Here is a 288,358-nt window from a genome sequence, read left to right on the forward strand (position 1 = left end):
GTTTCCAGAAGAACTGCCATGTTTTGTGGACTTTCTTGTTCTCTCCTAGACAAGCTTTCTGTTTCTGAAATGTCAGTATTTTCCATAGCACCTCCAATTAACTCTCCCACCAAACCAGGAAAGGGGGTGTTGAACCACCTGATTTTCTTTTTGAATCATGGCACACGTTTTACCCAAGCTCCTCATGCCCTATTTAACGTCCTTCAGGTTGTGTTTAGGATCTTGGGCTTTGGGGTATTTTTTGATAGTATGCCCCATTTCTACACAATTCCCTTTCCTGAACTTATTATGGGATATACCTGGCCTTCTCTGTCCTCTTGCACTGTTAAACCTAGTAACGCTGTGCTTTTTCGTATGGAGCAGTTCCCCTAGTACCTCTTCAACCCAGTCCCGAGCACTCAAGATCCAGCCCAGAACAAGATCTTTGCTTGTGGGTTATAGATCTCATCGCTCCAAGAGGCTTCATTTACTGCACCCACAGATCGTAGCTCTACATCTTGTTTTGACGAAGCCGGTCTGTACCCGGGGGAAGTGATCTCCCACCTCCACGCTTTGAGCTCGCACGTTCTCTAGTCTCGATATTTCCAGATGACTTATTGTTCTCATCGTGTGCAATCTGAATTGTACATTTTTGTCGTTAGAGCCTGGGGGTTTCACCTGCAAAGATCTCTTCACGCACTTTTTCCTATACTGTTTCGCTCTGTATAACCCCTCTCCTAACTGTACCCCTCCTCTGTCACTCCTACAAAGCTGGCAGCCGGGGCATCACTGCACCTCCGTGGTTACCCTCCTTCCCCCGGATCGCTTTGTCCTGCTGCACGGTGCCATCGCGTGCTGCCAAGCTTTCCATTTCCCCTTGTGCTCCCAGCACCAGCGTGAAAGCATTTCCCGTTCTGCCCTTGCTCCTGGGCATCTGGTAGCGTCAGGGCTCAGCACCCTTCACTTCTGCTTCGTATCCTCCAAATGCTCTGAACATCCAGGGCCCGATTTGTCTCCCAAACGCCTTTTTGTCCCCCGGCTGTGGTTACGCTCCCGTCTGAGTCTGCCCAGGCTGTAGCCTGGGGAAGGTCTCTGCATTCGATCGGGGCTGGTCAAGTTATGGTTTTTAAAATAGCTGTAGTTACGGCTTTAAAACAACAGCTGCCAGGAAGGGAGCTGAGGCTGCAGGCACACGGGCTGAGTTTCAGGGGGGTGGTATGTCCCACAGCCCCTCTGCCCGAGAACAGCATGGGATGCTCGTGCTCTGCAGCGGGTTTCCTTTCTGTGCTCCACAAACCCGCCTCTCCTCCTTTTTCACCTCCTCCTCCTCCTCCCTGCCCGCTGGGTGCTCCTTAGCTTGGGGGCTCTGCTCCTATTCTGAGGTTTTTGAGGTCCCTCATCCCAGTCGTGGAAGAGGGGAGTCTCTGGGCCTTGTATTGAGGGTGAACAACCTCACAGCACTTGTAGGACTGGTCAGGAGACCTGCTGGAGGCTTGGGCCATGCTCAGCAGGCATCTCCCCTGCTTCAGAGGCTGGCTGGTATGCAAGGTGCTGCCTGCATCTCCTTGCATCTCCTGCATCTCCATGGGTTTGACAGACCCATGTCAGCCAAGAGGGATGGTGGTACAGGGTGGGTGAGGTGAGGACTTGCAAGAGGGCACGGGTATCATGGCAACTTCAGAGGATTCTGCCTTGTGTCCCGTGGGTCACAGAGAGCTTGGGAGCACATTGTGGGATGAGCATGAGCTGCAGGACAAGAGCAGGCAGGACCACCAGCACGGCTGGCACACCTCTGATGGTCTTCAGAAAGAACAGCTGAGTGTTCAGCGAAGGACAGAGCAAAGGGGGGCAAAGCCTGGACTGGGCAGGGGGGTGCAACCCAAATCTGGGGGCTGCAACAGGCACAAACCACCCCGGGCTCCCAGACGGCAGAGATGTCCCTCATGGAGACAGGTTGGGACTGGCTCCTTCTGTGGACCAGGCACTCGTGTCCTGCTCCCAGAGTGTCCCCTTGGCACCCAGTGCCCATCAAAGCTGGAAGGCAGCTGTGGACTTGCTGGTGCAGACCTGCTGGGCTGCGGATCGGTGGCACATCACCCATGGTAGCCTGTGTCTCAAGGCTGGTGCTCAGCCACAGCTGGGTACATGGGTCAGCAAGAGGGATGGATGGCAGAGCAAGAGGGGTGCTGGGACAGAGCCCTGAGGCTGCATATGTGCCCGCCGGGACATCCCTGGGGCTGGCTGCATGGGTGCAGAAGGACAGAAGCTCCACCAAAGGTGGAACTGTCACCCTGACCGGGGTGGCACTTGGAGCAGGGTCTCAGGGTGGAGGTGGCATGGTCGTGTGTCCATCTGGGAGGTGTGTTGGCGTCCTTGGGTCGGGCTGATGATGTGCCACTGGGTGTCCCTACGTGGGTGCATGTGCTTCAAGCTGCCCGGTCGCTGTGTCTCCAGCCAGAAACATCAGCCCAGGCACCTCCGTGTCCAGAGATATGGGGAGACGTGCCCATCCACCCACACATGTCCGTCTGCACAGGTCCCTCTGCCTGGCCGCTGGCCCTGGGGCTGCCCTCTCCACCCCAAAACCCCAGGAGACCCTTCCCATGTGTGCGTGGGCGACGAAGCCACTGTGTCCCCATCGTAGCGCAGCTCCCCGTCCCCGAGCCGCCCGCTCCTCCGGTTGCCCAGCCGTACAGATGGCTTCTCCGCCGCGCCGGGTCGCAGCCTCCACCCTCACGTGCGGCTGCTTTTTGTGTCCCTTCTCGCTGTGCGTCGGCCTCACCCCGTCCCTCCCGCCCCTCCGCCGCCCGCGCCCCCCAGCGCAGCCCCCACCGGAGCCAGCCACACACACAAGTGAACTTTTCTGCGTTTTCCAGCAATTAAAAAGAATAAAGCAACAGTTGTCTCCAGGCAGGGCATGGATCCTGGTGACCCTGATTTTCTGTGTGGCTGGGCAGGGTGAATGGGGCTATTGAGACCCCGATGACTGGCATCTCCACTCCAGGATTGTCTCCCCTTCCAAGTCCCCCTCCCCGCGCTCTCCTCCTCCCTACCCTCCTCCCCGCTTTTAATTTCCTTCCTGGAGAGAGCTGCTCATCCCCTTCCCATTGGCCAAAGGCCTGAAAGGGAATGGAGGAGACAAGGGAAGGATTAAAGACGCTCTGCTTAGGAGCAGGCAGCCTGAATACAAGATGCACCGGCTGGGAAAGAATGGGGGCTTAGTGGGGCACCAGATCAGACCCGCCTCCGCTGCATTCAGCCCGACCTGCATTCCTGCATTGCTAAGCAGGGACCTTTCTCCCTGGCCGGCCCATCAGAGGGATGTCCCCGACCCCTGTCCCACCTGCCGCTGCAGGTAGACCTTCCTGGGATGGTGCCACCACGCTGCAGCCCCTTGGGGTGCAGCCAGACTGGGGGACAGCAGCACTAGGGTGTTTGCAGGTCCCTTGGTTCAGCCCCGTGAGGATGAGGAGGCAACTGGGGCACCTCTTGGACCAGCCTGGGAGCAATGTGGGGCGAGTTAGGTCTCTGGGATGTTCATAGCCCTTGCCCCAGCAGAGCTATGGGCCTCATCCTGCAGGGCTGGAGTTTATAAGGCAGGCACCACTGCTTTGGTGCTCAGAGGAGGGCTGGAGCCTGCAGCAGGGTCAGGCCTGTGCTTGCCCTCCTGGAGAAGTGCTGGGGCACTTCCAGCCACAGCCTTGGTGTCAGAGATGGTGGTGTTCCACTGCTTGTCATCCTCTCAGCCACAGAAGACCCCTCAAAAAATCCATCCGTGTTCATTGTCCTTCTCAGCACCTCCTGCAGCCATGCAGTTTGGGGTGCAGATGGGGCACGGTGGCTTGGATTCACCTCTCCCCCTGATCCTATTTACCCCATACCACCAGCGCGTGCATGACGAAGGACTTCCCACCCTCTGGGCTTTTGGCTGCTCTGAGAGCAGGTCTGGGGCAGGGTTGGATTTTGCTGCTGGGGCTGGTCCTTGGGAGGGACTGGAGGGTCTGCAGGGTGGTGGCTTGGGGTCATACTGGGAATGGGGGTTCCCCAAGGGCAATGGTGGGTGACTATCACTGATCAAACCTGCAGGAGGACACATGGGGAGTCACCTAGGAGTAGGACTGTGGTGTCAGCAACATCAGGGTCTTTCCATGCCTCTTGCACCCTCTTCACCAGGTTGACCCTCCAGGTTTTGTCTCAGGTGAGGAGCAGGTAGACGTCAGTCACCTGGTCAGGGTAGTGCAGGATCGGTGCCTGCTGTTTCTGCCCAAGGACACCCCCCTTGCCAAGGCAAGGCCTGTCCACCAAAGCAGGAGCAGCACAGTCCCCTCCATGTTATTAGCATGCTGGGTCAGTCCTTAGTGCTTGCACACGCGAGTTCCCCACGGTTGGGACAGAAACACCCCCTTCTCTATGAATTGGGAATCTGAGGCTGAGACTCCTGGCTGGAGCAGGTTTCCTTCACAGAACAGGGGGAGGTTGCTCTTGGAAGCCTCTCCGGGTCCCCAGAGAGCTTTGTTTTCTGGGCGAACAAGTCCATGGTGGAGCCCAACAAGGCCCTGAAGTGAGCAAGATGTTTCCAGGCTGAGAAGCTGCTGGTCTGCAGTGAGGAGCAAGGATGGGGTGGGTCAGCAAAGTCATACAGCCCCCAAAAATCAGCTGTGAAGGCATCCCAGGGATCCCACGGTGTTAGGAGCATTCCAGGGAGTGCAGATTCCCAAGCAAAGACACACCTCAGGCCACTACACACACAGCATTGGGGCCCTGCACTGCAGGGACAGGGGTCTGAGCTCCCGTGTACCATGTCCAGTGTAGGGGCTGATGTCATTTTAGGTTTCTTGAGGGTTGTCCCACCTCTGTTCATCTTCTGATCTTGCTGGCCCGGTCCCCCATGCACCCCAAAGCCATGCAGCACCCACAATGGTCAGGATGGAGCCCGAGTGACCACCTGAACATGGCTGCAGGAGCCCAGGGTGGGATATGGCCGAGCACATGGAGGTGGCCTGCCAGGGCAGCCTTGATGGCCTTCCTGACTCTTGATTGTATTGATATAGAGCAGAATTCACGCACCAAAAGATAGCCACCTTGTGCCAGCTGAGATGCCTCAGGGTGCCCAGGACATATGTGCAAGTCTAGGAGACAGGATGGCCTCCAGACCCCGAGGCAGAGGCCAGGCAGGACATGCAAGGACACCTCAAGCAGCAGAAGGAGCTTAAGTCTAAATGCTGCCATCCCCGCCTGGCTTCCACAGCCCGTGAAGGAGCCCAGGCACCACCTCGGATGGACACCCCAGGGTCAGAGCTGAACCCCACCCCACTGACCAAGCTGCATAGGCATGGTCCCAGTGATTGCTGCCTCCTGAGCACCACATGTGACCATCACAGACTCCATGGTCCAGCTCACATCGCTCAGGCAGCTTCAATCCTCACATGCTACAATCCATGATCTTAAAACATTTTTCAATATTTGGTACTAAAAGCCCCATCTCCGGGAGTCCTGTGACTCCAGCAGAAACTTGGTACCAGAAAAGAGCATGAAATCCTTCCTGGAGCTGTGTCTCCACTTCCATCCCGGAAAGCAGAGGAAAATGCCCATCTATTCCTCCTCCGGAGAAGAGTCACATCCCTTCACGCATGCCACCACCCACCACCAGCCTCGACAGTTGACATGGAGCCCATCTACTTGTCCACATCTATCCCCACAACCTCTTGGTCAGACAACGACGTCTGAGATCTTTGCACCAGAAAGTTGCTCTGACTTTAGGGCAAAACAGGCAAAATGGGTAGGAAATCATCAATTTTGGCATAAGGGACCTCCATTATCAGCACGAGGCACTTTCCCCGCTGGGTAAGCACCAGCCGTGGTGAGGCAGAGGTGGCTGGTCCTCGTTCAGGGGCTGGTGGGCATGTCGCAGTGGCCCTCGGCTGTGCCTGGCCCCGCAGGAGCTCTCTCCTTTCTCACCCTTCGCCAAGCCCCAGGAGCCCTGCCTTTTGGGATTGTCTGTGGGAGATCTTCGTCACTCTAAGATTTGGGTGTCCTCATTGCCTTGTCGCTGTCATAACACTGCCCAGAACCGCCGGTGGGCAGGAGACACAGGGGTTCCCCACCTTGTTGTTCCCCCAGACTCCCCCATCCCCTGCGGTTCCCATCCAACCCCCGGCAGCTGCCTGCGCTGCCTGCAGAAACCAGGAGCTCCATCCCGACGGAGGAGCCCAAGGGTCCAGGGAAGGAACCTGAAACACAGGTGAAAGGCAACTCATCTCCCTGTGCGGTGGCCCGGGGGCTTTTGTCCTTCTTCTGCCGTGCCGAGGGGCCGGCGCTTGGCGTTTCCCAGCCCCCGGGCAGCCCGACGGGGATGGAGAGCCTGGGATGGAGAGGGACCACGGGGCTTTCTCTTTAATGCAATGCTATGAATACTCGGGGTCTTTCTGCTCACTGTTTAATGGATTTGAATGTGAAAAGGTGGTGGAATTGGGAAGAGGGGAAGAGAGGGGGGAGGCCAGGCCTCTTTGTTCGGGGATGCTGCTCCAGCCTTGGATTTATTTAGCATTTGGAGGGCTCTGGGGTCTTTCTCTCCTCCCCAGCCACTGCAAAGGCTCGCTCCCTTTTTTGCCTCATGCTTATTAGCATAGCAGCTGCTCCGGGAGAGGGGCTAGGCAAGAGAAAAGGATAGAGGCGTCCGGGAAATGAATAGGACGGGAAAAAAAATAGCTTAAAAGGACACAGGCTTTGAATGAGGGAGAGTCGTGAGTGGAAAAGGGGACGGGGGGCGGCTCGGAGTTGTCACCGTAGCTGTGAATGCGAGCAGGGTGAAATGCGAAGACCCGCTGGGGACGGTGGCCCCGGCCAGGCACTGCGCTGGGGGAGAAGGGCCTGATCCTGGCGCTGGGGAGGGAGGCCAGGGCTGCCCTGTGCCCCCCTGCTCATGGGGACATGTGGGGCTGGCACCTCCCGCGCCCACAGCCCTGCTGCCTCGGGTCACCCTGCACCCCTCTTCCTGCAGGGACTTGGGGTGCCCCAGCCCCTGCGGCCGGGGTCGGGGGGTTCCCCAGCTGTCACCTCCAAACTGAAACATCCGGGGAGATATCCCAGTAAGTGTCGCAGCAACTGGTCGTTCCCGAAAGTGTCGGGCCACCGCAGGAGCCGAGACCTCTCCATGGGGCAAGCTGGGCACGGGATGGGGCAGCAGGGGAAGCCCCCGGGGGCACGCCGCAAGCGCGCAATGAGTGCCTCCAGCTCCTCCCCCCGCTCCCCGGCAGAGCCCTCCAGCTACCAGATGATTGTTTTATGCATAATTAAAGGAAATCAGGTGTCCGGGGAGCTGCTACACTGCTTCTGCCCCAGCAAGCAGAGGGACGAGGCAGAGAGAGCTCCCCGAACGAGCAGGGGTGTGCGGGCAGAGGTCCAGTCCTGGGCAGAAAACCTGAGAGAGGTCTGGGCACATTCGGAATCCATCCGTGCGATTGCGTCACGTGTAATGCTGTTGACTGGGCATAGGTGAGAGGTGTTTTTTTCAGCTGGAGAGAACAAGAGGTTGCGGTGTACTGCCGAGGGTGGGGGGGGGTGGGGGGGGGGGAGAGGAGGCTGCAGAGGTGCCGTTTCCAGGCACCTTGGCTGTATAATCCATTCGGAGCCAGCAGTGTGCTCGTTCCGCCAGCGTGGCCATCCTGCCCGGGGTAAATATGAAGCTGGTTGGTGCTGGGCTGGATCAGAGATGAGGAGGATGGATTTATCAGTGAGCAAGAGCTGGCCGTGGCTGAGAACAGCCCGACGTGCACTGCTCCACCAGAGGGGCTGAAGCAAAGAGCCGATGCTCATGGCTGGGTTTCTGTGCCCCTCTGAGCTCCTCCAGGCTGCCAGGGCTGCTGCCCAGATCACGAGGGGAAGGGAAGGCACCTTCTGGGAAGCCTCTTCCTAAACAGTGGCAGAAGGACATCTCCAGCTCAGCTGGGCCAAGGTCTGCCACCTCGCGAGGGTGCTGCTGGAGGTGCTGCACTCCTTGGCCTGCCTTCAGAGACCGCTCCCAGCTACAGGGCTGTGTTGGATTCGGGCTGAATGAGGAGTTTCCAATTTAAATAGTTGTCCCAAACACCCCCCAGCCTGTCATCCATCCAGCTGTCCATCTTCAACTCTGTCCATTCTTCTACCCATCCCTCTGTCCATCCCCAGCCATCCCTCTGTTCCCCCATCCCTCCCAAGCCACCCCCTATCCCTCCATTCCTCCATCCCTCCATGTCTTCAGTGATCCCCCCCAACCCTCCGCGGCCATTCCCTGTCCCTCCCCAGCCACCCCTCCATCCAAGCAGCCTTCCACCCCTCCAGATCTAAGCCCCATCCACTGTCCTCCCCAAAACAAGCCAAACCAGGATGCTGCCCTGCTTGGCCATTTCTTTAGGGTCAGGAAGAGAAACCTGCAAGCATGAAGAAGCCAAAAACTACGTTGCACCGGCAGGTCTGCGTCCCACCTGGTGCGAGACCCAGAGGTCACCTCTCCCTAGGCACCCCATGGTGGGCACCCCAAGAGACAGGTGCCCGTGGTCACACTGGGACACGGCAGCTGAAGAGTTTCTGGGAAGAGAAGACATTTCTCCTGCCCACACGATGGAGCAGTGTCATTCCCTGGGATGCTCGCTGCCACCAAGGAGAAGCAGAAGCCACCTGCGGTCCCTGTGCTGATGCATCCCAAGCTTGGGAGCATCCCTGGGGTAACACAGCCCCCCGAGCATGGAGGTCTGGGGAGTGACAGGATTTTAGGGCATGGGGGCTTGCCAGTGAAACCCCTACACCCACCTTGCGGCAGGGCGCGAGGGTCGTGCACGCTGCAGGAAGATCCCAGAACAGGTCCATGCTGCAGGAAGGGGATGGCCAGCTCCAGCACCAGCATGGGAAGGATCCTGGGGACTGGGACCATTGCACTGAGTCCCAGAACCAAATACGGCGGCAGCAGCATTGGGTCAGCAGCAAAATGGGTTGAAACCAAGAGCCATCCCGTCCCGGGCACCGTGCTGTGGACCTCTGGTGCTGCCAACCACAGCCTGCCCGGTCACCCTGCCACCCCCTCCCACCCACCCACGCAGAGGGGCTCACCCTGACGGCGGGGATGGAGCCCAGAAAGCATCGAGAAGGGGCAAAATACTAAGGCTGAAAAAGAGGCCAGCCTGGCCAGCCAGCCCGAGCCGCCGGCTCCTCCCCGGCACTGAACAGTAGTCGATTGTGATCTTTTATTTAAAAAAAAAGGTAACTCCTATTCGGATCTGCAGGCTGCGGCATTATCATAGTCATACAAGCGCCCAACAAAGCATCTATTTAAAATGTACTGAATTTTGATTACAGCCCGTCCCCTCTCGCTCGCCCGCTCGCCGTCTTTCTTTCTCATTCATTACTTACTGTGTTAAGCTCCCTGAAATTCAAATAAAATCCCACCTCCTCCTCCCCCCCCCCCCCCATCCATATGCGTTGGTCAATTCAGCTCCGATGGCTGGGCTTGACGGATGAAGGGCAATAGAAGAGAAGACAAAGCTGTCAAACCTCGCCGGGCTGTGTTGACTTCCCATCGCCCCCGCGGCCGGAGGGGAGCCCGATCCATCTGGTTTGGAGTCAGTAGCACAAACAAAAGCAAAAGACAATGGCAGGAAGCACTTGAAAGTTCAAATTCTTGCTTTGGTTTCTCTTGGAACAACAGCACCTACGTAATGTGGCCGGCGGACAATAACGCGCAGCCAGGGACATGCAAAAATGCCAGAAGAATGTGCTTACGCCACCAAACGATCCAATATTTTTGTTTTATTGGAACAGAAATAGAAAAGGGGAAGAAAAAAAAAATAAAGGGAAAAAAAAGCAAGTCTGGAGTTCCTAGATTTCTTGGACTGGGTTTCTGTAGAGAGGAGAGCTGCGAAGCGGGGTGACCACCGGCCATGCGGGGCTCAGCGCCGGGGTGTCGAGGCTCAGCTGCACCCTCGGTGTGTCCCCGCTGCTGCGGCCAGCACAGGTGGGAGCCCGGGGACGCGGGGTGGCACCGCGGGCGCTGGGCTCAGTGAGAGGAGGGGGATTTCTATTCACCGCCCAGCCCAAATCCCCAGCAAAGGGGCTGCCGCAGGCCCCAGCCCGCTCCGTCCGCCGCAGAGAGAGAGGAGCTGTGCGCAGAAATGCTGCGTTTCCTTGGAAAAAACGATCCGGGTGACCCAAAGCAGACACCTGGATGAGTTTTTTTGCAGCATTCCAAGCCCGGGGAGACAGACAGGGGTGAGCTGCACCCGCAGGTGTAACCCTGCGGCGCCCGGACCCTGAGGAGCACCGCGATGGCGGGAGGTTTGGTGGCACTCACCGGTGGATCACTGTCACGCAGTGCCCAAGCGGGATGAAATCGTACCACGGCAGCAGAGGGGAGCGGTGCTCACCCCGCACACATCTCCCACAGGTTTGGCCAGTCAGCGGCTGCTGCGAGACCCTGGGTGATAAACCGGCAGGACCACCAGCGGTTGTGACTGATGGTTTTGGCATCATCTATTTTTTTCCTGCTAAAAACCATCTGGGACACTCGGTGCCCATCTTTTCCACGGCGGGCTGTTGCCTGGGCGGGCTGCATGTCCCTCGGGCAGCCCGGGGTGGCCGGCTGTGTCCATCCCAGGCACTGTCCCACGCTGGTGCTGGATGGCACGGGGCTTGGCACGTCGGAGCGGAGGTTGGCCAACCTGGAAAGGTTGCACTCCAGCTTTCCTCCCCACTGCCATTCGCAGGACAACCCTCCTGACATCCCTGGGAAACCACGGCCCAAAGCCAAACTGGGCATGGCACAAATTTCCCAGGGATTCGGGCATTTCAACAGCTGGCAAAATTATCAATATAGAAAAAGCCTCATCCAAAAGCCCGTACTGCTGCCAGTGAGGGAGGCTTGCCTGCACCCTGCCTTCAAAGCCCCGGCTGTGGGCAGGACCCAGCCGGTGCAGACACGAGGCTGCCTCTGCTCTTCCCACTTCCCAGAGCGGCCGGATCCTGCCTTGAAAACCTCCAAAGCTGCGGGGCTCAGCCAGCTTTTGGGCACCGGCCTGCTCTAAGCCACACGAGGGGATGGAGACGCCTTTGGGGGTGGAGCCCCTCAACCCATGCTCCTTCCAGGGGTGGCTGAAGCCACCACAAGCCTGGCAGCAGCTTCTAGCTAGAGGTGACCATCCTCACAGCCCAAGGGCTTGGTGAGGACCAAGCCACCTCAAACCCTTGCTGGGGCCCAGGTTGGACCAAGAAAGCCTGGGAAGGTTTGCAGGGAGCCGTGGGGGTGCTCAGCTGGCGAGGCTGAGGCTGCAGACCCAAACCACGCACCCCATGGCCATGGTCACCATCCCAGGACAGGCTGCAGAGCTCCCACCTCACTCCCTTGGGGCAAGCGGCTTCTGTAGGAACAGCTCAAACCCCCCACGCACCAGGCTTCGGTCTGAGCCATCACCCCTCCACCAGCCTCCAAAGGCTGAGATGGAGCAAACCAGGACAACCCCCCAGCCCCAGAGAGTTTCCTCCAGCCTGCAGGAAGGGGCTGCATGCTCCAGCAGCCCCCCAAAATCCACCCCCACCATCATCCCTTGGGGACGCATTTAACACTGAAGAGCTGCAGGTTCAGACAGTGGAACAGGGACCTGGGGGGCCCGGCTGGCCACCCCCCACCACAGGAGCCACCCAACATTGCCCGAAACCACGTGGGAAAGAACAAACGAAAAAGCCATTTATTTTTTTTTTTTTATAAAAAGATCAATGAAAAATTTATTTATAAATTTCGCACTCTGGGGCTACACGTCTATATCATACACTCAGGAATATGCTGTACTGTACAGACTTTATCCAGTTAGAAATGATCATATAGTGACCCACATACAGCTTCAATATAAGCCTAAAAATTCTTAACATTAATTAACATAATTAAAAAAGGTATTCGCATCTAAAGAAAAATCTACAGAAAAACTCCTTTCTGGAGCAATCTGTGCATCAGCTTCAATGTCTGCTTATTTCACTGACATTATCAATATATTCTTCTTACAAAAATAATAATAATAATTAAAAAGATGACTGCCGGAAGGCGACCAGTCATGCACGAAAGAGCCTCCCCCACCTGCCTCTTTTTATTTATTTTTTTTTTCTTGTACTCCCCGTTTTGGCGTGAAGGGTCAGCAGCACGATGAGCCAACAAGGGGGGTGGGGGGAACCCTCATTTCAATTTGAATCAATCTGCATCCCTTTTACTTCTCAGGATCAAGAGAGACACGGGGTGTGGGGGTTGCATAGAAAATTGAAACTCTAGGGACTAGGAAGGGCAGCAGCTTTTCAGTAAAATACAAAGGGATGTAAAAATACATCAACTCACAATTTCAGAGCAAACCCCCTTCCCCGACGTACAGTTTCCCAAAATCTCAGCGTGTCTAAAGCTCCAGGAGGCTGGAAAGGAACAATACTTTTCTTAAACAACTCACCCAGCAATTCATACAGGAGATTCACAGTCTTAATAGGCATTTTATAAAAATATAAATATGGGTTACATCATGTTGTCTTTACAACACTGGACAGAGCTCCCTTTAGACTGGGTTTATAACCAAGATTTCTTTTTAAAAATCCATCTAGAACTTGGCTTTACAATACACTTTTTAATATCATGTCATAAATGTTATGACATTTCATTGTGGCAAATCCATTTAGTCAAAAAAAAAAAAATATAAATGTGCAACCATCTGGTAACAACGATAAAAACCTCGCTAGAAAAGATCTTGTTCCCACCCCGTATCTATCGCACAGAAGCACCAGTGGAAGTGCTGGACACCCCCTTCCATGCTCACAGAAAGACTTCGGCCAAGCAGTTCCTTGCAAATTACAGCATTAAGAGTAGACGCTTTCAACAGGGCTTTTTTTTTTTTTTTCCTTTTTTTTTTTTTCTTTTCTTTCTTTTTCTTCTTTAAATCTGGAGCTTTTTTAAAATCATCTCAAATTGAAGCGGAGAAAGCCAAAAACAAACTTCAGGTGAAACCATCAGAGACAAAGCAGAATATTCAGTGCAATGGGAAATAATCGTGGCAGACTCAAGTTTTTTTTTTTTAGTTTTAAGACTAGGAAAACAAACAAACGAAAAAAAGCATATTGCCCAAACCATATTTTTGAAACACTCACCACCAGCATCAAACAAAACCAGGCTCACAATCTTCACCCACAAATATATACATACATGATAAATAGTTAAGACACAACCCAAATAAACCAGCAGGTAACTATTTTCTTTTTTTTTTTTAATCGTCATGGTTTGGATGCAGGGAGCAAGAGAGGAAAGAGCAGGGAGACGGCAGTGATACGGATGGTTTTAGTGCAGACGAAGAGAAGAGGGCTGAAAGACCAGCGGGAGAAAGGAGACTTCTGAAATTTTCCGCATTTTCCAAATGGATGTTCTTGTGCCATAGCAATAAAAAGCAGCATTTGCGATTATACGTGCAGTCACTTCAAAATGCGACTTCGGGTGGCTTTCTCTTCTTCCTCCCTTTCTTTTATAAATATATATATTTCGGCATATATATATAATATAAAAGGCGGGTGAATCTACATACGTCAAATGAATCGTTCTGCATTGAGAAGTGTTATCCAAGTTTCACCAAAAGAAAAAAAAAAAGTTCCCAAACTATTTTCAGTAGTTTTCCGGCATCTCTCTAGGCAGCAGAGAGCGCTCGCGCCCCTTTTCTGTGCAAAAGCAAATCCTCTGCCTCTAGAGTTTATTTCACTTTTTTTTTTTTAAAGAAAAAAAGTCCAGGATTTGCTAATCCCCCTTTACACACAAAACCAGAAGGATTCAATGTCTTTTCCTGGGATCTCACGCGTGCTTAAACGGATTCGAGGAGCGGGTGAGGACGCAGACTTTCTTCGGACACCCAAAAAAGAAAACCAAAGCAGAAAACCCAACGCAAAAGAAAACAAACCAAAAAAAAAAAATTTAAACAAACAAACAAAAAAGGAGCAATCGGGGTGAGAAAACCGGGTCTGTCATATTCCAATGGAGTCGCCTCGGGGGAAAAACAAATAAAATAATAATAATAATAAAAAAAACAGCGGTGGGAAAACACTGGGAGAGGGTGGGAAGCGGAGAGGAAGACTTTCCCGCTTCTCGCCGGGGAAGGGCGGCGGGAGCCCCCGGCCCGGCCCGGGCACCGCTGCCGGGGCTGCCCCGCTCCGGGACACCGGCGCCGCCGGGTGAGGGCCGGGGGGGATGGGGGGGGGGGGAACACGGCGGGGGGCGTTGAAATGAATTCGGTTCTGAGCCAGAATACTTTAAGTCGGAGGGAGCGAGGGGAGCGGGGAGGGAGGATTAAATATTAGCGGGGAGGGGGACGGGGGAGCCCTTAAAGCATCTGACCAGATGTCAAACTGAAACCGTGAATACTGTGAGTGCAGCCGAGGTAGATGGAGGAAAAAAAAAAAACAACAAAAAAAAAAACAACAAACAAAACAAAACCAACCACATTACAGTAGGAAAACAACCCTTGGAAGGAAAAAAAAAAAAAAAATTTAAAAGCAGGCGAACGGTGCCGTGTTTTGCGTGGGGCCCCAAATCTTCGCCAAACGAACCCGGCGCGGGGGTGGGAGCAGCTTCGGCGGCCGGGGGAGCCGGAGGAGGGGGTGGGGGAAGGGAGAGGGGGGGGGGGTGCGCCGGCATCACCGGGCGCCGGCGGAGTATTTGGCCTTGGTGATCAGGTAGAGGACGATGTCCTGGTGGCCCCCGAAGGCGGCGATGTGCAGGGCGCTCCAGCCGTCGCGGTTCGCCAGGCGGATGTCGGCGCCGAACTTGACCAAGAGCTTGACCAGCTCCAGGTTGCCGTCGATGACGGACTGGTGCAGCGCCGTCTGCCCCTCGGGCCCGAAGGAGTTGACGTTGAACTCGCAGTTCGTCATGTTCTGCAGCAGGGACTGCAGCTCCTTGGTGTTGCCGCGCCGCACCGCCTCCTGGAAGACGCGCTGACTGGGCGGCGGCGCCGCCACCGCCGACACCTCGCTCTGGCTCATGCCGCCGCCTCACGCCCCGCCGCCCCGCATGGACGGCGACGCCTCCGCCCGCCCGGGCATGCGGTGGCGGGCGGCTGCCGCTGATGCTGCTGCTGCTCCCGCTACCGCCGCCGGGCCCCCCCCTGCGCTGCCGCCGCTCCGCCGCTCCGCGCCGCGCCCGGGCCCCTCTGGAGCGGAGCCGGCCCCGCGCCGCGCCTTTTACCCTCCCTTTTATTTGCATAACAATGGCACGGCCGGGACGCCGCGCCCGAGGGGGCGGGGCGCCGCCGCCGCGCGCCCATCGGAACTGAGCGGGCGGGGAAGGGGGCGGGGACGCTGCTGGAAGCCACGCCCCCGGGGGGGGGGGGGGGGAGAGCGGTGGGGGGCGCTCCCGGCGCGGCGCGGGGCTTCGCTCCGCTCCGTTCGGCTCCGGCTGGATCGGCACGGCCCGGCACGGCTCGGTATAGCCCGGCATGGCCCAGCACGGCTCCGCATAGCCCTGCACGGCTCGGCTCGGCTCGGCTCGGTATAGCCCGGCATGGCCCGCTTCGGCCCGGCTTAGATCGGCCCAGCTCTGTATAGCCCGGCTCGGTTCGGTTCGGCTCGGGTCGACTCGGCTCGGTTCGGCTGGGATCGGCTCGGTATAGCCCGGCATAGACGGCTTCGGCCCGGCTCGGTCTGTCCCGGCTCGGCGTGGCGGCCGCAGGCAGGGGGCACCACCGCCCAGGCCGAGCCGAGCCGTACCGAGCCGGGCCGGGCCGTGCAGCCGCCCCCGCCGCCCGCCGGCCCCCGCAGCGCTGGGCTGGAACGGGGCTGTCCGCCCCTCCCGCCTCCGCCCGCCCCCCCCCGCGCCTCCGGGCCCCCCCGAGCCCCGCCGAGCCCCCAGCCGGGAGCCGCTGGCCCCAAACCCCGCGGGGACAGGGGTCACTTGCAAACACTCAAATTTGGGGGTGACAGTTTTGCTGTGGGTTTGTCTCCCTGTGAGGAGAGGGGTGTGTGGGGGGGAATGCAGCCCCACAGGATCCAGCCCCTCTGGGGACACGCAGCGCGAGGTTTCGGGGATACACGGGTGGGATTGATTTTTTTGGGGGGGGGGAGGAGACATAGTCCCCACCAGGTCCCACTGGTCCCAGACTGTCTCAGTTGGGTGTCACGGGGCTTTATCCAGGGTCAGACCCACTGCCCAGCTGATGATCAGACTCCTGGTGCGGGAACACTGGGAGGTGTGTGTGGACACCATGGGTAGGTAGGAAAAGGGGCAAAAAGGTATCAAAAATAGTGCATCAACCTCAAAACTGCGCCAGAGGGGCCCTCCCTGAACCCGTTTGGCCCATGGGGAGCAAACGGCGGAGGCTGGGTGGGAAGCGGCATCCTCGGGCCGGCACTCGCATCTGCCGGGCATTTGGCCGGCCGGAGCAGAGCCGGAGGTGCAGGAAGAAAGGAAGGAGCGCATCGTAAAACGAGGTGACAGCAGGCGCACCGAGGGCAGCTGGCCGGCAAGCTGCTGTCACCTGGCTGTGCCGGCACGTCCATTTGGGGAGGGAATGGGACAAATCAGCCAACTGCTAAACTCTGCCCGCGTCGATGAAACATGCCATCTTGGAGATGTCCGTCACATGGCTGCGGGACAGTGGCCGTGAGCTCAAGGCACGACTCACCCCACGGCATTTCCCTGTGGCTTTTCCCAGTAGCTGGGGACAGCTGGAACTGTGCTCCTGCCCTCGCTGGCTCCTGCTCCTCTGTTGGAGGAGGTTAAACCAGCCTGGTTTGGGCTGTAGGGAGTTGGCAGAGCAGCTCCTGTTTCTCCTCCTTTAAGGGTCTACTTTTCTAAGTCCATTTCTGAAGCTAGTTTTTCTCATTCCCATCCCCATCCTCATCCCCATCTCCCTTCCTATCCCATTCCCATCTCCACACCCACCCCCATGTCCATGCCCACCTCCCCATCTCCATCCCATCCCCATCTCCACTCTCATCCCATGCCCACCCCATGTCCCTCCCCATCCAATTCCTGTCCATCCTATCCCCATCCCCATCTCCATCCATCCACATGCCCATCTCCTTCCCCATGCCCATCCCATCCCAGTCCCCCACCCGTCTCCATCCCATCCCCACCCCCATCTCCATCCATCCACATGCCCATCTCCTTCCCCATGCCCATCCCATCCCAGTCCCCCACCCGTCTCCATCCCATCCCCACCCATCCCTGTCTGGTCTCCATGTCTCAGCCCCTTCGGTTTCCCCGAGAAGGAGCTCTACCAGTCACAGCTTTAACACCAGCGGATTAAAGCACATCATTCTCGCGAAAAACAGAGGACTGGGACATGACTGCGGCTGGGGGCTTTTGGCTGGCACAGCACCGCGGCTGCTGCTGCAGCTGGGCTGCAGGCGCTCCTCGTGTCCTGTGTCCACGCAGCTTCTCCCAGGACATCCCCGTGCCACCGAGGCACGGAGCTCCCGCAGTGCTGGCACAGGGCAGGGAGGTGGGCTTGGGGTCCATGTGTGGGTGCAGGAGCCAGGTGTCCCAAGGAGCCACCCCCTGCCTGTCCCATCCCCCTGCAGGGCCCCATCCCTGGCAGGAGGGGGTGGCTCTGCCCCCCGTCACCGCAACCGTGGTGGCAGTGGGGGACAGCAGTGGCAATCCCTGCCCTCCTCTCCCCTGTGTCGCCTCGCCAGGGTGCACGGTGGGATGTGCGGTGACTCACGGTGACTCATGGGGAGTTATGACCGAGCCCAGGGCCCCAGCACAGCCCGCCGGCGCAGACAGCCGCACCGCAGCATTCGGGGAGGGCTGAAGCCACGGCAGCCGATCACCGTTCCCCGGCACTAACCCGGCAAACCCATTTCAGCAAAGCTGGCACAGGGAAAGCAGCGGGTCGTGCCGCAGTTCTGCCGGAGCCGGGCGGCACGGCAGTTGTGATGGCCTGGGGGTTGGGGATCCGCTCCTGCCGCCTCACCCTCTCCTTTCCCCTCCTAAATATCCCAGCACAGCGGATTTGGTGCGTTTACGGGCCGTATGCTGCGAGGTGTCGAGCCTTCTTAGTGAGCCGTGGGAGAGTGGGAATTGCTCACACCTCCCCGGTCGGTCTGGGGCTTGGCCAGAGTTACATCCTCGCAAGCAAATCTGCGTTTGCCAGTGACACTGGTGAGAAAAATAAAGCGCCCGGGCAGGGACCCAGCCATGCAAATGTTCAGGGCTGGCAGGTGGGGGCAGGACTCGGCCTGGGAACGGCGCCAGAGAGGGAGGGAAAATAGCAAAAAAACCCAACAACAACAACAACAACAACAAAAAAAAGGAAAATAAAAAGGCAATTTTAAAACCTTGCATTTCAGCTCCAATTTGTGTCCCGGCTCTTGTAGCCGGAGAGGAGCCGGCTGCGGTGGTACGGCCGGGCCAGCCTCCCCGCACGGCTCGGGCTGCCCGTTGGCCGGCGAGGGGCTGCGGGGGGGGCCGGCGGCGGGCGCTGGAAGGCCCCTGTCCTCCCCCCCGACGCTTGCTCGGTGGGGCCCTGCGAAACCAGTAGTCCCACCCAGTGATTTATCTGCTCTCTTCTGTGAAGAGGGGAAGCCGCGGCGAGCGCCGGCGGTATAGACGCGGTGGGAGGCGGGGAGAGCGACCCGGCGTGGCGATGCAAACAGTCACGCCGAGAGGCGCGGACCAAATCTGCCTGAAAAGATATAATGACCAAATTTCCCCCAGCTCATGAGAGGCAGGAGGAGAAGGGACGGCTGCCACCGGCATTGCCGGAGGGGCTTGGAGCCGCCCTGGCACGTAGGGCTGAGCACGTCGGGCTGAGCACGTCGCAGCCCTCTTCCAAAAAAGCCGAGCGGGCAGTGCCCATCCTCTGGACCAGGCGGACAAGCCAGCGAGAGTCCAGCCACCCCCGGAGGCCTCCTTGAAGGGAGCCGGAGAGCCGGGGGGACGGATCCGGAGCAGGCGGCGAGGGGGCGTGCCCCCACTTAATTCATTAAAATGTGTCGGAGAGCGTGGGAAAGACGAGAGCTTTTCTTCCCAGCGCAGAGACCCAGCAAAAGGCGCGCGAGGGAGAGCGACCCGCCTGCTCGGCTCCCTGTGAGCCGGGAGGAAGCGTGAAGGTTTCCTCCGCCGCTGGCCCCTGCCGGTGCTTTGCCTCCCGGCTTTTTGGCAAAGTGGTTGCCGGAGCCCGCGGTGGGGAAATGGGAGGCTCGGCCGACGCCGCCCAGCCGGCCGCTGGCATGGGGGGATGTGGGGCCGAGGTGCTGGGGGCTGCGGTTGCTGGGTGGGAACGGTCTCCCTCGTGGAGTCCACCCTCGGGAGGAAGGAGAACGGATCTGTGATCCTGGGGGGCCGCTTTGGGCAAGGGAGCAGCGGGGAAGGGGCTGCAGGGAGGGGGTCTCGGGGGAAAATGCAGCAAACCCCCAAACCCTGTGCTGCCTGAGCGCTGCCCCGCTTGCAGCGGGGGGTGAGCAGGGGCACGGCCATGCGACAGGCTTCACGCTCTCCCCATCCGGGTAACGTGGGCACATTCCGCACCGCGGGCGTTCAGCAACACCCAGGCAGTGCCCCGGGGGGGGGAGAGGGGGAGAGAGGGGGGAGGCTGGGCCCCTGCCAGTCCTGCAGGCAGAAATGTCCCGAGACCAGAAGCTGGGGTTTGCAAGAGAAACCTCGTGCTCATGCAGTGAGGACACGTGTGTGGGTGCCCCGTGTCCTCTGCAGCGAGGAAGGCACCATGAGCCTCTCTTAGGTGGTTCAGGGAAGCTGTGGGGACAAGGGGAGGCTCCAGGCATCCCCCATCCTTCTGGGCCACCCGCACTGTGGGGGCCACCACGGGAACGTGGGCTGGGGACTGCCACAACCTGTGGATGCCACCTCAGGTGCTGCTCTGCACGTTCCCTCCCTCCCCACCTGTGACAAACAGGATTTCAACCCGGAGCGAGACTCAAGCATGGTCACAAGCCTACGCCTGGTCATTGTCCTTGGGGGGATGCAGGTGGGGGCATCCCCGCACGCCTGGCCCTGGGGATGGAGGACCCCAACTGACCACAAGGGCCGTGGTGACACGGTGCCGGGCTGTGCGGGTTGGGTTGTCACCCTGTGGCTTGGCCTTTAATCATTCCAGTGGCCCTTGATGTCCCTGCCACAGCTGAGCGCATGTGTACCAACTTGCCTTGGCTCGAGCCCGTGTCTCCCGAGACACGCGGTCCCCGGGGCCGCTCACCCGACTGCGCTGCGTGGTCACTCCTTCGCAGTGGCTGCGGCGATGGGGGTACGTCACCCCCCTGCTCCCACCGCACGGTTCCCCCAGAAGATGCCATACAGCCCATTGGGACTGGCCTGGCCACCCGGCGACTGCTCCGTGGGGACATCCTTGGGGTCGAGGCAGTCTGGGGGGGTGACACAGCCATAGCCCCCCCGTGGGACACGCGGCGAGGCACGCCTGGCGAGCGGCTGGAAGCTCATTTGCCTGAGAGTCATGCCCACATATTGGCAGGCTGATGAGAAGGGTCTGGTCCCAGGCTATTTCCCAGGGAGCAAACATCCTCCTGATGCAAATCTCCCTCCTCACGTGGCACCGACGCCTCTCTCCTCGCCTGCCCCCGGCCAGGGGCCAGCAGAAGTGACCCCCGGCCCGTGGGAGCAGCGTTTCCACGGTGTGGGGCAGCACAAGGGCCTGAGCTTGCAGCCAACCTCAGGCTTGTCAGCCCTGGGCCCGTGCCCAGAAACGCGCCGGTTTGTTTGAAAACGGCAGCCGAGCAACTGGGAGCTCGATCGGAGCATCCGGCTGGATGAGCGGCTCGCATCGAGGACAGGCAGCGGTACAGCCCTCGCCCTCCTCCTCCTCCTGCCCTGCCTTGCCGGCTGCCTTAGGGACCGACCAGCCCTAGTTCAAGGCACAAAGTCACGCCAGGGAAAACCGAGCTGATTTCTCTGAGCCGGTCAAATATGTGGCGAGGTTTCCGCTCCAGATTACGGGAGGAAGGAAGTTTGCTCGGAAGGGGATGGGGATAAGGTGGGGGAGAAGGGAGGGAAGCGCATTCCTGCCTGATGAGGAACAATGTTGATATATTCATTTGTAAACTAAAGCTGGCCCGAGCGCCAAACACCTTGTCCCCGTCAAACTCCGAAGGATATGCGAGGAGTACACAAGGCGAGGAGAGGAACCGGCCTGATATCCAACGCGGCGGTGATTTCTCAAGGCCGAGGGATGCTGCTCATTCAGGTCTCATTCAGGCTGGCGTGATAAAGCAGAGCTAAAACTCTTCCCTGGTGCCGTTTTATCACCGGGTCTGCCCGTGATCGCCTCTTGCAGTGCGGGGGCAGGAGCTGAGCGCAGGTGAAGCCGCCCGGGGGGGTGGAAGGGCTCTTGGCACAGGCAGCCCACCCCGAGCCTGCATCCCTGCGAGAGCGCTGCGGGAGCTGCCCTTCCAACACACAATCAAATGGCTCCATAAAACCACGGAGGGGTCATTACTACCCTAATAAATGTTAAACGTTAGTATGGCACAGACAATGGGATTTTTAATTTTTTTTTTTTTTTAAAGTAGCCAGATAGGGAAACAATATTGTAGGCTGATTAAAAAGCTGGTTTAATTCCCTTTGATCTGTATCCACCATTCAAAACTGGACAATTTATTACTTCCTGGATGCTGCTCAAGGCCGGTCCGACGTGGAGTTTGATGATGACTGTGTCTATGACTGGAGGTGACCTTGCTGCACAGATCCCACCACGGCATCTCCTCCTGCAGGCAGCAGAAAGGGAGAGGTGCTGTGCTGCGTCTCAGCCGCTGCCCAGGAGCTGGATGAGACCCTCCGGGTGCCCTTTCGTGCCATTCCTATGCGTACACATGGCCTGCCATGGGTTGGTCTTCTCCTAAAACAAGTTCCACCGTGGCGAGCCTGCCCCAGCACCGCCGACGGCCAGCAGCCCAGGCTGTACGCACAAGAGCTTGCCCCCACGTTGACAGAGATGGCAGGGAGATAAAGCCCTTGAGGTGGCCAGGAGGTGACCCTGCTGTCCCCAGGGATCAGAGAGAAGGGCCCGTTCCAGGCAGCTGTGTGGCCAGGAGCCATCCCCAGGGCAAGGGACAGGGTCAGCGTGCCCCACTGTCGTCCCCCCACTCCCCCCCGCCAGCTCCCCTCCGCAGTGAGAGTGGTGGCAGACTGATGAGAAACCGCAGCTTCAAAAAACCCAGCGAGCAAAGCCCAGAAACGCCCCCAGGCTGGCTGGAAGCGTGTTTTGGGAAGCTCGGGGCTGCAGCTCCAACCTCCCCGCTCCCGCTCCCGGCCGGGGCCGGGATGACTCAGATGTTGGTGTAACTCAGAAGCTTCCCCCAAAGGGGGTCTGGAGAGGTTGGTCTCACCCCGCGATGAAGCGTGGCTCACCGAGGGGGCCGGCAGCGGGAGGCTCTGCGGCATTCCTGATTTGCTTCATCCCCAGTTCCTGCCCTCCCAGAGCAAACCCCGAAGCGGCAGGATGCTGACACACGGATGAGTCCGCACGGAGCCCGGGGGGTTCGGGCTGCTCAGCCTCCGGCGCTGGCAGTCCCACGATCACCGGCTGGGGTGGCCCCACCGGTACCTTCCACCAGTGGCTGGTGTAGAGGGGCTGCTGGTGAAGCACGAGCCTTGTCCTCCCTCTGCTCAAAGGACACTCTTTAGGGTCCCCGCGTGCCGCCCCACGGGAGCTGGGGGTCTGGTTGTCCACAAGGACGTGGCAAGGCACAAGCCGGGAGCATTCACAGAGGAGGTGGCTCGTGCGCTGGAGGACCCGATGACTGTTTTGCAGATCATCGAGGGTGCTGCTGGCATCAGAGGTTGGGTGAATGTAAGGAGATGCCGCTTCAGGGCATTGAACAGGTCACCTGGACACACAGGGACAACGGGCAAACCCCCAGAGCCCGGACACCAGCCCGAGGCTGAGAGCTGCAGGACGTCTTCAAGGGGACAGGTACAGCACCCTGCAGCCATGGGGCAGCGGATGCCTCCGGTGGGTGCTGGGGGTCCCTCAGCAGGGATCACATGTGCCCCTTTCTTCAGGTCTCCTGCCACCCAGCCCGGACGCTTGAAGGCTCTGGGAAAGGCTTAAAGGAGAAAACTGTCCTGGCAGCCTCAGGCAGCCTTCCTGCTCCTGAGCAGGGATGGGGAGGGATGGAGGGATGGAGGGATGGAGGGATGGAGAGCTTCAGAGCTGGTGGCACTGATGGATGAGAAGACATGTGCTACGGTCCACACTGCCGAGGCTGCAGCTGGCACACTGGAAGCATCTCCATCCAAGCACGTCCGTGTCCAAGCAAGGCCACTGTTCTGTCACAGCACCAGAGACAGGGTTTTTAAACATCTACCCATGACGCAGAGGCAGAAAACCTGTTATCACGGGTGCCATTTCCTGGCACCAAAGCCCTGCACCGACACGGGATTCAATACTGGAGCTCATCCTGATGGCCCAGGACAAGGCAATTACAGCCCAAAGAGGGGAGGATGGCCCAGAGCATGTAAAACCAGAGTCTGTGTCTCCAACCGACTGTATCATCACCCGCCAAGTGGTCATTTGCTCCCTCCACGTACCAGTTTTCCAGCACCAGAAGCCCTACGAGCAATTACCAGGTATATTCAAAGATACCAGTTTATCAGAACACATCTTATCCTCCGCTGTCACCACCTGGCCCCAAACTGTCGCACCAGAAACAGGACAAAAATGACTTGGGGGTAAAAGAGAAGAGGAAATTCCCATTTTAGATAAAGAGGGAATTAAGAAAAACACATTAACACCTAGAGAGAGCGCAGGGCTGGAAAACCAGGATATGAAACGCAATTCCTTCACGCTATATGCCAAAAATGTAGACAACTGAGGAGGGAAACAGAAAGAACTGATGGAAAAATGATGGCCACCGAGGGCAAGATCAGCAGAAGGCATTTGAATCCCATTAGAAGAAATAATCCCCACGGCTGGAGGTGTCAATGCGTGTGCAGAAAGGTGTGCTGGGCCCCAGGAGCCTCCAGCCGAGTGGGAAAATCCCTCTTTTTCTTCTGCCCATCTCTGGAAGAAGCAGCCATCTCCAGGGCAAACCAAGAGAGACGGGGAAGACGGTGATGAAGGTGGTGAGGAGGGAAGTTTTTGCTCCAACAGACCATTTTTGGGTGGTGAGCCCTGGTGCGTTGCACCCACTGATCTGGGAGGGTGTGAATGGCCACCAGCCCCCGGGGAAGGGAGGGGAGAGGCAGCGATGAAGCGATTCCCAGGGGGAAACTCCTCCCAGACCCAGTGTCCCCACGTAGCCAAAGTCTCGGCAGCAGGAGACGTGGTCCCCGAGCCCTCCGTGCACTGTGCCAGGCATGGACATGTCTGGCTGAGGCATCATCAGTGAGGCTTCACTTTGTGACCCCCAAAACCAGACTGGGAGGAGAGCCAAGGTGGATTTAGGGCTAATCTGCAGCAGCCAGCGTCAAAATACTAACCACTGCACTGCAGCACATCCATCGCTTCACAAGTGGCCGGGGCTGGAGGGACTCACCGGTGCATGAGCATGGTCCGGCAGCCACTGCCGTGATGATGATGGCGATGCTCAGCCATGGAGAAGGTTTCCTCTCCAAGCTCCACCAAGTCAAGCACAGAGAAAGAGAGAAAATAACACCCCAAAGCCCCCTGGGAAACACAGACCCTCGTAGCTGCTTCTGGCCAGAGCCAGACTCACACCTCAGCGTGTCCTGATGGGAAGGGGCCAGGCTCAGCATCCCTACCTTGCCAAAATGGGTCCTTACCTTGAAGCACAGGCGGGGTTTGGTGCGTGCTGCCGCGGTGACAGTCCCTGCCATCCGCCTCGACTTCATCACCGGTGAAGGAGGTGTGGTTATTTTATGCTTCCACTTGCAAAAGCTGGGGCTCCGCGGCAGCAAACGAGGGGCGGTGGGCGGCCCTGGCAGGGCTGAGAGGGAGACGGGGATGGAGGGGTGGGCATGGGGTGGGCACAGGGGTCTTGCTCCCCTCTGCCAACTTCTCACGGAAATCGGGACAAAGTGGCACACTGTGACTACGGAAAGTGTCACCAGGGGTGCTGTGCTGCGGTGGCAGGGGGTCACACCTGCGGCCGGGACTCAGCAGGGACTGCTGGGCAGAGAAGATGGGCAGTCGCGAGGACAGTCACCTTTTAGGGTCACTTGTACTAATGTCCAGGCAGGAGCTCATGGAAACAGGGATGCTTAAAGTGGGAAAAGACCTTTTTTTTTGCCAAAGAGGTGAGCTGGGAGGTGAGATGTCCCTGGCGGGGAAGGAGCCCCCGGCACCGCATGGCCAGGAGCGCTCGGAGAGGGAAAGCGAGTCTTGCAATGCAGCATAAGCTGCCTGGGCAGGCATTTCGCTGGCCCGTAAATGTCACACTTCAGCCAAGAGCCCCTCGGGCCCTCTTAGCAATAACATCAGCGCCTGGCAGTTAACCCGGATTAGAGGAGGAATTTTGCAAATGCTCCTCAGTTGCAGGGTGGAGCGGTTTAAGCCTGTCCCTGGGCCAGGAGGCATCGGACGGCAGCGCCCGGAGCTGCAGAACCAACCTGGCTCCTCGCCTCCCCCGGCCCCCCCCATCGGCCCTGCAGCCTCCTCTGGACACTGGCTACTCTGATGGGCTCCCGGCAATGGTGGGGCCGTGTGTCCTGCAGAGCCCTGGGCATGGGGGGGCTGCTTGACGGACCCCTCCCGGGGGGAGGTGGGCAGATGGGTGCTGCTCACCCCCCAGGCTGGCAGGCACCTGTGGCACCAACAGGACCCCCCCCAGACTAGTCCGTCTCAGCTGGAGCATCCCCGTCTCCAGCGCGGGGTGATGCAGGTGCCAGTGGCATCGTGGTGCACCCAGAGGTTTTTCCGTGACCGCCCAGCAGCGCTCAGCCCCCCCCCCGGACCCCCCTGCCTGCACCCACCCGTCGCCTCCAAGGAATGCTGGGAGAGCAGGACAAGGGTGAGAGGGGACGCTGGAGATGGGGCTGTGGTGTGACATGTGTCCCACAGGCTGAGGAGTGCTCTGGGCACCGGAGATGCTCTCTCCCCTGTGCTGCTGTTGGGGACGCAGCTCCTGCCTCCCCAGCATGAGCGACCCCTGTCAGAGGGGCACTGGGGCGAGGGTGCAGGGGCCTGATGGGTGCCACTGTGTTGGCACTGCCTGAGTGGCATTTGGGAGGGCTTTGCCACCCTCTCACCATGCCCAGCCTGGAGGGAGGCAGAAATAAAGCAAAAGGTCTGTTCCCCGGTCACCTCTGATTTAATGATCTCATGGAGGCCATGTATTTTTGGGCTGTCATGAACCATCGGTGCAAATGTGACAGTCCCCTTCACAGCGGACCCCAAAACAAGAGCCCTCCCTCCATCCCGCCCCCTCCCCTCCCCCCCATCTTCCAGCCTCACACCACAAACCCACAGCCCAAAATTTGCTGAGGTTCACCGGGGAGCGCGTTCCCCACAGTCCCCGTCCCGCTGCGGAGCTGTCCCAAGCCCCCATGTCCCTCCTCAGCTCAGCTCATAGATGCTCTGCTCGTCCCCGGCGGTGACAAGAACATCCTGAAACTGGGAGACGACACGTCCGAAATGCGACCCTTCCCAAAACACCTTCCCGCAGCGGGTGCAGCAATAGAAGTCGGTGAGCTCGGCTTTGTCCAGCACCCCGGGGGGGATGGCGGCGACCTGCAGGACCGTGCCCCCTGCCAGCACCACAGATGCCTCGCGCTGCTCCGGTCCCTCCAGCCACGTGCCGTGCGGGGTGTAACCAGGACGGGCAGCGTTGCAGGCTGGCATGGTGGCATCACAGCCCTGGCTGGGCTTCTCCTCGCTCCTTGCCAGGCAGCCTGTGGGGAGAGGAGACAGCAGATAAACCATCTGCCACTGGTGTGATGAGTGGGGTCTGTGCTCAGCCACGTGAATGACCCTTGTGAGGGTCCCGTCATCCCTGCAGGGAGTCCAGGCTCTGCTCTGCATCCCGGGGAGGAGCATCCTGTGAATGTGGTAGAAGGTGGCCACCAGCATCCACCAGCTGCCAGCCCTGAGCATGGCACCCGTGCAGCCTCCTGCTCCCCAGCACCTGCTCAGCACCTCCTGCAGCTCCTTCGCCGTGTCCTAGTGTGGCCTGGGCAGCAGCAGGGTCTGCCGTGATCTTGGGAGCTGTTCCAGTCTGGCTAACTGCACCGGTGCTGCTGCTGTACTGGGTGCAGTGGTTTTGTCTCTCTGTCGCAGGTTGGGCAAGGCTGCTCTCCGAGATGGGCTGTGTCCATCCCCCTGTCCGCCCCCCCCCGCCCCCCCGGTTGCATTACAGGGCAAGCAAACAGCAAGGGAAGACTTTACTGCTGCTTTAATTAAAAAAAAAAAAAAGCACCATTAATAGCTGTCTGTGCTGCTCATGACACCCAGAACTGTCCTGGCCCACCTGGGGACACCGGGTGTTGGGTTACCGGTGACACCCACCACCCATCACACAACCTGGGCAGGGGGCACGGTGGGGTGCCGTGTCCTGGGAGCCCTGGCCCCAGGGAAAGCAGATCGCTGCCACCACAAACGAAGTGCCACAAACCTCACCGTATTTTTGGCAGCTCGGTGCAGGCTCCCACCACCCGTGGCCGGGGCACTGCGGGTCACTGGATCCGGCGGCAGAAGCCGAGGGCTGAGCTGCCTCCCATCCATCAGGACGCCTGGCAGCCAGGGACACCGGCTGCAGTTACTGCTGCGGGATGACTCATTTTTGGCAAAAGAGGGGGGAGGACGATTTGTCCTGCCCAGGCATCAATTAAGACAACAAAAGGCATCCTGCATCGCCCCAGTGGCACCTCTGGGGCCTGTCCCTTTCCAGGATCAGAGGGAGACGCAGCCAGCTGTGCCAGAGAGGGACACCAGCATTCCCAGCTGGCTCTTCCCTGCATCCCAATACCATCAGGAGCTGGGACATACTAGGGATTATTGCGGGAGAAAGTAAGGCTGAGGACAGCCCTGGAATGGCCACCCAGTCCCAGCAGAGCCACCCCACATGGCACGGCACGACCTGGACATGCTGTCGCATAAGCAGAAAGAGCCACAGCCAGGGAGAGGTGTGGGAGACTCTGCTCGCACCAGCCCCTGGTTCAGAAGAGCTCCCCAGAGCTCCCCAAGACCTTCCACACCTTCTCAGAGGAAACAACCAGCCCAAGCTGGTGGGGCATGGTCAACCCCCCCCATTCCCAGCAAACAGCCACGCTCAGGGTCAAGGCTGTCACTGGAGATGTTCTCAGGGTGGCTTTGCAGACCAGCCCCGGACCACCACGCAGCCCAGGAGTGGCAGAGGTTTGGGGTCCACTGCCACAACATGAGGGGAAGCAGCCCCAGCCCCAGTTCCAGCCACCAGCCAAGAGCTGGGCTCACCATCACTGCACCCCTGGCAGGTGCCCTGCAGCCCCGCTTGCAGACGTGTCTTTCCTTCATCTGCTTGGGACACCAACACCCGTTCTTGGGGAAAAAAGAGCGACCTCAATTTCCCTTTTTCTCCAATTTTCGGCATGTGGTGAAGCACCCAGCCTGCTCTCAGGAGATCCCTGAGCTGGCTGGAGTGGGCACATGCAGGACAAGCCCTGTTCCCGGGGGACAGAGCCTGTCAGGGGGTGGCAGATCCCTGTGGCAGAAGGCAGGGACTCTGTCCTCACCCTGTCCCTCCCTCCCGATGGCACGGGGTGGCCTCAGCCCGGGCATGTAGGGACCGGCTCGCAGGACGCACCTCCAAGCACCCAAACCACAGACTCCGTGCAAAACCCTGGGCCATCACTTGTCTTTCTTTGATCTATAACAGGCGGAACACAAATCTGCCTTTCCTCCCCTTTCCTATTCATCGTGCCTGCTCTCGAGCACCAGACCTCCGCATCTGCCTCCGGGACCCCAACGGGGAGGGACCCGCACCTCGGCTGGGGCTCTTAGATCCAACCCTAATCGAAACGACACTGTCAGCAGCCAGCACCAGCGGCTAACATCTTTCCCCACCGCGCAACCTAAAAAATTCTTTGGCCCGACCTCGCAGCACCCCAACCCTGCCAGCGCCGGGGCAGGGACACTCCATGCTCCTACAGCAATTCCGGGCAATTTGCTCTCCCTTCTGACGTGCTCTATCAGCCGCCCTGCTGTTGGTGGGCAAAGCAAACTGCAGACCCCCTCCTTCCCTGCATGGAGCAGGGGGGGAAACCGCCAGCTCCCCCAAACTCCCAAATTCCTCCCCCCCCCCCCCCCTCCCCCGGGCTCGTGAGAAAAAGGCAGGCAGGGAGGAAAAGTTCATCCTTTAAAAGCCCGGGGAGAGAAAGGCCATGATGGTCACCCAGTAGTTTTGCCTTTCGCTTGCACCAGCCCCCTCCTAATTGTGGCTCTTCAAAGGGTTGAAAATGCTACATCACTTCAAAGTGACCATTTTTGAATGGGAGCTTGTAAAACCCCTTCTCCCCCTCCCACCAAATTCTTTCCACGGCTTTTGAAGATGCCTGCGCCCCCCTCGCTGCCACGGTGAAAGGGCCACCGGGCGCCAGGCACAGGGTGCCAGCCAGGCACGCAGTGAAAACTGCACTGGGAAAAGGTCAGATCTCCCCCCAAAAAAAGGGTTTTCCTGGAGAAAAGTGGGGATTTTTTGAAGGAGGGTTTCTTTTTTTCTCCCCCTTGAGATGGACAGAGCCCTCCCCAGCAGAGCGGCTGCTCCCGCAGGGCTGCAGCCCGGCTCGCCCAGATGTTTTGCACCGCAGAGTTATGCCGGAGACGGAGCAAAAGGCATGTGTGGGGTGCGTGGGGCCGAGGGGAGATGAGCCCGTCCTTCTGACATGCCGGGAGTTTTTCAGATCTACAGCTTCCAGAGCTCGGCAGTGTTTCGCACCAAAGGCTGGATTCCCACCGCATCTCTGCGGAGGAGAAATGAAAGCGATTCCTTACCAAATCAATTCGAAACACCTCTTGGGAACTAATAATCCCATTATAAAACATCTTGAAAATAAAAAGCCCTTTTGCCTCTCTCTCACCTCTCCCCCTCTTGCCCGGGTCAGCCTGGGGATGACAGAGCCTGATGGGGGGCTGAGCCCTGCAGCTCCCCCAGCACCCCGGGCTTGAGCACCCACACGTGTTAGTGCCGCAGAGCTCCACGGGCAGCAAGGATCGTCCCCACCCCGCAGTGCCGTCCCCAACCTGGCAGCTCTGCTGAGCACAGAGCGATCTCCTCCTGCCCTCCCTGCAAGCTGCAGCCGCCCCCTGCCCTCGCACGTGCTGCCCACCACATCTCCAGCTCCTGCCCACCCCTGCTCAGCCGTGGGAATTAATACCCCACGGGAACAGCACAAACCGCTGCTGTTCCCACCCACGGACACGTCTTACCTCCCAGAGCAGAGTGCTGCCATGCCCAGGGAAAAGGGGATGCTGCAGGACCCCAGTTCTGCGTATTCTGCATCAGGTCCCTCCCCGGGCTGAGCAAGGCCACCCTCAGTGGTGGAATCTCACCTCTGCAGCCCAGGAGATGTCCTTGTCACCCCTGCAGCAGTCCCCCTTCGTGCCCAAGTCACTGCCACGCCAGAGCTCAGCTGGCCCCACGCTCCGTGAGGTGGGGTGCAGCAGGGGCCCTACCAGCCCGGGAGGGATCCCCTTCTTTCAGCCCCCGGCCACCGGCACCGGGACGGTGGGGAAGACCCACGGCAAAGCCACATCTCATGCCCTGTGACACTGCATGTCTCCCGGTGCCCCAAAACCAGGCGGCTTTTGCGTGGCCCACTGTGAGGTCCTGGTGGTAGATGCTGGGGCTGAGCCCAGCAGGAGGGATGGGGGGCACGGCACGGGCTGCCCGCAGCGGGCAGGGGGCTGTTCGCCCTCCCCTGCCCACAGAGAGGCCCTTAGCGGTGCAGGGGTCATACTGAAAGGCCATCATGACGGCGACGCCGGTGACCTGTAGTCCCTACAGCCTATTCTGTTGGCTGCAACACAGGAGTCCTGCCTGGGTCAGCGTTACTGGGACCCCCCACTGCCGGACGGTGGGCACGGGAGGGCCTGGGAAGCTGGGACAGAGCAGGATGAGGGCAAACCTCCTTTGGACCCATGCCCATTCCGCTTTCCCAGACCCCACAGCCCTGATTTGGCTGGAAACAACCCGACCCCGCGCGTGTGAGCCCTGGGCACCCTCGGGGTTTCAATGTCGGGGCGCTATCGGGTAACCCAAACTCCTCGGGGGAGCCAGGTACTTCTGCACGAAATCCCGCCCCCCGGGCCCCATTTCTAGCCCAGGTCCCTCTGTGTCACCCCTTGGGGCGCGGAGCCGGGTGCTTGTCCCGGCTGGCTCAGGCGGCTCCGCAGCGGGAACCGAGAGGCGCTCGGGTCTGGCAGCGCTTGTGCAAGCCGAGAGCCCTTCTCCCAGCCCGGCAGCCGCACCCAGCTGTCATCGCAACCACACACACGGGGAGACTCGTCCGTAATTAGGCAATTAAGGCTGAGGTGTTTTGGAGAAAGCGCACATCGTAAAAGGCTTTGCACAAGGCTGAAAGCAGACCTGGGAGCATTCTTGGAGTACAAAGGTGCATGGGAAACCTTGCCTCGGTGAGAGATCGAAGCCGATAAGAGGAGTTACGAGCCTGAGAAACGAAGTGGATTGCAGGGCACTGAAGATGCCTGGTTATCTTTTCCTCCTCGGTAAGGCAGATAAGCAAAGGACAAAGGACCCGGGATTGTGCAACCTGGGCTGCAGCAGCCCGGCCACGATCTTAAGACATTCCCAGGGCGGAGGAGGGAGGATGAGCTCAAGGCAAGAGGCACCTTCAGTTGCTATCATCTCCCCGTGCCGCTGTGGGAGAAAACCCTGCCGGCTCCCGCACCCAGCGCCGGGCAGGAGCACGAGAGGTCCCTCGCTCTTTCCCGGCGAGCGTTCGGCACAACACCGCTGTCAATGGGTACACGCAGGGCTCTGCCAACCCACAGCCATGAAAATATCACCTGCTTCCCAGCCTGGCAATGTTTTTTCATATGAGCAAATTAAATTCTTCTGAAGAGGGGGGGGCTGGCGGAGCACGTCCCAGCCGAGCCTCGGGGGTGTTGCTGGCCAGTCTCACCACCGCAGCCCCCAGTCCCAGCCCTGCACTGCAGCTCCTTGGTCCCCATCCCTGCCCCGCTTGGGGACAGACGTGAGCATGTTCCTGTTACCCCCTGTGCCCCAGAGGGAAGAGAGCCTAAATGCATGGGCTTGCCCAGTCTGAGGGTGAAGAGGACTGGGGAGCCCCTGGGTCCATGGGTGCAGCCCTTTGGGGACCCGTTCCCTTCTCTGCAGAAACGTGCAGAGCAGCCTGAGACATCTGGGGCGCCTTGGCATCTCCTGCACGCTGGGTCTGGTGCCGATGCAGGGAGGATGCACGGGCTGCTCCATGGGTGCGAGAGCCCTCCTGGGACAGCACAGGGATCGCCCGCCCTTCCCACGTGGCCGTAAGACCGGTGCGATGCTCTCGGCAAAGCCAAATGCTGTAGAACAGGACAGCATGGCAGGAAAAAACCTGCATCCAGCCTCAGGGCTTTGGACACACAGTGGCCTCTTCCTGCTGCGCATGGGAGCCCCTGGCTAAGGGAAGCGGGTCCCACCAGCCCATGCCCTCAGCCGTCCCAGTGTGGTGGCTGTAGAGGAGGGACCCAGCACCGTACTGGTGTCACCTCTGCTCGGAGCCGCAGCACAGCCTTCCCTGCACTGTGGTCATGCAGCTCTTCCTCCTGCCTGCCTGCACGCTGCCTCCGCTGGCTTCCACCCCAGCTCCGCTGCGGAGCCGAGGGCCAGGAAGGGAAAGAAACCCCAAGTCACCACTCAGGTCGGTGAGGGCAAGGCGGGTAGCCCAGCTGGGCTGCCTGGAGCCCCACCAGCCCCACGCCATCCTGCCACCCAGCATGGGGACATCCTGGCTGCTCCTGGGGCTGCCCGGGGCTTATCTTGCACCTGCGGGATGCGACGTTGGAGGAGAAGATGGGTAGTGCAGATCTTCGCTGGTCTCAAGTACCAGCTTTGGCTGGTCAGGGAGGACGCTGAGCCAGCTCAGGGGTCCCCAGGGCGCTGTGACAGGCTCCCCAAGCACCCACGGCCACTATGCCTGCTCCTCCACCTCTCTCCAGCACGGAGCGGAGACTCCGGCATGCCTGGTTAGCATATTTTCATGTTTTGCAAAATGTTTCAGAGGTCAAAGGGTGATTTTATGATTAAAGCAGCCTTTTCTGTTTGGTGAATCCTAACCGGATCGAATGTGCTCCATCCTCACCTTTCCCAGGGACAAGATTTCATCTGATAGAGCATCCCCCGAGCACCGGGGCCCGTGCCAGCTGGTTTTACCACACTGAGTAAGCAAGAGGCTTCCCCCGGCCAGACGAGAGCCTGTGACACATCTCATCCCCCGGGGTCATTCGGGAGCCCGCACGCTGCCAACAGCCTCCAGCGAGATCCTGTGCCTCGTGGTGACCCACAGCACCGCTGCCTCTCTCTGCCCCATCCCCTGCCCGCTCCAGGCACTGGAGCTGCTCAGAGCATCCCACTGGGAAAAAGGCATCGCGGGGCAAAGCTGCCCAGGCTTGAAACTACTTCCAGCACTTCCATCAAAGCCCTCATGCAGGGCAAATGTGGCTGTGTCAGGGAAAACGTTCCCTAAAACCTGGGAAAGTCCTAGGTCCAAGTCGGAGTGAGCTATTACAGGATGAATAATTTGCCTTTCATCACCGGGAAGCCTTGCCATAAAAATCCAGGAGCCAAACGGACCGGCGCTGGCCCAAGTTTTGCAGCCAAAGCATGAGCAGCCCTGGGCTGTCTGCAGCCGGACCCCGGGACTCGGGAGCACCTGGGCAGGCACAGGCTTACGTCAAGGGTTGGTCCTGCAGGATCTGTCCCCATCCACAGCTGACGGGTGTTCCGGCATCCCTGGCTCCCACTGCACCCGCCTGCTGCTCCCTGGAGAGGTGATCCCCTCTGGGAGGAGGCTCCTTCCTGGCCTGAGAAGCGGGAGCGGGAAAAGGGCATTTTCTTGCCAAGCAGCAGCATCTGGCCACGGTCCTGGGGGTTAATCCATGCATGGTGGCACAAATGAGATGACGTGGCCTGGGCTGGAGTCCGGGAGCTGGGGCCAGTCCTGGTGCGGGTGAGCAGCTGGGGGCTGTGGGTGCTGAACTCCCCGCGCCATGTGTTGGGCCATGGCCGAGGGCAGAGCAGGTCCTTGCCACCAGCCCCCTCCAGAAGGAAAATGTGAAGGAAATGAGGGAACGACTGAGATTTTCCTTATGAACCCGCTTCTCTGGCCACCCAGCCTGTCCCACCGCCACCACTGTCCCCACCAAGCGATGACAAAACATTGTCATCACACCCTTCCCTTGTTTCTCTGCCACAAAACTTGACCCAAAAGTGGGACATTTTAGGGACAACCTACTTGAGCTCACACTGATGCTCACAATCCCAGCAGCACCTGGCAGGATATAAATAGAAACAGAAACCCCAGGGTGGCCGGAGCCCCAGGGCACAGGGGACCTCCCTGGCAAGTCCCCAGGGATCTTCACTTTGGCTCGGGTGCCACCTGCCCAGCTATGCCCACCTGCCCAGGAATCACAGCTTCTATTTTATGTCTCTGCTGCAGCAAAACACCAACCCTCTGAAGATGATGTGGCATCTTTGGTCCCCAAGCGCTCCGTGTTGGAGGATGCTCCCCACCAGAGGATGCTCCCTGACAAGGTCATGCCCGACGTGGCCGGTGCAGAGCTCCCACCTGGCCCAGCACACAGGGGTCCTTCCCCATGAGACCCCCAAGGGACGCAGGGGACCTGGCGAGAGGCCGCATGGCACAACGGGGACATGGGGTGTTGCAGACATGGTGTGAAGGGTAGAACAAAGTGGTCCCTGAAGAGTCTGTGCGGAGGAGCAATGGTGCTGTGTGAGACCCCCCCAGCTCCATCATCCCCCTCCCGAAGAGGGAAGGGGAAACCGCTCACACAGCTGAATGCAAACCACAGCATTTCTATTTCCCATACTCTAAAACTGGCTGAACAGGCCCGGCTGGTCGCTGGGTACACACACAGCGAGTGCCCTCACCAGAGAAACCGCTGGGGAGGATGCCCTGGCCCTTCGGGAAGCGCAGCGCTCCCAGGCTGCTGGCACCATGGGAAAAGCCACCCCACCACGTCCCTCATCCCCAGAGCCACACGTGCGGTTCCTAGCAAAGCCACAGCCGGCCGGGAGCACCCAGCAGCCGCCGCTTTGCACTGCTCTCTCCTATCAAGCAGATGGGGAAACTGAGGCACGGCAAGCGACGCATGCGAGGGCTGGTGGCAGAGCCCAGGATGGGTCAGAACTGCGAGAGGGGCACGTTTCCATCCTGGTGTGCCAGTGGTGGGTGCCACTCACCAACAAAATGCGACTCACTGCGGGGAGGAGCGTGGGGCGGTCAATGTAGTTCGGGGCAGGGCATGGAGGAGGCTTCCCCCCGCCCCGAAGCCCACCAGAGCCTCACCGGGCTGGCGGCACTGACTCACTCTCCTCCTGCAGCCTGACCTAGTTTAGGAGCCACTGCGCAGGCCAGAAAGGCACCATTAGCAGCCGGGAGACATTGAGCAGCCCAAGCTGAGTTTTCCATATCAGGCAGCGATGGCCTTAGCCTGTCACCTGAGGCACCGCTGGCATGTCACCACACCACCCTGGGCTGGGCAATCCCATGCACAACCCAGTGCCTCGCCGGGCAGCACGGGGCAGCCGGGGAAGTGGGCTGGGAGCCGTGCTTGGTGTGCACAAGCTCAACCAGGCACGAAGCCAGCTTGGAAGAGCTCTGTGGGTCTGCATCCAGCGAAAGGAGGGTGGCAGGGGACCCCATTCCCTCTCCGAGAGACCCCCAGCCTGCGCCGGATGGTCCCAGGGCACCGTTCCCAGGGCAGGGAGTCTCAGGCAGGAACACAGGGAGGGGTCGGGGTCGGAGCATCACTCCCAGCCATCGGCACCCACCCGCTTACCTGCGCTGCCGTCCTCCAGTGCCTCCCTGCTGCCCTCCACCAGCTGCCTCATCCTCTCCCTTGAGACCTTCAGGTACTTGTCGCAGTTGCACACCTGGAAGAAGAGAGAAGGGGAGGGTGGTGAGATGCCGGCCGTGCTCCCTGGGCATCTTCTGCCTGCCTGGAGCACACAGCCCTGCACTGCTCGCCCCTGGCAGAGGCTGGGCAGCCCCCAGTCACATGTGTCATGGCAGGGGGAAACTGGGGCCAGGCCAGTCCCACTGAAGGGCAGTGGCAGAACAGCACCAGACACAAATTCTGGGGTTCACAAGCCACAAGAACCTCCTCTCCAGAGGCACTCCATCTTTACGGTGTTTAGTCAGGCTTCATGTCAGGCTGCAGTGCCACTGCCCGCCCCCGGCAGACCTCACCCTCCAGCCCTACACAATGCCAGAAAACATCAGAAGATGAGATTGCCTTAAAACATCAAGCAGACACCCAAAGCTGTGACTTCAAGATTGGTTCTCTCCTATCTCATAGGAGCTATGGAAGGTGGCCATGGACCTGAGACATGCTGGGGTCTCAGTTGGCTTTGCTCAGCCCCAATCTGCCGCAGCACCACCAGCGCTGCGTCACCGTTTCTAACACTACCTTTGGTTTGCTAAAACACACCTGGAGAGGTCTCCGAGTGCCTGCATGCAGTGGGTGCCAGCCCTTAGGGAGCCAAACCCCTGAAGGAGCTCCCCAAACCCCACCGCCGAGGAGCACCCGCAGCCTCAGGCTGAGTCCAGGGTGCAGCCGGCAGCCGAACGTGCTCACCCAGAAGCGATGGGCGCTAAATCTCCCTGGGAGCATCGCAGCTGGCTCTCTGATGGCTTCGCTCTCCTCTTCCCCAAACTGCTCGGACGAGAGTTGGGTGCTGGGATGTGCCACAACACCTTTCGTCAGCTATTTGGTTTTAGGGGCTGTTTTCTGCTTGCGGAGCGTTTAGGAGAACGCTGCACCCAAGGCAAGCAGGGAGAAAGGTGCCTAACTTCACCGACCAGAACAAGTTCTCTGCCTGAGGCTTTGCTCCAAAGCCTGTTGAAACCAGAAAGGTTTTTCCACCTCCTGACCGGGCACCAGCGCGGGCCCGCGGCAGCTCTGCCAGTTTGCGGCGTGCTAGCTGGAGCGGCGCTGGGTTCACGGCGAGGTGCAACGCTGCCCCTTCTTCCCACACAGCTGCCTGAAGGAGGATGGGGGGAGGATGATTTGTTTGAAAACGAGCTCACCACCATGTCCTGGCTCTGCCCTGCAGCAGGAGGAGATTATTTCCACCGGCAGCCTCCACAAACCCAGCACACGCTCCCCAGCCTGGACGTGATTGGGCCATAAAAGGATGCCTGGGCTTTGGTCCCTGAAGCCATGCTGCCCCAGCCCCGTGGAGCAGCAGCACAGACTGACAGAGACGGACAAAGTGCAGTCATGAAAGCACCCAAATGACACGGAAGCTGCTGCAGCAGACACCTCCTACTCGTGCGAAGGTGGGTCAGACCCCTGCGCACTGCTCCGGCTCAGCAGCACGTCCCCTTCTCGCTCATGCTGGGGGTGAGCCACAAGCGCCGATGCTGCGGGGTGCTGCGCGTGCCCTCCCTGCCTTGAGCAGGGCGCAGCACCCTCCTCGCTCTCACATTCAAACCCAGGTACCCAGGGAAATGAAACTGGGGGGAAAACCCCGGGAAGCAGAAAGATGATCTTATTTGAGTGAGCCTGAATTTCTGCAGAGCTGGATCAGCCGTAGGAGTTACCATGTCAGAAAGGAGATGCCACTTCAGAGTTCACTGCCAGCCCCTCTCGCAGGAGGGTTACACTGCAGCCTGTGGAGGCCAGCCGATACCATCAGACCTGATCTACTCAGTCTTCAGCTGTCTGGACAAATGAGGACTGGAGCTCACTGGCTCCTTTTCACACCTTTGCCTCCCCATCTCTCAGCTCTACACCGGCTCTGCTATGCCTGTGGCAGCAGCTCATCATCAGCCAGGCCAGGTCCATCCTGAAAGATGGCTGAGCAAAAGGGAGGAGGAGCACGGACGGATCCAGGATGAGCAGGGAAGAGGCACACAGGCAGGCTCCTTCTTTTAGGGTGGATGTCACCCGCAGCCCTGGGACAGGCCCTGAAGCTGCTGCCCAGCGGAGCTGTGCTCCAGCCCCTACCAGCTCTGATGGCAGTCGGTGCTGATGCTGTGGGATGGGATGGTCCCTTTGAGGCTCGAGGACGTCCCAGTCTGCACAGGCTGGACCTGCAGCCATGGGTGTCACCACCTCAGCAGACAACCAAAGCCCTTGCGTGGCTCACAGAGTGCCTGCTGGAATTTGAGATCACAACAGGCAGAGGTGGTGGGCAGCCCCCGGGGACATGTGCCAAGTTCAGCCCTGGCTGGCCCCACTCCTCCGTGACGATGACAACAGGGGAGGGGGCTGCACGCTGAAGAAGGGGGTTGAGCCTGGCAGTGGGAGAGATGTGGGATGGCACCTCCTGGACATGGCAGTACCGAGGTGTCAGAGGCTCCCAGAGAGGTCCCCAACCACCTGGACACGGAGCTGTCACCCAGGATGGGCACAAGGGCAAACAGCACCCTCGTCCCCAGCCCTCCCTGCCAGGCACGGACACGCACCCTGTGTGGACATGGGCTCATCTCCACTTCTGTCACAAACACCAAATCCACCCCAAGGCCCAGCCTTGGCAGTTTGCAGCACGCCACACTATTTGGGCAGTGGTGTCAGCAGGCTGGGCCGGGCAGGGGCTCCCGGCTCCCCCTCGGGGGCACGGAACCACCTCGAGCAAATTTCTCTGCTTCTGTAAAATTCACCATCCTTGTAAACTAGAGGCAACCACCTCCCCGGGCCAGGTCTGCCCTGGCAGCCCAGGGCTAGCCTGGCATTTCCCACTTGCCCAGGGCTGCCAGGCGCTTGCCGTGAGGCTCCGTGCCCCACGCCATCTCCCCAGCCTCCGGGCCTCCGCCACTGTCAGCTTCCCAAAAACACAGGGCAGGCTCAGGAGCCAGATAAGCCACTTAGCAGCAGTGCCAATTAGCTGTAATAAAAAATTGCAATTAATTTTTTTTAATGCCTTGCCAAAACGAGCCAGAAGAGATGAAGCGAGTGGGGCAGCCTGCCACCTCCACAGACCGGGCCGAGAGCGGCTGTGCAGGGGCTAGTAGTGGCCTTGGGCTCGATGCTCGGCTCCTGCCTGGGGACATGGATCCCCACAGCCTTCTGCATCTCAGCTTCACCGCCCCCGGGGGTGTGGAGCAGTTGTTTGCATGGGTCTTCCTTTTGTTTTAAGGGTAGGGAAGTGGGGAGCCTCTCTGCTGGGGAAGCGATGGGTTTTTTCCTCCTCGGGAAGGTTTGGTTTCCCCAGCTCCATCGTGGCAGGATTAGCTGTGGCCACCACGAAGCGGGGCAGATGGCAAAGCAAAAGTCTTCGTGGCGGTGAGACAGCAGGAGACGGTGGCACCCGGGGACACTGCCTGGGGACGCAGCCGCTGCGAGGAGGGGGCTACAACCCGACAGCGAAGGGTTCAGTTTCTCTCCCACAACATCTCGGGGTCCCCCCAGGCCCTGTGCTTGGCTTGGGGTGGGGGTGGCAGCTTCTGCCCCAGGCGCCAGCCCTGCCCTGGGGACGATGCGCCGGGCAGGCTGAGCCACAGGGTCTCTGCTCACCCCGTCCTGCCCGTCCATGTGTATGGCGTAACTGCTGGGCTGTGGGGGAGAAAAGGGGTGAGTTCAGCTTGGGAGAAGGGGGCCGGGTGGCTGCAGCCCCTGCGCACCTTGCGGCACTGCCCGGGCCGCTGACGGCCATGGTCCCGTGGCACAGCGGGGTGCCCCAGTGCCACCGAGGGCTGCGGGTCGCAGGGCGGCAGCGGGCACACCTCGGAGGAGGAGCAGCGCTGCCTTTCTCACGCTAGGGCAGCCCTTGCCAGCACACGCTTAGTCACTGGTAAATCCCAGCCTAGATCTGCTCTGCCCTCTGTGAAATGGATCTTGGCTGCACCCCCGCTGAAGCAATCCCGGTGCTCGGGAGCCATGGCGGGCGCGCTTTCCCACGGCAGCCCGGCTTCCAGCGCCCCGTGTGAATCAGCCCCTTCCCGGGCAGGCGCTGGGTGCCCCCGCATGGCACACGTGCAGCCGGACGGGCAAAGCCAGGTGAGCACAGCCCCGCTCCGATCCCCCCGTTGTGCCGGCTGCCCGCTCGGCAGGAGGGCTGGTGAGGACAGTGCCGAATTCGGGCTCTCTGGGCTGGGCAGGGGACGGATGCGACACCTCTCCCTGCATCCCCACGGGGGCTCTGCTCATCAAGTCCACGTCAAGGATGAGGAGTGGGTGTGACCCATCTCAGATGAAGCGGTAGTCCCCACTGTGGCCCCACACTGTTGTTCCCTCTCCCTGCGCCCATCTGGGCGCCCTGACTGAGGTGTTGCACCCTGGTGCAGGGCACCGTCGCCCCCGTAGCCATGTGCTCCTGCCCTGGGACCTCATGCCAGCATCCACCGCACCCAGAGCAACACTCTGCAGCCCAGCCTGCTCCATAATGTCACCACCGAGAGCCGTGACACGGGGATTAGGAGTGATGTCATTGTACCGGGACTCTGATGTCACGTCTCGCTGCAATGTCACAGCAGGAGAGCTGATGTGAATCTCTGTGCTGCTGTGGTCCCTGAGCCTGGTGAGGTGCTTGTCCCCAGAGCCAGCAGGCTGAGCCACCCTGGCCGAGCAGGCAGCTGCCGCGCAGCGAGGCTGTCCCCACCTGCGCGGCCGAGGAGGACAAGGCAGGTGAAATGTCCTGTTGCAATACTGGCAGCCTGTCCAGTAGCTTGTCTTTGTCAAGGACGATCCCTGCCTCTCCCAGCCCTCCTGGGTGGGGATTTCACCAGCAGTGACGCACGAACCTCCCGGGACTCGAGGGACTGGATGCTTCAGCCTGGAGCTCTGGGGCCATCTCAGCATGCTATCCCCTTTCTGGGCCTCCACCCAGGAAGATGAGAAGCTCAAAGAAAACCGGAGTCCAGCAGACAACAGGAACCAAACCTTCTGGGACTCAAAAAGGGCCCCAACAGGAGCCAGTATGAGCTTGGCCAAAGAGGGCAGCGTGAGCTCAGCTGGAGGTCCATAGCCTGGTGTCCAACACACAGGGAAGATGAGCAGTTCAGACAGCGGTGGAGTCAGTTTTGCTCCTTTGATACCCCTGAAAGCTGCATCTCCAAAGTGCTCCAAGAGTCACCTAGGTGATGCTGAGCTCTGCCCGGAGGAGCCATCCCCGAAACGGTCCCTGGGCTCGCAGGGCTCCTTCCGCCTGCTCTGCTGACAAATATCACCAACCAGCGTCACTGAGGGATCTCCTTGGCAGGAGTTTTACCAGTGAGACACAACCCTCTGCCTGGAGGGCTTCTGGCTTGGGAAATCCTCAGTGTATCAAAATCAGCTGTAAAGGACAACAGTGCCCGGCATGAACTCTTTGGGGCAATTCAGGGCAGCTCGTGTCAGGACAATTCCTTGGGCGTCTTCTGCTTGCCATATCACAGGACTATTCAACAACCACCTGGAGTGATATCTCTTTTCCTACTCACCGCCTACCCTCTTCCCTTTCTTTCTTTCCCTCTCTCTGAGATGGATATCACCTGGTGAAAGGGCCACTCCTCCGGATGGAGGTTGCAACTCTCATTTTGGTTGTGAAAGCACAGTCCTTGAGCATCCAAGAGTTTCTTTCAGGGACTTATGGAGACTAGAAACCTCCCCAGAAGAGGCACGCAGGATGCTCAGGCTCAGTCAGCTATCTCCCCAGCACAATTTGCCCACGTGCAGCCTCCAAGCCCAGGAGTAACAGATAGACAGGTCTGCCTCCAGCAGACCTCCTACCCACCACCCAAAGCAGAGAGCGCCCAGAAGGGAGGGAGACAGTGGGAAGGACAGTGAAAGAAAACCAGGTAACAACCTTGCAAATTCCAAACACAAGTCAGGAGCTGATCATGCTCATCCGCCCACGGGTGTATTTTCGCACGCTTTTCCTAAGTCTCCAGCTCCTCCTTGCTGCACTCACAGTTTTGACCTTCAGACACTCTCCTCTTCCTCCAGCAATGCTGTGGGCTGGATTCCTCTCTGCCCTGCAGCACCTTCAAGGTCCTTGCACAAAGAGCAGAAACCTCAGCAATTCGACCTGGCAGAGCTTCCCACACCCTGCAGGTCCCAAGGCCAGCTCTAGGTGCCAAGCAATGGCGAGCCGGGCCCCTGGGACAGCCACACCTCCAAGGGGATTTTCAGAAAGCAGCTGGCCAGTCTGTTTCCCTTCCCTTTTATGCCAAGAGCTTTTCTCATTGACCTTCTTATCACCAGCACCTGGGAATCGTAAGCTGTGCATTGCTGCTCCTGCTCTGTTTCAAATGGTCTAACATCTGCCCTTGGGTACCAGCAAACCCACTCAAGCAGCAGATGAAGTACACAGATGTGTTAGCCCGGTCCTTCTGGGGAGCAGTGGTTCTTGGTGCACACAACAGTCTCAAACGGCCACCGAACCCTGGGCAGCCCCGTCTGCCAACAACACAGTGAGAGCTGCGCCAGGAGATGGACTGTGATGGTCCCACATGGGAATGCAGCCTGGGTATCCTTCACCAGACCTGCCTGCGCAACGAGCACCGGCATTTTTATGGTCATCCGAGCTAAGTAACATGCTGCCAGTGGAACTACTGAGCTGCCGGTGGGTTCCTGGCATCACACAGGGGCATTTTGGTTCACAAAGAGGGAAGGGCTCTGTTTATTGAATCATTAACATCACTTCCCTCATCGCCAGCCAGGTACTCTGAGAGGTCTCTTAGGCAAGTGCTGACCTAGCCCAACCCTGCTAAGCTGGTAAGATGACATGGGATTCCATGCCAGCCTGGTACGGCGTTCCCACTGCTTTCTCTGCTCCCGCTTTGCTATTAGTCATCCGTTTCTGGAAGGTTTCTCATGCATAATAAAGTGTTTCAACACTTGCATAAGCCAGCTCTTCTCATCAGGAGTGACCCGCTGCATTTCCCAACGCTTTCCCTAGGCAGTCCTTCCGACTGCCGTGAAATACAGAGTAAAACACGAAGTTTTCTATCCCCCTCGGAGGCAAAAGGTGTGGGAAATCGAACAGATAAGAATGCCTTTAATTAGTATCATTTGCATAAGCTCTGGGAAAGGCTCACCTGACAGCTAGAAGGGCCTCGTTTGTCTGGGAGCACGAACCACGGGCACTGAAACGGGCAAATTAGCGGAGCTCTTCTGCTGACAAGATTGGGGAGATAGCAAAAATGGGGGGTCAGCCCCAGGGCAGAAAAATGTCCAAGGGTGACGGAGCCCTGGAGGCTCTGTGCGCACCCCAGATCCTGCTGCCTCCTTTTGAGGCATCCCAACTCCCGCTGGCTCCCTTTCGGGGTAACCCCCCATCTCCATTTTCAACTGCCAGTTTGCAACTGCTCTGAGTGAGAGAAAAGGATGTGATTTTGGGGTTGGAGGGGTGTGTCAGCTCCCCTAGAGAAGGGCAGGGATGGAGGGGAGAGGAGAAGCACAAGCACATCCCCAGATAACGCGCGGAGGCTGCCGGAGTGGGCTCTGCATCCGGCAGAGATGGGACCAGGGTGTTGTGATCTCCGCTTCTCGGCGCGCACACACACTCCCTGGAGAGCCGCAGACGGCTGCAGGTCCCTAACCACAAACCCCATCCCGCTGCCGCCTTTGCCGTCACGCTGCCTTGGGTAGTCGGTGCCTAAATCGTCAGCGACACCGAAAGCCCTTTTCGGTACCTCAAGGCCTTTGCAGTGATGAGAATCTCACCCGACATTACACCTAAACCCACATGCAAAGCTGATTTTCCCAGGGGAAAAAAAAACGATGCTCACCCCCCCCTCCCGCCACAGACCTCCCCCCCCCCTCGGGTCCCTCTGTCTCCTCCAGCTGCCTTTCAGCCGTCTCATGTCTCACTTGCTCATTTTTCCTCCCAGCTGGGCTGTGAACTGCCGAGATGGGGGCTGAGCCCCTCCAAAAAGCTGGAGCTGCCACAGCACCCTTGACCCAACCTTCACCGTAGCCGCAAGCCCTGTTTATACAGCACCCAGCACAGCGGGGTGCTGCTCCGGGACAGGCTCCCAGCACCTACAACAAGTTTAATAACAAAGCCAAACCAGTAACAACTGCCTTATAATGAGGTTACGCAGCATCCCCGAAGCCTTCATTTTAGGGTGAGCTCTGTGCCAGGAGCTGCCAGGGGGCCGGTGGGCGAACTGTGCCTTCCCACCCTCCTCCCTGCCTTGGCTCCTCCAGCCCTATGCCAGCGCGCTGCCTTTCTGCCTGCATGAATGTGCTTTATATCCATCTCTGGGGTGAGGGTGAACCCCTCCTGGGTGTGCAAACCTGCATCGCACGGCTCCAGAGCACACACCTCCTGTGCCAGTCTTCTCCCAAGCCACCCCAAGGGAGCCTGTGCCACGGCAGGAGAAGGGTTAACTTGCCCAGCTCCCTGCAATGCAGCTCTTCTGCTCCTCTTCATTAAGCTACTGAGCTTTATCCAGCCCGAGGTGAGAGCACAGCTCTTGGCTGGAGGATGCTGGAGGCTGGTGAACATGAGGGCTGGAAAAACCAACCCAACCCGAGCTCTGAAGTAGCCCCAGCGCTGGAAACAGAGCGAGGGTCCATGTCCCACAAGCTCGTATTTGAAAGGGTCTCACCTGAAAACTAAAATGCAGGTGGAAATCTGGCTACCAAGCATTCTCCAGACCTTCAGGAGCATCTCGTTTTGGCACCAGAAGTGGAAAGGGTCACAGAGATATATTTTCTGACCGTGAGAGTCAGAGCCCTGGAAACTGCAAAAGACTGAAGCTTTTCTTTCTATAGACAAGTCCATCACTCAGATCATTAACAGTCAGGCACGGCACTGCTCTCTGTTACCGGAATGCATGCTGGCCATGCTGGAAACTGTTTCCTGCCTGACCCAGGTCCCACGAAACCCCAGTGCTACACGCAAAGCCTCAGCTCTGGTGCTGCACTCTCCTCCCGGCTGAACACGCAGCTGTACTGAGGGCTCTGTCCTCCGCTCCAGGTGGTTGAGCAAGCTTTAGGAAATGATCTTTGTTATGTATTAAGGCAACAGCTACCCTTATTCCTGCTCCTTCTGGCTTCCCCTGGCAGCTGTCCCTCCTCTGGTTGATGTCCTGGGACCATCTGTGTAACGTATGGCAGAGTTTCTCCCCTTGCCCGATACTGAGCCCTTGAAGCTGTGTCTGGCAGCAAGCTGTGACCCCAAAGCTCTCTGCTTTTCCCCAGAGCAGTTTTCAGCCCTGTGCAAGTGGCTGAGGGCACCCTGGGCCAGGTGGCTGCGTGGCTCTGCTCCTTCATAGCCATCTGGTCCATGAGCATCCTCACCCACATCCCCGCTGCCTCCTCCTCTGCCCTCCCTGGGGAGTCCTGGAGGTGACATGGGCTGATGCCCCCAGTATGGCGCAGCGGCAGAGCTGGGTGCCGAAGGCAGCGACCGGGGAAGGTCGGCTCATGTTTCAGCTTCTATTTTTATCTGGGAACCCAAGTCTGCCCGCTGGTGCCATGCGGAGGCCCCCAGGGGAACGCGCTGCCTTCCCCAGATGGAGCCAGATACCATCTGCGCTCTACCTGCCCTTCCCTGTCGGCATTCCTGGTGGAGGGCAGCATCTTCTGAGGCACTGGGACATCCCACCTGCACCTCTGCCCGGTGTGGTGTGGTGGGAGGGAAGGGGCTGGGGAGCAGAGTCACATCCTCCAGGCACGGCTCTCTGCAGGCCAGGCTCCCCTCTCCTCCAGCTGCGTTGAGGCTGGGAACACTTCATCACAGCTAACCCTTCGGAGACACAGAGCAGCTCTCTCGCATGCTCGCCATGCCGCCACCTGGGTCAGTGGCCAGATGCAAGTGTCCCTTCTCAAGCCCGGCCTTAAATTCATGCCACGGGGGTATGACTGGCCCAGGAGGGCCAGGATTCACCCCCTCTGCCCAAGAGCAGCGGTTGAAGCTCAGCAGGATGAGGTTCGTCTCAGGCAGCACCATGGTGGGAAGGAGCCAGGCTGGGGGTGATGTGGTGCTACCCTGTCTCAGCGCCTGGGGGTAACCCCTGCAATCCCACCATGCACGGTGCTCTGTGGGAGCCATGCCTAACACCGTGGGGCTGCACCAGACTCATCGCTTTTTATTTACTAAAGAAAAAAAAAAATCGGTTTGGTTGACACAGTTGGAGAAAAATGGAAACTTGAGCAGCTCCAGAGCGAGAAGCTTGTCCAGCCTGCAGGGTGTCCGGGGCAGCCGCTGCCTTTACTGACCCAAGAGCAGGCTCCCCAGCACAGCAACATGATTTTGGAGCCTGGCCCCTGGTCCTGGGCAATGACAGCGAGCACTGGGGCAAAGCCAGGGGGAGGTGAGACCCTCTCCATCCTGCCGGGCAGCGCCTGCTGCTTTAATTGGGGCGAGAATAGAAGCTGCAGAAGAAAACGGGAATATACAAAAAAAAAAAAAAAAAAAAAGCGTGAGAAAGGAAATCTGAGCAAGGCCTGGAGCAATCTAACCAATCCAGCGGAAACAATAGCCCAGGAAGAAAAACCAGTTCCTACACATAAGGTAGAATAGGCTGGGAACGGGCTGGAGGAGGGGTAGGAGGCTCACCCCTGCGCTCCCGCCCCGAACAAGCCGGGCATTATCAGCCTGCGGCTGACTGGGACACACTGCCCTTTCCCAGGGGCTCCGGCCAGCGGGGGGATGCCCACCGGGCCCGCTGCCTGCACCGCTGCCCGCACTGCTGTCCGCCAGGCCACATAGCGGGTTTGGGGGGAAAGGCCCTAATCCCGGGCCTGCGCCCCACAGCCGGGCCGGGCTGTCACCCACCCCGCAGCGACGGCCAGAGCAAGGCACAGCAGCTCTCCTCCAGCCTGGGCCTGGCAGGGCCCGGCCCCGCGCTGGGCCGGGCTGAGCGCTTGAACCGGGCTCAGCACCACAGAATCATAGAACTGCTGAGGTTAGAAGGCACCTTTAAGATCATCAAGTCCAACCATTACCAAAACCAACCATGACAAAACCACTTCTAAACCGTGTCCCCAAGTACCACATCTAGCTTTTTTTTAAATATCTCCAGGGATGGCGAATCCACCCCCTCCCTGGGCAGCCTGTTCCAATGTTTGATAACCCTTTCAGTGAAAAAATGTTTCCTAATATCCAATCTAAACCTTGCCTGGCATAACTTGAACCCATTTCCTCTTGTCCTATCACTTGTCACCAGGGAGAAGAGGTCGGCCCCCATCTCTCTACAACCTCCTTTCAGGTACTTGTAGAGGGTGATAAGGTCTCTCCTCAGCCTCCTCTTCTCCAGGCTGAACAACCCCAGTTCCCTCAGTCGTTCCTCATAAGATTTGTCCTCCAGACCCCTCACCAGCTTTGTAGCCCTTCTCTGGACACGCTCCAACACCTCAATGTCCTTCTTGTAGTGAGGGGCCCAAAACTGAACACAGTACTCGAGGTGGGGCCTCACCAGTGCCAAGTACAGCACCCAGGCTGGGATCAGCAACTGGCCTGAGGTGAGACCCGCGGATGGGACGAGACCCCAGGCTGGGATTAGCCCCCATCCTGAGATTAGCCCCCAAGCTGTGCTCACCGCCGGACTAAGCTCACCCCCAGACTAAGCTCACCCCCCGGCAGGGCAGCAAAGCAGGGCTGTGCCACCAGCTGGGGTTCCCGGAGCCGAGCATGGGCGGGACGTGGGTCCTGGGCAGATGCCACCCGGGAAGCAGCGCTGCCGCCAGCTCGGCTGTGGGGGGGGGGCGAGGAAGGGAACGCAGGATTTTACAGAGGTAACAAACCGTTCGCAGCACCCGCCCGTGGGCTAGCACGGGCCTGCCCGGGCACCCCGGCACAAACATGGGCCCTTGGGGAAATGGCCATGGACCCACTTTCACACCCCTCCAGATCCCACCCGCGGGATGTCTGTCTGTCCCTGCCAGCCAGCACACCCCAGCAGGCAAACCCTCAGGCTGCGGATGCATTGGTTGAAGGTGGGGAAAGCCCAGGTAGATAAACCAGCTCCAGCGTGGTCCAGAGGCCAGTCCCCCACCCTGGACACAGCCACGTGTGCTGGATCCGGCCCCTTGGCATCGTGGTGAGGGTTGGGATGTGCCAGGGGCGTTGTGCTCCCCGCAGCCGGGAGGGCCGGATACTTTCATTCTGAAGCAGAAGCTTAAACTCTGCTAAGATCAAAACCACTGTCACGCTCCTCAACCTTAAGCTGCAGGGACTTTCCTGCACCCGAGGATTTCAATTTCCTCCAGCCTCGGCTCCGCAGACGAGTCTGACTGCCCCCAGACCTGCTCCCCACGGTCACCCCCCGGGGACAATGGGCTGAGCTGCATCCATCCTCCTCTGCCACAGAGCACAGCTGGGGGAGCAGGCAGGGCTCCCTGCCAGCCCGCGTTCTGCCTGCCACGAGCCAAACAGTTCTTAGCACCCTTCAAATACAGAATCACAGAATGACAGACAGGCAGGGGGTGGCAGGAGATCACCCAGTCCAACCCCCGCCAGAGCAGGGGGACCCAGAGCAGGGCACACAGGATGGCGTCCAGGCAGGGTTTGAATCTCTCCAGAGAAGGAGACTCCACAGCCGCTCTGGGCAGCCTGCGCCAGTGCTCTGCCACCCTCACAGGAAAGAAGTTTTTCCTCATGTTCAGACGGAATTTCCCGTGTTCTAGTTCATGCCCGTTGCCGCTTGTCCTGTCACTGGGCACCACTGAAGAGAGTCTGGCCCTGTCCTCCTGCCACCCGCCCTTTAGATCTCGATCAGCATTGATGAGATGCCCTCTCAGCCTTCTCTTCTCCAGGCTGAACAGCCCCGGGGCTCTCAGCCTTCCCTCAGCAGAGAGGTGCTCCAGTCCCCTGAGCATTTCCATAGCCTACACTGCACTCTCTCCAGTAGTTCCCTGTCCTTCTTGAATTGGGGAGCCCAGAATTGGGCACAATGCTCCAGATGTGGCCTCACCAGGGCAGAGCAGAGAGGGAGCACAAACCCCCTCGACCTGCTGGCCAGGAGACCATTGGCCTTGGCCACAAGGGCACATCGCTGGCTCATGGTCAACTTGTTGTCCACCAGGACTCCCAGATCCCTCTCTGCAGAGCTGCTTTCCAGCAGGTCAACCCCTAACCTGTACCGGCGCATGGGGTTATTCCTCCGGAGGTGCAGCACCCTACACTTGCCCTTGTTGAACTTCAGTAGGTTCCTCTCCGCCCATCTCTCCAGCCTGTCCAGGTGTTGCTGAATGGTGGCACAGCCTTCTGGTGTGTCAGCCACTCTTCCCTGTTTCGTGTCATCAGCAAACTTGCTGAGGGTACGCTCTGTCCCCTCATCCGGGTCGTTGATGAATATGTTGAACAAGACTGGACCCCTGGGGAACACCGCTAGTTACAGGCCTCCAGCTGGACTCTGCACCACTAATCACAACCCTCTGAGCTCTGCCATTCAGCCAGTTCTCAATCCACCTCACTGTCCACTCATCCAACCCACACTTCCTAAGCTTACCTATGAGGATGTTATGGGGGGATGGTGACAAAAGCCCTGCTGAAGTCGAGGTAGTCAACCCCCATTGCTCTCCCCATCGGGGCTGGGGGCAGCAGCCTGGCAAGCAGGCAGCGCTCCCTGCCTGCGCCGGGACTTGGCCTCGCTCAGCATGTGCACGAGGAGCCAAAGAGAGGGAGGGCAAAGCTGTTCCCAGCACATTTTTCCACTTTGACACACTTGCGGGTCCTCGGAGCGCTGCAGCTGGGTTCCCAGCACCCCACATCGGCTCTCCAGCCTGCGCCCCTCAGCCAGCGGCACGCAGGCTCTGGATTCCCCAAACACCTGGCCGGGAGCAGCACAGGATGACTGCGTAGGCCAGGCGGAGGTTTTTGGGCTGAAGTCACAGGGAGGGGTGTCTCACCAGCCCCGACGCATGGAGCAGTAAAAGCTGCTCTGGGGTCCCACGTGTGCCCATTCTGGCACTTAATGAGGTCTCGCAACTGGTTCAGGCTCTTGGTGCTGCCAGTTGGGAGCTTGTAAAAATCAGCTGCGGTGCAACTGCCTCAGGCATACATGAGATGAGCCCCAGACCCCCGACATCCAACACAAGCCTTCAGTTTAATAAAGAAAAGCTCCTAAGGCAGAGATACACTATTTGCAGCACCACGGGGCCCCTCGGGCAGCTCACCAGCAGCCTGATGGAGGGACACACTTCACATCTTGGTCTGTGTGTTACTGTCCACCAAGTTCAGGAGAAACCCAACCAGGCATGGTGCTCGCACGGCACATCGCCATACACGGCTGTGTGACCCATGATGTGGTGGTGGAGCTGGGGCTCCCTCCCCGAGATGACCCCTTCTCCACCAGGGCAGGACCATAGGTGGCAGGACCCCTGTGCCCAGGTAACTCTCAGGATCAGCTCCTCCTCCTCACTCTGAAATGAAGATGCTGAAGGGGCAGTGGCACCTTCAGCAGCACGGGAAGGGAGCTCCTGGAGGACCTGGGAGGCTCCAGGCATTTGCTGGCTCCTGCCCGTGCAGAGCAGCTGCTCCTCTCGCTTGGGCAGTGCCAACCCACTGGCGGAGCCTTTGTCTTCTACTCCTACTACCTCCTGCCTGGTCAGCCCATTCCCACCACCTCCATTCTGGTCACACCACTCTCATCACCTCCACACCATCCACCTCCAGTCTGGTCATCCCACACTGACCAGCCCCACGCCCATCAGCCCCACGCCCATCAGCCCCACTCCCATCACCTCTGGTATGGTCACCCCACTTCCATCACCCCCACACTGATCATCCCCTCTCCAACCACTTCCACATGTATTCCACACCAAGTTCTTCCCTGCTCTTTTACTTCCCTTGTGCTCTGCCGTTCCGCCTTGGGAGGCATTTCTAGCTAGATGCTCTCCAGTTTCCATCCTGCCTCTCAGCTCTGTGTGATGTTTGGCACAAGAATGTGCACCAAGGACTCCCCTCGAGCCCACCACGACGCCGATGCTGGTCCCAGCAGACTGCTCCTGCAGCAGCTCCCTGCAGCCACCGCTGGCGCTGGAGGAGGGCCCGAGGCTCCCCAGCTTAGCCTTCACCGCTCAGGCTGATGGACCGACGGTGTCCCCTGAACATGGGTCACTGATTTACCCTCATGTCTGCGGGCAACCTACAGCAGTAGCCCAAGAGCCTGGCACCGAGCCTGGCACCGTTTCTCGCCTCAGGGTGGTCCCCATGAGTGTGGGACTGCTCCAAAAACTGTCACCCCCTAGGCACCAAGGGGGTAAGGAAGGAGCTGGGCACGAAAGCCAGATCCTGCACACCCCATGGTATGAAAGGGCTGCACAACCCTTGCTTGGGCAAGGAGGGCTGTGGGAATGAACTGTGCCTTGGGATGCGCTGCAGGGCTGGCAGGGAGCACACAGCCCTCGCACCGCCCGCCAGCCCTGGGGGGATGGCCCCGAGCCCCCCCGGCATGCTGGCTGTCACCAGATGGGCAAGGTGGCCCGCAGCCAGATGGGCAGGGGGATGGCTGCATGTGAGGCAACACGTGTCACAACACAGTCAGACTCAGCAGGTCGCTGCCCACCGTCCCTGGGGTGTCAGGAGGGCTCCCAAGGGGCAGCCAGCGGCCCCGGGGTGGTGGGTGGTGGGCAGAGGTTTGGTCGCAGGCAGCACACAGGCGGGCGGCGAGAAGGAGGAGCGTTCGGATGGCGCGGGCAGCCCCTGCCTGCAGGTCCCACAGTGCGGTGGGTTTGTTTCCTCGGCGTCTTGCTGCAGGTGTGCCGGGAGCTCGCAGCCGCCCTGGTGTGCCATGGCCCAGCCCTGCGGATGTGGCTTCTCGCTCGCACGCAGCCGCCGCGCTGGCAGCAGCCACCCTCCCTGGGGAGCTCTGTGGTGTCCCCATGGAGGCTCCGGCTTTGGGCTCTGGTCCCTGAGCTGGGATGCCTTCAGGCTGGACTCCCCATGCGCCCTGGGCTTATCCACACACCTCAGCACCTGCCCGCAGGACCCGGCCAGCACGCCCCACGGTGCCCAGCACCCCACGGAGGGGGGAGCTGCTCAGCGGCTCTGGAGAATGAAGCCATGACCCCCACGTTGGGCAGAGCCTGCCACGACCCAGGGCTGGATGTTGCCCCCAAGAGGGGGGCTTCGGGAGCAAAGCAGAGTGCGGGGCCCCTATTTCCCCTCTGTTTCACTTGGCCACCATCCCCAGGTGGGACAGGAGGGACACAGCATGCTCCACCTGGGGCAGAAGCCAGTGGTGGCAAGGTTGCCCTTCCCAGGCTCTGCGGTGGCCAGGGGTGTGGAGATGGAGCAGGTATTTGCCTTGGCAATGCGGTTGTTGCCCTTACGGTTACGATGAAGTCAAAACATGCTCTCCATCACATGTAAATCTCTCAGGGCCCAGGTGGATTCACCTCTCCTGAGGTCACCTTATCTCCTGGTTGTCACTGCCACCGTGCTGTCCCCTGGGTCTCTCCGGGTACTTTTTATTTCCACTCACTGGCAAGAAGAAACGCGCAGCAGCTCCTCGCTCCTGCTTGGAGTAGTCAACTCCAGCACTGAGCACCCCGATCCCGTCCTGGCCAGCAGCCCCGTGGCTCGCAAAGCCCCTCCAAGATAAGACACCAGCCCCTTTGAACCCATGCTCAACCCCCGGGATGCTGGGGAGGGGGTTGCAGGGAGCCCATCAGCGAACACTTGCCAGCATGAAGGGGCTGCAGCCCATGAGGGCCAGATCCTTCCCTCATGCAAGTGGTGCTGAAACGTACCCCAGCATGGTGGGTGCTCTTACAGGTTCATCCGACGTCATGGGCATCTCCACCTGATGCGGGTCCCTACCCCAGGGGTGGGCGCTCCTCCTCCCCCCTCATCAGCAGGGGGAAAAATGCAGAAGCTATGTCTCAGCCTTGGTTGTCCCTCACCATGGCACCAGGGCTGCTCTCTGACCGCCCTGCAGACCTCCAGGCGTGGCTTCTTTCCTTGGTCCCAGCCCTGACAGAACTCAGCAGTGCTCAGGTGCTCACCTCTCCATGGAGGCCACAGCCACCCAGATGTTCCAGGTGTGGAGGGGCCACCATGTCACCAGAGGCCCCAGGTCAGGAGCAGACCTACCCATGAGCCGTCCATCCTTCCTAACAGCCTCTGCTGATGGAGACACTCAGCCTCCCCAGGCTTTGCTCTGGTCGCAGCTCAAGATCTAAATTGGCTCCTCCTCACTGTGAGCCGAGACTTGTCCTCGTCCTCACGGAGAGCATAAAAATCCCATACTCTCTCCTGCATAGCTCAAACACCGGCCAAGGCTGCTGGGAAGACAGTCGTTCTTGGTGCAGAACCTGTTCATCTCGCAGGGCCACCTGGACCAGGGAAGCTTCCTTACAAATGGAGCAGCAATGAAGGGGACCACGGTGCTGATGGTCATAGGGCTTGGCCAGGATGTCACTGTGGAAATGGCATGTCCTGACACTGAATTCGGAGACACCCAGTCCCTCTGCACAATCCTCCCAGGCAGTCTAGGATGATCCCTGCTGCAAATCACCTCTGTCACCACAGCTGGAGGAGGAACAGGAGGGCCCAACAGCTCCTCCATGGCATCACCTCCCAGCCTCTGAGCGAAAGTGTCAGCCTCTGCCTGCACTGCCTGCACGTCCAGAGCAGGATGGAGGAAAATGTGGGTGATAGGGAACAATTTTAACAACCAGAACCACATTCCCAATCCATCTTGCCAGCATCCTTCTCTCTAGACAACCCCTGGCAGGGCTGGGACCAAGGCTGGTCACCTCTGGGACCAAAGCTGGACAGGTACAGCTGTAGGACACACTATGAATGAAGTTGTATGGGCCGGGTGCTGCCACAGGGGCCCCAAACTGACCGAGGAACCTTTGGTAGAACAAGGGTGGAAAAAGCAGGGAGGACCAGGCTGGTGCCAAGCACCTTTGGAAGGTTCTCACCACCCAGTGCAATGGTTGGCCTTGGTGGTACAGCTCACCCCATGGGGTGAGCCTGCACAGCTGGGCTCTGCCAGCACTTTCCAGCACAGAGGAGTTCACAGAGAGCACCATCTCCTTTGAGAACAACCATGTGAGTCTCATCTCGAGGGAAAACACCAGCTCTTGCAGGACTTCTCCAAAAGGATCCCCCAAAACAGTCCCAGAAAGACGCCATGCAAGCTGCTAACTGGGACCTACAAAGGGAAAGCCCCCGGGAACAGCCTGGGGGAAGAGCCACTGCTGCTGGAGCAAGGAGAAACCCCAGGAGACCTTGTGCACTGATGCCCCATGCTCCCAGCCTGACACCTCCCAGACATGCTAATGTGACCCCAGCATGTCAGTGATGTGTGAGGTCACCGCAGAGGGACAGACATGTTCCTGGGGGAGCCCAACACCTCCCCATCTTCCCGCTGCACTGGGGGAGGGTGGGGACCAGGGAGCTATCCAGAGCATCGCATGCTCGTGTCATACAAAAAATGTAAAAAGGGCTAATAATATACATATTAACATGTAGGGTTTTTTTTACGCTTTTGCTGGACCCAAGGGATTTGCTCTCTACTGTTTCAGTGGCCAACTGGAGGAGCGAAAGCTGGGGCAGATGGCAAGAGGAGTGATCCAACCTCACCAAGCCTGGGTTTGCTCTTTTGTGGATGAACAGGGCACCGGCAGGCAAGTGGCAGCAAAACTTTAATTTCACCCCACAGAAAAAAATACCCGCGAGTGGAAAATGCTGATGGGTTCTTTGTGGAGATGAAGTTGTGGAAGGAAGGTGTGTGCTCCATTCCTCGCATGCTTCCCCAGCTCTGGTGGCTGCACTCCCCAGGGTCCACCCAGGTGCCCAGGGGGTGGTGGACAGGGTGGAGGATCCTGTCCTGCAGCCTCGATGGCTCCACCAGCCGGGCAGGGACCAGCATCTTCCCTTCTCAGTGCCGGGGGAGAGAGATGGGACCGAGGTTTGAATCCTCATTAGGGTCCAAGAAATGAAACCTTTGATCTATGTGGGCATCATCTTCAGAAACACTTGGGTGAGGGTCCCGCACAAGCAAGCACTGTGTCCCCGGGTGCCATCCCCAGCGTCCTGCCACGTGCACGGCCATCACGCTGCATCCCTATGGCCACACTCCGGAGCCTGCTTCACAGGGCACCTTGGGCTCATCCAAACATCCAAGCGTAGCCGGTGGGATATCCTCTCCTCTCAACACCCCACACTGTCCCCTCTCCTGCAACATCAACCCGAAAACCAGAGGAAAAGCCATTGCATTGCTGTGCGCTCCCATCCCGGCTCCCTCCCGGGCACATGCGCGAGGGCACCGCGCCAACAGCTAATGGGAAAGTTCAGGGTCGGGGCGAGCCGCGGGGAGAGGCACATAAAGGGCTCATTGTGCGGCAGGTCTCCCTCGGCTGTGCTCATACAGGGCTCGCAGTTCAACAACAAAACGCAGCCCAGAAATATGACAAGACACCTTTTTCCCAGGCTGCTGTTAAACTCTAATTAAACATTTCAGCACACTCGAGCGAGGGAATGTCTGCTTCTCAGGCCCAGGCTATCTCAGCTGGAAAACATCTCCTCCGGTGCAAACAGGCTTGCGCAGGTTGACCCAGAAAGACGTCCCTTGGGCCCAGGGATGATGCAAACCCCCGTACCAGGGTGGGCAACCTGCTCCCACCTTTGGGCCAGCAAGGGGAACCACCTCTCCAGAGGACGGGGCCAGGCTGGAGCAGCCCAAGAAGGGCTGGGTGCACCGCGGGCAATGTCACCGCCGGCAGCCGCTGGCACTTCTCCCTGCTCCCCGCCGTGGGAACTGGGAATCCCTGCACCCGCTGGGGCAGCAGCCGAGGGAGCACGGCCCAGAGGAGCAAGAGACAGTGTTTGTACCCATGTCAGCCCCTTGCAAAGGAGATCCGGGCAACAGCTGCTCCACGATAGCCCCAAATCCAGCCTTTATGACCCAGAAATTGCGCACCGATGAAGAGGGGCTGTGAATCTGCCTTGCCCGTGTGCCTGTACAGCGCCTTAGGCAAGGTCAGTGCCTCTCCAACCCGTTGCCCTACAAATAGCTAATGCCTCACAGCCACCATATAGCACAGCCCACAAGCTCTGTCTTCAGACCTGGTCGGGTTTTGGACCCCAGAGCCCCTATTTCAGTAAAGCAAATTCGCTTTGTCGCTCTCATGGCCAGTCCCTGGGCCTGCTGGTTGTTTCCCTCCTCAGGCCTGGACCGTGGTTCGGCTCCCTCGCTCCAGAGGTTTGGATAATTAAAAATAACCCAACGGACAAGCAAAATGTTGGATTCTCATTCTTCATGTGTTTTGCGATGCTGACCCACAGGCTCTGACCACCATCACGCCTTGCTGTGACTGCGTTCCCAAGCTCTCCCATCCCACCCCCTGCAGCCTCCTCCATGTCTGAGCAGGAAAACTGGGCTTAAGCCCCTTTTCTGTCCCTCCAGGGAAGCAGAGGTGCTCCCACACTTTCATTTGACTTAGAAATCTCCAAAGCTCAGCACGCTGGAGGAGATGACCAGCCTTGGGATGCAGGGGTCCCCGTGGAAGGATCCAACCCAAAGCCCGTCTCCTTCCAAAATCCCACCCTTTGCTTTCCTCTGGGTTTTCTGGGGAGCAGAGGGCAGCCTGGCCCCACTAGCAGCTGGGAGCCCAGCCCCGATCCCCCGAGAGGGGTTTGCTGCTCACCCAGCGTGCCTGTGGGACTGTGCACCACTGGGGAGGACAGGGAGGTGTTGCCACCGGCTTGGTGTCACCGCAAACCAAGATGCGGGAACCAGAGCACACGCACTCTTCAAGTGGTGCTGTCGGAAAACCTGGTGAGGTCGGAGCTGGCATCCTGCTACTGCAAAGAACGAAGGAGAAAGAAGAGAGCACAAAAGAGCTGAGCATTGAAGCCAGGCGCTGCCGGGAGCGATGGGAGGCACAGGGACTCAGCTGTCCTAAGAGAGAAGAGAGGGGCACGGCGGCTTGAAGACCCCCCTCGGGCATCACCTGGATGCCCAGGACGGGTACGGCGATGGTGAGCTGGCAAAGCTCGGCCAACTTCAGTCATTAGTTGCAGTAATTCCTCAGCAGGCACAGACCGTCCCCCAGAAAAAAACCCACCTCTGATGTCTGACCTAGCCATGAGGAGGGGACACAGCGGTGCTGAGCTGTTGGCACCGATGTAGCTCAGCTGCCGCTTTGCAGCGTCCCTCAGCCCACCTGAGCACGACCCGGAGAGAGCGGCAAACCCAGGACAGGCGGCTCCGGCTCACTGGGGACTTGCAAGCTGCTGGTTTCCCACGTGCAACCTCAGTAGGAAACAGGTCACCCAGGAAAGGGTTACTACAAAAATCTGCCATTTCTAAGATTGCTAAGTAGTGGGAAGGTGTCTTGCCCCGAAAAGGCTCGGAGCGGAGTGACAGCCCGTGGATGACACTTGTAATTTGGCATCCCGTGGGGGTGGAATTTGGCAAAACTGGTCTCTCCTGCTCTGAGGACATTCCAGCTCCCCACACGGGTAGTCTGAATTGAACTCCCTTAATAAATACAGCGGCCAGGGGTTTAATCCAGCTCAGCCCCCTGCAGTTAGAAAAGCAGCAGCAGCGTGCTCCTCGGGGAGGCTCCCGTCCTGCCCTGGCGAGGCTCTGTGTTCCCAGTCACCACCCGTGGCACTGCGGTTCCTGCCACCGGGCAGGCCATCGCCCCTGTGAAACCTCACCCTGGCATCTGGGCTGCCCTTGCTGGATGCTGTTACCCCAAGAAAATGGCAACAGCGACCTGTATCTGGGACCCTCCCAGGACGGCACGTGGCTGTGGATGGCTGACAGCTCTGGAGGGAGCCACAGCCATGCGTGGGGTTGTCCCCAGGTGCCATGCACCCGCAGGGCTCATCCCTCTCCTAAGCCACTGCAGCAGGATGAGGTGGGAGGCAGGATTTAGGAAGGAATCTTGATTTTTCTAGGAAAAGCAAGGCAGGGGAGCGGGGCCCTTAAATCCGGGCTGCGCTGCCCGGGCTTTGCGGGACATGTCCAGCCCTGAACCCTGGTTCAGCCAGGATGCCCTGGTGGCACTGTGAGCCCCAGATACAGCCGCAAGGCAGCGAGGGAGGTGACAGCCACGGGGCCGCAGTCTGAGGGCACCCATCATCCAGGCAGTGCACACACCAAGGGGGCTCACCCCCACCTCCCTCCACACGTGGCCCCAGGGACTGCGTCCCCACCAGGCACAGGAACCCACAGCCTCCCCATGCTGCCCACAGCTGGGGGGGTTCTGACACCGTGAGCTGGTGATGGGGGGCTGGATCCTGACTTATCGGCCAACTGTTTCCCAGGCTCCTCCGCCGGCTGCCCCCGCCGTGAGGATGTGTGTGCCGATGGGATGGGATCTGGGCGCGAGAGGGAAGTGGGGACAAAGGCACTGCACTGCACTCCTCCTCCTCCTCCCTGCTCTTGGCAGGGCCGGGGGACTCCGGCTGCGAAAGGAAAAGGTTCCCAGGGCGAAGGTGTTAAATACCCTTCTCCCGTGCTGCTGTCACCTCGCAGTCCCCGGGGTGTGAGAATCAGACTCTATTATCCCCTCATTAGGAACTAACATACTGTACTAACCTTTTCACATGAAAGCTACGGTCTGTTCGCCAACAAAAGCTGACGCTTGGTTCCCAGGAGTGGAAAAAAACCCAACCTCACAAGCACTTAGCGGGGGCTCTGGGGCCAGCCGTCCCTGCCGGCTCTGCACAGACCCTGCCGAGCCCTGGCGGATGCTCCGGGGGGAGGAAGGCACTCCGTGAGTCGGGGGCCAGCCGGGCATGCAGCCCCAGTGGAGCGGAGCAGGGGACCTCCCCCTGGGGTGAGGGGTCCTTCTTCCAGACCCCGAGATGGCTGGGGTGCCCCTTGCCTGTCCCCTGCTGGGGAGGGATGGACGGGGCTGGGGGTAGGGGTGCAAGGGGGACTCCCTCTCCTGGGGTTTGCGCTGCAGGGAGCCCTTCCCCATCAAGAGCACGCTGCCCCGGCTGTCCTCTAGAGAGGGGTCCCAGGGCTGGCAGACCCCCTTCAGCCACTGGAGCCACTACAGCTCAGCCCAGGCTCCCCCTAAGCAGTTTGCAGGGCTTGGGCTCGTTCTTCCCACACTGCTGACCAAAGCACATCGGGATTTGCAAGAGCTGAAACTCCTACTCCTCTTCAGGCTACCCTGAAAGGTGAGAAGCAAGGCTGGGAGAGCATCACCGGGCCATGGAAAAACCCATCTGCACAACTCCCGGGGCCCCAGGTCAGCACCGAGAGCGGCCAGATTTTAAGAACTCTGAGCATGGTGTGGGTGATGGCCTCCCTTGGAAACATGGCAGCAGCAGGGACGGGATGTGCATCACTGTAGACCACATCTCCTTGCCCCAGACGATGAACGGTTGGGGTAACATCCTCCTTGCTCAGCCTTTTAATTAAATGAGACCTGGCCGGGGCAACAATTTGAGCTTCTGCCCATCACTGCTGCTTGATGCTGAGATAAAGAAGGGGCTAGAGGAGAGATCTTGAAATGAAAAGATTTTTCCCGGTTCCTTCACTTTAAAAATATCTGCCCTGCCCCATTTTTGGCTGGAGACCTTTGACAGCTCGGGGAAGCAGGCTTGAGAGGTGCCCAGGGCCACAGCGGGGGCTGCATGCCCGAAGGGTCCCATACCTGGGGACGTCTCACACCTGGGGACACATCCCTGCCTTCCCCCATGGCTGCAAGACCCCACAAATTCCAGATTCACTTGCCACCTTGCAGCCTTGACTAGCTCCGTGCTTCTAATGAGGAAAGCAGGAGGAAGGAGGGATGCGTGCCCGATTTTTTCCTCCCCCCTCCTTGCTTCCTTTCCTGCCTGCCTCCACCTGCAGTCGGCTGTGACGGCAGTTCCCTCCCTGATCCCACAACCCACCTGTCCCTAAGGGCTGGGGGACTTTTCCAGGTCCCCCAAACAGCCGCTGGCCCCTTCCCAGTGCCACGGCATGGGGCAGGGATGGGGTGACCCTCTGCTCCCCCAGCTCCATCGGCGGGTCCCGGTGCACAGAGGCAGGTGGTTTTTACATTGCACGCACATGTTTATTAGATCCTGGCCCGAGCCCACTAAGCTGTTTCACACAGGCCACCGGCGACAGCTTCCCGAGCTGTTTTGCTGCCACGGGATGCTGTGAAGGTGTCAGCGGTGCTACACGCTGTTTTGCAAAGTAATTGAATTAAAACCAGTGAAACGTTTCGGTGCTGCCTGGCTACTCCTCTCCACGGCGCGGCCGGGTGCAGCGGCCCGGGGTGGCCCGAAGCACACGCCGCTGCTCTCCTGGGCTGCTCTTTTCGGAAGGTCACTTTTCTTCTCAGTTGCTGCAGTCAGATTTGGGTCATCAGGTTTGATCTAAACATGTCAGAGGACTGGAATTCAGGGGGAAGCAGAAGCACGATAAACGCAGGCTGTCTCCCGCTGCATTTCTGGGCTGGTTTCAGAAAACTCTTGGTTGACCCGTAGAGTCCAGCAGACGGGCTGGGAAACCCGGTGGCAGGTTTAGTTCATCGCCCGACACAGGTGCCTCGGGGCTTGCGGCAGTGACGGCAAAGCCTGCCCACCACGCTGGCGCCGAGCGCGGCCACACCTCTGCACACGCGTGTCCGTGTAATGGAGATGAGGACGCGGGCATTTTTATCACCGCCTGTCCGCAGTTCAGAAGTACCTTTGAGGCACAAATCAAGCCAAGGCCACGGGCGTTAAGTTTTGTGCGAGGTGGGAAGCGATCCTTACCCAGCAGCTGGCACGGACGAGGCAGGAGGAGGTAGAGCTGGTGCAGAGGAGAAGCACAGAGCTGAGTCGGGACCTACGTCCCCCCGGCCATCGTCCCCAGGCTTCCTGGTGCCAACCAAATCCCACAGGTCCTGAAGAGGTTGGTGGTCTCCAGGGAGGGGCAGGCAGAGCACTGTCAAACTCACTGCAGCTGTGAGAGGGGCGCGACCAGGAGGGTTTGTCCGGCGCCTTCAGCCCAGCCCGGCTCCCCGGAGCTCCTCCCCGGCTCCACACATCGGGTGGGTCCAGCTTGGGAGATGCGCAGCGTCGTCTGAGCAAGGATGCTCGTCCCCAGGGCAAGCAGCAGCCCCGGACCTGCCGGGAGAGCAGCCAGAAGACACAAACGGAGAGATGGGTTTAGAGGATGGCGCTGTATTTTCCGCTTCTCCCTCCTGAGGCCTGCCTGAACCCAGTAATTTCAAAGAGGTTCAGAACCAACCAAGCCACCCCGAGGCAAGGAAAATTAACTTCAAACACGTGATCCCCCTCGCCCCCCCCGCCTCCTCCGTTTTTCAGGTCAGTCCATGCAGTGATGAACACATTGCAGTCTGGGTCATGCCAAGCCGGAGACCTCTTTGGCTCCATCAGCATCCTCACCCAACACTCTCTGCAGGTCCCCAAAGCCTTGCTGGTCCCCAACCACCATGCCGGGCGGCTCGGTGCCCTTTTCCTCACTGTCCTTTGCTTGTGGCTGTAGCTGGTTGGGACCTCTGGCCACTGCCAGCCCACCAGGAGGTCCTGCAGAGCTCTGGGATGCACAGGGCCAGGGCTGGAGGATAAAAATCTCTGAGCTCTGCCTGAGCAGCCCGGGGCGAGCACACTCGCTGTTCGCCCTGGAAGGGAGAGCTGGAGAGAGCAGCTGGGTGGGAGCTTCTGCTCAGCCCCACTTCATGGGTACCCGCGAGGTTGAGGCTCCTCAAAGCAACAGCCCAGGCCCTTGCACAGGCTCTTGCATACAAAAATGACACATAGAGATGAGAAATGTGCCTTCAGCAGGTACCTGGGTAGAGTCTTTGGGGGGCAGCAGCTTGCCATTCTGTCTTGGGAGGCTAAGCCTCAAAGTTCAAGGCAAGTCAACGTCCAAACCTCCAAGTCGCAGACTTCCTGGAGGAGGTGTGGGCGCCCACCTGCCAGAGCACCGGCCTCTGCTTCTCTCTGCTCTGTGTGAGCCGTTGGGGACAAACCGCACTGATACAGAAGACTACAGAGGCCTCTGAAGCAGAGCATCCTCGGCAGCCCCGCAGACACCCGCTCGGCTCATGGCGACTGACTGCCCCCAGGTTTCCTCCTAAAGCTCCTCCAGCTTTAGTCTCAGGCAAAGAAGGTGCTAAGGAGAGATTATTATCCACCCATGATAAAAGGGGACCTGCCTGGGTGCTGCCTGTGCCCTGCTGAATTACAGGGTCTGAGCGGGGACGGCAGAGGAGGCGCTGAAAGGCCACCCCGACACACAGCCACCCCGACACACAGCCACCCCCTGGGAGAGCACCCAGATGGTCCCGGCGCTGCCAAACCTGCACCTGCACCCGAAACCCCAGGGCTGAGCTGAAGAGGGCACAGTGGGCAATGGCAGCATGGCACAGCACAGGGCAGGGCACCAGTCATACTGGGCTCGCACCGCGGGCCGCACTGTGATGGTGTGACATGGGAACGCTCTTGCTTGGGGACAGGAGTGCCAGGGACTGGGGACACCGATGTTTGCCATTCCCCTGCCACACTCAGACAAGCCGCCGAGTCCTGTCCCAACCTCACCCCGCGCAAACCAGAGATGGAGACTTCGCCCACGGCTGTGTCACTGCTGTGTCACCATTGCGCGATGGCACCTGACAATGGGTGACAGAGAGGACCCCAAGCAGCCAGCACAGTCACAGGCAGGGCCAGGAGCTGCCTCCATGCAAGAACACCCCCTCGCACCCCTTCCCTTCGGCAAACACCCCCAGAGCCTCCGTTCTTCCATGCAAATTCCTGATGGATGTTCAGCGGGTCCAGCCGCTGCTTCGGCATCTCAGCTGGGAGGGGACCGTGGTGCTGCGGCGCGGGGCTCGGCGTGGGGACCTGCTCTGCTGCGGCCCTGGGAAAGCCCGGTGCTGGCTGCCGCCGTCCTGCTGCGCGGCAGAGATGAGAAGAAAAACAACTCGCGGGGCTTCCCCTCACCTCCCGTCCTCGCCCCGCGCCGTGGCCCCGCCGGCTCTTTCATCTCCTAGCGCCAGCGGCTCTTTCATCTCCCGCCCGGAGGTGCGAATCGCTCCCCTCTCGCGGCAGCCGCCCTGCCACAGGCCGCTCGCGCCGGCATCGGCACTCGGCCCAATGCTGCTGGGACCAAATGGTTGGAAACGCGTCTGCCCGGCAAGGCCCCCTTGCCGGGAGGGGGGGGGGGGGGCAGGTGAGGACCGGTCACCTCTGTCACCTCTGCAGTCACCGGCAAAGTGCTCAGGACCCCCAAAGTCTGGCTGCTCCCAGGTGCCTGCAGAGAAATCGAGGCACCAGGATTTCTTCTGGTTTTCCCGGTGAAGAAGGTGATGCCGGGCTTGTGCCTGATCTCTTTCATGTTTGCTCAAACTCAGCTCATCCTTATTAACTTGTGCCGATGTAAAACCAGCCCGCCGGGATGGGCAGCCATCCACCCCAGTGGGAGGACGGCCGTGCCGCCCTGGCGTTCCTGGTCGTGGATGACGAGGTGGCTCCCCAGCCTTAAAGCCCGAAGGAACCGTGCTCGACTGCCAGCCTGGGGCAGCTCTCCGTCACCCCGGCAAACAGCCCTGCAGCTTACGGTCCAACTACGCTTATCTTTTGACTCTGGTTTAAAGGTGACAAGGCTTCACTGTCACAACACAGGTCAGGGTGTGCCAACGGGCTTTGAATCCTTATGAGCGGCATCAAACAAGATGCCTGATGGTATGAACTGCAAGGGGAGCACAGCTGGGTGGTGTGAAAAGCTGGGGGAGAACGAGAACAAGAAAGAGAGAAAGAGAAAGCAAAAAATAGAAAGAAAACAAAGAATAGAAAAAAGAAAAAGATGACGAAAAAGATGACAAAAAAGATGACGAAAAAGATGACGAAAAAGAAAAAGAAAAAGAAAAAGAAAAAGAAAAAGAAAAAGAAAAAGAAAAAGAAAAAGAAAAAGAAAAAGAAAAAGAAAAAGAAAAAGAAAAAGAAAAAGAAAAAGAAAAAGAAAAAGAAAAAGGAAAAGAAAAAGAAAAAGGAAAACAAAAAGGAAAAGAAAAAAGAAAAAGAAGAAAAAGAAAAAGAAAAAGAAAAAGAAAAAGAAAAAGAAAAAGAAAAAGAAAAAGAAAAAGAAAAAGAAAAAGAAAAAGAAAAAGAAAAAGAAAAAAAGAAAAAGAAAAAGAAAAAAGGAAAAAGAAAGGAAAAAAGAATAAAAGGAAAAGAAAAAGGAAGAGATGAAAAAGATGCCAGCGTTAGTTGCATGCGGCTCCCAGCTCTGCACCCTGGGCGCGGCTCTGACCCCTGCCGTCGCTGGGAGCCACCCATGGGTGCCAGCCCAGTGGCAGCCCTGGAAGGGACCATGGCCAGAGCTGGGCTCATGCCGAGCAGCATCACTGCGTGCACCAGCTCTGCCAGGGAGCAGTAACAGGGCCATCGGGCCCGGGGACAGCCGGGCTGCGGTGGCAGCCTGACCCCCCCCAGGGAGCCACATGAGCCCCAACCCAATCCTACAAAGCAGACGAAGAGTGTCCTGGCACTTCAGCTGCCTGCACTGGGGCTGGCGGTGCTGCGGCAGTGGGGGTGAGCGCAACGCCGGGCCGGGCACCGCATGGGCACATGGCGTCAGGACACGTCAGCGTCGCCACGTCACGTGACTGCACCCAAAAAGCCAGTAATTAACACCAAAGAGTTTTCACACTACCAAACGGCTCTTCTGCAAAGAGCCAAAGGGAGGAGCCGTGGGAACGGTGACGCTCGCGGGCACGGGGGGACTCTGAACTGAGTGGGGGTGCAGGTGGCAGAGCCACCCCGGCTCCTGGTACCCGGGGCTGCCACCGAGGAGCACCATGAGCTGCAAACCTGCCCGTGGTGGGGCCGGGACGATGGGGCGAGGGGAGCCCTGGCAGGACAGCCCTCGCTGGTCTGACCCAAGCCTTTCACGAGGAAGGCGCCCGTGCCCGAGCGGAATGCTCCCGTCTTGTCCGTCCTGGCTGACATCTCCCACACGGGGACATTTACAAGTCCCGGGGAGTTTGCCCCATGCGCCTTCACCAGTCCCAGCGAGGCACCTCGGCGAGACCCAGTTTCCAAGCCTGCTTTCTGGCTGGTAGAACGTTGAACATGAGTTAAAAGGAAGCAATTAGCACCTGTTGTTCATTGAATTGTTTTGCGCGATTGCAGCAACCGAAAGGTTATTATCCATCCAAATTTAATCTAACCCTGCAAAACAGTCACAAAACTCAGCCCGGTAAAACCTGACAGTCCGTCTTAACACGCGCTGATGCTCTCAGCCTGCCTTGTCCTGCCAAACCCAACCATCCTGGTTACTCGCCTCTTCTCCCGTTTACTATTTATGCTTCCAGCTCATCGCAGGCGGCCTGACCTGGGGCATTTCTCCTCCCCCGGGACACACAGCGCCGGGGTCTGCAGTGCGGTGTGAGGGGCAGGTGGGCTCAGCATCCCACTAGTGGAAAGGCGATCCTCAGGTGCCCCGGACAAATGCCTTAAAGACTCCAGCCAGAGAAATGTGGTCTTTTGGGACAAGGGGACAAATTACCTTTGGCCCCCTCCTGGCACCAGAGGAAAGGAATAAAACCAGCCACTGGCAGCACCTCCACAAGCACCTTCTCCCTGCCCAGCCACGGTGGCAGAGGGGACCCTGAAGGGAATCGAAGGCTCAGCGCGGCCGCGGGAGCACCGCTGGGGCGCAGAGGGTTCAGGGCTGGAGCGGTCCAAGCATCCGGTGCTGTTTGTTTCGCTCCGGAAATCCGGATCTTACCTATTTAAATAAACTGGCCGGCAGGACGGCGGAGCGTCAGGCCTGTTGTTGAGCGCACAGGAAACAGCTGTATTCGATTAGGGAGGGCTAAGTTGGTGACTCTGATAGCCTGGGAATAATAATAATAATTAAAAAATCCCCTCATGTTGCAGGACTATTTATTTTCTATCGGAAAGTCCAACAGCAGCCCATCACACGGCAGCCAGCGACCGGCTGGGTCCCTGCAGCAGGTCCGCAGGGGTGAGCTGAGGTGGGAGAGGATGGAGAGAACATTTGGCGGGGGGCTCATCTGAGCACCCTGGAGCGACTCAGCCTGGCCCAGGGTGGGCGATGCTCTGCCCCGTGGGGTTTCGGAGGCTGAGCTGGAAGGAGCATCCTCGCCCAGAGCACCATCCCCTTCTTGGTGCTGGGGAGTCACCCCTCTGCGTTGCCAGTCTGTGCCGCAGCCAGGCATGTGCCGGCAGTGCAGGACAACACTGACACGCAGGACTTGGCTGTCTCAGGCTGGTCCCACCCCAGCTCCCTCCAACCCTGAGGGTCTCTGCACCCACAGGAGAGGTGGAGGAGGTGGGCAGGCGGGGTGTGGGGTGGGTGTCTGGAGGAGCCCGGGCAACACGGCTGGTTTTGTGCAGGGACTTGACTCTGGTGTGTCTGAAAGCATCCCATCTGCTCCAAGCAGGAGAGCATCCCTGTCCCCATCCCCGTCCCCATCCCCATCCTCATCCTCATCCTCATCCTCATCCTCATCCTCATCCTCATCCTCATCCTCATCCTCATCCTCATCCTCATCCTCATCCTCATCCTCATCCCCATCCTCATCCTCATCCTCATCCTCATCCTCATCCTCATCCCCATCCTCATCCCCATCCTCATCCCCATCCCCATCCCCATCCCCATCCCCATCCCCATCCCCATCCCCATTCTTGCCCCACATCCGTGCACGCTCTCAGGCTCACCAGGAACACCCCAGGCTTGCCAAGTGCTGACTCAGCACTTGGGCACAAGTGAGCGGTGGCAGTGGCACGTGGCACAGCAGGTCCTTGCCCTGCAGCACACACGGGGCCAGGGAGACATTTTGGGCAAGGCCCCAAAAATGCGGCCAGGTGGCGACTGGCTCCTTCCACCCACCAGGAAGGACCCAGGCCAGGGCGTGCTGAAACTCCTGCTTCTGGGAAGCCATTCCCATTTTTTTTCACGGCTCTTTTAAAAAATACTTGGCCGTTGCCCAGCCCTAAGAACAGAGCTACACTGCCCCTCCAGCTCCTAGACTCCCAAGTGACCTCCAGGAAGATTTCCACAGCTGCCCACATAGATTTCCCAGGAAGGGCAGCGTGCATCCTCGGCGGCAGAGCAGCCACGTTCCCGCTGTCCCGCTTGGGCTGCCCCATTTCTCCAGGGTAATCCCAGCTCATAGAGGAGGCTTTTGTTTTTCCTTCCGACATGGCGGGACGCAGCCGGACGAGTTGCGGCAGCAAATATGTTTGTTGCTCTCCCCCGTTTGCCTCCCTGTGGCACACAGAGCCTGCGGGTCCCACTTGGATGTGGCTGTTTGGACCGTTCGGCTCCGGCTTGTTTGAGCTTCTGGAGGCAGCTGCGGAGTCACCCCCACCCCGGTGGTCCCTGTGTGGAGCCCGGTGGACGGGGTGCCGGAGCCTCGGCTCTCAGCCAGCCTTTGGCAGCAAAATCAGGCTTCAGAGGAGAAACTGGGAGCAAGTCCCAGTCTTGGTGCTCGGCTCATTTGCTGAGGCGAGGGATGGTAGATGAAACATGCAGAGCCCCAACCAGGACCAGGCAGCTTGCCGGGTTCAAGGTCACCTGCAGCTCCTCGCTGTCAGGTCACAGGGGGAAATGCCGGAGGCGGGATGGAGGGATTTTCCCAGCAGGCTCCCTCCCTGGCACGCCGCCTGTCCCCAGATGCTCCGCGATGCTGTAGCGAGCCTCGGCGCCAGATGCAAAGCAGCTGAGCTTCATTTAGTTGCTCAGGGCAGCTTCACTGCACCCGCCGCAGCGCTTCATCGGGGAAATTCCCTGACTGTCCTCTTCCCGAAAAGAGGTCGGAGTAGGAGCTGGACCAAGGGGAGGGTCAGACCCAGTCCGGGGCCCTCCTCCCACCTCTCCCAGGGTCTCCAGATGGTCATACAAAACTGTGTTAGCCGATAAGAGCCTGAGTATGAGGGAATGCTCAACCCATCAGCAGGTGTCCAGGTGGGCTGAGAGGTGACACCGTAGACACCCCTGGGATTCGCAGGGCTGAGCGGCCGCGCTCTCATCCAGCAGCCATTTCCCGGCATGAATTTTTGGCACGATCCTCCCTCACCCCTTCCCTCTGGGAAATTTCACTGACAACGCCAGGGCTGAGATAAAGAAAAACGCCCTCCATGCTCCCACCCAGCTGCCTGCTGGAGCATCCATCCTGCCTGGCCCTGGCTCTCCTGGCACTGCCGGGACGGCTTGCAAGGGGGAAAGCACAGCTCCCGGGGACCCCTCGAGCATCTCTCCTTGCCTTGCGAGTGGGCCAACATATGTGGAGCATCACCGGGACCCCTCGCCCCACTCCGGGCTGGCCGGTCGGGTTCCCACGTACCGCCTTGACGTCACCCCGAGAGCGCAGGAGTGAAAGGGGGGCCCTCGGGCGCCTGACAATAGCGCTTTCCTTCCCCATCAATAGCAGCGAGAGACACGCTGGGCTGACACGGAACTGTGCACAACAAAAGCCAGTGTCCGAACAAATCTTCTCAGGCGCTGGGTCCCCCGGGTGACCCGGGGTTAGCCCGGACTTTTGCTCCCGCCCGGCCCTCCGGAGCAGGAATGTCCCTCCGCGCTGCGCCATGGCTGGTTCCCACGCTTCCAACCTGCTTTGCTATTTATCAGCAACCGGCCTCTAATCCCCTTTGTGAAGGTCTGATTCAAGCTCAGCACAATGTGGCTAAAAGGGAGGGGGCAGGCGGGAGATGAGGGAGGGGAAAACAGTCCCAAAGAATGAAAATCAAACCCTTTACCTTTTTCCCCCCTCCCCGACGGCGATTCCCTGGGGACTCTTTCGACCGTCACCTCTCCGGGCAGTGCCAGGCTGCAGCGGGGAGCCGGGCGGCTCAGCCCACTGGAAGGGGCTCCGGGTGGGATGTGATGGTGTTTAGGAACAAGCACACATACAAAAAAAGCACTTGGGTCCCCTCGCAGGTTAATTCAGCTTTGATGCTTGCTGCTCTTTCACAACCCTCCTCCTGCCACGGCTTCATCCATCACCTCCAGAGGTGAGCCTGAGCCCCCCACGCTTTCCCAACAGGGATGGAGGTGTGCGGTGAAACATCGCCGGAGGCTGTCTGTGGGGAAACAGGGAACGTGAATCCCGATTCCCTCCTGTTCCAGCCACCCCACCGCACCCTCTCCCCGCCACCGCAACCCTCTCTCTTCTCCAACCTCCTTGGGGGGAACATCCCAACGACATTTCCCCAAGCCCACAGCGGGCAGAGCCGGGCGCGGGTGCCCCATGCCGGGCTCTCACCCCATCCTCCCCGGGGCCGAACTCCTTGGCCGACTCCTGTTTGCTTTAGGGGAGGATTCGCAAAGCCCTTTCCCCAGATAACTTTGGAACAAAACAGCTTCCAAAGGCTGCGCTACTTACAAATGAGGGGTTTCAAGCTTTTGTCCTAAATCCGATGCTGTTTTCTTTGCAAACGGCGGGGGAAAAAAGTAAAAGAAGAAGAGACGACCTCAAATGCTAATCTTGTTAGGTTAAACTGTTCGCTAAACAGATGGAGGTGCAAAGCAATGGGATTTTTGTCTTTTCGAGGAAGGGGTTAGGTTTGTAGGGCACAGAGGTCATTCCGGGCAAACTGGCAGCTTTGCTCTTTGTGTCACAAGAGCAGGGAGAAAGTAACGTGGCAAAAATGCTCCCGGCTGAGCTGGTACGGTGGGGTTTAACCCTCTGTTATTCTGGCGGTCTCGCAGGATGAAGCCCCCAAGCCGCGCTCCAGGCGTCGGGGTTACTCAGAGCCAGCGCAAGGCCAAGGCACTCCGAAAGGGACATGCTGAGAAAGACCCCGTCGCTCAGCAATGCCACAGCACCTCGGCATCCCCCAAGGAAGACCCTCCCAAAAGCCACCCTACAGTTCCTCCGGCGCTCAGCCCATCTGGGGAGGATGCCGGGGACGGCAGCCTCTGGTATGGCCACCGCAGCATCCCCTGGGACCCGCTCCCAGGCTGACTCCGTGTCGGGGCTGTCGGGCTGCCAGGAGGTTTTGTGCCCAGGGCTCTGAACGGGAACAGTGCTCCTAAATCCCTCAGCAGACAGAAACTGTTTCAGCCGGAGGGTCCGGACCCGCTGGGGAACGTGGTGGTGGCCACAGCACAGCCCCTCTCGCCACTCCTGTGGGCTCAGCCGCGGCACCGAAGACGCCGGCTGGGGTTAGTGCTGTCGCTTCTGGTCGGGGTCGGGGTCAGGAGCTGAGAAAGTGTCACTGTGGCACTGGGGACAGGCAGTTTGGATTAACACGAACCACTTTCCCGCTGGCGTCATGCCCCACGGCCAGGCAGGGAGCTGGCAGAGCCCCGGGGAGCTGCCCTGCTGCAGAGGACCCGAGGTGGCGCGGGCCCTGTCACCCCCCAGCTCTGCATCCCTTCCTAACGCTCGGCTTTTGCACCCTCCCATGCCAAAATACCCTGTGTCCCAGGCGGGCTGGGGGGCTCGTCGGGGCCCGGCAGGGCGCAGCACCCACGCTGCAGCCGTCCTGCGCCCTGCGGCACCCCACGGGTGTCAGCAGCGAGGGGGCTCACCCGGAGGAGGGCACTGCCACCTCACTGGGGGACACTGGATCCAGAGGGATATGGTAAGGTGCTGTCAGACACCTGGCATCCCACAGAGAGCGGTGAATAGCTGCTGGCTTCACTCTAAATCCCTCCAGGTTTTCCTCAGCCCTACCAGGGCTGTTACTCTTTTCCTGCAAGCTCCACCAAATCCAACTAAAACCCTTTTCCAGCCTCACGCTTTGCTGCAGCCCGATCCTGTCCTTCTCTCCCCAAATCCAGGGAATCAAGAGGTGCCGGCCTGGCTGCTCCGGCCGGCCTGGGGTGCTGGTGCCTCTCTCGATGTTTTACACCAGCCTGGGAGCTAGTTCCAGTCTGGGTGCTTAAAGTCAGCCCAGATGCCGATGCCAGCATGGTGCCAGTCAACTCAACACCAGCCTGGGCGCTAACTCCAGTTTGGGTGTTTAAGGCCAGTCCCGGTGCTTAGCGTCAGCGTGGGTGCTCACGGCAGCCTGGGCGCTAGCGCCAGCACGGGAGGTGACACCAGCCCTGGGTGCTTCAGGACAGCGCAGGGTGTTCAGGCCGTCCCGGGTGCTCCCGCGTTGCCCACGCTGCTGTCACCCACCCCGGCTCAGCCCCCGCACCCAGGGGAAGGCACAGCTGGGACCCAGCCTGTGCCACTGTCACAGGCACGGGTGACGCCGCTTCTCCAGGTACCTGCTGACCTCTACCTGGGGACAAATGCGGGGCAAGCGAAGCCAGCTCGCTCGCTGCCTCTCTGCAGACCCCTCTCACCTTCCCGTGAGCTTTCTGTGGGAAGGAGAGGACAGCCAGGCTCCCTCCCTCAACCTGCTGGAGGCCCTGGCAGAGACGGAGCCTGGTGTGACCCCATCCTGCTGTCCCCGTGCCTCTCACCAGGCAGAGCTGGCAGGGAGCGTGGGCCCGTCTCTGCCAGCCCTGCGCCAACGGCTCCGCTTTGGGCACCGCGCCGTGCTGCCCGGCAGCGGTCGCACGCGGCCTCCTGCCCTCCCTGCACGTCCTCAGCCTGCCTTCACCCCGGCGCACTGCTGGGCTGCTCCGGAGGGCACCAGGGGCGAAGCAGCAACAGAAATGAAAACACAGAAGTATGAAGAATTGGTCAAAAAAAAAACACCAAAACAACAAAAAAACAAACCAACAACCCCGACCGGATCTGACAAACTGGCAGCCAGAAACAAGGAACTGCCCAGTGGGCGAAACCCTCAGGGGTCCACCACAAACAGGATCTGCTCCCAAACGGCAGGAGAGGATGTGGGAAGGAAAGGGAGGAGGTCCTGAGCGTGGTCAAGGAGAGGCCAGCTGGGAGAGGCTGAAGTCGGCCGGGATGCGAGGAGATCCCCTCCGGGCAGCGTGCCCAGCCCCGGATCAGTGACCTTGAGGCAGAGAGCGAAGCTGGACAACCCTGTGCACCCAAAAGTGCTTTAATTTTTAGGCCTGCACCGGCGCTGAGACACAGGACCACCATGTGCCGGAGCTGCTGGGGTTGGCATGAAAGTCCCTGTGCGTTGTTTTAAAATAAAGGCTAAGGAGAGGGTGCTGGTGGGGCTTCCTGGTGGGATGTGCTTCTCAAGCACTACCAGCCTGGCTGAGCATCATCCAGGACCAGAGCCCCACAAAATCCTGTGGGAAGACTCAGGACAACTGGATCCCTGCTCAAGCCGACTGCTTCCAGCCTGCATCCGCAACGGCAGAGCCAGCAGTGCCCGCAGGCCGTCCCTGCAGAGCTCCCTTCTCTGCCCAGCCCAACACCCTCCTGGCAACCAGAGCTGGGGCTTGTTGGGGACAGAGGTCCCCTCCACGCTTGCCCAGCCATCGCTCAGCCCCGACCCCGACCCAGCCGGGTTTGCTGGTCATGAGCCGCAGGAACAGAGCAGCCACAGAGCCATGGTGGGCTGGAAGGAATCTTCGCGCCGACATAAAATTGTGCCAAGAACAAGTTTACACACTGTCCTGGTGGGGTTGAGCTCTCCTGGTGCTCCCACCTCCCTCTCCACCAACCCCCTGCAGATGAAGCACCCAACTCTCTCCGGCTACAGCTGTGAGTCCTCCCAAAAACGCTGCAGCCGGGTCCTGCCATTTCGGAGCGGGGGCTCAGGAGCCGCTTTGCTTTGCCTCCCTCCACCCGGGGGCCGCAGCCACCATGACCACATGAAGAACGGGGTGACTGCAGGCGTCTGGTTTTGCTGTTGCGACGTGAGCATGTTCTCAGCAGGCACTTTCACACCCCCCTGCCCCGTGTCGCGCAGGCGGCGGACGCAGCGTGGTCCAGGCTGGGAATTCGCCGTTGTGTGTCCGTTCCCTCCCGCCCCCGGCATTCAAAACAAACAGGAGATGTGAAAACGCAGCGTCCAGAAAAATGTGCGAAGAAGGAAACAAAAAGACAAAGTGGCCATAGTGCCCAGAGGCTCGGCCGGGAGCCCGTGGGGCTGCAACAGTAAATAAATAACAGTCCTGGCGTCCGGGTATTTGTCACCTCGCTCAGCCCACTGCTGAGGCTCGGGGCTGCGGGCAGCGCCGCCGAGAGATGCACTGGTGAGCAGGATCACACCAAAGGCAGCAAAGGGACAAAAGGAGAGAGGAGAAGCGAGCCTGCTGCGTGGCAGGAGCTCAAATACCTTGCGGCACCCAAATGGGGGATTTCCTTCTATCAGAGCAGGTGTCCCAGCTGTGCCAATCCCCACGCCGAGGGCTGGCACCCAGCACCGGCATGCAGAACAAGCTGCGGTGCTGTCCATCCCATGGGATGAGCCCGTGGGCAGGAACACGCGGGAAGTCACGCCATGGCTGCGGCACTGAAACGCCGCCACAAGCAAAAGCCAAATGGGAAAACGCGCCCTCGGCTCTGCAGCGAGGTTGGCTACGGATGCCGGGGGAGCCGGGGCCGGTGTTCCGTCGGTGGGCACCGCGGCTCCTCCAGCGAGCGAGCTGGTGAGGTGGTCTGCATTTATGCCGTGGGCAGAAATAACCAATTTCCCCCTTCCCTCCCCATTCTGCACCCATGGAAGCAGCCTGGCAGGGGGTGAGGGGAGCACGGCTACGTGCACTTGCCTGCTGGACGTGCCAGCTCAGCTCTCTGCCCCATTTCCCGATTCCCCGCTGCCCCGTGCACAGCAGAGTCCACCAGGACAGGACTCAAACTGCCCTGAGTTTGGTGTTGAACTGCATTCTCCCCACAGGACCCTTTCCTTGTCTGTGGGGGGAGACACCAGCCGAGGACAACTCTCCCCATCAGCATTTAGGGACACTGGGGACCATGACCTATTCCTCTCCAAACCACCACTGTGGATGAACAGCCCAGACCGAAACACCCAACATTTCAAAGTGTCCAGGGAGGTGAGATGAACCTCCTTGAACTGCAGACCCATCAAGGGGCTGGTTCCCCGAAACCAGGGCCCATGGTGGGAGCACAATGCCAAGCAGGGCTGACCAAGAGCGCTGGCGTCTGCCGGCCACTGCCGTGGGTACCGGCGGGCAGCCAGACCCATTGGGGTGCCCCTGTGCACGTAGCTCACCCCAACACACAAGCCCAGTAGTTTCCTGCTTTCCAGTGTCTTCAGACCCTGTATTCACATCAAATTAATTTTACGCGTGTTTTTCCAGCCATAGGCACTCTGCCACCACTTTGAAGCTGGGATGTACGATCAGGCAGGAAAGAAGGATTTCTGCTCCGGGAGAGGCAGAGGCAGCCTTCAAAGCTCCCTGCTGTCAAAAGGCATTTAGAAAACAGTTCGGGAGGAGGGCTTAAGGTGGGCCCACCACGGAATGAGAGCCAGACCAGCATTCAGAGGCACCACGGGCACAGGATTTGTGCTGAGCCCATTTCTGGGCCCTATTTCCAGATTCTCTTTTCACTCCACGTGAGCTGTCGGAGGCATTAGAGATGATGGACTTGAGAACAACCCGGGTGTGGTTTCTTCCACACAGTAAATGTCCATCCCTTCATTAGCTTTAAACACAGAACCGACTTCTTCCATGAACTAGAAAAAGAGAATACTGTTTTTAAAATTTATTGTTTTTTGTTCTCTGAACATTTTCCCAGAGGAGAAAGGAGAAGTGAGGAACCTCCCGTGCTAGACATCACCATAAATGTCTTCTGCTACTCTGCAAAGCCGGAAAGGAAAATACCATCACCCGAGCCACTGGGGACATCACGTGTACTGGGGTGAAAGTTACTGTCCTGGGAAGCTGCGACACCCAGCTCTGAAATGCAGGACTGGGGTCTCCTGAGGACATGAGTCCAGCAAAGGTGTTGGGTGAGAATCCTCTGGCTCAGCGGTCTCAAATGTAACTCATACCTGAGCATCCACATGCTGTGCAAGAGGTACCCAGTGACACCCGCCAAGCCTGGACCAGTCCTGCTGACCCTCAGCCCACCACAGCACCTCCAACCCGTGGCAGCAGGAGACCCACAGCTCACCAGGCTTCAGGTGTGTCCGGTGCCTCCAGGGCTGCCATACCACGCGTGGCGGTGCCAGGGCTCCCAGACCATCCTTTCTTATGAAGTGCCAAGGCTCCCCAAGGGACAGGAGCTGAGGGGTGTCCCAGGGTCAGCCTTGCCACCAGGACCACCCCGCTGCCCTGCACAAGGGGAGCGGGCTCTGCCAGGCTCCACCAAGACCAGCTCATCAGTGCCTAATTATCACCACAGCTGCAACCTCTCTCTGACCATCCAACTCACGGCCACGGCCTCTTGCTCAGCCCGCACCTCCCCGTGGAGCCCCACCGCCTCGCCATCCCCTCGCAGGCAGAGGCTGCCACTGGATCCCCCCCCCCGAAGCCTTTCCTCCCCCAGGGTAATCTAGAGATGCCAAAAGATTTTGTGAAACATTCAGGGGTCTTCAAAGGGGGCCGGGAGGGGTTTTCCATGGATTATGACAGGGCGACCACCTCATTGCAGCCAGACTGAGGATGAGAGGGACATCTGCCCAGTCCAAACCAGAGGAGACCATTTGTAAAATAAGGCGGTGAGAAGTTCTCACATTCTGTGAGCAACCATCCTCATCCGTCACGTAAGAGGAAGCTGGCTGGGTCGGAAAAATGTTTGACTGTCAGAAGAGACAGAGAAATATTAGAAAGAACGTCCTGAAATTAGAAATCACGTTGGTGCCAACTGTAAACATTTCAGTAGGGTCAACCAATAAGACACCCAAGCTGGCGGCTTGTTCTGCCCAACCCAACCCCCAAACTGCAAAATCTTCTGGTTATCCTGAGCAGGAAGACAATCTCTGCATAGCTGTGCTCCCCACGGCCTGAAGCTCAGTTTCCAGCTCTGGCGCTATTAACCTCCTCCACGGACACGCTAATGGAGATAAAATGGTCCTGGATGACAATCACAGCTTGGGGCATTCCCTGCCTGAATGAATCAACCCGAACAGCCACCGCTATTGCCAAAGGGCTCTGCTCCACGCTTCGTGACTTACAGCAGCCCGTAACCTCCTAGATAATATTTCTTTCAGCTCCATCAGTTCGTCATTGACTTTTCCACTTTATCTTAGTGAGGGTATCACACGGACGTTCGTGCACCAGCGATTGCATGCAATGGTTTATATTGAGGAAGTCTGACGGAGACTGCCAGCGCTCAGGCAAGGCTGTAATTTTTTTTTCCGTACAGGGCCACATCTTCTTCACAGAAGCAAAAAGACCATTTTGATAAATTTATACATCTCCCACAGCCCACCAACTGAGAAGCCTTTCCCCAGGGTGGAGAACCGGACCCTTCCCCGCAAAGTCGACCGTGCTTGGAGATTCTCGGATGAAGACATTTTAAATAGCAATTTTTACTAAATTCCCTTGCCTGGCTCCCTATAAAGATGCTGTTAATCAGGCGGACAGAGCTTCCACAACGTCCACAAAGCGGCCAAATGCACCGGCGCGCTGCAGAGGCGGGAGCTCACGGATGCGATGCAGAAGTGGCTGAGACAGCAACCTGCGTGGGAGTGGTGTGCTCTGATTTCACCCAGCCCACGAAATATTCCCTTCTCGCTCGTGACAGACCCAACTTCTTATTTCTGCCCGTGGACCAGGTCATTTAAGGGACTTTCTGGCCCCGTTTGGGGAGTGACAAAACATGGAATTTAGCTGCCCTGTAATACTCCCTGGTTCTTCCAGGTTACTTTTACTCGCATAAAAGGCGGTGAGCCCCCCAGCCCTGCTGCATTTTGCGCCCTCCTAAAGGGACAGTGAGGTGAGCCAATGTCCCCTCCCAGGGACAGGCGTGGACACTGTCAGTGTAGCACCCCCTGATGCCCACCTTCTGCCCTCTCTACCTTGACCAGACCCATGAGCAATGCCGAGAACTTTGCAACGTCCCTCCCAAATCCATCCCTGGTGGGGAGGGACACTGCCAAATCTTCCTACGCTTTTGCAGCTACTGAGGAGCACGAGAAGGAAGAGTCAACACGTGCGGAGCCGTCACCGGCTGGGCAGGGGCTGCCGGGGAGGCGGCTGTGCTCAGCGACGCGGCAAGGACCACCGGGGACATCAGCGGGGACAGGCTCTGGACTGCCCTATGTGACCGCAAAGATTGTCACACGCAACTACGGGAAAAGTGTTATTCTTTCATTTAAAGTAGTTTACCTTCATCCAGGCATCCGGGACACTTTTTGGGGTCACTTCTAATTTTAATGTTTTTCACCTCATTTTAGAGCTGGTTGAAACCCAAGATGGGTTTCCCGGGATTTTTGGGGTGGAGAAGGTAAGAACCATCATTCTTAGCCCCGAGATCTGGCTGAAAGACTACAAATTGAAATGAATGCCTATTTGGGGGTTTCCCTCCACAGCATATCTCAGGAAAACTGAGCAAAACCCGTCCCGCAGGCTGGATGAGGAGGGGCTGGGAAGGGGCCGGGGGCTCCCAGCTCCCCGGGAGCACTCACTCCCACCCCAGCCCCAGCGTTGGCTGCCCAGCCCCACTTGAGACCCTGCACAGGACCCTGCTTAGCACCTACAGGGGCATTTGCTGGCTGCGTTCCCCAACACCCGCAGCCACAGGCAGCCACGAGCCTTTGCTACGGTCCTACAATCCCATCAGGTCCCCAAAACCCCGCGGAGGCAAACGGGCAAGCAGCCAGGGCTGGGGGACGTCTCGCTGCGACCCAGCCACCCCGTCCCCGCGGGGGTCACCTCCAGGAGCCCCCTTTGCACACCAGAAAGCACAAACCCAACTGGCCCACGGACATGCTCCGGTCCCTGCTGGTTTTTACCCCGTGCAACAAAATCTCCCCGGAGCAGGGACCGAGGGGGTCTGGAAGCCCAAAGGTTTTCCCCAGCAATCGCGGGCAGCAGGGGGGGGTGTGTGGGGTGATAACCCTGCTCCCCTCCCCGCCCCCCCCAGCAGGCAGGCTCCCTGCCTGCGATAAGGGCAGAAAACAGCCGAAAACAAACAAACAGTTCGAGTTAATGGGGCGGCAGTTATTTTTGGCCTAGAGGGAGTTCACACACTCTGTGTTGTTTTAGTAAATAACTGTAAATGGAGCTTGTGGTGCGGGGAGCGGGCTGGGAACCGGCGCGCTCCGGGCAGCGGGGAAGAGCCGTGTCTTGTCGCACTGGTGCTAACAGGAAACCAACTGCCTCACCTACCTTAGCACCTCTCTGTACTCACACTTTTATTGTCGCCACATCCTTCGGCAGCCACATCAGAGAGAAGCCGAGGGGGCAGGGCAGGGGCAGGCAGCGTCGCACCGTGGGAAGGCAGCTCTGGGGCTCATCCCCGCCGGCCAGGAGCGGTGGCAGCGGGGGGACAGCCCGCGCAGCCCCACGGCCTTTCCAACAGACGCACGGGGAGGAGAAGTTGCGGCACGAGTTGCTGTCGTGACAGGGAGGAGGGAAAAGCCACGTTGTCACCACCACTGGCTGTCACCCTGGGACTGGGCTGCAGGACAGGCTCTGGACCCAACCACCACTGCACCCAGCGGCGATGGGGGCTCGCTGCTCTCCTGCCCTCCCCATCAGCTCCGCAGCAGCACACACGCCCGGCTGTGCCCGGTGAGTCCATGACGGCGTCTGCATCACCCTGGGCCCACGGGTCTCTGGAAAAGGCAGTTTTCTACGGAAATGCATCCTGCAGGGGAGCCAGGATTGCCTAACGCCCCGGCCCGGAGATTGGAGCCTTTGCATGTGCTGAGATGCAAAAATAAACATTTTCTTCAGTTTCTTTTTTTTTTTTTTGTTTTCAGAAAGAGTGATTATGCTCTCGGGTGTCTGGGATGAGGATGTCGGGTGCCTGCAGAGGGTCTTAGTGGCATTGGCTGAATTGGCCTGACTCCATAAAACAGACGCGAGGCTTTTTCCACAGGCAGAAAGCACAACCCATCAGGAAAACACACATAAAATCAAGCGACACATCATCTCAGTAAGAGAAGGATGGTTAGAACCAACCCCCTCACACGGCCCGTCATTTCAGAGCAATAAAACTTGAAAATAAAAGACAGCCGGCGGCTGCCGCCTGAGCAGAGGCAGGGGACGGGGACACAGGGTGAGGTTCGAGCGGCGGCATCAGGCTCACATCTGAATTTCTGCGCCGCTGTCAGTTTAAATCAGGCTGCTGGTGACATTTGCTTGGGGAACCGCTCCCCGACCCCACGGTGGCAGGGCGAGAGGGTGTGGGGGTAATTGGGGGAGACAGCTCCAGCCTGGCCGCATCGCCAGGAGCTGCGGCGATGGCCCCGTGCCCAGAGCGCGGGAGCCGGGCTCCCGGCACCCGAGACCACGCTGCTCCTACCGACCGACTGCTGGCTCGCAAACTTCCAGCTAGAAAGGAATAAAAAAAACAACCTGAAGACTGCTGGGAAGCCACCAGGTTTAGCCAAAAAACCCTAACTACAACCAGACAATAAAATCACTGCCATTTCAGCAGGGCAAGGGGAAAAATAACCCAGTTGTCCCCCGCTCAAAACTCCAGGACCACTGGGAGTTAAAACTCTCAGGAGCATCTTTTACATATAGCATCCAGATGCCAAAGCTCAGGATCTTTTCACTCAATGTCTGTTATATTTTGCATCCAGCCTGGTAGGTCAACGCAGATAACTAAATGTCGCTGAGCATTCCCCCTTGGGAAATCTCTCTCCAAAAGCTGACTGAGGTGCCCGCAGCCCCCGGGGCCGGCGGTGAGACGCTGCAGGGTTCATGTACCGCAAGTCACTGCCCCGTCTCCTCTCTGTGCCCCTCCTCTGGGCTTGAGGACGGGTGGTGCAGGTCCACTTTGCGGTGCCGGAGCGGGAGGATGCTCGTCCCTCCCGCAGCACCCCGGGGTGAAGGAGGGCTCCGAGGCTCCTCGCCAAGCCCAGCCGGGCCCACACGTGGTACAGCCATGGCTGCTCAGCTCCCAGCTAGCTCGGGGTTGCGTCCCCTCCTGCCCAGCAACCCCTGAGCCAAAGCAGCCATTAATTAATCACTTGGAGTAATAAGCAAAGCGACTCCCCAGGAGCTGCTGTCGTGACCGGCGCTTGTCGGGCTCCCAGCCCCGGGTGGCTGCGTGCTGGGACATCGGGAAGCCGCCTAGCCACTCGCTCCATGCCCCAACACACAAGGGTGGTTTGGTTAAGGAGGAAAGATCTCCTGATCTTGAGAGCACCAGTCAGTCCTGTTCTCTGTCACCAGAACGAGACCCCAGCAAGGACAACACCTTGTTGCAATGGCAGTGGGGAAATGCCCGTGTAGAGTGGCTGGGGGATGCTTTTCACAGAATCACGGAATCACGGAGTTTTCAGAGTTGGAAGGGACCTCTAGAGATCATCCAGTCCAACTCCCCTGCCAAAGCAGGATTGCCCGGAGCACATTACTCAGGACTGCATCCAGGCGGGTCTTGAAAATCTCCAGAGAAGGGGACTCCACAACCTCCCTGGGCAGCCTGGGCCAGTGCTCTGTCACCTGAACTGTAAAGAAGTTTTTCCGTGTATTTGAACGGAACTTCCTGTGTTCTACCTTGTGCCCATTGCCCCTCATCCTGTCACTGGGAACCACTGGAAAGAGCCTGGCTCCATCCTCCTTCAGCCCACCCTTTAGATACTTGTATGCCATAATAAGGTCTCCCCTCAGCCTTCTCTTCTCCAGGCTAAAGAGTCCCAGCTCTCTCAGCCTTTCCTCATAAGGGAGATGCTCCAAGCCCTTCATCATCTTAGTTGCCCTTCGCTGGACTCGCTCCAGTAGTTCCCTGTCCCTCTTGAACTGGGGAGCCCAAAACTGGACACAGTATTCCAGTTGTGGCCTCACCAGTGCAGAGTAGAGGGGGAGAATGACCTCCCTCGACCTACTGGCCACAGAACGACCTCCCTTGACCTACTGGCCACTGACCTACTATGCCATTATGGCATAGAAGTATCTAAAGGGTGGGTTGAAGGAGGGTGGAGCCAGGGTCTTTTCAATGGTTCCCAGTGACAGGACGAGGGGCAATGGGCACAAGGTAGAACACAGGAAGTTCCGTTTAAATACACGGAAACACTTCTTTACGGTGAGGGTGACAGAGCACCGGCACAGGCTGCCCAGGGAGGGGGGGAGTCCCCTTTTCTGGAGATTTTCAAGACCCGCCTGGATGCAGTCCTGAGTGATGTGCTCCGGGCAATCCTGCTTTGGCAGGGGAGTTGGACTAGATGATCTCTAGAGGTCCCTTCCAACTCTGAAAATTCCGTGATTCCGTAATAATAATGTCTCCCCTCAGCCTTCTCTTCTCCAGGCTAAAGAGTCCCAGCGCTCTCAGCCTTTCCTCATAAGGGAGATGCTCCAAGCCCTTCATCATCTTAGTTGACTGCAGTTTTCCTACAGGTTTTTTATACGCCCTGGGGAATTGGCCCTCGGAGCACGGCTGGGCTGGGGGCCGGGCCCCTGAAGCTGCGGGCAAATCGCAGGAAGGGCATCAGCCACCCGCGTGGGGCTCGCTTGCTTTTTGTTAACAGCTCAGCAAAGCCATCTGGGCTGGCCGGGCGGCCCCTGACCACGTACATCCAGATCTGAAGCTCTAGGCGGAAAGGCCCCTTTCCTCTGGGCTCCATCCAGCCTTGGTGACACCGCAGCGGTGGCTCCTGGAGACGCGAGACAAGAACTGATGGTCTCCGAGCCAGTCCTAGGGGCTTCATCTACCTCTCCAGGGAGGATCTGCTGCTCCCTGATTGCTGCCATGGGGAACGGAGGGTCACTTTTGTTGGATGATCTCGTCAAACTTTGGTTATATCTGCAATACAAATCCCGAAAACACTGTTTGTAGACCCATAAAAGGCTTCCCTGGGGGGAGATAAGAATTGAAGACAACTGGCCTTAATGATGTTGGAGAGATTTATGGGATCACCTTAAAAGGATTTATTGGAGGGCTTTTTTAATGAGCAAATAATTAGTAGATTTATCTGCTTTTCACTGCCTTGCTGTTTTACGGCCTTAGCGAAATCGCTTTCTAGGATTTTTAATGAAGTCTGATTCTGCCCTACTTCCCAGGCTCCAGCCCGGCATCACCTCCCCTGGGCATGGCGAGCTGGAGAAAGCAGCTCTGCGGGAGCTGGAAGGCAGGGCTGGGAGCACCACCCTTATTTTTAGGGACAAATCATACAGGAAAGGAGCAGAAAAGGAGGAACAAGCCAGGGGAAGCAGCTGGTAAAAGGCAGGGCTCTGAGAAATTCATGTACAACTGCAGCAAAGCCCGAAGTCCCAGAGTAACGCAATTCCTCAAGTCCTGGTGGATTCCAATGGGCTCCAGTGCCCTCTCCACAGTTGTGCTTGGTTTTAAAGCTCCGGGGAAGAAAAGCAGCTGAAAACGATGGTCTGTAGGTCCAGGCAGGCTGCTGGAGAGACGGCGCTTTTCCAGGGAGAGCAGCGCATCCAGTTGCCCGTGTGTGCACAGGTCTCCGCGTCAGCAACGCCGGTCCCCGCAGGGAAAATGTCCCATCCAGCCGCCTCTTCCAGGAGATCCCCTTCCCTGGCCAGCCACCCCCCGCCAGGGCCGGGGCTGCACCGAGCTGGTATCCCCCCACTGCCAGAACATCCCCCGCATCCCTTCCCAGCCCGTGGCTCCCTGTGGTCCCTCCCACCCCGCGGCAGCGGGGACTTCAGTGTGGCTGTGGCACTTGGGCAGCCACCCCCGGACGGACCCTGCCGACCCCTCCGCAGAGCACCCCACGGCCCTGCACCCTGTCCAAGCTGCGCTGACCCAGCGTTTTTGATCCCGGGTGAGAAGCCAGCACGCTCATAATGTTATTTAACTTAAACAAGCCCCAACCTGGGGCAGACGTGAGCTGCACAGGGACAGACTCTGCATCCACTTCCACCAGCGAGGTGGGCTCTAGGCAAGGGAAAAAACCCATAGGGAATCGGGGTCCCGCGCCCCAGAGCTGACGGGTTGTTAGCTCACCGCTCATTACGCAGCAGTGGGGAGGAATAAGCACGTATTGCCAAGCTCACAGTGACCAAGAAGAAGCTGTGCCAGAGCCGCACATCCATCCCTCGCATGGGAAGCACCAACCTGAGCATCCTCAGGAAGGTCCGGAGAGGGAGATGCTCCCGGCTGCTCTGTCCAGGAGCAGCCCCTGGGAGAAGCAGTGGCACAAAGCTATTAGCAGCGTAATTAATAACCCAGAAAGGGGCTACGGGGGCATATACCTGCTTGTGGGAAAAACAAAATCCAGAGCAGTTTGTGTTGGAAGGAGCTGGCCCCGGCCGGGGTCATGCTGTGCTTCAGCCCACCGGCCCCAAAGGGGACGTTCATTCACAGCCAGAGATCTTCCCGGGGGCTGATGGCATCAGCCCACAGCCCCGAACAGACCCACGGTGTGACTCGCAGGGGGAATTTTGTTTTTTTTTCCTGAGGTTTAGGGCTCCCAGGGGAACCTCTACAGCAACAGCAACGGTGCCATGATCCCCGGAGCCGTGTGCGGGGTGGTTCATCGAGGGGAGAAATGAGCAGCCAAGCCCCATGCTGCTCCAGCTCCGCAGCCGGAGATGATGCAAACTGCGCAGCCCGGCTCCTGGGAAAAACAACCCTCCATTTCTCATCTCTTCAGCTATTCAGTGAAGGGAAACTTTATTTCCAGGGCCATCTGTCCTTTAGTTTGTTTTACTTAAGCATGAACAATACCAAACTCACCAGTAAAATTCCACTACCTCCTTACGTTACAGCATATAATGTGAACTAATATATATATTAACATCATTAATACACTTTCATGCTATGGAGACTGGTTGGTATGATAGGTAGGGAAGGGGATTTTCGCAACAGCCCCTGCCTGCGGCACCCAGAAACCGCCGCGTTCCTCTTGAAATAGTTCAGGCTCCAGCGGAGCTGATTTCTCCCGGGAAGGATCATCCCGTGTGTGGATCTTGCTGGCAAAGGGCGGCTGAAAAGAAAATAGAGCCAGAGTTCACGAGGTCTGTGAGAAGAGTCGGAGGCCGGAGCTGCACATGCTGTGTTGTTAGTGGCTTTTGCTGCTAATTGGGCGCAGGTTGCCAATCTGGACTCATTCCAGTGGAAAAAGGAATCTCTTCGCTGCTTTTTTCCCTGACAAGTCAAAGGTTAGACACCTTTAAAGCCTGTACAACTACTTAAAGCTTTTGACACTGTTGCACTTGAAAGCTTTGCTGTGGTGTGATTCTGCAGTTCATTAAGAGGCAGAGCAAACCCTCGGTCGTTAGGACAGGCCTGGCCCAACAAGTCCCCGTCCCGCTGCTTTGTTTCCTCCTGCCGTGAAATTCCCTCTGGCTTAAAAGTGCCCAGAGCAAAAGAGTTTGTGGGTCCTGATCCAGCTCCACCTCTGTGCTGTCAGACCCAGCCCGGGCCAAACCGGTGCTGAGATGCTCCGTTCTTTATTAACGGCATATTAGGCAACCTTCAATTCTTTTATCAATGTTCCTGACTTCTTCTGGAAAGTGGGAGATGTGGCTCCAACAGCCAACCTGTCCTAGGGTTTACTAAGCGAAACCCTACTTGATAAAATACTTCCAGACCAGAAGCACCTACATTTTTTCCATTATTTTGCACGGAGAGAAGGTGGAATCATAAATCATACGTGTCTCTGGAAACAGTTAATGCAAACAGGGCCGTGGCGAGGAGAAGCACCCATCATTTTGAAAAGGCTGGTGCAGAAATAGGTCGCCCTGTTCTTAGCGCGGGTGATAAAGGAGAGATTTCATGCTTCGAACTCATCAGACTTCATAAAATAATGAGCAGCGATTGCAAACTTCTGACATTTGTGTCACTCGTCTGAAGACGGGGCTCCAGAGTGCAAATACTTGCGGAGAGACACAGCTCAGCCCCTACGGGGCGGGCAGTCCTGCCGGCGGGTTTCGGCGTGCGGCTCCCATCCCGAGCACACGGCACGGCTACGGCTACGGCTGCATTTCCCTCCCTGGAGCAGCTGAGCAGCTTGTGGGGATGGGAGCAGAGGAACTCTGCCACGTCAGGGTCCCGCAGTGCCGGGGACTGTCCTCTGCAAGATGCTGCAAGGACCCACGGGTGCACGCCGCTGGTGGGAGCCATCCCGCGGGACACGGAGGGGACACCGCAGAGCCCTGCCCGGCATTGCGGGGAGAGGAAACCCCCACGGAGCTGACATCTCACGGGGAAACCCGTCCTGGAGCCCAGGCATCCTCCTACGGACACGGGAGCCGCCGGGAAACCAGACGCTGACGAGCCTCTGCCGTACTGTGGGAATCAGCCTCCCTGGCTGCGTGTTTTTTATTTGCAGTACTGGAGATAAGGAACCCAGGGTGTTGTGGGAAACAGGAAGACCTTATCTCCCATCCCAAGCCGCTTCTCCTGCCACAGCCTCGTTTTTTTTTTTTTTTTCCCCTGGTCCCTGATGCTACATGATATGAGTCAGCAGTGAGGGCTTCGTGCTGCTGCTCTGTGCCTCGCCCTCAATGCGGCTCTTCTGGAAGCACCATCAAACCCCCGAGCGTCTGGATCGTGCCGAGAGGTTTAGTTTATCACCAGGACAAACCCACGGGCATGTTCTCCAGAAGGGTGGCAGAAGCCACAGTCTGCTGGCGGGAACTCTCTGTCCAGGTCAGCCCCCAACTTTGCGGGTACCAGAGACAAGTTTAGGTAACAGCTGTCACGAAACAAGAGATTTTGGAGCAGTTAACTCATCGGTAGGTAAGGACCGTACTATGTGCCAAAGTAGTAAGACCAGAAATACTGCAATTCCAGAAAAAAAAAGGACTAATAGGTCATGAGCTGCAGGTGCACTTCGAAAAAACAGCAACAGAAAGGGATGGCTCCGAAGTCTGCAGGCACCTCGGCAGATCTGCAGCGTAGGAGGCTTCGCCCATCCTGCCAGCCCTACAGCTCCCTACGCAAGCCTGGAAATGCGGATGCTACTGTTGGATTTCCAATAAAAACATGACTATTGACTTCCTTCACTTTCGTGGCTGCCGAGCACTTAATCTAATAGCTGCAGCGTGGGCTGGGAATCGATTGTGTTAGGCAGTTAACAGAGAACATACTGGTGTTTTAGTGTTACAGCCAAAACTCTCACAAATCAGGACCGAAAGACAGACCCCGAACCTCTACTCAGACTCTGAGTGAAGCCCTTATTGCACCAGAACTGCAGCTCTCATTCTTGATGGTCCCCAAACTGCAATTAACCCAGTTCGCTGTTATTCATCCCATTCATTATCTGCCTCGTGGGAGCACCAGGAGCCCGGGCTGAGGTTTGGGACTGCTGCACCAGGCTCTGTACGAACAACAGACAGGAGGAAGGGTTCAGGCACATGAGTACGCGTCACACAGACGCTTCCATGCTGGTTGCGGCCACCTGAGCTCAGGTGCTACGACCACAGAGCTCAACCCCTGCCCAGAAAGCGGGACGAGCTGAGCCAGGGCATCAGTGCACCGTCTGCTCAGGATATTTGTCGCTGACCCTGCAGCCATGAGGCCATGACGCTCCTGCCCAGCGGTGAAAGCCACCCTCTTTGCTTTAGCAGCCACCTCATGGGGCCAAAAGTGCTTTAAAAATGCCCATTTTGGGCCCCTCGTTTTGGCTAGCCTCATGTGGAAGCTTTACCCGAATCCCCCCCCGAAGGTGAGTCCTGGGCGTTACACCCCCGTGATGCCGGTGCTGAGCCTGGCGCCCGCGATGTCCGTGCCCAGCGCCGAGGACGCACGCCAGCAGAGCCCTGCGCCAGCGCCAGCCTCGACAGGGACTGCGCCGCCGGGGCAGGGCCGAGGGCCCAGCCAGGCCCCCGGCCCCAGGAGCGAACCCGAGAGTGAAGCACAGCCGTGGGGCCTATGGGAGCGCAGGATTTCAGCCCCACATCTCCCTCGGCTGCCCGGCCAAGGGGCCCTGCAGGTTTCGGCTCCTAACTGGGGATTCGGCAGGAGGCAGGGCCTGGGCTAAGCTGTGCCTTGATCCACCTCCGAGCGATTGCCCTCACGAACTGAGCCAGAGCAGCGCCCGGTGTTACCGGCAGCGCCTCCAGCCTTCCTGCGGTCCCATTTTTGGCCCCGTCTGTCAGCGAGATGCTGCGGTGCGCAGGTGATGGAGACATCTCGGCTCGGATCGGGCCTTTACCGACAGCAACCGGGACGGAGGCGACGGGGAAGGAGACGGCTGACAAGCAAGCGCCCTGACCCGGGCGAGGAGAGGAGAAGGGGATTAAAGGGAGGGATTAGCGGGGAGAAAACTGAAGGTCGTCCTCAGTGAGAAAGAAATGAGGCGGTGGCAGTGGGGCCGGCTCTGCCCGGCCGCCCCTCCTGCCCCCGCCCCGGCTCCCAGCGGCGCGGCACCTCCTTTGTGTCTCCTGTGACCCAGGGATTATGAGTGTGGGAAACGGGGCCGGCGCCGGTACCCTGTGCGCTGCCGCGGCCTCGCGCGCTCACAAAGGCGAGGGCAGGTCCGGGGGGAAGCAAAGGCAGCGAGAAATGGCTCCCGCTGCGGCTCTTCGCCGGGAAGTTGGTGGGACTCGGGCGGCTGCTCTGCCCTCCCGCTTGCCCCCCACTCGCACCTCCTTTGGGAGCACACTGCGGCGCTGCCAGGGCCAAAGGCAGAACCAGCAGGCAGGGCTGCCCCCCAGCACACTGCAGTGATGCCGGTCGGTCATCTCTCATCACCTCTGCCGGGGCGTTTGCCACCCCTCGTGTGCGGCGTGGGGCTGTCCTATGCTGGCCGGAACGCACTGCGTGCACAAGCACTGTGAGATAAGCTGGTAAATCAGAGAGCACCGAGTCCTGCCCCAGCGGGAGCTTTGGGAACGACTGGACTGGTGTCCCTGGTGAGATGGCTGATGATGCTCCTCACTGTGGTGGTGATGCTCAGCCTGGGCGAGTCTCAGAGTCCCGATGTGGGTATTTCATCCTCACCCACCGGGCTCCAGAAACCTCAAAGATGCAAAACGTCCTCCCAAGCCCTCCCTCTCCTTTTCCCCCTCTCTCTAGGAGCTGTGGCAGGAGCAGGTCCCATCAGTGGTCCTCCAGCTATTGGTCTTGAGGATCCCCCACTGCCGGGCCCTGCCAAATACCTTCCCCGTGGGGAGGAGAGCCTGTCTCTGCCCCTCGCGTCTCCTCCTGGCACACGTGCCCATGGGACACCTCTGCTCCACCAGCAAGCTCTGCTGGAGAGGTTCCCATCACAACTCCCCTCGAGCACCCGCAACGTCCCAGCATCCCTTCAGGGACACAGCACGGCCACGGGGATCACAGCTGAGGGGGCAAAAAGGGTTTGGCAGGAGCATCAGCTCCCAGAAAGTGTCAGAAAGGTCAGCACGTGCTTAACGACTAATTAAGAAATGTCTGCTGTGATTATTATCCTAACGATCCTGGTAAGGAAGGCTCCTTACCTTAGGAAAAAAAGATAGATGTTGGCTCTGACAGTCCCCAAATGTAACAGCCCACTGTGGGAACTGCAGACTTTTGTAAAAACAAATAGTCTCGGTTTTGCGCATGAGTTTTTATTTTTAAATAAGCCAAAGCCAACCGACTGATTTTTCACAGAGCTCTGTAACCCGTGGGCTTGTTGGGCCGGCAGGGGCAGGCAGGGATGGGACAGGCACTTCGCTCTGCCGGCGGTGGCCACTGCCTCTGTCCAGGAACGGACACCTCATTTCGGGCTCCTCCCTATAGCACAGCAACAGCCAAAGCCCATCACAAATCTTCCATTAAAACAATAAAACTAAGCGTAAAGCCACTGAAGGGGACTACCGCCACTTCACTGGGTGATCTTATTAATCCTTCTTGGACTTGATACCAGTTTACGGTGAAACCGAAGGCACAAGCAATGCCAGCACTGGATTCGGTGCTCTAACTGGACAGTTAGGTGTTTAATTTGGTTTTGCAATTAAATGGGATTACTGTTTATCAGTTGCTAAGGTATATTTGAAACAGACAGAACCACAGACTCATAGAATGGTTTGGGTGGGAAAGAATCTTAAAGCCTATCCAGTCCCACCCCCCTGCACCGGGCAGGGACACCTCAGCTCCCAGCCCCGTCCAACCCGGCCTTGAGCACCTCCAGGGATGGGGCAGCCACAGCTTCTCGGGGCAACCTGTGCCAGGGGCTCACCACCCTCACAGGAAAGAATTTCTTCCTGATATCTATTCTAAATCTGCCCTCTTTCAGTTAAAACCGTTCCCCTTCATCCCACGCCTCCCCTCCCTGACCAAGAGTCCCCCCCCAGCTCTCCTGGAGCCCCTTTAGGGACTGGAAGGGGCTCTAAGGTCTCCCCGGAGCCTTCTCTTCTCCAGGCTGAACCCCTCCAACTCTCCCAGCCTGTCCTCCCAGCAGAGGGGCTCCAGCCCTCGCAGCATCTCCATGGCCTCCTCTGGACCTGCTCCAACAGGTCCATATACAGTGGATAATAAATAAAGTTTTAAATGTATCAGGATTTGCCTCAAACGACATTCCCAAGCAATACAACGTCACTCTATAATGAACCGGTATTTTTCAAGTCCAGCTCTAAAGCCATCAACCTATGTGCTTCTCCTTAGACTTTCCAGTCACTCCCATTAACTTCAGGATCTCAGCTCAAAGGATTAGGAAACAGATTAGCTAAAGTCTGAAAATGGAAAGTGCTCCCTAACTGAGCCGTGCTGTTACATGGATAACCACAGGGCTCCTCCTCTGGGGATCAATGAAAAGGGGATGTCTCCAGTTATATCGACGAGTATTTTCTAGTTATGATGTCAACCAAATGCCCCTCTATTTTTTCAAGAAATCAATGAGCACAGACATAGCCATGCAACTAAAAGTTCAATAAATGAGTGTTGTCCTGAGTTAAGTACATTAAGAAACCAAACAGCCAGAAAGAAAAAGTACCACGCAACCAGCAGTTCAAAGCACGGAGAGCAAATTGGGGTTTTGGCACACCACTGTGTCACCTGCAGTTGCAAGGTGCCTTTGGGGGTCACGGCCACGCTACGGCACCGGATCCTTCTCCAGCCTCCCAGCAGGACAGCTCGCCAATTCAGGACCTGGTGCTCAGGGCTGATCCGGTTTAGCACTTGCCGAGGCTGAGACCCGGTGCTCAGCTTTTCCTCCTCTCCACATCTGCCCGCGGGAGGGATGTCAAGCCCGTATGCGCGTCAGGCTGTCAGCAAGGGCTTCTCCAGCTCAATAATTGCACAGCTAAAGGTAATCCGAATAAAAATATTGAGCAGTGAGGACAGAGCACGAGCCTGCTTTCCCCATCTAAAAGTCCCTGGATTTTCTTTTACACCCGTGACTCCACAGAAAACACCTTCCCCAAAAGCGTGCCCGACACCTACACCATGAGTCCTCGCAGCAGAGCCACTGCACGGCTGGCATCCCGGCCCTCCCCTGGGTGCCACTGTCCCAAATACACCCAACTGAGCACACGGTCCTGGATGCCACCAGGTCACCCGTGGCTGGCGGCAAATCCACAGCCATTGGCATGCCACGGCTCTCATGTCTCTCAGGAGAGTTAAGATGATGCTCACTTGGAAACCACGAGCTGTTTACTTCATCTCATATATGGTGACTAATTCCATCATTCAAAGAGCTGACGATGATGAAAACAAGTGGAATGATCAGAAAGGAAATTAAAAATAGCCTTCATGTGGCACTGTGTCAAGTGTTCATGTTTAGATTTTAATTTTATTTTTTTATTCCAAGTTTCTTTGATAAAATATTTTCCCATGCTGAATACATTTGGAACGTCCCCTCCATCACGGCATTCCTGACGGATGAGCCAGGCTGTCGCAGATCCTATGCCAGAGCTGTATTCCCTCTGCTCCGCGATTCTCACTCCCACATCCACACCTTTGGGACCTGGAAGTCATTAATCATCGCAGACCAGCCAGGAAGGTACCTCTGAAGGCAGAAACACCATCTTGGACACAGTACGGGAAGGAAACCGAAACTTTGACAGCCAGCACGAGACTGGGACCAGGTCTCTGCTTGGCTCCTGTGCTGTGTAGTAGTAGGTAAGATCTTCAGCGGGGAGATTTTCCGGCCATGAGACTCAATGATCTGGGTAGGAAGCGGATCTTTCGCTGTCCCGCTGGCTCTCTTGAGTGGATGCAAACTCAATGGAGACCCGGTGGGGTCCATCTCACCCGTCTCCATCCATGGAGATGCCCACAGCTGGGCTTGGCTCGCGGCTCCGTGCACGCTCAGCGGAGGGGAATGGGGCGACTAATCTCACCCAAAGCAGATGGCTGCGTGGGGCTAAAGCAGATCCTGCCCCAGATGTCACTGGGGTGAAAGGTGTCACAGGACAGCCCCCCCAGCTGCCCCCAGCCCACTGACAGCCCCCCGGCCACCAGGCATGAATGGTCACCATGAACTTCCCTACTCTTTCCAAGTTCAGCATTCCTTGGGAACATCTGAAATAAAACGATAGTCTGATTTCAACATCTTTGAACCAAAAATGTTTCTTTCTTCTTCTAAATCACTGCAAATTTAAATTACATTTTTTAATTTGCCTTCCTCACCATGAGCCTTACGAGCCTTTGGATTGTCTTTCAACTTTTTTTTTTTTTCTTCTTTTTTTTCCCTTTCAGACACCTCACTGCAGACGCAGGTTCCAAGGGCGAGCTGGCAAGGTCTCATCGTGAAAAATTACTGAGCAGCAAAAATAGGAAACACCCTTCCGTCCCCAGGCTCCCACCACTCATTGATTGCCTGTACGGGAAACACAAACATTTACAGCCCCTCGATTTAGGGGGATGCATTAAAATCCCATTCGTTAAAAATTGTTAAAAGAAATCCAAGGGTGGAGAGAAGCCTGAAAACAGCGTTTACAAGGAAAGGTGTATGTCAGGCTGTTCCTCCTGCGGAGGCCCAGGGATGCGACTGTGGTATCAGTGATAAACCGTGAGCGAGCGTGATGCCAGCCTGTGCCCTGCGCACGTGCACACACTGTGACATTGCAGAGAGCGGAGACGCTCAGCTACCAGCGGGGCAGGAGGGTGCAGCGGCCATGGGTACCAAAAGTAATATAAATTTTCTCTGACATAGTAGGCAGGGAGGTGGTGATCAGTGCTTTCGGGGAAGAAGGAGGTTTTATGGATCAATTCCTAAAAAACTCGAAATCTGCCTTCCCAAAGTAGTGGGGGAAGCCCATACTCATAAATACCTTTAAAACTTTCCTGCAGCGGGTACAGCCCGGCGTCCCCGCTGCCCCCGGGAGCGCAGTCAGCAACGAGAGAGCCTATGGATGCTCATCCAGAGGCCAATGTCAGCCGCTTCCAATTAAACATTTATAACTGACCCACCTGCTGATGGAACCGGGCTGGCGGTTTGAGTTGAGGTGGTCTTTGTCCACACGCACGAGCCCATCACATCTCGCTTTGCAGTGGGGAAGGCTGAGTAGCTCCTCACCCATCACTCCTAGAGGCAGCGGTGGGAAATGTTTGGAGTGCCTGCTCTGCTCCAGGCATTTGCTCTAAGGTCCCAGGAGGGACCTTCTCTCCCCGTGGGCTGCAGATGGGCCTGAACGACCCACTCTCATGGAGACATATCCACCGGGGATGGCTGAAGCTCAGCCACAAGATCTCCAGCCTGGCTTTCTTGGGCACCTCTCTGCTCCGTACTACTCAGCTGTGAGACCTACTTCCACCCACCGACTCTGCCCCCCGTGTCTGGGCATGGGCTGCTTTCACCACAGGCAAACAGAGCCCAGCTTGACTGTCCTTCCATCCGAGAGGCACCTCGGTGCGATGGAGTGATGGCCCTCGGCGCCCTGGAGAAAGACTCTCCCTTTAAGGAGAAGGGCAAAGCACTTTGTGCAGGGATCTGTGCTTGTTTTGTCATGGGACACATTACCCTGAACCCAAAAGAGGAAGGAAAAAGGGGGGGGGGGAGCTTTTGCCTTTCTGGTGGGAACAGCATTTGAGCTAACTTTGTTTCCCTTGGGGAAAGGCACCAAAATAACAGAGGAAGGGGGGTGTAGGGGGGGGGGGGGGATGAAGCTAAAAAGGCTACGTAATCTGCCTGGGAAAAAACGCGCTCCCAACAGCGCTGGTGAGGCTGTCCATCCGCCCGCCGCAGCGGGCAGCGCGGTCTGCCACGCCGGAGGAGAGCCGAGCGCTGCCGGTGCCCAGGGGATGCAGGTCCTGCAGAGGGACCCTGCTGCGGTTCTGCCGGGCTGCAGGCTCCATCTGCCCTGTTCGGGGCTCTAGGAAGGCACTGCGCAGAGGCAGGACCACTAACAGGGGAAACCGGGCTCTGGAGAAGTTACCTGCTCAGAGTGTCCCACACACCGGGCTGGGACGGCCGCCCGCGATCCGGCCTCCCACCTCCACCCCCCTGCTCTGCCTGCGCTTCATGCTTTTTGCTATGATGCCCAAGACGGATGGCCCAGACAAGGCAGGCGGGTCCCCCCGCAAGGATTCTGATGCAGGGAGGTGGATCCCCACCACCGTCCTGATGATCTTCACCTTCCACCACGGAGCATCCCCTGGCACAGCCGGCACAGGCACGCTGCGCAGGCACTAGTGTCGGGCGTTATTGCAAAGCGTAATGCCATTCTGACCAGCAGAGTGGTAAAAACCTCACGGCAACCCTACTGGTAACATCATTTTTTTCTCACCATAGCATTACTTTCCTTAAGCAACACGGGCTAGGAGCCTGCAGTGTGCCCGGCCTGACCGGTGCCTGGTATTCCCACGTAAAACCGAGATTTCCAATCTCTACCTTTTTGTGTCATTATCTCGAACCCAACAGAGAGTGGGTTAAATACCACATCAGCTCTCCCGGGTAAAACCTGCGGAGCCAGGCCTGGCACAGCACAGCACCCCATGGCAGCTACACCTTAACAGAGCAACATCCCACTGTGACATTGGGGCCTCGGAGGATGGCACCCTCAGAGGGTGAAAAATGCAATCCCTCGCTCCTAAGATCACCGTAGTGATGAGAGGCCGACGGTGCGACCTGCCAGGACGCCAAGCCACCACGTACAGGTGACAGCGGAGCAGCCCCCATATCTCAGGGCGTGCAACCTCCTCTGCCTGCAAGTGGAAAAGTCCCCCCCGATCTGCTCCAAAATCCACAGTGACCAATCCCATATCAGCAAAAGCGTTCCCAGGCACCGACCGTTCTTCTCCCAGCTCTGCCACAGCGCTGGGCACCGTTAGAGACCGGCGGGTGCCAGGGCAGGAGGAGCAGCCCCACAGGTAGGCGCCTGCCCGTGCTGAGCACCGAGGACCAGAGGCCACCTATGGCCCAGGAGCATCCCTGCCCTGCCACAGCCAGGCAGATTTACTGGCTCCGGTCGAAGCATGGACACGTGCCCTCCGCTCCCTCCCACTCTTCCCAGCCCTCCTGATGCTGCTGCACGCTGGAGTCCGAGTGCTGCACTCACAGCGTTTCTTCAGTGGGTAAAATTTATAAGCCCAGCAGCGACTCCTAAGCACTTCTTGTCTGAATGAACTGTATTTTTGCCACATCCTCCACGGGGTAGGAGGGCGCAAAGAAACCATTTTGTTTTCTTGCAACGTCCTTCTCTTTCTGTTCTCCCCAAGGGGCCGCAGGTTGGGTTTCGCAGGCTCTCTGCTCACGCGTCAGCAGCACCGACCACCAGTCCTCGTCTTCGAAAATCCCACCTTACGTTTTGCTTGCCCAACTTGCATGCGGCTTCTCACTGGCTTTACCAAGCCTGCACCTCGGTTTTCTAAAGATTGTTGCTCGACTGAAACAATCTGAAATTTGCCCCCATTACCCTCTGCATTTTACTGCCTTCAGAGCGCTGTTGGACAGGCGGAGAGAGGCTGTTACACGCACTCGAATTGCCTCTGTGCCGGGTGTAACTAGACCCATTTTCTTTTTTTTTAACTTTAATAGCACTACTTCAGTAAATCACTTTATTAAACATCTTCCTAAGTACTTGGTGGAACGAATAACAATGACAGCAACACAAATAAGCACAAAACCATGCGGCTTCAGGAGGTAACGCTCTCTGCCTTTGCACTGTCGGAAGCCCAGGAAGTCCTTCTTCATGAATTTAGGCTGAGAGGTATTCCCAAACCCACAGACCAGCTCATGCCTGACATCCGTCCTCCTCTTCAGGACTGAAATAAAACATACACAAATAAACTAGTGATAGCCAAACTCTGGAGCCCTCTCATTTTTTTTGTTTCATGAGAGAAACGAGAGACCGGAAGGGTCTTAGTGACTTCTGGCTGCTTCTCCAGTGGCTTCTCTTTCCCAAACTGAGAATGATTCGCATCCCTTAATGGGTACATTCCTAATTATGTCATCAGAGGGCACAGGAGACACGGGACTGAAGACTACCTGCAGATCTCCAGAGCGCAGGGCACGTGTGAGACACCGCCTGATGAGGACAGGCTGAAGGGCCTTGTCCTCCAATGCCTCCGCGGGAGGTCTTGCTGTCTGCCCATCCGAAAACCTGGCACAGCACCTCTCAACCACATCTGCTTCGGCGTATAGGCACGCTCGGTCCCGTATCAAGCGTTTCCTCCCTTACCCAGCAGGTCACCTAGACACAGCGGAAAGTGGACACGGGACCGGCTTGTGGGGCTTGCTCTTGACCAGTCTTTCGTGCCTGGTTTGTATCACAGCGTTATCTTCTGGGCATTTACCAATTGATTTTTAATTAACTAAGCCAGTCTCTTTCTGGGTACTAAATTAGGATTCAGTGTTTTGCCACAAGGCTTTAGACAAACGGCCCATTAGATTTTTGCTTTCTGCTTTTGACGAAGTCCTTAAGTGGCCGTTTCAAGAACGTTTCCTTAAAAAGCAAATAAAATACCTGCCCGGTTGCTTTATTTGGCACGTGTGTTTGCAAGAGCTGGTTGACTTTTGTCCCACCTCCCTCAGGCCCCGCACTCACTCCAGGGCTCTCCGCCTCTGCGGGAGTCGCAGAGGAGGTGGCTGCGTTTCAGCACCTCAACGGGGGAAAATACCCTTCTGATTTCAGGAGGTGCTGGGAGGAGAGACCGCCTCTGGCCCTGCAGATGGGAAGGAAAACCGCGCTGCGAACCCCTGCGAGCCATTTGTTTCCGACCCGCACCGGGCTGGCAAACCCCGTCGGCAGGAGGCTCAGCCCTGCTCCCAGGGCTCTCCCGCCTCCCCGCGTCCCTCTCCCCTTCCTCCCGCTCCCCGGCGCTCCGTTCTCCCGCAAAACCTTGTCGCTAACAGACGGGGAGGTGACGGGGCTGGCAGTGACAAGTGACAGAGGAGAAGGCAAGGCAAGGCCAGCGCCCGGGCGCTGCTGTGCCACATGTGCTTTGTTCCCTCCCCCGTGTGTTGTACCCCGTGGGACATCCACCGCTCTCGCCGCTCCTCCAGACGCCTGCACGCGGCTGTGGATGAGCAGCCGGGAGAGGAGGGCTCCTCTGCATCTATTTTCGTCCCCGAGGATGAACGCTTCACTCCCACATGCAGAGAGAAGCAAATGGACCGGTGCTGAACTGGGAACGCACAGGGGATGGGTGGCGCAGGTCCCCGGTGTGTGCCTCGCTGGGCGAGCCCAGCACCGCACTCCTAATTAAGACGCTGTTAAAAATTCAGCCCCGTTTGGATGCAGAGAGGGGATGCGGGGGTCGCACTCTGCGCACTTGTGCTGCTCCCCGCAGCCCTGCCGAGATGGAGAAAGCCGGAGCCGAGTCCCGTTTCCTTCCCGAGGACGCGGATCTGGCCGGCTCACGGATGCAGATTCATCACCGGCACGAAGGGAGAGGGAACCGACGGGGAATCGCCCTCCTGCACCGTGCCTGGAAAGCAGCATGGATCAGCTCGGCAGCGGTGCTCAGCCCATACTCTCAGCAGCAGCCGCGCCGGCACGTCCCCGGCTCTGGCACGCTGCGTTCACTGTCACCGCTGCCCCGAGGTCCCCCCCGCCGCAAAGCCCTGCGCTCTGATAAAGAGTTAAGGCGCTCTCAGAGGCGGTTCTGTGAGAACATTTCTCAGAGGGCAGTGCACTTTTATTCGAAATAATTTTCCATTCCATTTATATCTATATAATAGGAGGTGGCTCTGGGGTCCGAGTTTTCCATAGCCCCAGACCTCATTTCCCTGCCTGGGCTCGACCCCTGCTCAGCTTCCCCAAGAATAACAGAGAAAAGTTCAACGGGAGAGAAAGAGCCACGGGGCTGAGCTCCCGCTGCCGCCTCCCGATGCTGCGGGCACACAATTAGACTCATTTTGTTAATAGAAGAGTTTATATATCCATATATGTATATATATTATATACATATGATATATAACAGAATATATACATTTATAGGTATACAGGAAAAGCCCTGGAAAGAAATGTACCTGGAACGAGATTTCCAAGCAAATATGGCAACAGAGGAACTCGGGACGCTTGTTGTCGCCTTTTCTTGGGTCTACAGCAATATATTGCTTGATAATGGAGATATTATGGTTTGGTTCCCCATGGCGGGTCTTGGAAGGTGTCCGTGGGGGGCCACGCTCCGGTGGATTTTCCCTCCAGGACAGCAGTGTCCACCAACTACCTTAGCACCGGAGGAGGCAGCGAACGTTTGCGTTTACGTATCAGAAAAATGAATAGTATGTAAAAACGCCTGCTCAGACAGATGAACTTCCATTACAGTCCAGAGAAAGGCAGCACCTAATGAAAACCCGGGCTATTTCTTGCTGCGGTCTGGTGAATTCATCACTCTCAGCTGACACAGGTTTAATCATGAATGGCCGCGTCTAATGTGCACCTTTAAATACACCGGAGCGGTTTCCAGTCCCCCTGCGGCCCATGCGGCTTTAGGAAGTCTCAGTTACCTGTTTCTCCCCTTCCCTTCCCACACAGCTGCCTCCCGCCTCCTCCCCAACGGCTCCAGGCACTGGAAGCTGCCGAGCTCACGAGAATGACATCAGGTCCCAGGGACTGGCATGGGACAGAAAGGTCCTTCCCTCGGAAGCTACCTGGGCAGGCACGTGTCACACGTGGGATATTTTCCAACTCAGCTTTCCCAGCAGGAGCTACAGGAGGTCACACCGCTGGGCAATCGGGACCGGTCACACTCAGCTCTTTGGTTGCACACCCTATGACCAACCATATTTCCACCTCTCCAGGTCCGTCAGGATCCTCCTCCTCCCTTTGCTGTGGCAGGAAGGAGTCGATCCAGTGCTGGGTCTTCATGAAAACAAAGACTTTTCATTTAATTAATGAATTATTTGATGTCATTTTTAGCTTCTGCAGCTGCCTACTTCTTTCTCTGTTCAATACACACCTAGTGCATCATCTTGGCTATTATCTATTCAGATACCAAAGCTGCCAGTCACATACAGAAACCCACAGTCATGGGATGATTTAGGAGTCTGTTTAGGAGGTGCCGAGACAAAGACTGAGTGAAAAAGAAACTGCAAGGAATGAGTATGAAAACCAAGTGGAGAGAAGTGGGGAAAGAGAGAAGGCTCACAGATGCCTGAGGGCTCTTCTGTCCTGACAGCCCAGCACGGACCACTCTTCTGGTTAAAAAAAAAAACAAACACATTAATATGGAGAATCAAAATATACAGAATTGAGTTTCCCCAAACCACCAGCCCCACTAGATTTACCATCATTAACACATGTGCCGGACTGTGCCTAAAAGCAACAGTCTGGAAAGATGCAGAGGACTTACCCACACCGCGGTCAGAAGCGTGACCGCAGGAAGGGATACCCACCCAAGCTGGCACTTAATGAACACCAAGCTCGTTATGCCTGAGCGGAGCGTCCCCGCCGGCCTCGCACAGCGCAGCTGCTGAGAGCTGGGCAGCTTCGCTACAGAAACGGGAGCTAATGGCATGCCGGGATGTGTGTATCCAAATCAGAGACAGAGCGATTCCCAAACGAGCTTTCTGAGAAGCAAGGCGAGTGACAGCAGATGCCGACAGCGTTTCAGTATCAGGTCACATCCAGTTTTTCACTTACAGCCTCAAAGGACCCCCAACATAGAATCACTCCATTCAAGCTGGACCAGAAACTGCTAAATGTGTAAATTCCTCACCGAGCTGCTAAAAGCCTTTAAACTGACACTTGCAGAGCTGTCTCGACCTTCCCTCGGCTCCTTCCCAGTTGGTTCTGTGATGGCGGGACTCAGAGCACGCTGGTCGCTGTGGTCTATCAGCAGAGACGTCCCTGCAACTCGTGCAACTCCATCGCTCTTCACTGCAATGACACCAACGTGTGCCATGGACACAGGACACAGGGCAGAGTAACACCCCGGCCCCACAGAAATCATCCCACTCGTCCCCAACAGGGACGGCTGCAGGAACATCTCTGAATGAACCTCCCAAGCTAGACAGGTCCACAGCCCCTCCGCACCGACTGTGGCCTACGGCCTGCATGGCACGGGGTGCCGAAGTGATGGGAGCTCAGTGGTGACATCGCCGTGGCCGGAAGAGTTTGATATTTTAGAGTTTTCAGTAACTCCACAAGATTCACGAAGTGGAAGCAAAAAAACCCAAAGTGTTTTTCTGAGCGCAGAGGGATTCTTCTAAATCGCTGAGAGAGTTGGAGTTGGGGTTGCTCAGCCTGGAGAAGAGAAGGCTCTGGGGGGACTTTATAGCAGCTTTCCAGCATCCGAAGGGCGCCTATGAGAAGGCTGGAGAGGGACTCTCACAAGGGCAGGTAGTGATAGGATGAGGGGGAATGGCTTCAAACTGGAAGAGGGCAGATTTAGATGAGATATCAGGAAGAAATGTTTCCCTGTGCGGGCGGTGAGCCCCTGGCGCAGGTTGCCCCGAGAAGCTGTGGCTGCCCCATCCCTGGAGGTGGTCAAGGCCAGGTTGGACAGGGCTTGGAGCAACCTGGGCTGGGGGGAGGTATCCCTGCCTGGGGCAGGGGGGGGGACTGGATGGTCTTCAAGGTCCCTTCCAACCCAAACCAGTCTATGATTTGATGATTCTGTGACGCAGGGACTCACCAGCTCGTACCGTACGTGATGCCTGTAACCGCGATGACACCCTTTGCTCTGGTTTGGGCTTTGACTCCATCCCCAGACAGTACATGGTTTTTCCACATTTAGCCACCCGCCTGGAGGCCAGCCCAGCCAGCCCGGTGTGCCCCAGAGCGTCCCCTGAGCCACACTTGCTCCCCGGGGCAGGACACCGTGCCTGCAGCTCCCCGAGCAGCTCCACAGCCAACGCAGGGGCTGAGCAAATTAGAGGGACCGTTATCTCGTCACCCCGGATCGCAACAGCAGAAGGAAAGGAGGAGCAGCCCGAGCCCACACCAACTGCAGCTTCTCCCTTTCCTAAATCAAAGCAGCTCAAACCCATCCACGAACCCTATAGCGGCGCTTTGCTGTAAGGAACGGTCGGCAGCGCTGCCGGGGATAGGGAAGGGAGCCGCGCACATCTCCTCCCTTCTGCATGCCGGGGGTTGTCAAGTTGGCAGAGGAAATAACAAACGCTTCTCTAAACTTCCTAAATGTCAAGAAAATATTTACAGGGCCCACTTCTGCAAAGCACGCACGCCAGCCCAAAGGGCACACACGCACGCTTCCCTGGGCGCTGCCTGGCATGCTTTTTGCCACGATTTTTATTAAACATTTGCGGTTTTCCTGCTGAAAAACCCAGTGAAAGATTAATGCCAAAAAGTGACTCCTCTGGGGCCAAAACTGTCAGGGTGCCAGGACACAGGGAAGTACGGAGCCTGCGTGTCCATTCCTTCCCTAACATATTTTACAGCCAGAGAAATAAGACCCAGCCTGGCCAGGACTGCAGCACGTTTTGGGGGAAATCTGTGTTAATGCTGACTGCGCTCTGGAGACACAGAGAAGACTCCGGGCTCACACTCGTGAACGTTTCACCAGCAAATAAATTCATATAAGAACACTTCCCATGTATGTATGTTGGGTTTTTTTCTTTTCTTTTTTTTTTTTTTTTTGCTTTAAAATGGGATCACTATGGTCTCTAATTTTCTCTAGGCTATAATCGTAACTTTGCAATGCCTCCCAGCTGTTGAAATCCTGCGCTTAGCCATGGAAATGGGCTGAGCGCGGAGCTCAGCTCCTGGGAGGCTTCCAGCAACGGGCTGGAGCCACGCCGTCATGCAACCAGAAGAGGCAAGGTTGGCACCAGGACAAGTGACATACCCGGGTTTGGTGTGTGCCGCGCAGCGCCGCGGCCCCGCTTCTCCGCCAGACGCTGCCGCTGGTGCGGCCGAGGGGGAGACGAGCGGCTGTTCCGCCACCCCCGGGGCAGCGATGGGTGCCCCAGCCTGCGCGTGGGAGGGCAGCGCTTTACCGCAGCATCAGCCTTCATTTATTTCCAGCTTCAACTATTACACTTTAATGAAGGTTTTCTAATGAGCTGTTTAAATAGTAATTAGAGGCCGGCACTGAAGAGGGAGATAAGTCTTGTGGGTATCTTACCCCGCGAGAAAGGACCTGATAAGAAAGAACTGAATGATTTTCTTCTGGGATCAATTCCAACAAGCAATTATCCCCTTGATACCACGCTGCTTAATCAGGAGCAGATTGAAAAAACACTTGACAGTGGCTGGCGATGAATGGGCGACTTTCCCAGCATTGTACAGGGGAAGGCTGGAGGCTCTATGCCAGTACCTGAGATAGGAGATGATCCAAATAGTGCTGATAGCTCATTTGATTTACATAAAATAGTAATAAAAGTCTTTTTTATAAGCTTCACATAGGAGGAAGAATCATCAGCTTTGTTTCCTGATGGGTTCCCATCTCAGCTATTCACAGGATTTAGGTTTTATTTAATTTCAGGCGCTGGGCTTCAGTGACTCGCTAATGCTGACCAGGAACCCGACCGCAGGTCCTTTGCCGTTCTGAGCACAACGGTCCCTGTTCTGCTGCGAGCTGTTCTCCCCTGGCAATTACACCGAACAGATGAGCCGAGCTGTGACAATTGTGCAGGACAAGATGACTCACAGACTTGGCTAAAAACTTACTAGTTATCCTCTGATGTTGTCGGAGAGTTAAGTAAGCTCGAACGTTTTAATAGGCTTATTTTCTCACCATTCTACCGCCTCAGGTGATCCTTTGTGTTGCAACACAAAATACCGTATCATGGGATTATTAGCAAAAAGAAAGGCACGTGCTCAAATCGTCATTTTTTTTTCTGTCACGCTCTGCCAGTGCCAATATCTGGTAGGGACTCTGGCAAACGGCGCAAATAGCAAATGGTGCAAATAGCAATGGTGCAAACAGATTTTGGCTGCAAACAGCCAGGAGGGATTTCTTTTTAAGGCCGGAGTACTACTCGCTATCCGCAGTGCAGCATAGCTGGGAGATATAATTGTATAGCATAGCAGGACACGGAGGACAAAACCCCGGTGCTCACATGCAGGTAAGGAGCACGAGCAAGGACACACCGTGGGGTGCAACCACGGGAGGCAGAAACATACGGCGCTTCGTTACCTGGCAAAGGCCAAAGAAAACCTGCCAGCATGTCTTCTGCACAGTCAGACCACAGATATGGGAGAACACGCGCACGGGGAGTCCCAAACGGAGGGGTGGGAAGGGATTTGCTGCGTTACCGAGGCTGAGCTTTGCTCCTGCAGTGCCGTGTCCTCTAGTCCCTGCAGGAATTGAGTTAGGATGTTTTTACACTGGGACAAGCTGTGGAAACCTGCTTTTGGGGGGGATTCGGAGCGTCCTTCTGATTTCCAGCCTGGCTTCACTCCTGGCACTTTGCACCGTCGTTCCCGTGCGTTGTTGTCTTAGCTCCGTGTCTCTCCTCCCTCCTACGTGCACGTCACCCCTTGCAGCCAGCGAGAGCCGGGAGGGCTCCTGGCAGCCAGCCCCTCTCCTCAGCCCACCGCTCCAAGCTCCGCTAGGTCTCACCTTGTATGCCAGCCTACAGCTTTCCCTGCACCTCCCCTCTGACTTCATCTGGTGGGGACCAGAACTGGCCACTGTCATCACACAGGGGTTATCCAAGCAGGGTAAATTCAGAGCAAAGATCCTTCTAGCCCAGGAACCTGCTTTGGACACCCACCGGGTGCTGATGCTCAGGGTATAGTTTCATGGTACAGTGGAGCCAGCTTCAAAGCTCCCTGCTGCCAAGAGGGGACACCTCAGGAGCCCCCTTTCCCTGAACCCCTTCTCAGCGCCTGCTCACACCCTTGGACTGGTCCTGGCACGATGTCAGATCACGCGGGAGCCATTCACCTTGCAAACAGAGAAATACCCTCCTTTTTTTTTTGGCCAGGTTTGTTTTCTGCCATTGCAGTGCACGGAACTGGCTCCCTGGCTGGGCAGAGGAGCCTCAGCAGCTGCTCGAGCTCAGCAGAGCGCGCCAAGGAGAGGTGGGTGGAGCGGGACCTTCTCCTTTTGGCAGCAGTGATGTGTTAAAGTTAGTCAGGTCATCCCATGAAATCACATCCTGCGAGATGGAAAGGGGAGCAGGGCACGGAAGAGCGAATCCTCCCCAGGTTTCAGGAACAAATACGCTCAGGACATCGGGGGACACAGACGGCACAAGTCACAACATCCCACAACCGCAAGCGAGACCTCTGAACCACGTATGTGGTTTCTACAACATTGTACCGCAATGGGCTCCAAATCCAACTATGCATCACGCAGAAGCGGGCAGTGCTTTTCCCCCTCCCCTCTTTCCTCTGCCCTCGTTCGGTGACTCAAGGGCTGACTCCTGCACCGGGGCCTTTCTCATGGGTTGAGTCCATCAGGCTCCAGGTGAACATTGGCTCTGCACCGGAGCAGATCTCCAAGCTGCATATCCCTCCCCGCATGACTCCTTGACTCTGCCATTTCATCTCATTCCTTGTTTTCCCATCCTGAAGGGCATCCAGTTCTTTGTGCGTAATTTCCCCCAACTCCTTTGTTTTGATGATGATTCCCAATTATGGGTAATTACCAAATTTCATTAGCAATTTCTATGTTTTGTGCCAAGCCCATTAAAAATATGAAACAACATCACTTCCATCACTTTTGAGAAACCCATCTAGCACAGCCCTGGCAGCCCAGCACCTTCCTCTCCAATGGACTTAATATTTCTCCTTTACTGAAGACCAGACAACTTAGATATACCCTGTCTGCTTTGTCGAGAAGATCAGGTTTTTTATCTACTCTGGCATCATTTCCTTTCAGAAAATCCGTATCTCATCTTACCCATTTTCCACGTTCTTAATTATTCTGTATTTTAATGTTTATTCTAAAGCTTTGCATGCTAATAGATTCAGACTAATAGACTCCTACGTGCCAAGAACACATTCTCCATACCCCAATAAGTAGACCTCTATTTGCTGTTCTCCAGCCAAACCATCCAACCCCTGTGGTTTGACAGATTTATTACAAACCCTTCTTCCATGACTTCAGCTTTGTGCCAGCCCCTTCTCATTTCTGGAGGAGAAGCTAGCTGGTCCTACCTGTTCGCATGCTCAAAGATCCTTGACTGCTGCTTCCATTTTGGTTGTGCCATTTCCCATCCCCATGCAGTGCCACCAGTCATCCCGCCTCTCTCCCCTTGGCCAGCATCCCTATCGCTACCAAAAATCCCATTCACAACTTTTCATTTGGCTTCTTTCGGGACTGTACGTAGATTATCTTTCATCTCTGTCCCATCCTCAGCTCAGAGCAGCCCCACTTCTTTCCCGCTTCCCCTTTCATTTATATAGCTGGACATTTTCCAAGAGTTGTGCAACCCATCTTCTGCTATTTCCTTTAGTAACCTGGACAAGGTTGGATCCTGCCTTACTTTCAGACTTGCTTGCTTTACAAAAATTGCAAAAAATCACTTTTTAGTACTGGTCTTTTCTCTGTTGCCTGTGGACTCCCTGATCTCCCTCAGCAGCATCTCTTCCTACCACCCACCAGCCCTGTAGCCCATTCCTTGTCCCCGCAGATCCTCAAGACCCCGCTCACCGCCACGGGAAACGGGCAGGGCTTGCTGTCAGCAGGAGGGAGCTGCGGTGACTCACAGCCTTCCTGGCTGCGAGGCCATGGCCATCCTGTTTGTGTTGGGCCAGGGGAGCGGGAGCCTTCGCAGGAGGGGTTAATCCTACCTCCCACCCGGCGGGTGGGCAGAGATGTCCTGCCAGAGGGAACTATGATGCTCAAAACGTGCTCATTACCTAAAGCCCTCCAGCCCTCTCTGCCCGCCGCACTGCAGAGCCCGTACCCGGCCGTCAGAGGAGCAACTTGGGCAGGTGCTTGCGTCCGCCCCAGCTGGCCCGGTGCAGCTCCAGGGGCCGGGGAATCAAACGGGACTTGATAACGATCATTATTATTTTTAGATCTTTCCTTTCAGCCGCTCTCCAAAGCAGCCAAGGCTCTGCTGAGCCGTGCAGTGCAGACTGCCTTTAGTGCAAACCCACAAACATCCACAAAATTGGAGGAAAGAGGTAGGTGGGAGGAGGGAAACCCTAGGAACTTGCCCTGGGAAACAGCTCTGCGCTAGCACGCCTTGCTGGAGGAAGAGTGCCCCGGTCACCAACAAAGGCTCGCCGTGCAGCGGCAGCACTGCCAGAGGGTCCTACCCACACACCCAGCTCGTGGGTACCCGCGGTTCCTCGAGCAGAGAGCAAACCCCCCGGGAGCAGGACTCCAAACCTGTAGTTCTGCATAAAGTCACTCCTCTGGAGCACCTTTCCTGGAACAGCTCTCCCCTCCGGCGGGAAGAGAAGCGAGAGCCTGTTCCTCAGCTGCGTGCTCCGGCCACAGGCTGTTCGCGCACCAGGGCTCGGGGCTTCGCTACCTGAGATGGTTTTTACCAGAGAGGAGGAAAGGAAAGTGCTTCAAAAGAGGACGAGAAACATTGCAGCTCTTGGAACGGCTCCAGCCTTGGCTGGGAAGTTGAGACATGCCTCGGAGGGGATGGGAGTCCCCTTGGAAGATAATCAGAGATTTCGAGTCTCTCCTACTTCCTTCTATTTACAAAGTCAGCGAAGCCAGAAAGCAGGTTCTCCACCTCCACCCCACACACGACAGCCTCTCTGCTCACGGCAGGACTGGGGGACACCTCGACGTGAGGCTCCTGATGGCCCCTCGGGAACTACAGCCACTGGGGAAAGGCGGTGTTGGGCTGCAGGAGAGTTTCCAAACCCCCCCCATGGCCATGAGCAGGGCAGTGAGATGCAGTGCTGGAGGGATCTCACTGCCTAAGGGCTCGTCCCCATCGCGGGGATCACATCCCATGGGCAGCCCTTGCAGCATGAGGAGAGACCACTCTGACCATCTCCTGTTGGACCAGGGCTGCCCATGGGGTGCTCAGCGCCGCGCTCGTTCCTGCCAGCCCTTGGGTGGACAACTGTTGTGTTTGCCCTCCAGCCTCACACCGGCCTCTTCCCATGCCACAGCAACCTGCCCGTGTCTGTGGTTTCTCCGGGTCCCCCCAGTGCTTTATGAGCACGGCGGCGCTGGCTGGACTGGCAGGAACCGGGCCGGAAGGGCTCATCCAGACCAACAAGTCCAGCGTCCATTAATCACTGGTCGCTCACAGCGTGAGGGGTTCTGCAGCACATCGGTTCTGCAGCACGTCTGTTCTGCACGGCTGCACTACAGCTGGGATCCTGCAGCGGGCGAACTGCATTGGAGGGGTTATTCTCCATTGAGAGAATTCTCCAGCCATATTTAACAGCTGCCCCCCTTCTGTGCATGCTCGGGGGGATCCCTCCCTCTCCACACATTTCCCTTTGCTACCTTAATGGAGGAAGAAACCCCAAACACTCCTCAGACATACTCCAGCTCTTGCAACACTGCATGCAGCCATGCACCCTCCATGCTTCATGGGTCCAGGAGTCAGAGCAACACCATCCTCCTCTGCAAGATGCCAAGGGATCCCAGGAAGGGCTCTTGGATGGAGAAATCCAAGCAAAAACCCCAAAGCAGCGGAGGGACCTGGGGCGTTTGCACGGAGGCTGCTCCCTATTGCCATTCCCTCCTGGTTCGACTTCACAGATTGACCTGGAACCTCACACTGCATCCTGTAGGAAGCGAAATCCCTCCATTCACAAAGTCCCGGGGCCTTTGGGTTATGTCCATGTTGGGTAGAAAAACAGAATCAGATTCCTCAGGAGAAGTCTGAAACAAGTTCAGGGAATAACCGGAGCCTGATGACATATAGTCACGGCGATCCTTATACAAAGCAGTAAAGGTCACACACTGACTAAAACAACTTGGGTCGAACAGCTAAGGGCAGCCAAGAGACACACACAGCACCCCTGGCACCTTACAGGGCACAGCGCCATCACTTGACCTCCACGTGCCTCAGTCTCCCTAGCTCTACCAGCAGCTACAGGAAACTGGTTGCCTTCCAAGGGCATGGAGAGAGCTCAGTAACCAGTGGCAAGAAAGCGGCTTGAGAGCCTCGGTGGGCTGGTGCTAGAGCCACCCCGGAGGTTACTGCACCCCGAGCTGGTTCACAGCACTCAGCTGAGAAGGAAAGTTCAATCCCTCTTGCAAACACTTGGCAGAACGACTGACCGGGGCACTGCTGCTCACCCACAGCTGGGTTGTCTTGGACCTCCCCCAGCTCCCACGAACGGGGGCACGAACCGCGTGAAAGGAGTGAGAGAGGCTTCAAGTGACACAGATTCCCCTGGCACTGGACGGGAGGCTTCCAGCTCTCTTCCCTGCTCCTGTCAAGAACTATTTTCCAGCCAAGAGGCTCTTCCAGCACCGATGCGCAGAGACGGGAATCCATGGCAAGGCAGGAACCTGAGAGCGCGGGCTGAAAGAGGCTTCGACACTCATTTTCCCACCAAAGGAAGCGCAAAATCCTCCCTGCACCCAAAAATGCAGACACACGCTCTCATGCTGCTCCCCTGAAGTGTAGGCTCCACCGTGCCCCGTGCAGCTCCCAGGCACCGCGCGGTGCTGTGCCTCACCGAGGTGTGAGTAAGGATTCAGCCACGCAAATCTGAAGGCAAGCGTGTGCGTGTTGCAACAAGGAGGAGGCTGTTCAGCACAGGGACTTGGCTCCTCTTGCGAACAGATTCAGGGAACATGCTCATGAAAAACCTAAGTCTCCAAATATTTTATTTTGATCCATGAGCCTGGCAAGATCTCCTGTGAACATCCACTCAGTTGGGACTACATGGGCCTCGGAGGAAGAAGTGGGAGTGGTGGGAAGCCAGAGACAGACTCGAGCAAGGCTCGGGCTTGGGTTTGGGCGCACTGCTGGGAAACCAGAGGGTATGGCTGTAATCCCTGACATCCAAACTGGAGCAGAAACACAGGGTAAAGCCTGAACTTTCCTCTGAAACACAAGGATGCTGAGCATGCCGCTTCAGTCTGAAAGGGATGCTGTTCCCTTAGCCCCGGCGTCCTGCGGCTGCCCCTCACCTGGGAGATGCATGGGCATGTCTGGGGTCAGACTGGTTCCTCCAAACACTCCTGCCATGATGTGAAACCGAATGGAGACTCTCAGTAACACAGCGCTGAGGAGCTGCTGGAGAAGCAGAGCTCATCACTCTGTCACAGAAGCCTTGATATTAAGGACAGAAAGTTTTTCTACCAGTGGCTCTTGGTGTTTGAGCAAAGGCTTCTTGGACAATCCCCCAGGCTGACTGAAGAACTGGGGATCAATAACATCAGCTGAACGGATCCTGCTCGGCACGGATCAGAGCAGGGCGGGAGGTACCAGCACCCAAGCGGGAAGCTGTGATGGACCAAGATGCATCTGATCATGGCTCAAAAACGTCACTTGTTGAGGAATCCACTCCCTTTCTAGAGATGCTGCACACACCACCAGCAAAGCCCAAATCTTCCACCCCGTGAAGGTGAGCAAAGAGCTCAGCCTGACGTGGGTTTGCCGGACTTCTGCCCGACAGCAAAAATGAGCCCATCCATCCCTTCTCTGAGTGACAACCGGAGAGAGAGCGCTCAGCTCAGCAGCCAGCGCATCACCCGTGTGGGACAAGGATTTTCAGAAAGTCTTGATGGCTCAAGTGCCAGAGTGTCTGTGTGCCACTGACGGTCAGTGTCCATCGAGTTGGCCTGTGGTACCTGCAGTGCCCCGCAATAGCTCAGGCGAGCACAGCACCTTCACCTCCAGCCTGCCAGAGCATTCACACGAATAGGTGAACTGATTGTCCATGCGTCTAGAAGTTGGCTGAAACAGAAATGGGATGTAAGAAAAGGGAAAGCAGCAGGTTGGACTCTCCTTCCAGGGAAAATCCAGGAAAGTCCATGGATATAAAGAGCTGAGAAGAGCTGAGACAGTGGGAACATGAAATCAGCCAACCGCCCTTCTGCACTGAGACATGAAATTCAAATGAGGCCCCAGTGGGAATCTAAGGCAAACTCACCGCCAGGATAAAGGCTGCCGTTCGCATGGCCAGCAGTGACTACATTGCAGACCAGTGAAGTCATTATCAGTTTCCATTCACAGCTACAGAGAGGCTTCAGAACAAGCTTGTGACATGGAAAATGCTGCAACTGGGATCCCAGTACCCTCCAATCTGGTGCACTTTGAATCACAAAGTGATTGACCTTACAGTGGGAAGCTCAGGCTAAGGAAACAGGCTCCTTTTTATTGCATGCCTCCATGAGAACCTAAGGGTATTTCTGTTGAATGAGCCCGGGTGGCTGCTTCTCTTCTCTGCACAGACCAGAGTGAAGTGCAGAGCAACGTCCAGACCCCAAGCCTCAGCTACGGCTCCGTGTGATCGGTTATTTACTTCTGTAGCCAAACACTGCATACATCATCTGAAACAGAGATGTTAAGAAGAGCCTCAAACCTTCTATTTTTATTCTTTTCGTTCCCTCTTTTTTTTTTTTTTAAAGTGTACAGGATGAAGGACAACAGAAACAGGTGAACGGCTTCATTATTTGGGAAACCCTCCTGTCAGACATACTCAGCAGAGTGGACTCGAGGAACCTCCCATCCCTTACTCTATGCTGGACATTTCTGTAGCTGTCTTGTATCTGCAAGAAAATATTTGATCTCCCGTCAACCTTGGAGTTTGTACATTTACATTTGCCCAAATCCATGCAGAAGCCACGAAAAACACGCTTTCTGTTGGGAATTAGAAAAGAGGAAAAGCTTGAAGAGGTGAGGTGACCACCGCTGAGTCCACAGTAGCATGCCCATGCCATCATCTATCCAAACCAACCACTGACATCTCCACCTGGGCAGCTCAGCTGCTGCTGCTCAAGATGAGCTGTAGGGACAGGTCTTGCTCTCACGGCTTAGCTGTGGGGGAGTCAGGTCCTCTTTAATGACTCAGCCCTGAGCTGCTCAAAATGATGACGTTTTCCTACCTGACCCCAGAGAGACAGGGATCTAGAGACATGTTTCTCTCGTTCATTCTAGGAAGCCCCAGGACATGCTCAAACCAGTATCTGGTTCAAAGGAGAAAGGTGAAAGCTTAGAAATTAGGACTTTAGCAGCCCAAATCCCCCAGTCATCCCCCCATCAGGAGCAGCTGTCCATCCAAAGTGAATTACCCTGAATGCTAAGAGAGGACTCGATGGCAGGTGCTTGATGTACCAGGTCTCCCCGTCCCGGCACGGTGGACATGGCTGTTGCTGCTCCAGTGCAGATCAATACTCTCGATCCAAGACAGATCAATAAGTTAAGTTAATACAGCCCGGGGTTTTCTGCGGGCTCTCGGGGAGTCAGGCACACAAACCTCACGAAGTTCCAAACCACTTCATGTCCTCGATCTATGAGAGTGGCAGGAAATCCTCAGGAGAGGCAGAGCGCGGGTGCCGTGCCATGCCGCACCGTGCCGCGCCGCGCCGTGCCATGCCGTGCCGGGGGAGCGGGCTGGAACAGCGCTGCCGCGGGAGCCTCGCAGTGTGTGCTGTCCTTGGCAGGAAGCCGTTTGTCTGTGAGGCAAGGAAACAAGGAGGTTTTGGAGACGGCAATCCCATGCAGCATCTCGCTGCTTTTCCCAGCTACCGATCCAAGAGCGCCTGTGTTTACTTCCAGCCTTCCTCTCTGCTCCGCTGCCAAGCAGCCTTCACGGCCGGATGCAAACCACTCCACCAGGAAATGCGCTGGATCGCATCAGATAAAAAGGCCATTGCACAGGGACACTTCACTGGCGTTAACCCTGCTCTACCTGGGTCCCAGCAAGGCGCCCGCGGGCCAGAGTTACTCGCGGGCAAGCCGACCCCATGTCTCACCAGGTTGCTGCTACCGGAACCCGAGCTGTCAGAGCTCTGCAATGCGACGGTGCCGCAGCAGCTTGGATCCCGGCCATGCGGCACCGAGGAGCTCGCAGGCAGGGAGGACGGACATGCCAAACGCGTGTGGCCACGGCTCCAGGTTGAAACCCCATGCACCGGCTGAAGGGGCTCCTTCACATTGGTGTGATGGTGGGAAACGCATGAGATGATGCTGTGCCCGTGGGAGCCGCGGCTCCAGGGGGTTTCCCCGTGGTGCAGCCAGACCGACTTCACCGGGATCTTTGATGCACCCGCTGGTCTGAAAATGCTTTCAAGGAGCAAATAAGACGGGACTGCCCTGGGGGTCGTGGCGGCTCACCAGACAGTGGCTGTGGAATGATGGGTTCAGCATCTCCTCTGCTAAAGCAAGGACACGAGCTGCCTCCTTGGGCTGTCCAGGAGCCGTGGCAGGCCAGGCACGGCTGCAGGCGCTCACTCAGGACCTGCCAGGACCTTCCCCCAAAGGCATAACCCTCAGCAGCACCAAGAGGCTTAGAGACTAAAGCAGAGCTCGGAAGACCAGGTCTGGCTCTGGCACAACTTCTCCTGTCAACCTGGATGTGTCACGTCCCCCAGTTCCCGGCTGCGAAGCCATCGCTCTCCCAGGCCCACGTGCTCCCTGTGGCACGGTGCGCCACTGCCGTGGGCTGAGGGCACCACCACCCGTGGGCTCCCCGTCTGCGCTGAGCAGGGGAGGTGAGGCGGGAAAGCGAGTAGCAATGAAAGACAAAAATGCAGCGAACCTTCAGAAAAGCAGTTTCTTCTGCGCTTCTCTGCAGAAGATGTTTGCACATTTGCAGTCTCCTGGCCCTGCCGGCCAGCCAGCAGACGGGCACGGGACTGGGTTGTCTGAGCACCCACCGCTTTCTCCTCCCTCCACCTTTTTGCACGTGTACAAAAAGCAAAGCTCGGAGCGTGTGACCGGCGGGTCGGGTTGGCAGCGCTCGCAGGGGGCTGCCGCTGCGCCAGTCCCACCACGCAGAGCCACTGCTGCTGCGTGCGAGCGCTGGTGCCGCGGCTGACGGCCGACACTTCAACACTTCTCCTTTAGCAAGAGGAGGACAGTGCACCACGGCCGTCGCCCCCCGTTCCGGCTGAGGCAGGCGGCTGCCGCAGGAGCCGGGTGAGAAAAAACCCCACAGCTCGAGGGAGGTCAACACCGAAGAGACAGTCTAACAGGGCTTGGAAGGAAATCTCTGAGCAATCTCTTCTCACCACCTAAGCCACCGTCTTTCCTTAATTATTCCAAATACTCAGTTAGCAGCCTCCCTTAAACCACAACTGCCCTGTCTCCTTTTCCTCTCCTTGGTGAGCGCTGGCGCGAGCCACTCAGGAACATGCGGGCTGGTGCCAGCGCGGCGGTGATCAAAGGGCAGAGGGAGGGGACCTCTGCTCTTCCTCAGCTCCATTCCCAAACCAAACTCCATCTGTACCGAGAAACCCCAACATTTCCATTACAGGAGAAAGGAAAAGAAAATCTACAAATGACTTAACCCCCAGCAAAGCCTTTCTCCCCGGCACAGCAGCAGCAGGCTGAGCAGTGAGCGACAAGCAGCCACCGATGAAACATTCTGGCCATTTGGGCACACGTTAAGATCCGCTCCATCTTCCCTGTGTTTTAAGCAAGATAAAGGCTATTTTAAACTGACCCTCAATAACACATGCTGCTATTGCTATCCTGACTCGTGGGGCAGCAGCTGACCTGATTTTGCTCTTACCTCTCACCAAGGACCAACCCTTGCATTAAGCCCATGCATCCAAAAGACAAATCCTGCCTGGGCCTGAGGACGGGAACAGGAACACTGGCCATCGCCAGCATTTGGTTGCCTAAATCAAGGGCCGAGCGGATGCCTCAGCCACCCCTTTTGTCTCCTTGGCTTAAAGCAGGCTGTGCCCAGACTCTGCAAAATCACCCCAATTCGCCCCATGCCAGCGAGCAGCAGAATTACTGTCGGAGCAAAACTTTTGCACACCAGAACCTGGTCACGCAGAGGTTCCCTTTTGTTGGAAGAATACCTGGCACAAAAAAAAAAAAAATAATAAAATCTATTTAATAGCTTTGACATGCTTTAGCCCTACCGCTAGCCCCGTTCCTGCTAATCCCTCCCCAGCGCTGCTTGCACACTCGCCCGGTCTGCAGGGAAGTGATCCTGTGTTTGACATCCTTGTTATTGTGTCTAGCTCGCTCTCACGCTTACTGGCCCGGGGCCAGGCAGCAGAAGGACGTAACCTTGAGCCGGGCCAAACCATGCCTTTCCCAGCGATTGAAATGGGAGAGGGCCTGAAGCAGGAAAAACAAGGAGGCAGCTTTTCCCTTTCTTTCGGTGGCAATTCCCCCGCCCTGCCGGGCCTGCCCAGCACACACACATTCCTGACACGGTGCCAGGATGGACATCGGGCAGCCCGCGGGGAGCGAATGCCCCGTCGGGGCGGAGGCAGAGTCCCGGCGGCTCCGCCGAGGCCAGAAGGAAACCTGCAGCTCCCTGCGAAGGTCGATACGGGGCTCTGACTCACCCAGCCAGCGCCGCACAAACAGGCTCGGCAAGCGAAACGTCCTCGCAAAACTGTCCTCCAAAGTCCATGTGGAGACGCACCAGGAGCAGCTTGACACCAGGTCTGCTTTGGGGTCGATGTTTTGCATTTCTCCCAGCACGTAACATGAGCTAAACCATACCGTGCTATTGCCGTAGCTCCAACCGTAGTGGTTAAAACATCCAACCCAGAGACACACTTTTCCTCTACAAACTCCTGGCAGGCGCTGCTTGCTGCCCGTCGAACCCCATCTCCTGCGCCTCCAGGCTCTCGGCCGGCACTTTTCCACGACACCACATTTACCCTAAATAAATCTAGAGGAGCAATCCTTCCAGCTCTCCTCCAGGCTGTGCAAGAGCCTTCCAAAACCCACCTTGGCCAGATGGAGCACAGACCGGGCAAAGTTTGCAGCCCAGGCCAGCAAACCTGGCAAAGCAGGCAATGCTTCGAAACCATGTCCAGTGACCAGCACACAGCTCGCTAAGGGCTTTCTGGTGCACATTTGAGCAGCAGAGATTTTTCTCATCACTTTCTTGAAATAAGCATGGTTAGTAAAGGTGCCTGATCCTTAAGGATACATCCGAGCTTCAGAAAGGGTGTCTGAATGAGGATGTATTAGAGAGGCATCTTTCAGGTTTGACAGCGATGGACCCTGCCAAGTGGTCCAGCTGCTGGATCCTGAAGTGAAACTATGCTGTGATCTTCTCCCATTACTATCATGTACCATGAAATTAATGCAACTTCACAAATAATGGTCAGGGGATGCTCTGGGGACAGATATTGGGCTCCAAACAGGGCAGGAGTTTTTTGAGAATTGAAAAATCGATGCCAAGGCACTATATGATTCACAAAACCTGCAGCCAGGTCTGCCCAGGGTTTAAGGTCTGTCATCACTGACAGCTCCGCAGCAGCAAAGCCTTCTTCTGCCAGGTCAGCTCCTTGACCATATTCTCACAACAGGAGATACAACCTGCTCCTGAGCAGACACTGTGTCCACCTCCCACACTCTGGAGACAGATCCGCAAGAAAATGCCAAAGATTTCACCCGTTTCTAATGGGAATGGTTCCACAGAGATGTTTCTAACCGCCTTCAAGACAGCGGTGCCAGGCTCTGCCGGCCGAGGCCGTGGCAGAAGCCACTGCTCGCTGAGCGCGGCAGATGGCGGCGCGGCGGGCATGGCCAGCAGGCTCCCGGGCAGGATCCGTCCCCCGGTGCGGGGCTGTCCCTGGGAAATCCGGTGCTGCCCCACAGGGCGGCCGCTCGGCTCAGCTGGGCTCGGAAGCGCTTGCCAACGGGGACCCAGGAGCAGCAATCAGGGAAGGAAGCACCAAGGCCCGGGATGCTTGCAGATGGGACAGGAAGGGATTACACACATCCCACCGATCCGAAGGTGCGTCCCCCTCGAACAAAGCCGTCTCTGCCTCTCTGCGCAGCCGGGGCTGGGAACGGGCTCCCAGCTGCTCTGGGAACGCCGCGGATCACTTTCCTTTCCCACTGTCAGCACCTGCTTAGAGGTTACTTCCTATGACCTTCGGGGTAACCCCGTATCACGGTTTTACTGCCCTGAGAAAGAGATGGGGATGATAAACCAGCGTGAAGATGAGGAGCCCCCTCCCTCCCCCTTGCGATCCCTCCGGCCCCAGCGGACACACGGCCTTTCCGCGCGCGCGCCTGGGGTCTGTGCCGCAAGCCGGGTCCCCTGAGGGCAGCCTGCGTGCACTCTCTCCCATCAAGCCAGAGACCAAGGCAGGAATAATATGAACATATATTTTTAGCAGCACCAAATTATTTCTCTTACAGAAGGAATATTTCCATGCTGGGCCTTTTCCCTTCCCTTATCACAGATTGTATATTTAGAGCGTGAGAACTCTACCTCGCGCAAACAAACGCTGCCAGGCCCCCGTGCTCAGCGAGGGATCCGCTTCTGGCCTCTCCGATGTGCCCCTTTTTCGGACAACACCCCCCATCTTTGCTCCACAAGTGGGAACCGAGTTTGGGACGCTCTGTGGAAAGGAAGGGAAAATGCACTCCAGAGAGTTATCAATCAGCACATTTGTTAAACCGGAGCTGCGAGAGGCCGAGCTGTAGGAAACCCGGGGCAGACCCCGAGCCCTGCCGCAGCGACATGCAGCTCCTCCGGCACGGCAGCCCAGGCTTCACCGCTTCCCCTCTGGCTGCAGGTGCAAGCAGGGATCCCGCGGGACGGCTGGAATGGTCGGCGACATCCCCAGGGCGATCTGGCTGCTAAAACACATCCTACTTGCCAGTGGAGAATCTCACCCAAAGAGTGGCTTTACAGCCCGCGCTGCACAAAGCTCATGAATGAAAGGCCGCGGGTGCTTAAAGCCCCTTCCCACCACGTGTGCAAGTGCCAGGGTGACGGAGCGGGGCATCAAACCACCGTGGCGTCTTGTTTTCACTCTGCTTTCCCATCCCTCTTGCATGCTGGAGGCTGTGCAGCCCTGCCTGCCTCCCTGCCTGTCTCCTGCCTGCTTCCTGCATGTCTCTCTGCCTGCATCCCTGACTGCATCCTGCCTGCCTCCCTGCCTGTCTCCTGCCTGCCTCCTGCATGCCTCCTGCCTGTCTCCCTACCTGCATCCCTGCTTGTATCCCTGCCTGCATCCCTGCCTGCCTCCCTGCCTGCCTCCCCGCCTGTCTCCTGCCTGCCTCCCTGCCTGCCTCCCTGCCCGCCTCCTGCCTGCCTGCTGCCTGCCTCCCTGCCTGCCTCCTGCCTGCCTTCTCTGCCTGTCTCCTGGCTGCATCCCTGCCTGCCTCCCTGCCTGCATCCCTGCCCACCTCCCTGCCTGCCTCCCTGCCCGCCTGGCCACTGCCGGGAGCTGCTCTCTGGCAGGGAAGCCGCAGCCAGCCGGGCAGCCCTGGATCGCAGCTACGGAGGCTTCTCATTCCTAGAGAGGAGGCTGATTTCACAGGCCGACCGTGGCAAACATCTCTGCGATTTTTGCAGTTTGTCATGGATGAGCCGTTAGGAACCGCTGGATCCGTGTGCCCTGCTCCGCGCGGGAGCGAGACAGCACGATCCCTCCCGGCTGATGAGGCCCAAACAGTCCCCGCGGCCCCTCTAACGCAGATTTAACGCATTTCAAACAAAAATGCATCAAATGCCGTATTTCCACACCGAACACGGGGATTTCACGGTCTGGGTGACTTTCATGACATCGAGATTGATACGGACTCTTAATCATAGGTAACAGTTGCTGGGTGAAGCCCCAGGGCCAGGGTTTGGCGCTGCAGATGCCCGCCTGCGGTTGCTCCTCTCAGCTTTGCTCTGTTTATTTTCCCCACACCTCTGCATGGGGCACCCGCCCTCCCACCGAGAACGAAATGTCAAGTCATCGGGCTTTTTGCAAATCACGGCACCGTGCCTTTTGACCTGCACCAAGATAACTACAACAGCAGCATGGGAACGGAAACGAATCTGACTGCTTAAATACTCATAATTTGTGGTCAGAGGCAGCGTCGCGTAGGCAAAGCTTGCAGCGAGCGGCTCACACGTTCAGGAGCTCCCACAGCAGTACACGCACAGCTATTTCAGAGGAGAAGTGGTGATGCGCACCAAGTAAAGGTGGGTTTTACTCGCAGTCAGACATCCAAGCTCTCATCGTCAGCCTATGCCTCTGCCGGTGCGGCGTCCCGAGGCCCATCCTGCACGGGGCAGGCGCTGCCCGCAGGGAGCGTAGCGGTGGGGCCGTGGGACACGGCTCAGGCTGTCTGTGAATCCTGTCTCGCACGTGAAGTTTGGAAGATTTACGCATGCCCACCTGTAAACTGGTCTTCCTACTCCGTCCAGCACACACCTGGCTTACCTTGGCACGACAGCATTCCCGTTCTTAATCCACTTGATCTGAATGTCCACCAATTAACAGGGATTGTCCCACCCACAAGTTTTCCCATCGCTATTAGAAACAGCTGCAAATGTGTCACCTCCAAACTCAGATCCTGACCCCGACTGTCCTTGACGCCTGGGCTGTCTCCAGAGGACATTCCCACCTGCCTGCAGACCCAGTGGTGGCAGGATGGCCAGTGCTCTGGCCTGCTCTCTGCATCACCACAGTTCTCAAATCTGGTCTTCTACCAGCTCTTTTATCCCCATTAATGGTCTATTGGTGCAGCTGAGAGAGCATCAGAGGAGTTTCCGCACTGGGCAGATGGGCTGGGGCTACGGCAAGGCTCATAGTCTCTCCCACTACTGACTTGGAAGAGGGAAAGAGCAATGAGAGAGAGCCCAACCAGTCCATGACCCGCAGTAAGGAGCCCCAGACCACATTCAGTCACCTCTAAGGGTTAAAACAGGCTCAGTCCTCAACACCGACTTCTCTCCAGTTTTCCCCTCAGTAATTTGATCATTGGTCTCAGAGGCACTGGCCAGAGGAGGTGGGCTGGAGCCCTTTCCCTGACCCGGCTCCATCGCATGTCCTGATTTCCACCTCCCCGCTGGGTTAGCTCTACACCCACAGCAGAGCTCCCCTCGCCGTGCACCTTGAAGAGCTGAGTCTCACCTCACCTATGCCCCCAGCGCCTCCCCAGAGCCAAAACGCTGTGGGGTGGAGGACACCAACAGCTCCCAGTGCAAACCTCCCACCCCCGAAGAGAGGAGGAGGAAGGGAGCTCCCACGGCTGAGCTGGGACAGGCCTTCCTCGGTCACCTCCTCCACCCTCCCCCCTGCGGCCGCTGGCAAACAGGTTGGCACAGCCTGGCCAGAAGAGATGCTCTGCGTGAAGCTCGTCACGCACCGCGGGGCCTGAAAAGGCAGAGCCCGGACATAGGAGGTGACATCCCGCTTCAGCCGCTTCCAGCTTCTTCCCCAAAAAGAGCTCAAGCTGCTGCCCTGGCTCGCGCCTAGGCTCGGGCATTTCTGGGGAGAGGACGGACGGGTCTGGGGGAGCCCTGCACATAGCAAATGGCCATAACGGTGAGCAGAGGGTTTGTCAGGAGGTCCAGGAGTCGCCTCACGGCCCAGAAGCCACCCAGCACGGGGAGCCGGTCCCTGGCGCAGCCCTGCGGGAGAGAATCGGCAGGCGGGAGGAAAACAGAGGAGCGAAGGACAGTTCTCTGCCAAGACGCGTTTCTCCCATGCACGGGGCCAAGATTGGTTGCAATGATATCAGACCCACGTACTGTTCGGAGCTGGCTCGCCTCCGCAGGACACAAACTCTCTGGCACGGAGCTGCGCTGCGCGAGGCCCAGCGCAGAAGCTGAGCCGCGCCATGTGAACCGCTACGAGTGGAAACCAAATCCCATTGAAATCGGAGCACATTCGCCACAGTGTTCAGAGCACAGCCGTCCCAGAGCCGAGCTGGCAGTGAGGGAGAACAAGCACTGGTGTCTCTCACCTGCTCTCCAAACGCACAGAAAATGCGGCTCGGTGGCTCTTCCCGCAAAGGCCCCAGCTCTCGGGGGAGCCCACGAGAGGCAGGAAGGGCAGAGATGGGCACTGTCTGCCACTGAAAGTCTGAGGTTAACGGGGAAAAGTAGGAGGCCGGAAAGCTGCAAAGCGTTTGCACATGTTTCTCATGACCTGGATTTCTGAGAAAAGTGGTTTGGTAAGGACCATCAGGCTAAAACTCAATCTCTGGGTTCGCCCTGGCAGAGGGACGTACACGATTTGGGCTCCGTACACGCAGCGGGTGGCCCGGGCTGGGCCAGCTGGCAGGACCCCGGGGGCAGGGCCAGCGGTGGGCAGAGCAGCCCGGGGCCAGGCGGGCGTTTCAGGGACCAAGGAACTTCGACTAGTGCTGCCTGAATACCTTAGTCCCCCAAAATACTTCAAATGGGGGGGGGAGGGCAAGGGGTGGGGAGCATGCAGGAGGCAAGAAGTGAAAGCCAAAAATTAGACGGGAAAGCAGATGCCTGTTTGGGGCAGTATTTGAATTGAAAACCCAGACAGTGGGAGTGTGAAAATGAGATTTCCAGGCAGACGCCCTCTCTTCTGTGTGACCAGATGACTGGCTACAGGAACAAACCATCTGATACTGGGAGATGCACGTCCACGCACATCTCATCGGGTACTTCCAAAATTGCATTCTGCCCAGTTCCTCCATGGAAGGAAAGTCCTTTTCACAGGCACCGCTCTTCCCTTGTTACCTTCTTATCACGGTGTTATCACCCCAAGTACATTTTAGCCCCTCAGAAGGGCAATCTCTGGGCGTGCGTGCCAAGAGCCAGCAGGAACGGGAAGGTTTTCCTTAGGGGCCATGCCTCCGTGTTGCTGTGGTCGCTACCAAGAGACACAAAAGCAGGAGACCTGAAACGCCCAGCAGAATCACTTGCAAGTTAAACCTGAGGGTTGGCGTGAAGCCTTCACCCACTGAGAAATAAAAGGAATGTTTTTCACCGCCCCTGTTGCTCGAGCTGCCCAAATCCCTTGTCCAGGCGTTAAAATTCCTGGTGCAAAGCAGAGAAGAGTCTGACCCATCCTGCCGCTGCCGGCGGTGAGCTCCGTCACCTGCCGAGCGGTCGCGCCGAGACGGGGCAGGAGCAGGCCGGGCGCAGCGCTGAGCGAGCAGGATGCGGGGAGAGCTACCGTTCGGCCGTCCCGAGGCTCAGCGACGCAGCTGCGGCCCGACAGCTGCAACAGAAACCACCTGCCCGCGCCAGGCCGGCCAGGCCGGAGGAGAGCAGGAAGGATTTCCAGGATGAGAGGGCCGAGAGGGAGGCAGGGTCTCCCGTGAGACGGAGGGAGCTGAGCCTGGTGGAGGTCTTCCCGCAATAACCATCGCTGCAGGGTTTGGGTTAGCCTGTGGCGGAGAATGGGGAGGTAGGAAGGAGGGGTCAAGTCCTCTGCGAAAAGAGTTCAGAAAGGGCCAAGAAAGAGAAACGCAGGCGTTAAAAGAGATAAGAAACAGGGCAAGCACAACCAGTCCCCGGCGAGTCTTTGGTGGTACCTTCTGCCACGCAGCCCACAGGGAGCCTCCAGGCAGTGTGCGTTCAGGGAGGGGGGGGAAAGCTTAATTCAACCTAAAATAAACAGCTGTGTTCAGAAGAACCTCCGCATTTGCATGGATTTGGGGTTCATTTATAGATTACATTACTCCGCATACGGATGATCTTCCCTTGCTCGGTATCGATTGTTTCACCTATCCCACCACGGCAGCAGTTTGACGGATGAATTTGAGGGTCATAGTCAGTAGTTTCACTCCGGGTTCTCCCTGCCGCGCTGCTAGATCCTTGCTGACACGCAAGTTAGGAAAATCCCAGGCAGTCTTCAGCACATGAGACTTCACGGGGAAGGCCACCGAGGGACTATTCCCTTTCTGAAAGGATGAGAAACTCATTACCACCACAGATGGCCCGGCTCTTCCAGGCCTCTCGCCTAAAACGCCAGCGCAGCAAAGGCCACGGGCTTTGTAAGATTACAGCTACTCGGAGTTTATGAGGCTACATAAAACATTTACGGTGGGTGCATTAGTAACACAGTGGCCTATATTTACGGCTGGTTCATGCCCGCTGCGAAGCAGGGGTGACCCCAGGGCTTAGCTGGAGCCCATGTGCTGGTGTCTGGACCGCTTCCATCGGCACTAACAGCTGGGCTCCCAGCAGCGGCCAAGGGCAGCTCAGATGTCGTCTACTCCGCTCCAGCACCCACCCACGGGCTGCGGCGATGCCCCGAGGACCCCAGGCAGCCCCACCGGGATGGCCACCACGTTTGTGCTTCCTCGTAGCTCGTGGGAGGTGAGACCTCTGAGCCGGCACGGCTGGCTGCGGCTTTCCGAACTCTCTCCTCCTAACCACTGCGCCCAGCACCGTGCTTCTGGCCTCCATCACCTCGCAGGGCAATGGGCCTCCGTTATGCAGAAGCAAAATTAAAGGGTTGGATGGGTAAGGAGAGACATTTCAGAAGGCAAGGACCAGCCTGCACATCTGGGAGCGGGGAGGAGGCGGCAGCAGGAGCCTGCCCAGGCCGGCAAGTCCCCGAGCGCGGCGGGGCAGGGTGTCTGCGCAGCCCCCCCTTCGCTCAGGAAGAAGGAACGACAACAGGAAGACAAGAGAACTCGCTCAGACAAAAGATAAACAGACCAGCTAGATAGTGAAGCCAGAAGTTGCTAATTAACCTCAAATTGCTTCGGAAAGGACTCCAAGGGGAGCGTTCCCCGCTGAAACGCGAGCAGGCAGAGCTGTCCCAAAACATCTGCCGCCGCGGCCCCGCTCCGCCTGCCGGCACTGCAGCCGTGCCTCTGCGGCCTCGGCAAGCCCTGAGCTGTCCTGGGCGTGAAAGCGGGAGCAAGCAACCCAAAACGGAGCTGCGTGTTGCTCTTCGCTCAGCCTAAACCTCGTTTGGGTTCAACAACGATGGGCTGGAGCCCTCCGTGCCTCCCACCGGCAGCAGAGAGCCTCTCCCCGCGCTCCCGCCGGCACCACGCCGAGCGCCCGCGGGCGACGCGTGCTCCGGGAAGACTGGGTGCATCTAACCCCAGCTCGGAGCAGCATCGACCGCACCCCGAGCAAACCTCCCGCGCCGCAGCATCGCTGAACCCTGCGGGAGTTCCGTTAATAAATAAAGCCCTTGCCCCTGCTGAGCGTATTTCGTACGGCGCACGATAAGGAGATTTACAGAAGGGGGCTGAAGCGCAGTTCCCTTAAGGCAAAGGAAATAAATGAGAGAGAAAAATTAAACCGATTGCTCAAACCCAAGGGCCAGTCAGGAACAATCTGGGCTCCTCAGAGCAGGAAATGACACTCAGCTGAGCATCTGTGTGCATGTCAGGACGGATTAGGAGCCTGTCAGGAGCTCGACATCAGCTTTATGAGACGATTATGTGCGAGGGCTGCGGCGGGGACCCGGGACACCAGAAGCACCATTGCAAGCACTGCAGCCCCAGAGCATCTGCCACTATCGGTGAGATACGATATTTCTTCTCCTCTCTCCACCGAACGTCCTCGAAAAATGATGCCAGGCTGAGACAGCAAATTTGGCTGCAAACCAGGGCAGGTTTTCAAGCGCAGCATCCGGTGAAGCACGGGGATGTGACGCCCCTGCTCTGCGCCAGGCTGTGGCTGCTGCTGCCGCCGGCTCCGGTTGTGTGTGAGGGGTAATTCCAATCCCGCATCAGGCAAGGAAAGGTTTTGGCACCAGCTTTAACGGCAATAACGCTTCCTAGGCTGGTGCTCTAGCTGTGCAAACGCATTAGGATTCTGCGTTGTCCCAGTCTATTTGGATTAGGAAGGGCTTCAAATAAAGCCTTCACCTGCAGATGGATACCCGCCCTCACTTTTCACCATGCGGAGATACCGGCCCGTAGGAAGATAAAGCTTTTGGATCTAGAAATGCTACTTTGGGGTACCCTGTGCTGCTGTCAAGAGGCTCCTGAATCTCTGGTGTTCAACCAGGTAACCTGCAAGCGCAGGAGAGCGAGAGCGACACAGAGCTCAGCTCAGGCTACAGAGCAGCCCCGGGATGCAGAGCACAGCCAAGGCGGGCGGCCTCCGCCACGGCTGCCCCGGAGCGCTGCAGGCGAGGTGCCGGCAACAGCATCTTCCCAACGTAAGCGCCGCGCCTGCTGCAGGGAGCTCAGCCAGCCCGGCCGGCGTGGAGCCATCCCCGTACACCACACTCACTCTGCGTGTGAGCCACGGGGAGCCCACGCCGCGGGATGGCCACGGGGACCGCGCAGAGGAGAGCTGTGCTGCCACCCATCCCGTCGGCACCCGTGCAGCTCGGCCAGCCGTGTCTGCAGCCGGTTTTTTGGAGCACCCGATGATAAGAAGCAGGACAGAGGGTGAAGGGCGATGCAGACCTGCCATGGAGACGTGGGCAGCAAACCCCGAAACTCACCGAGAGAACGCTGATTAATCAAAAGGTTTTGCTTTTCATGTGTTCAGACTCTGAACACAAATCTTGATCTCCGCTCCCCCCGAAAGGGAACGCTTTTCCCTGCAAAAATGTTTGGTCATAAAACTCTGCAGCACATCAGTGCAATAGATTCCTTTTACCATTCTGCACTGGATTTTGTTTTCAATTTCATAACATTTGTGGTGGGGGCTGAATACCGCCTGCAAAAATAGCGCAGCTTTCTTAACCCCTGATTTTCTTTGCAGGAGAAAGGAGCCTTAGAAAGTTCAACCCAGCTGCTTTCCACCGCTGTGGTCTCACGTCACGGTGTGTCACAGATGCCGCCCTTCCATTTTCTTTGTGGATTCCCTGGAAACTCCCAAATTCTTGTCTATAAACACATTCTGAGAGCAAGTAAGTCCACGTTACGGTAACAGCCTAATGCTTTCAAACTTCTGGGCTTAAATCCTGCTGGCCGAGCTCTTCCCCGCTCGCACTCGAGCAGAAGTCTAACAGCAGGAAAACCCTCGCGGTGAAGTGACACTTGGGTGCTGAGCCCCAGCAAATCCTGAAGAGTTGTGGTGGACTCAGGAGTCCTTTGCTTTATCACAGACTAAAACCCCTCTGAGCAAACACTTTTTCCTGAAATGAGTAAGAACATCTGAACTGATTTCTGTGCAGTCAGGCACCTCGACCTTCTCACCGAGGTAAAGGTCCCTCTTACCTGAACATCTCAAAGCACTGAGAGGGTCTCAGAGGCTCTCCCAAAAGCTGATGGAGAGAGACAGGGACCTGCAGCAGGTCACTCACACGCCCGTGTGCCCCAGGACTGGTGGAAGCAGCCCTAGAGATATTCATGTCTCTTCCAGCAGCTTAGTCTAAAGTTTGGGGAGAAGAATGTCACCGCAAGGATCCTAGAGCTGCCACTCAACGGCAAAGGGAGCCTCTGTGTTGGCTCCAAAAGGACCTGAGATGGGCCCCAAGAGAGAAACATTTTGTGTAGGCACTCACAGCCCTTTTCTATATTCAGATCAAACTAATATCAATCCTGTATCAACCCCAGGGACCTCCAGGGGTCCCTTCCAACCTCAGTTTTTGAAGGATACTGAATAATTCTCCCCTTTTTCTTATCAAAGCTGCAATGGTTAGTACGGGCCCTTCGTCTCATTTGCTATCGCACAGTCCTGAAACATCTGGTGTGACTTCGGGAATAAGAAACAAAACAAAAAATCCCAAGAGACAATTTAGACAAGCACAGTAAAGTGATAGATAAAGGAAAAAGTACCAAACTCTGGAGAGGTAATATATAGGGGAAACCGGATGTCCCACCTGTGAAACAAGGCTTGAACTCTTCTGGTCACCACAATTTGCACATCAGGGGACAACGACTGAGCACCCTAACTATTCAGATTTATATAATTAACGCTATCAAAAGCCCATCGTATTTTAAATACTCTAAAATATTTTAAAGCTTTCTATGACAGTGTAAACAGTCCCCATGAAACACTCATCTTCTGTGCCAACCTGCTCTCTCCTGCCCTGCAGCCGAGCCCAGTGCACACCTGTTATCTCCAATTTGCCTCTCCCACTGGGGAGATTGCACTCAGAATTCTCAACAACTGAACTGCAGGGACGTGAATTTCAGTATTTATTGAGGTGGGTTTCTAAAAGCCCCCCCCGCCCCTTTCTCCTGGGGTATAGCGGAACACTGGTGAAACTTTATCCAGCATTTGATAATCTTGCAATTATAAAAGAAAAGCACTAAGAGAATAAGAAAGCATCCCAATATCTGCCATAAAGCAATAATCGATTGTGCAATCTATGGATGAAGCTCGGGTAAACGATTTGGGTATTTGACAACCAAGGAAGAGAAAAGAACAGTCCCGCTGGCTGAGAGCGTTCTCACGCCTGAGCAGCGATGGGAGTAAGACTCAGCCCAGCTCACAACTGCGATCGCTGCTTTTCTTGCTAAACTTTACTGCACTTTCTTTTATTTAGAAAAATAACTAAGAAATTAGAGCAAGCAAACAAACAATCCTTGTTTTTGAAAAATCACAGTGTCATGATAAAGTGAGATAAGAAATGATGGAAAAGTATTAACGTTGATGAGAGCCCATACATGTTACGCAGCAAGAAAAACAAATGACTCCCTCTCCGATGGAAGAAAAATGTTTCTTCTCAGTTGGAGAAAGAAAAACACAAAGCGGCTCAACTGCATCCCTGAAATTGTGCAATTTACTTTGCATATTTGGCAGCAAAAGTAGAAGAAGCAGTTTATAATCCAGGGCTTTCACGCAAATGACAGGTTCTTGGTTCTCGAAGGAGTATTTCATTTTGGTATGCTTTTTTAATTAACATTCTAATAGTACGTTAGAATTAAAGGAATACCATTGACTTAAAACTCACATAGCTGTTTGAGGATTTTTAATGACTGGTGTCACAGCAATCCCTAAACTGACTGTAATTGAAACAGGTCAGAGAAGCAGCACTTCCCCGGGGAGTTCGGGTTATCTGTATAACTGAAGCATTTTCTGTAGAGCCAATTCCTCCGCCTGCCTTTGCCGGGCAGTTCCCCCTTCACACGGCAACAGGGGACAAGAGTTGAGTCGTCTGTGCTGCGGATGGGTAAGGGCTGCAAGCAATAGCCGGGGTTTGGTTTTCTTTAACCATTTCATTATAAAGATGCAAATTGCCGGGCATTTTATTGTTTTAAAATGTTGATCTTAACAGCATTAAGGTGGAAATTATGTATAAACCAACCTGTAAAGCTATTTTTTCTGCCCCAAGAGATGGTTCCGCCTTTTAAGGTATAGAAAAGCCGGTGTGAAACACATCTAGAGAGACTGAACAGGGCACTACCTGCCTGCAGAAACAGTTCAAAATGGGTGAGCATCTCCCAAAGACAGTGATTTTTTGGAAAGGAGCCAGACGAGGCAGCTCCCCAGGCAGCGATCGGGGCAGCAAAGGGAACCAACTCTGCTGCCTCCGGAAAGGAAGGGAAAAAAAAAACAAAACCCACGAGGGAAGAGAAACTGTGACAATTTTAAAGTCCTAGGGATGGAGTCCTATGACTGGGCACAGTCCCGTGTCACATGAAAGGTGTGGGAAAATGCTGAAGCGTTGGTTACACTCGCATTTCTAGCTGCAAAAATAGCCTGAGAACCAAAGCATTACTTCATAGCCGTGGCAGCTCCCATGCGCGGCGCTGCCAGGAGGGGCTGCCGAATCCCAGCCCGACCGGCGCGGGCAGGATCCCTCCCGCACACCTGGCCGGGGCACCGAAACGCTAATTCTGCCTCTGCCCTACAGAAACAGCCCTCATTACACACAGGTTTAACCCCCGGGCCAAAGCGCTTGGCTGGAATTATAAGTGAATTTAAGCTTCGAGTTAAACCTCGCAGACAGCCCGGTGAGTAAGGCATTTTCCAATTATCTCATCCAGCGTATCCAATCGCTGCGCTGACTTTATAAACTAAATGAAACCGCACACAAATTACACTGACACTAAGAACAACATTTAACAGGGCTGCCCTTTGCAACGCTACCCAGGTTTATTCTGTTTACAACTCTGTTTACTGCCCTAATCTCCCCAGATTACTCAGTCTCCGACACGAGATGTAAACAGGCAGAAATTTGGCTACTGGTTCAGAGGACAAAGGGAATTTTTTTATGAGTTCTGATGGGGATAATAAGAACAAAACTGATTTATTTTTCAGAACTGGCTGGGCTGCTGGTGCAGAGTGTGCCCCGTCAGAGAGCATCCAAAATGCCTCGAAAGGCGTTGCGTGTCTCGCTGCCACGGCTCAGCACGCTCTGCGTCTGCCTGAGGCTCGCGGCTTCGCTGCCTTGGGAAGACACAGGTTTCCAACTCACAGAAATCTTCTTCCTGCACGCCCGGAGCTCCCCGATGTTCCACCTGGACGGAGCCCGCCAGAGCATGGTGCACAGCCTGGGGAGACGCGGGAGCCCGCGGTGCCCAGCAGCCGAGCCCCTCGCAGTCCCCTTGCCCAGCCCTCGCTCCCGGCAGCCCCCGGCTTCATCTCCCCTCCGCGCGGAGCCGATGGCTCTACGACAAGCATGGGAGACACAACAGCTCGTACCAAACAGCGCCGGCGTCAGGTCAGGCACGTGCTGCAACGAACCATCAGTCATCTCCGAAGAAATGATGGGAAACCTCCAGAAAATACAAGAAACAGCACGGCTACCTGCACGAACCAGCCGGGCTGCTCAGCCCCCGCGCTCATTGCCAAGGCGGCAAGGAGGTGCAGGACACCCGCCGAGAAACTCCAGCTTCATGCTGGGCTGGACTGGAAGGGATGAGAGTCCCATCCAGCCGTCACGCAGCGACTGCCTGCTGCACTCTCGGCGTCCCACGCTCCCCGACAAGTCCTGCAGAGCTGTCACTTGCAGGTGGCCACAACACACTTCTGGGCAACAGCAGCTCCTCTCCCCCATGGTTCTGCTCACGGTGGCTGGTCCTCAGCGTTGTTTTAATGCTACATCATAGAATCGTAGAAAAAATATGTATGTATAAGCTCGTCAGCCCTGCGGAGATTTTACCCTGCCCTGCAGTTATGGCAGTGGGAGCTGTACAGAGCTTCAGGAGCGAAACGAGAAAAACAATGCCCAAAACACAATGTCTATACGACCCTGCTGCCATCTGCCCATGTGCCGCCCCAGTGGATGCTCTCCCCACACCCGTCACCGTAACACGCTGCAAACTGGGGGCCAGGGCAGCACACGGCGGGGGGGCACTGCTGCCCTTTGTCACAGTGCCACAGTTTGCACCGACTAATGCGCTCACAGTGAACTGAAAGTGGAGGGGGACGTGAAAGATAGCAAAAGCATCCACAAATGCACGCAAAAAATAACAAGAAAATATAAAAGCAGACGCTTTCACCAATTCTAGATACCCGCCACAGAGTTTAGCTACTCAGTGTTACAGTAGGGTCATATCCAATGTCCCCAGGCTGCTTCTTCATCAGCAAAGTGACAAGGAAAAAGGGAATAGCGAAGAACCCATGGGCTCTGCCCCCGAGGGTACACTGTTCCCTGAGCACCCAGGTCCGCGCCAGCCCTCCTCCCCTTTCCTTGTCAGCTCGGGGTGTTCTCCCACCCGGCCCGGCACACGCTGCTCCCACGTTTGTGCTGACACAGCTGTTGGCTGACTGATGCGGTAAACCAATTCAGTGAACCCATTTGTGCTGCATGTAACCTTACAAAAAGAGAAATTATTTGTGCTCCACATCTTCACGTCTTTCTTTTTTCTTTTTTTGTAAACCTTTTTCTGCATGCTTTAAGTTGCTAAATGTAGTTTGCCTTTTTTCCATCGCTTCAGCTGTCTGGTGGCAGCGAGCACCTGCTCGTTGAACGCTATTTTCCAAGGTAGGTTTCTAAAAGTGATTTTGAAAAATATGATTCTTTAAAACCTCCAAAAAAGGCAACAGCATTTCCTCTTCAGAGGAGTGCAGTAATAACTGAAAAGGCGGCTCCTGCTAGAGAAGAGAAGCACAGGCAACACTGATGCTAAATGCAACCACCCAGAACTCAAACAACAGCTGAAGGGGAAACGCAGGGCAGGGACCGGGCTCCCAATGGCCTCGGACTGCCCATCCTTGTGACTGGCACCAGGTGACTCCGCAGGTATTCTTAAACTGCATCTGAAAGTGGTAAGCGCCGATGCTTCCTGCGAGCTCAAGGCTGGCCACCAGCAAGGGCTCGGGTTCTGGTAGCCCACAGAGGTCAACGTCCTTTTGTTTCCCTCTGTCTACAAGGGAAGAGCACGAGGAAGGATGCACGTACCCATATGGTCTGAAACGCAACGACCCAAAAAAAGGTCAGAGCCCCATGGGGACTGAACGGATGGAGGCTGGTGAGCACAGACTCTCTTAGACAGCTCTCCACAGTGTTTCAGCATTTCGTCATTTTAGGCTTTATCCTGCTGCTGCTGTTCACAGTGGCAAAGGTCCGGGTGACATGGAGGGGAACAAGTGTCCTGCCCAGACTGACCAGCTCCATCCCATGAGGCTGGAGGATCCTGGAGCTGGATTCTGTACTTTTCCCATCTCTCTGTGGTTGGCACGTAAGAGAAGGCTGTGAGTTCCCTTATTCTGTCATCTCCATCTCCGGATCTAGTTTTCCCTAGGTATCCGAGCTCTGCACCAAGCACTACATGTTTAACACACGGGCATTCAAAATGAGGAAGGGTAATGAACAGTGGGCAACTCTTTTTCCAGTGATCTCATCGCTATGGTTAAAAAGAGGAACCCAGACAAGCTTTGTGGTCTAATACATAGAAATACCTATATTCCTTAGAAACAGAGTTTTCAAAATTCATGTGCAACGGCACACACAATTTACATGTACAGATGCCATGACTTGTTGCTCAAATCAGGTCTCTGCATTCAGAAATTCTTTGCTAATCTGGATGTCTGTTCATGCGTGTATTCAAATTCCTAGTGCGTGTCTGCACTTGTTACGGTAACGACATGCAGGAATCAGGCACACCTTGTTTGTACATCTTTACCCAGACAGTTGCATATTTGGCGTGACTGTGCAGTCCAGAGAGCATTTATGAATGAATTAAACCACTTGACAGAATCAAAGGCTCGGGGAAAGGACGGGCAAGAAGCAGCTCTGCTTTCTATCACTTAACATTAAAAATACGGAGGATCGACATCTTCCAGCCTTGCCTCAGCACGCGCTGCTTAGCCTTTGCCCGTAAGGATGCTGGACGGACTCCTGCCGTTCCAGAGCTGCCACAGCACAGTACCTGCAGTGCAGGAGTTAACTGGGAAACTCTCTGCATGCATCAACCTAAACTGGCCTAAGTTATTCTAGGATCATAATTCTTAAAGCTAACTATTGCCATAATTACTTCCATGTATCTATCTCATCCCAACAGGCTGCTCCTCCTTGGCCAGTAATTCTTCTCAGTGAAATTCCAGATCGTTTAATTTCAAAACCAATTATATGTAATTAGAGGGATTTCTACAACCATTCCCTTTATTGGACGCACAGGAATGATCTGTAATTCATCTCCACTGATGGTGCCCCCGAAAAGGCTTTGAAGGACTTTCTAAGAGGAAAAAATGTTCCATCAAGACAAATTTGCTTCCTTTTTTCCCCTCTTTTATCTAGCGAAAATGCCTAACGTGAACACAGGGTCTTCAGTTCTGAGTGTGGGCTAATTGAGTTTATTTCCAGCTTCATGGTCGGCCGCGAGGCTGGGGCCGTTTCAGTCACCGCTATTGAAACTTTCCGTGGCGATGCAGCAAAGATGGTTTGAGAGCTGTGGGTGAAACAGGATGAGCACAGTTTGTGTTTCAACTGGCTCGACGGAAACCAGCGGATTTGTTCCTTGCCCCAGTACAGCCAGCAGCGACACCGGTGTGACCGCAGGCAGAGACCAGGATTTTTCACAAAATGCTTCTATCTCGAGAACCCACACCCACATAGCTCGCTTTCCTAAGCACCACGGCTCACACTGAGCTCATCTGCATCCCCCAAACCTCGGGGCCTCTGGACTTTCCCACAGCCCTGGTTCTGAGACCTAGTGGAATTCAGCGCAAATATTTCAGATTTTCAACAGCACCCCGGAAAGCTTCACCATCCCGTGAGAGCTGACTTACATCCCCCGTCCTACGGCTTTGCACGCTCTTGCCCTCTTTTCAGAAGAAGGCGGCCTCTTTCCAAAAGACAGGCTTGATCTGGGCCAAGGATGGAGATGGGATGCGCTGTTGGGATGGCGGTTACCAGCTTCTCGCCTGCGGAAAGGTGGTTCGCGTTGGAAAGGGAGAGAGAAGCATCGCTGGCAAAGAGCGAGAGCAGGGCCTTAGGCGGCGGGTTTCTGGGCAGCGATTCCTGCCGCAGCATCAGCATACCCTATCTGCGAGACCTCTGGGTAATTGCATATTGGCCTCGCGCGGGTACGGCAGCACTTCGAGCTTTCTCTGGCTCTGCAGGCACTTTTATTACTCGGGGGCAAATGTCTGCGGATTATTTAATTCAAACGATCAAATACACCTCACATAGTATTTTACATCATTCCCCATGTGAATCCTCTCGCTCTGCAATTTGGCAATTACCGGCAGACAACTTCTGGGAAACAGATTTTAAATTTGGGGGCTAAAACCAAGGTAATCCATATGAGCTCTGAAATTAGAGCTTTTCTGTCCAGCAGGCCAGATTGTTTTTTTCACACTGGTTTTACACTGGAAAAGCTGTGACCTGTGCAACAGAGCCGTCCGTACCTTCAGCTTAAAGACCGTAAGTCCAGTATTTGTATATACAGGCGATTTGATTTTTCTACGTAAAACAGAGTACTACTGTCATATGTCCTAGCTTTCATGCAGATTTTTTTCCTGAATGTTTTGCAGTCCTCCTTCCTATTTTGATAAAAGAAAGTTACTTTCAAAAGTGAAGGCTTATCATTTCTGGTGATCTAAACAGATGTGACTTGACAAAGGGGTCCATTGTAGGGCCATGTTAGTGCTTCAGTTTTTAACGATGAAGGCTTTGGTTGTTTGTTATGGTGAGAAATAGTTTCCCCTCCAGATAGCCCCTTGAGAAATTCATGAGAGAAAATCCAGACTGTGAAAAGTATGGCTTGTGAGGAATTTGAAACAACATGACAGGGGAAGCAAATCATCGTGAAAATTCTCTTGCAGAAAGCCGGGTCTCATGACCACCTCCAGCCCCGGAGTTCATCCTCCCCGACTCCAGGTGAGCTGTCTCGCCATCATCTCCGTGACGCCTGTCCCCAGGAATCATAGAATCATAGAATGGTTTAGTTTGGAAGGGATCTTGAAGATCATTGAGTTCCAACCCCGCTGCCATAGGCAGGGACACCTCCCACCAGCCCAGGTTGCCCAAGGCCACGTCCAGCCTGGCCTTGAACACCTCCAGGGATGGGGCCTCAACAACCTCTCTGGGCAACCTGGGCCAGTGCCGCATCACCCTCACAGGAAAAAACTTCTTCCTAATGTTCAATCTGAATCTGCCTTCTTCCAGTTTGAAGCCGTTCCCCCTCGTCCTATCTCTATATACCCCAGTAAAAAGTCCCTCCCCAGCTCTCCCGTATGCCCCCTTTAGGGACTGGAAGGCCACAATAAGATCTCCCTGGAGCCTTCTCCAGGCTGAACAGCCCCAACTCTTTCAGCCTCTCCTCATAGGAGAGGGACTCCAGCCCTCGGATCATCCTCCAGCAGGTCCATGTCCTTCTTATGCTGGGGACTCCCGAGCTGGATGCGGTACTCCAGGTGGGGTCTCATGAGAGTGGAGGGGCAGAATCACCTCCTTTGACCTGCTGGCCACACTTCTTCTGATGCAGCCCAGGATACCGTTGGCCTTCTGGGCTGTGATCGCACACTGCTGGCTCATGTTGAGCTTCTTGTCAATCAGCACCCCCAGGTCCTTCTCCTCAGGGCTGCTCTCCAGCCATTCACTGCCCAGCCTGGATTTGGGCTTGGGATTGCCCCAATCAGAAACATCACTCAGCCTTCCCATCGCTCTGCTGCCCAGAGACCCGCAATGCGCGGCTCTCGCTGCCTCTGCTGCTGAACCTTCAGAGAGGACCATGGTCTCAAGCCAAAGACAAAACAACGCGTGAATGAGTGAAACTGCGGGTCAAGGTGAGGAGGGAAGAACTGGCAACACAACCCACTGCCGTTGCGCAACCCCAGCTAATCAGACACAGATACAGATGCAAGCCGCTCATGAACACTTCAGAGAAGTTTACATTTCAGCTGGGTCTCGCAGCTGGACGGTGATGGCTTCGCATGCAAAGTTGATTTCTCCAGGGTACGGCTCCAGAGAGGGGTAACCAGTGCAGTGCCTCTGAAAAGCTCCAGTTTCTGATCCATTTGCAGATTTGTTCCCCTTCCTGCCAGGCTTCTTTCCACGCACGTGTTACGCTGCTCTGCTATATTGTCATTGAAGTATAGTTCAGTAAGTTTCAGTTCTCATTTAAGACTTCATTTTTTAAGACAGCAGAATAGCTTGGGTTCATGTCAGAACAGTTTTAAGGCCTCCAGCATCAAAAATAATCTGTTGTAAATCTAAAAATACCAGCTTTTCAGAGAGGAGATGTGAGGTGCCAAGAGATTTCACGCACACAAACAATCGAGAGAGCGGGCTTCAAGTTCCATTTGCATTTTTTCCATGGTTACCCAACGCTGGACCCAGCAATCTGATCCGGATCACCTTGAGATTTTTTTTTTCTAACGCTTCCCCTGAAGTATGGTCTCGGCATCCCTCGGCGGAGCACACGTTTCCTTGCCTACTGCAGGAGGTTATTACCGCGGCAGGGTCTCCAGCACGCTGCGTTCGAAGCTCTGGCTTTTACGCGGCACTTTTTAAGAGCTGACCTGCAGGTCTGGGTCTGGGCTGCCACTCGGCACCAGTAGAGATGGTCTCGACACACAGCGAGGGAGAGGAACGCGAGCACAATGAGTCCACAAAACTGCCGGCACGCAGGAAATTGGCCAATTATCCAGCACCGACTTTTAGCAGAAACCGTACAAAGGGATCTTTATGGATGAGAAGATTGCAGGAAAGGAAGGAGAGAGGCGAAGATCGGGGGAAACGAATGGCGTGGGGAACTACGATCAGTATTTATGACCATCCTCTTAAAGGTTTTTCTTAGTCCAGCTTATGACTGAATGTCAGGATTATTAGGAGAACTCGTTAAAATAAGCAAAAGAAGTTGTTGGTGGATAAACCCAACAACGCTTCTAAATCACAGCAAGAAATACTGGCAGCAGCTTGGTGTAAGGACTTGCATCCTCCCCGGCTGTGTTCCTCTTGCACACCATGGCAGCCACGGGAAGGGACGAGGGCAGAAGCGGTGTGCTCACCTCCTGGCGTGAGCCTGTCCTCCTCACTGTCGCTCCCGTACGTCCACCGGCAAACTCTTCATGGGATGTTCAGGGTCCGTCAGACCTCAGTGCACAGATTTAAACTGGAGCGAGATGCACCAAAATAGTAAGAAAGGGACGGAGAGGAGGCGGTCAAGTCTCCGCAGCCAGCAAAGATACCCCGGCCCTACGCAGACAGGCCCTAATTATGCTGCTGCTTGGCTAAAAAGAATTATCAGAAAATATCCCTTGAAAAATTCCTTTTTCTGTCCGATATTGTAAACACAAGTTCAGCACAGGAGACTCCACGGGATAAGATGGTTTTGATGACTTCCAGCCGCGTATGCACTCCGCAGACTCGCTTCCCAAACAGCCTATTATCACCGCGCAGGCAGCTCATTAATTTGCTGAGAATTCTCATTTAAAAAAACCCTAATCAGTCAAGATTTATTTCCCTCTGATAAGGCACAGGAGGGCACTGCTAAGGTTCTGGCTTCTGCCAGTTGTCAAGCTTCTCGTCTAGCGGTTAATGTCAAGCTAACACCACGACAGGGCTCCAGCACGTCACTTCTTCAGCCCGTGTGTCCTGGAGGTCTATCTCCGGAAACGGGGGCTTTGCCACCGACGTTCCCACAGGCCACGAGACGGATCATTTCACTGCCTCGGTTTCCCCAGGAGTCAAAGTGGGGTCTTCCAGCCCAGTAGTTAAAAGCATACAAAGGTGGGTGTCCACAACTGTCAAGAATTGTTCTGAGTCTTTAACCGAATGCAGCACCACATGTGCCCAGAGCATCTGGAGCTGCCATAGGAGGCAGGATTTTGGCAGATTGGGGTTTGTACATCCTACCTAAAGCCCCTTTTCCCCGTGCTGGCCCAGAGGACGCTCTCATCCGGGGGGAATCGGTACCAGGACCCCGTCGCGGCGGCTCAGCCCGCTCTCGGTTGGGAAGCAGCGGCAGCGAGGGGGGCAGAGCTCCCCTGCGCAGGGCCCAGGCTCCACAAAGAGCCGAGATCATCATTGGCAGATGTACCTTCCCCAGGGCTCCGAAATCCCTGTCAGCAAACAGAAAGCAACTGGAAGGGGAAAAAAAAAAAAAAAGACTAAAAGAAAGCCTGTATTTGAAATATGCTTTGTTTTCTTTTAAAAAATCCAGGATCCCATCCAGTTTGAAAGAGGAGGCGAGCTCTGAAACAAATTCTTTGGTTTTTACATTAGTTCAAGAAGAAAACACTTTTAAAATATATTCCTCCGAGGTTTAAATACTGCCTCTGGCCCCCACGTTTGGCACGCGGGGAGCGGCTCACAGGTGCCCTCAGAACCACAGCAAACCCACAAAATAAGCCCTGGCCCAGCAGCCCCTCTCCTTAACCCTTCGCAGCCGCCATGGGGGGCGTCCCCCCACCCCACCACCTCCCGCGGTGCTCCTGTCCCCCCGTCCGGCATTTCGACCCCGGTGTGGTGGCTGAAGGACCTGCCGCCCTCACCTGGGTGGCACCTCCCTCTGCCCCACACCGGGCCGGGAGCCCCTCTGCCCCCCTCGGGACTTTTGAGCCCTTTGAGCTCCGCGGGGGCACAGGCAGAAATAACGGTCTCACAGGGAGGTCGGGGGGGGGCTTTGTGGGAAAATGATACCACGTTACCACCACCAGCAAGGACGTGCGAATGGAGTCCTGCAGCGACTTCGGGACTGGGGTGCGTTGTGGCACGGGGACGGGGTCGCGGCCTGCCCGCACCCCTCGGGGCAGAGAGCGGCGGCGCCAAGGGCCAGGGCAGCGCCCAGCGATGGCCCGGGGGGGGGACACACACAACGTCTCACATCTTCATCTCCTTCCACTGCCGCCCCCAAGGCAGACCCGGCCACCCCCCAGCCCGCGTGGGGACCCATCTGCAGGGCAGAGCCCGGGAGGCTCCATGAACGGCGACGGCTCCGTCGGCACCCCCAGTGCCCCCGGCAGCTCTCCCCTCACGCCTGCAGCTCTCTGAAAACAGGCAGGAGCCCCTCAAAACTCAAAGAGCCACCGAAGAGCAGCCAAGAGCTTTGCTCAGCCCCGGCGGGGGCTGAAGCCCCTCTAGCGAAGCGCTGCCCTTCGCCAGCCTTGGCCTCCAGCGCTCCCCAAAAACGCCCGAGTGGTTAATTGCCGTCTTCAGATCGGCCGGGGCCGGGTGCCCGCTGCCCAGAGCAAAAAGATGTTGGTTTATAATGGTCTGTTCGCTGAGTCTGCTGTCCCGCCAGCAGCGCGGCACGCTGCGTCTGGCACCCGGGGAGGGGTAATCGCCGTAATTGCTGAAGGCCGAAACTCGCTCCCCATTTTCTCCCGGCTGCAGCGACCACGCAGGTTGAAGCGTGGAAGGGTGAGTGCCAAGTGTTACGGTGTGAAGCCATTTTCCATTTAGAGCTCTTGTTTTTCATGGTTTATAAGTTACCACTCCCCGCCTCCGTTCCTTTGGGTTGAGATTTGTCATGCTTGTTCTTAACCCAGTGGAGAATTTCTTTAGGAAAGTTCAATAGTATAAGTAGCAGCAATTATTCATCTGGCTTTCGTCATGGAAGATAACAGATATTCACAGAAAGTTGCCGTCTCTGCGAGGGAGGCGGCAGAAGCGAGGACTTCTGCCCGCAGCCCGGCAGAAGCACAATCCAGCACGCCCCAGGGTTTTCCAGGAGTAAATTCAGCAGCGATTCCCGTACCCAGACACTGACAAACACCCACCCAAACACAAGCATTCCGTGCAGTCCCGTAGGGCTCGTTTCCAGATAGCTGAGCACGGAACTCTGATGAGCATCAGCTAATCACGACGTTTTCCAGATGCATCCTGGGCGCAAGTGTAAATTCTAAACTTGCTTATAAAACCAACATGACCCGAACCTTCGGGCTGGGCGCGGAGAGTCCGGGGCGAGACACTGATCCCTGTACTTGTGCAAGGAAATGCCACTTACAACCGGCGACAGCTCTGCTCGCCGTGCTGAGGACGGACTCCCCTGCGCTTACAGAGCCTGCGCGCAAGCTCCGAGTCAGCAGCAGAAGAAATAAAAGAACTGCTTCTTTAATTACAAAAAAATATGCAAAGAACTTAGACGCAAGCAACCGAGTTAGTGAGATGTTACAACTGAAATTTCAAATGAGCGAATGCCAAATGTGCCAAGCGGGGAGTCCCACCCTGTCCCGTCCGCATCCCATGTGCGTAACGTGCCCCGCGTCCCGCTGCACCGACTGCCAGAACGGGAGGCAGAAAGGGGCTCCGTTAGCTTCTACGGAAAACACAGCTTTGAACATCCTAATTTCGTTTAGTTTAAATCTTAACCATAATGTTTACATTAATGCTATTTATTATAATTTATTTTTATTTAAATGCGTACACAGAAGTAAAATAAAATAAAGTCGTGTTAGGCTGTTTTAAAAACAAAAACCACAGACCAGATAAGAAAGACAGAAGACATCTTTCATGTGGAGAGATGGCTGTGGGTCACTAGGCACTAAAACAAGAAACGGCAATTTGCTCCTACACCAAGGAACAATAAAAACACGTTTAAACACTTAGACGAGGAGTTGTGAAGGCAGAGTAGGATTAATTCCACGGGAAGGAACGATTCCTCACTCTTTCACCTGAGCGCAAAAAAGCAGCACAAAAATCCACAGCCCTGTCTCGTTTCTGTAGGAATAAACAGTCTTTTTTGTGCTATGAGACAGGATGTTGCTTTTTCACATCCATTAATTTATTTACCAAACACTGAATTTCCCCATAGATTGTAAGGTTAATAATACAATTTTGCTTGGCTAAGTCCTCGTTCTGCTATCTCACACCGAAATGACATTAAATCCCGGGCTAACGACCCCAGGGGTCAGAGGATGCGCTATGCCGGTACCTGAGTTGTCCCAGTGATTCATCACATTAATTCTCAGTGTGTCGTTCCCCAGCGGCCGGCCAGTCCCCAACTCTTCCCACCTGGAGATAAAACGGCTGATCTCGCACGAAGCAGAAAAAAAAAGAAATGCCAATAGCTGCCAATAGCAATAGCTCAAACCTCGCAAGGACTCTGCCATCTCCACCAGTCGCTCTGATGAGGAAAGACAGCCAGGGCTTCCAGCAGCAGGAGAACCACGGCACCACAAGGTCAGGTAAAGCAGAGAATGGGAAATGGGCCAATCTGGGGTACAATGGTCCTTTGTAAAGAAAATATAAACTCACTGTAAAAAGACAAGTTCCACTTTGCGTCCTCTCCTGCAAACCTCCTCTTGCCTTGATGCTTCCAACTACAGGCAGCTCCTGGCCTCCAGCGGCCAGTACGGCCAGCACGGCATGGCCAGCATGGCCAGCACGGCCACCGCGCGGGCCGTACCACGGCCTGAGCTGCGTTTATTCAGTAACAGCAGAATCCAAACAGTGGGGGAAACGAAGTGCGGCTGGGACGTAGCGGGCTGCTCCGACGGTGCTGAGTGGGCGCACGCCGTGTCACCCAGGGTGAGCAGCTCAGCGCACACCGTCACAGCCAGGACGGCTTCACCGGGGGGAGGCAGAGCCACACTCAGCTGCCAGGGATGAGCGAGAAGAAAAAGCTGGGGGAGGTTTCTGTTCTGGAGGAAGCCTCCAGAATACCAATACTAATTGACAAATGCTTCTAAAACATTGTTATACTCCTAGAACGACTGTGGAAATGGAGATGACCTTCCTCCTGAGGAAGAGGTCAGGGCAATCCCAAGCCCAAATCCAGGCTGGGCAGAGAATGGCTGGAGAGCAGCCCTGAGGAGAAGGACCTGGGGGTGATGATTGATGAGAAGCTCAATGTGAGCCGGCAATGTGTGCTGGCAGCCCAGAAAGCCCCCGGCACCCCAGGCTGCACCCCCAGCAGCGTGGCCAGCAGGGCGAGGGGGGGGATTGTGCCCCTCTGCTGTGCTCTGGGGAGACCCCACCGCAGTGCTGCCTCCAGCTCTGGAGCCCTCAACAATAAGAAGGACATGGACCTGTTGGAGCAGGGCCAGAGGAGGCCACAGAGGTGCTCCAAGGGCTGGAGCCCCTCTGCTGGGAGGACAGGCTGGGAGAGTTGGGGGGGTTCAGCCTGGAGAAGAGAAGGCTCCGGGGAGACCTTAGAGCAGCTTTCCAGTATCTGAAGTGGGCCTGCAAGAAAGCTGGGGAGGGACTTTTCACAAGGACATGGAGTGATAGGACGAGGAGTAGTGGCTTCAAACTGGAAGAAGGTAGATTTAGATTAGATATCAGGAAGAAATTCTTCTCTGTGAGGGCGGTGAGCCCCTGGCGCAGGTTGCCCAGAGCAGCTGTGGCTGCCCCATCCCTGGAGGTGGTCAAGGCCAGGTTGGACGGGGCTGGGAGCAACCTGGGCTGGTGGGAGGTGTCCCTGCCCAGGGCAGGGGGGATGGAACTAGATGATCTTTAAGGTCCCTTCCAACCCAAACCATTCTATGACTCTATGACGAGGAATTACCCTGGTGATGGACACAAGCTCTGTCCTTTGAACACGCCGGTGAGCTGCAGTCCCCGCAGAGAGCAGCCTATTGCGTGTGGTGGTTGAATCACTACAAGCTGATGCTAAAAACAAACTTCAGTCTCCTGGACCTGCATGTTTCACAGCAACATCCCCAGAAAAGAAAAACTGAGGAGTAAATGGAATTTGAAAATTGTGTTGGTAAATAAAAACTTTATTTTTAAACAATTAAAAATGCATGTCCGCGTGCAAAAGAGACACTCAGCCCTGTGGTCATCAACAAAGGAATACAGTCATCTCCAGGTGCTCGGCTGATGGGACACCACAGTCCCTCAGTCCCAGACACAGCCTAAGAAAGGACTCCTGTGGTTTGCACAACATTTCTATGTCCCAGCTCCCACTTGCTGCTCTCATAGAGCTTCAACCACGAGGATATCTGAAATAACAACTCAGAGAATAACACCCTGTAAAGCACGTGCTTTCCTCCCGAGATGCTCAGGAACACTGAGAGGGCTCGTAGCTCCAGGTGAGGAGAGGCCGCGTTTCAGGCCATGCTGCATGGGTGAAGGTGGAGCTTCGTCATCCACCCCTGAAACAGGCCACCACGAGAGGCTGAAGGAGATCTGAACAAGCTCTTGGAGCTGCCCCCGTCCCCACCTGCCCCCCTGTCGGCCTGACGTCCCTCCCTCTCCCCCATCCTGCCTGTACCAGGCGGTGGCGATGCCATGGCACACCTTCCCACTCCCCTGTCCCAAATTCCCCAACCTCCATCCTGCGGAGGTCTCCCTCCCTGCTTGCCTCCCGCCCCTTGGCAGCAGAAGCTGCTCCACGCAGAGGCTGGTGAACGGCATTGCTGAGCCGGCTGCAAGGAGACGGCTCCGGCTCCCGTGACCCCCGGGAACCCCAACCCTGGTCCCAAGGGCAGGGGGGACCTGTGGCTCGGAACAGGGAGAGGATAAAGGTGTTACTCAACCTTGGCTGAGCTACAGCTGTTACTCACATTACCACTGGGTACCACCAAGCATGAGAAAATGCTCTCTGCAGTGCCGGTGGGGTCCCAGGTTAGCTGACAGTCTCCCCACAGGGTACCCCAGCTCCTCCAGCAGCTGGGGGATCTTTGTGATAGGTCATTCTGAGACTACACACTTCCCCTTTCCCAAACCTCCACCAAAATTTCCATTCTCTGGGCAGCAGCAAGCTGACTATCTGTTGGCTGTTGCTTTTGTGCCATGAGCTGGTGCGGGGTTGTGAGCCGCCCCTGCCTGCGGCACTCTGACCAGGAGGTCACCACATGGCTTTCACTACGTCCTCACAACTGCGGCAGCATCTTTTCCTCCAGTCCCGGCAAATGTCACTTTGTCCCACTCACATTCACTGGAACATTACCCCAACGACCATTCTCCACCCATGCCACGGCCACCTGCCCCTCCGTGTCCTGCTGCTCCCACTCACACCCAGCACTCCTCATTAGGTGTTGAGGGACCAGTTTCACTTCTGGTCCATTCATATCTCACTGTGACACCCAACTGCTTCTTACTGTCAGAGAAGTATTTTTATGTTCTCACCATCTCAGAAGGGTTGGGACCTCTGCGGTTTGCTGACCAGACCTGTCTGCTCATGCTTTCTCTTCTGTCCCCATCTTTATACTTACAGAATAAATTCTGCGGTATCTGCCTTTGCCCCGTGCTCGTACTGCACTCACCATATTCCTATTACAATGCTACTAGCAGTGCTCCTCAAGAACACAATATTGATCTCATCACGTTTCACACCCAGAAGACACTGCAGGCTGGTGTAACTCATAGAATCGCTGAGGTTGGAAGGCACCTTTAAGATCATCAAGTCCAACCATTAACCTGCCCTGACAAAACCACTTCTAAACTGTGTCCCCAAGTACCACATCTACCCTTTTTTTAAACACCGCCAGGGATGGCGAATCCACCCCCTCCCTGGGCAGCCTGTTCCAATGTTTGATAACCATTTCAGTGAAAATTTTTTTCCTAATATCCAATCTAAACCTCGCCTGGCATAACTTGAACCCATTTCCTCTCGTCCTATCACTTGTCACCAGGGAGAAGAGGTCGGCCCCCACCTCTCTACAACCTCCTTTCAGGTACTTGTAGAGGGTGATAAGGTCTCTCCTCAGCCTCCTCTTCTCCAGGCTGAACAACCCCAGGTCCCTCAGCTGTTCCTCATAAGATTTGTCCTCCAGACCCCTCACCAGCTTTGTAGCCCTTCTCTGGACACGCTCCATCACCTCAATGTCCTTCTTGTAGTGAGGGGCCCAAAACTGAATGCAGTACCCTGTCACTGGCTTGCTGGCTGCTCACTGGCTTCCTACGAACTACGTGAAAAGGAAGTGAAAGTGCCTCAAAGACACGCCCAATTAGCATCATCTGGATAGATAGAGTCTATCCAGATAGACTCCAGCCCAGACTGGAGCCTCATGCTGAAGGAAGACCAGCAACAGTGATGGCCATATCGCCGAGCCAAATCTTCCCATATTAAAACAATTTCAGCTGGAGGTCAGAAACAAGAAACAGAGTCACACTCCTGTTTGACACATACTGCTCACACTGCCTGAAGCTGCTCTTCACTGAAGAACAACTCCTGTGACCTTCATGCTACAGGTCCTCCCAAGGCGAGGTAAGGTGAGTGGGAGAGAAGAGCAGGAGAAGCCCAGCAGATACGGGGCTGGTACCACTCTTTGGAGAGTTGGAGCTCCGCTTCCAGTTTCAGCTGCCAGACCGCTGTGACTCGGTGACAGTTTGAGCTTTCATCGGAAAAGGAAACATTTCTGACTTTCCTGTTTGCAGACAAATGAAAGATTCTTTAGTACTTAAAGAAAAAGCCAAAGTTGCTTTCCTGCCTCAACTTAATTATGAGTTTTTAAATTCATGTCATTTTTTACTTTACCTATTTTTCATCGTTTAGTGTTAACCACACTAAACCTTTCAGACAGCCTTTCAGCCATAATTCTCGTGACCAGAGCAGAACTAAGTGCACGGTGTGTTAGAGGCAACAAAAGGACCGGTTAAAGATTTGCAGCCACTCCAGATAAAAGAAGAGGGATATATTAATTAGAGTGGCCCTTCTACAGATCATGTCCAAACCACATCAAACACATACAAATACTGACTGCAGGAAATTAAAGTTGGAGACTTAAAAATACGAATAAATCAAGGAATTCTCATGCTTAACTTTGTCCTCTGACCCCCAAGGTCTCCTTTCCTGATCCACTTTGCTGACATGCACAGAGTTGGCCGATCTGCCAAAACAGGCCATGTTCTCACCTCCACGTGCCCACGCAGCCCAAAAGCAGCGAGTTCTCTCTCCACGTCGCTGCCCATTTGGATGTGCATTACCGTAATTATTTCTCCAGTGACAACGGGCCGAATCGGTGCTACTCAAAAGGGTTTGGCTCACAAGTCGGCTCGCCTCCTCTTGCCGGGGTTTTGGGTGAATGATGCCTCTCCCATCCCCGCGGGACATCCTATGCATCTCACAGCCCCCTGCGGCGCAGCTGTAGGGCACCGTCCTTGGCGCCCCCCCTGGAAGATGCTCTGCTGAGCCACGATGGATGGAACGAGAGCAGTGCTTCCTCCTTGGGGGGTGTGTGCAAAATATCCAGAGATAAACATCAGTGCAGAATTAGGAGACCTCAGTAAATGAGAACAGACTAAATAGTTCTGGATTGCGTTCATCCATTCACGTTAGAAAAAGACATATTTCAGTGGCACTGTGACGATAACCGAGGGCGGGATATTGCATTTCCACACTGAAGAGGCAAAGGGTAAAGATGGAGAGGATGTCAAGTGAAAGTCCGGCAATATCAAGCGGTTTAGGGTAATAACTGCCTGTTTCATAAGGTAGATATCAACACCCACCCTTCTTATCTCTGCTGCGCACAAAAAAAAGAGGTGCTAGCCGAGCTGATGATCATAGACCGGCTTCAACACAATGGAGCAGGCACCGCTGGCTCTTCCAAGGGTGAGATAAACTGTCAAGTGAATTGGAGATTAACTATGCAGATGTAAATGAATTCATTGCTATGCAACTGATAGGGCTCAGGCCTGGTTTAGTGCAGGATGGAGTCAGGTTTGGAGAGCTCTCTCAATGGCCGAAGAATTTATAACCTGTATTCATGGCACTCTCTGTAAAGGGCTGCCTAACAATGCAGGAGCTTGCCAGCATTGTTCCTTTTGAAGGGCTTCGCCACTCCACCCCCACTCCTCTGCCCCCAATTTACTCCCCTCCTCCCTGGATCCCCCAACAGACCCGCTCGCACCCTTCCCTCCTCCTGATCACACAGGAAGAAAGCCGGGGGGAGGTGACCTCCCCAGCAGAATTTGCTATTCATGTTCCGTTCCCCCTCACAAATCCTTAACTTCTTGTCTCTTTTTAATCTTTTTTCTCTTGAGAAAGAAAAGATCAAAGGGCTTGGGGCTGATGCTTTCTGAACTAGGCACTTCTTGCCATGGGAAAAGAGCGACGGGGAAGGGCTACACAAAGACGTTTGTGACTGGGGGTGGGGGAGAGACGATGAGACAGGACTTTCTTCCATGGAAATGCTTTCGGAAAGTCTTTACGAAGCAGTCCTGCAAGTGAAGATGCAGTGATCCAGCATCCATCCCGTCCCGCCGGCCCGGCTGGGATACCGCAGTGGGCAGCAACGAGAGCACATTTTTTCAGGGTCACAGAGGAACGGTGTTAATGCCTCCCAATGCCGCGGAGGGAAATCCGGAGTCCAGGTGTGCAACCGGACTGCTCGGCCCACAGCCACCCCCGGCAGGTCCCTGCTGCGGCGTGGGAGCGTGGGAGCGGAGCAGACCTGGTCTGTGGGCCACTCGTTTCTCCTGGGCTCCTTAGGAATGCGTTTTCAAGAGAAGAAACAGATGCTCTCACAGGACTGCTCCAAGCACGGATTAAAACGCCAGCAAACGCGAGGGCGTGCAGGGCTGTCCCGCGTGCCGTGGCCTCGGCCTCACCGCCGCGCGCAGCGGAGCTTCGCCCTCACATGCGCGTCTGCACCCTGACCTCAGCTGCCGAGCCTGCGCAGGGCTAAGCGCAGGGGCTGCCTTTCAAAGTTAATATTTAAAACGTTCCCCAGTTCCAAAAAGACAGAAGGATTGGGCTCTGTATTTCCAAGCGATCCATCATCGGTATGGAGGAGAGCGAAAAGTTTCTATACTCACAGAGAGGAAAGGGGAGGGATGCAAAATACTTCCATCTCCCAAACTGGCTGCGATGAGAGTTTATCTCATGGCAGAACTTTGAGGTCCCCCAGGTACCTTCCCAGGGCAATGTGGATTTCCCCCTCGTTTGGTAATCCCAGTTTGTCACTGGCTGGCTGTCTTCCGCCAAGGTAGATGAGTCACAAAGCAGAAGCTGCACACAAATTAGAGATTTGTGCTAAAGCAACTGTGCTATCGGTATCATATATTTCGGGGAAAAAAGTGTTCTTGGCCCAATGGTTTGCATGAGTTTCCAGCCGGAGATGGAACTTCAAAGCAGAGGCTCAAATCTCTAACGAGGGAACATGCCTGCTGAGAAACCTTTAATCATTGCCGTTTGGACAAGCAACACACAAATAATCTCCCTTTCAGAGGTCTCCTGCTCTTGGGAAGTAGGTGGTTTGCACTTTCATGTTTTGGAAAACTGTCACCTAGGCTTGAAGGACTGATCTGAAGTAAGTTTTTTACTTTAAACCTGAAGTCGAGGCTTGCTGGCACAGAAGGGGGAATCTGCAAAGACTATTCAGTTGTCCGGGTTCGGTCCCACCATCTCCTTTTCTAATAGATATCCCTCATTTCTCTTCCTGTTCATCTACCCTGAGGGCCATCACCCCTCCAGGACTCTCCAGAGGGTGGCTGGGTCACCAGTGCCTAGGTTCTTCTCTGACACTTCTCCTCTGGTCCCCAGTTTGCGTTTCGCTTGTGCAAGAGCTCTCATGGACTTTGCAGTCCCTCCTGTTCCACTGTGCTCTTCCAGAAGGTCTTGACACCTTCGTGTTCTAAAACACGTAAAACGTCCTTCTGATCTCACCGGTAAACGACCTCTCCAGAGCCTTCAAGCTCACCAGCATCGAGCAGCTCAGGCACAACTGTCGCACTGTTCTGCCAACTCTGGGACAGGCAGGACAGGGCAGGACCTGAGGCTTGCTTCGCGCGTTTTAATGTTAAATTATTTTAGGAACAGCCTTATTTGTATTGCATTGACAAAAGCTCGTTTCTTGGCCAGTTTACACTAAAACCCATGGGCCTGAACTCATGTCAGGAGTATGTCTTCTACGCACCGATGACCACACGTCCCAGCCCGACCTTCTCATACAGCAACCTCTGATTCAAGTCAGTAACGTTAGATTAAAATCTGCTAAATGCGCTGCCGTGTAAATCCCGCGAGGGCTTCGCTAACCTACACCACAAACGAACTGCAGCACCCACAGCGCTGTAACAAATTATAGGTCTTACAGGAACACTGAAAATTCACACGGCTTTTCTGCCTTCGAAGCCGGTTTCCTGACACAGACTTTAAGAATGTGTTTCCTCTGTAGGCTCAACAAATGCCTGAAACACGCTGGTGAGCCAAGGAGACCAGCTGCCGCTCTTCAGACTTGAACTACTTTCACCACCACCACCACCACCCCCCCCCCCCAACACCGAGCACAGGAACGTTCTCATTATTAGAGAGGATAAGCGCTTGTGCTGAAAGAAAAATGTAAATTGCTCTAAGAGAGGTGCCAAATTAGCACAAGTGACCCACGACCAGAAATGCAAAAATTCTCCAGTGGAGATCTAAAGGCAGTTGAATGTCTCAGCAAATTAGCTCGGAGGCTGCCACCATGACAAGCCTCCTCTCGCCCTCGCGCCACGATCGCTATAAAACAGTTGTCGTTCCAAAGCGTTTCTGATTAATTTTGCTTTACCGCTGGGGAAAAAAATGCAAAACGTCACCACCATAAAAGTGCCAGATGTGTGTGTGTCTGGTTAAATCATACAGACCCTTCAGGTGACAAATGTCTCCCTCGTCCTCCCGGCTTTGCCAGCGCACTGCAAACCAGGTCCCCGGCACTTCTGTCGGGTCCTGAGTTCCTTTTGAGCCAAAATAACAATTCTGCTAAACTCAGTTGCGGATCTGTGGGTTATTGCCTGAGAGAGGTAAGCGTGAGACACGGGCCGCAGTGTGACAATACAGCCAATCCAGCAGCAAAGCTTCTGCTCTGGGATCAAAGGCAGCGCAGGCACGCGACACGAAGCACTAACACACCACCGAATCAGGGAGCCAGTTCATATTCCTGAAAAATAAAAGTATTAAAAAATTCAAACTAACTTGTCCTGGCTGACTTTCGGCTGGAAGGGCGCTGCCGCCAGCGCTTCCTGACACCTCCCTCACCTCTGTCCCCTTCCAGCTGGCACTGGGATGAGCGATGTGCCCTACGCTCCAGCGGACAGCACGCAACCGTACACCCAGCCCCGACCCAGCACCACCGTGCCACCCCCTGTGCTAATGAGCTGCTCCTCTCGAACCGTCACCCAAAGAAGACTCGCGCTCAGGCTTTCTAGGAAGATAACGCAATTTGGCTACAGGTGTGTATGTCACGGGGAGGATCCACACGGGCGCCAAGCCCTCCTCTTCTTCCCTTCTCCGGTCAGTAAGGACTTGCTGGTTTTTCCCATGCACGCTCCAGAAAGAAACCCAGCAGCTCAAAAGTGCTTTTGATGAAATACTGTAGACTTAAAGTATTTGATTAGCAATTTGTCATGGGAGATAAGTACTAAAAGCACACCGTAAGCACATTAAGAAACACCATGTCTACAAGATACAGAAACAGCCGTAGTAACACACACCATGTAAAACCACGGGATGCACCGAGAGAGAGAAGGGTTGGGTGGCACTGCCTGCAGCTAAGGCTTTTTGGGAACACTGTTGTCTGTCTCCATAAGCTGAAAAACTACAGTGTTACCATTATTAAAATACTCCCTATAAGGAGAAAAGCAGGGCCAACGCTCCAAGGAGACATGCATGCAGCCTTGTTCCCTTGCTAAAAATGAATCCTGATGAATACGCGACCTTTTTATGACTCCTTCCCCAGTAACAAACCCGCTTCACAGAAAGAATGCGAATATACATTTGAAGCATCTCCTAGCAGAAACTGAATTGTGAAGATGTAAACTTCAGAACCTGCGCCAGAAACCTACATTTATCAGTTGTTTCCATCCAGACAAGGGACAGAAATAAATCGATCAATGGATTCAACCTTTCAAACTCCCCAAGTCTCCAACGAGCACCTTGCCTGAGCTCTAATGAAGACGTAGATAAAGATTTGTTGACAGAGCCTGAATTCTTCTCAGCAGCCCAGAGGAGAGGGACACACGAATCCCACTAAACTTGGTGGGGGTTGGATTCCTCACGTCCACAGCCACCAACAAAACAGCCACGTTTGGAGTTCCTCCGCAAGCAATCTTAAAACCAACACAATAAACAAGTGTAACAAAGCTGCAAGCTGCCTCCGGATAATTTCTGCGCAGAAATGAAATTCGTGTTAGCGAGAGGTTTTGCGTGTTCCCCGTTCTCAGGGGAAAGCCCCAAAGGACATGCAGCAGGTCCATGCAAGGCCTGGGTGACCCTGCGCGGTGTGGGACACGCTCTCTTCTCAAACAGCGACTCCCCACTTGGGACCGACCTGCTCCCGCTGACAGCCCGGAGGTGGCACTGCCAATGTGCCACCCGTCACAACGCCACCCGAAACGCACCTCTGAAACGCGGCAGCTCGGCAGGACTCGCCCAACCGCACTCCATAGGGATTTCCAGTGCGGGCAGGGGGATGCCCCATCCTGCACGCCCCCGCGGGAGCTGCCTTCAGGAGCAACAGAGGCTGGGGGAGATGCGGAGCTGCTCCCCGACACACAGCAGCCCCGGCTCCCGACAGAGCCGGCACCGCCAGGCCAGCAAAGCCCATCCCGCCCAGCCCACCGCAGCCCCTGTGAGCTTTCACCAGGCCCACGGGCAGCACGCCACGGCACCAAGAGGAAAGTCCCGGTTTGGTTTCCCCGGTGCCCTGCGCCGCAGCGCGCTGTGAAGTGTGGTGAACACCTTCTCCTCCCGCTTCTCCTCCTCATTCCTGCCTCGTCTTCACCTTCTCGCTACCTGTTGGGCGATGCTTTTCTAGCAGCATCCATCACCGCAGCATCCGAGTGCACCACAGGGAGGACAGAAAGCCCCCAAAGGCCTAATTTTCTTCCCAACTTTGTCATTTTGCTTTTGCGTTTCAATTATTTTCGTAACAACAGGCAGCGAAGCCACGAAGATCGTTGTAGCAGGCAGTGAGGAAGGGAGAGGGCTGTTGTTACAAGCACACGCTTTTCTCTAATGGCAGCTTGGAAAAGTACCGAATCACATTTCTTGTCCAAATGTGCTCTGCTCTGCAGTCTTCCGTTAAGCGGGGAGTAAAGTTTCCCATAAAAGCCCAAGGGCCTGTGAAAGAGCCCGACAGAATCTTATTCCCTCTTTAACTTCCAAGATCCATCAGCGTCTCTCTCTCTCTTTGTAACTGCCCCAACTGGTAGGGATTTTTGGAAACAAACCTCTCCGGCAGCGGAGCGGCGAGGCTGGAGGCGGCCTGGGCTGCAGCCGGGAGCTGGGGGGAAGCCGCCCGGCAGCGTCCCTGCGCCCCGCCGCTGGCTCCGCAGCACAGGCACCGGCACCGCAGCGGGCTGAGCCCGCGGGCAGGTGGGCACAGCCGAAAAGCGGCGGCTTTCTGCAGCCACAGGGGGTTTCCTGGAAGAGCGGCGGGGCGAGCCCAGTCCTGGATGGCGCCTCGCTGCAGGACTCCCTCTCCTTGGCTGTAACTCCTCCATCCCAACGGCAAGTTCAGAAAATAACGTAATGAAAACAGTCATGTTTTTGGTTTTGTTTTTTTTTTTCTTTTTCTTTTTCTTCTTCTTTTTTTTTTCCATCGCTCATTTTATTTTACTGAGCTACTGCATACGGAGCCGAATCTTTATTTTGGCTCCTGTCCTCTTGCAATATCATTACCCGCGCGCAAAGGAAAAGCCCTCTGGAGATTTCCAATCCAAACAGGCCCTTGTTTTATCTACAACTATTTGAGTACATGACCTCAGATAACCCCGCGGCCAACTGTGTGCCAAATTCAAACTGCAGCCATGGGAACTTTAAATACAGAGAAGATTTTCCAGCCTCCCTCCGAAGGGAAGACGTCGAGTTTCTTGCTCTCTTTGGGTCCGATGGAGCTGGGAAGCCGCGCTGTGCCCACGGGAGCACGGCCCCGGAGCCGCTGTGGCACCGCCGTGGCACCGAGTTCACCTCCGCCGCGGGAAGCCGTTCAGTTTAGGCAGCAGCACAACCGCCCTCCGCTACGTACAAACAGTCACTGTCCCCTTTGCTTCTCAGGGTACTGCTCCGGCTTCAGATTACTGAAAAGACAAACAGCTGCACTTGGGCCAACAGACTCGTATGTAAGACTGTGTTTGGATTACTCTGGACAGGAGAGGTTTTTCGTCTTCATTAGCCTGCTGTTCGCAGCCATGCCCGCAGTTTCTCACTGGGTCAGAGCCTCCCGCTCTCTACTGCTGTTTATGAATCTAAATAAATCAATTAAGCTGGTATTTTGAACGCAACTCGGAAGCCTTTAGCAGCTGGTGTTTCACAGACGTCCAGCGCGTGCGGGTACCCAACTCTGCAAGTCCTTGGAAAACGCCAGCCCAGTGAATTTGGGAACCAGAATCAACCAGAAGTATTTTTCACAGCGGTGACCACTTGCTTTTCCTCCCCAGATCAGTACTTCTTCACGTTACCAGAAATGCACTTTTACGAAAGAGGAGAACGAATGCTAGAGCCGAACGCAAGCGCAGCGGAAAAAAACCTCAAGCTCGAGAAACAGCACAGGAATTCGGTCTTGACAGTCTCCGTATCAGTTTCCATCACTGTCACACTGAACGTGTGCCCACGTAATTTCAGGTCGGGAACCAACCTCAGCGAGAAGGGCAGAGCCTGGCAATCCCTCGCGAGCTGCTCTGGTTCTCCTCACTGGGATTCCCATGTCTGAGCACCGGGGCGCTCGCCCCGCAGAGCTGGATGAGGGCACCGGCGCGGTGCGCATCCCGGGGCACGCCGGGCTCCCGGGGACTCGGTGCAGAAACACAGAGTTGAAAATAAGCATTTAAGCGGAGGCAGCTTCGACGCAGAGATGGAAGGCAGGACTTACTCGCTAGGCATGGCTTTTGCACCTCGAGCAGCCCCGTTGCCTCGCTCGGGGACCCCGGGGCACCGCAGCTGCCGGAGCAAGACTGGGTCCAGTATCCAGCTGCTGGGCAGGCTGGTCGCCCAAACCCGGGGCAGTTTTCAGCTGGATGCAACCATACATTCATATGCGCTATCTGGAGACCTTCGCATTTCAAGGCTGTTGTTATTTTGATCTTTACAACCCTTGGAAAAAATGAGTTCAATTAAGTCTCATCATTAGGAATTTACATAAGGTCACTTCAAGGCTCCGCGCATTTCCTCTGGTTCAGATCTCGGTGCTCCTGATGTTTCCCCTCTTCATTTATAACCTCCTTGCTGTAGGGCATTCCAAGTAAATCATCCACCACCAGTTTCCTCTCTTCAGCAACACACAGCGAGTTCTTCATTCAGGCTAAATGAAGCTTCAACTACTCTGTACAACAGTAGCCCAGTTAAAGGCACAGCATTGCTTTGAGAGATGGCAGTTTTCCCCTCAATAAACAAAAATGAAATTACCTTAATACAGAAGAGAACGTATTAATTTTGATTCCTTTAGCAGGAGGAAAGATTTAGATGCATTTGGTAGCACAAGCACAAGCAATGAGCCAATTCTTACATATTCTATAGGAAATCCATTTGCTAATCCCTGAGAAGAGCCCTTTTCACTATGAATTAATTGAGAAACGCGCTCAGAAGCTGTGAACTGTATTCAGCCACCGTGCAAAACTGTGGCGAGGTGGACATCGGCTCCAAGCTGATCAAAACGTTTCTGTTTGCACAGGAATAAGCGCCCACCCGACCGCGCACCTCTTTTATAAAGCTGACGATCAAAACTTGAACCAAACCGGATTTTGAACTGTCCGAAGGGTCCAAAATGAATGGATATTAACAGGGTAGGGCTGAGGCAGGCTGCGGCTTCATCTCCTGAGCCCGGAGCGGACAGTCACGGAGGACATCTCCTGAGCCCGTCCCGGTGAGCCGTCCCTGGCACGCTGCGCGGCACCAGCCAAATCCTCTTCCTTTGGCTGGGGCTGAGCAGCCGAGGGCTCGCAGCTGGGGGCTCGCAAGGGCTTCGGCCAGCGTAAGCCCGTGCTGACACAGCGCAGGCAGAGCCCCCTCCCGCCCAGACGCACATCTGGGCAGCTGCAGAGCGAACCAGACCGGGGAACTGAGCTGGGTTAAAATCAACCATCTGGTTTTGACAGGTCCGTTTCAACTGGGATCAGTTCCCCGATCCAGCGACCCTGCAGCTAAACAAGCACTTGTGTTGGGACAAGGGGGGGCTTAGAGAGGCACCGGGGTAGGGGAGAGGTGAGAGGAGAGCCACGGCTTCATCTGGCAGCGGCGTCTGCCTACACCGACTTAAAACTCTCACGAAATCACGGCAGAAGTGTCCCAGTCCCATTTCCAGACCCGCAGTGATCCTCAAGAGTTTTTCTGCCTCTCCTCTGAAAATGGCACGTAGGAGCCCAGCTCATTTAGACATCAATCACGTTCCTATTTGTATCCCAGAAATATCACGGTACCATCACCGCACGCTGGGGAAGGATGAATCTCGTCGTACCTCTGATACAGACCCTGGCTTAATTTTTCAAAGCCTTTCCTATTTTTCTACGCCTTTCAAAAAGGCCATTTGCAACGTTAAAACGCAATAATACCTCAAACTAGTGGGGATACTTTCCACCTAACCTTTTTCCTCTATTTATTCCACGTCCTCTACCGACACAGCTATCTCTCTTCTGCTAAGCGACCGGCTCTATACGCATGGATGACTCTTTGCAACTGAAAAAATAACTAGGCTGATGCAGCTTAGGTAGGAGAATCTGACTGTGTGCATTCCTCCTGCGGCTGGCCCCAGGAAAAGGACACCCTGCCACTTTTAAACCTGGGAGGTCTTTGAGAGTTTGGCAGAAATCCCCTGGGAGGCCCGTCATTAGCCATTTAAAACTGTCTATAGTATAGGGCTGAATTGAAGCGTGGGACAAAGCCCCTGCAGAGCTATCTGTCAGGAAAGGCTCCCGATACTGGCAGGGGCTGTTAACAGTAACAATGATGACAATATAGCGGGGATTTTCAGGGGTGGGGACTTCAAAGAAACCCTAAAGAGGTATTTTTCATTAAGAAGTAAGAAAGCAGCTGAGTATTGTTTTTGGCACTAAAGCTGAATATGAATGATGCTGCGGTAAGTCACAGATCAGCGACAGCATAAATTGACACTGATTTAAATACGCATGTGCTGCTTTTCCGTCCTGCTCCCATCACAGCGGTTTTGCATTACCTGGCCAAGACAGCAGCCCGTGGACCATCCCTCTTGCCGGTTGCCCCGGGATCCTCCAGTAAGCTGCACCAGTAAGCAGCCAGCAAGCCCCTTAGCACGGCTACCACGTGCCACTGCTGTCATCGCACAGACGGACGGCCCAGTGCCACGCCGGCAGGTTAGTTCAGGGTCTCGGCCTGAGCCCCGTGGTCACCCGCAGCCTCCCCACCGGCTGACGCGCCAGCTCAAACTGGGAGCGAGCCCACGTCTCTGCAGGAATGACAGGGAAACCACGGCCGGCAGGGAGGAAGAGGAGGGGGGGGAGGGGGGGGGCTGTTGGTCCACAGGGACTTTTCTGCATTGAAACTCCAAATCCGTGGTTCTACCGGGGAGAAAAGGAAGAGGATCGTGAAAAAAAGTGTAAGATGGATACCACGAAACACTCCCGCTACAGCCAGTCCTTCTCCTAAACGTGAGAATTTACTCATTACACTGTTGTTTACTGCACGGACCGTGACGATGAGCCTGGGAAAAGAAGTGCGCCGACAAAACCATAAACAAGAATATTCAGTGGGAAGCCGCCGCCTGCCCTCACCAGCCTTCTCCCGGCTGAGATGACCGAAGGGCTCCGCAACCCCAGCGAGACCCAAACCTCGCACTTCTCCTCTCGGGTGACCCATTTGCTTTGCCCGGCTGGGCTCGCTCAGCCCCGGCCGGGTTTAGGAGCGCTGTGCTGCTCCTGAGCCCAGTCCCACCACCCCAAAGGGGTTTGTGTCCCTTTGAACCGAACCCAGAGCCAGCTCTCGCCCCGACAGCCAAACCCTGAAGTTATCATATCGAGTCAGCGCGGAGAAAGTGCCCTCAGGGTCTGCGGAGCAGATTGACTTTCACACCTCACTGGCCACACAGAAGAAACCCAATCTAAACAGCGTAACTTTGCATAACCGATTATTTTCACTGGGGTAATCTGAGCCCTCCAGTAAATGCCACTAAATGCCGCTGATCCAGGGAAGGCCCCGCTCAGGGGAGGAACGGCAGAAGGCAGCCAGAGCGAAGGCTCGTCGGGGTGAGGATGGGTTTACCGGCCACGGTTTGGCTGGTCCCTGCTGCGGGATGGGTTTACTCCTGGGAGCGAAGGCTCAATCCTTCGGCTCAGGCCACTGTCTGCCCAGAAGGAAGTGCAAACAACTTCTTAGTGCCCAACTCGTGCAAAAACGAGTGTGCAAAAACAAGCCAAGGGAAGCACACTGGCCGGAGCTGCGAGGCAGGCTGGTGGGCAAGAAGCTGTCTGCCTTTACTTGATGTCTTTTTAACTTTCTTTTCCCCAATGTCCCACACGTTTTGAGAGGCTTCAGCTTTCAGGCTGACTCCCCAGCGACCTATTATCCTTGCACATCCATCACTCCATCCTGTCACCAAACAGCCATTCACATGACCTTGTTTGTAGGGAACCGTGTTCCTCCTCTGACTCCTCTGTCACCAACTTCCTTCTCTCCAACCACCAGCTCATTTCCTGCTGCAGGACCCAGCTCAGTGATCTCCCCTTCTTTAAGGTCCATGAAATTAGACTGTCAAATTAAAACCCTAACAGCTGCAGAGATTAGTGCTCTGCCCACACCTCCGCAGGACACCCGTACTCGCTGCCGTGCCCCAGGCTTCAGGAGCCCCCAGGGGGGGTCCACACCATCAGTACCCCCGAGGCGTAACTTGCTCCTGCGGTCCCTTGTGACTACAAAGCGCTGATCCAGCTGCAAATGGGAACTCCCACTGATCAGCCGGATCAGTCTCAACATCTGGGTCCCCATGTGCCCCCTCCCTTAAGCATGAGCTGCAACATGAGGGAGGGACAAGTGACCAGGGGACAAGGGGTGCTGGGCCACCCTCCTGGCTACCAGACACCAGAATGTAGCCACAGTCATTTTAAGGGGCAGTTAGGAACATAAATGCGGCTGTGCTCACCTTAAACATACGATAATCCACTTGCCCAGAGAAAACATAATGACTCACAAGAATGGTGTCCCGAATGTTACGTTTTCCACCTTTGCCAAAACTCCTACGCCGTCATTCTCCCTCTAAGCTATCGCTCCTGGTGTCGGGAAACTGGCGGCTACTGGGCTGCCCTCCGGAAAACAAAAGCTTGTGCCATCGGGAGACTTTGTTCCAGATTAGCACGCTCTCAAATAAACTCATTATAAAAACCTTCCCACTACCAAGGGATTTCTATTGCCACCTTCGGGGACGAGAGAGAAAACATTATCCTGAGCCTCTTATAAACGACTGATTCAATGCCAGCATCCATGCCTAGCGCAGCAAAATCCGACCTCGGGCTTACAGCACACAGTATGGCTGTATTTCATCCAGATAACTGCAAAATATCCTCTTGTTCATGACTGACGCAACGTATGAATTGAGAAACTCATTTAAAAGCTTTCTGTTTCTCTCTTCAGCAGGACACTGCTTTACCCATCTCGGTTTCTGAAACACCGTATGATCCTTGGATCCTTGGGTTTACACAAACACAAAGCGGTCTCTTCTTACATCAAATAAGTCATTTAGTCTTGCACGTTATGGGGACAAGGTCTTCTCGAAAAGCCCAAACCCTACACGTGTTCCTTACCATCTTCATCATTGGCCGGAAATGCCTTCGCAGCCGCAGATGGAGAAGGAGATCAGGTACCGCAACCCACGGGGGTCCGCAGGTGCGTGGTTTTGGTGTAGGGTGTCATCTCCTACCATTTATACTAGGAATAACAGATACAGTTCATTTTATGCCAATAGGAAGTTACACAGTTTAATGCCTAAAGGTCTTCAGATAATGCTGTCGAGCAATTACGGATCTGGCAAATTCTACAATGAAGCCAAGTATGCGGAGCTCAGCGTATAACGCTGACTCAAGTCAAAGCTTCAAAAATGCCTCGAGATCACACATTCTTCTGAAGGAACAAAGGGCTGCTGGCGGTATTAACAGCTGCCCAGGCAAACACTGCGAACCTCGGATGACTGCAAAACTGCTCCTTCCCCATGAAGCGCGCAGCAGGATTTCATTGCATTTGCAACAAGAGGACAAGGGTTTTGAGCAGGATTCTCCACCGCATTTGGGAAACCATTCTGCGATACTGCCTGCGCTACAAGATGGCCCGCATCAAACTGGTGTAAGAAAGGCTCCTTTCCAGCGCTGTTCAATCATCTTGATCTATGAAGGGAAAATAAAGGCCTGGAGGCCTTCTGGATGGCTTCAAATCAATTCACTTCACCTGATCTACTGATGAAGCTGGTCACCCCGCTGTGAAAACAAGAACTTTGACATTATTTAACCTTTAATGTACAAAGTCTCTCAAATAACGAGACCCGCTGACTGTACCGCTGGTTTATATGTAGGATTACCATCCTGAGAACCAACCAGGATAAATATACAGCCATTCAAACACCGGGAGTTGGACATCCCATCCTTACCATGACATACAAACAAAGAGCATTATAAGGGCACCAATGTCAAAAAGGAGGAGAAACTCCACAGTGCATAAAACATGGGAATTTTGACTTCTTGACACAGCCGATACACTGAACTCTGACCTCAGGAGGCACGGGGGACTGGAAACCAACAGAACTTAAATTGGCTACAAATCTCTTGTTTTCTCATGACATTTGAGAGAAAACATGGGGACGGTTTCTCTGGGACACATGGGAGTTATAGCTGTGTCACTGCCTTCTCCAGAGAGTTCTTCGCTTTCCTTACAGTCACTCCATCACTGTCACCCACTGACCTTTCATTACTTTCTCCCAGCGCACCAGCATCACTGCTGACCAATGCACTTCACGATCCGTCCAAACCCACGAGAGGAAGAAAAAGCCTTGTACAGAACTGTATAAAGGGACATTTACTCTGCACTACATTGTGTCTTCTTTTCTATGCTCGTCTAAATACAAGTGCTGTTTTCACTGCCAATCGTTGTTTGCCTGTGCTGTTTCCACTGGCTAAAACCAGCATTTTTCCAGCTAGTGTTGCCCTCCAGGAAAAAACCACACATTCATACCTTGCTTGCATTTAGCACAGGAGAACAAAACTGGTTCCCAGGAATAAAGACGACTTCCTCAAAAGAAAACATTTGCTGTCAGCTGAGGTTTGACCTCTCATGGCTAATTTGGCATCATCATTTTGAGCACTGTAATACATAACACCGTGAAAAATTAACAGCTTTTTACCCCCCGTGAAGTTTAATATCCGCCTGCAGTTTTGCAAGTGAAAATAAGAGAAAGGAAATAAATACACAAACCGAAACCTCGGGTACAGTCTCTCACATACCTCCACAAAAAGAACCTACAGACCAAGATCTGTAAAGGAAATTTCACTGGAAATCAAGCTTTTGCAGACACTGAGAAAGAAAGTCTGCAACGTGAGACCGTCTTCCTTGAAGAAACACAGCTGATCTGCCGCATTCCCATATCTGACTTCCACTGGTCTGTGTAAAACATAAACTTCACGCTAACCCTACGAAAACAGTCAACATGCGAGAGAGACAGCAGTCTGCTCCGAGCTGGTGAAAGGGGGAAAAAAAAGTCTCAGGCTGTCATTCTTCCCTCGCCGTGACCTTCATGCTCCACTGAATTTCTGAAGATACTGAAATCTTGGCAGGGAAGTGTACAGTCTGTGGGAACCAGGCAGCACTCGGCGGGCTCGCTGCTGAGAATTAGGCCCAGTCGAGCCCTTTTTCTGGGGGGCGCTGAGCTCTGCACGGACAGCAGCGCCGCGCGAAGCAAGCCACAGGCTGGGAATTTTGCAGGATCGGTGCCGTCCGCAGTCGCGTTTCGTGCCGGCGAGCCTCCCCGCGTGCCGCGCGGTGGAGCCGCAGAGGACAGCACGCTGCCCACCCTCCTGCCCCGCAGCCAGCGCCGGGGGCTCCCTCAGCTCCCGCTGGGATCTCCACGCTGCTTCGGCGTGTCCCCCTGTCCCTGCGCGTAACGGTGACCGCTCGCTACGAGGTCTCGCTACGGTTCCTAAAGCCTTGGAGACCAGCAAGTAAAAATCTCAACCGGAGACTCGAAAGGAGCGCAATTTGCCGCGACAAATTGCCACAAACCCCGACGCTACTTAACGACCGTGGTGTAGAGCCGCTCCGAATAAAGAGCGCTACATCCCTCTGAATGAAAGGCCGCTGCGCCAGGGGTAGGTGCGTTCACGACTGAACGCTCACATTCAGACAGTCCCGGGACAAGTACCTTTTGAGGTCAATTCGCTCCCTCGACAGTGTCTGTAGAGGCAGAATAACACCAGCTGTGCTTCCTGGCCAGAGCCTCAGCAGCCCAAGTTGCAGATTACATCTAAATTGCCGAGCCCAGGATAAACAAAAAGATTAAGAGGGCCTTACCCTTTGTGTTGAACAATCGCACTCCGAAGGGAGAAATCACAGCCTACGGAGTGGGTAGGCACAGGGCTGAGTTTTCGGTTTGGGTTAAGGGCTGGCGAGGAGCAAGCAGAGCACTCACACATCTGGGGAAACCACAGATGCCGTTAATCACAGGTTTTCCTGACCTGTAGGCGCTGACAAATTACATCCTATGGATGAACCTTTTATTAAACCACAGAGGGTTTCAAAGTGATATTCTCTTTCTCGGCGTTCCCAAGCCGACAAAATCCAGCGCACGTGACCCTTCTTAATTCTTCATTTAGATGGTGACACGGCCCTTTCCAAAGAGATTTCAGGGCTGAAAGGAAGTAAAGAGGGACACGGTGTTACATCAGTGGAAGGCATCTCACGCGCTGAAACGTGGGCTCCGAGAACTGACATTTTCAAAATTCTTTGATGATCGCCTCAGCCCCATTTCAGTTGCAGATGCTTTTTGTCCTAAGTAACCCCTGAGACAAACCCCTCGCTGTCTGTTGGGGCAGAAATATTACGAAATACGTAGCGCCTTTAAATTCTGCTGGTTTTTCGCCGCGCGTGAAGGACAACTGGTACATTTAAAAGAACGAAATGACTGTTGCTCAGACCAGGAGAGAGGTGACCACAAACCAGAATTGCCCTGGTCCCGCTTCCATGACACGCTCGAGCAGGGAGATAGCTGCTCGGCTCACAAGTTAGTGAGAAAGATGATGTCTGGCAGTTCTCATCATCATCTGGACCGACAGAGCAAGCCACATAAAAGGAACAAAAAAGCCTGCTGATCAGATTGGTGTGACAGAGGCTCATGAGAGACATGCACATTTTCAACCTAGACGACAGCTTGAGGGATCTATATTACTAATTATCGACTAATATTGCCAGAGTTCCCAGGCTGGCTTCAAAGGTTCTCGCAAAGTGCCCCAAGCACAGGGTTTTTCATCTAATCATAAGGTCTTTTTTTTTTTTTTTTGTCCCTGCTAAATGGATTGCTCCATACTGGTCTCCCTCTGCGTAAATCAGCTTGCGCATGATGAGCTTTGCAGCGATGAAATTCGTTACCTTAACCACAAAAAACCAGAAACATTTTGCTGCAACTGTTAGAACGCTTTTGCACCTAATTTCAAAAAAAAAAAATAAAAAAAAAAGGTGGTTTCCTCTCTTCCTCCCTCCCCCCCACCCCCCTCCTCCCCGCCTACTCCTAATCCCATGCTAACACCTTTCGAAAAGGCTGGGGTGAGCAGCTTTGAAACTGAAAGAGCAGGGAAGGGCCGGGGGGGTGGTGGTGGGGGGGAAGATATCAGATCTCCAGACAATGAAATAAAGCAGCTATCTCTCACATCCTGCGGCGCTCAGGCTGAGGTCATAAGTTAAACAGGACATCAGAATAGGTGATGTAATTTGCTTATTTAGGATCAGAGCATTCAGTGAAGTGAAAGAGACAACCTATTTGAATTTGCAGATAATCCTGTAATAAATGCAGGGCTGTTCAGTTGCAGAAACTGCAGCTGGAGCCTGAGATTTTTATTTTATTTTATTTTTTTCCCCGGGCACATTTATTTTTGCAGGGGATATAACCGCAATCATTTTTTCCTTGCAGGAAAGCCTTGAAACCTCACCTGGGATCAGCCTCCCATTGCGGTAGGTATCGTTCCAAGAGGGTCCCCGCCCCGGATGGCTGAAAGGCTGAAGGGTCAAGTCAAATAGAGGGTGGGAAAGGAAAGGGAAGCCCAAGGGAGGCAAGGAGGTGGCAGAGCCACACCGCAGGACGCGGGTCCCCCAGCCCGCTCCCTCCCTTCTACAAGAGCAAAGCTTCGGACGCAAATTGAGCTGAGCAGCAGTTACGCTTTCAAGTAAAGCACAACTCAACTTTTCTGAAGATGGAGAGGTCCTCCTGGCTCCGAATCTGTCTGCGGAGCCTCACACCGGCAAGGATTTTACAGCAGAGTTACAAACCTTTAACGACGAGGTTCTTCTGCAACAGGACTAATTTATCGGAGAGCCCACGCAACGCTGAACACACTGTTCTCCCTTCAAACCGTCACGACAAACACTTGCGATATAAAGATTTAAAGCTAACAACTTGCACTGTTTATCTCCTCGGTTTATCACCATTCAAACCGTAATTTCACCCGCACAGAGCGGCATTACTCACAGCCGAGGGCTGCCAGCCCCTTTCCTGAATTTATCTTCTTCGACACAAATGTTTTTTCACTGACAAGAAGTCGGCCAGGCCAGACACCATACCTTAGCCAAAGGAAGCAAAGCGTGCTGGGTACCTCGGGCTCACCGAGCAAGAGAGCCGTAACTGAAGAGGCAGTAGTGCAGTAGACGCACTCTACACCCGCTTCAGATGGATCTCCAGTCAGAGGGCACAGAAAAGCAAGACGGAAAAAGCCAACTCAGTCATCCAGGTAATATCTGCCAAATCAAGGACATTTTCAAGTGTTTCTTTACGCGACTGGAATGGAGTTCATGTCCTGCGGTCCTACCGGGCCATACACACGTGTCAGAGCAGGCAGGCGTGCCCCACGCGCGGACACCACGCATGAACGAGGGCGACGGCGGCACCAAGAGGGCCGGGAGGTAACCTCCTCCTTGAATGGACCGACCTGTGAGAGAAGCCAAATTTCAACCCCACTATCAAATGACCGAGCTGTCAGATGTTTGTATCTGTAACTGGAGCCATCCAGTAGGTCACCTCCTTCAGCAGGTTTTGGTTTTTTCTTTCTTAAATGCAAGTTCTGCGTTAGAACTTCCCCCAAGTTGTCATAAGCAGAGGAGCGGTGACCTTCCACTCAAGCCTGTTTGGGAGCTGACCCTAAGGCTGCTCACAACAGCCCCTGACAGCTCCACAGAGATCTTCCTGACTACCGCAAGGGACCAATGTGCCAAATTTCTCCTGTAAGAACACTCTTCAGCATGCGTTTCACATCACCCCTTTCTGAAGGAGCTACTTTGGGATATCTGAAAAGAAAAGCCGTATACAAGATATTCAAATGTGCGCAGAGTTGACAGACAAAAGACATTTGCATTTCAAATAGAGGGAATGGATTTATGTCAAAGATTTTAAGGCCAGGAAACGTATGACATCTTGAGGGTTTTTTTTGGGGGGGTTGGTTTTTTTTTTGCATGTCACCAGAGGACAGAATTCGCCTTATTTCCACTCAGGCCCCCCAAAACCTTCCTCACCGCAGGTAACACCAGGCCTGGCTGAGGCTGCTGCGTACGGGTGGCTTCTCCGTGACCATCACAGTGTCCTTAAGACGCGGCACTTGAGAGACACGTGCAGTGAGAAGACCACGCTTGGCCATAGCTGCCGCAGCCACAGCGGTCTCCACTTCTGGAGCCTTTGACCACAGCAACCAGGTCGAAGCCCGGCACAACTGCAAGCAGAAATGCGGAGAAGCCCACGAAATTCTCCGTGCACTTGCTACTCTAAGTCAGACAGAGGTAACCGGTGTTTGCCGTTGTTTTAAGAGAAAAAGGCAGTATTTTGGCGGGGTTACAAAGCAAGCCCATTCTTCATAGCTGCAAAAGAGAGAGCGTCCATCCCTGCTGAGGGAGCTGACAGGGGAAACATAGTTTACAGCAATCTTGGGTACGACATTGAATTGGGACCTATTTTTACCGCCCGCTCTGCACTGGGCGCATTAATTGTTACAGCAACAATATTTGCTGACATATTGACTCAAATCATTTACAGAATAGAAGCCCAAGAGACAAAACAAGCCCTCGCTCCACGAGACAGCGAGAGTCAGGCAGGATGCCACATTGCTTCCTGTGACACACAGAAGACGCTTATCTACGGCGGCTGATGGCAGCCGATAACCCATCGCCAGCGCTGCGGCAAGCACAGCGGGGCCGGCCGTCGCCGCCGGCCCGCGGTCCCGACACCCGAGCTCCACGAGGGCGAGGAAGGAGAGCGGCCCGGGTTACGAATAAGTCTTACCCGGCCTCCTCCTCCTCCTCCTGCCGAGCACGTAGGCAGCAGCACTTGGGTGTTTCTGGAAGCCCCAAGTCGCACATCATCAGCGCTCCCCGGCCACGGGGACAGCCAAACCCTCCCTCGCCCATCAGCAATACGCGTTTCTGCACGGAGGTGGCAGACCTCAAAGCGGTCTGCAAGCCCTGAGGTCTGTAACCCAGTTAAAGACCAGAACAGGCAGAGTGGAAGGCACGCATCAGCAGTTTAAGGATCTAGCTTCCAGCCTAATTAAGCCCAATTAGGTTTGCAGAGAATTAGGATGCTTTGGAATGAACTTGCAAACGAAGCACCCAAGTCTCTCGTGGCCGCAGTGGCCCCAGAGCACTCCTGTAAAAGTAGAAATTTGCCTTTCTTTTTTTTTTCTGTGGGCAGTGAACAGTCCCTGCACGTACGCAGCGCGCCGCCCGCCGCTCTCCCCGCGCACGGAGCGGTGGTGCCGCACGCCCGTGCCACCGCCTGGAGATGCAGGGCTGGGAGAGCTTGGATTCTCCCGGAGAGCAACGGCAACCTGCTAGAGAAACTTGTACAGTCTGTCGGGGACAGCTGAACAAAATCAGCTCCAAAACGCCAAAGCCTTCAACGTAGGTAAATACATGATTCAGTTTGACAAATAATAGCATCTTCCCATGCCTAGCGGTATAAAAGATGCAGCTGTTCTACCACCACAATTTACAGGGAAGGCATTCCTCCTGGAAGTAAGAGTACACTTAGTATATATTCTTAGCCAGATTGATTACCCCTATTTATATTGTAAACTAAGACAGCACGTACTAAAAAGCCATACAGTTAAACAGTTCCAGACTCCAGATCATGGGCGAGGGGTCAGTTTTATATCGCATGCTGCACAGTCTCCTGCATTTGGTACAGATATCACAGAGTTCTCTGCAGCACCGTCTTTTGTGTGTGCTTATTCTTGGGGTATTTCAACAACCGTCAGGAAGAACACTGCTATTTTACGGGATCTCAGGGAATCGGAGAATCCACAAGGTTTTTTAAAGTGTGTTGGTTTTTTTTTTTTTAAATAGCAAAGAAACCAGCGTGTCACTCCGTAACAACTGCAATCTGTTCTCGGAACAATAAAACCGCAAGACTGACTAGAATATCTTCTATCGGAATACATACATTTATCCTGAAGTAAGATCAGCCCATATTATGTCGATCCAATCTGTGCGGTGTCGTGTCATTCTCCTCTACAGACAACCTGCACAGCTGGACAACTCTCATTTTCTCTATACGTTACAGATACAGTTTCAACAACCGACATCAGATATAAGCAGAGGTCTAGAAAACGCTCCTGGGAGAGTTTGCTCAGAAGTCATCGCTATTCCTACAACTCTCGCGCGGTTCCACCAGGCCCGGAGACCCCACGAGCTCGACCAAAAGGCACGGAGCCAGACGTCACTGAAGCGCTCAGCCGGCTTGTTTATTCCTAAGAGAAAGCTCCTTTTCTAGCCAGATTTGCAGTTTCTTCTTTTTCTCTCTTTAAACACTGATAAAATGAGAGATGTTGAAGTCGCAAGTTGGTTTATATTACAGTTTTTGAAGGGATAGGTTTCGGCGTGTTACTGTAACAAATACAGGAGTGAAATTGGAAGAGATGGAGATTTGAGCTAACACAATTAAAATTTCTTCTTGAAAACAATCCACAGATATCCAGTGCCAAACACAATCTGGAGTCATCAACTAGCATGGACATGAATTAACCTAATAGCTTCTGAATAAATACAGTCCTAAAAAAAATTCCTCCTATTAAAGTAATTAAGTGTTATCAGAATCACCGAGCCATAATTAAACACGGTTTATAATTAAAACAGCATGTGTCCTAGACAGAGAACACAGCAACAAAGAGAGCATAACCGTGACAGTCAATGCCAAAACACACGCCAAGTACCAAAAATCAGAGAACCAGCAGAGTTTCTAGCAAGCTGCAGACGCAGTGCCTCTGCTCTTCTGACTCAGTCATCACCACTTCTGCCGGATGTCAGCACGCTCAGAACTCCTCTAGCTTTGCACCACGCTGCCAAAGTTCAAGCAGAAACCTTGGGAACCGCGTACAAGACGCTTAAGTGCAAGACCCAAAAAGCTGAAGCGCCTGCTGTGCACGGAACGGCGAGCCAGCGTGAACTCGAACTCAAACAAGCCTTGTCCTACCTGGCAGCGGCTGAAGATATCCGCCAGGGACACTCGAACGTTGAAGTGCTTCAGAACCTGCAGGGCCTGTTCTCTTGCCTTTTCTGAGCAGTTCACAGAGAAACACCTTCCTTCTGCCACCTGGGACTGGAGCTTCAAAAGACAAGTCCAAAAAGACAATAAATGAGGCACTCCACGCATCATGATCCGTGGGTTTTTTCCTAATACGCCTGGTTGGGTTTTAATTACAAATAGTATTTGGAGTTAGTATGCGTTTACAGTCTAAATTTTGATCCAACAAACACAATGGGTAATTTATTGCATTACATTGCATATTATATGCAGCCACCGCTGCAATAGCTCTGAGACTATCGAAGCGCTGAAGCGTTTTATAGTTATATATATGTGAAACGTGATTGCCCAAGTCCCCCTTCAACTCGTAATTTGGCAGTGTGGTGCTGACAGGGGTAGCAAGAGGAAACGGAATTCAATCACAGCTTTCACATGAAACCTGGCCAGAGCACACACAGTATGCAAAAGCACAATGACGGAGATGATGTCCGATGACAGTTTTATCACTTTTACTTTTACTTTATACGCCATCGCGCCCGGAGTTCACTCGTGGCCAATGAATTTGAAGTGGTTGATGTGGACGGTCCCTCGGTGTTTGCTCCGCATTTAGCAGAGAAGTTTGTATCTGGGAGTAGCCACTGGGAAGTTCTAGACACATCTTTGGGAACGTGATGAGTACTCACGGCGAGGTGGGATCAGCTCCATGCAAGTAGATGGCCCAGCAGAGCCATCCTGTCCCCACGTGGGGCACACAAAGGCAAAGGAACAAAGGGAACCAGACATTTCCCAGGACAGTGTCGTACACTGGGAAGCAGTGATTTTCCTTTCGCAATTCCTACACAGTACTTTGAAGTTAAAGCTTTGCCAAATAAGATTATGCTGGATGCTGAATTACCCATTACGTCAACTGTAGGCTCAAGGAACAGCACTCTGGGTAAGGAACCTGCAACGTGGCACGGCTGCGCTCGCCTCCCGCTGCCTCATCGCGGGGGGAGCGCGCTCGGCTATTACGTAGGAAATCAGCAACCTACGTTCTCTTTAATATCTTTATCAACGATCTGGATGAGGGGATCGAGTGCACCCTCAGTAAGTTCGCAGAGGACACTAAACTAGGGGGGCGTGTTGATGTGCTTGAGGGTAGATTGGCTCTGCAGAGGGATCTGGACAGGCTGGACAGATGGGCTGAGGCCAATGGTATGAGGTTCAACAAGGCCAAGTGTCGGGTCCTGCACTTGGGTCACAACAACCCCATGCAGCGCTACAGACTGGGGGCGGAGTGGCTCGAAAGCTGCCTGGCAGAAAAGGACCTGGGGGTGTTGGTGGACGGCCGGCTGAGCATGAGCCAGCAGTGTGCCCAGGCAGCCAAGAAGGCCAACACCATCCTGGCCTGCATCAGGAATAGTGTGGTGAGCCGGACTAGGGAAGTCATCATCCCCCTGTACTCGGCACTGGTGAGGCCTCACCTTGAGTACTGTGTTCAGTTTTGGGCCCCTCACTACAAGAAGGACATTGAGGTGTTGGAGCGTGTCCAGAGAAGGGCTACAAAGCGGGTGAAGGGTCTGGAGGACAAATCTTATGAGGAACGACTGAGGGATCTGGGGTTGTTTAGCCTGGAGAAGAGGAGGCTGAGGGGAGACCTTATCACCCTCTACAACTACCTGAAAGGAGGTTTTAGAGAGATGGGAGCTGACCTCTTCTCCCTGGCGACAAGTGATAGGACAAGAGGAAATGGGTTCAAGTTATGTCAGGGCAGGTTTAGATTGGATATTAGGAAGCATTTTTTCACTGAAAGGGTTATTAAACATTGGAATAAGCTGCCCAGAGAGGTGGTGGATTCACCATCCCTGGAGGTGTTTAAGAAAAGGGTAGATGAGGTGCTTGGGGACATGGTTTAGGAGTGGTGGTGTTTTTATCAGGGTAGGTTAATGGTTGGACTTGATGATCTTAAAGGTCCCTTCCAACCTCACTGATTCTATGATTCTGCAAATACTCCACCTAGCTACTGGGGCAGTTGGGAGCTTTTGTATTGGTAGTTTGTAACAAAGAAGTCCTCCACTTCGGCTCGTGGGTGTAATCCAAAATAGTTTCACTCTTCCAAATGAGTTTTTGGGCAGTAGCAAAGTGCGAAGGACCTGCAGCAGGCATCGTAACATTGCGACCAGTGACTTGACAGGTTCCATGTATTCCCAACACTCCATTTTGAACTGTGTTTCATGAAGGGCTCTGAACATCTGGTGCTGAGGGTCAGGTTGGGTTTTGCTTTGCGTTTTTTTTTTGTGTATCTACAGGAACACAAAACCTCTGCAGCTTCCACCGGGACCCCTGCTCGATGCTTCCCCTTCTCTGCCTTCCAAGCCTGAAGAAACGTCTTTAAGTGTTGAAACTATGTCAGCGTGGAGCCAGTCAGTAAACAAGGATCTTTGTGATAAAAAGCATGGGAATTGAGCTGCCTTTCACCTGCCAATGAGGCCAAACAAACACTTTGTTCTGGATCGCTTGGCTTGATTTCCACCCCCCGCCCCCAGCGGAGAGCGACCGCTCTCCCCACCGATGCAGTCCTGAGTACAAAAAAAATTTCACCCCGAGTTTTGGTCATTGAGAACAGCGAACCTCTCAAGACCCTTAATGTAGTTTTTAGTGCAGAAAACATGAAAAAGCCAAGCCAGCTGTTGCATTCACGTCTGACTTTTCCTCTTCGCTACACTGCACATCCCAGACCACGCAACGATACGATGCCAGAAAAACGCCAGAAGCTCTGAACACTTACAGTCTGATATGGGAGTCCAGAGGTTAAAATGACTCTTCCTTCCTGTCGGGCAATCTGGAAAAAATGGTAAAAATCATAATGAACATGGGCTGAAGTTACACCGGATTCAAGCTTTCACTCAAAGCAGAGAGAACGTGAACTGGGATATCGAGTCTTTCTCTCCAGTGTCGCCCTACCCTAGGCCAAGAGCGTCTGGGTCTGGTTCAACAACACGCTCTTGACAGCAACAGCAGCTCAAGGTACTGCTTGCTCACTACACGTCCCCTCCCTGCCGATCCCCGCCTTGCCTCACATGTGCTGGAACACGCTACTCGTGCATCTGCACTGCAGATGGCCCGGGGAACCGATCCACCTTGAAATAATCCTATCAAAAACCTTTCTATCTTTTTTTTTTTTTTTTTTTTTTTTTTTCCCTCCCCTTAACCCAGACTATTTCTATTTCCCCCGTCTGGTTCACAAAGAAGCAAGCCGTTCTGCTCGCACAGCAATGCACAGGGGAGAAGGGAAAAAATAACCTAAGCAGGTAATCCCAGCAAAAAAAATGTACCATTAAATGTGTCTGCAGACTTCACAGATATAACGATGCTCACTCCAACTCCTTAAAGATAAGATGGTGTTATTCTCCCAGCAGCCCAAGAGCAGACATACAGAAATTATGCACCCTGTCCAGGCTGCAAAGGACATCTCCTTTAGAGTTTATCACCCCCTGACTTGCAACCCTGCGCTTTTATCAGAGGTCTCGTCCTTCAAGGGAAAGGTCTGCGCTGAATTATCAGGGGACTCGTTACCCGCACTCCTGACCTCTGCAATAGAGTAAGAGACACTTTCAAACGGTTTGGTGCCAAAAGGAGATACTAAATCTGGAACTGCAATTCTTCACGAGGATGAAAGTGCGACTGATCTTCGTATGATTAAATGACATCCCTCCCTCCCACTCCTTCACCCCCTCCTGTAGGAGGGAAATAGTTTCATGGCCGTAGCAATGGAAGGATTCCCATGTGAACCAGCACTTCAGCTCTGCTAGTGCTGACAAGAGATTGGCACTTCGAGGTAGGCATGAGGTTATTTCTCTTCTCTGGCTCGGATTCTGTTGGAAGCCCTTGTATTTTTTCACTGTTTCCAGATGTGTGTCACAGAGGTCTCTCTTCTGGATCGGAGTTTCAGAAGCCCTCTCTGGATCACTCTTTAACACTGGCAGGAGGACACGTTTGGGATCAGAGTCCTGCCGCACTTCCCAGCCGCTCTGACACCACCCAGCACAGCCAGGGAACACCGAAAAAAAAACCAAACCAAGATTTTTAAACTCTGTCTTGGATAGCTGTTTTCTTTAGACCCACTGGACCTGAGGCTCTGAAGGCACAAACTCCCCATGCAGTCAACTAAGCAACCCTCTTTTTCCTATCCTGACCTTTCAGGTAGCCGCTTCCCTGCCTTTTTTATGAAGTCACTCTTTGGCTGTCGGTTCTGCCCTGAGAAAGCAATTGGCAACAACTTCTAAAGCATCTTCCTACAGGCAAAATTACCGGATTTCTTTCAAAATCAACCCTCTCTCTCGATAAAGGAAAAAACCTCCAAGAACGGCAACCTTGAAGTGGCAGCGGAGACACCCCGTGCTGCATTGCGATCCTACTACATGCAGTTTGGATTACCGAAGAGCTCCGCCAAAAAAACCACCCTCGTGGCACATTAGTGAGAGAAGACCAGTAAGGCAACAGCAAAAGTTCACCACAGTGCTTTGCCGACAAGGGAAAAAGAGATGTGAAATTCCTTCAGACCCATGTGTGCTTCAGGGTAAGTCGGAGGATTTCACAGCTGGAACTCTCCATTCTGACTTCCTGCATCCAGGGTTAATTAGTTCAAGCTTGATAAATCCCCTTATCTAAATGGCTCTGCAGAGACAGGCAAAGAACATCAAATAAAAAGGAGAAAGGCAATAACTCTTCCAGCGTGTTTTTCCGCCTCTGGAACAACGACTGGGAGAAGCACGCAGAGCCAGAAGGGCCATGTGATAGCACACATCTGACTGAAACCACGGAGGAGACGTGCTGGAGAAAAGGGCACAATTCCTTCTTTTCGTCTGAAGGAAATAACGGAAGGCAGCGCTGGGACCATCCGGGAGATGAGCTTGGAGATACAAAGAAAAGGGCAAGAATGAGCAGAGTAGCGTGTTGGGGGGGGGGGGGTTGTCAGGGACCTGTGCTCCATCCCAAGCGCTGCAGGGAGGGCATCGGCCTCAGTTTCACAAACTATTAAAAAGATAATATCAACTTCCTCTGGAAAAGGCTTAGACCTTCGGGATAGAAAGCTCTCCCTAATAACTTGGTGTTACTATTTAGCCCTTAACGTGCCTGTCTGTTCAGCCAACATTCGTCTCGCAAAGATGAACAAACTCAAATGAATTACTACAGGAGAGACCTTGGAAGGGCAACGCCTGACGAGGGAGGGCAGACAGAGACCCCATGTTTCGAAGCCAGCACCAGCGGCAGAATGATTCGCGACAACCTAAAGGATCCTGAATAAGGATCCAAATAAGGTTTCAAGACACAGCCAGCTCAAGGCTTTAGATTCGTAATTTAAAATGTAAAACGCGCCGAGGCCACGCATGCCACATCTTGGCAACGCCACCTGCCCTTGAAGAGGCAAACTGCGGTGCTGCCCTCGCAAGGCAGCAGTCCGGGCAAAGCTGCGACCCCCCTGGCAGTGGCAGCGGGTGATCCTGAAGCAGTGATCCTGAGCCGAGGCCAGCGAGGTCCCAGTTCAAACAAAAAGGGAATGGACAGAAAGCATCTGCTCCAGGATGTGTGCTGGAAAAGCACCCAGACAAAGATCTACTAGAGAGGTGGATCATAAACCTCAGTCCAACCCTGATAACCCCCTACCTGTTATCTCGGACTCTTAAAATAGACGTTAAACCAAGAGCTCAGTAGCTGTGAACACGCTCAGTCCAGGCCTGCAGTGCGCTCGCTCTACTGCTGGTATTTCAACCCCGGCCTTCTCTTCAGCATTCCTGAAAACCATAAATTGCACAGAACTATTGCACATGGGCACAAGTTGGAACATAGGAAGTTCCGTTCAAATACACGGAAACACTTCTTTACAGTTCGGGTGACAGAGCACCGGCACAGGCTGCCCAGGGAGGGGGGGGAGTCCCCTTCTCTGGAGATTTTCAAGACCCACCTGGATGCAGTCCTGAGTAATGTGCTCCGGGCAGTCCTGCTTTGGCAGGGGAGTTGGACTAGATGATCTCTAGAGGTCCCTTCCAACTTTGAAAATTCCGTGATTCCGTGATTCTGTGATTTCATAACGTGGCCTTAAGTACCAGACCAAAACCACTGACCCAATTTTGTTTCTTAACGTAGACCCATTTGTATCAAGGTCTCTAATGAAAGACATTCTCCTCCTGCTGACCAATATCAAAAGCAAAGTCTTGATCTTGAAGGCAGAACAGTTCTTCATCTGTCCTCTGCAAATTAACTCCACAGATTGGCAGGGAGGTAAAAAGACCGGCAAACCTGAAGAATGTGATTTACATCAAAAATAAGGAAAAAGACGTTCAAAGCTGAGATGAGATCGGAGATTAGATTCCCCCACTACATGAAGTTCTGCTCACTGCAGTACTCTAAGTCTCGTTTGTGTCCCATGGCTCCAAACCAGTCCAGGGCAATTTAGATCCAGGTGCACATTGCTCTAACTGGCTCCTGAGATCCATCCAAGCCCAGCCCGCCTCTCTGACTCGCTGGTTCACCTGGAGTTTTGGGGGAGTAGGTGTAACCTTGCAAGGGAACCTTCTACACCATGGGAGCTGCAGGAAGCCAGTTCTACCAGCCTTCAGGTTATTATCACACTTCAAAAGTTTGCCTTAGTGTGCAAATGATTCTTAGAGATGAGGATCATTTTGAAGACCAAGAGCACAGTCCATTAAAAAAATAAAACAAACTAACCCACAACTCAACTGAAGGGGCTCTGAGATTCCACCGAGTCTCTTAGAAACTAGTGACTTAAGAAACTACCAACATTTTCTTCGAAGCTTCCGCTCCGCTCCTGAACTACAACATTGCAACATCTACTGTAGTCTCTTCAGGCTGGTGGGTGATCCTTTAAGGTTAGGATGAGATGCATCCCACTACTCTAGCTGACTCTCCAAAATGTCAGAGAAAAGGGGAACACCCACTGAAACCTTCCCATCTCCTTCCAATTATCCATCTAGAAGGTCCAAAAGAGAGGTTCTGAGAACTTTGCAGAAGACAAGCTGGAAGCCCTGGCTAGAAACACAACAGGCATAAGACATGATTTAAGTAAAGAAAAACGTATTAATTGGAAACGACATGTTGCTTATAGGAGTAAGCGCAAACGCAAAGGGTGGCTTACCCCAGGAACGGCAGCTGCACACGCAGAAGGACGCTGCGTAAAAGAGCCCGAATCTCCGCATTCTTCACCTTGGGCTGAAGTCAGGAGCCCCTGGCGCGGAACGCCCGGATGCACGCGGCCCTTCGCAAGAGAGACCTCCCCGGTTTGCCACTCAGCGGGGAGCCAGGCTCGCGCCAAAGCTCTCCAGAAGGGCCTCCTACCCAAGGTGTGGGATGGGGGCAGCGCTGCCGGGCAAGGACATGCTTCAGGGAAAGCACGTGGTGAATCCCCCCGGCTCCCAGTGCGCAGGCTGCTGAAGTCAGGTAAAGGAGCTCGTCCAGCACATCTGGTACAAATTTCATCCCCCAGCTGCACACCTGCTTTGCCAAACCCTTGCGTGCATCGCGCTACAGCAGCTGGGATAAAACCACGTCACGGTAAAAATGTTCCTGCCACCCCACCGAATGTGAAGACTTGGAAAATGACACGGTACCCGTACCTGGACACAAATCTGCTCTTCCCAGAGAGGCTGCTGCTCCTGGACAGAGGTTAAATGCTTTTGTAAGGAGGGACTGCGCGCTCTTTCCCTTCAACATGAGGATAGATTTAACCAGAGAAATTTTCAGTACGAATTTCTACTATTTTTCCATTTTTGAAGATTTTCTGTATCGGTGCTTATGACAGATAACTTTTAATCAGTCAAGTCCTAATTAAATGGCACAGAATGCAAACCGGTGTCACCTCACAGCAGCAAAGCACGGGCAAACAGGGGAACGCACTGGCTCGTGGTGTCAGAGGTCCCGCTCTCACGGGCCGGCAGATCTGAGATTGGAGATCTGGCATGATAAACTTGCCATGACAACTGTTGTCCAAGATAAAACATTTAGCCAATAATAGCTGCACAACACAAAGCAGTACACGGGACACAGATGTCAAGTTTAGCCTGGGAATGGGGTTTTTTCAAACCAATTGCTGCCACACGTACTGCTCTAGAAGAAAAAATTAAGAAAATCCATAGCTGCCCAAGCACAACCTACAAAGCTCTCAGGCTTTGAAGTCTGATCTCAAATAATAGAGGGTGAAGGACAAGACCCATCTGCCTACCAATACCTGAAATCACTTTAACAAGCAACGGGACTGAGAACAATAAGGAGCAAACGCCAAGTGATTGAGGAGTTCTTGGCGCATGGACATGTGTAATAAGACTGATAAATCATTTTACTGAAATTCCTTTAATGAAGAACAAACACTAACTCTGCACACACTTACGTGTTCCTGGAGACACAAGTTTGAGACTGTGTTGGGACAACACCCAAACTGTCTATCTTGTACTCGGTGACCCGGATCCAAACCCTTCTCCCGGCCTCTGCAATAACATTTACAAGTTTTCGGGCACAGGGTAGTCAACATTCAACTTTTGTTAAATCGGGACCGGCCAGATATAAAGCAGGGTGGGAGGAGTCTATTTTTATCTTTGATTATCCAAGCACAGATCAAAGGCTCTGCAATACAGTAACACTCCAAGGGCTTTTGATAGTGAAAGGATGTTTGTCCAGTCACCATAGAGAAAGCAATGTAAAACATCCTGTCCGTAGCACGATAAGGTATCGGGATGAGAAGCGGAGACGGGGCTCTGGGGGGAGGCAGCGAGAACTAGTTTGTTTAAATGACTTGTGCAAGTTTGGCAGAGACGAGATATTAATTATTTCTGCAGAAGTTAGAGCCTAGCCCAGGATTCAGGCCAAGCAGACATCTGAAGAGGAAACATCCTGTGCACCAGGCCGGGTGATCAGCGCACATTCGATAGCAACGCACTGTGTGGGCTGGATATCTCCAGTTCTGGCACAGCAGAAATATGTCTGAAATGAAGAAGCATGTGTCTCTCCTCCGAGAGGCAGAGGGTCAAAGTTGTTATGAGAGTCCAGATCAACGTTCACTGTCCCTACGCGTGTTAGAGACTCTTTCCCAAACATTTCACTGCAAGTTGTGCCTGCTCACCTTTGAGTCATCTCACAAGACGGCAGCCAGCGAGGACGTTATATGGCAAGTTATTAGGGAAATTTTCCCTTTCGTATTGAGCAGTCATCTTTTGATTATGGTTCTGCTCGACTGACCCAGGCACAAGGCAGGCAAATACCTTCCCCGTAAGCCCAGACTGGAGTCCGTTAGAAAACCAAAGTGAATTTGGGGTTCCTTTCTCTGTTTTTTGTCTTGTTGCAGATGTACCACCACCTCCCCATCAAAGACACTTGAGACTGCGGGTCACATCTTTACACTCTGCTCACGCGCTTCTCGTGACCTGAAACATCCCAGCTGCCAGTGGCACAAACACACAGACACCAGTAAGGTTTGAGACCCCGCCACGCTCTGCTCACCCCCCATCTCCTGGAAATGGCGAACCAAGCTCGCGCACCGCTGCAGGGACTCGCTAACACCAGTTGCCACGTGGCACAGCTCCTCGGGCTGACCCAGGGAACTGGGTCTCAGCACGGGCGCAGGAGGAAGCACTGGGCAGCCCCTGCCAACACGTCCGGCGCGAGAGACGAACCGACTAACCAGTGCAGTTATTCAGCAAGCAGCAGGCTTCCCCAGGGAGCGCAGATGGGAGCTACGAACACACACACACACACACAAACACCCCCCCCACACACACATGACTAACCTCAGCAGCTTTCCGATGGTCGTCCTCATTCTCCAGCATCAGGACATCCACCCCAAGGCAGCGAAGATAGCGCCCGAGGCCTTGCAGCATGTTATCGCAGACCACGCTGAACTCCTTTGGGGAGATGGGAGCACACGGGGTCTCCCTGTCGGATCCCTTGTGCTGCTACGGAAAGGCAAGAGATCCGTAAGCCGCAGAAAGGAAGGCTGATTTCCAGTGCGTTTGTGTTTTGCCTCCCCACATTCACCCACCGCCACAAACCCAACCGCCCCCTACCACCCCTATTACGGTTTCCCCCGTGCTCTGCAACACCTCCAGTTCCTCCTTCACCTCTTCCCACATCGCCCACCTACCACTTGGGCAGGAGGCAGCGCACGATGGGGCTAATTCCGAACTAGCCATTCACCCACTGGCCAGCTGGCCACCCAACCCGGGGAGCTGCAGCCCCTCCCGGGAGAAACGCCAACCTGGCCTTCTACGCGCTACGCAGACATTGATTTTTCATGAAGTCACAGAAACACATCATCGAGATTGCTACTCCCCCGTCAAATTAGACCGCAATTGATATTCATGTGCCCAAGTTATGATTTGGGAAAGGGATCTGACAGGCAGAGGGAGAAACAGGTAGACAAAGCAACCACGTCAGCTTTGTTATCTTCGGAAGTTTAAAAATAGGCAGTGCCTGAATTCTGTTTATTTTATTTCAAATGTCTGCTGCTGGGGGAGTTCCTGCAGTTGGAGACTTTGTCGTTGGGAGGCTCCCCGAAGCACAATAGCTAAATTCATGGAAGAAGGGAAGTTATTAAGGAACCTCCGATGTTCAGCTTTGCCTCCGGGAGCCTGAATCAGCTGGGACGGCTGCAGGACACGGCCACCACCTACGCAGGGCTGCGCTGTCTTCGGAACAGAGAATTCCTGCGGCACTGCAGGTCAGCTCTGCAGGAGCCGATTCAGGCCTGGAAATGCCGTGGCACTCCGTGCAGACACACCTGGGCTGTCCCTGGGGACCACCTCAGACTGGAGAGCTCAGTCTGTGTGATGCTGCACCTCCCCGAAGCCGGTACACGCACTCAACGCTCTGCAGCGCTGGGTAGACTGGACTGTCACTGGCTCCTGCAAGGACCTCGGTGGATGCAGCAGAGCCATCAGAGTGCTGTGATAACGGATCAAGCTGAGTCTTCGAGGCTGAGGTAGTTGGAAGACACTAAGCCGGGACCGCTGCTTCTGTGCGAACAGATGTAAAGGAGCAGCAGCTGGCTCTTAGCTAGTGTTTATTCCATGGCCAGCAATGTCGTATGTAGCTTTTTTCTCACGTTTCACGCCAGCAGAGAGCAAAACGCTTATAAAGGAGAATAGTGTCATTAGCCCCACTTCAGATAGCGGACCAGGAAACGCTGGGAAAGAGCTTGGAGTCATGCAGGACACAGAGTCAGGAGAAGGCTGCTTTTTTTTGAGTCCCAGTCCAGGTTTTACCGATTACCTCTCAGTTAATGAATCTGACTGTACAGAACACAAAGATGACCCATAAGTTCACAAGGTAATTCAAGCCTGAAGTACTTACTTTTCCCATCTCTGCAGCAGCCAGTCAGATCTGTTTTAACATCCACTATTCCCATGAACACAGAGAGCTTAGGAAACGACCGAGCAGCTTTGTGTTTTACGGCCTGACTACGACTAACGGGATACTGTACATTTATGCACACTTGATAAGGAGGGTCCTGAAAAGGTGTCTATAATCAATAGCATCTCAGTCCAACCAGGGAAGGCTGTATTGACTTCAGGAGCCAAATACACATTTGGGACTACTCAGAAGTATACACAGCCATAATGAGTCTCCCCAGTTAATAAACAAAACTGGTTTTCTGCTAATGTTTTCATAGCTGCATAAAAAAACGGACGGTTGCACCTTAAAAGTAGAACTTTATTACTGAGAGAGAGGGACCAGTCACATTCCAAGATATTTAAGCAAACTCACACAGCTCCAAGTTATGGCCGGCAGAGTTTTAAGGCTCTGCCACCACATACATTGCAGGGGAGGCCAGTCATGGAGTATGCACTGGTGGGCATGGAGACAGAGACAAGCCATCGGCAGAAAGACTCTTTTGATCATAGAATCACAGAATGGTTTGGGTTGGAAGGGACCTTAAAGACCATCCAGTTCCAACCCCCCTGCCCCAGGCAGGGACACCTCCCACCAGCCCAGGTTGCTCCCAGCCCCGTCCAACCCGGCCTTGAACACCCCCAGGGATGGGGCAGCCACAGCTTCTCGGGGCAACCTGCGCCAGGGGCTCACCGCCCGCACAGGGAAAAATATCTTCCTAATATCTCATCTAAATTCACTTTCTTTGAGTTCGAAGCCATTCCCCCTCATCCTATTGCTACATGCCCGAGTAAAAAGTCCTTCCCCAGCTCTCCTGGAGCCCCTTTAGGTACTGGAAGGCCATAATAAGGTCTCCCCGGAGCCTCCTCTTCTCCAGGCTGACCAGCCCCAACTCTCTCAGCCTGTCAGTTGTTTGTTCTTAACTAAATCGATTGTTTGTTCTTAACTTTGCAGACTTCTACTCCAGACACTATAAAGGAGGCATTCCCAACGCGAAACCAAAGTGTAGAATCTCAGTTAAAAGCAAAACCAAGGAAGTCAGAGTTTTGAAACCCCGTTGATGCAACACATAGGCCACAGAATTCAAACCCGCACCGCTGAGGAAATGTGGAAGGAGCCTTTCTACCAGCACAGTTAGCTGGATTCTGCCACACAGATCCGCACCAACGTTTTGCAAAGGCAAACGAACCTAAAATTGCAGGGAAAGCTGAACGAAGGCAGGCAAAGGAGAAAGCACATCTTACCAGTCAAGGGGTGGAGCGAGGAAGATGTTTCTGCAATAGTCCTGAGAACAGACTACAAACAGGCATGCCATGCATAGCTAATGGTATGACTGAGACAAGGCAGCGTATGATTTGCAGGGGTCTTGAGCAACATGCAGCTCTTTGAAGATGTTTACAAACCTGTGCAGAAGGTGACAGTACTTCTTGTTTATTCAGCTGTTTCTTCGCCCTGGGTTTTACGCTTGGTTTTCCCACCAGGCTCTCGGTCAGGTCTGAACTCAGACCAAAGCTTGCTGGGTCCTTACAGAGTTTCTCGTAGATCTCCAGCAAACAGTAGGCGTCTGAAGCTGAAAGAAATGGAATATGAGCCTCAGAAGGTTTCATTCAGAAGTTAAACAGAGGCTTTCCTGATGCAAGGAAGAGCCCTCACCTTTGTAAATGCCACTGAACGCAAACAACCTGTTAAGCTCCAGCCTACTAATGTCACCCCCTGCGCTCTTACTGATTCAGGCAGCATCCTAACACACCATCACAAAGAGCCAAGGCAGAGGAGCCCAAAAAGCGATAGCCCTCTGCTGCCTCTGACTCGAACGTAATGCAAATTATAGCGCGCCTGTTCAAACCACCACGTAAGACAGCTTCAGCCACCCCATTTTACACTCCATTGTTACTGAGCAGCGGCTTGCCCACGGTTTGTTACCGTATCTCAGCTATGGGAAGGGAACTTCCCCATTAGATGTAATATCTTAAAAAGTAATAACCGAGTTGTTTGCGATCACCTGCCCACATGCACCGCCATGCGGCTTCTGTTCCTTGCAACGGGAACCGTCTAAGTCTCCAAGCCAGTTTTACAAGTCCTAGTGATTAACTTTTGTGGGAACTGTGTCAGCTTCAAGGATAGCTGAATTTAACAAAGGGCTGGTTCGCTTCAGTAGACTGTCCTTTGATGCCCCAGGAAAAGATTTAGACCCAGACTTCTGACTCTGGGGTAATCAGCAATAAACTCCTCTGGTCCCTCCACAGTACCAATTCTGTGCTGCAGTCTCCGACACCACGTCTACCCATTTTTAACCCTGCTCTAACAAGCACTTCACTATGACAAATGACCACAGCACTTGTTTCCCAGAAAGGCTGTGAAATGAGGCAGAAGGAAATGGACTTTCTTCCTTTCAGTTACTGAGAGGAGTGTTTCACCGAGGTGATGTTTCATCAGACAAAATCTGCGAAGCACGGGAATTCTTTCATAAGGGAAATAATGAATCACCGGACAGTTTAAACTTCAACCATTAAAGCCGTGTCTGCAAAAGGACAAACATAATGTGCTCTTCTGAACAGGAACTAATCTGCAAAGCCATTTTCTTCGTTTGCTACTTAACAATTTTCCTGGCGACAGACAACGGACAAACACAGCCTGTAAACGCACAATCTGTAGCACCTTGCCACAGAGTCGGTGACCCGACCTGCATAGAGGATCTGTTCCTCCCGGAGAGGCCGTTTCTCCCAGTTAGAGAGCTGCTCTGTTTTATCCAGAGGTTTCCCCAGCACTTGTTGCACCAAGAGGCTGAGTCCTTTTTCCGGCTGCCTGAACCCTCTATCCTCATAGCTCTGCTCTGGGGACAGTACATCGACCTTCCGGCCACCCTTCTTCCAGTCAATGGAACTCTTCTGCAGCTGATGGAAAGAAAAAGATATAAAACACATAGTTATAAAACAACTCCTACAACCCCTCCTGTTCCAGCGGGTGGGGCCAGGCAGCAGCCCTATCACTTCTATCTCTTGCCTGGCATAGGGAATCCCCTTGTCTCAGACGAGGGCTGGGATGGCAGTAGATATATACGGCGTCTGCTTATTTGTTTAACAAACACCCTCGATGGAAAGAAATCTGTTTCATAGCCAGGGAAGGAAAAAAAAAGTGCATTATCGTACAGCATTGCATCAGAGCAACGGGGCCGTGACTGACTGCAGAGGTCTGCAGGGTGCTCAGCCAGGAGGCTGTTGGACATCAACTCAATAAAAGACAAGCGGCGGTAGTTCAGCACCGTTCTCCTGGTTCCAGTGAGAAAAGGTATTCCTGTAACACAGTGGGCAACAGCCTTTCTGCAGTTGCCGTTTCTCAGGTTAAACTGAGGCAATAGCTGTGGGCCGGTACTTCAGACCCTGCAGCGCTTCCCAGGCTAAGCTATCAGTCCCAAAGATGTGGGTTCACCCCAACCCACAGCCTTAACCACACTCTGCAAATTTTACCCATTGAAATGGTCGTCCTTAACATTTCTGCAGAGCGCTGAAAACTACTGTGGGCTCACCCGGAGACAACCGGCCTTCAGCTGAACAGAAATGCCTACGCTGAATCCACCAGCACCGCTCCTGAAACATTACCAGTTCTCTACAAATCATTAACTCCGTAATATCTGCTTCAATACTGCACGATCTTGGAATATCAACGTTTCTACAAGAATTTACTCTTACTGAGTTCAAGGATGACTAGTGCTCAGAAACACCACCCTAGCTGAATGAGGCTATGTCCCCGTTTCAATCGCCTTTTCACAGCTTTTATAAAGGGTATGAAAAAAGTTATTAGTATGTCAAGTTCTAACTTTTTAGTTGATGAAAACTAAATGCTTCTATCTTTCTTTACAGAGTCATTTTACCCTCGAAACCACAAGTGGAAAACGTCTATTCGCTCCTTTAGCCATCTCCCTGCCCATACAGGGTACAAAAGACAACGCTGTGAAGTCATGGCAACCATCTACGAGCACGTGCAGGAGACACAATTTTCCATATCTTCACATGTCCGTCCTTACTTGTTTGTCTACTTTGAGTAGGTCCACCACACCTCGCGCTTGCTTATCCGTGTCTTTCAAAGCAGACCATGTGGCTGCAAGGCTGTTAAGGTCTCCAGACATCCCATAACCTGGAGGAAAAGAAAGCCCAAATCACACAGGTAGGAAAACTCAAATCATGGCTAATGCACTGCAGCTCGCCCTAGTTCAGTCAAGATGCTGACAATATATGTATAAACATCGGTGGAAAGACTGTTCAGATAGGGGACAAGGCAGACTCCCATCTCTCCTGTCCCCAAGAGATACTCCTGCAGATCAAGACTGGGAGAGAAGACATGGATGCAAAATGCAGAGTTTAAGCTCAACTTACTTAAAATCCATTAGGTCAGTGAAGGGCAATTATGCATTTGCCCTTAAACTCCAGGTTTAACAACTCCTGCCAAAAGCCCCCAAATAGAATGTAAACCCAGGTACGGGAAGGCAGAGAGCTCTGCTGTGCAGCACAGCGGCTCTGGGACAGGGTCAGCAAATCCAGAAAGCTCTGCATGACAGCCTCCCCCAGACCACCCAAAGCTGGGTGCAGGTTGGGGTTTGGTATGGAACTAAGACAATCCCAAGTCTGAGAGAGGAGGCTAAATTAGAAACCTTGGCTTTGGCGTGAAATGGGGAGACATTTCTATCGTTCCCACTTACAGTGGTCGCTCTGCTTCCTGGCATGGCAGTATCTGAATACCCAGGGCCGCAAAAACTGGTGGGGTGACTGAGAGAATGACAACCCCAAGAGGACCTAGGAATTACACAAAGTAAGCTGTGTAAAGACCCGAGGTGGGGAGAAGAGACGCGTGTTACCTAGTTTAGTGATGGCTGCATCTGAGTAGAGCATCTGGATGAAACGAGGAAGCTTCTCCTTCTCACCCTCGGTCTCAGCTTGCTCAAGGAGCCGTGGCAAGTCAAGCAGGAACACCTCATCCTTCAGAGCGATTTGAAGGAGGGAGACACGGGGCTTCCCGACCATGCCGAACGAAGGCCTCCACTCCATGTCAATGCCAACAACCTGCCCAGGCTGCAACACAGACAAAAGCCACCTCTGCTTAAGAGACCGGCTACGCTTGAAAGCAGCCTGGACAGTCCCTGTCCGGAACACACGGAATCACAGACTGGTCAGGGTGGGAAGGGACCTCTGGAGCTCATCCTGTCCACCCCAACCGCCAGAGCAGGGGCACCTCCAGCAGTGGCACAGGACACGTCCAGGAGGGTTTGGAATGGCTCCAGAGTGGGAGACTCCCCCCCTCTCTGGGCAGCTGTGCCAGTGCTCTGCCGCCCGCACAGGAGAGAAGTCCCTCCTCGGGTTGAGATGGAACTTCCTATGTTCAAGTTTGTGCCCGTTACCAGTTGTCCTGTCACTGGGCACCACTGAAAAAAAGACTGTTCCCATCCCCCTGGCACCCTCCCTTTAAGGATTGATAAGATCCCCCCTTAATCTGCTCTTCTCCAGACTAAAAAGCCCCAAGTCCCTCAGCCTTTCCTCATAGGAGAGATGTTCTAAACCCCTCATCATCTTTGTAGCCCTTTGCTGGACCCTCTCCAGCAGATCCCTGTCTTTTTTGAACTGGGGAACCCAGAACTGGACACAGTACTCCAGATGTGGCCTCACCAGGGCAGAGCAGAGGGGGAGGATGACCTCCCTCGCCCTGCTGGCCACACTCTTCTTGATGCCCCCCAGGATGCCATTGGCCTTCTTGGCCACCAGGGCACATTGCTGGCTCATGGGCATCCTGTTGTCCACCAGGACTCCCAGGTCCCTTTCCACAGAGGTGCTCTCCAGCAGGTCAGCCCCCAACCTGTACTGGTGCAGGGGGTTATTCCTCCCCAGGTGCAGTACCCCACACTTGCCCTGGTTGAATTTCATAAGATTTCTCTCTGCCCAACTCTCCGGCCTGGCCAGGTCACGCTGTATGGTGGCACAGCCTTCTGGCGTGTCAGCCGCTCCTCCCAGTTTTGTGTCATCAGCAAACTTGCCGATGGTACACTCTATCCCTTCATCCAGGTCATTGATAAATATATCACATTTCCTTTCCATCGCTTTGCTACTGTGCAAAATACTACAGAGACAAGCAACTCGCCCAGCACAGCGGAGTTCCCCCTGCGGGGACCTTTCCTTGCACAGCAATTCCCAATCAGAGAATCCTAAAGGAAGCATTTCTCCCTGAGGGAGGCGTTTGAGGCAGTGGCCCACATACAACCCCACGTGCCGGCCCGCTGTGAAGTTTCTGCTCCTTGACCCTGCAAAGCAAATACCAGAGTAACACTCACCTGCAGCACCTTTTCCCAGCACGGCAGCGTCTCTTCCCACGTCTGCAGGAAGTGAATATTTGCCCGTGGAATAGGAAGCTGATAATAATCCTTCTTCTTACTCTCTTTGTAATTGTCCGCTTTCACGGCCTCTTCTACCCTGCAGAGAAGCCGATGCAATGGCTTTAAGATGTGCTGTGAGAGGAAATCCTGGACTGGAGGAACATCGGGAAGTCTTAAGCCCCTTATTTCACCCTGGTTCTCTATTTCCCTCTGCCATTCCACTCTTTCTTCTACCCTCTCTTTCCACACTTTTCCTGTAATCTCAGTCTCTTTCATCTTGACTCCTCTTCTCATTCCTGCCACAGAAATGGCACCGTATCCCAGACCTCACCACGCACACGCACTGGACCCGCTGCAGAGAACACCCAAAGCGAAACACTCGCCGGAGTTGAGAGTCCCAAGCCCCGTCCCCAGTGCTCAGTTCTCTTTCCCAGAACTGATACAATTTGGATGACAAAGTTGGGCAGCTGTTTCCACATCCAGAGATAACACATTTGAGATTTACTGCGTTTTGCCCTTGAGGTTAACGTGGAAGCCTGCTAGATCCCACGGTGTAACGCAGGACGGAGGAGTCAGCTCTGGCCAACACTGCGTCCAACCGGGAGCTTCACACTTCCCCGCAGCACAAACTGGCTCAGAATGAGCCTCTCCGGCTGCTCCACGCTACCATCACCACCAGCTGGGAACTGGTGAATCTGCCTCATCCTTTGCCAGTGCAATGGCTTGGGAAGGCTTCACGGCCCTCCCTGTTGCTATCCAGCTTCTCCTCCATCCCATTCCCCGTGAAACGCCCACAGAGGTCGCACAAGAATATTTGTTCTACGTTGCACAGGGACGAAATGAGAAAAGTTCAGAAATAAAGTTTCAAAATCTTCACTGTTTAAGGGAGAGGGGCCAGCTGAACCCAGGGGCCGCGTGCCTTGCTTGTGCTGCTCCCTCCACGTGGGTTTGAGATGGCCCCGCACGGACAAGTTCAGTTTGTGTGTATTAATACCCTGGGAACGCTGGAAGACGCCTGCAGAAACGAGCTCACTGATTTCCTACAACGGGATCTTACACAGCACATTTTCTTTTCCAAAGGCAGCAGAGACTCTCAAAACGGCCTTGTAACTGGAAGGTCAGCGTATCGCCGCGGTGTCTCAGCCAGATGATGCAATCGGAGGAAAGAAGCTAATAAAAAATATCCAGCTATTTTGGACATATCACAAATTTCTGGATAGTCTCTTTCCCATAGAGACTCGAAATGGTTTATTATTTGAGAAAATATTTACTAACCTTATGTTTAGGGGACTGTGTGACTAATTTTGTAGCACAGCAGCTTTCACTGTACAAACACTCTTTTCCGTGGGTTTGTGTGCATGGGGAAGTCAATATTTGTGTAAAATATTTAATGAAGGTGTGCAGTCTCAGGTCTCCAGGAATATTCTCACCTGCGGAGTTCAGGAGCTGCGTGTGGTGTGACCAGTGGCGGAGATGATGTCATTGACACGCTGGTACCACCTTGTTCTCTACGGTGTGAACACCCTCTCTGGGAACCTGCTGCTTTGTTCGCTGGATAAATAAGGCAGACGAGACTGTTTTATTAGGTTCCACGGCTCCGCTGATTTTATAGCAGCTACTGCAGCAGCTATCACGACTGGATGAGTAAACTGAGGCACAGAGGGGTTTGCTCGTCTGCCACATCTCATGAGCGGCAGAGCCATCGGCATGACCCCACTCCGCCCGTACACGACACAGGCTTCCTGGAGCAGAGATGTAGAGATGTTTTTTATCTTCCTAGAGGCGCAGAGTCTGTGGCTAAGTCACACTTCTGTTAACCGCCCCTTTGTGTTTTGAGGGATTACACCTCATGCAAAAACCCTCCGGCTCCCGGCAGGCGGCTGGTGCAGCTCGAGGGAGGGCAGCGCCAGCCATGCACCGGGGCTAAGCAGAACATGTCCCAGACAGACAAGAGTTTCCTGTGCTCCAAGAAAGCCATGTACTGTCTGGAGAAGCGGGCCTTTGCAGACAGTGTTTCGAGGGTGATTACATCTGTGTCATATTTCCGGAGGTTACATGGAGCTTGAACATGAACCAGTGCAGATCTGCACTGGGGGAAAGACCAGACCCACGAAGCTCCGCGCGTGAGCTGTCCAAGGCCATCCGTGAGAACCTCCCAAAATCATCAGCATTAAAAAATAACAATACCCAGTGTTCTCATTCACCTTCTGCTTAATTCAAGCCGGTCCGATCTACGCTCCAAAAATATGATTTTTAGTTATGAAAGCTGCAGGTTTTTCAGAAACACCTCTCCCGGGAAGAAGGAAATTTGCTGTAGTGTCGAAGATGACAAACCTGATGATAAACCTGTTAGAGCAGGTAACCTCGCTCAGTCTCAGGCTTGGTCTTCTTAAAACGGTCTCCTTAACCCCTAGCGAGGGGTCAGCACGAACCAGGCAGCAGTGAGAGATCCTAACCGCTGGCTGGAGTTTGTAATTCTGACACGTGACGCCAGGAGGAAAGCCCTGCACTAAGAACGTAAGGAAAAAGGAAGCACCCAAATCACCTGCGCACAACTGCACGTTCTGCAGTAACAGGAGAAGGCCCCAGACGCCGTGGGGCGGCAGACGAGCGTGGGCGTGCAGGCCCGTGCGACAGCCGTGCCGAGAGGGACTCCGCCTCTGCTGCTCACACCAAGAAAACAGCGTCGGAAGCGTCCAACTTGCTCCCCAGGGAGCAGCGATGGTCCACTTTCTGCTGGCTTTATTCCTCCCCAAACAGGCAACGGATGATGTCATCAACAACTCCTCCTGGACACGCAGTCCATTTCAAATCAGATTCGTATTTCCATCATATACACCGAGAAGTTCGGCTCCGTATAGGAAGTTACTCCCTCGTATTCCAGGCTCCAAGGGCTGTTTGAAGGAGGCTGAAGATAGGGGCTATCAGCCTGCGGAAAGCTGTAAATAGTTACTTCTTGGGAGTGGTCAAGATTTTCCCACAAACTTTCCTCTAATCTCACCTGGCTTCTGAACTAGAAACGCCAATCTCCACGCTAGAAAAAAAAAAACCCAAAACTCTTCACCAATGAGGGTGCGAGAGAGACATCAGGCAAGTGGTGCCAAGTCCGGTCAAGCACAACAGCCCGGAATCAGGTGAGCGATGGGTACAATAGTGGAAGAGTCCTAAGGGGCCCCAAAATTATCACTGCTTCCTCTTTTGTATTTTTGATAAAAGCCTTGACTCCACCTGGAAACGCGTGATTGCTCCTCCAAGGACGGCAAAGGCTTTGAGCTGCGCTGCGCTCCAACCACACGGCCCAGAGCTCTCCCGCATTTGCACTGAGCGTTCAGGAATAAGTCCTCTTCTGTCCACCGAATCCAATTCGATGAATTCCTGCACATAAAATGCTGCTTGACGGGAGCAGGCCAGCAAGGTAATCACTCTGAACCCAAGGACCGTGGGAGCCTGCAGCCTTGCAGGAGTTCGGCTCGCGGACACGCGTGGGCGCAGAGGGTACCGGGCTGCGTGTGGATGGGACTCCCCCCCCCAGACCTCACCCGGCCTGAGCTTCCCCATCTCCTGTGCAGTCCCGGTGAGATCCTAACAGGACCCTCATGCAGCATCACCTGCGAGCTCTGCAGCTCCTCAAGACCTGCAGTAGCCTGCATCCGTGCAGGCCTTTCTGCAGGGCAAAAGAAGGTTGAAAAAAGGGTGCCAAACACGGCTATCTGAATAACTTGCTTAAACACGTTGTGGACGGAGTCGCTGAAACACGGCAGACACAGCAACGCTCTCATGAGTATAAAAGTGAATTACTGGGGCTCAGCAATATCATTTGCATTGAGTCGTTTTTTCAAATACAGCCTCTCTCCTTCTATACAGCACAGCCGAGCACCTGCCCGGGATACTGTTGCATGAAAAGGATGATCTTGGGCCATTTTCTTGAAGCAAGACAGCACAGAAGAACCAGAACCAGAAGTACAAAACCTGGTACTCCCCCAGAGCTAGCTTGCCGTGGCCATCCGACAGCTCCTAACCGTTTAGGCGGCTATACGTGCTTTCCTAAATTTGGAGCCTCTTTTCAACTTCGCCCAGCTTTGTCTCCACGCAGCACGGAACCCGGCCATCCTCTTCCCTCCACCCTCCCCTCTGCTCTTCCCACGCCAGCAGGTTCACAGAGATCCCTGGCTGGGGCCGTTTGCACAGTTCTGTGCACTTGAAATCAAGGAGTTGGAAGAACCCTTCTTAATATAAGGCTTTTTCAATTCTTTTTTTTTTTTTTTTGTACTTCTACCTTTACGCTCGTTTCTGGTCGTGCAACAGGGTGAAGCTCCCGTCGGGGGAGGAACGGCAGCTACTGCCGGCTAATCTGCTGCATACAACATGGGGGGCCCAAAGCAGGAGAGGAACCACGGCACTGCATTACGGGGATTGCATTAGAGGAAGAAAAGGGGACAGAGACTAAATAGGGGGCTAAAGGCTTCTTAAGCTCACTTGGTAAATTTGTGCAAGAGAGTCTGGTTTTATCCCAAATTCAATTAATGCGACTCTTCTGGGATCTGACCCCAAATGTCAAAAATTCCCATTACTTCTGAAAGCTTTGGATGAAGCAAAAATTACAGACTGGGATGAAAAATGGCTTATGAGCTATGTCCTGGTTTGAGTGACACAGGACTAATTTCTCTTCTAATACTTGGGAAAACTGCACTTTTACAAGACTCGGGTATCTGAATTTGTGAAAACATTGACTTTACAGCCAGCTATGGTGTGTGGGTCTCAAGGTCTCGGTGTATTCGAGCTCTCCAGGTGCGGGGATGAGGAGGAGCGAGACCTGAGCACTTGACCCAAGCTGCCAACAGGGTTATTGCAGACCATGAACGGCACATTCAATATAAATTAGAAAGTTTGCTGAGGAGTTCTCTCTCTCCCTTGGTGGCTGCCATCCTGAGAATTCTTTGTCCTGGTGCCGGAGCCCTGAGCCCTTCCCTTCCCCCTGAAGCCGCAGCGCTCGCAGTGTCCCACATGTGCTGTCACTGTGGGGAGTGCACAGCTTCTACGGACAGAATGGGCTGGGGATAATCTTTGCATATTCTGTATTGGTGTTGGGATCAATATCAGTTCTTTAGTGCTGTTAATGTTAATTATCTAATCTTATTCTATTAAACCTGTTTATACTTCAGCTCCCGGGTTTCCTTGTTTTTCCTGATTTCCCTTTCCCAGGGGGGGAGGGGTCATCGGGTGATAGAATGATTGTCTAAATGACAACAAATTGTTATGGGTCTCTCAAACCATAACAAGCTGTCAAAGGAGGAAGAAAATAAATACAATTAGAAAAAATTAAGTTATTTTCTTGGCCGTGAGTCTCCTAAAAGACATTAAACCAGATTATAGTACAGTGGGGGATGCAGAGTATATAGAAAACTTTGACAGACATGTAATCAACTCAGTAAAATAAACTGATATTCAGATCCTACCCGCATCATTTCATTTGTGCTGTTAATCTGGCAAAGGGAGTCTGAAGACCCCTCTGCAGCACCAACAATCTCATACAGCTTCTAAGTATTCGGGAGTGACTTTAAAATGTACCTTTTGCAGACATTTCCAGCCTTAGGAAAAGCAAATGCAGCGTGTACGTGGCCGGGATGCGATTTGAGTAAATGGAGGAAGTTTTCGCAAAATTATCTCCCCGAGGAAGCATTATGGCAGATTATTTTAAGCAAATACCTAGTCCTCGTATGAGAAGTAATCTACATTGAAAAGGCATGAAACAGAGTACTTGCCTCTCTTGGATCTCAAGCTTTTGAAGCTCCTCAGCCACTCCATAAGGTAACATCTCCTTGGGCAAACTGCAGCGCTGCGCCCATCTTGCCGCTGTGTTCAAATCACAGTAACTGATCAGCAGCTGTATCAGGTGCCCCTGAAGCCATCGATTCTCTCCAACTGTGCTCTGCAAGGAATCGAGGGGGGAGGAAGACTGTCAGTGCAATTTCCATCATGGGTGTTTCTACCCCCTCTCAGGAGACAGCGGCCGCCGGGGGCTCCTGGACAAAGGCAGAAAAGGAGCGAGATTTCCCCCACGTCAGGAGTGATTTTGTTCGACCTCTGCGAGTGCTGCGCTTCTCTGCCGAGGGATGAAGAGCAGACACTTTACCTGAGAGCTCATCAGGGGACTTGGGCCCCCCCGACAGCATGGCTCTTTGTCCAGGGAATACCACCTTGCAGGCGCAGCACGGAGAAACGAGGGTAAAACGATGCCATTTGCAGCCTGACTGATGACTAGCATCTCATTTGCTCAGATACTGATTATACTAAGTAAAATCAGAACCAGTGACTGACCAGACAGTAAAGGTCTTTGGGCTCGTTAGGCAGTAATTACAGAAGGGGTAAGAGTTTGGATTGGTTTAGTCACATTTTGGGCCTGTACATAGCCCTCAAGTGATGCTGTGACTTGATGTCCTGGGAGCGGCAATGGGATGGCTTAGTCTCTCTCCAGGTTAGACAGTAGCATGGGGTGTCCTCCAGCTTCGGGAGTATTTGCCCGGGTAACTAGCATTGCCAGTCGCACAGAATTTAGTGGTCCGGGGGAGGAAAAAGGTTCGCTCATCGGCCTACAGCCCATCTGCGCACACCGCTGTGAAAAGAGGGGCACCAGGTCCCTCCGGCCACACACAACAGCCCACAGTGGGACAGACACCCTGCGCGGCCGGCGCGGACCCAGCCAGCACCGCCGAGGGGGGTGCAGGGTGCCAGCGGTGTCACCCTGCAGCAGGGACAGGTTGCATGAACGGTGCTCCGAAAGTCCTACTATATCCCCACTGACTATAAGCGGAACCCGGAGCAGTCGCTCCGGCTGTGAAGACCTCGGGTTGGGTGCAAGAAATTCCTCCCTTGGTGTCTGTTCAAGGCCTCTGTGGACGTGACAACCGGATTATTGCCTCAGCCGTACGGACAAACACAATGATCTCGAGTGCCAGTGCAGGAGCCTGTGTCACGCACACCTGCAGACGGGGAGGGCAGTTTAGGACATCCCCCCCTTCCCAGCTGTTTTCTGGCGGAAGCGAACGTGCGCCAGTGCCTCGGCACACCGCAGGGCCTGGGGGTACAAGCCCAAACTCACGGCTGCCTGTGGTTTAAGCCCAAATACCCAGCTGTGAGCCAGAGTGGCCGGAGCCCAGCACGCTGCCCGCCCTGGCACGAGGGAGCAGCTCTTGGCAAGGGGCAGGGCAGACAAATAGCGCCCATAATAGTCTCCATCGTGACGGCTGGATTCACCAAAGCTCTTTTGTTCGCACTCTTGGCCGATGCCCTCTAAGGCACTGTGGCACAGCAGCTGTAAGAGAAAGATGACCACGGTGACACCGACGCCGTCACAGCAGCTCCATGGGGGTGGGAACGACCCTCTCCTCCGGCGCAGCCAACGCACCGGCACTTGCCGGTGCCCAGCGCCACTGCAGCCAGATCCGCAGCTCGCTCCTCTGGCCAGGCGGAGTTACTCATGGATCTGCCTTAGAAGTTCACACTGTCAAGAAAACTTAATTGCTATAACAAGTTGGAACTCCACACGGTGGATCGGGATGTGCAGCTGTACGGGTACATTGCTGCTGGCTCTACCAACCAGCATTTTTCAGTGTAGTGAAATGCTCTGATACGCGCTTAAAAGTCCATTCTCGCCCTCCATCTCTGCTTCGCTGCCCACCAGGCAGCAGTGGTGCTCCCAGGCACCTTGCTCCTTCCCCACTGCGTGTACAAACACCGCCCGGCTGGGTGGGAGGTTGGGGCCACGGCGCCTCATTCCTCACATTCTTTCAGTAACTTAAAGGTGAGAAGTTGCCTTCAAAGCAGACACCCCGCACAGAGATCAGGAAACAAACCTGTCGATGGCCCCAAGGTAAAAGGGAAGGAAAAAAAGAAAGCAGAAATGAAAAAAAAACAAAAAAAAAAAAAAAAAGACCCACCCCATAGAGGTGCAAGAGGGGGTAGAGACTTGGAAGAAAAGCCACAGAGAAATTTGGCATCCCAGGTAGCGCACACGGGAAGCCAGCCTGCTCGTAAAAACTGCTGCCTCAGCACTACGTCTGCACCCCTGTGACTTTGCCAAATGCCAAACCACATTTCTTCTCATGGAAGAATATTTTTACTGCTGCTTCTAGGAGGCTGGTGGCGCAGCAAGGAGCCAGAGTCAGCGGGACGGGGCTCCAGCAGCTGACCAGGGGCTCAGTTACGGGGGAGAAGCGGCAGAGGGAAGCGAGGGATGGGGCAGAGCAGGAAAGGATAAGCCATCACGTTAACGCTTCTTGCTCTCTACGTTTCCTCCTGAACCTTTTCTCCCGGCCATGAGGTCCAGATGCTTTGGGCATCTCCCACATCTCTGCCTCACGCAACCGAGCTCAGCCGAGCACCCAACACGTGAAGGGGGTTTGAAGAACTCCTCCCGCCGCGTTTGCCAAGCCGCTTCTCAGAGTCCTTCCCAAAAAGAACATATTTTCTTATTAACATCACAGAGCAATTCCCTCTTCTAGCTTCCCCTGTGTCCATCCTATTGTCTTTCTGCCTTTTTTCTAGAACACAAAGTCTTTGGGGTTGGATCTCTCTTCAGTTCAACCAGAGTAAATTCTTAATAAATCTCATTATGTCAGCTTTGTTTCTGGAAATAATGAGGTGCAGATTTTTATTTTTTTCTTTATTTTAATGATAACTGATTTATTCTTTCAACCACAAAAAGAACTCTGGAAAGAAGGTTAATCTCTCCAGAGATATTACATCTTGCATTCTGAAAAGAAAAATAGCTTTGTTTGTTTTTTACTGAAAAAACCCAACATTGCTACAAAGGCGAAAGGCTTCCACCGCAACAGCTTTGCAAGAAGCAAGAATGTGGAAATTTTGGCTCCAGAAGATGTGGGCACAGATGCAGAGGCAAATGTTTCACTCGGGATGACATTTCATGTATTTTGTTTTCAGTAAATGAACGCTTTTCAAGAGGAAACTGGCACAGTCCTTCCGATCACCATCAGCGACACCTCCGAGCAGGAAAAGATTATATATACCATGAGGCTTGTTTACATCCCTCTCTGAATTCTAGACATATCATACGTTCTTTAATCCATAGGCGCACACAGAAACTCCTGACAGCACCAACAACCCATGATTAAAGCTTTCCAAAATGACTGCTGCGGATTACCTACCCGTCCAGCCTGTTCCTCCCCAGCCGAACGCTTTACGGAGCCCACAACAACCAGCGCGGAGGGAGCTTAGGAACGTCCTGAGCTTAACCCAGAGCATCGGCAATTCCTCCACTGATATCAATAATTTGGGATCCAAATAGCCAACACCTTCTCTGGAAGTCACCCTAGCCAACCCTAGGTTACTTTTATCTGTGTGTGTTACATCGGATTTCTGTCAGAAACAATTCTTCGCTTTCCCTCAATATCTTTTACCGGAGAGAGAAGTTATTCACACCGGTGACACTGGCTATTTGCAGAGTCAGATTTTAATTTAACTTTTGAATGTCTTGGCCAGTTTCCCCTGTTCTCAAGTGCTTCCAGAAACAACAACAAAAAAATCCTGTTAGTGTAGAGAAAATGTCAAGTAGAATATTTTAAAGCCAGCAACTTTCAAAGGAGAAAAGAAACCTGGACTTCGAAAGGACAAAACCACTGCAAGCAGTGGAGGACCCCAACAGCATTTCTAAATCACTGTGGCGCTGTAGGTACCGTGCAGGTACCTCTGTCTAGAGATTCCCTGGATCATCCTACTGGGGGATTTTCATTGTTAATTTAGTTGTTATTTGTGCTGGAGAGTTCTCTTTTGAAGTCAGCATCATTCGTGCTATACGGAGAGACGCTGCAGTCGTATGGCATTGACGGCAAGTCCTTTTTGCGGGAGATGGGAGCTGGGACCCTCAGACCGGGGTCACGGCCTGTTCCGTGACAGAAGGGGGATCCTGACTTCGGGATATCCGACAGAGACGGCACTCGGGTAAAAGATGCCAACTTCACCCACACTCACTTCTGAACAGGGTTTCTGGTGGAAGCAGCAGGCCACTCACCCACTGCCACAGCACAAAGACAGAAGCATGAGAAAGCCCTCCTTTCTCACCACTTGAGCTGTTGGCTCCCTCACAGGCTACTCAGATGCACTAATTTATGAACTGAAGAAGGCCAAAATAGCCTCCATTCATATCCCAGAAGACTGACTTTCAGATAGCGATCAGTGCGTCATTGACAGAGCCACACTTCAGTGTTCTGGAGGCCATTACCACATCAATGGTGGGGAAGTGGTCTTTCTTCTCTCTTTCAACGACGCCAGGGCAGTGGGGCTCCCTGGGGCATGTTCACACTACCTAACTTCAGCTTTGTGAATCAGGAGACTCAGCTTCTCACTCCTCCCCCCGGGCAATCAGCTCTTCCGAAAGGCAATTCAGAGGAGTCTAACTTACGGCATCACTTGAACGGATGGAGGCAACGGCAACTCGTAAAGCCATCCTGTCGCTGTACTGGGGCTCCTCACAAGGAGCTTACTGTTCCTGGGCAAGCCGAGTGAGGCTGCCTGCTTGGGATGAGTAGCCGGGACAATACTGTGTGACGAGACGCATCTGGATCCATTTTTCCCTCTGCAGGTGACACAATCTTGCCAACGCAATTTCCCGTTCAGATGTCCAGACACCACTACCAAAAGGCAGCCAGAAAAAAAGAACCCCAAACCCAACGTATATCTCCTCTGTTAAAATGGGCCCGTCTGAGGGCCCAGCCAGCCGCGGCTCAGCCGGCGGGTGGAGGGAAGGGATCGCTCCCCTCTGCTCTGCGCTTGTGAGACCCCACCTGGACACGGTGCCCGGTTTTGGCACCCCAGTGTAAATGAGATACTGACAAACAGGAGGGAGTTCAGTAAAGAGCCACGGAGAGGGTTAGTGGGTGGGAGGACATGATGTAGAAGGAGAGGCTGAGGGAGCAGGGCTTGTTCAACCTCGGGAAGGCTAAATTGGGGGAATATCACAGAATCATAGAATGGTTTAGGTTGGAAAGGACCTTGAAGATCATCGAGTTCCAACCCCCCTGCCATAGGCAGGGACACCTCTCACTAGACCAGGTTGCCCAAGGCCACGTCCAGCCTGGCCTTGAACACCTCCAGGGAATATGGGAGAATATAGTTGCTCTCTTCAGTTTTATCGTGGGGGATTCACAGAGAAGATGGAGTCATATCCTTCCAGAAATTCCAACCATGCCTAAACGAAAAAAAAACCCAAACGGTGACAGCGAGAGTGGCTACACACTGCAACGGGTCCAGAGGGGCTGTGGAACCAGGCAGGGCCCTGCAACACCTTGTCTGACTTTAAGTTGGCCCCACTTTGAGCAGGAGGGCAGAGAGACCTCCACAGGCTCCTTCAAACCGAAATGAGCCCCTGATTCTGCGATTAGCACTGCTGTGCATTCCCCAGCACCGAGACTCGTCTCCACACAGACAGGCGGCTTCTTGCAGCAACTGCTGCTTTCAAGTTCCACGCACCTCCCGGGTGAAGAACACCCAAGATCTCGTCTACCCAGAATACAGGATGATCCTGATCACGCTCAACAATACTACACAGAGATCCAAATACATTTCCTGCATTGGGATTCCTTCCAAATTGATGTCAGGCAGCCCCTGAGGGAAGTCATTCATCTTCGCCAGATGAAGTCATCACGTCTCCAAAATCTGCTCATACTGCCACAGATGAGAGAAGGTATAACACAGAGGTAAAGAACGAACTCTGCTTTCAAAGTCAGACCTGAAGAGAAAGTATTTTCAAAAAATATTAAGCAAGAGGTTGAGACATTTTTTTAAACACGGCATTGGACATCCTTCATACAGCCTTTCTCCAGCTCACAGAGCCACATACAGATAAACCGTCTGCTGGCAACGGCTCCGCTTCACAGGGCACGTGTCACTGCCTACTTCAGAGACGAGAGGCTCCGCACACAACATTTTACTTCAGTGAATCTGACACAAACTTTACCAGATTTCACTTCGGTATCCAGAACACGGGTATCAATGTTTCTTGGCTGGAGAAGGCGCAAGCCCAGACAGAAATTGAGGTTTAAGTGAGAAGCTGTAATACTCTCTACCAACAGTGCTCCTGACCGTCCCAGCGAACCGTCAGCCACACAATCCCCAGATGTTTCAGGACGTGGGAGGATGTAGTGAATAGAGTACCACAATCCATCCGCGAGTCGGTAAAGCTCAGCGCTGACACTGAGTCACGTTACCCACCAGCACACAAATGCAGCCACGCTAACGCTGTCCTGAAAAATCAGCTTTTACTGTCTGATTAGCCACCGCCGCTGTGCTTGCAGAACGGCATTAGCCAAAGGATCCCGTCTCCCCGCTCCCGTCGCTCTGGATTCCAGACAAATCTCCCAGGAGGGAAGGCAGCCTGAGGCCCCGTGTTGGTATGAGTGCGTCAACCAGTGCCACTTGTCTTCGGGACCAGTTCATGCTCGTGTTTAGCAGTGTAGGGGTAGTCTGACAATTTGGGGACTTTCCCAGTGGGAAGATCAGAACTTTTTCTTTTTATTTTAACCCCGGATTAACTCACTTTCCTCAACTACATCCCACAACAGCTCCAGGTATGCTGATAGACAAAATCAGGGTGCATTCACCCGCAATACTTGTTCTCCCCTCCGCTGCTTGTTCAACGAATGTCATAGATGTATGTCTTTAATAAGCTACAGAGCCAGGCTAACCCTATTAAAATAACCTTTGCTTAGAGAGAGAAATAATTGCACGGGACCACTGAAAAAAAAAAAACAAACCAAAATTACAATTCCTTAACAAACAGACTAAGGTAACTATACCCTACTTGCCTTTTAAGATGTAATTTCTTTTTCCTTCAGTTCAGTGTGAATCTGTCCTAAGGGTCTCTGCTTCTCCCCGAAATCCCTTTCTCACAATCACTGCAGAGGCAGCTTCCGAATTCTAACCTAACCCTGGCCCCAGATCTGCCGAATATTATACATCCCGGGGATCAGCAAAGGACCGAGGACTTGTTCTGAATACATAAGCCACAGTTTTGATATGCTTCCAGATTTCTCACACCTCTTGGTCCCACGATGGCACGCTGGAGATATTTTCTGGGAGCATTCCAGCACTTGGCAAGACTGAAGATGAATGAGGATGGGGAAATTGGCCAAACTCTTTCAGAGCCCAAAGTAATATGTTACTTATCACAGTAGACGCTTTGTCTAAGTCCAATAACACAGTGCATTGAAGACAAACTGGCAACCCTTATCTTCCCAGTTTATTTTGAAGTAGCATTTATCTATCTGCCTTTTGTCACTATGTCACACACACACACACACACACACGAACAAAGTGTCACTCTGGCAAATGGCAAATTGTGCTCTCCCGTTTAAGAAAGTGAGGGCTCCCATCACATACTGCACATTAGGTGACCTGCACTGCTGCGGAGGTTCACTGAGCCTGGTCCTCGTGTGACCCAACAACGTTTCTCTGGTCTCTCAAGCCTAAGAAGGTTTATACAACTGTCAAGCACTTCCATAAACTTTTTACAAAAGTCACCATTACATAACTCTATTTTGGTTTCTGTCTCGAAGCACGGAAGCCTGCACGAGGAAAATACGACATTTTCTGTTAAGTTACGAGGCTGCCTGAAGGGTTACTATTAAACGTGATTATTCCAAAATCCGACTTAGCAGAAGTGTACGACATCCACTCGTACTACAAGATCTGTCTGCAGGAACTCCACTGCAGCTACAAAAGCACAGCAAGGGACCGCAGCGAGAGCCGCACGCTGCCAGAGAGCGACAGCATTCCGGGGACAGGAAGCGAGAACTACAGCCCTGCTGCACCACGGGGCTGCGCGAGCTGCAGGTGGGTAAAGAGGAAGAGCCTGCAGGAATGAACCCACTGTCGCCGTGTCTCCGCTGCTGCTGCTAAATGAACTCGCAGGATTACACTTCATCAGTTTGTCAGGAGGTACCTGAGCTGAAGCCACCATGACCCCTTCCCATTTGCGTTGGACAGCCCTAATATTAACTCTAACGAGCCAAACCAGTATACCAATTAACCCAACCGATCACTCAATTAAATGTTCCTATACCCAGTCATATACATAATGAGAATTCATAAGCTCCATCTTCCTTTCCAAAACGTCGTGGAATTCCAGCACATTCACTCCCCAGCGGGGCGGGAGGATTTACTGCTCAGGTCCAGCCAGTGTCAGCTCCACGCGGCCGATGCAGACTGTTCCGGAGGAAGGATCTGCACACGGGGGAAGAGCCTCAGAAACCTTTTTCTTGTTCTCTCCCTACTCCATTCTTCCTGCTCAGGTCAAATTCCAAGTGATGAGGCCGAGTAACAAAGCAGGAATCTCCGGCTACTTGGTCCTGGCTCTGGATTATTTTAACAGCTTTCTGTAAGGGTCCTCCTATAGCAGGATCCATCGTCACTCTGCCCCCACGTATTCCTGATGTACGGCAGTTCCCCTGCACGGTTCTTCTGGAAATAGCTGCATGAAAGATTGGTCATCAAAGAGCTCCAGGTTCTCGCCTGTATCACGACCTTAATTAAAAGGCCTGTAAGCTCTGAAGTGGAATTAACTTAAAATCTCCTGCTTCCATTGCCAAAGAACAGAAGCAGCAAGCTAATTTACTTGCTTTCTTTTTAACCCAGCCCTGAGCCTCACTGACTCCAGACGTCTCAGGTCTCTTCACTGACGCTGCTTCACTTCTAAGCGGGTTTGTGGGAGCTCATGACCTGCCTTGGAAAGCCCTTCCCCGGGCCACGCTGGGTCTCCTCAGCGATGCTCACCGCGGGCTATTGCATCCATCCTCCCGCGCCTCGCTGTGCCCCGTGTTCTCACCCAGCGCTCCCCCCGGCTCCGCTCTGCCTGTGCACGTGTCCCAGCCCCGGCTTGCATCCCAACAGTCAGGAACTTGGGGTTAGGTTCTTTTCTCCCTAAGAACATGCTAATGTGGCATTCCCAGCAGGGGAAATTTTTCTACTTACTAAAGTCTTCAAAGTGAAGAAGCAAAAATCTTGAGGATGGAAATACTTGCTCTAACCGGAGTTAGAGCACTAACTCTTCCCATCATTAGTCTATGAAAACTAGATGCCCACAGGAAAAACATGGGTTACCGCTTCTTTCTGTTTTACCGTGCACAAACCTCAGCTGGCTCACAGCCAAAGCAATAATAAGTATCTTTGCAGGATCTTTACCAAAAGCAAAGCTTGGCAGTAGATTTTGCTCTCCTTCAATCTCTTTTGGTACATTTAAACTGCCGGTGTTTTTTGTTCTGAAGGAGAAGTGCTTGAGAAGGCTGACTGAATGAACTCTGAAATTCACACCCTGGCAAATTGGACTGATTTCCTAAATCCATAATTACAACATTCCTCAGAGATATGCATTCTTTCAGAGCGAACAAGGGAAGATTAGTTTCCTGTTTCTTCCCATTTACATGACTTCTCCGTCAAGAGGAACTTTTTGTGTTTCTAAACAATCCTCTGTTTATGTGGGTCTCTTCTTGGCAGGGGACCGGTGAACTAACCTCGCCTAAAAGTATAATACAGCCAAACTATCAACTGCAAAGAGCCCGACCATCTTTGTGCGGGGCGGCTGATCTGCACAGGCCTTTAGAATCCAGTATCTGTCCGTGGAAGCACTCAGACAGGTACCGATCAGGGTTTTTAAATAATCTGGGATGATTCCTGACTGACCGGATAGTTTTACTGCTGACTGGATGAGAACGTAAGAGTGGATCCGTGCGTGCGTGTGGATACGTACCTGGCGAAGGACTTCAGTAAAACCGGGCAAACGGAGCCCCCAGCACCCGCAGGCCCCCAGGCACGCAGAAACTACCACGGGGCAAGAGCATCGCCTTTCTCAGGCCACGGAGCCGCAAATAAGAGTTGTCTCCCGCTCGCAGCCAGAACACGCGCAGGGCCCCGCCGACGAGCTATTTGCTTCCCACTTGTAAGGAAGCGGTGAACGCACCCTCTCCTCCTCCGCTAGCAGGAGAGCTCCCGTCCCCTCCTCCTCTTTGCCGTTCCCTAGTTCTGCCGGAGAGGCCAACGTCAGTGCTCTTGATAGGGCTCCCTTTGTCTCAGAGCAAAAGGAACATGAGGATTGGCTCGTTTTAAGTGAGGCTGTCCCCATTTTTACGTTGTGGTATGCAATCCTACGGCTGATGCAGTTTGGAGTCGGTAACAGGTACCCTGGAAACGACTATATTAGACTCCTGATGTAGCTTTTAAGGACCTTGTATGTTCCACATGTTCCCATAAAGGTTTGGATTATCATCTTTCCTATATTATTTCCAATTCCTAAGATGCTTCTCCCATTTGGCTGAATTACACATACCACCGGCGCACATGAGTTCAGTCTAACCGCTTGCTGATGCTCTTAACTCTTTAATCTAATACTGACCTCTCAACCTACGGCCATAAGCCAATTAGCCTCTTTTTTATACCGTACCAAATCTCTTTCTGATGAAGTCGTGCTTTCGAATGAATGCATGCTAGTGACAGAAATGTAATTACACCGCTTAGCAAGCTAGGCCTGCCGGGCTGCAGGGGATTTGAGGTCAGAAAGCATCTCTAACACACCAAAACTATCTAAAGGAGATTGTTTTTCCCCCAGTGTGTTCTCTCCAGTTCCCTTTCTTCGCCCTCCAGTACTTAATACGTCTGCACATAAAGGCTATTTGGCCACAGCTTTTAAAACTGAGGTCCTGAGCTTTCAAAGGAGTGACTTGCCAATACCTCACTGAAGCAGCAGACAGACAGACAGACAGACAGACAGACAGCTCCCACGAGCTTCTGCCGAGTCCCCAGAGCTTGGCCCTGTAGAACCACACTTAAGTAAACGTGAGCTGATTTTCCAAAGTTATTGAGCAAACACATCTTCCATCACTCCAGAGAAATTTTTGGCTAATTTTTTAAAAAGGTTTTGACAATTTGGCAGGTAGTATGGAAAAACAATGGCAGCTTTTCTTAGCTTCTTTGTACCTACTGTAAAATTCCACCAGAATTCATTAGTATGTTTGTGCTTAACCACAATTTATTTGTCTAGAAATGGTTGGATTCATTATAAATAAAACTACCATAATTATCATTAGGCACACCAGCCCTCCAGGTCTTACAGAAAATAAGCCATGCAGGAGGCACAGGGAGGTATTTACATTTAACCATATAGATCATCCTTTGACAGACCTTTCTTCAGATAGTAAGGCACGGAACACACTGCATGTTTGACTTCTCCCATGTATTTCTCCCACAACAGCTGTGGGTTTGTTAAATGAGAAGTTCCCATTTCTTTTAGACCAACAGCGCTAACTTCATTAGTACAGATGCATATTTTACTGCTCTCTATCCAGAAAGCAGAACGTAACTGAAGAATTACGTTATGCTTTTCCCGAGACAGCCGCAGATGTGCCTGTTTTCTGCATCAGCCCTATCAGTAAGTCCTTTTGCTTTGTAACTCTGATGCGATTTCTGCTATCAATAAATATATGACACCATTTACAAACTGAACTGAAAAATAGAAGGAAATCTGTGCTTTGCCTGCTACTTTTACTGCCCAGTCTTTCCATGGTTCAATATTCCCTTAGGTACAACATAATTTTACATCACATTGTGGCTATACGTTCTCCCCAGAGACCTCCAACGTGAATAGTAAATCTAAAGAAAAAGGCACGGGGCAAAAGCAGAGGGATTGCCAAAACACTCCCAGCACCACCGAGTTTCTGGTCAGTCCCTGAACAGGGACAAAACGCAGGAAGAGGAATGAAAGGGGCAATGGGAACAACAAGTGGACACCAGGGGAAGAAAGACTGCCAGTTCTCAACTGATACAAAGCGGTTCCCTCAATCCTGGCTTCACAGGGCAGATACCACATCTTAAACCTGTCACCAGTCCAGGTCTAAATACCGTCTACTTTGCAAAAGGGAAATGAAAAAGAAAATAAAAAAAAATCTTCTCTTTTTTAAATAGCAGCTGTTAGGGAGCTGCTTAAAGTTGTGGAAAGATAAATGCAATTCTTTCGCAGACAGCTTGACAGGCAAACTGCAGGCAAAATAGAGACACGGAGTAGCTCCTGCGTTGTCGTGTTGCCACCCATGCGTGGGGCTCCCCGGGCTCCCGCGGGACAGCTCCTGCGCTCGAGCACCCTGCAGCCGCGACACCAGGGGAACCAGGAAAATTTATTCCCGCTGATGATTCCTCCCTGAGACTTTTAAGGCCAGAAGGAGCAAAACCAATCACCCACTGGTTCTAATTTCCTGCTAAAAAAGAGGCCATAAATACTAGCAAGGGACTCCACACAACGGCTGGTTAAACTAGTTTTGGTTTCTACCTTCCAGGAAAACAGCCAGTCTAGATTTGATGTCTGAGTGATGAAATCCATTATATCCCTGAATAAACAGTTCACTCAAACACAGAGCGAAAGATAATTTGACATGCAGACTTATTCCAAAAGACGTGTCGTTTATTAATCACCTCCTGAATATCATTCCCATTTGCATTGCACAGATTGCTTCGTTCCCTACAGATATTAAGTTCCTTACACTATAGGGATGTTGCCGTACTCAAAACATTCTTGAGTCAATTTAAAAGTTTGCCTAAACTCAGGAGTCCTGGGGAAGGACGCTAGATGTGGATATTTGAAAAGTGGCCTTTTTGACCTCTTGTCCTTATTAAAGATTCCCCAGAGCAGGATTACTGGCCAGGTGTTCTGGCCACAAAAACTTAACAAAAAAATAAGTGCATTCTGCCCTTTCAATTCCCCTTAAAAATTACCTCCTTGAGCATAACAGCTATTACATTTTATTCCAGAGGTAGTTACATTTTAATTGAGGTCAAAATGGTCCTGTACAGATAGAGCGCATTAGGACCCTGGCAACAGTCATTATGCAAGTTTGCCATTTAGAAATTAATTGGTTAAATAAATAAGATTACATCAACTTCTTGCTGCAGTGTAAGATAATTTACACCCATTAAGGACCAGGAATCGTCAAAGTTTTTCAAATGTGTTACACAGAAAGGAGGGCACTTACTTTTACGCCTTCTGTTTGGGCAGATTTCTGAATATTACCTGAAAATTATGTGCAAAGTAGTATAACAACCCTAGAATTTTAGTGGAATTAGAGTTACACATTTGCTACGAAATACTAGCATCTCACCCCTGGTCACCCAGAGAACGAGCTGGCACAGTATCTGATTTTCATGGTCAGAAATTTTAAAATAAATAAGTTATCTCATTGTCACAGCTGGAGAAGGAGAGGAGATTAGCTGCAGGCTCTCCCGGCGCGGCACAGGGTGAACAGCTGGCCCCAGGGTTCATCTACTTCATTCTCATGCAAGACCAGAGCAGACTGAATAGCTGCAAAACAGGGGCCCGGAAAAAGCAAAGGCTGCTTTTTGAGGTGCTCCATCCCCGTCCCCTTCTCTCAAGTCGCAAACACCAAAACGAAGGACAGAGCGGTTCCAACCATCAGCTGGCGAAAGGGCTGGCTGGGAGCCACAGCTCACCAGGGGCGCCCCGAGGACAAGTAACATCTTTTCAAACACCGGCGCTTCTTCCGAGTATTAGTTTTGGAAGGGTTTATGATTTTCATATTTGAGAAACTAAGGGACAGTTTCCCCCGTGCAAACACTACAACAGAAAGGTTTTTGATTTAGCAAGGAAAGGCCCCTTGGCTGAAGGTCAGTTGAAGTGGAAGTACCGTTTCTATCCCTTCACTCTCCCAGACACTTTGCAAAACGGGTGATTACAACGCTGACAGTCCGAAATCAACAGATTGGTTTTAACCCTGCCCAAAACTGATTCTAGTTTTTGCCCCAAATGAAGAGTTACATTGCTGTGCACCATCACCCCATTCTGCTCCACGGGAGAAAGAATTCCATAGCGGGAAGTCCAAATAAACACACATATTTTTCTTCATGGAATCACGGAATTTTCAGAGTTGGAAGGGACCTCTAGAGATCATCTAGTCCAACTCCCCTGCCAAAGCAGGACTGTCCGGAGCACATTACTCAGGACTGCATCCAGGCGGGTCTTGAAAATCTCCAGGGAAGGGGACCCCCCCCCTCCCTGGGCAGCCTGTGCCCGTGCTCTGTCACCCGAACCGTAAAGAAGTGTTTCCGTGTATTTGAACGGAACTTCCTGTGTTCTAACTTGTGCCCGTTGCCCCTCGTCCTGTCACTTGGAACCAATGAAAAGAGCCTGGCTCCATCCTCCTTCAGCCCACCCTTTAGATACTTGTATGCCACAATAAGGTCTCCCCTCAGCCTTCTCTTCTCCAGGCTAAAGAGTCCCAGCGCTCTCAGCCTTTCCTCATAAGGGAGATGCTCCAAGCCCTTCATCATCTTAGTTGCCCTTCGCTGGACTGGCTCCAGCAGTTCCCTGTCCCTCTTGAACTGGGGAGCCCAAAACTGGACACAGTATTCCTGTTGTGGCCGTACCCTGAGATAACATTTTAAACTGTACCAACTGGTTAGCTCTACTGCAGTCAAACTATTCCCTGCCAAAATACTCTGGACGTTAGAATCATTGAGCAAGTGTGTGCCTTCTGGGCTCTAACTGTTCAGAAACACCCATAATATTCTGTCATTCCCCCGGCACAGCCACCCCAGCCTTTCCTCGTCACGCTGAGACTGTGTCCCATGGGTGGCACCAGTGCCTCAGAGCTTCCCGGGCAGCTCTCTCCTTGCACAGACGGGCACAGCTCCCACGTGGAACAGACCAGACCTGCAGGGCTGGGTGTAACTACACAAAATGGGTGCTCTGGCACTGATCAACCCAGCTGAGTCTAGAAGAGCACCGTTGCAAGACGACCCCCAAAACACCAGCGAGAACACTGCATGCTAAAAGCGGTGCAGCAAAACACCAGACCCTCCTGTTGCCAAGGCCTCTCTTAAACCAGAAGAATTTCAGGTCGCCAAACACAGGTGCCTGCTGCTATTTGAGATGTCCTCGGGCTCCAGCTGCCACCCAAGAAGGGAGTGCCCCCTGGTAGGTCCCATGTCATATTGCCAACCTCGTGCAAGTATCTGAGATACTATCTGACATCCAAAACACTGGTAGGGGTGACATTTGCAATCAGAGCTGCTTCCCTACCGTGTTCCTCATAGATGTTATTGTTCTACGTGTGTTCACTTTTGCAAAGTTTGGCAGATGATTGAAAAATGCCTTCCCTGCATTTGAGTCTCAAAGCGATTTTGTCCTGCAGGTTTTCCAGGGAAACATCAGCATTCAATAAGCCCCTCTTGCTGCTGGCCAAGTGCTCTCCGCAGCCGCTGGCAGGATGACCCTTCCTGAACACATCTGATCAGCGTCGTGTATCGGCCGTTCTACCCAATTCTACCATCTTTATGCGGCGGATTAAAGCTATGAAAAATACGAAGCTTGCAAAAATGGAAGCAGAAGGGCACACAGCAAAGCAGACAACTGGCTCATGCCCTGCCTTTTTTTTTTTTTTTTTTTCCTGCTTATCTACCATCAATATCCTACACACCTTCCCCTCTGCTTGTGAAGACAGGCACTCTCCCGTGTGGTTCCGCGCAGCTCAGGATCGGTTAGGCGAGCTAATGAATAGCAATGCAGCTGGCACCGTGCAAGAAGAGCGCTCCTCCCCTCCCTCTGCCCTCCAGGTAGCTCTGCTTGGAGGAGGTGAGACGAACGGCGGCTGTCCTGGGCTAACCAGGCTTGCCAACAGGCAACGGTGGTGAGGGAGGTTTCCCTAAGGGATGAAGACGATTTGATGCCTTTGCTTCCCCTCCTGCCTCCTCTGCCTGCCCTCGGCTGCCATCCCTGCCTGCGCAGCCCCAGCCTGGACAGCAGCGCGGGCGCTGGCAGGCGGAGGGGGCAAAACCAGTTTGCTACAGGGCTGGAAACAGGTTCTGTTGGCCCTACAATTAACGACTGAGTTTCTGCCTTTCGTAGGAGCAGTCAGGATCACACCTTCAATTCAGCCCACAGGGCAGGAACCGGAAAATTCTGTACTTGTGCTGCTCAGGGCGAACAAAAAGAAAGAAATGTCTATCGCCCGCCATGTCGAACATGATGTGGGCAGCACCACCGCACAAGGAGAGACACCGCTTTCACCAGGGCTCTCGATGGCTGTATAATTTAAGACTTTAGTTACGGCTGCAGCACCGAATTAAACAAAACTGGGCTTTAAATTCATGAAGACTTTCGACCACTTTGGACTTAAAATTGAAAAAAATCATCCAAAAATTCTGACTGAGAGTTTGCCGTTGTGGAATCTTTTAGGAGTTTTGGTTCCCATTCCCCAGGTGACCCAGAGGTCACACGACATCCCATCCTCTGCCGCCTACCCAGCGCAATGTGTCTTCAGTACTGCATCGCCAGGCAGAGCTCGGGAGATACAAATTGTCTGCGACCCTGAACTAAACGTACGACTGGGACATGTCGTACTGGGGACACCCACTCTAGTGGGAGGTGTCCCTGCCTATGGCAGGGGGGGTGGAACTCGATGATCTTCAAGGTCCTTTCCAACCTAAACCATTCTATGATGATTCTATGACATACAACACACAAAACAACTCTCTCCAGCTCCACAAGGAGCCTAATGGAGTTTTTTGGTCAAAACACGTCAGGTCATCGATGGAGCTCTGAGTGGAAAGTTGAACCTTTCCCTCAGGTAAAGCCCAATCTTTCAAAAACAATGAAGTCCCGGACAACCTTAGTTTTTGGACTGAAAACGAAAAATTGCTCAGAGATTTCTCCTTTGTAACTTTTCCTTTGTTCAGTGCAGCCGCGCTGCCAGCAGCGCGAAGCAGAAGCCTACCTGCACATGAGATTATTTCAGTTTCCTCCAGATGCACAGGTACAGATTCTGATCGCTTTAAAGTGGTGCCAAAGACAGCAATCTCTGATAGCGCTAAGAGTCAGGACTGATAACAGGCAAGTTTAAGCACTACTCGTGTGGTAATTACACAGTTGTCAAAAATATATAAGTTGGCAGCACGCAGAAAATACAAAGTTTGGAATACTTTGGGAAAGCAAAGGCGACCTTCTGCCACAGTCCATCATGCAGTTGAGCTCTGTCTGTGGAGTTCCCCAGGGAGCTGTCTCACCAGGCACCAAACAAGCACTTTTTGGTGAGCATCCATTCCCAAGCCTCCTGTCTGCACTAGTGATGGACACAATCTGCAACGGTGTACATCAACTGTGAGGTTTTTTCCACTCTCCACCAAAGCACCGTCGGAAACCCCTTCAGAGCATACACCAGAGTACATCCAGAAGCTGTGACAAAGATTTCTGCTACAGTTTCACGGCTAATCCCATCTCAGGTCTTGATCCAGCAAAGGCACCAGCACTTGTGCCAGCCCTTAATCTTGTGAGATTCAAAGGGAACCCTGAAAAGCTCTTTCACTGGATAAGATCACTGAGATCAAGAGGCAAGACCCTTCCTTTCCTCGCAGGGTCTGGCCCCTCGCACGGGTATGATAAACTACGCACAGAAGTTGAATGTTCACCACTGCAAACACTCAGTAGGTTGAACAGTTGCCATGAAGCGCCGCTGGGCATTTTATCAATGATCTCTGTCTTAAAAAACACATCCTCATGCCTTCTAAATTGTTCTTTTTCCTGCTGACCCATGAAAGAAAGAAGAAACAGCTCATGTTTAAAATTCAGTCATTGTGCTGGTGGGTACAGGCAGCGCTGAAGATCGCAAACGCACGGGATCATTAGTCATCGCACTGGCCTGTTACCGCTCAAGAGGCCCACAGTGACCACTCAAACGGGTTTTCAAAGGAAGACTCGAGCTGATGGTCAGAAATCCTTAATGGCTGCAGAATTCAAACTGAGAGGAGTTACAGAAAAGGAGCAGACACTCACCACGAGGTTGCAATTCCATAGGGATATCACAGACGCATAAATAATCACTAACGGTTTGTCACCATGCAATTTCTTGATATCTCATTGGCACATAGGTATTTACTGTAATATCAGGCCAAAACGGGGTTGCCTGAACTGTCCTGTTTATACACCAAGAAAAAAAAATACTGATAACCGTCTTCCCGTGCTATTAAAATTACTCGTGTCCTTCAGTACAAGACCTGGAAGTCACAATATCTAACAGTCACCTAATAAACCTGCTGAAAATGGTCAGACTGGAGCATGCAAAGGGAATCTAACGTGTCCTGATTTACTCACACACCTTGTTAGCTGCCTGAAGAGAACTCTCTTTTCCCCCCTCCTTGTAATTAATCAACATAAATATTTGTAATGTTCACTTACAAATAAGTGCATGGAAGTAATGTATCTTATATCCTTATCTAAATGCTCCAGCCAAACTAGAGCATTTTTAAAGATGTAACAGGAACTAAAATATACATTTTCTTCCTTGCTCTTCCCTGCATGTACCGTTTTGCGATATGCTTACAAAGTTATGAGAAAGTGTGAAATTCTATTAGTAGGACTACAATATCCAGAGCTGGACATTCTGAACGTCTTAAAATAATCACCTGAGAAAAAGGGAGAGGGAAATCCATACTCACCTGAACGTGATCTGTCCAATTCTCCTGAGTCATGGTTTTCTGAAAAGACAAAAATTACTTCTGAGCCGTCTCAGAAAAGGGAGAATGCTACGTATAGCAAACTGAAATTTAACACACCATCTTACACACTGGCATCAACTGTGATTGAGGAATGCATTTTGGGGCACACGGGAAACCTCTGCTTCTCATGTGTCACCAGCCGGGACACGGCAGAAAAAACGCAGCTTAGATGAAGTAATTCAGACAACTGTTACACTACAGCACATAAGACAAAAAAAAAAAACAACATATGCAATCAAAGTAGACAGGCGATGGCAGGCCCTTCCCCAGCAGTAGCTCGAACTCTTGGTATCACCTGGAGCTGGGTCCTGGGCTCATTTGCAGAAATCTAATCACCTTAACAACACTCTGCAAAGTGCAGCAGCATTTCTGGACGCCTCAAAGCTCACACGGTGCTCTTGCAACAACTGAGACATCGCTGAGCAAAGCTGAAATGTGCCATGATCTGGTGGAAGGCATGGATCATTGCTGTTGCCTTTACCTCGGACTTGCAATATGTCCATAGGCTGTTCGCCTCAACAGCTAGCCCAGCGGGGAGCCGTCCCGTAGGCTCCAGTAAAGGAAGCGATCTCAGGGGTCACCTGCAAGGCTGAGCCTTCAGAATATAAACCCACAAACTTTTCTCAACAGCCAAGTCATGAAAAATTCTCTGGAATCACAAGATCTGGGAAAGGAAACCGATGAGTTAATATCCCCATTCCAATGGAGTTCGGAGCCAACCTCAGGGAGAAACTCGGGATGGGACCTGCTCCCCACTCTGCCAAGAACATGGGCTGCAGGAGACTGATCCGCCACCGAGGCCTGAGCCTCACCCCCACTTCTGGCAGAGGTAACAACGATTACCAGTGCCACTTCTATGGAAAGGTACAAGAGCAAAGAGGGAGTAAGAGCGTCAAAGAAAACATCTTTGAGATATACTAGCGTGTAATTTAAATACTGGTGAGATAAAGGAGCCATTTAACCAGACCTCATACACAGCTGAGAATGGTAAACAGAGAACACCAAAGAGCTCTCAGAAGGGACTATGTCCAGAAACAGCTGCCAAATGTACCTTAATGGAAGTAACTGGCCAGCTTGGATACTTTAAATCAAGCAAATACTCCAAAACAAAGGAAATGGAAGGCCAGCGAGAGCAGAACACCAGATCAAGAATCCATTCCATTCTGCTAAATAAATACACCTGGATAAATGCTTTCTACTCGCTCACTGCAGATGACCAATGATGTCATCCAACGTTAAAGCTTTGACATGCAGGACACTGAAATGCTCGATCCTCCCCAGGTCTTCTCTCAGTGGATCTGGCAGGCAGCAAAGACAGAACAGAGTCTTCACTGATGGATCAGGAGGTCTCGGAAGTAGAACCGGCTGCGCCAGAATGGTGTCATCAGATCACCACCACTCAACCCCATCTTCGCATTCAAAGCACCGGGGGTGGGGAATCCGAAAAAACGCATGCATCTGCTGCCTTCTGTCAGAACATCAAACGGACCTTCTTTTGAACAAAAGAACAGGCACTTCTGGAGGAGGTGTCTCATTTCCTGAGAACTGGCTCTCTGGAGACTGGATCAATAGTACCGTAGAACATCTGAACAACCTGCTGGGCTCTCTTAAAACTCTGTTGAAAAAGCCTCTTGTATCTACAAGGAGAGAGTCTGCTATGAACTGCAGATGAAACACCACTCCGTGTTTGGCAAATACATCTTCATAATTCAAAATTCAAGAAATGGGAACATTTTGCTATGATATTCAGTCTCTCGTGGTCCTTGTCCTTCACAGTCCGATTGGTACACCTGGATATGTATGCAGGCTGTTTTTTTCCAGAAGCAGAACAAAAACTTACTCTCAGCTGGTACAACCTGTCTCCAGGCACAGGATAATGACGAATACCAGATCATCAAGAGAAGCACCAAAACTGCCCTGTTAACAAGAATAGAAATGTGCTCCCCAACGCAGTGTCCTCAAGAGCATCCAAAGGGCAGTGACTCGGCTCAGTACAGTCAGGAGAGGGGAGAAGAAACCATAGCTGAGTAATTCTGCAGACAGTCAGCCTCCAAGCTGCCTCCTAGGAACCTCCTCCTTAGAAAGAACTAATGGCATCTTCTTATTTCTCCAAGCCCTCAGTGCCAGGACGAGTACCACCATATTTGGAAAGAGAACTTGGAGGCTGGACAGAAGTAAAGTTAGTTCAAAGAGTGGTTCAGGAGCTGAAAGTACTACCGTTTTGCTCAGCCACAACAAGGCTGTTAGCACAAAAAAGCTTCCGCGGCCGGTTTGGGCCATACCTATCACAGCCAGGCCACAAGTACCAAAGCAAAGTGCCTACAAAGGACCCGGCAATGCAGAATGCCTAAAATCTCTTGTTTTATAAAAAACCCCAACATACAACACCTCCCCCCCAACCAAAAATACCACAGAACTCTTTAGTCAGTATGCTCCTGCTTATTTGAGCTGGCTGAGAGAAATCGAACGTATGGAGAGCAGACCCTGACCTGCCTACACGTGTCTCAGAACACGGCTGAGGATGCTGAGGTGAAGCAGCATCCAGCTCGGAGCAGTCACGGCACCCAGTCATTAGAACGGGAACGGACACACAACCTATCCACCCACAGAAAAAACAGATCCAACAGCAGATCCAAGGCATTCCTACACAATAATAATCACAATGAAAACCTGCTCATATACTATCAATACATTTCAATCACACCAATTATGTTACTCAAAACGCAAAGTGAATAAAAAGCCTCATTCACACCCATGCCACACAGGACAGAAACGTACCTCAACAAATCTCTTGTAAAAAAGGTAATTCAGAGTTCTCAAGTGCCGTTGATTTATGACATTAGGGCAGAGAGCTAAAAGGAGGAAAAAGAGGAAAAAGACATTTAAGTATACAATATAGCTGAGCTTCCTTGAAGTTTTACTGTCTAGACATTTCATTTTTCCTTCCCCAATTTCAAACTCGGTATGCAGAAGGCAGGATGCCATCACGCTTGAAACAATGACGGACAGACACACACATTGTCAGCTTATCTAAGCTATAAACTGTTATTTACACTTTCAACCATGATTAGCAATGCTCATCCTCCGTTCTGATATCTCTGGTTCTACCACCCTTGAATGATAAGATCCACTTGCTGGTTCAATATGCTTCACAGTCAATGACTTCACACCTTTAATTAGGCAGCATCCTCATACGGGCACCACCTCCAGTCTCTACAGGCTGCATTCTTTTTGATTTAATTGGAACCTGTGCTGTTAATTCATTGAAGCAGTTTTGAACATGTTACTCGGGATGTAAACTTGTGGCTAAAGTTTAGCCGATAAAACAGATATCCATGAAAGAGATTCCATATCCATACAAAGAAGGAGGTGACTATTGTTTTGCTGAGCTAGCAAGCAACAGTTGTTGTTATTATTTTTATTACTGCCATCTTCATTAGATATGCCTCATTACAACTGCAAAAGCCAAGATCTTCACATAGCACCTTGTTTTGAAATCCAGTGCAAAGAGAGATAAAGCAGAAGATAAAATACATTAACGAGGATTAGCATACGTATCTGTCAGTTCTTGCTAGCTGCTGGTATGCATGTACAGGGAAAGACATAACCAAAGCCTGCACTGGGGTTTCGGTGGCTAAAACCACCTCACTGGTAGTCGGAAGGCGCAGGACCGGCAATCAGAAATGGTAACAGAAAACGGTAAAGTGAAAATTCTCTGCAGCCTCCCTCGAATCAGCGTACACCGGGAGAAATTAGTGTTACCGACTCAAAGGGCCTCGGAGCTTCGCACCCTCCGTGCCCCACACACGGCACGGCCGAGGACTGGAAACTGAGACAACGAAGAAAAATCTCTGAATACCAGACCCTGGAATCAGAGGGATATGAACTGATGTACCACTGGTTACTGCAGCTTCTCAGAGTCTCTTGAACATTTCCATCTCAAATAAAACTGTCCGCTTTAACCATTTCTAAGTTAATCTTCCACAGTGTGACAACATATCCTTGCCCTCAACGGATCTGTGGAAATTATCGCAATTATCCCGCAGGATATTATCCCAATACATACAGTGATCTTTCCTCTGGATATCATCCCAATATCTGGACAAAAGAACATCTGCTCATGGAAAGCAATGCTCTTTAAAGAAGGTAAGGTCAACCTAAAAATTAAAAATATCACCACTTAACATAAAGATTTCAAATCACTCAAGAAAGAAACACAGCAGGACTGCTCTAGGTCACCAAAATCATCCATGGAACACTTTTTTCTCTGAGCTTCTAGAGGAAATATCCAAAGCCCAGGACTTGGCAGAACTGAGGGATTTTACGTGCCCGGCTATCTGTACGGAAAGTAGGACAGAGGAACCCAGAGGGACTGGAATATTTCCGAACGCAGTAGTGACATTTTCTACTCCAATGGAGCAATGAAACTGAGTTCGAATCCAGTTGTCTATATTTTATTACAAAAAAACAGAAAAGGACTAATCAAAAACGTAAGGATGACAGGTAACTTGGTAAGAGAGACGATGAAATGAAGAGTTCAAAGCTCTAAGGAAAGGAAGAACAGCAAAATAAAACTAACAAAATGGACTTCAATAAACTCAGAGAACTGGCAGGTAAGATTTCATGGGAAAATAATTTATAAGGGGAAAAGGAGTTAAGAAGAGCTGGCAATGGAAAAATTGCAAGTGAAGTAAGAGACTTAACTGCTAAATCAGAAGCTTTTATTGATCCCAAACACAAGAAAGGAAGTTGAAAGAACTTGGAAACTGGATCACACACATACCGCACAGACACATAAAATCAGAAAGCTCAAAGAAAAACGCGAGCTGCATCTACCAAAAGCCGTAAAGGCAAGAGAAATTCCATAGAGCCTGTTGGAGGAAAAAAAAAAACAACCAAAAATCTAATGGCGAGGCTGGAGAAGAACTGGCATAGGTTATATAGGAGATGGTAAACTTTCCACCTCGGAGGTCTTTAAGAATAGGTTCCCCATTCCATGAATATCAGAAATGGCAGAAGGAGGTCCTTTGGGTTTGGGGGAGGAGGGTGACACAGGTGGCACTGCAGAGCCTTTCCCTGCAGTTTCATGACCAGCTACACCCTGTATGTGCAGAAATCAAAGCGCTTCAGCGCAGAGCAACTTACTTGAGGTCAAACACCTGGTTGAGTGAACAGGAGCCTGAACTCAGGCCTCCTGAGACAAAACCAATGTTTTGGTTGGTCGGAGCAAAAGATAAGGTCCTCAGCTTTAAAGAACAGGTACTGACCTTCTACTCAGTGTTTGTACAATGTGGTTTTGGGATCATGACTGGGTTGTGGAGCACTAGTGGAATACAAATGATATAATACTACGAAAGCACCTTGTTGGGCACGTGTTAACTCTTAGGCTGGCAGTTGCACCACAACAGTGCTTCGTCTGAACTACATTTCACATCTGGGACTGACTCAGAAGCAAAAAATCCAGTCTGCTCTCAGCTGTTAGCAGAGAGTTAATGGCTATTAGCAACACGGAGGAAGTAAAAATGAAATCTGTTTGTCACGCAGGGTATGAAACCCACAACACACATTTCACTCATGTAACATCGCTAAGATGGGTCTACTGGGGATGTGGCGCGTGGCTACCACTCCCAGGTGATCCGCGACGCCTCCTGAGCTGGGACGTGGACCCAATCCTCTTTACACTGCCCTGAGCGCCTGCCTTCCATTCACAACGAGACTCCTTCACCCTGTCCTGGCAGAACAGAAGGTCTCAGACAAAGCATACTTTGTCTGGGGACAAAGTAAAGGAGCCTTTTGTTAATAAAATCAGGGTACCTGAAACGCTAGAGGCTTTTACCCTGGCACTGCTAAGGATTGCCGGGGAATCTGATGAGAAGCAAGCTGTGCATTAGTCTCTCTGCACATCGTGAGATTAGTCCCGAAGTGCGAACCAGTGGAGGGCAGGGCCGGACTCGGGAAAACCTTTTGTAGCCTCCAAGATGCATGAGTGTCTCTCATAAAATGCTCTGTGCCACTACAGGTCAGGGTCAGCGGGTCAGCGGTCCCCAGAAAGGAAGGTGAAACAGCAGAAGCCGCAGATTACCCCCAAAGCCCTGAGCTTTGCTGCCTGGAGCACTGGCTGACCGGAGGAAGAACAGAGAGCGTAGCACACGGGTGTCGATCTACGCCTAAAGGAACAAATGCTCTGGTGTGGTCTTTGGACACGTGTCTGCATACCACGAATTCACGCTCAGAACTGCAAGAGTGGTGGCAGCTTTTCCAACGCTAAGCTTGGAGCTGCTGGAGTCTGTCTGGGTCCAGAGCAGATCATACGCTGCTGCCTGTACTTCAGTAGACAAAAATGTAGCTGAGAAGAAAAGGGCCCCAGAAAGGAGCCTGGCGTGCTCGATCCCCTTCTCCTTCAGCACCTCCACTCTGCAGCCACTGCAGCCTCAGGAATGGGCGGCTCCTGACTTCTGATGCCTACGCCTAGAGGTTCTTCTCAGTCTCAGCGCTATGTAGAGATGTGCCAGTATTTAACACGAGAGCTAAAACACCTCTGAAGGAAAATCTCCATGGAAGTAGGGAGAAACAACCCTTGTAAAGCAAATGCAAAGGAAAGGAATAACCTTCTGCTCTGTTTTAATGAGGAAAGGTAAAAACATTTGAAATGTCCTCCTTCCACAGGCGTTCCTGTAGAGTTATAACAGTCATTCCCGTCTCTCCAACACAGCATCTTTGGAAGAGCCTAGTGCAGACTCCCCCGAGTCCCTGCCGGAGCTCTGCCTGGTGACTGCCCCACCATGTGCCCACAGCTCCTGCAGACCTGATGAAGTTTGAGGACAGTTGTGACCTACCTGAGCAGCAGCACAGCGCTGAGCAGCCCTCGTCTGCCCTCTGCTGCCCCAACGCTAACGGAGTGATAACGCTTCATCTCACAGAGCAGTTCTGGGGCTTCGTAAATAAGAATCGCGCTAAATTGAAATGAAAGGTTAAACTAAAAGGATAACCTGGTGGTCAAATGAAGAGGAACGTTTCTCTTAGTTTATGCCAAAGAAGCCTTTTAAAGACTACGGTGAAAACATGTCCGTAGCATTCAAACCTTAAGGTGCTCAGCTAATTTATTACACTGCTACAGGACAACCACAACTTTAAACCGTGCATTCAATTACCATCTCTTTTTCTGTAAACACCACTATTATCTGCTTTATTGTCATATAGCCACTGAGGCCCAATATATGAGGCCAGTTATCCTTTTCAGAGTGGTATCATTTCTACCTCATACTCAATGAATTTTCAATGAAAAACACCACTGACCCCTCTGTGGTATACTGGCTATGCAAAAACACAACCGAAAACAGACTCAAGCATTTCAAACCCAGGTAGGTTTGCTCCCTCACCTCTGAGAACTGTTTTGACTGAAACTTGCATTTGCAAATCTAAGTCAATCTCATGGGGTCTCCAAAGACTATTAAGTAATTACCCTGCAAAAGCTACGGGCTCGTTAAACCAGAGCATACTGACCCATGTGTGAGAAAAGACTCTATAAAATTCCATTTCCTCAATCACGTACCACTTCTACCCAAATTCTTCCTTCCCCAATAAAGCTAATTAAATGGAATCACACACAGTTTATTGGGACACCTTTGGGACTTGGCAGAAAATCTTCCACTCACCATGCACTGTTTTGTGTGTTAACAGCAATACCGGAATACAGTTCAGAAAAAGAAGAGGTGGACTAATCTCAGATGATTTTTTTTTTTTTTTCCCCGAGGTTCCAGATCTTTTTTATATCGGGCCACCTCCTATCTGGCTCTGCAATTTAAGACTGGCAGTTCCAAGGAGTGTTTCAAATCTTAATGGCTCATCAAGACCTAAGTTTTGCTCAGCAGTCAGTGAAATTTACTGTGAGTGGATAGGAGTGAGCTCGGGTAGTGAAATATGAAAGTAGATTTGGAACTGCAAGAACTGAGTCACACACACACGTTTGCCTTCTCATACCAAGAAACCCCGTCCTCCTCCAACCTTTCTCACCAAAAGCCACTTCCCTCTTCTGCTGCTGCTCTCAGCCTCCTTCAGCGAGTAGGAGTCATGAGTGAGGAGGAGATAGAAAGCAGCAGAAGACTGCGGCATCAAACAAGCCCACAATCACGGACAGGTGTGAGTTCCACCTCACGGCCAGCTTTTGGTGGAGCTGCTCAGAACAAGAGAAATGGGAGTTTTTTAATCTGTACATTTTACCTAGCCTGCTTCCTTTTTGAACACTCTTTCCTCAGAGTCAGATTTATTTCCACTAAAGAATGGAGAAAGAACATCCAGAAATTCAGAGGAAGGGAGGGGAGAGAGGTGGGAAGAAAAGAAAAGAAAAGCCATGTTATTCCAGTGGCCACCATTTCCCAACTCAGTTCAAGCAGGACCAGCACCAAGGCAGCAATTCCTCTGTAGGCATCCATCCCCTTCAAAGCATTTCAAAGGAGACTAAGACGGCCACAGCTCAGCAAAGTGTGAAGTCCTGCTCTTGAATTATGTGTGGTATTACGTAAAAAATAAACACGTACTTTCACGTAAGTGACGATGAGAGTCACCCAACATTGGTTTTAGCTGCCCCAAATCTGGCATCTTGTCTAAATCAGTAGCCCACATCCCCGCTCACATCAGTAAGAGGTGGACTGCCCTCTCTAGCAAGTGACTTATCCTGCACTGTAGACACCGCAGTTTGCGTGGGATAAATCACTCTCTGGAAGCGTAGGCAGGAATGGGATCTGTATCTACCTCAAGGAGCCTCCTCACCACGTGTCGTGGAGGGCCAGCAAGACTTGGCCATTATTATCGGCTGCTACAGCATCTGGGACACCATCACCAGGCTGAGGCACGCTGCCATCCCACAGAGAGCACCTGAGATCAACACCTACATGCTCCTCTCCAAGATTTTTTTTTTTTTTTTAATTTGTCAGGATTTTGCACGTGAACAGTTATATCATTTCACCTTTCTAGTTAGTATTATACCCTCGGTGGATCTTTCATAAGCAAAGGGGAACAACTCTTTACAGATCATAAAAGACAACACAACCTACTGAAAGACCAACCTTGTAAAAGGGGAAAAATTACTGAAAACTAGTATAAACTCCTGGGAAGGTTTTATATTTGAAATAAAACTCCCCCGGTATGTCTCTGCTTTCACACCAATGTGCTAAGTTTAATTATATTTACTTATCCTCCAATGAGGGTTTGTAAGGATTATCTTATTAACTTTTGAACAGCCGTCTGGAGATGTGAAGATTAATAAGCAACATAGCGTTGCTGCCAGGTGTAATAAGCCCACAATTTGTGGTTAGAAAACACTTTTCAGTCCAAGAAAAGAGAATTGCATATCTTGGGCTGATGATGGAAAGCTTTGCAGGGTAAAACCTAACGGTGCACCTAAAGGTGTCTGCCACAAGGTCCCAAAGAGAAGAAAAAAAGATCAACAGTCCCCGTTAACAACCAAAGCAACACAAATTAGATTTTGTTAGACAACCGGTGGTGAAGCCAGTGACGAAAAACAGTGATGAAAAATGTGTTACTTCTCTTGGAAGGCTGCAAGAGCCTTAAAATTCCCTACCACCAACCCTAGTTTATGCAGAGAATACAGAGGGCTGTGCCCAAGGGTTATCTCTTCCCAGCTGATGGACCCATAACTCCAGAAAACAGACCCCCAGATGAATAATGACTTGCCTCTTATGTGAGTGGAATGGAGGCATAACTCAAAGCTGACCATCATGTGTTTATGCAGAGCCATTCTGAGGTCAAGATTTATTTCATATCGTGGAAGAAGCAGTCTATTAGTCACAAGCACTTCATTCTTCGACAGCACAAAGTGCTAATTCCCATAACTTACCAGCTTTGTTTTTCAATGCTGTTAATTAAACCCTGAAACTTCCCATGATAAATTGCAGCAGAGATTCCTTGCTGAACATGGAACAAGACAAATTGACTTCATCTGTTTTTTATTGGTGAGATAACTCCACAATATGGTGCAATATCACATACCTGGATCTACGCTAAATCGGTCTAGCAGCCTGAAGACGAGCTTGCTTAGCATTTTGCGGTTCAATTTATCTGGTTTGTATCTGGACAGGCCTTGATATTGTCTGCAAGCAAATAAACAAAATCAGAAAGACCATCTGTGGAATCACCTACAGCATGTTTCCCAAACAGTAGATATTTAACAGTAGAGGTATTAGGGATTGCTCGGCGCTGGTAAGAACAGTCCCCTACCTTTCCCGAGTTACAGCAAAAAGCCAACGATACAACCACACTGATATCTTTGTCAATGACTGAAGCGAGTCCAGAGGCTCATTTTAAAGAAAGATAAAGCCAGCAATTCCCTCCTGTCTGCGTTCAGAACTGAGACTGCAACTATTGCATCTACACTGTGAGTCTGACGGTACGGTTGGCTCTGTGAGTGACAGGAGCTATTCTAGTGAGAGGCAATTTATAAATTAAAACACACACGACTATTTCATGAGCACATGAAGGTTAACCACTCGCACCTCTTGTTTTTCTGCCACTTCATCACAGTATTATCTTCCTGCAAAACCTGTACAACCGATACTGAAACTCACTCTTGTCTGCAGCAAAGCACGAGAGTCTGATTGCTACAACCTCCTGGAGGAAGCTTTGATATTGTTAGATTGCTAAGATCTACTGCACGGGTTTCATTCTGCACTCCTCTCTCCTGGCAGGAACTGAGCATCTGTCAATAGGAATGATACCTCTGTCTCACGGGCTGAGGTGTTTGAGAAGACTCTGGCACAGGCACCAGAATTTCCCCTTTCTCAGCTGAAAAGTAAATATATTGCACTCCATTATGCCGAGAAATGATCTTAGATAGACAACCAGAGAACATACCGTCCTCTGACAGCAAGTTGGCCCCAGCTATTGAGAAAGTCAACAAGCGTTTCTACCTTGTGATGTCGCTGATATTAAAACCAGGTTCACACCATGTGTCCAGGATCTGCAAGAGCTTGCTCTGGAGCTCAGGATATTCTCCCACGTAATCTTCCACCAAGTTAGTTTTATCTTGGAGCAGTAGTGGCGTACACATCTAGTAGAAGAAATTACACATAAAGCACTGTGCCCTGCCTTTGATCGCCACGTCCCGCAGACCGGGCGCTGCAGCACACAGAGAATCATACAATCGTTACGGCTGGAAAAGACCTTTAAAATCATCAAGTCCAACCTCTACCGGGCCCACTTCTAACCCACGTCCCTGAGCACCGTATCTAGACGGCTTTTGAATACATCCAGGGATGGTGATTCAACCCCTTCCCTGGGCAGCCTGTGCCAGTCGTTGGTAACCCAGCGGGCACGGAAGAGGTCTGGGACATTGCAGACTGAAACCTGAGGGCTTCCAGCCGCTCAGCCACGGCGAGCGAGTCACCGACCAACCGCTTAATCAACCAGCGCTGCCTAAAAGAGTGATGTGACATTTTCAACACAAATATTAGCAAAGCTACAAAACGGCAAAAGCGCTAAACTCCATCACAGTGACGACCACTTGTCAAGAACACAGCCAGAATATTTTGTAACAGTGGTCGTGGCTAGAAAAGCAGTCCAGTGAGCTGTAATGAGGTCGAACAAAATACGCTGTCACCTCCCGAGACGTAAAGGCACATCAGCGATGCAGCAGTTACTTCTTGGGAACAAAGTAAAGCCTCAAGTGAAAGGCAGCACGACTTGGAGGGCCTTGATGGATCTCCTGCTAAACAAAAGGTGGATCTGATGACAGAGAAGCCTGCGGAGGAAATGACTCACCTTCTCCACATCTTGATCTGGCGGTAATTTTAGCTTAATACTCAGCATGGCTGCCTAGAAAATACAAAGAAAAGTTGTGTATTTAGGAGAACACCACAGTGGATAAATGGGCGTTACTCCAAAGCAAAGTATATATGCTATTATACAAATTTTTAATGTGTTAATTATTTCTGTTAAATTTTCAAGTACAAATCATATAAACATTTGGCCACATACACTCCACTTAGAAATGTACAGAACACTCCTGGCAGAGTTGCGTATTCCGAGCAGCAGCATACCCTGGAGCCAAAATTAAAGATCAAGCTGTCTGGCAGAAAGAGAGAGAGAAAGAAAAGCGCTTGGACAAAATCAGCTAAGATGGATATTTACTAGCAATATAATTGTAAAAATCACCTGACCCACCACACCTTTTGGTGTTAACTTTATCCACCTTGCTGTGCCTTTTAAATTTTGTCAAATAGTTGCGTTTTGTGAAAGCATCTCCAGATTTAAAAGGCTCTGAAATCAAGAGGTCTTCGTTTTTATGATTTCTGCGTAGCCCCACACCCCTGAAAGCGCTACGGCTCACCACAGTCAGAGAGACGGTAAGAACTGTATTCTTCCCTTTTGCGGTATCTACAAATCTCTGATAAGCCAAGACCTGCCACGTTCACAAATTAACTCCAAAACAGTATCTTCTGCAGATGAGGAAACTCTGCTGTGGTGAACTGCAGTAACTCAGGCTGCGAGAACTGGTTCAGCCACTGTCTATCCTGCCCCAGCCTGGTGATTACAGACGGGTACTACGATCTAACTGTGCATTGCTTTGGAGGCATACAGACTAATTAGGATTTTAAGCAGTTAATAGTGCCTAATTTCTGTAGTGTATGAGAATACTTGGATCTCAAATACAGAATAAGCGTATAATGGCTTTCTTTAATATAGTGTATTGTTCCAGTAAATAGAGGAAGGAGCCTTCTAGCGCATTTATGTGTTACTCCTGATGTAACCGTGACCCAGGTAACGAGGGTGTTTTACATGAAGTGTCCTCTTAATTACTTTGCAAAGTTAGGCTACATTTTCCAAAATGGTTGTAAACAGTGTTTGATAACAGGACATCTCTGACCCTACTGCAGCGTGCGTGGCACGCTAAGCTACGACGGGACAGAGGATGTCACCAGCTGAGTTCACAAATGCCTAATTATTCAGATGAGGATGCAAACAGTATGTTAGGGCTTAAAGGAAAAGCTCTTCTCTTCAGCAAGTTTCTCTTGTTATCTGCGATTGATTTTGCTTTGAGAGAAAGAACATGAAAATGCTGGATTTGTTTGTCAGATATACATATGATACATATATGAAATACATACATATTATAATATATAATACAGTAAAAAAAAATTCCATTCCCTCCAAGCAAACATAAACCTCGTCATTACACTTCACCTGCACAAAATCTTTATAGAAAAATTTAACCAGAAAAATAACGTAAGTGTGGGTAGGAGCACAGCTTGAGACCCGTTTTCTGTGATGTCTCCCAGCATTCCAATGACACCTCAACGCAGCTCATGGCTGGAAGCACGTGTTCTGCTGACCCAGCCGCGCAACACAGACAAAACCTCACAGCTCATCCGCACACTGCTGCCAGCAGAAGCCGTGGATGACATTGTCTTCGGGGAAATTCAGGACCGTATTTCATCCACTGCATCAAAGACTGACTGTACAAAAGCAGACAACCAACACGCACCGTGTAAGTTCAATCGTTCAATTTTACTGTCCAGAAAGACCAGAGATACCCAGTCATCAGTGGGAAAACATTTTTTTCTTCTGGTTTCTTTTGGGTTTATTCTCGTCCCAAACAGAGAAATGAACAGAAGAGCAGGAACTGCCATCAACGCAGTGACTGAATGCTCCAAACCAGATATGGAATGGAAAGGCACATTATAATTTCTCAGCCCAGCTAACTCGTCAACCAAACCTCCCACTCCGGACTTTCTAACTATGCCCCCTGTTTGGAGGCTAATACGCCGCTCTGCTCCCCGAGCCCCAAGCCCCTCTGCTCTCACGTTATCAGCTTACCATCACAAAGTTCAAGCCGAGTGATTATTCTCAACTTGTATACGGGTTGAAGGTTGCTACTTCTGTTTTGGACCTGAAGAAGGGGTTTGGGTCTCCAAAGTTTTGGCAGCTGGTTTTATTTTCCTCCCAGCTATCTCAATTTGCCAAACAAAAAAACCCCAAAACCTCCAACTTGAAACGCTCAAAATCTTGTTTCACCATTTGATCTCATTAGTATCTTTTTATTAAACAAGTAATCCATTAGTTTTAACATGCAAGCATACAATGGTTTCGCATAATAGCTTTTTAATGTTCACGTGCATGTTCAGATTAACCTAATTGCAGAACTGTTATCTAAATGGCATAGTTTTATCTCCATCTCCATTAACTGTACAGGTGACTTAATCAGATGAACATGTGCCGTGTCAGGCTAGGTTTTCCTCTTTTACTGGATGTTTATTCTACTCTGTAACAAAGAGTGTAGAGCAACGAATATTCATTTAGCCGAAGCGTGAAGAGACATCGCCTTCCAACCCCAGCTGCGGCAGACGCAGCTCCCACCAGCACCTCTGCTGCAGGTCAGAGGAACGCCACCCTGCCATCAACACTCACAAACAAGCAAATCAGGCTGAGAGAGTTGGGGTTGTTCAGCCTCGAGAAGAGAAGGCTCTGGGGGGACTTTACAGCAGCTTTCCAGTATCCAAAGGGCGCCTATGAGAAGGCTGGAGAGGGACTTTTCACAAGGGCATGTACTGATAGGATAAGGGGCAACCATTTTAAACTGAAAGAGGAGAGGTTTAGATGAGATATCAGGGAGAAATTCTTCCCTGTGCGGGCGGTGAGCCCCTGGCCCAGGTTGCCCCGAGAAGCTGTGGCTGCCCCATCCCTGGAGGTGCTCAAGGCTGGGTTGGATGGGGCTTGGAGCAACCTGGGCTGGGGGGAGGTGTCCCTGCCCAGGGCAGGGGGTGGGACTCGATGATCTTTAAGGTCCCTTCCAACCCAAACCAGTCTATGATTCTATGAAATCACACAGGCTGGTTTTTAACATCATTTTAACATCACCTGGCTAAAGTAGGCGATGGAGCAGTCAGATGAACTGCGCTGCTGGCGGAAACTTCCCACAGTGGGGAACGGCATCAGCAGCGGGGCAGGAGCCTCGTCCATGCACAAAGCTAAACGTGGCAGGAGACGCATGACCTGGGTCCTAGGAACAAACAAGCAGGCGGGATCGCAGGGTGTAGTTACATGGGCTGGCTGGCTGAATAGCGAGGACAACTTAGATAAAATCAGAGTGTTTACAATAGGAATAATAAGAGAAGAGATATGAGTAACTGTAATAAAGATGAAAGTGTTTGGCAGCTGTGTCTGTGGTCTCAACTTAGAGCTATTTTAGGATTTTGTTTTGTTATTATCATGTTTTGAATTGTTTCACTCCACAAACAAGTTTTGTGTAAAACGACCCTATTTTTAACAGTCTGTTTATAGACGATAAGATCTCCAGAAAAGCAACACCTCGCTCGCAGACTCATTTTGTAGTTAGAAACCAAACATTTTAATTAGGCAGACAGCATGCTGTAACTGAAATGGTGAGAATCCCCCTCCCCACCCAAGAAACAGGCATCTCCCCATACGCAGCGCTGCACCCTCCCCGCTGTGCTGGAAGACTAACTAGCCGGCGTAGCTGGAAGCTAGCAATTATGTTAATCCAACTGCAGATCCTCTGACTCAGGTTGGATCAGCAGGGCAACAAAAATCTTAAGCAGCAGATACCTCCCCCACGTCAGCAGCTGATCAATGAGCGAAAAAACCCTCTCTATTACGCAGGAATATGGAAAAGCTTCGGGGAACGCTATCAGGGTCTACCCACCCCCCCTCAAACTACAAAGAGCACATGCCTGCTGGCAGAGTCCTGACTGCTGGTACAAGCAGCCTTTTCACAAACATACATTTCGTGCATAGAGAGTTCCCAGCATGTAATCTAATAACAGCAAAGAATTAGCATTATTGCTACACATAAAAGTGTTTAACCTATACTAAAACCCCCCTGCCCCAGATCCTAACAGAAACATGGTAAAGGTTGGTCCCTCTCTTGCCTTGCACCCCCCAAGCGTATACGGGACAGGCACACGATAAAGCCGCCGCTTAGTACAGGAGAAAAGGTGACCTATTGCCTGACTTAAATCCCATCAAAGTCTGTTAGTCTTCTGATTGTTGACGGTGAGCTTTGGGTTATTCTTTGATTTAATTAAGGTGAAAGCGAAAATCATATTTGGACAGTTCATAATAGTTTTGTTTCCCAAGGATAAACACTTAAAAATATAGCAAAAGGAGGGCTGGATGAGGATGGTGAAGAATTCAAAGCTGGGCAACACTACAGTAAATTATATCTAAGACGCATGTAGGTGTGTTGACCGTAGGGATGGGGGAATTTACCCAAACTTGACGCACTCAGGCCAAGCCACGAGCACCAGACCACTCTCCTAGTCATGCGATGGCAAAAACAAGAGTATGGGAAAATGGTGACTGTTTTGAAGTGAACACACAAGCCCAGAGCACCCTCCACCAATACCTGACCCTCTCTACTTGTTTTGAATGCTATTGGCTCTGCCTCATCTAAAAATGACTATTCTTTCCATATACAGTACGAAGTGCAGGAAGCCACACAAGATCTTATCTGCAAGGGCATGTGCACTTGGGTGGTGTCTAGGCTGACAATTTAGGCAATTTTCCCACGGTGGGGTTAGCATCAGAGGAATAACCTTTTGCTGGTAGCACTGCTTGGAGTGATGAGGCAGGACAGACACAAATGGTTTCTGATGACTCCTGCATTACTTAGCTCTGCTGCAAGCAAGTTGGGACAACACAAAGGTAAATATGCCTGTGCCTGACTTGGTGTAGTATTTCTGAACCAATGGTGAAGGAATTTCTGAAAGCCCATAGAACAGACCAAACAACTGAATGAGACTTCGAAGAGGAGGATCCAACGTCAACTCTGAGAAAATCACAGTGATCAAAGCCTGGATACATAATAATGGTAGAAATAATTGAGTAAAAGGCATGCCACATATTAATCATTGGGAACATCTGTTTTGTGTTTTGGAATCACTCATTTCAAACTTGTGGCTAATCAGCTTTGCTCAACCTCTCGAAGTGCATCACTGCATCATGTATGACATCAGGTTAGATGTTTAATGACTTCCTGCTTAAAGAGCATATAATATACACAGCTGTCTTCAGGAAGATCTTCAGAAACGAGAAAAACATGAGATTTCCCAGGTCCGCTTTCAAGACAGCATGAGACCACCAAAATTAAGTAGTGACAGGTTACTCATATCTAAAGAATTTGAGGTTGAGGGAGCAAAGTAAAAGTCCAGGTGAAGACAGGTGAAGAGAAGAGGGAACTGAAACAAACACTTCCGTGATTTGTCTTCCTGAGGTCACTCAAAGCAGTTTTAAACCTGGTTTCACTGGTCAGTGCATCCTCATAAATGAGTGATCCTCTAGAGCACTGCCCAAGTTTCCTGCGCATGCAGAGCACCCACCTTCTCCAGATCCTCCAGACCCAGATCTCTGCATGGCTAGATCAGCTGCACATTCACACCTCTTCTCCAAGAGCCTGCTTGTTTGACAACAGCGCAGAAATTCTGGCAGCGGGAGCAGAATACCATCTGAATTATTATTTCCCAGCGACACCTTCCCAACCACTTCACCAGAGAGACGCCCATAGCAGGGGTGGCTCCAGAAGACATGGTGATTGGGAGCAGGCGGCGGACTGGTCCATGGCCGGCAGGTTGGCTACCTCTGTGCTGGAGTGGCATGAATCTAGCAGGCAACATGCCATTAAAGCTGTCCTTTAGCAGTAGATTAAGTTAATAGTAAAAAAGGGTTGAGATCGACATCATCATCTTTACATGAGAAACATCACCTGTAACGTTTTCCTTGTTTTTCTTATCAATTATTATTTTTAATTTAAAAGGAACAACGAAATTCAAATGCACACACTTTAAAATACAGTACAAGTTGAAAAAGCCTTTGTAATTAAGATGTTGAATGGGAGAAAGAAGCAATATCAGAGAAGTTTTTGGAACTGTTCTCAGGACAGTGAAAAGTCAAACTGAGGAAATCCCAAATCTGAATAGCCATTAACACTGATCTGTATTGACAGATTTGCAAAAATACACCACGTGTACTCAAGCACCGTGTATGAAGTAGGACTACAAACAATAACATCCCTGAATTGGTGCTCAAAACATGATTACACTGAAAACTGAAAGGTCATGTTGGTGATTGAACTATGCATTTCTACACCTTAGCGTATTTGTATTCCTTTTAACTCTTTGGTCAACTGTCCTTTCTACCAAATTATCAAATCACTTCTGTAGTAGCAGGCATTGCTGACAAAAATTTTGAATTCTGTGTCTACAGAGCTTTTCCTCTGGGTACTCCAACTTGTTTTATGACAACAATTAAGAACTAAATTTTAATAGATAATCCATATTATCTTAATTAAAAGAGCAAACATTAACTGAATTCAATGTATAGAATCAACCTTCAGTTATTTGTAGAAATTAACAGAGAAATCTGGATGGACAACAATCAAAAAAACCTGTTAAAAAAGAAATACTCCCTGTCCCACTAATCGCTTAGTCTAATATTCTTGTTTAATACCAAAGTGATGAACGGGAGAAAAACGCTGCTAGTCACCGGTACGGAGAAGTTGGAGTGGGAGCTCTCTCAGGCCCAAGAATATTTCTGGTTGTCAGAGGCTAAAAAGATTATTTATTGTTTCCTTCCTAAACCCAGCTCCGCTGCCACCTGTTCAGAATTTACTATAAAGCTGTTAAACAAGATGAGAACTTTGATGCTGACTGTGAAAACAAGTTTCACTGTATCTGACCCGAGCAGCGCTCACTACTGATCCAGAAGCAAAGGAATTTGATTTTTTTTCTTTAAGCACAGCTATCTTTTTACCTTTATAAGCTGTTTAAAAAAATGTAAATAAAATAACTCAGTGGACAATAGAGGGCATTCATCCCACAGAAAGACAGCCGCCACCCTTAGACATGAAATATCGCAGCACATTAAGTCATGAGACCCCGCTAATCAAAGCTGACAGGGCCCTGAATGTGATTTCTGCTGAGACTTAGCGATATCATGGGGCACTGAAGCATGCACAGCCTGCCAGACTGCCCCTGTTCATGTGACAATGGCTTTTATTCCCGAAAGGGGCCTGCGAGTGACAAGAGTCCCCTTTGTCTTCGGGCTCCCGCATTCGCAGTGCAAGAGAGGTTCATTCAACCAGCCCCAGACACTCTTTGAAAGGCTGAAGTGTAACATAAGATGACCATGAAACACTAGCTTGCCTTCTGCCTACCCCTCATTCTTCTCGAGCACAGCCTGGCCTATTCAGGGCCTCTCCCAGACTCGCTCGCGCTGCATTACCCCCGGTCTGCTGAATCCCGGCATTGTCCCGGCCCCACCAGCACCCATCGCCCTCCCCACAGCGCCGACCGACCCACCGACCGACCCACCGACGGGGCTGCGGCACCGACCACCGCAGCCCGGGCCGAGGCCGGCGTGGAGCCATGGCACGGGGCTCCAGAGGGCTTCTGGGACGGGGACAGAGCCGCCACATCCCCGAGCGGGAAGGTGGAACCCTCCTCCTGTCCCTTCACCCCGGGTGGGCCGCGAGGGGCCGAGCTGGGAGGCCCTCGCACCGCTCCGAGCGCCCTGCAAGGCCCCGGCTGCCATGCTGCTCCAGCAGCTGCAACCTCCATCCGCAAAAGAATGGATGCAAACCCCAAACAGGACAGGCACCTCACAAACCCACTTATATGGCCCTGTTTTTTATCTTTAACTCACTGGATCAGCCTGCTTTTCTGCATCATGGGAGCACTAGTGCCATCCGCTGGCCAGCGCTCCCCATCAGGTGCCTCCTCACCACAGCTACTATTTTATGCTGAAAATCAGAATAAAATTACCTCCACCTACACCATCTTCCACCCACCCCCCCCAGCTGATGGTTTCCCTGTCACCCCCATGGCACCGGCACCCCAAAACCTCCCAGCTGCGGCCATCCACAAACCGGTTCAGTTTTGACCAGGTCTACTGAACCAGGGCCTACAGGGAGGGCTGGATGCTTCAGAAACAAGTAACCGCCATGGGACCTCTGGGATCTCGTTTTCTGAAGAGATCTGTCTCCAAAACCTCTGCGAGGGAAAGGAGCCCACGGGGCAGAGCTGGGGACCTCCATGGTTCGCACACCACAGTAGAGAATGCTCTAGAGTAGACGCCTGGTGTCTTATTGTAAATACAGCAAGAAAATAAATAATGACAGCAAAGACTGATAAGGATTTCTGTCCTTTCAGTCAAGAAACGGAAGAACCACAAATCCTACATGTGAATGTGCGTTACTGCCCCATCGGAAAGACGAGGAAGAGCAGGACGAACACTGCAAGTGCTCAGAGCCTGAGTTCCAGGTTTTCTGGGGTTCATTGCTGTGAACGTAGGTATGATCAGTTGCCAAGGGCAGTAAAAGATTTCCTGTTATTCTTGACGATAATTCTGCTCATCCTTCTGGCAACAAAACAAAACTAGAAGAAAGTTACAGCTGAGGGTAAGCAACAGTTGAGGCTTCCTGTTCTTCATGTGGGGAATGGATAGTAAATGAGCTTTTCCGTGGAAGAAAGAACAGAAAAACAATTCCACCAAAAAAAAAAAAATATGCAGAGCTTTCCAAAACCAGATCTAGAAAGAACTGCATTTCTAATGAGAGCAATAAATATCTTGGGAGTCATGTACTTAAAAATCACACATGAATATAGTTAAATACTATGTTTCTGTTAGGATTTCCAAACACTCACATTCAAAACCTTATTGAGCAAAAGAGTATGTTTCAAGCATCCACCTGTGAACTTCTAATCAAATATGAAATATCCTTCTTTCAGTATACAAAGAAATCAACAAGAATGGAATTCCACGACCTCACTTGGGAATTTGGCTTTACTGAAGAATAGGATTTTTAAAATGCGATTTGTTTTTTTTTTTTTTCTTTTCTAAACAAGATCAAGCTGTTCTACACCATCAAAGTGAACCATCTTCCTTTGAGAAAAACAAACCTATGTTTTTTGCCTTAAAAGAAAAAAAAAGCACTAAGAGTATTGTAGTTTGTTCACGAGAGCACTCGCAAGACTACCAAGACATCACGGTGATGCCAGAGATGCTGCAAGTACTCTAAACTACATGGTAAAACATACCAAATTCTGGGTTTGGTGAACTCCTGCTCGTGCCAGCCACTCAAACTCAAATACCTGAGTAGTAATATATTTTGAATATGAGCCTCAATTGTAAAGAGGCTTTGAAACTCCTCAAACTGAGAACCCTTTGGTTTGGGTAATCACGTGGGAACAGAGAGGTTTTCCAACCCCTCCTCGCTGCAGACAGATTGGAGATAGCACAGCAGGTCTATGACCAACTACTAAAATCCCTTCTTTTCTTGCCAAGGACAAGGAAAACAAAAAAGAACACAACCATCCCCTTAAACTCTCCAAATTAAACCCTATTAACCTATTACTTTCAAAGGTCATAAAAGGGGTGGAGGAAGGATTCCCTGGCATTCTGTACTCAGCCATTAGAAAAAATGAGGTTGAACACAGCCTACTCGTGTACATGGGAAGACCACGCTAAGCTGTACCATTCACAGTGTGCAGCTGCTGTGATGAAACGGAATTCACATTGAAATGCATCCAAAAAAGGACACAGACATTAACAGAGAACTAGAGCGCTGGGTAGGTAAATTTATTTGAAAGACATGACCCACCTCTTTGTAATGGCCCCTGTGATAAAGATGACTGACATGTTCAAGCAAATAGTTCCGGTCTGCTGTATGGAGCTGGTAAATGCTAATCAGAGGGTCAAGAAGATTAGCTGGGCACTGGGCTAGTATTCTGAGTACACGGGCCTGCAGCTTCTTCAGCTTGATGCCAGACTTAAAAAAAAGAAAAGAAAACAAAACAAAAAATCAAACACAGATTTAGTAAAGATGGCTACAATTCAATGGCAGTTGAAAATACAGCTTGTTTAAACACTGGAATAAGCCAATTCCTTGGGAAGGGATTCTCCAATTTCCCCATGGAGTCTGCAAGCAGAAATCAGAACAATATGATACGCTTTTTTTTTTTCACAGCATCCAATTTAAAAACATTAAATGTTTGCGGGATAATTCTGGAAAAGGCATACGGCCTTGTGCAAAAGTAAAATATGAAACTGGAAAAATGCCCTCTTTTACTAACAGCTATTTAGAAATTCTCCCTTCTAGCTCCCAGCAGAAAATCTTTGAATCCAGCAACTCCCCTCAAGGGAGATCTCACCTATCAGGCATAAGAATTCAATTTTCATTCCCAGGCTTGCTCCTGGGTGCAAGAAGGGCAGGAAAAGCAGAAGCATCGTCACAAGATGCACAGATACAAGCATTAATCCTTGTGTTCCTCCTACATGATCATTCCCTTATGACATAGGAATTTCAGTGCCAGTAGCACTTCACTGCACTTTGCAGATACTGCAACGGTGGAGCTCAACATCTAAAAACAGTCATTTGGAAAAATGGGAAACGAAACAACACAAATATAAAACTATCGTGCAGTTCAGAGCCAAAAGCATACAAAAAAGAGAAAATCTCAATAGGTCAGAATATATGGAGGCATAAGGAATGGTAAACATTAGGATGTATAATCTGATGACCCAACGCTACAAAGCTAATCATTCAGCTGCTGAAAAGTCATACTGTTGCCATTTTCTGCATTCCCGATGATAAAAGCTCCCCACCACATGGCAGGAGTTAAGCAATTGTACAGTAACTGGCTTCTATTTGCAGAACTGGAAGAATATGCAGAGTAGATTATTGCAATTGGTTTTATCCTGACAGCAGGGATGTGAGTTCCAGTGGGAAAGCCTCCAGCCCGGCAAAGGCTGCAAGATCACCGCTTGATCAAAGTGGTTTGATCTGGGAAGATGGAAATGCCAGCTTGGAAGGGGAAACAGAGCTCTCGCATCACAGCTTCTAATATTATTTCATTTTCAGGCCAGCATACAACAGATAACAACGTCTTAGTATGAGTTTCACACCTCGTCCCAAAGTGTTTGTATCAGACTACAGGGAAGACGCTGGACTATGGAAGAAAGTGAAACTGGGGACACTTGAGGGACATTACAATCAGTTGCCCTCTCCTTTCTCCCGGCTCTCTCGCTCTCTCTTTTTCTAACCTGTTGAACAGCAGGATGCTCTTTTATCCAAAGCTGCAACTCAGTGGTGATGTAATACCCGAGGGAATGCCCTTTCCCCTTCCAATCACTGCTGCTCTCCAGCATGTCCAGGAGTCCTGCCAATGGGTCCTCCAGTCCCGCAAAGCCCCGCCTGATTTCTTCCTTGAGCTGCAGAGATACAAAACCACATTGTCATGTACAAAAAGATTAGTGAATCCTCCCTTCCCCCAGCTGAACACAAAGCTTTATTTTTTTTAATTTAATCTATTCAGAGAGGTAACTGTTGCTATTCAGCCACCATCCGCGCCTCCAGTGACTTTTCATGTCATTACAGATTCCTTCATGGCTCACTGCACCTCAAACCCAATGGGAAAAGCAGCAATTGTCCACACTAATTATCCCATAAAGACAGAGAAGTTGTTCTGTGGGGCAGACAAAGGGGCTTGGGATTTGGGGGAGGGAGAGAAAAGAAGTGAGCTGGAGAAAGGGGTGTTATTAGGAAAATGCCAATACTGAAGGTAGATAACCGGGCTCAAAAACCTACTCATCTTCTAACAGGCAGAAAAAACCCTCCTCCTCATTCTTGTACCACAGACTTTCATATTTGACCTTATACCACTTCAGCCACGATAGCATAATGCTCCTCACCGCAACCGGAATATTTGGGAGTATCAAACCAGTTTGGATTTTACACACAAGATTAAAAAGAAAGAAGTATCAGCACTCAAACTCTGTCGGATTGCCATCCTGCAAATCTACGCTCCTTTCCGCCAAACCTACCTGAGCAGGGTATTTTCTGTCGACTACCTGCTGCCACGGCACGTCGGCACCGCACACCTCCGCAAGGGCTCGGGACATGGGAAAACTCCACGCCATAAATCTTAGGAATCCCAGGGCGATGTGTTTAGAAATGTGAAGGAATTGGACACTCACTTTGTGAATGTTAATAGGCTACTTACTACCCATCTGGTAGAAGTGATAAATTAGCAGTACCGAGCAATATCTTTATAATGTTTACATTAGAAGTAGTTTCCAAGGAGCTCGGAGGGTTGGCAGGGTGAAGAAGTGGCATCCTTCAGTACCCACAGAGGACCTTTCACTGCATGGTACATGTACGGGCATGGAGAGAGGCAAAAGCAGGGACAGAAAACAAGAAATCACTAAGAGCAGCTGCTCTCTTTCTTTTCTGGCTAAAAAGCAAACTCCAAAAGATGCACATTCCCGCCTGCAGCCAGCACTTGTAATTTACTGTATATGATGGCCCCAGTCGTAGCTTCCAATGGAAACAACATAAGGTTTGAAGAAGGACGTGGAAAACAAAAGAAAAATCTACAGAAAATTTGCCAATGAATTTGTTCTTTTTTATTCATCGACAATATTTACTGGAAGACAGCTATTTTCCATAGTGTCTTTCATGTTCTGGAAAAACCACAAAACCTATCGTTTACGACAGAAACTGTTTCTTTCTCACTAGATTATCAAACGCAGCATGAAAAAGCTGATGACTAACAAAGATGTGACTTTAGATAACAGATTTCTCCCTGTAAGTATTTTTCCCTGTGGCAAGAATTTGCGATGTTAAACATAGGGCTCCAACTTCACTGCGAAATTCAGCAGAAGGAAGAGGCAAGCTCTTATCCAACCACAAATATCCAACACAACAGCCAAAGGAAAACAAAGCAACTCGCCAACTAAATTGCACTGTTTATAAATGGCCTCTCTTCTTTTTTTTTCTACTTTTTCCCCCCCAAAGCCCCTCTTCAGCACAAGAGCTTTCACCACACCGCTCAGCTCCTCCTTGGGCTGGAGTCAGAGCCTGAGCTTTGGCAGGATGGGCACCAGCAGACACCAGATCCCGCTTTCACACACGGAGCATCTCCAAACACTGACACAACTGCCAGGAGCACGTTACCTGGTGTTATCTAGGCTGAATCGTGACTTCGTACCAGCCAGACTTTGACAAGCGGGGGAAAAGCCTTCTACAAAACTTCCTAGCAAGCTGAAGACTTCAACTATGCTATGTATAGTTTGAGGGAGGGAAAAAAAAACAAAGGAAAAAAAAAAAAAAAAGGCATGAGACACCTAAATCAGAGAGGAAAGAGTGCTGTGCTGCCTGGCTCCTCTCTCTGCCAGAGAAGGATTCCTCTCAAACGTGTAATTGCCATTTCCATTTCAATTGATTCCCATGGCAGGGAACACTCCTTGGGGGATTTCTACAGCCTGACAGATCATGGGAATAGGAAAATTTTGCTGATGCTCCAACTGCATACTCCTTCATTCAGTTTTGGTCCCTTATTTCTAGTTACACAGCACAGGGCAGCCAGCTGATGCTTCTTGGTTATTCTAAAACTGTCTTTCCTATGCAGGAAATGACCATTTCTCATACCCATGTTCCAGAACCCAGGTCAGGCCATGGCCAGATACCCTCCTTCAGCTCGTGGTCCCTCATCTCAGACCAACGGGCTGATGCACACCAGTGAATAGACAGCGTTGCCTTACATTCACACCCAGGGAAAGGCAGAGAAGCTCCCTGCCATTCAGATGTCCATGGAGTAGACTGAGCTATAGTTAAGTCAACTTCCCTCATTGATTTCAACCGGACAGTTGGACGTCAGCAGCAGCATCGCACACCTCGAGGTGCACATGGAGGGCAGGGCAGCAGCTGCCCCTGAAAAAAACATCTACGCTTGCTGTGGGGGCACTGCACGTCTGAAGGGTGGGGATGCCCTGAGCCAGGATAAGCCCATCTCAGTGACAGCGTGACGAGCGCGTGTCAGAAACCACTGGGGACGTGCTACAGGCTTGGGGAAGAGCGGCTGGAAAGCTGCCCGGCAGAAAAGGACCTGGGGGTGCTGGTCGACAGCACCAGAATAAGAGCCAGCAGTGTGCCCGGGTGGCCAAGGCGCCCAGTAACATCCTGGTCTGTGTCAGGAATAGTGCGGTGAGCAGGACAAGAGCAGTGATCATCCCCCTGTACTCGGCACTGGTGAGGCCCCACCTCGAGTAGTGTTCAGTTTGAGGTCCCTCACTACAAGAAGGACATTGAGGTGTTGGAGCGTGTCCAGAGAAGGGCAACGAAGCTGGTGAGGGGTCTGGAGGCCAAGTTTTAAGAGCAGCGGCTGAGGGAGCTGGGACTGTTTAGTCTGTAGAAAAGGAGGCTGAGGGGAGACCTTATCGCTTTCTACAACTACCTGAAAGGAGGGTGTAGCGAGGCGGGGTCGGTCTCTTCTCCCAGGGAACAGGCGATAGGACAAGAGGAAACAGCCTCAGGTTGCACCAGAGGAGGATTAGGATGGATATTAGGAATAATTTCTTCACCAAAAGGGTTGTCAAGCACTGGCACAGGCTGCCCAGGGCAGTGGTGGAGTCGCCAGCCCTGGAGGGATTTAACAGATGGGCAGACGTGGTGCTGAGGGATGTGGGTTAGTGGTGGGTTTGGCAGTGTTGGGTTGATGGTTGGACTGGATGGTCTTAAAGGTGCCTTCCAACATAGACGATTCTATGATTCTATGCCATTCATGCTGTGCCACCGCCTGGTCCCACCACAGCCCTCCTCCTGATTCAGAAACGCATCCTCCAGGCTCAGAAACACACTTCTGCCCGTGCTCGCAGCCACGCGGCGCTGCCCGGCGGCTGGGACCGAGGGGGACAGACCTGCCCCACTGGGGAGCTGCAGCCTGCACACTCTGCAAAACCACGCATCTCACTGGGATGAGCGTTCCAGAAACAACCCAACTGAACAAGCGGAGCTGCAAGCGTGACTCATGGGGATCCTCCAGCTTTTCCACCCTCAGCAGGAAAGCTGCGGTGCTCTCTGCCCGAGGACACGTCCACGGGAGGCTTTGTCTCTTTCAGAGTATTTTTCTTCACAATCCACACACATCCCAGGGTACACAGGACAGAGATTTTGATGATTACTCTTTCCTACTGTTGTTTTGTGGGATTAACTGCCCTCAAGACCTAACAAATAATATTTTTTTTCTTCCAACTCTAACAAAACTTGATAGAAAGCTCAAGGCTTCCGAGTTGCTGAGCTCAAGTCTATGTTGGTGACTGACCATTGGGAAAGGCACCTCTCACACTGTATTTCCAGTTAATTATTCCGGCTGGGAACCACAGACTATCAGTAATGGAAAGCCTAAGTGCGGCAGACAAGGACAATGACTAAACCCTCCAGACACCTAGGATGGAGCACGTACACCAAGGTACTCAGCCACGCCGGCCATTTCACACAGGACACGCTTCACGTGGCTGCGTGGTGAGCTGCAGCTCTTTGGATCCTTTAGAAAAAAAAAATCTCAGCTATGAACCTGCCTGAACAATGCAGAGCTAAACATGGGAAACTCACCACGAAGCTGATGCATCTAATGTTTTTGCTAGTTTTCAAGCTCCCAAATTTAGATGAAGTATATTTTACTCCCTATGAGAAATCTGCACGTAGAGCCCATAGGGTGCTGTATAAAAATACAGCTCTAATTTTAGACAGGCAGTGTAAATTGCATTCACCACTCTAAAAGGCAAAACCAAACCAAATCAGAACAAAAAGTAAAAATACTTTGAATACGAAGGCTTTGATATCATTCCACTTGGCAAAGAGCACTTTTCTACTGACTTCAACCCTCATTTTTTCAGCTACTAGAAATATTCTTCCCCCTCCCCCAAAGACCCTCCATTTAATGGACCAAAAAAAGTGTTTAAAAGAAAACAAAAGCAACTTTGATTTTTTTTTCCCTCTGTAACTCAGCCCTGTAAACTTCAGCTCTTTTATAGGAGCCCCTGAGCTGCTTCACATCACACAGAGCTACCTTTTCTTTTCACTTCTTGCTGCAAATGCACAGGCTCTTCCCCCTGTGTGCGGGAACTGAAAGCACTCATGAAGAATTGCAGGTCTGACCTAAGCGTTCTGCGTCTGGACATGCTCTGCATGCAGTTATTAACTGCAGCGTGGAGGGGAGGCTCGGCCTTACCTTCTTCATCTCTTTCTTTGTCCAGAGAAGCTGAAGGGTTTTCAGCAATAGGAGTGCGTCCTGGCCTGGAGGAGGGGGAAGAGAGAGAGAGGGAGAGGGAGAAAAGGGGGGAGAAAAACAAAACAAAACAGATTTATTGGCTCTGTACAGGCAGCCTAGACACACTGGCGCATTGTTTCACCGGAGAGAAATCAGCTACTCCGTGCCACCGTGTTTGAAACCACCAACCTTCCAACTGTCAGTCAGGATTAAAGTGCTAAAATCCCTCACTCTGAAATCCTAACAAAATAACAGACATCATCCATGCATGGCTTTAACTAAACACCCACACGGGCTCAAATACTGAAAAGCTGTATTGCTGCATTTACAACTAAATCATGCTGCTGCTACGTGTCAAATACATCCCCCCCCCCCCCCCCCTCTTTAATACCAAAACATAATGGTCCTAGAGGAGTATAAGCATCTTGCACAGGTTGGACAGGACTATCAACACACTAATTTTTAATGAAATGGTTCTAAAGCATCAGCCTCGTCGCAACCTGAGGATGGAAGCCGCCAGTGGGTCAATTTAGGGGAAGATCCGCCTCGATTTGCTCAGCAAGTGCAGGGCTGCCGTCGGGGGGGGCTGATGGGATTCGGGCAAGATGGTATGTGAGGAAAAGGAAAGATGAAATGCTGCTGGGATTAGTGGCAAGGCTAAAAAAAAGAATGATTAATTATTGCAAAAGGAGGTTATTTGGAATTTTTCTCTTTTACTTTTCACCTAGTTATTTGAGACCTTGCAGTCAGCTGTTATTCTCTATCTATTATCATTCATCATACCAGTATTATTCATGATACCATTATTCATCACACCAGTATTTCTGAACCAAATGTTTAGGAATATTTCATTTTAAAAGCAGTAACATTTTTGATATATGGTTCTATTTAATTTGCAATCATTTACTTATGAAACCATGACTCAGAATATTCTGAATGAAAATCCTCTACCGCACCAACAGTTTAAATGTGAAGAATGAATTTAAAAACCTGAATTTCTCCAAAACGCTCCTCTTATATTTAGTGCACCTCCTCCTATGTTTTCACAAAGCCAAAAGAAAAATGTTAAATTGCAAAGGAAACATCCTTTCAATCACCTTCTGCGTTCTACACTTCCTAAATAGCTCATTTCCACATGCTAGATTTCTTGCTTAGTATCCGATCTCACTTCATATTTCAGGTCACAAAAAGCTACTTCAACTGTGAAAAGCTCTACCTCATCCAACTAAACTCCGAAGCACTGCATTTATAAAATATATTAAGTAGCAAGCTGATTACTGGTCGAGCCAAGAGAATGATAGCATTGCCATTATCCACTAACCTCCGGGAAACACCAGCCAAATTAAAAATGCCACATTTACAATTCATAAGATAATATTTTCTCTCATCTCTGGTTGTCCTGAAATCTTGAACTCTCCAAACACTGGCTGTTCTCAGCTACCGCTATTCCTTTGGAAAAAGAAAAGTCTCTTTTTACAACAAAACAGAAGAAAATCCAGACCCCTACTCCCCACAAAATTAGCAACTCGCAGTCAAATTCAGCCCATGTGTGTGTGCGTGCATATATACACTCCGCTTGGCCTGACTCCCACAGAAATTTATACACACACAGGAAAAAAAAATTAGAATGCAACCCAGTGGGTAACCAAATACACTGTAAATCTGAACTGTAATTAATGCAGTGAACAAGCCGGAATGATACAGGAAATGAGAGCAGTTAGGAAAGCAGTGTTTCACTTCAGATACAGCCAATAATTCAACTTGTTAAAAAAGCTTTCTAAGCCTCAATCAACAAAACAAGCCCTTTTCTTACATGACTTTTTCCTACCTTACCTCCCTGTAACTGAAATCAGGTCCCACCATTCTTTCAATACATGGACGCATGAGAACCGTCTCTCCAGTCAATTTTAAACGACTCGACACGTTGCCAGCGTGCCACGATGCAAGCACGGGTAAGTAGGAAACAACCTTCCCCCTCCCCACACCCTGGAAGTGAACGCACCCATAACATAGATTTTCTATGAAGTGCCTCAGGGCACTCAGGGCCCCACTCGAGGCCAGTGCCAAACCACTGGGGTGGGAGAAGGTCGGCCACGGGGAGGGCAACCACCCATCTTCCGGCATGACCTGCCCAAAAGGTTCTGCTCTCTGTTCAGTCTGTGCATAAGAAAGAGACAATTCCCACTTCGTTCTCCAGAGTGGGGATTGAACAAGGAGAGAAGAGCCATCAAAGCAACATCATGCTTTTGCCCAGTCCCACCGGAGTGGAAAGACACTGCAGTTGATGTTGGATCTTGAGCCACCGTATCTAGCTACCCTCCAGCTAGGACAGAAGATGTGAACGTGCAGGTCCACATCATTTTGGCTCCTGAAGGAAATGAGCAATTCATCTTTTCTTTCTCCTGCAGGACCTCTTTGGGGGACTGGCGTCCTCATGGTTCTCCCGGCACCCCTAAAGAGTGAAAAATGAGTGTCTTTGGCATGGATTATGTATCCATAACAGTACTGTTATGTTCCCGTTGGAATACCAGATAGGTTCCTGCTCATCCACATCTGAGAAGGAACCAGAGAAGTATCAGAAAAGTAATGCCAGGCTATCCGAGGAAAAAGCACGGGGCCTTACAAGGAGTTTCATAAGCCTTCCAGAACAAATCTGGAGAGCAGACGATTGCTCAGCACAAAAGGGAGAGAGGAAGAAATGCAAGGGAAGGAAGAACAAAGCAAAGCAACTGAAAACCAAATGGTCATAACTGAACCACAAGTGCATCTGGGCTCAACTCAGAGGACTAGAACTTCCACACACTGTAGCAGGAGCAAGAATCAGCAATTACTAAGATAGACGTGACAGAACAGTGCCCGCAAAAGCAAGGACAGGTCACAGAGGCCAGAAAAACACCTTCATCCGTCACACCAAGAACACCCCGAATCTCCACTTCTAAAGGAAAGTTGACTCCTAGAGGGAGACTCCTACATACTGAAGAGATATCCAGCTATTAGCAAGGGGCGTTCAATGAGCAAAACAAACAAAAGAAGGGTGAGGCCATGTAAACCAGCGTAAAAAAATGGCGTGGCAAGTAGGAGAGCATCAGCTCTCCCTGCTGTGAGCGGCCAAGGACGGCCAGGTCTGCGTCGCCGGAGAGGCCGAGGTGTGCCCCAGGCAGCTGATCCCATCCGGTTCCTTAGACCAAGCTCGAAGAGAAAGTCCTCAATCTGACACTGCTCCTTCACAGCTCCAAAAACGGGGCTTGCAGACCATAAAATATCTGGCAAAGCTTCACCATAGCAAGGTTATTACACCTTGGTGGAGACCTCAGACAGACACATCTGCACCAACTCCATCAAGACACACATGACCTCCATTTCTTCACCAGACAGTTTCTCCAAATACTATGTTCTTGTTTTAAAAATTTTGACATTAATATATTTCCTTTCAACATTTTTCATTCTGAAAATACATTTCCTCTGCCCTGAATCTGGAACCAAAATTGGAGGAGATGGTAAATCAAACGTTTTCCAGTTCTCAATATCTGTGGTTACATTTCAAAACCAGATAAACCACAAGGCTTATATTTTTGAGTTAGAAAAGCGCCTTTGAGGAAAGCCATAAACTACTTTCTGTTCATTCTCTCCTTTTCCTTTGTGCGTACATCACTCAAAACCTGCTGTGATCAGAACAAAAGCGGTGCCCGCGGGCTGGTGAGGTAAAGCAGTGGTTTTGCTATTGCGTCCTTGCAAAATTCTGCCGCATTATTCACCGATTCTGCTGAAACGCCCTGGCAAGAGAAACCCACTTTCTGACTGAGGCTCCTTGTGCGTCTCACACAGGGAAAGCGAGACATCCAACCCCAGAGGAGGAATTTACCAATGAAACGATCTCTCAACACTTTTTCTTTGCGTCAAAAGCCATTAAACGCCCCACGGCCCGAGACCTGGAAGAATTACAGTCAACTAATTAAAAGATACAGAATGCAAAAAAAAAAAAAAAAAAAAAAGAAAAAATAAGCAACCCCCCAAAAGGAGGCTAATGGGACTGAAATGCAGGATCACATCCACCAAACTCTCAATTAGAGCTGAAATTCATAGACAGAAAAGGCCAAGAACGAAATGCTAATGGTTAAGTTTCCTTTAGGCAGGCAGCTTGTACCTCTGCCTTGCAAATTAAGAGGATTTTAATAAATGTTTAAGGGAACAGACAAAAAATCCCACCCACCCAGTAAACAATCAGTGAATTTTTACTATTATCTACTGTTTTGTGTGCCTTCTGCCCCAATAAATCCCTGAAATCTGTCCTCTGTGGAAACTCCTGTTAGTCTCAACAAGTCTTTGAGATTATTTTTCTGAAAATAAAATATACGTTCTGGGTATTTCAATGTCACCGTAAGTGCAGCTGGCGCATTTGCACTTAAAAACTAAAAAAACCTAAAATACATAAATGCATAGGCAATGCATAAACTGGTGGGGGGAGCAGAGTTATTCAGCCAGCTCCTGTTTCAGCAGCGCGATGGGTACTCCCAACGCTGCGTCATTTAAATTACATCTGAAACCCAACAAATAGAATGCTATCTGGATTACAAATTAATCAAAGTCTCTTATCAAAACCTGCTTTGTCTCCATTTTTTTCAGACAAGAGTCTGTAGTTCCCACCAAACGTGTGCTAATTTTGTAGAAGCGAAGGCTGATAGGAACAGAAGTAAAATCACTTTGCAAAATATGAGCGGATACGTTTTCTAGTGACAAATTTTGAACCTCTAATGAAACCAGTTGATTTAATTAAAAAGATACAAAATGCCTCCATAGAAACTCACAGATTGTTTACACCTTCCAGGTTTTCTTGCTGTGCCTACTTTTAATGAGCACACGCAACATAAATAAATTTTCCAACCTTGTTTAAGTATTTTGAGCTTGAGAAAATGATTCCATATGGAATTTCTCCTAGTAATGTGAAATGACATTTAAAAGACACAAACCCAATTTTAGAATATACAGGTATTATGCAATCCGCGCTGTAAAATTCTGGGTTGTAATTTAAGAAAAAAAAAAAAAGAGGAAGTAGACACAATAAAGAGACAAAAGGTAAAGTGTTATATTATTTTAAAATAAGCAGAAAGATTTCAGAAAAAGCATGTATATGTGAATATGTGGGTATTAGCCCGCAGCGCACGGCAGCGCTGTTCTCCTTTCGCTTTACAGGAGGCTTTTTCAGCAATTTGTTCTTACTCGGATTTATCCCAGGGTCCGGGGACAGACACCTGACAGGCTGTATAACCACGGAGCGGCAAAGATGTCATACATACTAGAATTAACGGTCACCAATCAAAACAAGATATAATACAGATGTATCTCTTATTTAAAACGCAGTTTGGGTTATACTATTGCAAAAGCGTTTGGTCCCACCACAACATCCCTCGTGCTTCAGACTCGCCTTCAAGAGACGCTTAACACCCTGACGGCAACACCGGCGGGCGACGAGGGCTCCGACAAACCTGGGAACGAAACGGGGAAATCTCTTTGAAAACACTTAGAAATTCAGAGGCCGAGAGACCACCCACAGCCCCGGAGCATCCCTAAGCAGCACGTTCCCCGGAGCTGGGAACTTTGGGCAACTCCTTGCTTATCGCCCTTTCTTTTGGAGTAACTGTTGTGTTTCCATCGTAGCTGTATCCTTAGAATATAACCTTGCAGCACGGCTAACGGAACTCTCTTCCTTGGGTTCAGAAGAAGGGAAGAGCAAAGGGTAATTAGTGCATCAGAAGCCGCAAAGGATAGAGGTGGGATGTGCTTTATTCAGCCGGTCAGAGCTTGCTAGATGCAATATCCTGAGAAGTGGGTTTGTCGGTATCGCTGCTCCATCCCCCTTCCACCAATCCATCCTCCGTTTCTTATTGAGAACACGTGTTCCAAATGACATTTAATGGCATTGCTGTAATTTGTCTGTATTTTTCTAAACAGCGCCAAGGATCGTATTTCCTACTCCGCCCGCAATGAAAGGCAACCTCTGCTTTGCAGCCGCACCGACACGGGCGCACAGCTGAGAGCGCCACTGTTTTCTGCGCATCCAAAGTCAGTTTTTCCCCCGTTCTCATTCAATTCGCTTTCTGAATATAAAAGTCACAAAGGGTTTTGATAAACAGACATGAAGCTGCACCAAATAAATTATAACTGGGAGTGAAGAGGTAAATAAAAATGTGTTTTTCCCTATAAAGAATCAAAATCCAAACAACTTAGCCCGCAGCCCAGAAGGCAGAGCTCCGAACTACCAAGAAACCATGGTAAGAAGACCAGCACCAAACCAAGGGCTTTAGCAACCACCGTATTTGCCCTGTATTCTCCCGGCACCTCCATGCCCCAAAGCAGATGGTGTTTCCGTGGGGTCTGGGTCCCCCTGTGCCGCGGCTGCAGGGCCACCTTGGCCTCGCCACGTGCCGGTGGGATGGCTGTGGACACTGCTGGAGCACCCGGGGCCACCCTACTGCTCCCCAGATCCGTGCTCAACAACCATGCTCTCGGGGACAGGGAAAGGCGCGTGGACCTGTGCAGGCACTGCACCCTGCACATCAATTAGCTAATGAGTGCCCACGTCATCTTCCGATCAGATCTGCAAGCTCCCTGAGCCGAGGGGGTCCATGGCTCTTAGATACCTTGTCATTACCAGTTAAATTGCCTACAGTTGACTTAAGGGAAATTGATTTTTTCAGGAATATTACTTCCATTCCAACACCGCCATGACCAGGATGAACTTCCAACGCATCCTTCTCTGCCCCCGCACGTTACTTTTAACTGGGAACTGGCACCGTCTTGGGGATGGGAAGGATTTTCACTCACAAGAGCATCCACTCCTACTTCGGCTGCACCTGCACCAAGGGGGTCAAAGGCTCTTCAAAACTTTCTCATGGCAGAGTCTGTGTCTGAGGGAAAACAGACATTTCCAGGAACGATAACAGTTCGCTTCCAAGAACACTATGAGTAAGGAGTAACCACTCGGTGATTCATCCCAATCTCCACCGACTGCAGTGATGAGACTCCCACTAAGAATAAAAGCAGCCCAGAGGTATTCGCTCGCAGGGAGGCGTCTCCTGTACCAGTCAGTGTCAGACAGGCAGAGGAACGCTGCCGTAAGAGCCCGATCAATTTAAATGTTAATTACATCCCACCACTGAATCCTCCAGTGCAAAATTTACAAGAGGATCAGATGTCACAAAACTATTTCATTTCAGAAGCAATAAATTGCTCTGCTTTACCACAATTTCTAGGGCTCCAAAATTCACTCACTGTGCCCAGCTGCCATTCCTTAACTGCATCTCCCACAAAAGACAAATACGCTTTTAAAATGTATAACTATATGGCTTTAGCTGAATTCAAACAACAAGGAAATGAAGCAACAAGACAGAGAGGGTCCTTCTTTGTAAGGTATGTCTGGCTCACTCCAGCCTTTGGCTCGGTTTCCAATTTTAGCTATGGCTTTCTAATCGACGGAGCTTTGAACTCTACCGCGCAGAACCCTTCAGATCTCAGAAGGGAAGTAACCGCACGCAGCTACCACAGTCTTAAAAACTCCACACACCACACACCTCCCCTGTAATTTTAACATTAAAGATTTAGCCTTTTGGGAGGTCTGGGAGTCTAGGTTCTCCAAAGGAAAAGCATTTGTTACTTGTTCCTCCAGTTCTTCATTCACACATTCAGATTCACCTCCTGCCCTAACACCGCCCATGGAATATCTGCATCAGACAGGAGGAAAAAAAGCCCCAAAATCAGTAAGTTCCTCACTTGCAGCCACCTGATTACGAACATCAGCTCATTTTCAGTAGCCAGAATCCTCATTTAACATGAATGGTTCCTTATTTCTCCATTTGTTGACCAGCTGTGACTGTTCTGACACATTTCTTCCGGCCCTGTGATGCCCTCGGGGGACGGTCCGGCTCACCAGCGCCCGCTGGCCACGGGAGAGGAGAGCTGGAGGTCACAGCTGGGTTTCCCTCCAGTCTCTCCACAGCAGATGAAGTACCCGCGGTTGGAATCGTTACTGAAATAGAGGTGTTCACATCACCTAACACACTGCCACGGTGTGGTCCAGACAATAATTCGAACTGCAGAACCAGTTTATGCTTTGCTTTATAATAGGCCAGACAAAAAACGCAGGTCAACCCAAGACAATTCCTCTCCCGGTTCTCTCCCTGGACCAAGAGCCGGGGGAGAGCTTCAGTTCAGTTCGAGTGACACAGCTGCTCCCCTCAACGGGAAATATTTTGCTACGCTTTAGGGGGGAGGTCAGTACCTAGCAGCTTATCTTCTGGCGGTTCTTCGTCATCTCTCAGAGAGACCTGATTTAGTAGAAACCTCTAATTCAATTGCGCACCTTGCAAGGGACAGGCCAGCCGTTCCTGAACCGGAGTCTCCGGTTTTGATCTACTGGATTAATGTGGCAGCATGCAGTACTCTATCACAGGTTAGCTCTACTAATTGTATTTTCTCTAATATCCTCGCAAAAGCTCATCACAAAGCGTTCAGCTACGCTGATTTCACGTTCCTCGTTTGATTCTTCCAGAGAAAAGCTGGAATTCCTCAGATGCCATTAGCTGGGCCCACCCCTTCCCGGGATCACTATGTTAAGCCATACCTTGGTCTGTGCTGCCGACTACATCGTTACTGAAAAGCCAAAATTTAGCAATCAAACAGAAACAGGGCTGGAGAATGAGCTGCACGGGCAGAACACTGAGAAACTGCCACGCTGGAGAGGGGAGAGGGAAATGAAGAACAGTGGGTAGAGCAAAAGCGTATTGAAAGCAATACAAGTTTTTCTAGAAAAAGAATCCGGTCTTTCTCAATGGCAGCAAAAGTCATTCTTTAACTAAGGGCAAAAGAGATCCCTTCCATTCTGAGAAATTTGAGTTATGAAAACATAATAGGAAACCTCACAATTTTGCTAAAACATGCTCTGTTTCTCAGTGAGTCAGAAGTTCACATTCTTCTAATGCAACCTCCCAACTGAAAACAATCCCCACACTTCAAGCAAAAGAATAATAAAGCACACATATGCTTCTTATAAAACAATCCTTACAAATAACCATGGCTTTTGTTTTCATAATGGCTAAAATTCATCATTTCCCCCCCCCCCCAAAAAACACAGATCAAACACAATGCGCTCTCATTAAAAGACAAGGCTCGCTTGTCTGAGCAGAGCAGCCAATAACATTTTCCTCTTATTTTCTTAGTGCCTTTTGTCAATGAAGAGAAAGGAGACCGCAGCGTAAGGCGGGCAGGGCCTCCACCCCTGGGACGCCAACCAAGGACCTTCCTCTTCCCCAGCGCGCAGCCCCCCAGGGGCATCGCACTCCTCTGCCGCTCGCGGACACCTGAGCAGCGCCGCTGCAGGCGGCACACGCGGCCGCTCGATGCCCTTCACAGCTGGTGCCAACTACAGCAGTAAAACCGAAACCTCACCAAGAAATCACCCGCCTTTGGGAACACCCTCACCCAGTGCCCGAGACGACCCACTCTCGGGGAGTGGAAACGTCCCCTCCCCTCGCCCAGCGGCAAAGGAGAGCATCTCACACCGCCGGGCTGGACGCGCACGTGGGTCACCACCTCAAACAAACCGGAGTCATTCTGGGACAGTTTCCATACACCCCGGCTTGACAAGGAGAAGTGCACCTATTGTTACGTAAGTGGCAATTCTAAGAATAATACTAAGAAGCTGCTTTCTAGGCAGGTAATGAAATCAAAATTAATGAAAGCCAAAAAATATAATGATCGTTAGTCTTTCGCAAATAATTGGCAACACTTTTAACAGTTTCTTTGTGTGTTATGTGGGCTGTAACCTCGATACCAGCGGTCACCAAGGTGACAACACAATCCCTGGCACAGCAGAACTCGGGGTTGCGCACTGATGGGAGTTGGGGCACACACGGGAGGGGAGGGCAGCAGAGCCCTCCCTCATTCCCTTCTGATGTTTTACACCTTCTCCCTACATCTTCACTGCCAGGCACAGCCAGAGAGGCGACTGAAGACACTGAGCTCGCTGGATCCCCATCCTGCCAAAAACACGGCTTGTGCTCTTGTGTTCAAACCTATTTAAGCAATAAACATAGTTTCATCACAAAGTATTTCTTTTTCTCCAAATATTCAGACAACCTATTTTTACTTACTTTAGCCAACAGCTTGTGTGCATTTTTTCAGTGATACAGACATGTGTTTTGTTCCCATCAAACATCCCAGTGTCGAGGAGGGAAGGGTGAGGAGCGAGTCACCGGGCTCCCAGCAGCACTGACGATCCTCCTCCGTGGAACGAGCCACGTCTCACCTCCCGTGCTGAGCGGTGGGGCTGTCTCACCGCACCCCCGCAAGCCCAGGAGCAGAAGGGATCTGTCATAGCCAGGGTTCAAGTCAACGTCCCTACACTGCTTAATGGTACTTTGACCCAAACGGAAATTCAGGAGTTTAAACCCAACATTTACAACAGCACTTTAGAAAACTAACAATTCCTTCTTTCAAGCTTATCAGTCCTGCAAAGGTGAAGAAAACTAATATTGTTGACGATAAAAGGGGGAACATTTTACACATGTCCTTGTTTTCGGGCTACTTAGTCCTGAGACTGTCCGGAAGAGCAGCAGTAGCAGGTCTAGTGGAGTGACCTGCAGTTTGGGAAAGAAGAAGCAGACGCAGAGTGCTATCATAAAGCTAAAAAGATATGTATTTTTTTCCCTCCAGACATCTCTGGAAATCCCCAAGTTCTAAACCTAAGAACCTTTAACTGTCTCTCCTAAGTAGTTTTCCATGAAAAAACCCAACTGTTAACACTGAAAAGCTGTAATACATGTTTTGAAATCATCCAACTTTCTTTTTAGCACAGTAACAATGGTTTGATTCTTGTTTAAACGCCATTCCCACATTTTCTTCTGCCAGTTCATCACTTCTGTGTACTTAAGAAGTATCAGCAGATGCTGAACGGGAGCCAGAACCTCTCCCTGCCTGAGGCAGATGTGTACGGTCACGTTGCGGCACTCCACGGGCTCGGACCAGGCATCCAGGGCCTTCACAGAATCCGAAGTGCTGCAGCTTCATCCCTGTCAGCACGGGGACAGGCACCGAGGGCGCCCTGCTTCTCCCAGCTCCCAAGGATTCCTATGCCGGTTATCTACAGAATTCCATAACTGGTACTGCTGATTCAGGTATTTAATATCACCCACAGAATTTGGTTTCATCTGTTGGCTGGATAACCCAATTGCCCAAAGAAGTCTGTAGGTTACACCTAAGAAACACAACTTGACCCTGAAGAACACCTCAACTTCTCTGCCGGCATTTCAGAAGCGTATTAAAATAACCCTTTCAGTAAAGTCGAAATTCACTTTTTTTGTTGTTGGTTGTTTTTTTTTTTTTTTCACTAGCACAGACCATTCTGACCACTGAAGACAGGTAATCGGGTTCAAGCAAACTTTGTTCTGTAAGTATCCAAATAAGAATTAAACTGTTTTTAAAAACAGAAGTTGAAATAGTAACTTTTACATGCTGAGACCTTATGTTAGCGAAGGATTCAGACTCTGTTTTAAGCACACATTAAAATGCACAGCTAAAAACATTCGGTCCACTTTCAGTACCCCAACGCAAAGGCTCAGACCTTCAGCTGAAGAAGTCCATGTATTTTAACCTATCCCAAGTGACACCCCCTAATTTCAGCCAAAGCTTTAAATTTAAATGTCTCCTTGAAGGAACAGCTCCATGGACGAAATTCTCACCCAACCAAGCCGACACAAAAATTTCCATAGACATCAACTAAGGGAGCATTTCACGGGGCTTGGGTCCACACCCTAATTTTTTAATCCAGTTTTTAATTAATGCTTAATTTCTGCTTAATTTAAGGAGAGTTTCGCCTGAGTTACAGTTCACATGAGCTTTCTATCAAGTTGTACCATGAGATGCTTTTAAGAAAACACTGGAAAGACGCTCCAAATTTTGTGTCACGTAGAAGTGAGGATGGAAACATTTTTCTGTCATGTGTTGCGAGGAGTCCAGTTTATTTAGCGAAGCAAATAAAGGTGTAACTGAGCGTTCTGGTGGGAGCGTAGGGCTGCAGCTCGCCTGGGATGGGGGAACCGTGCTGGAGGCTCTTGTACAGTACCGCTGGAAAACGCCGACAAGTTCTGCTTAAGAGAGGACGATCACGCCAGAGCTCCACGCAGGGAAAGCCGGAGCGCACATCGTAAATACAGAGCTGCTTCCGATGTTCTTCCTGTGTAGTTTGAGATGCTGCTATTTATAAAAACTGCTTTTGTAGATCTTATGCACTGACCAGTTTTCTATAGGTAGAAAACGAGGGGGAAAACCCAAGACTGCAGCACCTCCAAGTTTTCTGGCACTTTCTCTTTCTGGAGTCGGGTTATCGTAACAGCTCTAATTCTTTCCTTGGCACTCAGGTTGACTGGCAAGAGCTAGAGCTGTCAGCTGGGTCAAAACTCCAACCAATGGTGGGTATTAGAGGCAAGATCAGAGTCTTGCAATTACAACTGAAACTAACTTTTCCAGCTAGGAAGAAGCTCACAGCTTTTATTGCTCGATGCTTGACAACGCGGAATTGAAGGAGGGAGGTCCAGAGGAGGCCATGGAGATGCTGCGAGGGCTGGAGCCCCCCTGCTGTGGGAGGACAGGCTGGGAGAGTTGGGGGGGTTCAGCCTGGAGAAGAGAAGGCTTTGGGGACACCTTAGAGTCCCTTCCAGTCCCTAAAGGGGGCCTACAAGAAATCTGGGGAGGGACTTTTCACAAGGGCATGTACTGATAGGATAAGGGGTAACCATTTTAAACTGAAAGAGGAGAGGTTTAGATGAGATATCAGGGAGAAATTCTTCCCTGCGCGGGCGGTGAGCCCCTGGCGCAGGGTGCCCCGAGAAGCTGTGGCTGCCCCATCCCTGGAGGTGTTCAAGGCCAGGTTGGACAGGGCTTGGAGCAACCTGGGCTGGGGGGAGGTGGCCCTGCCCAGGGCAGGGGGGTGGGACTGGATGGGCTTTAAGGTCCCTTCCAACCCAAACCAGTCTATGATGCTATGAACTAACCGAACAAGGCGAAGAACACTTTACATTTTGCTACTATTGGTTTTATTAAGCATTTACTTTGAAACTCACAGCTGTCCAGTATCTGTGTGAGAGCTCCTCTTCCTATGCTCTACCAAACACATTTAAACTTGTACAAATATTTCCTATTAGGTAAAAAACAAAACAAAACAAAACAAAACCCCTAAGTCTGCAACAGATTTTTAGCGTCACCTCCCCTGATGCATGGGTATTTTTAGCCTTCACAGATCTGCTGAGAGGAAAGATACAGAAAACTGAAACAAATGCCTCTTCAGATTTTCTCTCTTTCATTTTTTTGTGACTGTAAATATGAAGGAATTGTGTACAAACGCTTCTTTTTTTCTGTTTACTCCCACTTCTTCAGTCTGAGCACCAGGGGAGGACGAAAGGAAGGTCTGCACCCTCGGACTGCACCCTCCGACGCTGACCGCCGGTGGCCTGCCTGGCACAGCACCGTGCCTGGGAAGTCCCCATCTGCCTTCCCAAAGTCTGTTGCTGGGAAATTCCCTTTTCCCTCTGCCACTCTCACCTTAGCCATTCCTCCAAGGCACAGATAACAGTGGGTAACCAACCATCACCCCCTCCAGGCCAGCAGTTCCAGGTCATGGAGAGCTTATTTGCTGTCCCTCAGGCTGTGTTTTCAAGAGGTGATGTCTCCAACACTATTACCAGCTCCGGGCATTCCTCCTTTTCCCCTCCCTGCTCCGCCTCTGCCTGCCTGGGGACACAAGCCACGAGTCACAACCACGCAGAAAGGGCAGATGTGGGCATCCGTGATCCACGTTCTTGAAGGGCAGTATATCGAACCAAACTGATTTGCCTTATTGAGAAAATATCATAGCTTTCTTCTAATCAAAAATATGGCTTATAAAGAAGCTTTTCAGCTTCCGTTCAGGTTACATATAATGCAACTACAAGACTCTAGTAAAGGAAGTGGAGAAGACCATTTGTCCAGGCTGAATCGAGCTCTCCACAGGCAGAGTACAATTGCGACTCTGCTTATGTTGAAGAAAATAATGGTAAAATTCCTACACTAAAAAACCCCGTCTTCTTCCTACAGCTAATTACATCTTAGACTGTTAATGTTAAAACTCTGCCTCCAGTACTGATACTCAATATGGCCAGAGAAAGCAAGAATCTTCAAAGAACGGGTCCTTCATGCGTATCTCTGCTCCGGGCGCTGCTTTTGAAAATCCCATCCTCAGGTGCCAGAAACACTTCCCATGATTACTCCAAAGTGTGCCCCAAATGCTGAACCTGCTCCCTCCATGCACAAAGCTCTCCAGGTCACCTTTAAGAGAACTGCTTTCCCACAAGCCGGCTGGCTCAAACCGTTCTGCTCTAGGACACGTTACAGACAATACACACAGGCTCAGGCAAGAACTTGCCCAGTACTTCCCACCGCGCTACTGCTGACCGACCAGCTCGCCTTCCATTTTTCCAGTGTTTCCAGGACTAGATACAAGGCTGAATAAAAGATGTCAGTCCTACTTAAGATAAATGTAGTGATGGCTATTCACTTGCAAAATTTATAGGTGCATCCTCTTAGATAAAATTAAAAAAAATGATACCTTTGAGAGGTCCTACACACGACTCGCAAAGTTAGAGCTCATGGGAGGTTAAGTAGAAAAGAAAGGATACCTGTCAGCTCACCACCACCGTGTTTGAAGAGATTTGCTGGTTTCTATGGCAACGGGGAGGGTAAGGTGGCTGCCTGGTTACAATTATGACTGACGCACATCTCAAACAATCGTTCTCTTCCTGTTCGTATGACATAAGAAAAACAGGATGTTGAGAGGTGTTTATCTGAATGAACAAGATAAGCAAGCTCACTGACATTTCTAAAAGTACAAGATTTAACTAACAAGATGTTACAGATTTTCTGTGGAAACAAAAAAAAATCCAACTGCTGCGCTGCTGAATGTGATTAAATTATGCATGGAAAGATCTTTTCCCTCCGAACCCGCAGGAAACAGTTGAGGAGCTGTTATATGAGCCATGAATACCAATGGAAAGTCTTTTTAGTGCGAGATACTGAGTTACACTGCTGAATTAAAATCGAGAAAAACAGCTTAGTGTGCAATATCCTGCCGCCTCCCAAAAACGCGTTCAGGTCAGGGACCGCTGATGGTGGGCTACAGAGAACCGGGGTGCCACAACAGTCCTGCTGCTAGACAGGGAAGCCAAGCTGGGTCATGACGCAGTTTGTGGCAAAGAGAACCGTTTCACAGGCGTCTCTCAGGCCTTTCACTCAACCTCAGTAATCACTGCAGGTACTCCGAAGCGGTTTCAATGTCCAACAGTGCCCGAGAGGGAACCTTCTCACACATCATCGCAACTTCATCAATGAGGGAATTTGCAACGTGCCCAAATCGTACAGCAGAGTATGGTGCTGCAATCACTGCTGTCCACTAATTAACCACGAGCCGGTACAGGCCAGCAGCACACTGCAGTTATGAATACTTAAAGATACTTATCAGTACTTATCAATCCTTAAAGGGAGGGTGCCGGGGGGATGGGAACAGGCTTTCTTCAGTGGTGCCCAGTGACAGGACAAGAGGGAACGGGCACAAATGTGACCATAGGAAGTTCCATCTCAACCTGAGGAGGACCTTCTCTCCTGCGAGGGAGGCAGAGCACTGGCAGATGTTGCCCAGAGAGGGAGGGGAGTCTCCCACTCTGGAGCCATTCCAAACCCGCCTGGACGTGTCCTGTGCCACTGCTGGAGGTGCCCCTGCTCTGGCGGGGGGTGGGACTGGGGGAGCTCCAGAGGGCCCTTCCATCCCTCACCAGTCTGGGATGCTGTGCAGTTCAAAGCAGAAAACCAGCTCATGTCCAAAAAGCACAACAACATCATCCCAGGGGTGTTTCTGGAGCACGGGAATTGCACAGACGGCAGGTGAGCCAGTGGCAACTCGCATCTGCTTTAACACATTGCTCCTTTTCATGTGGGAAAAGCGAGCTCCCCAGGAGCGTGGAGAAAGGATAAGGTGTACTTACAGACAGGTATATTGGAAAAACCTAAAGGAAGTGCAGCTTGCCAAGCTGATTGCCAGCAGGTGCCCTTTGGGACGGGTGGAACGGGACATTCAGCCAGGAAGCCGGACCGGAGAGGGGAGAGGCTTGAAGTGGGACATCGCTCGGTGTTTTAGGAGACACTCGGAGTATACAAACCACTCAGAGCAGAACGGTTTACATGGAATCAAAGAAAAATAATAAAGGAGAAGTACAGCATGCTTCAGCCTGACTCTCCCGACGGTGATTCCTGTTTAGGAATTACTGAGGACTGGAGTTAAAATCTCGTCAGTCTTTGGCCTCACAGGAGGCTAAATATTTTGACTTGGGATGTCCAAGAATTAGCTGATAACTGTCAAACAGGGAAGTTCAACGGTTTCTCATGTATTTATTTGTTCATAGCTTCTCCTATTTAAAATGCACATACAATTTAAAATGTAATACTCATTATGGGCTTTTGCATGTCGTCATATCTCATGGAAGAACCAGACCAGACGCCAGTGCTCCGATCACTCAAAAGTACAATCATGTCATTGTACACTGCTAGACACAGGGCCTGACACTAAAGAGCCAATATTAACAATACTCTGGTTTATGGTACATCGGCCACCACAGACCTATTGAGTATATGGTTAGAATAATAATGATGTAATAGAGAATGTAAAAACTCTTAAAATAGAAAATGAGTACAATCAGATATTGAAGTGAAGGATAATAAATATGTGGACTCAGTACCAGTTTAAACAAGTGAGCCGTGGGGCGTAGAAGGAGGTAGCCTGAGACAGCTCTCCCAGGAGAGCACCGTGCAGTTGCTAGGGATCAGGAGATCAAAGCGCCTGTGCACTGTCACAACAGCTCCATCACGCAGTGCGAGAAATGTGACCAAATGTAATCTCTTTGTGCCGTCTAGAACATCCCTTATCCAGGAGTTGCGACAGACTTTATGAGCCATAACAGCTCGCAGCTGGTTCAGAAGAAGCTGGCTTTGGACCTCTGGCAGCACCAAAGCAAACCCGTTAGGAAGTCTGTACTGGCTTCCCTGGCATTGCAAAAACATCACCAAGTTTGAGACAAAGCCACCTGAACAACTCTGCATGCCTTTGTGAGCTGCAGTTATCTGAAATCCTTTCCGAGTGGTTGCCCTCCTCCACCACCACTTTCTTTATTTCAAAGACCTTTGAATTCTCCCTATCAGACTTGCACGCAGCCAAGGACGTGCTGATCTCCCAGACGCACTCCTTTCACAGTCCTTATTGTGACCCCTTCAACACTTTCTTGCAAGTCAATGATGCTACCGAGACTTACCCGAAGTAGCAGCGCTGAACGAAGCGCTGTCACACGGACCTGCCAACAGCCTGCGTTTCTTCGAAGACAACAGCCCTCCGTGTTTGTATTTTCCCTTTCCTACATTGAGCAGGTGTTGGTTTGCTGAAAAAGCTGCACCTCAGGTTACGTGTTACAGTTTTATAAGGCACGAAGATCATAGAATCATAGAATTGTCTAGGTCAGAAGGGACCTTTAAGATCAAAGATCAGGATGCTGAATTTCTTCCACAGACGGGCACTGGGCAGTGAAGTCTCCCAGTAGAACCACCAAGGAAACCAGAACAGGTGCCCGATTCCGACCGCCCTCATTTTTGCATCAATATGGGTCCATCTGTTTTATTTGCGCATCAGTATGGATTCATCTGTTTTAACAGTTGCTTTTAACTTACTCTAGCCTGGTATCCGCGCTGGAAACCCAGTGTGCAGCCCCCCGTGAAAGCACAGACCCTCCTGGGTGGCAGGGACCACGGGGACTCTCAATGTCCCCATGAGCCGTGCCTGGAGCCACTACACGTCCGTGCAGTCTCCTCTCGCCCACCGGGATTCCAGCTGCACCAGTCCCATCTTCTCAGGGCTACCCAGAAGACCACACCACAGTCGGGATGGCATTTACAAACCAGTTCTCTGAGAGCAGGAAAGTCCTTTAGGAAACAATGGATGACTTTTGCCACCTGCGTTATCCCTATCAGAAGACACAGGGCAGAACAGATGGGTATAAAAAGTGGATTTCTACTTACTTTTATGTAAACTTTGTTTTCCCATTTGGTGCACATATTTAAGCCAGTATCAAAGGAACAAAATGGAAACCGAATCATTGTCTCCGGCTTGGCTGGCTTACAGATCAACTCCCAGCCTTTAATTCTAGGAAGTGGGCGACCGCGAAGTCCCATGACAGCCAAAGGCCCCTCTTTCCATCTGACTCCCTGTTTGTCTTGGAAGTAGCCAGGTTAACGCTGTCCCATTCAGCCTGCAAGGGAACACGGGGCACGTCGAAAGAGGGAAACACAGACAAAGACGGACAGAGAGACACTGTGAAAGACTGAGAGACAAAGACCGGCGGTGGGATGAAAGAGCATGGAACGAAGGCAGGACCCGGCCAAGCCAAACAAAATTTTCCTTGAGTGATTACATCTGCTGGAGAGTCCCCAGCTTGCACTCTCCTCGCTGAGAAATTCTTTTAATTGTGTCTAGGACATTTTCAAAATCCCAAGAAAAGCTCCTCTGTAATCATGAAAGCTCTGAACTGCGTGAACTTTTGTTATGCTGAATTACTGATAGCCTGCTACATACTTCTTGAAGTAAAAGCTGAAAATCGCTTTAAGAAGGTTTTTCTGAGGTAGAGCCCTGGGGAGGGAAAACCGATAATAAATCTTAATTTCTTTTTCCCCAAGAAAAAAAAACAAACAATTTAGAAAAAATTTTCTCCCTCCCAATGTCTGTGTAGCTATGTACAAAGAGCATCCAGAAGAAAATGAAGAGAGATACCTCCTCAAATTAGGCAAATTTAAATAAGGTTAAGTGAATGATGTAAGTGAATGATGTGCAGAGCCAAAGCCTACGCTTCTGTAAAACAGCCTCCCTGGAGGTCAACGGGGATGGGGGCTCTTCCCCAGGCACTGGAGCCGCTCACGGCTTAGCTGATGGTGGAGCGTGGGCAGGCGCGTGTGGCCAGCGCCTGTGCCACGGCAGTACTGTATGTCAGGCTGCCACGGGCTTTTACTGCTGTATATGAGCATCAGCATCTGTAAGCCAGAAAGACAGATTAATATTAAGCAATTTTCAAGTTGGCTCAAAGAACTGTGATTCTGCCTCGATCAGACATGCTCCTGGGGTTATCAGCATGCCACTGCCCGCGGGCGTCACGTCACGGGTCCAACTCTCTCATCTGCGGCAAACCTCCGGGCAAACCTCCCTCGTCTTCAGGCCTGTTTTCCCAGCGTTCATCCGTACTCTGCCGCTCACTACGATAACCAGAAATGCCAGAGAGTTGACAGACTCCAAGCACCTCATTCCTCTCCTCCACAACCCAAACGTCTTGCCTGCATACCTCAGGGAACTAGATATTGCTAGTTACCCAATGTGAAGCTCAGTCATTGGAAGATGCTGCAAAGGCAAGGCTCGAAGACCAAAAAACCCACAAGGTGTGTCGAGCTGGCCCTCACCTCGCCACAATCGCACGCTCCACTGTGTCCCAGGTGTGTGGTCCCCAGGAAGGTGAAAGCACCACTGAGGGCTGACACCGAACGCGTCTGCATCCAAAGGTGTGCTTTGGCACATACGTGTATTTCAAGTACTTTGAATTAATATCTGGCTGTATTTCACCACTTTGCTGGTGCAAAAAACAAAGCGACTCATCCTCGTTACATCTCTACTGCATACCACGTGCAAGTCCAGTTACACCGAGCAACCGGAACCCTCCCCGCGCGGCAGCTCGCCCCGCCGAAACGCGGCGAGCCCTCTCCTGCCCAGCTTGCGCAGGCTCCGGTCCTCAGCAGAGCGTTGACGAGGTGGTCCCACCCGAGCTGCTGGTAATAAACTAACTGGGCCAAGATACGGATCAGTTCTTGCTGGGCCAGTGAACTGAACCAGCTCAGCAAAGGTGCAAGGTAGCAGCACTGGAGCAGAGAGGGTGACTCATGTACCCAGGACTGGGTACGAGGGCGCGAGGGAGAAGGGCAGGGAGCAAGACCTTTCCCTCGCAGCTGCAATTAAGCCACTAGATCAGTCAGCACTCCCATTTGCTCCGTTCTGCCAAAACACACATCTTTCCTCATAATGTACGGAGATACACATTATTAATTATATAATAGGTAGCGACGCGTATTCTTCAATGAACTGCAGGGTAGCGCGGTACAATGGTGAGTTTTGTGGGCTCTACGATGCAAAAGAGAAGGCTCCAACTTAAGGTAAGACTCACACCTCACCCACAGGACAGGATGTCTTCGCCTGCGGCGGCACGGCATGGCCAGGCTGAGATGCTGCTGCACCTTCAGCACCTTCAGCAGGAGTTGCAACCACCGCTGAGAGGATGCAAACGCACGGACAGCCGTCAGCATCATCCACATTTCTTTTTTAAACAGTATGTCTTATAGTAACTTGAAAACAGTATCCATCCTTAAGATAGGCGGCCTTTCCAGGCAGAACCTCCTCCTCTGGTCAACTCTTCAGGAAGCACACAGCCCCCCCGTAGCCAGGATCCTGCCATTTAGAAACACCATCTCAGTATCTACTGAACAGCACTTCAACAATGGGGCTGAAGGAAACCTTAACGGGTCGAAGCACTAGAAGCTGCTAAGGGACCTGGAGAGAGCCACCCTCCCCCGTGCTGAGGAGAAGACCAGGTGGCACCCATGAGATGGGGAGCCCGATCCGAACCAGTGAGCAAAGGGACCGAGGGCTCTCCAGACCCTGCCACACCGTATGCGGCATAAACAGCCTGATGGCTACAGAGCACAAGCAGAGAACACCTACTGCAATAATCTCCATCTTTAAAAATTGCGGAGGGTTCCCTAAAAACCTGCGATTCGTTGGGGAGGAATTTGGGGTTGTGTTTTATGCTTATTTGCCTCTCGTTTTTGTCTTAGTGGATAACATTCATTTCCAGTAACTGTCAACTAAAGTGGAAAAGGAGTATTTAACAATAAAGTGCAAGAATCCATTATAAGCAATGGCAACCCATGTGCTTTTATGAAACAATAACACACCAACATAAAATAAATCAGTGCCTTTTAATTTAACAATGCAAATTACCCTCCCACCTGCTGTGAATCTCCGTAAGGAGAAAAAGCTGGCTGCATATTTACCAAGCTGTCTATCCCAGTCTCATTCTGCACTGGCCTAATGCCCTGGGGTTAGACTGTAGGACTCTGTCATCTCTTGCACTCGTATGACCTAAGAAAGGGAATGTGGCCTTTTTCCCACAAGCCCAGAGTGAGAACATCATAAAAGCTGAACTTTAGCCCCCTTTTTGGGCAGGCAGCACAATAGCAAGGAGGATGCTGTTACTCCCTGGAGGCTCTGCTGCTGAAAAACATCACCAAGCTCAAGTAAAAGGTCAGTAGTTAGGATTGCATCTCTTGTTTTCTTCAGTTTTCCTCCTCCGTCAAAGGCAGTTAAACATTCTTTGCACACCCCCCCTCCCTCCTTCTGAGAAATGCAGGAAGGAAGTGCTTGCAAAATAGTTTAATTTAAAAGAACGCACAATCACACACAGCAAACGCTGCTTTAGACTGGGAGCAGGACATTTCTGTTGCCTCACAGTTCCCACTAGAACACAAACGAATCCCTGCCGCGGCAGAGTGGGTCCTCCCTCCCCGCACACAAGCAGAGCCCGCGCTTTTACTCCCAAACCCGTCTGTCGGGGGGTAGACACCTCGGGTGAGAAGACCCCCCTCTGCTCCTACAGAGAACACACCACCCTGCAGGCTCTGGTCAGGCTGGAGAAGGGGACATCTGCCTTGTCAACAAGGTTGCGGAGCCAGGGAAAGGAGGATGCAGAAAAGCCTGTGATCGCTCAAGGTGCTGCATGGTAACAGGTTCCACGAGGCAGTAACGCGGTCCTGGGTTGTAGGACACAGTTCTGCCTCCAGTTTTTCTCATAATTAGTGCTTGTTTGACTTCACAGTATGTTTTTCATAGAATCATAGAATGGTTTGGGTTGGAAGGGACCTTAAAGATCACCCATTTCCACCCCCTGCCCTGGGCAGGGACACCTCCCCCCAGCCCAGGTTGCTCCAAGCCCCGTCCAACCCGGCCTTGAACACCTCCAGGGATGGGGCAGCCACAGCTTCTCGGAGCACCCTGCGCCAGGGGCTCACCGCCCGCACAGCCAAGAATTTCTTCCTAATACCTAATCTCTTTCCTCCAATGTTCGTTACCTGGACCTTGCTAGAGTTTGTGAAGGTTGCTTGGGACTGTCGGATTTAAGCTGACCCTTGGCTTCACAAGATTTATGTGAAAGAACCAGAGTGGGAGGAAACAGCTCTTACACTCCATCCCTTTTTGCAAAGAGGAATGTCGAGACCAGGAGGCAATTCATGGAAACCCCCTTTATCATTGATCAGTTTATGTCGTTTGACATGTCCAATCTAAACATAATTCTTCTCAGTCGCACAGTGTCTTCCTATCCCCGAGCAAACCGCACTTACTATCGCAAGCCAATTTCTGTGACTTTTCAGACTTCAGCTGTCCCGAGGACTTGTCTTCCCTTGAGCCACGAACCATGACAGCCACCAGCACACGTCAGAAGGGGCTCGCAAGTCCCTGCCTGCTTTCACTTCTTTGAGAATTACCAGCCCTCCTAGCCACAGTCTCTTGAAATAAACACCTCCGCCGCTCGCAGCTTCTCCCAGCGCAGCACCATTTTTGCTCGGTGGTTTCAGCAAATCTGATCATGTTTCTGCCGTCCCGCGTTCCTTACATTGCTGGGCTCGAATGCGGTGGATTGATTTCAAGTTGGCAGTCTTGTACTTAAAAGGGACACTGTCAACAAATCACAGTCCTGTCTCTTTTTTGTTTAACCCATTGCTGTCACGGTGCATAATTAGATTAATAAAATAAATAAGAGTTGAGTGAACGTAGGAACTGAGCGCACGTAAGAACTGAGCAGCATTGTACCCGCTGCCCGCCAGAGCGATGTCATCTTCCTCCAAACAGGATGGCCAGGACAAGAAAAGACACAATAAATTATTTTCTAGAAGGAAATTAAGAAATTTTGCCTGCTGTTAATGTGAGCACTTTCCCATGTACAGTCAAGCAGCTTCACAAAGGGGAAGATTAATACTTTCACAAAACAGGGAAATGAGACTGCCAAATGCCACAAACTGTCTGGGGACTTCGGGTCTATGGCCGGACCTGAAAGTAGGTTGCTGAGTTTTGCTCTTTTTCATTTAAAGTTGACAGCTTCAATTGGCAGCATCTCCTTTCAGCCCTGACCAGTGGGGAGATCGGACCTGTCCTAGTTCTAGGCCACTGCCCTGATGGGTAAGGTTTTTGGTTTTGTTATTGCTTTCATAAACATAGAGCTATTACTACTGTTTATTATCCTTCCCACACCCTGTGACTTTTACCTTCTTTTCTTCTTCAATTGGTGTTATTCATGTGCATTTCTGGCAGATTTAAAAATAATTGTTGGCATTTCAGAAATGCCTTCAGATTTTAAATGAGGACTCCATAATACTGCATTCTGTAAAGACCTTAAATAAGAAATAATTTTGGTCTCACGGAGTATTGTAAAGGCATTTAAGGAGCTTACTCCCCACCCCACGCCTGTTGCAAGCCCAGACAAAGGACAATAAAAATGTGAAACAGAGGAGAAGGAATGAAATAACCACAGAAAAGCACATCTGGCTGGGCGGACGAGGTGCTTGTGCAGGTAGCCAGCGGGGAGCTGGGGATTTTTTTTGCTTATCAAGACTGTGAAGAGTGACACACTGTTTTTTACATGATAAAAAAGTATAACAAACATAAACTGCACTGAAATGTATGTTACAAATAAAACCACCACATGGCCCAGTATGCACATGGGGTCAGAGCGGCCAGATTTCAGTAGTACCTGATTTGCTTCCGGAAAGTCTTCACCAATTACTTCCCCCGCTCTGGCCTAAAAACCTTATCATTAAAACAATATGCTCCTTTCATTCTAGACCTTACACTCATAGTCAAGTTTCACCCCAACTTCACCGAATCATAGCCTTAAGGAAACACTGTTTTGACACTGGGCACACTGCAAACATGGCCACGCTACAGAAATTCCTGACACTAGACTTTTTCAGAGAGAAAAGTCAGAGGAAAGGTTGAAGGACTCCTGTAGTGTCTGTTAATTCAGGAAAAATGCAACCCCACAAAATATTATTTTCTTACGCTGTGAGCAACTGCTGAAATTTCAGGGTAAGTTTTAAATTTACCATTAAGCTGGACTCTGACTTGAATCTGACCACAAACCTTCAAATGACCCAAAGCGAGAAATCCTGGAGGTGTTTTAACTCCACGCTAATTTACAAGCTGATGTGCTTTAGCTGACTCGGAGGTGTGGGCTCAAACACAGAGTACAGTCCAACACGGGCAGCATTAATTTGAAACGAGCAGGGCAGGTGTAATTGCTGTGGTTGACAGTCTTTCCATCCCCCTCCTTCCATTCCCAAGGACAAACCAGTCCTCTTGCTGTTGGACACAACCTCCTAGGAGGTAACTTGGGAGTATCTCAGGCCAAAGAACAATGGGATGGCTTCCAAGATACCTACCGGAAAATGCAGAGTGAGAACATGGAATGCAGGCAGGGCTCTCTATCTGTGCGGATGCTCACACCTTGAAAGACTAACCAAGGTGCTCAGCCTCACACATAGAGAGTTCAGGCGAGATGGATAAGGAAAATTAAGCCTCAAATATTGAAAAGCTGTTTCTCCGTCAAATTAGACTCTCGATATTCTGTCATATCCCGTTGCACAATAGGATTATACAGTGACCTTGCGAGGTGTTTCAGTGATTGCTCATCATCTCTCAACAGCCGATCTTTGCGGGCTTTTGCTATCAGAACCAAAACAAAATTCCCAGCTAAAGTTGGCAAGAATACTAAAGTCACACTGAAAAAAATAAAACCAAAGGGCTGTTTTAAGGAATGTTAAAACAAAGTTACAGAGCAGACAGGTCTGAAAATATCATCTACGTATTGTGATGCAGCTTCTAAACAAAACCAGTAATAGAAGAAAAAGATCACAGTTCAGTTCTGAGCCTTTTCTCGGAGAGAGGCACAGAATCACATTCAACAAAGGTGATTCATTGAAAGGTGAGGCCTCCACCTTATTATTCCCTCCTTCTTTAAGGCATCACAGATAGCTTTTGCCTCATCACTGCCCTACCCTGAAGACCTGGCAGAAACCTCTGCCTCCGTCATGCCAGACAACAGTCACTGCCTTCCCGAGGCCGGACCCATCACCCTGGGCTGCTCCGGAGCACAGAGCATCCTGGTTGTTCCCTTGGCTTGAGGCTCCACAACCTGCCAGGGCAGTAGGCTCCTTACTAAACATTACCCCTTTTCCCTCTTTTTCTCCTTTTTTTTTTTTCTTTGTTAAACTGCTTTTTCTAAAGGAGAATTTTGATTATCGAAGTACTTGATTATAAAGGGAAGGGAAGAAAATCCTCAGTAAGGCACTGCCAGACACAGCCTACAGATCGAACCGGCTCGTGCACCAACCCCAGGCGTCTGTGCTCATGCTGCCTCCCAAGTGTTTATGTGAGACGTGTGTTTTTCCCGTTGCTTCCCGATTGTTTGGCTGGGCTGGGTGATGGATGGTGGAGAAGGCTGTGTCTGGAAATGTGCTCCGAAGTCGACAGGAAGCTGAGGGGGCCTTTGCCAGCGTTTCCTTCCTGCATACAAGGGGAGGACAGAATGGGAAAAACCTTGGCTGTCTCTTACCCTGAGAAAAGCGCTACCCTTCCAGCTGGATTACAGTAAAAATAATTTAATCTTTCACAAGATTATAATATCCTTCCTCTCTAAGTATAGCTACAGTGGTAGCAAGGCTTAGATAATGAAATGAATCGACAATGTAAAACTTACTAGGTGGCTGCAGAGGGCTGTTGCTGGAAGCCCAACAACTGGAGGGCCAGATTTGAAGATCCCCATCTCCAGTCAAGGTATAAACCATGAGTGGATCGGGCCTGTTTAACCCAGTACCTTGACTCCAAGAGTAACCGGTACTGAGCACTTCAACAGAAGGTGTAAAATCCACACAAGCAGTACATTGGAAATGTGTCCCTCTTGTCAGCTTCATTCCTGTGCCCGTTTTAGAGAGTGGATCTAAACTCAAAGCATAACATTTATTACCCCTACAAAAAATAACGCTGCAATGAGCAATCTATGAATACTCTGACCATGCCATCCACACATTCCTCACAAGCACCCAGGATGGTTTGTCATGGAGACTTTCCTTAAATGTCTTGGTCCAAAGACTCAGCCTCTGGGTCCTTGTGTGGACAAGTCATGAATCTGTGTGACATCCTGACGTGTAATCTTCATCTGTTCACAGTAATAAAAACACGTGTAGAGTATTAAAGAATAGATATTCCATGTCACCACAGGAATTTTCCGAAGATTTTCCATTCTTGACTCCCAGATTCAAAGTCATCGACAACAGCAAGATCTGTAGCGCAGGCAGGAGTTCAGAACCCCAAACTCATCAACCTGCTCTGCCTACAGCCACGGGGACTGCGACAGCAAGAGCATGGCACAAGGGGACCACTCTTGCAAGGGGATATCCCAGCGATCCCCTCAGGCAGATACTGTCTGGACAAGTTTGCCCGAGCAAGTCTGAAAAAGGGAGGAAGAAACTCTCGGGACTCTTGACAACAAAAGAAAAATCCCCAAACCTGTGAGCAGACAGCTCTCAGAACAGCCTCCATTTCTGAAAAAGGAATCAGACAAAAAGACCTCCCTCACCCATTAACAAAGAGTAGGGAACAATGGAAACTGTCAAAAAATAGCCCTCACGTCAGAACTAAGAATGCCCCTTTCTACATATCCAAAAAAGCACAGAGCCGAGCGAAAGCCGGGGAGGCTGTCAGGCGCTGCTTCTGCCTTACACGCCTCCCAGGCCCTTCTCCTTCGCAGAAACCGCCACAAGCGCTAGATGACACTGAATTCCAACAACCAAAGATGGAGATGGAAGAGGAGAGGAAATTTATGGCAGGACTGAGCCAGCATAAGTAACAAATTCCTGTCCATTCAATCTCTCCAGCAAGGACCCTAACACCAAAACTTCGGGGGGGACACATGACAATGGTACGTCTGTGCATCCTCCCTGGGCTTTACTTTATAGAGTACAGCAACTACAGAAGCAATTAATGAGGAAAGGAAACTATGGATACAATCTGAATGAGTTGTGTAACACACAGTAAGAAAAATCATGTGTTCTTCTGAATTGGTGAGAAGTTGTTATAAAAGATTTCAACCTGGAATACAGTTCTAAGAACGCTGATATCTAGATGTGGAGCAGGAAACCCCAAAGATCCAGTAACCTTCACGGCACGCAATTTAGCATTGAATTCACAGGTTTTGCTCTATTTGTGACTCAGCATTCTCCTCCAATAGCACTAAGGAAAATAAATGGAAAGCAAATCATGCTGAACGACAGGAAAGATAAGCAAACACTTGGACAGAAAACTCACCCGTGGGCTGATCACTTGAGTCACTGTCCTGATTCATCCTCCCAAAGACACCAGGATGCTGAGCTTAGTGGTCTACAGCTCAGAGTTGGTAGCCCAAACTCTTGCTTCTGAAAAGCAAAAAAGTAGTGTTACTATCAACCCTGTGTGACAAAGGACATATCTTGTGTGTGGACTGTTGCCTTTGTATCTAAGCAAGATAGTGGAGCATCTGTGGGCATATACAACTTAGCGTAGAAGTCACAGTGCAGCGCCTGAAGATCAGAGAACTAAACGGTGAATCTGTCAATTAAGTGAACCAAGAAACACTGAAATCTCATGCAAGTTAAAACAACGTGTAGTTAAAACAACATCTGGATTCCTGGAATAGGTCAAGATTAGTTTTCAGATTTCAATTGCACAAACAGGAGTCTCTAATACTGTTTACTTGGTTAACCAAACAAAAAAACCTGACCTATCTAACTTCCAAAGTGGACAAATAGTCCACGTGAAAGTATGTTTTTGCCGTAGCTAAACAGCTCCTCCCCTTTGTTTGCTTGCCCTTCCACTCATCACATCTCGACTGTGGTAGAATTGGGAACAGAACCCATGTCTCCCAAATCCCCGTCCAGTGCCTTTAACCACCACATCCTTCCTGCTGAATCACACTGCAGAATTGTTTATCAGGAAGGAAATTCCCCCTCGAGAGCACTCACTCCGAGTGTGCTGGTGGAACACAAATGCTTAGAAAAATACAAATGGACGAGCAATAACAACAAGTGATTTAAGTGACTGTACAAGAGGCTAAAGGTAGACATGAGGATACCAGGGTCTGCTGTCAGCAGCAGTACAAGTAAGGCACCATCGGGCCGGCCGTTACACAGAACAAGCAGTGCATCTGGATGTCCTCAGCATAACAGCCTCCTGCTCTTCTAAAGATGATACGTAACTTTGAAAACTTCTATCCCACGTTTAGCAGGAGGTCTATGTCACTCAGAGGGTGATTCAAGAGGTTTATATTCTTACCAGGCACCACAAAGGTCACCTTTGGTAGCATCTCACGGCAAGCTGCTAAGTGCAAGCAGCTGTAGTATGTGATCTAGTGGGTCAGAATGAACCTCAATGTCTTGTACTGGCAAAGGACCTTCGCTTTCTTTAAGGTCTTTAGTCAAAAAAAGAAAAAAAAAAAAAAAAGAAAAGCAGGGCAGGGGGGAAGATACCAAAAGTGGAACCAAAAGTTTTAGCCTAAACACAGTTTACCCCATTAGTCGCCTAGAAAACAAAAAGGGTTGTAATTTATCCGTGATCTGTCAGAGGACACAAACCCACTGAGATGGCAAGTTCATGGTCCAGGCGTCTGAAGAATTTGGCTCTGCTCAGCAGTTGGGCAAAGGAGAAGAATTTCCCCACTTGCAAGCAGTGGCGTTACAGGTTGCGTCCCGCGAGACCCCACCACAGTAACCGACACAAACATGCGCTTGGGCAGATTCCCAGAACTCTGACAAGATTTCTTTTATGCTCCCTTTCAAATGTCATTGTATAGAAATTCCAGCAGGACTGAGTCTGGAGGGGCAGGGAACCAAACCCTCAATCACAACAGCCTGGGGTCATGCTCATAGATCTAGAGCAGCTTCTAACCAGCCCATCGGATGGGGCCGGCTGCCTCCAGCGAGCCGCCTCCAGGGCAGACCGAGGGAGACATGCTCAGCCTCCGGTGCATGGGGCTGCCATGGGGCCACGGGCCAGCTAAGGGCCAGGTCAGTCCCACAGGCACAGGCAGGGCCCCATGGGCTCTGCTGGACACACCAGTCCCACGGGAAGGCAGTCTTCTCTCCAGAGGAACTTGGGGCAGCCATCCCACCACGCACCCACGGGAACACCTGTAAGCTTCTGTTCCCTGCGACCATCACCTCTGTTTGCTCATTAAGTTTCAAGAGTGATCCCCGCTGATCCCCAGCGATGCCGGAAGCACCTCTCAAAGCAAACACAGGGAGTATAGGTGCTGCTCTGGAGACACAAAGCCCCTCCTCCAAGGGCACTTTGTGCGGAATCCATCTATCACACATGGACACCTGCATCTCATCTGACCATCTGGGCTCCTCGTCTGAGCAGTGGAGATCCAGGGGCATCTCTAGGGAGTGCACCCACACAGGGATGTCTTGAAGAAGACATCTATGGAGTAACCCATTTCCCTCTGGTAGCTCTCTAGGGAGTCTTGGTGGCAACCTCTGCTGAAGGCATCTATGTCCAACCAGCCGAATTCCACCCTCTGTCATTACTTTACCCCAGAGCTGAATGTATGTTCAGCTTTGCTGTCCCACAGCACATCGAGAAACACATTGGAAACTGCCAGAAAAGCACCAGTATCAAACAAAATCTTTCAAAATACTTTGAAATTTGGTATTTTGGATCTACTACCTGCTTTTTTTTTTTTTTTTTTTAACTGTACAAGTGATCAAACACGGGACCAGGCTGTCCAGAGAGGTTGCAGAGTCTCCATCCTGACTGGACACGTCCGGAGCAACCTGCTGTAACTGACCCTGCTCTGAGCATGGGGTTGGAGCGGGCGATCTCCAGAGGTCCCCTCCAACCTCAACTATTCTGTGATTCTGTAGTATGCTTGAAGACTGGATATTAAAAAACTCCTTACATTTGGGATGTTGACGACAGCCAAACCTTATTACCCAAGGGTAATGCCTGACATTTCCAGAGAAACTACCATGCTGTCCCCAGCCTGTTCCCTGTTCTTCGCCCCACCAGGAATCACTGCTTACTGCAGAATACCTGCCTCAGTTTTGTTCTGCACCGCTTTGTAGTTTTTCACAGCACTGGCATCAGACACATCCAGTAATTTACTAAAGGAAAAGTTTCTTGCCAGAAGATGCTTTGAGGCACTACTTCCATTCTTTTGAACAGTAAAAACAAGTCACAATTTCTCCTCAAGGCTTCTCTCAACCTTGACATTATCTAAAATCCCTCAAGCCTTGCTTTTTTACATCATACAAGAGTAATTTAGGAATTACTATTAAATGTAATACAATTGTTCTTCACTAAAAAGGCTATTCTGTCATTCCTTGCCTGCTGGTTTTGTGGTCCAGATCAAGCTTATGTTTTTTTTTTTTCCTACTAGATCAGCCCCACTTAGGTCTATATCAAGTGTGTCCAAAGGGAGAATGTAACTCCGCATCTTCAGTCCTGCAGGATGTTGTGATCAGTTTACAGTGGCGAATAACGGCACATTAGAAGGTAATTGCCGGTATGGATGTCTTCTCCTTGGTTCAAAGCATTCCCCATACAGAAATCCAGCACGGAACAGCTAAAGAAAAAGTATTCTGCAAGGAGCTGCCAAACTGCTTCTCCAAGGACTTCTGAGTTTTCTCCAGAGCTGGTGGGGGCACCGTTGCGCTCTTGATTCAGGGACTAATGCCATACAGGAGTATTTTGCTTCATGTTTAAGCCAAATGAGCTAATGGTTGCACCCAGTCATCCTGACTAATGCCCGTGGTCTGAGGCAGAAAGGATGAACATCTAGCAAACGTCTGACACCTCCCCTGCCTGCAGTTCACTGCTGCCCCAAAGGCGAAGTACCATTCAGGTGGACGGGGAGGCTCTTCCACCTGACGATGCAAACAGGGTCCTGCTTCCTGAGGAACAGCTGAGGCCACCACCACCACCAGACAGGGAACTGGAGGCCACCGGTTTCCTTTTGAGTGATTTCAGTTCACGCAGGGCCATCACGGGGTTGGGGCCAACAAGAGACTCCTGAACCCTCAGCTTCGGAGCCCCGCCAGAAAAGCAGTAAATCTCTCTCCCGATAGTTTGTTAACCCTTTGCGGGGCCAACTCCTGCACCATTATCTCAAGCCCTGCCACAGCTGGGACCTTCCTTAAAGCCCAGCAGCTGGGTGTGGAGACTGCAGAAAAATCTTCTCTCTCCTCAGAAAATGTCACCAAAACAAAAAAGCAGGTTTCTATTCCGCTTGGTTCTGGAAAAAGATTTGAAAATGTGAAGTGAGAGTAACTTAAAGCTTTAGAAACAAGAAGGCAAATACTAGGAAGCAATGTTTATTTGTAGTCTTCTCCCTACTGTGATTTTTAAGCCTGTCTCACAGTTTTGCAACCTGCTTTTTATGGCTTTATTGTCATGTACAGGCACGTGCAGCAAAAGATATCCAGCATTATGGATCTCTCTGCAGAAAAAAAAAAATCATAGACTGGTTTAGGTCAGAAGGGACCTTGAAGACCATCTAGTCCCACCCCCCTGCCCCGGGCAGGGACACCTCCCCCCAGCCCAGGTTGCTCCCAGCCCCGTCCAACCCGGCCTTGAACACCTCCAGGGATGGGGCAGCCACAGCTTCTCGGGGCAACCTGGGCCAGGGGCTCACTGCCCACGCAGGGAAGAACTTCTTTCTCATATCTACTCTAAATCTACTCTTTGCAATCTAAATCTACCCTCTTTGTCAGGAAAGAGTGAAGGAGTCAGGAGTATGGGTGAAGGAGCTGTAGTCCTAGGAGTCCTAACAAATGCATCACATGAAGACCATGAGTGTCTTTTCATTGACTTTTACAGACTTTGGATCCTGTACTTAAACCCAATTCAGCAGCCCTGGGGTCAGATTTGGCTTTCGGCTCCCATCAGCCGCAATCCCAACACTTCATTCTTCATAACGCACCAGCTGAGCTACACCACCCAAAATCTCTTCTCCACTCTTGAATTATGGCATCTCAGACTTCAGTATGTCACATTACCTACACCCTGAGCAAGCAACCTCAGTAGCCTTTGTTATTTCAAAGTGGGAAAAAGTGATGAAGAGGCCTGTGGCCTCTTCCTACCACAGACTGAAATGCAAATAGCAGTTCCACCAATTTTTACAGCCTTTCTTTTATCACATAAATCTTTAACTACTCAGAAATAGAAACCTCACTTCTCTGCGATAAGGATATAGAAAAAAAGCACCGACACCAGCAGAAAAAAAAAAAAAAATTATCAAAAAAAGGCAGCAGAAGCTGTGAGCCAGCGCCTGGCAGCAACACACCGCACTGTGCAAAGAGCCCCAGGCAGCCTCAGCACCATCCTGCAGCCCCCGGCCGGCTCAGCAGCTCCCGGCCCAACAGGGCTGCCCAGCACCGCCAGGAACGTCGGCACAGCAGATGCCCACGCTCCAGCATGCTATTGGGAACAGGCCAGCACAAGCCCCTGCAGCTAAAAGCCGCCTTCTGGATCAATTAAAATTTTATTTCGGTTCCTTCTACGAAGGAGATCCCTTTTTCTCCACTTTGGTTTAATGGGCTTTTTATTAAATGGTTATTGATTTTTGATTGTTTATGGGAGTCATTTAATTATTTCATACCATTATTATCATAACGAGATTCATTGGAACAGCTGAAGGCTCAAAACAGGAGCCAGCAGAGCGAGGCAGTTTGAGCTACACCCTCCGCCTCATCAGTTCTGACATTAAAACTAGAAAGCAGCGGACAAAGTATCAGCAGATGTCTATCAAAGTCTGTTGGACTACCAAGGCTATCCCCCTCAGCATGCTGAAACCCGCCAGCTTGACCAGAATGTATTTCTAATGCAAGTTCCTGTCCAAGTTTCTAACATCAATAAGCAAGTTGTTGTGACACCAAGGGCATAAATAAAACCTGAACCCGTGGAGAAAGCCCTGTACACCAGAGAACGTGTCTTCCTGCCTGCATGCAGTGTCCAGCACATCACGGGCATCAACAGGATACCAAGAATAAAACAAGCGTCGTATGCAGGTACCGACCACGTGGAGCAATACTTGAAACCAAGAAGTTCACCCCCAGCCTTTCACAGCCTAGAGCTGACTGTGCAAATCACAGGCCAGCAGCCCATTTCTGTATGTTTTACTCCTGACAGTAGAGTTGACCCTCCATTATAAAAGCAGCAACTTCAAACGGCTGGGTCACCGCTTCCCTTCCCGCCAGGATAAACAGTTTACCAGCAGCATCCGACTGAAGTTAATGCAGCGACACACTGCTGCATTCAATTTGCAGCGGTACAACGAGGAGGGTTATTCCGGAGGGTGGGCAGGGACAATCTAACAGAACTTCCTGCAGGGAGATGAGTCCTCCCTTCCAAGAGAGGAAAAAAAAAAAAAAAGAAGAAAGAAAAAGCCACAGCTCGGACTCCAGTTTCTGAAAGCCCAAGAAGACCTTTAAATGTGATGCTTCGGTGACTTCTGCCCTGAAGCTCTCCCGCTGGAGGGACACCGTGACTCCCAAGGCATGTGTGAGTCAGAGGAAAGCAGCCCAGGCACACGCACAGGGTATTTGCCTCCCAGGGCATTTGGTAGCCTTATGAGAATAACGTTTGCCCCTTTTTTCTTGTAGATCTGAAGAATCATGAAAAGGTAGAAGGAAATAAATACTTTACATGATTGCTAAGTACCCCTGTAACTTCTAGAATTACTCGAGAGACAGTTTGCTACCTGCCTTCCTGGAAGCTAATTGCAACAGAGCATCTAAGAAGAGGCTCATTGCACCAAGAGAAAAAAAAGCCTGGCAGCGGCCGCCTCGGCCACCACACCGCTGGCTCTGCGCATCTCCTGAAAGGCTCCCAGAGCAGCATCCCTCATCACCTGCAAACCTCCGCTCCCCCCAAGAGGCTCCCGCAGGCCGACAGCCGCACAGATACAAACTCGCCTACACAGCCCAGTGCGGGACTCGAACGCCGATTGCTGCCTTTTCTCATTTCCCCCCACGTTCTCGAAGTACGTGTGAAGTCCTATTCTGCCAGCAGCACGGACGGGTACCGCTCCGCAGACCAAGCCCTCCCTGCTCATCTCATGCTTCTTATGCCTCAATCCCATTCCATCTCTTGGAAAACTCAGCCTGGAAATAACCATCACAACTGAAGCCACTGCTGAAACTCAAGGCAAGGCTTCGAGGGTGTTTCGTGGTGTCCGAGGTGGTTCTCTCACCGTCCTCCAGCCCCAGGAAAGGATGTTGGCTCCAGAAGAGGAGGTGGTGTGGTTCCCACCTGCTTTTCCCTTCGGAGGCTGAAGGAGAGCGAGTTTGTTTGTTGGTCTCTGGCCCCCTCTGCTGACAAACCACCACCGACCAGTCCCGTCCCGTCCCTGCGAGCCCACCCAGTGCCCGGGGCACGCACAGGAGTTTCGGACTGGAAAGGCCATGCCCTGCTCACATAATCCACATCTCCTTTCCTAGATGAACATTTCATAACTTAAAATTTATTTTCTTTTATTTGGTTGGCCAGATATTGTTGTAAAATTATACTAATCACAGATGCCCCTCCTTCCCCTCGGTTTGCTCCAGTAACTGAGCACTCTGCGTAACAGGAGGTGCCCAACACTCCTCTCTCTGGTGTTACCTAAATACCCTCGTGTTTCCCATCTTTTTCACCTACCAACGACCCCATGCGCCTTGCATGCAGCATCCGTCCTCTCCCTTTTTCCGAAAAGGTATGTACCAGGAGGGTGACGAAACTCTAACAGTAATTTGGAGAATGGAAAGGGCAATAAACCAAAGCACAATGTTCCCGCTCGGGTATCAACTGGGGATAGCAGAGCCTACCACCCCTGGAAGAGAGCCATCTGAGCCCTTCCAGTCTCATGCCTTTGATGCACAACTTCCAAAACAGTCCTCACCACACACTTGTCACACAGCATCTGTAGCATCACGACCCCTCCATGTCCCCGAACTGGGCAGGAGGACAGGGGAGAAGCAGCAGCAGCGCATGGAAGGCAGAGCTGTGCCTGGCCGGGGGGCTCTAGGCCACCCCCTCCACCGGTTTGAAGGCCACCGGTGACACCCAGACCCTCTGTGCTCAGCAGCCGCCAGACGCGAAGGGGTTTGCTTAACTGAATCACAAACGCAACACATCCTGACCCCGCTGCGTTGCACGTGACAATTCCGGTGGAACAATGAACACCGAGAACAGAGAATATTCCGTGTAAAGACAACAGCGAAACAGAAACCTAATCTCCTGAGATGGGTTAACTTTAGAGATTGATTTTCAGCCTTGTTACTGTCTGCATTTTTCTGCTTCTTGTTTTTTCTTTATCCGTGTAGAGGAAAGGCCAGGAGAACAAGCCCTGCTTGACAGTCCATGTACGCCGGGTAAACCAAAAGCCAGCTCGCAGGCTGCACAGACACTTACACCGGCACTTTCTAAACACTACTTCAAGCACATGCAGGTTGTAATTGACCTACCAAAGGACCTCCACTTCAGTAGAAAGAATCCCAAAGGATCATTCCACACCCAAACTAGAACCTTAAAAAAAAAACCTAAAACTAAGGAAGGTTGGGAAATCTGCAATGCTGAACACACTTTACAAACTGAATTCCAGTTTGTTGGCCACTACTTAAAACCACTATAATATACAAACATTTGAAAAACGTTAAAAAGCCAGGGGAACAAACAATCTAGACGATTGTAATAGTAACACGTAAATCCTTCTTACTAGGAGATACAGCATAGTTACTTTAAATGCTGACAATTCAGTATCTCTTGAGCTCTCTCTCAAATCAAAAAAGAAAAGCTTACTTTGCTTTCTTTTTTCCAATCCTAGAACAGCCTTGTGTTAACACCGTAAGCACAACACCACTGCAGTATCGATATGCGACTTCACTACTTCCCAAAACAGAGCTCAGGGCTGTTTCATTTTGACTTTCTTCGGGCACTTTCTCTGCTCCCCAGTGTTTTGATTTCAAGTTTAGGCACCACTGTTAAGCAACGCACCCAGCACTATGAACATCTGTCCAGCCCTGTGACAGACAGCCTGTGAACCTTTTCTCCTGGATTGCTGGAGGAAGCTTTATCATCCTGCAAAAACTTATTCTTTTTTTTTTTTTTTTTAATGCATTAACCATCCTCCAGAGTCTGACGCTTCTAAAAGGCTTTGAGGGTCCGGCTCCGGCAAAGGTAGCCATGGCAGCTGAAGACACTGGTCCCGCCAGCTGTGTGTCCCACCTTGCCAGCACAGCTGGCTGGAGGTCTGCACGCCCGATGCCACTGCTCTCCATTTTGGCATGTTAATGTGAACAGCGGGTGAAAGTATTTGCGCAAAACCGACGGGCTGTGAGCTAGAGAAACTGAGACACAAGGACACATTCCTTCTGCAGCACTAATAAACAGCGGGGGACAGTCATCTCCTAAATTACTGCAGCTGCTTGGCCAGCAGACATGACTCAGAGCACTAACACACACAGATCATCAATGCGTGCAGCAACACTAGCTGGACTCCCACCTCCTGCCGAATACTTCGCTTTGGGGGCTGCTCCTCAGGGATCACTGTGAGAGACTCTTCAGCCATGTCTACACTACACATTTTTGGGAGTGCAATTCTGTAGGTAAAAGTGCAGTAAAAGCAATCACCTCCTGACTGAGAGATGCTCAAGCAAATCCCCAGACAACAGAGATACAACTTTAAGAATCATGGCATTTACAGGAGGAGGGAAGGAAGGAGGAAAGTTTGTCTTTGATAAAACCACCTTTTTTTTTTATTAAATAAAAAGTGTTGAAGCTTTCCCTCTCCTGAGGGCCTCGCTTGAATAGCTCTGGCTATAAACACAACACTAAACAAAAAGCTTTTACAGGATGGATGAGTAATTTCAGCAATCCAGTAAATTTTCTTCCTCTTGATCCGCTTCCTTCGCTAATCTCCCTTTCGATTCACACAAAGGAGCTGAAATTCTGCCGTGTTGATGTCTCCTTGATTACTTTCACTCCAGACCGCGTCTAAACACTACTGGAATCAAAGCAGAATAATCCAAGGATTTCCTCTCAAATCAACATTTCCTCTGTTATCCCTGTTGTTAGCAAATCCCTCAGATCCCAACTGTCTGCACCTCCTCATCTTCCGTCCCGGACCGGAGTTACCCACCGGCTGCCCACACCCGCAGGCGAGCCAGCGGCTCTGCCGCTTGCACAGGTTTCGGGCAACACACAAGCCTACGGGCAAGCTCCTTTTCCACCTCCCACGGGCACTGCTATTGCGCTTTGTAAACATTTTCAGCATTCAGGAGTCCCACATGCTACCGGTATTTTAATTTCCAGGTTATCTTATCAGGCTTGACCTCAATTTTCTTCACTGATTTTTCTCACCTGAGATCTGATACACCTTGTCAACAACAAGAAGCGACTTGTTTTAAACTTTAAACTTCATGTTTCTGTTTGGTTTTCACCTGCATCATTACCTAGAGGTGCTCCTACCTCCTTCAGGGAATATCCTCCTTCTTAAGCTCTGGGACAGAAGGCAGTGAGGAGGGAGGAACACTGCTGACATGGGGGATGGAGAGGCAGGAGCTGCAGCAATCAGAGATCAACCGCCAACATCTGGCAACGACGGAAAAGCTGGAGGAGGCACTGGCTTTGCTGTGGCTGAAGATCCTGACTACGACTTGAAACATAAATTAAGGGATGACCGATTACTGGCTTGAGACTTTGACCAGTAGATCAAACCTCACAATGCCTTGGTGGCCTTGTTTGCCCACTCTCTGAGAAGACCTCTGTCCTGAACAATCTCACCCGTTGGCATCTAAGGGTCTGACACCTCCAGATCGATCCTTCAGGGTAGGGGTTCTCACTCGTTCTTCCTGAACACATTCAATTTTCACCGTCATCACCAGATGACACCAAGCTCAATTAAGGCTGATCGTCAAAGTCAGTTAAGTCTTTGTCGAGCTTTTAGAGCATGAAACCAATAACTCCACCACGTTCTCCTTGTAGACTTCCTCATGCTTGTACCCACAGCGAGAGAAACAACATTCTGTTGGAGTGCAGGGATAATGTCAAACCCCACAAAGTCAGAACAAAGTCGAGTCACATTATTCACCACACATTGTGCGCTGAGTTCTGATCTCTTCCCAGGCCATATCAACATTATCTACACCATGCCTGATAATAAATTGCTTTCAAAACTCCTTCAGGGAGTTCTTCCTCACTCTTTATCTCCTGAATAAGCTTAGAGAAGGTCTTCCCCAGAAAGCAGGCTCTGGATGCAGTGATTAAGCCATCAGTTGGATGAACGAGATCACCTCTGTTGGCATAAACAACTTTCACACGGGACATTGGTTTGTAATCAAGTTTGTGGGAGATGCTATTGTTCAAAATAAGTCGAGGTTCTGTTCTCCTGGCAGCACTCCTGGAAGGCCGGCACTGAGAAACCACTCCTGAAACACCTGGGTAGTGGGTCAGGCCTTTCATCGGTCTTTCCATATGTGAGACGGGACTTCAACAACCTTCTCACTGCCCTTCAGTTCTTATGATAAACCTTCCAGCCTTCTCCTGCATCACCACCCAACAAATGGGTGAGACCCTCTCAGGAGAATGGAGTACCCAAGTTCAAAGGCTCAGATTAATTTGCAGAAGCGTTTTGAGCAGCGCCGTGCACAGTTGCTGTGAATCTGGCTGCTCAGATTAGGAGATCTCAACAGTTACAGAAGTCTCTACCATTATCTTCAGAAGAAGTTGAGAAAAGTGCTGTATTAGCCATCTTTTGGACTGTTGCGCATCCATAAAGTATATTATTAACCTGAAAGGCATGTGTTTTTCTCAGTATGATTTATTAGTTGCAGTTATAGTTGCAATAATCATGGTCTAATTTTTCAGAAAGTGCTACAATTTATGCATAGCTTTAACCACCTTTTGAAAGACCTTTAAGTAACGATGAATCGGCCCATAAAATACTACAAATGTTAGAACCAACATATTATTCTCCTTTAGGCGTGGGCAGGAGTATCTGATTTATGTCTGCCAAATGATCTGGCATCTGAACAACTGGCAACAAATTCAAAGTGAAACAGCAAAGCTGTGGGCAACCGCTGGAAAGATTGGGATTCTTTCCCTTTTCATTTCAACATGAAATGCCATGTCTGCTCTGGGATGCTATAATCTAATTCACTTGTTCATAGGGCAGCAAGTTGGCTACATCAAGATAGTGTGCATCTGCACTGCTTTGCCGCGATGCCATAAAGTACCTCTCTTATTAAGCATTATGTATGCACAAGTCCACACTTGATCAAAGTAACCACTGAGAGAGATCTCACCCCATCGTGCTCTCCCGCAAAGCTCTCCGCTCTGTGAGTCTGCAGATGCCTACCAGAAACTGCAAGGTCTGAAAAGTGACCTAAAAGGGAACCATGACTTCTCCTTTGGTATCACCAGTTCAGCCAGCAGCCCTGCCGTACCGCTGGCAGGCATCCCGCAGGCCACGCTGTGTGACACTGCTGATGGCAGCCAGTAAAAAGATCAGGATACGACATGCCCTGATCAGCAGAACTGATGCATTCTGGACTGATCGCCTTCTCAGGTTCCTTCTTAAACCCCAAAGAGGTTGCATGCTGTATGGGACCAGCACTGTGCATTGTCCAAAGGATGCACGGGAACAGAAGTGTGGGTGGTTTGCTGACAGACACAGCAGAAGGGTGCTCCGCTGCATCTGCTTGCCTCTCCACAGCTTCCCTTGCATCCCTTTCCATGGCCGCACACTTCCTGTAAAGTTTCTAAAACTTTCTTAAAAGTTGTAGGAACGGTCCTAAATACCACCCCTTCCTCCACTTCTGTGCCTTAAATGGCCCTCCACACTGGGAAGCAAGCCAGTGATATTCTTTAATGATTTTTCCTGGATGCTTTATTTTCCCCGTACGCCATCTGAAGACAGGAGCTCAGCAGCGAGCATGCATTTGCTCAGAGAAAAAGTCCCCTCACTCCCTTTCTCAGCAGAAGACATCTCAGCCCTCCTGCAGGTACTGACTTCTGGTCAGGTTTTACAGAAAACACAGGAGGGCGGATACGCATAACCCCACGGCTGCCGCCACCGCAGCCACAGGTCTGCAGCAGCGATGTTTGAATCCCAAACGAGACAACAACCCAGGCACCGAAGCGACTCGCTCCAGCTTTGAGTGCTGCTGTTACAGCGCTACGGGACGCTAGAAATGCACACGAGTATTGACCGCTCGCGTTCGCTACCTGAGCAGCGGAGCAATGTCTCTTTTATTTAGTTTCCAAGCAATAGGTGCGGCGCAGAGCAAGGCAGAAAGCCATAAGCGCAGCTCTCCCTAGAGCGTGGTGCAGGGAGGCGAGACCACAGAAAACGGGCAAGGGTCTTGCTAAACAAGAACGGCACTGGCTGAAAAGACAGAACGCTGCTGCTTGTAGCTGTCCCATGCGGTCCCCGTCTTGGTTGAGGTACCTGTGGATTCAGTGATGAACCAACCGCATCCCTTGCGGTGCAGTTTCTTAAGGCTGTGTGTAACTGAGGGCTGTTGCAGTCCCTCTTCAAGGATTTCAATCAGGCTATCGATGGAAATAAGGTGCAGGGAAGTCTAAATAGAAACTCATTATCAGAGAGGAAATTTCTCACAGCCTGATGGTGGTTAAGGAAAACATTATTTGGTTAAAACCCAAGAAACTCTACAATACAACGGGGCACTGCTGCAACAGGCAGAAGCAGAGGGACTTCCCAATGCATCCCTGTGAATCTTAAAGAAAGATTACACAGATTCTACAGAATCTCCCCTACAAGGAGAACGTGGTGGAGTTATTGGTTTCATGCTCTAAAAGCTTGACAAAGACTTAACTGACTTTGACAATCAGCCTTAATTGAGCTTGGTGTCATCTGGTGATGACGGTGAAAATTGAATGTGTTCAGGAAGAATGAGTGAGAACCCCTACCCTGAAGGATTGATCTGGAGGTGTCAGACCCTTAGGTGCCAACGGGTGAGATTGTTCAGGACAGAGGTCTTCTCAGAGAGTGGGCAAACAAGGCCACCAAGGCATTGTGAGGTTTGATCTACTGGTCAAAGTCTCAAGCTTAATTTATGTTCAAGCGTTGCCATGTTAAATTCCCTCCCACAGACTCTGAACTGGACCAGATTAGAATCTGTGTAAAGATTCTTCTCCTCCCGAAAAGTGGGATTTTCCAACCCCAGTGAGGATGACATGCTGCAAACCGAGGAAACCACTAACCGTGTTCACATATAGGGCTGGATGCACTTAAGGAAGCAGTGCAACGTTCCCCCCTCCATGCAGGTAAGCCTGATGGCACAAACGCTCCTCACCCTGTCACTCGGCTTCTCCAACGCCTTCTGGGACACAAAAAGGAAATCTGAGGCAACATACTGAAAATGGAAAATCGCAACCTCCTAAAAATTATTAATCACTTCAAATGCTGAAACAATACCCTTTGTCAAAGCTGTGGGTGGTCAAGTTGGCACAGCTCCTACTGAAGAGAAACTTGATCTTCACTGGTATGAAAGCACGAAGCTGCATCCTGTGCCGATGAGATACTCGACCTGAATTTCTTTCAAGGTACTTTCGCCACCTCCTTTAGCCCGAGACTTTGTGCAAAACAGGAAGACAGAGACAGCCCGGGCCAACGGCGTCCTGAACCAGGGACACCAGGCGGGTGCAGCAGGAGGAGAGCTGTTCAGCAACGGTAATTGAAGGCTCCTTGCTATTTATTGGGAGGAAAACCATCTTTCAGAACACTGGGCATCCCTCTAGGAAGCTATAACGGAAATTTAGCAAGTGAGGCACTAACGCGGGACTCCACAAACTTCCGTGGGACCTGCGAGCAGCAGGCGCCAGCTGCGAAGGCTTCGCTGTCCTCCTGCGACTGCCCCGCGTCCCTCAGCATCCTGCCCCGCGCTGGGGCACGCAGGACAACGAGCAGAAGGAGGCCCCGAGAGGCACCGTGTCTGTCTCCAGATAAGATCTTCGAAGCACCGGGCTGCAGCTACGTTTGTACATTTTAATTAATCTTAAGAAAGGCAGTAACAGCTCGTTTTCTTGAGGGTTGGGGCAAACGCGCAGCCCGGCCGTTTAAAGAAAGGAACGCTGAGAAAATAAACACCGGTGTCTGAGACCACGGCATTTCTGACCTACGCTTAAATCAGCGTTCGCAGCTTTATCGCCGTTTCCCCACCGCCTGGGATGCCGAGGGCATTGTCTTCCCCTGCGGATGAGGAAGGACGCTGACGCATGGCACAGCCTGCCCACTTTGTCCCACTCAGCAAACAAAGAGGAAGCTTGCAAAGGCGAGATCAATAACTGGAAGACACAGAGGCAGTTTGTCCCCAACGCTGGACAGTTAATCCTGACGCACAATCGCCCCCGGGAATTTAAAATGCTTGATACATACCGTCTCTGGCCATGATTAAGCATCTAATGACACACACCCTCTGATAGATTGGAAGTATTTGTTCTGTGGTCACAAAACACTACAAAGAATGAAAAGCCTCCGAGAAAAAAAAAAAAAACAACACATGAGGCTCGAAACTTAAAAACAACACTAGGCACTAAGAAATAAGTGGCTTCTAAGTGTTGGCTTAAGAGTGCGATACGGCAAGAGAACAATTTTAGGTAGCTTCCATAAAAAAAAAAAAAGTTGTAATTGCTACAACATGATTTCTTGTTACACAGAATGCTTTGTGTGTAATTATTTGTCAGTATCAGTTTACAAAGGCCAATTTAAAAACTAGCAAACCATTGCAAGTGCAGCGGGATATTAAGTGGGTATTATTTCACGGCTAAGATGGAACGCTTTACAAAGTACTGAATATTGATTTTATTTCTGTACACTCCTTGGTTTGGAGAAGATACACAGACTAGAATCGATGCTAACACCAGCACTGCAACATACTACTTGAATTCACTCTCTCTTCGTTATTTCTGTATTTCAAATTGGATTTTATGGTCTCAAATTCAGAAGAAAGTTGAAGCCAGTGTAATCTTGTACTTACGGCCTCTGCAACGTGCATTTTGAATTCCACTGTTTCACACCCACTTACCTATGCATAATTAATAATCTCTTTACACAGATTCTAATCTGGTCCAGTTCAGAGTCTGTGGGAGGGAATTTAACGTGGCAACGCTTGTCATAGATTAAAAATAAGAAAAAAAAGGAGGAAGGGAAAAGCGATAAAGATAAGAAGGCTGAGGATACCAGAATACAGACATAAAAAAATACACTTTTCCGAGTACACTGCCTCACTCTTTCTGAATGCTCAGAATTAGTTCACAAGCAGCTAAATTTTGTTTCTCAGATAATAGAAATTCCATTTAATATGCTCAAAGTAACCAGCTCTGAGACTTGGAGCAGAGCTCCGGAGACCTCCGGCGCTCCTCAGGAAAAAGGAAAAGCACAGTCCCAGCACGGAGGACGTGCCTGCTGTACTAAAAGGCAGATGCCTTCAGAGCACTGTATGTTTAGTCATCTCTTTATCAAACCCTTAACTAATTAAACAATCCTCTTGTCAAAGAGGACAGTCATTGTTTGTGTGACCGATGCCCTGTAAACATAATGGGATAATCTGCCTTTCTCCTTTTTTTCTCCCTCAATTCTTCTAAACAGCTGGGGGATGCGCTGCCTGCTCTCCAGGAAGCCTCCGCTCATCTGTCATTCTCCTCCACTCGCGGCGCTCCGCTGCTGCACGCAGCATCAGAAGCCAAGCTGGAGACAATAACGCCTCAGATACACCAACAGTCCATCTGATACCATGCCATTAAAGAGTCCCCACGTCTCTGGAGGGCTGAGGGAACAATTAGGGGGGAAAAAGAAGCGATTCCTGGATAGAACTGACAATTAAAACTATATTGATCTACAAACGGCAAAAGATGCTAAAACGAAAGCATTTCCAGTACCCTCTTTTGACTTCAGTACCAGGGAAGAAAGCGCCTGCAAATGATAAAGCTGTGATCAGATGGCATCAGGCTTGCTCTTACATCTGCACAGTTACAGCAGCAAAAGCTGTTAATCAGCCGTTAAAGGCTCAGGAAGTCCCACTGTCAAAGACAATCTCCAGCCCCGGGTACCCGAGGGAACGGCTCATCTCAGAGCACGTCCGTGTGTGGACATGCCACGATTAACGAAAATTACAGAGGGCAACTATCTTCTCATGTGAAATGAGGACGGTGTTTCTGTAGGTCACAAAATTAAAAGGTTTGCCAGCGTGTCCCCTCGCTGTACTCCTGACCTCAGCAGTGTTGGGTGGAAGCACTCCAGCCACCCTGCCCAGCTCTGCCACCCCATAGAAGAATGACGACAAAAGCCATCACCCGTCACAGCTCTCCATGAAAGTTTCTGTTTTCCTACTTATACCACCAGCAGCCATCTAAACTTATTTTCTATAGGAAATTCAGACTACCCAACTATTTTAAATTTTGAATTCAAATGCTTGAAGCCAAAATGAATCCCTTTTAAAACATGCAGATTTTGCAGAACTGTGGTTCCCAGGAGAGAAGCGGAGAGCAGGCTGGGCAGGCAGCCCTCGCTCCCCGAGCCCCGGGAACGCGGGCTGGGACATCTGCCACCCTCCTCCAGGGTGCTGTGGTGGCAGCAGCCACGCATGGCTTCACTGACCGTAACTGGTGATAACCACGGTTTCATTTGGTATTGGGAGATTCATATGTATCTGCTGGTTTGACTAAGGAGGGAATGCGGTATTTCTGTATGAAAGGGGAGGAGGTGGAGGAGGAGGAGGAAGGGGGCAGTGGGAAGGTTGAATAATACCTAAACGCAAAAACCCTTCAGTGCCCATCAAAAGAAAGCTGGAGACCCTCTGCAGAGTAATCCATCATCGGCTGTATTGGCAGAAATACCAGATTACCAAACTCTTCGCCAACCACCCAAGGCAGTACCCGACAGTACCGTTTCACACAGGCAACAGCAGCGCACGAAGGGCTTAGCACAAGCTGGACAACTTTTTTCTTCTTCTGAGCAATTCCACTCCATCACAGCCCAGTTTTGAGGAGACACCCCCCACCTACTCCTCCACAAAATACTCAAATGCCCACTTCAGGTGGTGATTCAATCATAGAATAGAATAATAGAATTGTCTATGTTGGAAGGGACCTTTAAGATCATTGAGTCCAACCATCAACAGAACACTGCCAAACCCACCACTAACCCACATCCCTCAGCACCACGTCTACCCGTCTGCTAAATCCCTCCAGGGCTGGCGACTCCACCACTGCCCTGGGCAGCCTGTGCCAGTGCTTGACAACCCTTTCAGTGAAGAAATTTTTCCTAAGATCCATCCTAAACCACCTAGAGCCCTGCTCCTGGCTAAGATGGAGAGTGAAACAAATCCACGGGGGGTAACAAAGCAGGAATGTGAGACACCGAAGCAGCGCGCACACCCTGCCGAGGAACTCACGGGGGTACTCAGGTGCCCACCTGCCTGTCTTCCCTCAGCCCTGCCTTGAACGAGTTCTCAGTTGGGTTAAAGCTCCTTCAAAGGAGACACAACAGCCATGTGTCCTGTGCTCACGAGGCAGCACGTACACTACAAAGTCTGTTTCTTTTTGCACCTCATCTAGACCACAGCAGGGAAAAAAAAAATGCAGGACTGCTCTATTTTTAACTTACCACCAAGAGAGACTTCATAGAGCTATGCTCAAATCTGAACAAGTTCCTCATCTCAATCCAAGTTAAACTCAGCAAGTGTAAAAAAGACATCCCAAATGGCATATATCAAAGCCAAGATGATGTTATCCTAGCAAAATTACAAAAATTTCCATATCTCTAACAAAACAACTAGCAATATCGGCCTTAAGGCTCTTTTTCTTGCTCTCTTCCTTTTTTGTTTTTTCCCTTCCCTGGTGTTCCCTCCCCACCTCATCACTGCAGCCAAGTTTTAAACAATATACATGAAAATAGCAGCTTTCAGCCTGTTCCTGGAGTAGCCAAGTTAATGAGGCCACACGGCATCCCAGGGCACTCCGGAGGGAAGGGTTCAAAACGCTTGTTAATGCAGCCTGCACTGCTCCAAAAAATGTAAAACATTTCAAACTGGCAAAAATTTCACCTTCTTTCTCCCCTGCTCTCCAAGTAAAAGAGCATTCGGATCTCCAAACACATACTGTGGAAAGAATGAAGCACTTCTGGAAAAAGCGAAAGACCGGTTTGCCTTTCTAAATTCAAAGTTTTATAAATCAATGCAAATATTTTTCAAAAAAAAGGAGGACGCTTCTGCAAATTATACCACAGCAATCAAACAGTTGTTGTAGAAACAAGTACCTGTTTTTCCTGACCTACATTTTCAGGCTGGCAGGAAATCAAAGTTCACGTCAAATTACAGCAGATTTTGAACAGACTTGCATGTGCCCTCCAATCTCAGCTATTAAATCGGTTTGGGCACAGCGAGTTCAGTTTTTGTATGAAAGAAGGTATCACTTTTTAAAATTACACATGCTCGGTATTACATAAATGCAAGCAGGTTGGCTTTTTGTCATCATCCTAAAAGGGGGAATTGATTTTCTGTAGAATTTGGTTCAACTGGAGACACTTTCCTCTCCTTGAACTGCTATATATACATTACCTCCTATATTTATAATAAAAGCCACGCGGTTAAGCAGACACAACCACAAAAAGCAAACGAGTCTAGTTTTGTCCTGAAGGCCTTAATATGAAAAGGCTCCCGGGGTAACAGCAGCCTGCGTGGGTCTTATGTTTATATAAACAAAAAACAACCAACAAACAGGCGTTTGCTGGGCTAAGGACCAGACAAGTACTTACGGCCAAGACTGCAGACAAGTAGGCCATAGTTAGAGCAGCAGGGGAGAACGCTTTCATCTCCTTCACTCCTCACCCCATGACAAGGCCATCAGCTTCCTCCTCGACTTGTTTTTTTTAATGCGTGGGGTTTGTGTTTTACCTGTTTGAGAGCGCAGCCCGTTCCTGTACGTGGCATTTTGGATGGGGTCTCGCCCACGGCAGGTGATGGGAAAGGCCGAGGTGGGCTGCAGGAACCGGAGGGCGGCTCGGCAGAGCTGGTGGCCACCACAGCCCCACCAGCCCCATGCTGGACCTCAGGGCTCTGCCCGCCCGCAGAAGGGCTTGCAGGGACCCATGCTGGTTTGTGGGCACAAGCCATGCTGGCACCCAGCGCTGGAGCTCCGCAAGCCCAGAGCACGGAGGAGCAGAGCAGGGACAGTGGTCTGCCAGGGGTCACCTCACATCTGGCACAGCGACAGCCCGGCCGGATCCTTCTCGTGCCTCCGAGCCACTGTCTCCGCTCCCGGGCACTCCACCGGCCTCCCGCTGGACATGGAAGCGGTGTAAGACCAAACAGGGTTTACGGCCCGGGCTCCCCGGGGGGTGACGATGGCTGCGCTGGTTCCAGGCCTGAGCCGGCATGGCACTCTGCCCAGGGCAGCAATGCCACCAAAGAAAGGTGCTCTCTGACCCTGTGACATTAGGAACAGCGACTAGTGATTTTAGGAGGGCCCGTTGCACTAGGACAAGGGGTAATGGTTTTAAACTAAAAGAGGGAAGATTTAGACAAGAAAGAAGGAAAAAATGTTTTACACCAAGGGCGGTGAGCCCCTGGCCCAGGTTGCCCAGAGAGGTGGTGGATGCCCCATCCCTGGAAACACTCACGGTCAGGCTGGATGGGGCTCTGAGCGACCTGATCTGGTTGAAAATGTCCCTGCCCGTGGCCGGGGGTTGCACCAGATGGTCTTCAAAGGTCTCTTCCCACCTAAACCATTCTGTGATTCTATGAGTGCATCACCTAACCTTCTCCCCGTCATCTGCTCCCCACTCTGCCTTCCCCTCCTTACGGCACTCACAGCAAATGGGACTGTGCTGACGGAGCTCAGATTGCGCCCCGCTCCTCTCCTTTGGGATTTGTGCCCCCGCAGCAGAAATGTCCATCGATCCGAGAAGCAGCGGACACTGAGAGCCGCAGTGGTGGGACAGGACGGAGAAGAGCTTATGTTCATGAGGCCTCAACCAGAGAGCAGAGGACCACAGTCAGCTTCAGAAATAAAACAAATCTTTCTATTACAGGGGGAGATTTTTTTTCCCCCAAGACCACTAAAGCTGCTATGGGGAAAGAAGAGCACCTCCCCATCTTGACCTCTCAAGTTTTATTAGCTGCTTAAGTCATGAACCGACACACTCTGCTTTTGCGACTATCTGGGTTAACATAAGCTTGCAAAAACTGTGTGTGAAGGAAACTCATTCTAAGTTTCCTTTATTTTCATGCCCATTTTCAGATCTCTGTAGTTTCACAATGTCCATATTTCAATAAAACTAAAATCGCTGCATTGCAAAACACATCCAAGACAAAAAGTTTCAATTAAGCCTTTTTTAAAAAAAAAAAAAAAAAAAAAAAAAAAACCAACATGTTTTTCACAATCATGGCAGAAATTCTTTAAAAATGCATCTTTTTCAGGCCAAGTTAAAAGTGCTTAAATACGCGGTGTACGCAAACCCTGAGAATACATTGGTGAGCAGACTTCCCACCTATCCACATCCCTGTGGATCAGAAATGACTTTCAAATGTGTACGTTAACAGATGTATTTTTCTCGTGCTATCTATACTAACCAGACCAAGCCTAAAAACCTCGTGGTATCCTGCTGAATTCCAATCACAGACCGACATAAAGTATAAGGAGCCAGACATCCATTAGCAGGAATCTAAACTGCTCTGTGTTTTGGGAACTGCTGTTTTCGCTTATGTTTTTTGATTTATACCTCATAACTGCAAAACTAATGAGATTCTAATGAAAAGTGGGACATTATTCATTTGTTTTCCCCCCAGGAGGTTCGGTTTATTTTCAACAAGCATGCTACTGATTAAAACAAGAGGTGATGCTTTTAAGAAGCTGGAACATAAACCTGTTCCCAAACGTGCGTGGTCTAAAACGAGACACTGGTTTCTATAGTTTACAGTTTCACTGGCTTTATCTGACTTGTTTTGTTCAAACATATAATTATTTTTTTTAATGTCACTACTACATACCTACATAAACAATAAAATAAGTCTAATTTGTATACCAAGTAATTGCACTGAAATCTTTACTGAAGAAAAAGAAAAAAGTCAGCCCTCTGGTTGTTTTGCCACTTCCCTGCCCCAAACACATCACTCAAAAACTCTGCATGGATGTAAAACATCAAACTGTTCGCAACTGTTTTTTAAAGACTGATTGTCACTTAGAATTGAGAAACTAAATACAAACTAAGGTACACAGATCATTAAAAATATGTATCTACTTAGTTCTGCTTAATGAAAACCTGGAAGTCCAACCTCATGTATTAGACACTTGTAAAAGTGGACTCACTAAATATCAGCATTAGACTAAGTGACCGCTTTGAAAATAATTTTATTAACAACACACAGGTCTGTAGCACAATGGTTAAGCTTCACCTCTATAAAGCTTTCCAGAATAATCGTTACTCAGCCACATACTTCACATTTTCTAATCTGAAGTATATCTCACATAATTTGTGTGCAACCAAGAGCGCTTTGCATTGCTGCCCTTCATAGTCAGCGTAGTTCAGACAGTGCAGTGCTCCTAAATCGTACCGTCTTACACCTAGAAAGACTCTGATCTGAAACTCAACCCCTCAATACAATAGGGTCACTGGGAAATGAAACACTAAACCAGAGCTTTTCAATAGGCATTTAAATTAGGTAATTAGTTCTATAAACACAAAGCGTTTGAACTGTCCATTTGTTACGGATAAGGCAGTAGGACCGCGGATTGCTAAAGTCAGGGATTCCAGAGTGGCAGCGTTTGCTTTCCAACGGTACATGAAAATCCTGACTCCGCCACGCAGGAATTTAACTCCTCAAGATACAAAACAGAAACGCACCACCTACAAATTACGGAGTGACAATTTTAACACTTTCTTCATTAAAGTGCATTCAGTTACTGCCTCGTGGCTACACTGCACAATCCAAATTGTTATTAAAAGATCGTGATGGCAGAGAGCAGCTTCTCTGGAGTTTAGATTTGCCCACTCCTTCCCTCCAACTTCCTGCTAAAAGTTGGGTACTAACAGCATCTCTGCATCCTTCAAGCATTTCACCCCAGTAAACAGGATCACCTGGAGTTTTTAGGGGAACAGTCAATTCCATCGGCTAAATCCAAAATACCGTTTTCTTTTTGGAGGTGATAAACAATTCAGTAAGCGATCCTGCAGCATTCAGCTGAAGATGAATGTCCCACAAAGACAGCACAAGAAAGATAAGTTGTTCCACCCAACTGAACAAACATTTCCTCAGTCACACCCTCTTCACATAAAAGCAGGAATCTTTCTAAACTCATACTGAACAATTCTAGTGGAAGGTCACAAACAATAACAATGGATAATTAAAACAATAATCACGCTTAGTAAGACAAAAATTAAAAGTAAATTGCTCATCAGTTTTTTTCAAACTGCCCAAGCCTCAGTAAGAACATGTTTTGGACAGAAGAGAATTTGAACTTAAAAGATTACAACAAGCTGCTATTCATCAAAAAATAAACAATCTCCCCCCTTTTGGTACTGTGGGATTCACCATACAGCAAAGGGATTTTGTGGGACAAAGGGAGAGCGTAACAGACTTGCTGAAGAGGTAACACGCTGAAGTATTTGGGAATTATACGTGTTCTTACACTGCTGAGCAATTATCCATCCCCAAATCCACCAAATTAAAAAAAATGACTACAAATGAGGAAATCACAGTTTTTGCAACAGCTAACACAGTTTTTGCAACAGTTTTAAGAGGCTTAAACAAACCACCTTATTGGATTTTCTTTTTTAAAAGTACATTATCCCTAGGGAAAAAAAGAAAAAAAAAAAAAAACAACAAAAAACCCCCTGACTTTCTTAGCTGTTGCATTTACGACGGTTTTTACATCATGCCACGCAGCTACAGCATGCCGTGAAGCCAGCACACCTGCAGCAAGCTGGCCCAAGGAGATGGTGGCCATCTAGAACCAGCCAATCTAAACCCACTGCCAAAGATTCTGAAAACATGCGATTCTCCTCAAAGCTTACATCTGTGGGGCTTGGGGTTTTTTTTTGGTCTTATACAAATATTTAATTTAAAACAATGGAGAAACATGACATAAAATACAGTGTAATAAATACCAACGTTATCCATAGCACGGTAATTACAGGGCTATGTTAACTGTAACTCCAGAGGCAGGATCAGAAGTGAGACAGAAGCATTCAAAACAACTTTCAACCCACGAGTGAGACAACCAGCACCGACGCTCAGCATCTTCCCATCTCAGAAACCACTACTGGATCCTCCTGGGAGAGCTCAGAGGAACTTGGGACTAAAACATCCTGATTTAAAGCCTTTCTTTTGGTTAAACAGATCTTTAGACAAGGAGAGCTGCTCCAGACCTCTTCCCCCTCCCAGTCCACACAGTGGAGGAACCTCTGGGCTGAGCACATCTGCAGCTGGGCTAGCACCCGGCTTACGGCTCATCCTCCCGACACTGCACCATCACCACTGCCCTGCTCAGCACGCTGAGCTTTCAGCCTTCCTACCTTGGAGGTACAGGACTGGGAGTGGTGTTGGGACAACCACGAGGATGAAAAAAAAAAAAAAAAAAAAAAAAAACCGTATGATAATTTATCGGGAAAATACAGCCAGTATGTTCATTTGGAGTTTTCTATGAGGAACAAAATCAGATGAAGAACAACTACAACTCTGCACAACACCTCCTTCCCCAGCGTCACCACCTTCAAAACAGAGGGTGATGCACCAAAATACACAACAGTACTGAGATTAGAAGCCGTGACATGAGAAAGCAAGTGTACCTGGTAGTGTTACCTGTTTTTCGGATGGGAAACTGAAACACAGAGGGAGATAAGATGTTTCCACTACCACGAGGCACACACCTTGACATCTCGGGAACTTGGAGTTTATTTTTTCTTTTTTTAAAGCATTCAGATTGACCACACAAGTGGCACTCTTACAGCTATGTTGCTCTAGGTTTGCCACCAAGTATCTTTCATTAAACTATGCCAAGGAGGATGGTGGGGAAAATTATTAAAGGTTTTAGGCAGAGAAGCACATCGTAGGTAATACAGCAGAAGAAGGGATTTTGTGCAATTTAAACCTCCTCGTCTATCCACTGATCCCGTTCCACAGGTTATAAACTACTTCCCTGGCTCTTTTCTCCTAAAAGAGGATTTCCTCAGCACGGCTCTCCTCCGCCATTCCTGCTCCCCTAACACTACCCTTACTCCTCTCTATTCCACAAGTCCCATCGCCTTTTCCTTTCAGAAATAATTTAATTGAAACTCTGAACAATTGCTCCGAGTGTGCTTAGATTCAAGACAGCTGCCTCTCTACTAGAATAGAAGTCAGGTTTTTGTAGGAATGCAATATTTCCTTTTCTCACCCCCTGGTTATGGTAACAAGTGAGGCAGAGCTTTGACAGACATGAGCTTTCTTAACTGCACACTCCAGAGCACATCCATCTTCAACGCTCTGAAAAGCAAGAGTTCTTTGGAAAAAAAAGTTGGTATGTGGTCATGTAATTAAAGACTGTCATAATTCACACCCACATTGTGGTAGGTTGGTGTTGTGCAGGCATCCTTAACTCTGGCATTTCCTCAGTTTAGGCTACTTGCATTTGAAATCTAAATAATGTTTTTATCGTACCGCGCCATAAATTAAGTGTGCAGAAAAAGTAACGTCTTTAAAAAATAATTCTTTGGAATGAAAACCCAGCTAGATCCCTTGCTAGAATTAAGCCACAATCCCTGACTCCTCGTTCACACACCAGTCCCGGGACCGAAACACATCTGTGAACAAGCTTGAGCACATAAGCACTCTCACTGTGCTTAAAATTAAGCACATGATAAAGCACTACACGCTTTAACAAATCAAAGCTCCAGAGAAAACGCACGGGGCTGAGATCAAAGAGAAGAAACTGTAAAGCGAACGGATTCAGAAAGGGCTTCGGCTGACAGGCCAGCCATTCACTCCAGCCCAGCTCCCAACTCGGGCTTTTTCTTCCTCATTCTTACACCAGACAAATGAAGAATAATATTGACGCCATTAGCAATAACTGGGAGATAACGGCATTGTTTTCCCTGCCGATGATGCATGCCTCCGCGCGTGGGTGTACGATGGGTTAGTCGCTATGGAGCTGGATCAAAA

General features: G+C 52.1%; 2 protein-coding genes across 2 annotated transcripts; both read right to left on the reverse strand.

The window, feature by feature from the left end:
- Positions 1-14,614: 14,614 nt before the first annotated feature.
- NRARP (NOTCH regulated ankyrin repeat protein) lies at positions 14,615-15,109 on the reverse strand. Its single transcript, XM_082492693.1, has one exon. The coding sequence runs from the start codon at positions 14,992-14,994 to the stop codon at positions 14,647-14,649; it is 348 nt and encodes a 115-aa protein (XP_082348819.1). The 5' UTR covers positions 14,995-15,109; the 3' UTR covers positions 14,615-14,646.
- Positions 15,110-26,375: 11,266 nt separating this feature from the next.
- On the reverse strand, positions 26,376-235,727 carry EXD3 (exonuclease 3'-5' domain containing 3; the record flags this gene model as incomplete). Its single annotated transcript, XM_082492539.1, has 20 exons — positions 26,376-26,776; positions 35,904-35,997; positions 164,513-164,644; positions 167,331-167,384; positions 174,340-174,501; positions 177,343-177,509; positions 178,623-178,833; positions 179,964-180,073; positions 180,792-181,005; positions 182,256-182,394; positions 188,060-188,226; positions 206,796-206,834; positions 209,634-209,707; positions 216,864-216,964; positions 217,781-217,920; positions 218,631-218,684; positions 228,484-228,651; positions 229,926-230,093; positions 234,893-234,957; positions 235,715-235,727. The coding sequence occupies 20 exons, from the start codon at positions 235,725-235,727 to the stop codon at positions 26,442-26,444; spliced, it is 2,607 nt and encodes an 868-aa protein (XP_082348665.1). The 3' UTR covers positions 26,376-26,441.
- Between the last annotated feature and the right edge of the window lie 52,631 nt (positions 235,728-288,358).

Source organism: Vanellus vanellus (genome assembly GCF_965231255.1).
Source record: "Vanellus vanellus genome assembly, chromosome: 18".
Lineage (NCBI taxonomy): Eukaryota > Metazoa > Chordata > Aves > Charadriiformes > Charadriidae > Vanellus > Vanellus vanellus.

Coding starts and splice junctions, on each gene's coding strand:
- NRARP (XM_082492693.1), bottom strand. CDS start 14,994: ATGAGCCAGAGCGAGGTGTCGGCGGTGGCGGCGCCGCCGCCCAGTCAG.